The sequence below is a fragment of the Sciurus vulgaris genome (assembly GCF_902686455.1).
Source record: "Sciurus vulgaris genome assembly, chromosome: 10".
Classification (NCBI taxonomy): domain Eukaryota; kingdom Metazoa; phylum Chordata; class Mammalia; order Rodentia; family Sciuridae; genus Sciurus; species Sciurus vulgaris.
In genome coordinates, this window is record NC_136470.1 from 75,309,988 (window position 1) to 75,563,626 (window position 253,639).

Consider the following 253,639-nt stretch of genomic DNA (forward strand, 5'->3'; position numbering starts at 1 on the left):
TGGAGAAGGGACTCAGACCCCAGACCCTTGTGCATTCCCTCAGCTCTAGAGGTCATATGATACAGAGACTGTCTCCAAAGGTGGCCGCCAAGGATTCCTTCCCTCCCGTGATAGGCATGCCACTCAGCTGTGGAGATGTGGAGTTGACTACTCCACCCTCCTGAATCTGAGCTAGCCTGTGGCTCCCTAACTAATTGCATGTGGTGAAAGTGACTGTGTGCCAGTTCTAGACTTTCAAAGGTTGGCAGCTTCACCTCTCTCCGTATTGGAACTCAGCCTCCATGCTGTGAGGAAGCCCCAGTGGCCACACCAGAAGAATCAAGCGCCTCATCCATCAGTCCCAGTTGACCTTCCAGTCAAAATGTGAGTGAGCCATTTTGGAGCTGACACCATTTGGAACAGATACAAACTGTCCCCATGGAGCCTGGCCTAAATTGCAAAAATGTGTGAGCAAATAAATGATTATTGTTGTTTGAAGGCACTAATTTCTAGTGGTTTGTTTTGCCACAATAGGTAACTGAAAAACTTGGCAGGTTCTCTAGGTAGCCCCACAGAAGCCTTTCCCACTAGGTTTCAGGTGCATTCGATAGCAGATCCCTCTTGATTCCCACTTGGGGTGGACTAGGATGCAGCATGGCCTCAGATCTTGCCAAGGAACTCTCTTTGCAATTCATCCTCTGTGCCCACATTCTAACCCCTTTTTCTATCCTTGATCTGCCTGGGGAGTCCAAGATTTGTGGAACACCCTCCTGAAAAACTTTCTTTGGGCTGGGGATGTAGTCCAGTGTCAGGGCACTTGTTTAGCATGTGTGAGGCCCTGGGTTCAATCTCCCATACTGGAAAAAAATTCCTTTTAAAATTCAAGATGTGAAGGAATTCTGTCTCATGATCACTTACTTGGATGTCAAATGCCCTTCATATTAATTGCTCAGTTAAAACTGGGGCCCAAAGAACCTCATGTTCAGATCTTGTGACACTGAGTCTAGGATTGGCTCGACTTCAGGCAGATGATGAATTGAGCAGAGCAGTGATTTTTCCAATTATTTTTTTAAATACAGGGAAGCCCAGAATTTTATTTGAAGGCCTAAACTAGTTAAAGATTATGATCCAGCTGAAGAGGGGGCAGGAGGTGAAAGCAAGACCTAGAAACTCCTGAAGTGACAGGCAGGCCCTGGTTCCACCAAACACAATTTGAAGGCCACAAGTGTGAGGCCCTGGAGCAGGTGAACCTTGTCTTCTTCGTTTGTAAAATGTGGAAGATGATAGTAATCATTCCTGTCTCACAGTACCTAGCTACTATTTCATGCATGCCTGTTCTCTTCTTTTGACTTACATTTGAGTCCACAGCAGCACTGAGTTTCCTCCCTGGGCACTGGGAAGAGCTGGCTGCTGCACCCCCAGGCCTCTGAAGAATGTCACTGGGGGGACAAGTTCTTTTTCTAGAGAATGTCCAGACCATCCCACAGACTTCCAGTACCACCTGGATCTGCAGTCGGACTCCCCGAGAGAAGTGGAACAAAGGTCCCCTTGCCCACAGGTGAAAGGCAGCAGATCACAAAAATGTGGAGATGACCCAGCCCTTTCGGTACCCCCATATCACAACCCAGGGAACTGCTCCATCTCAACCACTGTGCAGGGACACTAAGTGCTGCACCTGTCTTATCTTATTTAATCCCCCAACAACCCCCATGGAATAGATGCTATTATTCTTTCATATATGTTAGAAAACTGAGGTTTAGAGAGGTGAACTCAGAAATCCCCAAGCTTGGGCAGACCATCAAAACAACTGGAAGCTCTTTTATTTACTTATATGTATACATTGGTGCTGGAGATTGAACCCAGGGCCAGGGGAGTTCTAACATTGAACTGCACCCTAATTCCTTTTATTTTATTTTTTTAAATTTTGAGACAATCTTGCTAAGTTGCCTAGCCTGGCCTCAAACTTGTGATCCTCCTGCCTCAGCCTCCCAAGCTGCTGGGATTACAGGTGTGTGCCACTGAGTCTGGCTTGAGGGACTCTTACATTCCTAGGTCCCGTCACTGTTCAGTACTCATCTGCCTGCTTGGGCCTGAACCTGTGGGCCTCCTTCCCATCTGTGTCCTAGGTGTCCTCTGGGTTCACCCTAGACCTGCAGTGGCAAAGCCAGGGTGGGATGCAGGTCTGACTGTGGAAAGTCCACACTCTTAGACACAAAACTTCTATAGCCCCTGTGTGCCTGAGCTCGGGGCTCCTCACACTGGAGCCTGTGACAGCATCGCCTGAGGCACTTGGTAAAACACAGTGCCTGGCCCACCCAGAGGTCCTGGTTCTGCAGGTCAGGGTTAGGGGGATTCACCTGTCTAAAAAGACCCTGTGCTGACTCTGCTGGTCCAGGTACCACACTTTGAGATTCACCACCTTAGGCTGTGTGTTAGTCAACTTTTCATCATTGTGACAAATACCTAAGATAAATAACTTATAAGGAAGAGAGATTTGCTATGGCTCACAGTTCCAGAGGTTTGAGTCCAAAGCCACTTGGCTCCATTGCTTTGGACCTGTGAATGGCACGTCATGGTGGGCACTAGGTGAAAAGGTCCATTCACCTCAAGGCAGCTGAAGGCAAAGAGAGGAAGGAGCCAGGGTCCCACTAACCTTTTCAAGATACTTTCAAGGTCCCAGTGACTTACTGGACCCCACCTCTTCAAGATTTACCACCTCTCAATACTGTCACAGGCTGGTGACCACGCCTTCAGCCTATGGGCCTTTATGGGACACTGAAGATTCAAATTACAGCAAAGTGGAAAGAGAGCCCCACCGAGCACCACAGTGGCTTCCCTAGACTCTCTCTGCGGGTGCCAAGGGCTCCCAGGGCTGGGCTGCCCTCCCTGCCATCCCGAGACACTCTAAGATGGAGTTCATTTCCCCATCACTCACCTGCACCCAGCGCCTCCATGCCAGGAGTTCTCAGCTGCTCCTGGATTCAATGAGGAAAGAGCATCCTTGGGAAGGGGCCTAAGGTTTTCCAGCAGGGAGAGGCCAGGCCAAGGGCAGGACAAATAGGGTCTTTGGTTTCTGACCACTCGGTGTGGACCCCTCTGCGGGGGTTTTGGGGTGGTGCTATGGTGTTCATGTCTGTCTGTGCTTTATGCAGTTACGTGCTCATGCAGCTGAATCTGATCTCAAAGTTCCTGGGCTCTTCCTGCTCCCTCCTTGAGTAATTGTCCTGAGAGTAGATGCAGACATTTGCACTAATTAGTTAATTTAATTTTATGTACGCCTAATTAGGGACCCAAACGGGAATCTACAAATTAATGGCAACTCACATGCAAATGAGTGGGATTCATAGCCCTCAGACTTTATGGTTTGGGTTTTAGTTTTTAAACAGCCCTGCGGCCTCCAGGCCAGCACTGGGTATTTCCTTCAAATCCTCAAAAAAGTTTTTCTGATTCATTAAGCATCTAATTGCACAGCTTGTCAGGGAAGTTCCCATTAAAAATGAAAACCTGGCATCCTGCGGCCCCTCCCTCACCTCCACCTTCACTAGCTACAGACTCAACTCCCCACCCAGCTCTCCTGGCGCCCTGACTTCACTGACCTGTGCTGACATCTGCCCCTGCCTGCCCCTTCCTCCCAATCTCACCATTCTAAGCAGGGCCCACTGTATTTGAAGAAAAGCCCTAAATTGGGTGTCAGGACATGTGGCCTCACCCCGCAGCTGTGTGCACTTAGCAAATCACCTTTCCTCTCTGGGGCTTCAGTTTTCTCATCTGAATATAGGGACAACAGAGGGGTAGTTTCTCCCGAAGGAAATGGGAGGCCCTGAAGAGCAAGAGATCCAAGGCAGAAAATGGGCACCCTTGGAACTGGGGACAAAGAATGTTCTAGGTCTTCAGACTTGAAGGTGTTAGGAGGACAGGGAGCAGACCTGGCCGTGGGGGAGAATCTGTCTTGGCTAGGTGCAGGAGAGGCTCACTGTGCTCCTGGATGACGTTTGACTTCTGGTGGCAGCTGCAGTGAGGAGAAGGTTCCAGCTTCCAGCTGATGCCAGGAGCCTGGGAGCTTCCCTGGGCTGTCAGGAGGAGTAGCACCGGCTGGCCACTGCCTGGCTTGTGACTATTGTGTGTGCATAAGTTCCAGGAGCTCCGTCAGACCAGGCTGATCCTTACCTGCAGAGATAGGAGTCCTCGTCCCCATCCTAAACCCTGAGACACAACTGTGGCCTGGGAGGTGGGCCTCAGTGGCCTGGGAACTTCCTGAGTGGACACAGCCTCACATTGCTAGGCTACTTATTTGTCAGCCATAACCTGCGAGGAAAGGCCTTTTTGGCCTATTTCTTCTCAAGAAGGTGAAGTAACCATGCTTGGCTATGGAAGGAGTCCAGGGAGAACATTCTTAAGTAGTAGTATGTGGGGAACTTGGAGTCGCCTATTTGGACCTTAAAAAATAGTTCGTTATTTTCATTCAAGCTGGTAAAACAAAACATTTGGTTATTTGAGAATCTGGACTATGATCTCATGGGTCATCAGCAGTAATGTTCCATGATCCTGGATCCCTTACTTAGTTGAACAATAGCCAATATTAATTAGCACTCACACAGGGTGCCAGGCACACTGGAAAGGCATCAGGGGTTGCATCTAACAGACAGTGCTGCACAGCAGGTGCTGTGTTTATCCCCACTTTGCCCTGAGGAATCTGAGGCTCAGAGAAGCAAACTTACAAGTCACAAGACTTGAAAAAGGTGGAGCCAGAAGTCAAACCAGGCCTGAACTTGACTTTGGAATCTCCCGATTAGCTTAGAGGCCCACTTCAGATTGCTTCTCCTGGGCTTGCCCCACAAGGAGGTCCCTAATTCTAGTGCCAGCTCCCAGGTGCGGGGGAGCAGGAGACCCTCTCCTGAGCATGAAGACTGGACATTGGGAGGTGATCAGCTCATAGCCCAGGAAGGACACTGCTAGGAGTGGGTTGCAATGGAACACTGGACCATCCAGGTGGGACTGATGTGTGGTGGAATGTAGAGAAAGTCCTTTTTATGTTCTACTTTCTGTTGAAATATAATGTAGTAGTTCAATAAGTCAAATGTACGTGCAAATGGTTTGAAAAAGGTGCTGCTAACCAAGAGGGGAAAATCAGCAAGCAAAGCCTCATGCTAAAAGGAAAGGGGAGGTTTACACAAGAAAACTCTGACCCCCAGCCCTCAGTGCTGGCGATCAAACCCAGGGCTTCATCAGGCTGGGTAAGCACTGCCCCACCGAATTGCACCCACAGGCCCTATTAGCAGTACCTCAGGGGTGCTCTATTGTTGAGCTACATCCTTTTTATTTTTTTAAATTTTGACACAGGGTATCACCAAGCTGCCCAGGCTGGCCTCGAACTTGCCATCTTCCTGCCTCAGTCTCCCGAGGAGTTGGGATTGCCTTTTCACCTGGATGTCCCCTTCCTGCCTTAGTGCCACGGAGGTCCCACTGTCTACACCCCTTGCTCCAGATTCTGATACGCTGTCCCAGTGGAGGATACAGCCTCTTTCACTGCCAAGAGTGTACTACAGCAGGGGACAGAGGTGGCACAGAGTGGGCAGAAAATCAGGGGCATCATCCTAGTGTGGGTGTGTTCCAAAAAGAGTGATTTTCCTCTAAGGGAGTCTATTGATGAATTCTGGGTGGAAAGGTCCAAGTTCAAAGGTCTGTTTACTTTATTATCTTTTTACCCTGAGGAATGTGCCTATTTGGTTAATGTTTATTTTATTTTGAATAATCTAGTTTTAGTCAGGTCAATGAAAGTTAGTGCTGCTTTTATAAAGAAAAAAAAATGCAAATTTCAGATCTCAAATTGGAGGTTTTTCCTGGGCCCACTGGCTCGACTGCCACCTGGTGGCAGATTTCTGTAGAGCAGGATTGGCCGTGGGGGTACAGGCCAGAATCCCAGTCTGGGGTAGAAATCCTGGATCTGCTCACTTAGGAAAAGGTGACCAATTAGATAGAGTTCCTCTCTCTGAATTTCAATCCCTAGATCTTAAAATAGAGACTGTATTACCTAATTTTGAGGGTGGTCGTAATGATCAAATGAGTTAACATATATGTAGGGCCTGGCACATAGTAAATATTCAATAAACTGTAAATATCAGCCTTATTGGAAAAAAACCCTGCTCTCCCTGGGGTGGTTTCCAGTGGTTTCACATGGAGTGCTTGTCACGTCATTTCCATCACTGACTAGAGTGAGGGTATAGAAGAAGATATGGCCCCATGTCAGTGGCAGGCACTCTACCAAATTGAAAGCTGAGTGAGATTGACAGATTGGGAGGGTTGGGCTACATGGAGCAGGTGAAATTTAACAGGAATAATGCAAGCTTCACATTACAAATGCTTACTGAGGGATGCCCGGACAAACAAACAACAGCAAAAAAAAAAAAAAAACTGAATCAAAGACATTGAGGGATTTCCAGAATCTATAAAGAACTCAAAAAACTCTACACCAAGAATACAAATAACCCAATCAACAATTGGGCTAAGGAAATGAACAGACACTTCACAGAAGAAGATCTACAAGCAATCAACAGATATATGAAAAAATGTTCAACATCTCTAGTAATAAGAGAAATGCAAATCAAAACTACACTAAGATTCCATCTCACCCCAATTAGAATGGCGATTATCAAGAACACAAGCAACAATAGGTGTTGGTGAGGATGTGGGGAAAAAGGTACACTCATACATTGCTGGAGGGGCTGCAAATTAGTGCAGCCACTCTGGAAAGCAGTGTGGAGATTCCTCAGAAAGCTTGGAATGGAACCACCATTTGACCCAGCTATCTCACTCTTTGGCCTATACCCAAAGGACTTAAAATCAGCACACTACAGAGATACAGCCACATCAATGTTCATAGCTGCTCAATTCACAATAGCCAGATTGTGGAACCAACCTAGATGCCCTTCAATTGATGAATGGATAAAGAAACTGTGGTATATATACACAATGGAATATTACTCAGCCATAAAGAATGATAAAATTATGGCATTTGCAGGCAAATGGATGAAATTGGAGAATATCATGCTAAGTGAGATAAGCCAATCTTAAAAAACCAAAGGAGGAACGATCTCGCTGATAAGTGGATGATGACACGTAATGGGGGGTGGGAGGGGTTAGTGTTAGGGTTAGGCTTAGGGTTAGGGTTAGGGAGGGGGGCAAGAATGGAGGAAGGAAGGACTGTATAGAGGAAAAAGAAGGGTGGGAGGGGTGGGGGGAAGGGAAAAAATAACAGAATGAATCAAACAACATTACCCTATGTAAATTTATGATTACACAAATGGTATGCCTTTACGCCATGTACAAACAGAGAAACAACATGTATCCCATTTGTTTACAATAAAAAATAAACAAATAAATAAATAAATAAAGTTTGAGGCCAGTCTTGGCAACTTAAAAAAAAAAAAAAAAAAAAAAAAAGACACTGCGAGCTGGGCTTGGTGGCACATGCCTGTAATCCTAGGGACTCAGGGGGCTAATGCAGGAGGATCCCAGGTTTAAAGCCAGCCTCAGCAATTTAGTGAGGCCCCATCTCACAATAAAATCAAAACAGGGACTGAGGATGTAGCTCAGTGATAGAGCAACTTGGGTTCAATCTCTAGTAACACACACACACACACACAGTCACTGAGGAAGAAATGGCTCAACAGGGCCAAGTGGGTGACAGCCATTAAGAATTCTAATTTGATCAAATATATGAAGGAGAGACATGTTTGAAAAGTCTTAAAATGTTTGTTCACCTGACCTCATAATTCTCCTAGGAAAAATCTACCCAGAGGAAATGATCGGAAATAACTACACATAAAGATGCTCATTAGAGTGTAATTCATGAAACTAAAAAGCTAGAAACAATAAATGTCTAATAATAGAGGACATATTAATTATACTGTGGTTTATCCCTGAAGTTCTTAAAAATTTTCCAGGGAAGTGAATACAATATAAGTTGGGGGTGGTGATGGTGCTCTGGCTGTTATTAAAACGAAAGAACACAGAATAAAATAAGCAAAAAGATAAAAAAAAAAAAAAAAAAAAAAAGATATAAAAATTGAAAGCCTGCATGCACCAAGTCGGGTACAGTGGTGTGGCACGTGCCTGTAGTCCCAGCTACTCAGGTAACCGAGGCAGGATGAGCTCTTGGCCTAAGAGTTGGAGGCCAGCTTGCCAGCTTGGGCAACACAGTGAGACTTTGTCTCACACCTCACATACACACACACATACACACACACACACACACACACACAGAGATTGAGAGAGAGAGAGATCTTATACTTTGGGGCTGGGGGTGTAGTCCAGTGGTAGAATGCTTGCCTACCTAGGTTGAATACCCCAGCACTTAAAAAAAAATCCTATGTACTTATAAGATAGGTACAAAACGTATAATGTAAAATTTGACAAAACTCTAAAAACATGTACAAATCCAACATTGAAATAGGAGATTTTGATGCACCTCTTCCTGTAGCTGATAGATCAAGTAAGCAAAATAATAATAAGGGAAAAGCTTTGAACACTACTATTTAGAAGTTTAATATAATAGCCCTACCTAGTACCCTGAGTCTTACAACTGGAGAAGACACATTCTTTCTTTTTTTCCTGTACGGGGGAGTGAACTCAGGGTCTCCCCCAGGCTAGGCAAGTGCTCTACCACTGAGCTACATTCCCAGTTCTTTTTATTTTTATTTTGAAACAGGGTCTTGATAAATTGCCCAGGCCAGCCTCAAAGTTTCGGTCATCCTGCCTCAGCCTCTTGAGGAGTTGGGATTACAGGTGTGCACTACCCCATCTGGCAAAACATCTTACTTCTAAACACACATGGGGCATTTATGAAAATCAACTCCACATACACACAAACCACCTACTTTAGCACCTGGTGCTAAGTTCTTAGAGATCATGTAGGGAGTTTGTAGAGCAGAATCTCTTCAATTAAAAGTTCAGGGATGATCTCCAAGAGGAGGTAATTATTACTGTTGTTGTTGGGGGTGTTTTGAGAAAGTCACACTATCTATGTTTCCCAGTCTGACCTTGAACTTGTGATCCCCCTGCCTCAGCCAGAGATTATAGGTATAGGCCAACCAACTAGGTCAGAGCGGATTATGACCAAGATGTATGAGGAGTAGGGGGCTGGGGCTGAGCTACCTCAGGCAGGGGAAGGAGTAAGTCTGTGGGCCCCAAGGCAAAGAAGAGCCAATATTGTTGGGTGAGAGAGCACAGGCCTGTAATCCCAGATATTTGGGAGGCTGAGGCAGGAGAATCACAAGTTCAAGGCCAGCCTCAGCAACTTAGTGAGACCCTGTCTCAAAAATAAAATAAAAGGGCTGGGGATGAGGCTCAGTGGTAAAGCAGTTGCGTAGCATGCAGGCTACAGATTGGATCCCCAGTACAGGGGGAGCAAAAAGTGAATAATGTGTTTTAATGTGTGTCTCAAAGTTCTTGTCTTGGAAACTTAATTTCCAATGCAACAGTGTTAATTGGGGAAAAACTTGAGAAATGATTAGGCCATGAATGGGTTAGTGCCAATTATGAAAAGGGTTCAAGGCTGAGTGCAGTGTCCTACTGTCCTACGTGTGTACGCCTCTCTCTCTCTCTCTCTCTCTCCCTATCTGTCTCTCTCTCTGTGCCTCCCCCCTCTACCCCAATATCCCTCTTCCTTCTGCTGTGGCATCTGTCACCAACAAGGCCCTCACCAGATTCCAGCCCCTCAGTCTTGGACTTCCCAGTCGAGCATTCTGTTACAGCAGCATGAACCAAACTAAGACAGTGAGTTCAGAGATCTGCAATTGCTTCCCAGAAACTGTGTCCTTTGTTCTTTGAGTGGACCTGCTTCCAGGCAGTGACCCTGTCATGAATATCCAGGGGCCCCACCAAGACCTATGGTTCAATTTCCATCTCTAACAGAAGATGGGGGTCTTTAGTTACCACCAAGCCAGGGCATATCCCTCAGGGAGAACTCGAGCTGGGTCTGAAAAGGAGCTGCCCAGAGCTCAGGTGTCAGGTAGGCTTGCTGAGCTCTCTGCAGGTGGGAAGGACACAGGGCTCCTGAGGCTCTGCCAGCTCCTGAAGAAACCCCTCCCCACTGTCCTCAGGCACCTCTGAAAAGCCCTCTCCTGCAGGATGGGCCAAGCAAAGTGAACTCCCAGGCCTGGTCCACCCATGCTGTGTGACCCAGCTCACACAGAGCTCTCTGGGGCTCAGGCCACCTGTTAACACATCTATCACCAACTCCCTGCTCACCATGGCAAAGTGTCACGTACACCAGCTCATGTTTAGGAGGGAACTCTAGAGGAGTTTGCAACTGTAACTGTCCCAAGTCCCAGGATAATTGAAATGCAGTGTTTATCTCCAGCCAATCACCATCTTAGGCCCTCCCCAAGAACCACCCTCAATCTATCCTCTGGCTCTGTGTGAGGCCTGATTTTATCCTCCTTTAAGTCCCCTTCCTGGTTACTGAGCAAGCAGTGGGATACAATAGCCACAGAGGCTCGGGCAAGTCACATAGGCCCATTAGCTCAGGAGACAACACATAGAAAATACACCAAGGACAGAGCCTGCCCAAAAGTCAGAAATCTGCACTAACTGGCTGTGTGACCATCGGCAATGAGCAAGTCATCTTTCTCTGGTCCTCTGTTTCCTCCCGTCACCCCTAATACTGGGGATCAAACCAAAGGCCTCATGTATACCACTGACTGTATCCCCAGCCCTTTTTGAATTTTATTTTGAGACAGGATTTTGCTAAATCATCCAGGCTAGCCTCAAACTTGTGATCCTCCCGACTCAGCTCCCAAGGAGATGGGACTGGAGAGTGTGCCACTGCACCCAACTATTTCCTCACTTTTGAAATGAGATGAAATCTTCTCTAAGCTTGTTTCTAACTGAAGATCCTGGGATCGTATCATGGAAAGAACTGGGTCTATCAAGTTCTCAATTGGAGGCTACGTCCCTTTGATCTTTGAAGCTGCTGTGAGGTGGAAGGCAGTTGAAGTAGGCACAATTGCTGAGCCATGACTAGGCTCAGTCCTCAGGAAGAGCTGCCACCAGGACCTGGGGCCATGAGGCCAGTGTTCTTCGGTCACCCCTACCCGAGCAACACAGAAACACAAGGGTAACACCAGGGTTTCCATCCGGCTTGACTGGTTTTCTTTTTCTTTTTTGATATGCTAATAAATCCTAGTGAGAAGCATGTGTGCACATGTAGCAATATCTGTAGCTCTATCCACCATCAACACACACACACACACACACACACACACACACACACACACAAATTGTGAGTCAAGGATGAAGACTGTTAAAAGTGGTTCTTGGGCATATTTAGGGGTGCAGGGGAAACACTGAAGCTCCCTGGTTCACAAAGTGGTGATGTTCAGCTTGCTCACAGGAACCCAGTGGTGCCTCAAGGCTCAGAGTTTAAGCACCATCAGTATGCAGTCTTCTTGAGCCCTGGCTGTGTGGCTGAAGTGAGAGGGCCAGACCTAATTCTGGGTGCTAAGTTTTGAGAAAGATCATTCAAACCAGATGCTTCCAGCTAATATCAGCTCAGGTGGGGAAGTGTCTGGAAGGCATGTGATGGCTGAAGGGACCGGGTGTTCAGAGCTTGGACAAGAGCAGATAAAAGGTCATAATGGCACACAGAAGGACAAGGGATATGTGGCTTACAATAGAAATTCAGAGCTGAATTTTTACCAGAATGTAGAACAAGGAAGGTTAGATAACTCTGGCCACATCCATGTTTGCACGTGTAGCTTCAACCTTCGTTCTCTCTCTCTCTCTCTCTCTTTTTTTTGTACTGGAATTGAACCTAGGGGTGCTTTACCACTGAGCCCTATTCCCACACTTTTTTTTTTCTTTTTTTGCCATGCTGGGGATTGAACCTGGGGCCTTGTGCTTGCAACTCTACCAACTGAGCTATCTCCCCAGCCCCTATCCCCAGCACTCTTTACGTTTTATTTTGAGACAGGGTCTCACTAAGGTGCTGAGGGTCTCACTGAATTGCTGAGGCTGGTTTTAAAGCTTGAGATCCTCCTGCCTCAGCCTCCCAAGTTGCTGGGATTACAGGTGTGTGCCACCGCGCCCAGCCCTGTCCCTTTTTAGTCAGTCTGTTCCCTTCGGAAGTTCGCTCACTTGCAGGATTCACTTTCCATCTGCCAGCTAATGTCTCCCAGAACTCATCTGCAGCCAAGACTCCTCTCCAGAGCTTCTGATCTGTACACCAACTTCCTTCTGAACATCTCCACATACATGGTTTCATGCACACTGAGCACATGTCTTGAAGTGAACTCGTAGCCAGATCCATAACCTGGGACTGTACTGGGAATGGTTTCAACTTTTTTTTGTTTTAAAATATTTTTTAGTTGTCAGTGAATCTTTTATTTAATTAATTTATTCATATGTGGTGCTGAGGATCGAATCCATGTCCTCACACATGTCAGGCAAGTGCTTTACCACTGAGCTACAAACCCAGCCCAACATTTTCTTCCTTTTTAAGGCTTAATGATACTCCACTGTATGCAGATTCACATCTTGTTTATCCATTCACCCATCAGTAGATGCTTGGGATTTCCCATGTTTTAGCTATTTTGAATAAAGCTGCTATGAACACGGGTGTACAAATATCTTTTTTTTTTTTTCTTTTGTACCAGGGATTAAATTCAAGGGTGCTTAACCACTGAGCCACATCCCCAGCCCTTAAAAATTTTTTTTTTTTTTTTAGTTGTTGATGAGCCTTTATTTTATTTATTTATATGTGGTACTGAGGATCCAACCCAGTGCCCTACACAGGCTCGGCAGGCGCTCTACCACTGAGCTGCAACCCAGTCCCTCCCCAGCTCTTTTTTACATTTCATTTAGAAACAGGGTCTCACTAAATTGTTTAGGGCCTCCCTAAGTTGCTGAGGCTGGCTTCAAATTTGCAATCCTCCTGCCTTCAGCTTCTTGAGCCACTGGGATTATAGGCAGCGCCACCATGCCCACCCAGCACAAATATCTTTTTGAGATCCTGCTTTCTATTCTTTTGGGTGTATCCTTAGAGTGGAATTGCTGCAGCATATGGTAATTCTTTTTAATATTTTGGGCAGCTGCTATACTGTTTTCCACAGCAGCTATAGGTTTTATCTTCCCACTAAGATTTTTCTATATCTTCAAAAACACTTGTTTTTTGTTTGTTTTGAGGTCATACTAATGAGTGTGAGATGGTATCTTGCCGGAAGCCAGCCCCAGCAACTCACAGTTCCCAGAAGGACGGGTGGAGTCGGCGCAGAGGAAAGACAGGAACCCCTGGAGCAACTCGAAGCAAGTGCTGCTCAGATTTTTTAGCTCTTCTTTTATAGTATTGTGTAAAGCAGGATTAAACAAGATATGAGTTATAGAGAAATTACCACGAGATCTGTCATTAACCACACCTTCCAGCTGGTGTCTAACACAGAGTGGGTACATTAAGTCAACTTTCTATATTTACTTTAAGCTACTCACATAAGCATATTACAGTGAAAGATATTTTCCTCTTTTCATCCTACTGGCTTTTGTTTACCCTTTGGTGTCAGACCTATTGTCAGCATAACGACTCTATTTTGTTTCAAGCTAATTTTACTGAACTGTTAAGCAAAACATGCACTTAATCTTTAACTCATAGTATTATGTTTTTGATTTAATCTTAAAGGTCTACTCTATTACCTAAACAAGCTCAGTTAAGACTAAGTTAGGTTATTTACTGCCAAACAGTCAGTGTGAGTGCTTAATTTTTATCCTAATGTTCTTTGTGTTATTGATTTATCCTCTATCTATTGTAATACATACGTGAGACCTAAGCCAGCACAAACTACTCATAGCTGGTTAACATGCAATGAGGGCATTTGATCTTAAGATAATATTTTTCTAGTTGTTTGCGTATTCTCTTTCTTTGTTCTTTAGTCCTACATTTCCAGAGTAGCCCTTGATGTCCAAGGCTTCGAAGGAAGGACAATTATTGGACATTTGTCCATTTACCATTAATATTAATTATTTATTCACCATTTTCATTGTACACTCCTGTATAGGAAAGAGGTGGATCTGTGGGATGGGGGTCCTTAAAATTATTTGCTTGTTTCCCTCTAGGTGGATACCACAAGTGTCCCCCAATCTTGTAAGCTTAGTAGGGCGGTCCTAGTACTGTGGGGACAGTAAGTCTCCTGTTCTGTTTGTTAGGCTATTTACTGGTAAAGCATTAACTGGGGCAGGTGTGGTCAGCATAGGAGCAAGCAATTCCTGTAACTGAGTTTTCTGAAGAACTCCTCAAACTCTGTACTTTCAGACTTATGTGTGATATAGTACATTTTTTAAAGCATTCCTCATCCTCCCCCAAGCTCCGCACTCAATGAGGTTAAATTTTTATCACAACAATCAGGGAATATGATTTGCAGTTGCATAGTTATAAGCATGATAATTAAACGAAAACACCCAATTCCCAGGAGAGATGACAGCGGCAGTTTCCTGGGATGGTGGCCTTCCCAAGCCCTTCCCCATGCTCGGACCTTGTCAAGCAGCACGGCAGAAATGGTCCCTGCCAGTATCTCACTCTATTTTTTAAATTTGCATTTGCCTAATGATAATGATGCTTTTTCATGTGCTTATTAGACATTCGTATATCTTCTTTGGAAAAATGTCTATTAAAGTTATTATTTTTTTCTTTTTTTGTCCTTTTGAAACCACTGAGCCACAACCCAAGCCCTTCTTTTATATTTTATTTAGAGACAGGGTCTTGCTGCTTGGGGCCTTGCTAAATTGCTGAGACTGTCTTTGAACTTGCCATCCTCCTAACTCAGCCTCCCAAGCCACTGGGATTACAGGCGTATGTCACTCTGCTCAGCTTCTTTGCCCATTTTTTAATCGGAAATTTGTTGTTGTTTTTAGGATTTATTTCTTTTTGTATTTCTGGATATTAATCCCTTATCAGAGATATGATTTGGGAATATTTTCTTCCATTCTATGGATTGCTTTTTTACTATGTTACTGTTATATTTTGATGTATGAATTTTTAAGATTTTCATAAAATTATCTATTTTTTCTTTTGTTGCCTATTCCTTTTGTGTCTTATCCAATCTGAAAAAAATCATTGCCAAATCCAAGTCTGTAAGACTGCCTAACATTTCCTTCTAAGAGTTTTACAGTTTTAGTCTTACATGTAGATCTTTGACGCATTTTTTCGATCTTTGATCAATTTTGAGTTATTTTTTGCATATGGTGTTAGATAAACATATTTCTTTCTTTCTTTTTTTTTGCGATACTGGGGATGGAACCCAGGGCCTTGTGCCCGCAAGGCAAGCACTCTACCGACTGAGCTATCTCCCCAGCCCCGAGCATATTTCTTTAAAGAAACTATATATTATAGATATGTAGAGGAAATTTGTTATGTGAATTGGCTCATGTGATTATGAAGGCCAAGAAGTCCCATGATCCACCATCTGTAAGCTGTAAAACCCAGAAAGCCAGTGGTGTAATTTAGTCCAAATCTGAAGACCCAAGAAGCAGGTGCTAATCTGTTCTGGAAACACCGTCACAGACACACCCAGAAGTAATGTTTTAGCAGTGATCTGGGCATCACTTAGCCAAGTCAAGCTGACACATAAAATTAACCATCACAGTAGAGATCCAACTTATTCCTTTGCATGTGGGTATCCAGTTTTCCCAGCACTATTTTTTGAAGACTGTCCATGGGTTGCCCTTAATGCTGGGCACATGGTCACACATTACAGGCAGCAGCACATGCCTGTGATTCCAGCTACTTGGGAGGCTGAAGCAGGAAGATTGCAAATTGGAAGCCAGCCTCAGAAACTTAGTAAGACCCTACCTCAACATGAGTGAGAAAACAGCTATCCTCTCCTCACTGAATGGTCTTTCCGCCCTTGTCAAGGATAATTTGGTCCATGGATATGAGGGTTTATTTCTGGGCTCATGTCTATTCCATTGTCTTAAAAGATTGCTTTTCTGCCAGTATCACACTGTTTTCATTAGTGTAGCATGTGGCTTTGTAGTAAGATTTGTTTGTACTGGAGATTGAACCCAGGGCCTCACATCATGGTAGGCAAGTGCTCTAACACTGAGCTACATCCACAGCTCTTTTTATTTTATTTTGGAGACAGGGTCTCACTGCTGCGACCTGCATGGCTGAACCCTAGAAACTGTTGAGGGGTGATGGGGAATCAAGAAGGACACACAAACACTTACATAAAGAAAGCTGGGGCCAGGTGAGACACAGACCTCTGATGGAAGAACAGTGACCCAGAGCAAGCTCAGCGTGTTTATTATACAGGGTCTCACAATCAGGAAGTTAAAACTATAGGGGCATTGTTCTTTGTGCACTAAAAAGTTACAGAACTAGAAACATTTTGTAGCTATTTTAGTGTTGCGGTGCTAGGAACATCCTGTTATTATCCTGCTGCACCCAGGAAGCCCATTGTCCAGGGTTTCTGCAAAGTAAGCAGGCTTGAAGGTTCAGAACTTGCAAGATATGGTGGTTATCTTGTTATGCTCAGAATTCTCTATCCCTAGCAGCTGGTGTCTGAGTTCAAGGTCAAGACTGTTATTGTTCTGAACCTTTGCACAGAACTTCCTCAGGCAGGGCTTTACCATAGCTCCTGGGCAATCTTGTCCTGCACCTATTGCACAGAAAGTTACCAGAGCAAAGCACAGCCACAGCTCTAAGGCAAAGACCATGATCCAAGTCATCACTCTCCACGTTGAAGTCCTAGGGACTGAACTCAGGGTCTCACACCATGCTAGGCAAGAACTCTTACCACTGAGCTACACCCCAGCCTTTTTTTTTTTTTTTTTTTTTTTTTTTTTAAGACAGGGTCCCACTAAATTGCCCAGGCTGCCCTCAAATTTGCAATACTTCTGCCTCAGTCTCTGGAGTAGCTGGGCTCATAGGCATGTGTCACTACCTGAGGCTTTGTAGTGTTTCGAAATCAGTAAGTCTGAGTCCTGCAAGTTTTGTTCTCCTTTTCCAAGATTGTTTTGGCTATTCAAGGTTCCTTGAGATCCTATATGATTCAGGGTTCCTATATCCTATATGATCCTATATGAGGTTCTTCTATTTCTGCAAAGAATGTCATTGGATTTTGATAGGGATTATATTGAATCTGTAGACTGCATTAGGTAGTGTTGATATCTTAACAACATTAGGATTCCACTGATTCTAATACCTTCAAAATTTGAATTCTGTTAATGTTATTGATGAAAATCAACCCCCAACAGCTAATTAGGCTAACTAAATAACCATAAATTTATTATGCTCAGTAGCAAATATTAGTAGTTGATTTTAAGGGAATGGATATTTTGGTCCTTGTTATCACTCGTTTTTTTTTTTTTTTTTTTTTTTCTTTTTCTTTTTCTTGTGATGCTGGGAATTGAACCCAGGGCCTTGTGCTTCTGAAACAAGCACTCTGCCAACTGAGCTATATCCCTACCCCCTTGTTATCATTCTTAACAAGAAAACACAACTATTTGCTCATTCCTTTCCTTGTTCTCTTTTAACTTTTAGCTCTTCTGGAACACATTATTTTATTGCTGACTCTTATGGTTTAGAAGTTAGGTGTCTCCCAAAAGCTCATGTTTGAGACAATGCAAGAAATCTTAGATATGAAATGTTTCATTTATAAGGGGTTTAACCTAATCAGTGCATTAATCTTTTAATAGGGATTAATCAAGTGAAAACTGTGGGCAGGCAGGGTATGGCTGGAGGAAGTGGGTCATTGGAAGGTGTGTCTTTGGCGTATGTATTTTGTTCTTGGTGAATGAAGCTCTCTCTGCTTTCTGGTGGCTGTGTCCCTGAGGTGCTTTCCTTGCCAGGTGCTTTCTGCCAAGAGGTTCTGCATCAGGTCTCAAAGAATGGAGTCAGTCATCTATGGACTGAGACCTCTGAACCTTGAGTGCCAAATAAACTTTTCCTCTTCTAAAATTGTTCTTGTCAGCTCTTTTGGTCATAGCAGTGAAAAAGCTCACTAAAACAGTGACTCCTGATGGAAACTTCATTTTACTTCTCTGGACATCACAAACTGGATTGCACCATATTAAAGTATTCTTACAATTCTGTCCTTTTAGAGAAAACCTCAATCAATTTCTTTCTGACCTGAAAGCTCAGAAGCAGAGAATGAACCAGGCTTGGTTCACACCAACCTCAGTGGGCTCAGATCTTGCCTCTTAGCTTGTGTGGGGCTCTGAATTTCATGCCTAACACTTGGTTCCTCTGACAAAATACTGTCATTTTGGAGGCTGAATGTTTTGTGGTATATTTGATAGCATTACTGTTTGAAAAAACAAAAATATATTAATTTAATATATATAAATTAATATATTATATTATATATTATTATTATATAATAATATATTTATATATATATATACACACACATATATATAGTCATGTACATGTCGGGAGTGGGTGGGTAAGATGTAGGCAATTCTAAATGGTAAGTCATGACAAATTTATTTATTTATTTATTATTTTATTTATTTATTTATTGTCCGGGTATTGAACCCAGAGGTGCTTAGCCACTGAGCCACATCCCCAGTCCTTTTTAAAAATGTATTTTATTTTGAGACAACTTGCTAAGTTGCTTAGGGCCTTGCTAAGATGCCGATGCTGACTTTGAACTTGTGATCCTTCTGCCTCAGTCTCCTGAGCCACTGGGATTACAGGCGTGTGCCACCATGCCTGGCCCAAATTTCTTTAAAATTTACATAAGAATGTAATTAGACAAACATGATAGAATGTACCCATTCCCTCTGGCCTCATCTGTCCCTGTGGCTATTTACTCTGTGGCCCACTCTTATTTCCATCTTGACTGATGCTGTGGCAAGAAGTCCTACCATCTCCACATGGAAATCTTCAGGGTGATAACCCTCTCATAACCAAGAGCTGACTTTGTCTTAGGAAATACATGCTCAAAATGGAACTAGAACATCAAGTTCTCTCATTAGAAGAAACTATATACCATTTCATGTCAGATACAAAACCTTCTTTGAAACATTGTCATAAAACTATTATACAAAAGTACTGTCATTTAGGCAAAGATAATCATCTCACCCCATCATTTTCTTTTTTTTTTTTTTTTTGGTGGTACTGCAGATTGAATCCAGAGGTACTCTACCACTGAGCTACCTCCCAGTTCCTTTGAATTTTTCATTTGCCAATGCTGGCCTTGAACCTGCAATCCTCCTGCCTCAGCCTCCCAAATAGGTGGGGTTAAAGGCATGCACAAACACTCGCAGCATTGTGTCACCCTTCATAAAAGTGGCAAAACTGGAAACCACTGTTATTTCCATCAATAGGAGGCTAATTAAATAAATTATTGTCTATTTATACAGTGGATATCACATAGCCAAAAAGAGGTGGAGATATAACCTTCAAGATATGTTAAATGTGTATTGTATATCTATGACCAAATCATCCCACATCCCACTCCGATGGCCTCCAAGTGAAACATTCCACATTTGTCAAATCTATGCAGAAGCCTATAATCCCAGTTTGCTCCTAAGCATCTTCCTCTGGCTTCCACTTCTGGCTGTACTCTGGACAGTGTCTTCCTGAGACTCCTCTTCACCATATCTGGGCATACCTTTCACATCCTGTGTTGAACTTCCTATTCAACCAGCTCTTTCTGAGTTTTGGTTTACTTTCCTATTTTGGTGAAACACATCCTCTAATAGCTTCTTGAGAAAGAGTGCATAGGAAGAGAATTTTTTGAAACGGCTTATCTAAAAAAAAATCTTTGTTCTGCCTCACACCTAACTGACAGTTTGGCAGTCAGACTATTCTTTTTTGGAATCTAAGACATTATGGTGTCAGAAACCCTGATGTAGGTTGGGGATGTCAATCAGAGGTACAGCACTTAACCTGGGATATGCAAAGACCTGGTTCAATCCCCAGCACTGGGGTGCGGGTCAGGGCTGATGCTATTCTGAAGGCAATTTTTTTTAATGTTAACAATTTTTCCTGGAAACTTTTACTACTGTGGAAGCTCACACTAATGTGCACATGATGAAAGAGTGGGGACCTGGGCCATCTAATCACAGACTTTCAACCAACCTCACACTTTGACCCCTACACTTATTCCTTCTTGCCAGTGCACATACTTCCTCCAATTCCTGAGTCTTTTTGGAATTTTCTTGGGCAAACCAGCTTCTCATTAGTATCCTCAACTTCAAGCACTTAAATTTCAGCTGCTACAATTTTGCTGTCAATTAGCAACCATCCATATTTTTATTTTCCAAATTTTTGTGAACAATCCTTGTACAGTTTTCTCCTGTTCTCTTTGTCTGTACTGGTTGGTATCTGCTATGGTTTCAGTGTTGTGTCCCACCGAAATTCATGATGAAACTTAATTCCCAATGCAGTAATACTAAGAGGTGGGGCCTTTAGGAAGAACTTAGGTCACCTCCCTATAAGAGAATAGTGCCCATAAAAAGGGCTTAAGGGAGTTTGGCCCTCTGTCTCTTCTGCCATGTGAGGACATAATGTTTGTCGATTCTTCACAGAAAGTACCATTTATGAGTAGGCCTCTCATCAGATGCTGATTCTACTGGTACCTTGATCCTGGATTTCCCAGTCTCCCTTCCTATGCAGGGAATAAATTTCTATTATTTACAAATTACCCAATCTAAGGTATTTTGTTATAACAGCAATGGACTGAGCACTGAGCAATGGAATGGACTAATATATAGCACCTTTTACTTTAATTCCTTCCTCTCATTTTAGAGGAATTCTGAGAAGCACCAAAAAACAAAAACAAACAAAAACCCCCATGTTTAAATCACTGTATTTAACTGGAAATCTTTTATAATATTTAATGAAAGTTTCAATATTATTGTTCATTACTATATTAAGAGTATTAATTTTTACATAATTGTTATCCATCTACTCATCAATGAAGGCTTCAGTTTTAAAATTTGCTTTTGATATAATGTATAAACTTTGAGTTGTACTAAGAAATCGTTATTAAAAAATTTCTTACGTCTTTTCTTTTTTAACAGTGAAATTTTAGGGGCTGGGGAGATAGCTCAGTTGGTAAAGTGCTTGCCTTGCATGCACAAGGCCCTGGGTTCAATCCCCAGCACCGCAAAAAAACAAAACAAAACAAAAAAAAAAACAGTGAAATTTTAATATAATTGTTGAAAATGTGTGTCTAAATGTGACTCAGCTTGGTCAGGCTACTGACTTAATAGCTGGTAATTATCATGTAATTGACATCATTTGGGAACTTGTTAGAAATGCAGACTCTCAGGCCACACTCCAAATAACTGACCAGAAGTTGCATTATAACTATATACCATTAAAGTTGGAGAATTAATCTACTGCTTCTCCACAGCCTACCTTAGTCTCGTTTCCTCTTCCTGCTTTCATTTCTAGTAGTACACAAGGCATTTTCCTGGTAAATATTTTGCAATTTGAGCATCATGCAAGTTACCTCTTTCTATCTCTCCCAACTCTCATGGGCTTGCAGCAGGGCCTTTCCTCCAGGTCTCTGACTACGTCCCCTGCTCCTTCAAAAGGTAAAAGCCTCAGAAAAGTACAGGCTCTGGGGCCTCATTCCTTAGTTTCAAATTCTGGTTCTGTTTAGTAGCTGAGGGACGCTGGGCAAGCCACATTTCTGTGCTGTGCTCTGTTTCGGTCTTAGTAGTAAGCATTCAGTGCATGTTAGCTGTATCCTCTGGAATCAAGGGCTGACCAACTGAGTATTCAGTTATTTTATCTTCTGTTGAATGGTGCTTCTATTGCATTAAGTATCTGAAAAGGGGTATTTTATCCATTTAGACGTTTGCTACTGAGTAAATAGCTCCATGTGCATCTAGAGATAGAATATTTTTTAGTTATCTGCTAAATCTATGGATTCTCCAAACCTTGGGAGTGTCCACCTAGTGGACATACCCCATTACAGTCTCAAGTATGGGTCGTCTGTGTCAGGGTTCAACAGAAATTTGAAAAACGCTCACCAATGAGCCCAAGGAACAATGGTAGCCTTGGGGCGGGGATAGTTGTGGGGTTGTTGAGTTGAAAGCTGGAAGAACCTTGGCACTGGTAGCATAAGAGAGGGAAAAGGGGCCACATACTGTCTGGTGGTTATTATTGCCTTTTTTTCATCTCAGAGGGGAAGCTTAACTTCCCAGGTATAATGCCAGCTGTAGGTCTTTGGTAGATGCCCTTTATCAGATTGAAGTGGTTTGCTTCTATTCCTAGTTTGCTGAGTTTTAAATCACAAATCCATGTTAAATTTTGTCAAATGAGTTTTATGCGTGAGGTCTACCCTCTTTATTCTGTTTATATGGTAGTTTATAATGGTAGATTATAACAATTTGACAGATGAGTGGGAAATGATTTTAATCAAAGAATCGTATGTTTTCTTCCCACATATCCTGCTTTGTATGAGGAAATAACATTGTGATCCATTTCACTACAAGTAAAATATTACAAAATATTTACAGGAAAATATTTAAAATAACTCAAACACAAAAGGACAAGATGAAATAAACTGGGTTTTCAGAAATCTCTACTCCAGTGTCCACAGCACACAAGAAGAGAGTCAAAACAAATAAGTAACTAAGACTCCCCTGATCACAAATTTCCAAAGAACTGGAGGAGGGGAGGAAACCGGATGAAGATGGTAGTGTGAAAGGAAACGGATGTTAGCAGCACGGCTGCAAAGGGCCATCTATTCTGAACAAAATACCCTCTCATGTGCAGTAAGGATACTCCTTGAACTGCAATGAGAAAATACCCTGACAGTGGAAGCAGCTCTTTCACCTAAGTTTAATCAGAGCCTCTTGCTCCATGAACCTCTGTTGTGGACAGAAGCCTGTTCTGGCATCAAAAGCTGTCATAGCAGCCCTTCCATCTCTTTCATGAAAGCTTCATAAACATCATCCTTAGTTTGTACTGAGACAGGAACAGAATGACCTGATTTGGGGGCTGCTTTGGCTGGAGGCACAGCAGAATCATCCTCTGGCTTTCCCTGGGGAGTAGCAGTAGCCCCTTTATTCTCCCGACACACCCTCAGTGCAGTGGGCACAAATTGAGCAATCTCTGCCTTGAGATTAGTGATCTGTGTCTTTCTTCTCAATGGTGGCTGCACTCTGTCATCCATCTGTCTTAGGTTGCTGAATCAAGTTGGGTGGGGCACTTAACATCCCTGGGGTTTGGCAAGGGAGCCGGTAGAAAAAGCCCAGGGAGGGCAAGTCCAAGTGGAGCACCAAAGGTGGGCACATCATGTCAGGGTGAGGTGGAGGGATGTCTGGAGGTGCAGGGGGTCGGCCTGGTGGTGGTCCTGGAGGTAAAAGTCATGGTAAAGGCCGTCCGAGTCTGGCCATTCTAGGTCTCAAAAATGGAGGAGCCCCCTGGAGGTGGTCCAGGAGGAAGGCCCATGGGTGACCCAGGAGGTTGTAAAGGTAGAGCGGGTGCTGGGTGGTCCAAGAGGAGGTGGTCCTGGCATGGGAGATGCTGGTATCTGAGAAGAAGGAACAGACTAGGGGAGCCTGCTGCTGTGAAGAAGCAGTAGATGTGCCATCAGAATGAGGGTCCTCTTTATGCCATTTTTGTTTTTCTGTTTCAGAATCATCAACATCATCTTCATTATCGTCCTCGGAAAATTCCTCTACTTCCCATCCTGACCCGCCATATGAAGCATCGTGGCTTGAAGAGGAGTTGGCTCCTTCATGTTCTTCTTTTTCTTCCTTGATTTTGCAGGCATATCTGCAAATCATACAGTCAACCCTGACTTCTTTTCTTCATTATTGTCTCTCTCACTGTCATCATGATGCCCAAATTCATCCCCCTCACTTTTTCCATCTGATCTGTGTCACTGTCATCAGTACTGTCATTGTGCTTATCCTGATCCACGTCCTCAGGATAGCCATCTTCACTGGTACTGGAAACATCATCATGACCCAGTTGAGCAAGTTCTGGACTATACAACATGTCTTCATCTCGCCTCAAGGGGAAGATCTAGAGTAAAGCCCACTTTATGGCCATATATCTGCATGACTTTTTGGGGATGTGCCCCAGGTGGAGGGCCAGGTTTTCTGCCATAGGCAAAGGTGGAACACCATGTCCTAGAAAAGGAAGGACAAAACTGCATGAGTTGGGGGTCCACAGGCTGAGGTCTTCTTAAGGATGGAAGGTGGCTGGGTACCAGGAAGTGGAATGTCCTGGATCAAGATGTTGGAAGGAGCATATGGCATATCTGGCAAAGGAACACTCTCTACTTCCACATACTGAGCATTCTTGACAGCATCAAAATATTGGCTAAGTTAAGCCCTCTTCTGTTCATATTCTACTTCCAGCTTTCTCAATTCTTTGTAAATATCTGGATTCTCTTTATCATGAAGTCACAAACTATGTTCAAAAGTTTCACACAGCTCTTTATGTTTGTCTTTCAGTACTTTCTCATTTAACTGTGGTTGTTGCACTGGATTAAACTCCATTCCATCCAGTTTCTCTATGTCCTGGATAATCTGTTTGGGATCATTCATCTTCAAAACTGCGGCTCATACCATCATGCACTGTTTTTAATTCTTTCTTCTGGGCTTCCTTTCAGGCTTGGTCTGTAGGGTTTATAAATTTTCCACTCTTGGTGGATGATGTTGATCACCATCCCATGTTGACAATATGTATGGTTCACTTATTCATCTAAAAATAATAAAAGATAAATAGTACTGCTGGGCTCCAAGGACTGTGAGAAGCGGGGAGGGGACGATTCCTGGCCCCTTTCACTTCTTAGGGTCCTTGACTTCTGCCCCTCAGTCAACCTCCTAGCCTCCGCCATCTTGAAACCTTGCTAGTAATTGACTTTTAGTGTTAAAACAGTCTTGCATTCTGAGATAAACTCTACTTGGTCACAATGTATTATGCTCTTTGCATATGGCTAGATTCAATGAGCTAATAGCTCATTGATTTTTGTATGTATATTGATGATGTACATTGGTACATTTCTTTTCTTGAAATGTCTTTGTCCAGTTTCCATACTGTGCTAATATTGTTCCCCCCGAAAACAAAGGTGGGAAAAGAAGTATTCCCTTTTCGCTACCTTCTGAAAAACCAGGTAGAATCAGAATTTTCCTTCTTTAAATGCTTGACAGAACTCACCAATGAAGCCATCTGGACCTGGAATTTTCTTTGTAAAAAGATTATTAATAATAAACTTCCTTGATATAGGACTATTGAGATTTTCTATTTCATCCTATATAAGTTATGCATAATTGTCATAGATTTTATGCCAAAATTTTTTGGCAAAAATGTGGGGTGCAACCATTATGTGGTTAACCATTTATTTCTCAACTGTCTTTAGTGCAAGATTAAGATGCATGGTATACATTAAGACTGGTTAGTCCAAATCAACTCTTATTATTTCTTCATGACAGTTTAGCAAACATTTTTCTGGTCTAGAAAAACAAACTAAAAAATTAGTTGTTATTAATTTGTACATTACAATCAAAGTAGTGTACTTGAGAAAATTTACTACATGTTGTGAAGTAGGGACTTACAAAATGTAATCTGTGTCTAAAGATTCTGTGCCACTATCATTGGTTTTGTTATCTGATGTACTGTCCTCAGTGCCACTCATAAAGTGTGTTTACCCCTAGTATTGCAGCACTCTAAACAAACCACACAAGTCAGCATTTGGATATATACTGACGTGGTGTGTACTGTGTATTCTAGGCTTGTGGTTCATAGTGCATAAGACCAACGTGCCACTACTGTGAATACATTGCTGCTTTGTTTACCTGTTAAGCAGTGTGAAGAACAGAATTATACTATGAAATAATTACAGGATGAAAGATTATGAACAAATTTTTGGACTGAAAAACAGGGTATGACAATTATGTGGCGACAATTATGTGGTGAAATAAGGCATACTAAGCTCTATTTTTTAAGGAACTTGCTGATTTCATCTAAATTTATTGGCTTAAAGTTGTTGATAATATTTCTTCATTATACTTTCAATGTCCGTAAGAACTATAATACCACCTTCTATTTCATTCCTAATACAGGTAATTTGTACTTTATAATTTTTTTCTTAGTTTTGGTAGGGGCTTAACTTTAGTAACCTCGAAGAACCAAATTTTGGCTTTGAAACACTTGTTAATCAGTTTTCAATATAATTGATTTTTGCATTTACTTTGAATATTTCCTTTCTTCTTACTTAGATTTAATTTAGATTTAAAATTTTTCCTCTAGCTTATTTCTTTCAAATACATACATATTTTAAGCTACATAATTTTAGGAAGCAAGTACAATTACTGATTTACCCTTTTACTTGCTTATTTCTCTGGTTTACTCAACCTTGAAAGAAATTTCTAATTCTTTTCTTAGGGAAAACTTTCTGGTGTTTCAGTAAATATACCCACAGACAAAGTATGCATAAGAATCTAAAGATTATCATAAGGATCTCTAAAACGTAATACTACTGTTATATAACTTTTGATTTTTTTCACTCCATCTCAAACTAGGTATCATGTGTTTATTCTAAAGATGCTTGGATGTTAAGAACCCTTGGTTCCTGTTTTTTCAATGCTATGTTATAAATTACCACTGACTCATCATCTGTACTCAAGTTTTGGGATGTAAATAAAGGTTAAATATGACTTTGGTTAATTTTAAAGTTTTAACTATAACACACTAACTACAACACTAGTACACTGTCTAGATGAAATCCTCCTTTGTTCCTAAGCACTTACATTAATTTAATGAGTCATTTTTCTTTAGTTATTGCTTATATTTTTATATTTATCTTTGGAGACTAACTCCCTCACTTTTTTAATAACTCATTTTGATTCCTGATTTTTAACTATAAAATGTTATTGAAATACAGATTACTTTCTTTATACTTATCTCGGATAGTACAAAAAAATGATTTCTATCACAAAATTCCTTCAAGAGTTCTTCTTTTTTTATTTTATTTAAAAAAAAAATGTTTTGGTACCAGGGATTGAACTCAGGGGTACTCAATCCCTAAGCCACATCCCCAGCCCTATTTTGTATTTTATTTAGAGACAGGGTTTCACTGAGTTGCTCAGCACTTCACTTTTGCTGAGGCTGGCTTTGAACTCATGATCCTCCTGCCTCAACCTTCTGAGCTGTAGGGATTACAGGCATGCACCACTGCACCTGGCTCAAGAGTTCTTTTTAAAGGAACAATATGCTATAAAATTAAACCATGTTCAAAACCAACCAAGTATATTCCCAGTTAAATAAAGATATAATCAAGTGTGTGTGTGTATGTATTTTAGAGAAGATAACAGAACACTTTTCCTACTTTATACTTTTATTTTTAAGATAGGGCCTTGCTATGTTGCTTAGGCTGTTCTCAAACTCCTGGGCTCAAGTAATCCGCCTGCCTTAGCCTCTGGAGTAGCCAAGACTACAGGTGTATGCCATTGTACCCAGCTCTAATTCATCTTTGAAAAACATAGGTAACAAGGACTTTCTCAAATCAGGTCTGCTAACAGAAAAAAATCTAATACACTTTACATTTAGTCTAATGTTAATTAGGGGAGAAAGCTTATTGCAAGGTTAGGTATTGAACCCAGGACCTTGTGTATGCTAGAAGAATAATGTTTAGGCCCAGGCTTTTGATTTTATTTTTAAAAAATCAAATCTCATTTCAGGATCTTTTTTTTTTTTTTTTCCTTTAAACAGCATTTGGCATAAGACACATTTATACAATTAAACACTTTAAAAAATATAATATGGCATATATTATTTCCACAGATCATCACATATTAATATGTATGGATCATCTTTTTAAAATAACAAAAAAACCTCTGAAAATCAGCACAATACTTCATTTATTTATCATATAAGTTTGGCAAACAGCACAAAAATCCAGCGACATTTTAAACATGTAAAAAAGTCAAATGTTAAACAGTACTGGGGATTTTTTTAAACATCATTAGAAATAATGAGTACACATTTAAGATTCTGCAAAGCTAGGAAAATGAGGGTGCTTGGCTTCTGAACATATACCACAAAACACACATAAAAAAACAATATAATTTATTTTTACAAAAATTATAGCCAAGCAATAGAAATGAAGGCTGTTAATGATAAAGGTATGAGCTCATGTGTTCACCACATTTATCTTATACACGGAAATGCTACATTTTGTACCCTGAAATGCCATGTGCAGAGAGCCAAGCAAAGTAAATTAGGCTCATCACTGAGGTTAAGAATTGTTGAGAATAATACTACTCAATTAAAACTTTCTATATAGCAATTCCGAAAAGAATGTATTCCACTCTATATCTGAGAAGTTGAGACTTATTTGTTGGCAGTATAAAATTTCTGACCAGTATCAAAATTCTGGTAAAACACAAGCTGAAGGCATTTTCTAGTGTATGAGATGTTACAAGGGACATCAATGAATGTGGAATAAATTCTTAGATTTCACAATAAATTTCTGCTGAGCTTTGTCAAACCAAACAGCTCAACTATAAGGCAAGAGAATATACCCCCTTATGACAGATTAGTGGGTCTCACCAAGTAAATATAGGAATTCAATCTTAGGAAAAGAACTAAATGCATGAACAGATCTGAAACAGCTGGCATTGAAAGGAGCATCTAGAAATTAACATCTTGACATTGTCATTGGTTCAGAAGCCCGATGAACAATCAGTTGGTATATATTATTAAATTAACTTTTTTGGAATCAGCACCAGTCCCCAAAACCTCAAATTATAATATTTAATCTTGATTAAGATACATCCTTTTTGTGCTATAGGAACACAACTATAATCAGGTTAAATAAAACTAAACTGATTCAACTTATTATATATTTTTAAGTATACAGAGTAGCAACTTAAAATTTATTTACTTGTGCTTCTGTTTTGGGGCATTTGATTGAAGAAAAAGTCATTTCATAGGACTACATCTTGCTAAAGCATTCCTTAGCATTGGTCCAAACTTGAATTCCCTAAAAAAAAGGAAAAAAGAAAAAAGTACCTTTTAAAATGTGATTCTGGAAGGATTCTAAAAACCCAACCATTTAGTTTAATGGTATGCTAAGTTTTGCTTTTTGGAGTAACTAAAAAGTCCAGTAAATGGTGAACATAAGGAAATGTCAATGCTTCTGAAAATGTAAGAGAATCTCTTAAATGAGAGAATCTTCAAAATAGAAAAAGAACTTCTGGAACTTGTAAACTGAGCTTTCAAGGTTCAACCATAAACTCTTTTAACTAATGTCATACTAATTGTTTCTATGAGTAAACCAAACAAGTTTTCTGGCAGTTTTTTCCAAAGTAATATTTGAAACAAAATTTTGATTACTGACAAAATTAATTTTTTAATAATTAAATAATTTAATTTGATGATTAAGTTAATTATTGATTAAAAAACTGATTATGTTCTAAATTATGAAACCCCTCTCTTGGTTCTGGTAGCCCCCTTAACATTAAACTATGGATAATCCAAATACGCTTGAACCAAAAAAAAAAAGCATGTTTTTAAAGATGTAATAGTAAAAACTAAGTGGTAAAAACAGAAGTATTTTTTCAATAAATAAGATATCTTGGGTTCAATCCCCAGCACCGCAAAAAAAAAAAAAAAAAAAAAAAAGATATCCTCCAATAATTTATGAGAAATTAATGTTTTCTTCAATACTTAAGCATTAAAGTATATCAATATTTACTAAGGCTTCAAATAATAGAAAAAAGTTTCAGTTGCATTCCTCCCTGAGGGGATACAAAAGGCAGAAAAATGAAAACAAACAAACAAAATCTTTACAATGTCTCAGATTGGCTGGATAAGCAATCAGTCTAACAGTGAATACTATTATATCTAAGACAGATCTCATGTAGGTCATAGTAAGATGTCCATGAGACAGCACATGAAAGAGAAAAACTACACACTAATGCATATAATACAATCCTGTTTTTGTGGGGAGGAGAAAAGTGTACATTTTCTTTTTTTTTGTGGTACTGGGGATCAAACTCAGGGCCTGGTGCTTGCAAGGCAAGCACTCTACCAGCTGAGCTATCTCCCCAGCCCAAAAAGTGTACATCTTCTAAATAACAGTATATATATCCAAAAATATCTGGAAGGACACATATAAAGGGACTTGGGGGAGGTAGGGGAGAATTTTTACTTAACATGCTTCTGAATCGTTTGATACTTTTGCAATGGGTATGTGTTGTTTTTATAATAGTTAATTTTTAAATCTACAAAGATAAACTTAAAAATCATTTTTAAAGGCTTCGGCTTACTTCAGTCAATAAACTGGACAGATCGCTAATGAAAAGGTAGAAAAAACACTTAGAAGTTCTATTTACTTTTTTTTTTTTTTAGTTGTTGGTGGGCACAATACCTTCATTTTATTTTTATGTGGTGCTGAGAATCAAACCCAGGGCCTCACATATGCTAGGTGAGCGTTCTACCACTGAGCCACAACTCCAGCCCCTGTATTTACTTTTAAAATGCTTTGTTATTCATAAGTTTTTATTTCAGTTTATTATTATTATTATTATTATTTTATTTATTTGTTTTTTGCAGTGCTGGGGATTGAACCCAGGGCCTTACTGCTTGCAAGGCAAGCACTCTACCCACTGAGCTATATCCCCAGCCCTCAGTTTATTATTATTACAACTTAGTTGTCTGATTATATTCAAGTAACACTTGGATTATATTCAATTAACACTTTGAATAGCTGAAATTATAATGATTCTGGATATACTTGTTAATATACAAGTAAAATATAGAAAAGGACATTATCCATTTTCATATGTAAAAGTCTATTATTCCACTTAGGCAAGAAAATAAAACATGATGAAATTTTATAGCATCATTCTTGGGAAACAAGGTGACCATACATTTAAATAAACTCGTGCTTGCTATGGTTATCTTGGGATCTGTGAGCATAATATGATATTCAACAGTATGTTCAAATACACCTATAGTAATACATTTTTTATTCAGACATTAAACTTTTATACCTCGACCACTCCATCCCTGAAAAAAGAGAGGGGAAGAGACCTTTGTGTCATTATACAAAGGTGCAAATGACAGGCTTCTTAATGAGCTTTTTAAGTATGACGAACAGAACCAAAAAACAACTCTAAAAACCTTTGTTATCTGATCTTTCAGACTTCTTGGGGTTAAAAAGGCAACTTAGAGAAAGGACCCGAGATGTTGAGCACCTGGCAGCAGGCACAGAGTAGGAATTGACAGGGTGACGTCCACTAAAGTACTAAAGTACAAGATTCTTGACCTTTAGCACCTGCAGATTTACCAGTCATGATCTTAACATCCTTTAAATAACTTGAAGATACACAGGGTGGGCTGGGATTGTGGCTCAGTGGTAAAACACTTGCCTAGCATATGTGAGGCACTGGGTTCAATTCTCAGCACTGCATATAAATAAATAAAAGATGAAGGTCTATTGACAACTAAAAAAAATTTTTTTTTAAAAAAGATACATAGTATGAAGTAATTTACAATTCACTCAAGCATAAATATGAATTTAGATACCCAAGTTAACAGGTAAGCGGGTGTTTTTTGTTTTTGTTTTGAGTAAGGGTCTTGCTAGGTTGCCCAGGCAGGCCTTGAGCTCCCGGACTCATGCGATACTCTTGCCTCAGCATCCCAAGTAGCTGGGACTATAGGTGCATGCTACCATGCCCAGCTTCTCGAAATATCTTAGCTGCTACTGCTTCTGGGGATATGAGTGAAAAAGTAAAGGAAAGCCATCAATGGTTCTTAGCCAAAAAAAATAAAAACTTTTGTTGAATAAACTAATGCTTTTAGGAATTAGTGTTTATGTGTGTGATATTTTTTCTTTTATAAAGGTCTTCAGAAATATAGAAATTCTTCCTATGTGACTTCCTGAGATAATGCAAGTTTAAAATCACTTGAGAATGCAAGTTTAAATCACATGAGAAAACAAGTGGGTGCCGTGGTACATTCCTATAATTCCAGCTACTCTGAAGTGTGAAGCAGAAAAATCCCTAGTTCTGAGGCCAGCCTGGGCAACTCAGTAAGACTCTGTCTCAAAATGAAACATATAAAATGAAAAAAGGGGTAGGGATGTAGCTCAGTGGTGAAGCACTTGTCTAGCATGCATGAAGCCCTGGTTTTTTTTTTGTTTTTTTTTTGTTTTTTTTTTGGTGGTGGTGCTAGGGATCGAACCCAGGGCCTTGTGCTTGCAAGGCAAGCACTTTACCAACTGAGCTATATCCCCAGCCCCCTGAAGCCCTCGGTTTCATCCCCTGCACTGCATCCCCCGCCCAAAACAAAGCACTGGTGCTGGCATTCACGTCAGCAGATCTTAGGTTATACAAAAAGTTAAGGGCTGGGGTTGTAGCTCAGTGGTAGAGCGCTTGCCCAGCATGTGTGGGGCACTGGGTTTGATTCTCAGCACCACATATAAATAAATAAAATAAAGGTCCATGGACAACTAAAAAAATAAATAAATAAATTAAGCTGGGTGCAGTGGCACATGCCTGTAATCCCAGCAGCTTGGGAGACTGAGGTAGGAGGATCATGAGTTCAATTTAACAAGGCCCTAAGCAACTCAGAAAGATCTTGTCTCTAAATAAAATACAAAATAGGGCTGGGATGTGGCTCAGTGGTTGAGTGCCCCTGAGTTCAATCCCTGGTACCAAAAATTTAAAAAAAAAAAAAAAGAATAAAACAGAAAACATCCCTTAATTTCCTTTTTTTTTTTTTTTTTTTTTCGTACCAGGGATTGAATTTGGGGGCATGTAACCACTGAGCCACATCCCTAATCCTGTTTTGTATTTTATTTATAGACAAGGTCTCACTGAGTTGCTTATTAGTGCCTTGCTTTTGCTGAAGCTGACTTTTAATTCATGATCCTCCTGCCTCAGCCTCCCGAGCACTGGGATTACAGGCATGTGCCACTGTGCCCAGCTCTGTTGTATTCTTAAAACATCACTTTAGAAAGGTTTCCATCATTGTTAAAATGCTTATTTTAACTATAATAAGCTCCAGTGTTCAAACTGTTCATCATGGGTATCATCAGCTACATGAAAGATTTATAATGATTTATTTTGATACCACCAAACCACATCATAACCACATTTTCCCAAAATAATGCTTAAGCTATTTTCCAAACAAAGTATTCATCACTATTATGAATGGTATTTACTGCACTGTTAAGAACATCTTAACATCCAAGTTATATTGTTAGTACATATTTTCAAATACAAGTTATAAATGGGGCATATAGATTTGGGACTTTAGGTAAGTGGAAACACAATAACTGACATTTTTTATTACAATCCTTCAAAATTAAGTAGAGAAAATAGGAAATATTCTAGAAAGGAAGAATGAAAAAAATACTTTCTAGTTCAAATAAGAGAATTTATAGAAATTGGAAACACTTGTGAAAATAGTCATCTTTGCAGGAACTCAAACCTACCTTTTTGCACATGCTGATCTGCATGACAGCATAACTTATAAGGGCCTCCTTTAGGTCACGGTTCTTTTGTTCTTTGAATCGTTCAATATCAGTCCATGCATTTTTCACAAATTCTCTGAAATAAAAGATAAAGTTATTAGCATTCTTATTTAAACTAAATACACATGGGTGAGATGTAGCTTGGTGATAGAGCACTTGCCTAGTATGCACAAAGTTCTGGGTTCCATCACCAGCACCTCAAAAAAATTAAAATAGATTGTACATTATAATTTCAAATAACCATTCTCTTCTGAGTTGGTTTTTAATTGGCTATATTGAAGAAAAAGCTACTGCTTGCATAAGACAGTTCTATTTTTCATTTTCCTATAATTTACACTGAGGGAAAAATCAGAGATAATCATCTTTTATTTGTCTACATTCTAATAACCTACATTTTGGTCACAAATTATTCCTTTAAAACAGAAGTAGACTGGCTCCCTGAATCAGCTCACAAGTCTTAGAGATGCCACAATGAAGTGCCTTCCTGGGTTCACTGGAAAACACACACCTATTTTTTTCTTCCACTGGGCACTAAACCCAGGGCATCATCATGCATGCTAGCCGAGAGCTTTACCACTGAGCTACATCTGTCCCCCAGGTTGTCCTACCACACATACTTTATTTCTGAGGCAGGGTCTCAATAAGTTGCCCAGGCTGGCCTTGAATTTGAAATCCTTCTGGCTCAGCCTCCTAAGTAGCTGATATTACAGGTGTGTGCCTTTGTGCTTGGCTTTAAATATATGCTCTTGACAAGATGGATTATGAAGCACATTTAGCATGAACATGGTTTAAATACATCTAGGGTGTTAAAAATTCTAACTGCATAGCAAGGTACGGGGTTGCACACCTATAATCCCAGTGGCTCAGGAGGCGAAGGCAGGAGGATTCCAAGTTCAAAGGCAGCCTTAGCAACTTAGCTAAGCTCAGGCAACTTAGTGAGACCCTGTCTCAAAATAAAAAAATAAAAAGAGCTGAGGATGTGGCTCAATGGTTGAGTACCCCTGGGTTCAATCCCCAGTACCAAAAAAAAAAATCTAACTGCTGGGTGCAGTGGTACACAGCTACCATTCAAGCTATTTGGGAGGCTGAAGTAGGTGAGTTGCTTGGCCCAGGAGTTTAAGATCAGTTGGGCAACATAGTGAGACCCTGTCTGAAAAAAAATTTTTAAATTCTCATAGGCATTTTCCTTTTCAGTTCAATTCACGAAAGTTCACTTTGACTTATTTGGTATAAGCAATTCTAAAAATTACCAAACCACCTCAAAACCAGTAATATACTCTTGGTCTGCGCTGGTATATTTGACTCACTGACCGTCAGATGAAAACAGCAATAAAGAAAATGAACCAAACAGAAATAGCAGATCTCTGAGAACTGAATTTCTAGAAATATTTATGAAACAATTACATGTCAAGCCCTATGCAAAATAGTAGAAAGACAAAAAAATGTCAGACACAATCATTAACTCTGAAGGAGTTGTCATTTAGCCACAGACAGTCACACAGAACAACCACCTACCTAACACAGAACTGCCGTGCTACAGTGGCATGAATCAAGTGCTAAGATCACCTGAGAAGATAAGGCTTCACAGTGAAATAACACTTAAGCTGGGTACTGAGGATGATCAGGCTTTTGCTTAATGGGGGATGAGGGCAGAGAGAATGTGCAAAGAATAGAAATCAGGAAAAGTCTAAGAAAGTAATATTGTGAACTTGAAACCCCATATTTTCTTCCTCTTCCACACACACTAATAAAACTGTTTCTATAATATAATTTTTTGATCACTTAAATTTCCCAGAAATGTAATGATTACATTTTAGAGGAACAGGTTTGTATCCAGATGGGTCAATGAAGCTGGGAACTATTATTTTTTATTTATTTATTTATTTTTTTTTGCGGTACTGGGGATCGAACTCAGGGCCCTGTGCTTGTGAGGCAAGCACTCTACCAGCTGAGCTATCTCCCCAGCCCGGGAACTATTATTAAAAAAAAAAAATAAGCCATCATGTAGCCCAGAAATCTATGTTAAACATCTCAGCACTTTTACCTTCCTTCCAAATTTTTAGACTTTAGCTGTTGTTCTCCTTCATTTATTTGTTCTTCTAACACCTTGATTCTGGCTTCCCTTTGCTCTGGAGTTTCTTGACCAAAGAGCTTGGTAGTCATTCCCTTCAAAGAGAATGTCCTTACGGTCTAAAAGGAAATAGAAACAGATGAATAAATATAGTGTGATATATATACCCCCCCACACACACTGTGGAATATTATTCAGCCTTAAAAAGGAAGGAAATTCTGACATGTGCTACAATACAAAAGAGCCTAAAAAATTATGTGAAGTGAAATATTCGAGTCAAAGACAAATACTATATAATTCCACTTAAACTGATGTGTCTAGAGTAGTCAAAATTATAGAGAAAGAATGCAGAATGTGATTTCCAGGAGTTACAGTGAGGCAGAAAAGTAGTTGTTTAATGGGAACAGAGTTTTGCAAAACGAGAAGAGCTCTAGAGATCAGTTTACACAATAATGCGAAAATACTTAATACTACTAACTATTATACACTTTAAAAATAGTTAAGAATGGTAAATTTTATGTTATATATATTTTATAGCTCTCCACTCTCAGAAATATAAAACACTGGCCATTTCCTTCTACCTTTGACAGAAGCACCATAAGCTTTACAACCAGAGGACTCCTAATATGATTTCTAATACTGGAGTAATAAAGTCAAAAAGTGGGAAATCAGTGGCACAGGTCTGTAATCCCAACTACTCAGGAAGCTGAGGCAAGAGAATCACGAGTTCAAGGTAAGCCTGTGTAACTTGGCAAGACACTCTCTCAAAGACACTCTATTTTTTTTTAAAGGGCTGTGGATATATCTCAGTGGTAAAGTGTCTAGCATGCACAGACCCTGGGTTCAATCTCCAGTACCAGAGAAAATAAAATAAAAAGTGTTACTCTATGACAAAAACAAACCAAACAATAACAAAAAAACCAGATCAAATTCAACAGGAAGCTATAGAAATAAACCAAACTAAAGAAGCATATTTAAAATCTGCATATCTCACCCTGAAACTTAGGTATCTATTAATAGAACAGGATGCCTAAACCCAAGCAATGCAAGGTATCTTCAAGCTTTGCTGCCTTACTCTCTGGAGTTTGTTGATGAAAGTACTACTCTTCACATGAAGGAATAGAGAACCAAGCTTCCTGAAAATGCCTTGGGAACTTCCTGTGAGTTCAGGAATAAATCCAAGACCTGATCTAATGGCTCATGGTAAGAGATCTTTTCCTACATATATGAATGACTTTTCATAGATGGAGCAAGTGGGTAATCTATGTGAAAACCACTTTTAAAACTAAAGTAGGGGCTGGGGAGATAGCTCAGTTGGTAGAGTGCTTGCTTTGCAAACACAAGGACCTGGGTTCAATCCCCAGCACTGAAAAAATAAAAATAAAAAAAAAAAACTAAAGTAGTAGTTAACTATGAAGTAACTGATAAAACAGTGGCAATATCCTTGCTTCACAAATACTTTCAAAATATGTCTCTCATCATAGCAGCAAATGTATTTCAGTGAAGTAGCTCAACAGTACAGAGTTGATTACTAAAATGACTAAGTCTATGATATTTAATATAGGGCCAGGTGTGGTGGCACACGTCTGTAATGCCAGCAATCAGGAAATGGAGGCAGGAGGATTGAAAGTTCAAGGTCAGCTTCAACAACTTAATGAGACCCTATCTCAAAATAAAATAAAAAGGGCTGAGGATATAGTTTAGTGGAAGAGTACCCTGAATTGAATTCCAAGTACCCCACCACACACACACAGAAAAAAAGATATGAAATTTTCTTCACAAGTACTCATTTGTAAAGCATTAAAGAATAAAAGCACACAAAATGCTCCTTGTTAGGAGAGATTGATGATTCTAATTGGGTAAAACTGTTCAAAGTAAACTAAAATTTCTATAAAATACCTTTCCAAATTAAATTAAACCTGACAATTTTTTTTTTTGTACCAGGGATTGAACCCAGGGGCACTTTACCACTGAGTCACATGCCCAGTCTTCTATATTTTATTTAGAGACTTAGGGCCTCACTAAGTTGCTGAGGCTAGCTTTGAACTTGTGATCCTCCTGCCTCAGTCTCCCAAGCTGTTGGGATTATAGGCATGTGCCACCATGCCCAGCCTGACAAATTCTTTTTTTTTTTTTTTTACTGCCAAGGAATCCACTTTACTTCTTTTTAGACTGGTTTTTACACATGGTAAGGATTTGCTTCAGTACTTTCTGGACATCTTCATCCATCTGGCCCTGCACAGCGTACAGAAGATGCATTCTATAAACTGATATGACCTCCTGGTGTTGCTTCTTGCAATCGCCAAAACAGGCAGTGGAAAAAGCCTACTCACGGCCAGTTGGTTCTGGAGCTGTTTGACTTGCTGCTGCAGTGCTTCCAGCTGCTGGCTCTGTCTTTTGGAGGAGCTTGTTGAGTAGGAGAGCTGGGAGAGGCTGTTCAGGGCCTCCTTCAATTTGGTAACTTCCTTCGACATCTCATTTATCTTTTTATCTTTATCCGCCTCCAGTCTTGAAGAACTCTCAGAATACCTTTTCATTTCAGCAAGTTCCTCCTGAGCTTGCTGGAATTTTTGCAGAAGTTCATTTACTTCTTGCTCTTTGGATTTCAAAAGGGTCTGAATGTTTTCCTTTTCCCTTTTCACTTGTGAGACCTCACTTCGAACCTGGGCAACCTCTGAATGGACCTTCTCTTTCTCCTTTACTGAATCCTTTAATTTTGATGCCAACACACTCACTTCACTCTCCAAGGATGACTAGAGCTTTTCATAGGAAGACCTGGGTACCACTGCATCAGTCATAGCAGCTTTCTCTTCTAGGAGCTGCTTCTCCAGCTTTGTCACTTCCACTTCCTTGCTTGCTAGGTGTTCTTTAAGACTGCTTATTTTCTCCTCCATCTCTTTTGCAGTTGTTCGTAGTGTGGTTATCACTTGCAAATGTTCTGTGATGGACACAGAATTCTCTTTCTGTGCATCCACCAGTTGCTTGAGCTGGGTCAATTCATTTATCACTTTTGAATACTGGGACTTCATTTCCGACAGTGCCTCTTCTGCTTTGGCCTTGGACACATTTGTCACTTGCATCAGTTTCTCATGCTCTGCTTTGGGGATGTATTCAGCTGCTACATCTTCTAGAGACTTCCTCTTCCTATAATCCTCCAGCTCAGCCTGGGCTTCTTTGTACAGCTGTGATAGTTCACTCACCTGTTTATTGAGTTCATCTATCATCCTGTTCATGGCCTCTTTCATGTCCCCAGCTTCATCACTGGCTTCCTGTGTCATCTGACTTTTTAGTGTGTCTTTTAATTTCATGATTTCTTCTTGGGCCTCCTGGTATTTTTCAAACAAAAATGCTTTTTCCTTGTTCATATTCTCAATAACAGAGCAGTATGAACTTTTCATTTCCTCATACTCTTCCGCAGGTGCCTTAATCACTACACTCTTCTCCCTTTCCACAAGTTTTTCCTCTAACTCTCTCACTTTCTCTTTATTTCTTTCACTTTCTTCTAACGCATTCTGCAGATCCTGCTTTAGCATATCTATTTCCCTATCGGTGACCTTCAGCTCATGGAGTTGTGAATAGCTATCCACACTCTCGTGAGACAGGAGACCTAGTTTCATCTGCTTCTGCACACTGAGGACTTCTTTCATCGCCTCCTCATACTTGCTCTGAGTTTCTTTAAGTTTCTGACTGAGGTCTGAGCCATTCTCTGAAATCTCTGTGTTGTTCAAGCACACGGGTTCTGTCCTTCGGGACTGGAGTTCAGCCTGTAGCTGCCTCCTCTCTGCTTCAGACCTCTCCAATCTCTTCTGCAAGTCTTGTGAAATCTCTTGGAGTTGCTGAATTCTGACATCACTGTCAATAGTGGGTTTCCCCAAAGAATGAGTTGAGACAGATGGGGATGATTTGGAGTCTGGGGGAGAGGCTTCACTAGGTTTGCCCAGGGATGGGGCCACATCAGTCTGGGTGGAATGGAAAGAGTCAAAGCTTAGGTCTGCTTCTGCCTCCTTTGGTGATTTGGCCTGTAATTTATCTTGTAACTCCTTATTGTGTAAGGTAAGGGAGGCAACTTTTGCTTGCAATAGCACAAGAAGATCTTGTTGGTCAGCTTCAGAACTTATATCCAGTAAGCTATCAGCACCTGTGGTACTGTCACTTAGTCTGTGTTTGTTTTCTCGTACAGAACTAATCTCAGCCTTGAAGGGTGCTTCTGTAAAAAATACTGATTCCTTTCCTGAAAGTGGTGTTGAAGTTATTGATCTTGGGGAAGACACATCACTCAACTGCTTTGGTTTTGTTGGAGTCTTTAAGTCAGCATCCTGAGAGATTTTCGATAATAGAAGGCTTTGAATTCCTGCATTTTCTGAGAGTTTGGAATAATGTAAGGCATTGTGTCCAAGAGAATCTACAAGGTTTAGGTCTGCACCCTTTTTAATTAAGGCTTCCACGATGGTAGAGCTGCCAATTTCACAAGCCAGCATGAGAGCAGTTCTTCCATTTTTGTCCCTGGAATTAACATCTGCTCCATGATCCAGGAGAAAGCGACAGACCTCACTGTGACCATTTTGTACTGCAAGAAGCAGTGGTATATTCCCATCCAAATCCTTGAGGCTTACAGGACTCTTGTGTTCACTGAGGACCTGCACAGCTGGTAGGCAGCCTTGTGCCACTGCATAATGTAAAGCTGTTTTCCCAGAGCTGTCAATACCTTCGGCTGGACATTTAGACAGTGGTGTCTTGGGCAGTCACATCCACACCGTGGGCAACCATGACCCTGAGGCATTCCACATGTCCCTTTGCAGCTGCAAGATGAAAAGCGGTCTTGCCCTCGCTGTCATGCTTGGTGGTGCTGGCCCCCTTCTTGCCCAGCAGAGAGGCCACCTTTTCCGAGTCACCATTCTCCACAGCCTGCAGCAGGTGGTCGTCATTCTTGTTCCACTCGTTGGTCTTGTCAGTCTGAAAGCTGCTCTCCCCTGACAAATTCTTATAATACCATACAGAACATGTTTTTGAGTCTGATATCTTCTTATATCATGAAAACCAAATAAGTACTACAGTTGCTTACAAATTATTCTGTAAAAGGTACAAGCATATTGTGTATTATAAATGTAGCTGATTCCACATAAGCCTCACTACATCAATATCAGAGACCTAAAGACTCACCCCAGTTGCAAGTTCTTCACACTGCTGCTTCTTGGATGCTAGGTCCTGAGCAGCCATCTCCAAGTCATACTGCATAAGTTCATGTTTCCTGCACACAGCCCTGGGGATGAAAATAGTGCTCCCATTTAACTTTTTTTGGCTTCTCTTTTAACATGTTAAGAAATTTTTTTCAGGGGTACAGGGCAAGCATTCACAATACCTTACTAGTTCTGACATTTACTAATGTTGAGAGCTTGCAAGTTTAAATTGTAGTCGCTCACATTAAAAATTAAATCTAGCAGACCTTAAGCATAAATAAAACCTTTACATATTTTTAAAACAAACAAAAAGACTGGCAGACATATACAAAACATATACCATGGTCATATACATAAATATTTAAAACATATACAGCATAAGTACAAATGCTGTAATCTCAGGAAGGAACTATGTATTCCTTGAAAGGATAATATCTCAAAGTTGTCTTTTGTTAAAAAAAAAAAAGTCTATTAGTTTTTATTATCATAAGATTAATCCATGCTTTCTGGAGAGAGAGAGAGAGAGAGAGAGAGAGAGAGAGAGAGAGAGAGAGAGAGACTGATTCATTCTAATACTGAAATGAACAACATCAAAATGCCAAGAACCCTCTTTCCCCCAATCCCACTATCCAAACACAACCAATGTACAGCCTACCAGATTTTTTTTTTTTTTTTTTCGGTACTGTGGATTGAACCCAGGGGGACGTAAACCACTGAGTCACATCCCTAGCCCTTTTTTGTATTTTATTTAGAGACAGGGTCTTTACTGAGTTACTTAGGGCCTCACTAAATTGCTGAGGCTGGCTTTGATCCTTCTGCCTCAGCCTCCTAAGCCTCTGGGATTATAGGTGTCCACCACCGTACCCAGCTTCCTTCTAGAATTTAGCTAGGCATTTATAAAGTCCACACATCCCAAATGGTTCTACAACTTTTCTCATTTAGTTATATATGCCATGTCAATATACATTAAACATTATTTTTAGGAACTGCACAGAATTCCATTATATTCATCAATTTTCTTTTGCTTGGTAACTTGAAGATACTTTGGTGAAATTTACTGCTACCAAAATCCACTAAAGGAAAAAAGCTAATAATGTGCAAGTGTTTTCACACCAATTAATTGATTTATATTGTACTTCTGTTTTCCTAAGAGAATTCTTTTATTGCTTCTGCACAACACAAAAACAAAAGTTACCTCTTCCAGAAAAATGATTATTTTCCTAAACTGAATAGAAAAAACTAAATTAAAAAAAAAAAATCAAACAGAATTATCTAGCTGAGAATTCTGTTTGGCTCCATAGGAAATACCATAAAAACAGAAGCAAAGTCCTTGATATTAAGAAGTTTAAAACCTACTAAGCAAGTATGGGGAAAAAAATGCAGAATAAAAATGGCAATATACAACCTAGTGACAGTGTTACACAACACTCCATCTGTGTTTTGCTCCCAATCTTCAAATTGGAGAAAGTAGAAAAAACAATATACTATGATGTTTCAAGGACAGGCCTTATGTCTTATAATTTTATGCCTAGCACTCTGCTACACAGAGGAAGACAATGAGAACTCATTTATTACCTAGCACCTTACTATTTGTATTTTACACAAACAGAAGGAGACTGTGAGGATCAACCACGAGGCTGCATCTGGAACTTTCATTAATTACTCACCGTAGTGCTTCCGCATAAAAAAGATACTCCTTTAACTGATCTGCATAATGTTCTTCATCTTCCAAAATATCATCAATAGAAGATGCATACCTGTTTTTTAAAAACACTGCATAAACAGAGTAACTTTCACTGCGACACAAAGCATTAACATTGTGAAGAAGTGTTATTCAAAGTATGGTCCACAGGCCACTGGCTACCTGTCAGTGACAAAGTATGGAAAGTGAAAATTATCATTTAGAAACATTGATGGCAATTTGTAAGTGCCATGATAATTTTACTGAATTTTACCAAAATACAAAGACTTAGAAATAAAAAACAAAACAAAACAAAACAAACAAAAACTAGTCCTTCTTACAAATAGTTTAAGAAACCCTGATCGACTGGACTCTTTCATTCAAAGAGATTATAAAAGGGTTATAAATCGAGAGAAAGTATGAGTTTGGTATAATTGGTACACATATGTTCTTGGTTGCAATTATTCATAGTAATACCAAAAAGCTGCACAGGGAAAGAGTAAATAAATATAACAAATTTTTTGAAATCTTGCTTTGTACTAATTCTCAGCAGCAACCTCTGCTTTGATTAGGGCTACCTCCTCACTCATGCCATTCCCGTTCCTGGGCCTGAGCCTTTCCGTGGTAGAAATGTGCTGCCTTTCCACACTGCTTCTCCAAATCCTTCTAGCATCTATCTCAACCCCTACATGAAATCCTCTTAAACTACTTGAGTCTTTATTCATCACCCTATTTCTGATCTCTTATTAACAGTTTATAACTCAAATTTCAAAGTAATGTCTCACCTCTTGGTTTTATTTCTGATTATACTGTAAATTCTAAGGATAAGAGCTTTATGCACATAGCACTTCTGTGTCATTATAAAAGGCATCTTTCAAATTAATTCTAATCCCTTAGTGTGAAAACAAAAAGTACATATAATTTATGTCTCCAGCCTATTTCATCTACACAAATAAAACAAGTTTACCAAAGTTGTAAAATGAAATAAAACTATGTTAAGGTTTATTTGAAAAGCAATGTGTTTTGGGGACTTATAAAAGCAGGTTTAAGTATATATTATGTAATTACAAACTTATATCTATTAGAGTGAGGAATTTCATCTACGTAACTGACAATAAGTCTCAACAATTACTGTTAAGAGCAGGAGAATCTTAGGGGATAGCTCAGTGGTAGAGCTCTTGTCACAAGCCCCGGGTTTGATCCCCAGCAGAAGAAAAAAAGAAGAGGACTTGAAGAATAAAAAAATTAAAACAAAAAAAAAAAAAAAGGAAAATCTGGCTTTAGTTCATAAATCCATGCTTTTAGAAAAATTAATGTTAAGAAATGAACCAAAAAAGGGGGACCCACAGGGTTGGGGGCTTAAAGATAAAAATTACTATGTAGGGATAAACTGGCATTAAATGGTAAAGACTTTAAGACATCTATACTGAGAACAATTTTATTTAATACTTCAATAAATGATTTGCAAGAATCTTGAATTCTTGCAAAAACTAAAATGCTAAATTAACAGAATGCAGGAAAGTTTATGAAAAAAATAGCCAGTAAGCTTGAATATGGCCCAGAGAAAAGTCCTATTTAGATAAAATATTTTTTCAGCCCCACCATAGCTTTAAGGTATAAATGACAAAAACTGTATAAAACTGTCATGTACAATGTGATGTTTTAATATAAGTACACACTGTGCCAAGATTAATTCAAGCTAATTAACATATCAATCACCTGACACACTTTTTTGTATGAGAAAATTTAAGATATACTTTTTGTCTTCTTTTACTTAGTTGTACGAGTTCTTTCATATATTATGGTTAGAAATGCTTGCTCTCCCTGTCTGTGGTTTGCCTTTTCGTTATCTTTTTTTCTCCCGACTACAGTACTGGGAAATTAAACCCAGGGGAGCTCTACTACTGAGCTTTTTTTTTTTTTAAATAAAACATATTTTTTTTTTGTAGTTGGAAATGGACAGCATACCTTTATTTGCTTATTTTTGTGTGACGCTAGAGATCAAACCCAGTGTCTCACAAGCACTCTGCCACTGGGCTACAGCTCCAGCCACCCCCCAGCTCTTTTACATTTTATTTTGAGACAGGGTCTGGCTAAGTTGCCCAGGCTGGGCTTGTACTGATCCTCCTGCCTTAATGTCCTGAGTCCTTGGGATTAATGGCAAGGACTATCACATCCAGCCCTTTGTAACAAATTGTAAGTTTAGAGTTCAGTGGCATTAAATCCTTTTATATTGTTGTGCAGTCATCACCATCACGTATTCTGAACTTTTCATCTCTCCAACTGAAATTCTGTACTCCGTTTAACATTAACTCCCCGTTCTTTTTTCCTTCCAATCATGTGTCTCTCTCTTTTTCTTTTCTTTTTGCTGTATTGGGGACTGAAGCCAGGGCCTTGCTAGCTGTGCTACATCCCCAGGCCTTTTTATTTTAATTCCAGATAGGGCCTCACTAAGATGCTGAGGCTGGCCTTAAACTTGTGATCCTCCTGCCTCAGTATCCTGAATAGCAGGGATCACAGCATGTACAACTGGGCCCAGTTTTGGTATCTCTTTTTTTAATTAATTAATTAATTAGTTTATTTATTCATTTTTATTTTTAGCTGTCAATGGACCTTTATTTTTTATTTATTTATATGCAGTCCTTGAGAACTGAACCCAGTGCAGCACACATGATAGGCAAGCACTCTATCAACCCCAGCCCTGGTATCTCTTTTGATAAGCAGTAAGTTCAAACTTTCATAAAGACCAATTTAGCATTAAATTTTTCTTTTAATGTCTCTTTAAGAAATCTTTGTTTATCCCAATGTAGTAACAACATTCTCCAATATTCAACTAAAACCTACAATTTTGGTTTTCATATTTATGTATATGATCCAAATTGAATTAATTTTTGTATAAAATGTGCCATATGGTTCAAGGTTCATTTTTTTCCCCATGTAGATATCCACTTTTTCTGGAACCATATGTTGAAATGGACTATAGAAGTGTAGGTATAGGCTATATAGGCTATATAGTTCAATGGTAGCATGTATGAAACCCTGAGTTTCATCACCAGCACCAAAAAAAAAAATCTATTTCTGGACTCAATTCTGTTCCATTGATCTGTTTATGCCAATACCTTACTATCTTTATAACTACAATATAGCTTTATAGTAAATCTTAAAAACAGGTAAATATATTCTAGCTTTTATTCTTTGTCATAATTGTTTTTGACTATTATAGGTCCTTTGACCTAAAATTTTAGAATCAAATTATTGATTTCCATAGAAAAGTAAATGGAACTTTGACTAAGACCACAATTTGGGGAAAATGGACGTGTTAATCCACAAACATGGTTATTTAGGTCTTCTTTAAGTTCTTCAAAGCAATATTTCATATGGTTCAGTGTAGAGGATTTCCAACATTAAATCAATGAATAAGCATTATGTTTTGAGGCTATTATAAACAGTAATATTTTAAAATTTTTATTTTCCAATTGTGGTACTGGGGATTAAACCCAGGGGTACTCTACAATGGAGCTATACACCCAGCACCCACTTTAAAAAAATTTTTTCTTTTGAGACAGGGTATCACTAAATTGCTTTAAACTTGAAATCCTCCTGCCTCAGCCTCTGCAACTGTTCGGATTACAGGTATGCACCATAGCACCTGGCAAAACTATTGATTTTGATATATTAATCTGGTATACGGGTCAGTACCTATTAAATTCAGTTTTTAGTTCTGTAGATTTCTGATTGATTCAATATGATTTCCTAAGTAAACAATCTTCTTGTGAGCAAAGACAATTTTACTTTTTTCTAATATTTATGCTTCTTATTTACTTTTCTTGCCTCAGTTCACTGATTAGAACCTACAGTAAAATGTTTACTAGAAGTGGTGAGAACAGAAAACCATATCTTGTTCTTGACCTTAGAAGAAAGTATCAATATTTCACTATTATTAATTTAAATTTACTTAATTTGAGATGGGGTTTATGTTGCACACACTGTTTTCAAACCCCTAGACTCAAGTGATCCTTCCATCTCAGCCTTCCAAGTAGCTAGGACTATATCTAAGCACCACTGTGTACAGCTAAGTATAACACTAGACATGAATTTCAGACAGAACAAATTCCCTTTTATTCCTAGTTTGATAAGAATTTTTACTATGAACAAGTATTAAAATTTGCCAAATAATTATTTCCACATGTCTAAATGAGTACACAGGTTTTTATCTTTATTCTCTTAATATATGAATGAGACTAATTTTTTTGCAGGTGGGTGATGTACCAGGGATTGAACTCAGGGATACTCAACCACTGAACCACATCTCCAGGCCTTTTTTGTATTTTTTTTAAAGACAGGGTCTCACTGAATTGCTTAGCGCCTTGCTGTTGCTGAGGCAGGCTTTGAACTCTTGATCTTCCTGCCTCAGTCTCCCCAGCTGCTGGGATTATAGGTGTGTACCACTACACCCAGTCAGATTAATTTTTTTAAATATTAAACTAACTGTGTATTTTGAGATTAAGTCAGATCTATACATACAAAGCATAATATAAATGCCAGTAAACTTGATAAAAACAGAAGCCTGGAAGTCACTAACACTTCCCCACTGAAATTCACTTCAGGTTTACGTTATGTTCTCTAGGTACTCACACGTCCATATGATGACCAGCACTCTGCAGCCCATCACCCATTTCTTTTTCTATGGCACTCCATTCACTGAAAGATAAAACCAGAAGCATTATGAACTAGAGACATGGAATATTAATAAATGAAATTTTCTACAAGATCCTTTTCTAGCTACCTTTTAAATACTTTATAGTATCCATATTTGGATTTATGATTCAAATATGTTGTTTTCCCCTTTAAGTTTAATAACTAAGTCTAAGTGAAGACTTCATAGTCGGTATCTGCTGCTTTAAGCAAGGTAAGTATCATACAAAACAGCTTATGGTTATAGGTAACATTCTTAGGATGCACATTTATATCAGTTGAGGAGCTTTTCTAAAAAATGGGGTGCTACTCTTGAGTTACTTAATCATAATCTCTGGGACATGTGTATTATTAAATGCTCACTGGATGATTTTGATGAACATGACATTGTTTTATAGGTATCAGAAAGATCAAAATAAAGACTTCTCCCCTCAAGGTTTGCTACTCAAACTGGTTTAGCAATAGCATCACTGAAAGTTTGTTTAGAAACACAAAACTGCAGGACTCATTCCAGATCTACTGAATCAGAATGGGCATTTTACATTCTTGCCTCTCTAGTACAAGTTCATTTATTAATTATAATAAATTGTGCTACCTTTGAGATTCTTATTTATGCTAATTTTTAAGAGATCTTAATTGGCTACTTTTTTTCTTTTTCTAATACTAAGTATTGAACCGAAAGGCACTCAATCAATGAACTACATCCCAAGCCCTTTATTTTTGTTTTGAGAAAGGTCTTGCTAAATTGCCGAGAGTAGCCTTGAATTTGTGATCCTTGTGTTTCAACCTCCCAAGTAACTTGGGATTACAGGTGTGCAACACTATGCCCAACCATCTGTTAGTTTTTAAATAACCACTATTCCCAGGCTTAAATGGAATTCTGATTTGGAAATATAATAAAATCAGAAATGACTCATGTACCTAAATCTAAAGGCAATTGAGAAGGCTGAGTCAGTCAGGAGGATCAGCCTCAGCAACTTAGTGAGGCCCTAAGCAACTTAGTGAGATCCTGTCTCAAAATAAAAAGGGGCCAGAAATGTGGCTCAGTGGTTAAGCACCCTTGGGTTCAATTTCCCAGTACTAAAACAAACCAAAAACAGTTTACATTTTTACTATACCAATAAGCCTTTCTTCATTAAAATATGTCACAATGCTATGCATGGGGGTGGATCTTTGTGATTCCAGCAGTTTGGGAGGCTGAAGCAGAAGGAACTCAAATTCAAGGTCAGCCACAGCAAATTAGTGAGACCCTATATCCATCTCAAAAACAAAAACAAAAAAACAAACCAGGCGTGGTAATACACACATGTAATCCTAGCAACTCAGGAGACTGAGGAAGGAAGATCACAAATTCAAGGCCAGACTCATAAGCTTAGTAAGGCCCCAAGCAACTTAGCAAGTACCTGTTTCAAAATAAAATATTTTAAAAAGGGCTAGGAATATTGTTCATTGTTGAAGCAAAAAAGGTCTATTCTCCAGACTCATAAGATTTTCATACATTTCACATAAATTTTGTTTTTAGAAAAGGAATTATAATTGTTTATTTTAAATTTTTATATACTACTTACCTGAAAACTCGCCCATAATTCCCATGTACTTTATATACACCATAGAGTCGATCTGCTACTCTCTGAAACCAATAATTAACAGAGATTGGTATGAAGTCAAAGTTATACACAGATTATTTAAAAACAAATTCATCCTCAAAAAACTTGAAAGTTCACAAAACAATACAAAAACATACCATGCTCTGTATAATAAACTTGAAAAATAGAGAAAAGAAGAAAAATATAATATCCAAAAACCAATCACAAAAAGCTCTAAAATAGAACTAATGCTGCCCTACAATAATCTTATGCCTCAGTAATTCTTTGTATGTGTAGTTTTTAATTGCTATCTTTAAATCTTCTATAGCAAGAGTGGTAATACTTTTATCTAGCAGGTTAACATCACCTTGAACAAATACCACTTGAAAGTGCAAAAATTCCACTGAGTAGTATACATAAACTTACTTTCTTTCTTGGATAACCTCGTTGGATATTTAGTTACCTGTTTTTTTTTTTTCTCCCCCCCAGTATAATGTTGTAATAAGCATCTCTGAAAATAAATCTTTTTTTCTTTAGATTGTTTCCTTATGATAAAGTCTTAGTAGAATTTACCAGGGAAAGGATATACACATTTTCAATTCTACTGATCTACAGTTTTATACATCAATGCTGAACACTTACAATATACTTCTATGCAACTTTCTCAAAAGATAACTGTCAACTAACAGATAGATAATTTAATAGCAACAGAATTATAATTTAGATCACCAAGATAAAAGGTACACTGCCTAGACATTCACATAAATTTTACAAAAGATAAAACAAAACACCATATAGGGTATATATTTCAGTTTATTATCTCCAAAGTGCTACAGAAATAAACTGGAAGACTAAATGTCAATCACACATAAAACCCTAAAAAATGTTTTGCAATATAGTTAGAGGATAAATTACTTACCTGATTCCTTAGTCAAACATGAGTAGTTGCAGGAATTAGATATTAACTATACAGCAGATCTTAACCATTTCAAGACTTCAGCTTAAAGTGAAAGAACTACCATTGTAAAATACTAGGTGTAGGTGTTAAGATGATCATGAAAGGTTTTGCTTCTGTCCTTGGCCTGCTTTGAAGGACACACACCCACAGGGGACATGCTACATGTCTGCTGCTCATTTTTGTAAATCAAGTGTTACGGCAACAGTCATGCTCACTCATGTTAGCACTGTCTATGGCTGCATTCACAGCAGAGCTGAAGAGATGTGACAAAGCCAAATAGCCAAGACAGCCATAAATATTTACCACCCAGTCTGCAAATGAAGTTTGCTGATCCCTACACTAGACTCAGCTTTCAAGACAAAACTCATAGCCCTTATTCTACCTGAAACACTTCCATGTTGTCCTCAGATCACAAAACTGATATCTCTAAGATATCACATCCCAATTATTTTGGGGGCACTCTATATTGTTAAATCAGACTCCCCCTCCCTTCTTGAAGTGATTCTGTCATAAAATAAGTTTGAGAAAAACTAAGGTAAAAAGGTTTAACAGGTTCTTTTCCTGTAGGACTTTTTAAGATTTTTTTTATTTGAAGATAATTTTTTTTTTTTTTTTTTTTTTTTTTTTTTTGGTACCAGAATTGAACCCAGGGGCACTTAACCACTGAGTCACATCTCTAGCCCTTTTTTATATTTTAGTACAGACAAGGTCTTGCTGAGTTGCTTAGGGCCTCACTAAGTTGCTGAGGCTGGTTTTGAACTCCTGTTCCTCCTGCCTCAGCCTCCTGAGTTGCTGGGATTACAGGTGTGAGCCACTGTGCCCAGCTTTTAAGATGTATTTAAAAATTTTTAAATATTTTAAAATTTTATTTATTTATTATTTTTATTTGTAGATGGACACAACACCTTTATTTATTTTTATTTATGTGGTGCTGAATATCAGGTCCAGTACCTCAGGCATGCTAGGAAGTGCTCTATCACTGAGCTACAACTCCTGCCCAGCATTTTAGATCTTTAACACCACATACAAATAATGACTGTACAAGAGAGATGATTTGCTGTAGGGAACATCTTATAGGACTAACACTCCAAACAATATATGATGGATAGTGTCATTTCACTAACTTTTCTATATCCTTGCACTTTTAGATATTGAACTATCTTCTTAAAAGTTGACAGTTTGTCATTTTAAGATATTAAGCATGGAAGAGAAAGAACTTATTGAATAGTCACTTTTAAGCAAGGTAAGTGCACAGTGCAGAACCAAAATGAATGTCCAAAGAAAAATTTTGTGAATCCCATATGAAACATTGTTTCTTTTTAAAGTAAATCTCTCCCAGAATTGATGCAAAAGAAGCTTCTATCAAAGGAGCTAGATGCTAGATGTATGTAGGTCCGCAGGGTGTGACCCAAAGAGGAAAGTCTGTCTATCTCAAAGACCTGAGTGACCACCTATGTGGAGCTACTCTACACATGAACAAGGTGAGAAAGACACTCAGCTGTTGTTACTAGACCAACAATGTTTCTGGTATGAATTCTTCAAAGATGGAAATAAATTGTTCTAGCCAATTAAAGCATAAAGATACTCTATCTAGATGATCAGGCAATAAGAAAGAAGATGAAACTGAGAAAAACTACCAACTACAGACCAAAAATTATCAAGTTTAGAGAAAAGGCAAAAATGGCCAAGAAGTAAAACATGAATGATTAAAACCTGAAACCAGATTGATTCAAAGGTTATTGATAATCAAAAAAACTGGTGTCAGGAGAAATGATTCAGACCAGACTGCTATTCATTTTCATTTCTTTTTTTTTTTTTTTTTGGGGGGGGTTTTAAAATTTTTATTTCAAAAGCTTGGATAGCTTCAATATCCAGGTCGTGGCAAAAATCAGGACACGTGTAAAATACCTTACAATACATTAGATTCCCAAAAGGTACCAAAAAGTACAGTAAAATTAACACTTCCATTACAGGAAATGTATGACACAAATAATATAAAATTAAAAGGTGGGAAAAAAGGTGACACTGGTTTCCTAAGATACATTTTACTCTTTACAACCAGGGTCCACAGGTCCAGGCTGCAGAGCGGCAGCAGGAAGCAGACCCTCTAACCTGGTTCTAGGTAACCTGGTAATAAAATCAACCCCTAATGCCGCTCTGGCCTGAGACACCACACGCTGCCTAAACAACTAGAGCTCTGGAAATAGTAAAACAGGAGAGTGATTTCCAGGGGGGAAATTTTAAATAAGATGCACATGGGACAGGCCATAGAAAGTTTGCCAAGTTAAATTTGGTACATAATTGTGTTCACTCCGTATCCAAACAAAGCGTGTGCGGTCAGTCAGTCAGCTGCTCCTGCTGCCGCCTCAGTATGGCTTGTAGTTATTCTGATGACCACCGCGTCGCTGGCTCTTCCCGTAATTTGTACTACCCTGACCTCCACCTCCACCACCACCACTGCCTCGGTTCCCTCGGTTGCGGTTTCCACGGCCCCCAGAGCCATACTGCTGCTGCTGATAGACTTCTTTGGGCTGGGCCACCTTGATTTCACATTTGCTTCCACTGATAGTATGGAATTTTTTTTCCAGAACTTTCTTCACAGGGTCTTCTTCTTTAAAAGTAATAAAAACAAAACCCCGTCTTTTATTCAACTTGGGATCCATTGGAAGCTCAATGGCCTCAATCTCCCCAAACTCTCTAAAGTACTCCCTGATCTTTTCCTCTGTAGCTTCAGGATTCAGACCCCCTACAAAGATTTTCTTGACGGGGTCCTTCTTCATAGCCATGGCTTTTTTAGGGTCAATGACCCTGCCATCCAGCCTGTGTTCCTTCTGGTCTAGGACCTTCTCCACACTGGCAGCATCTTTGAAGAGGATAAACCCAAACCCTCTTGACCGTCCAGTGTTGGGATCCATTTTTATTGTACAATCCACGACCTCTCCAAATTTAGTAAAATAGTCCTTTAAATCTTTTTTGCTGGTATCCCAGCTCAGACCACCAACGAACATTTTTCCCGCGTCTTCCTCGTTCTTGCTGGCGTTGATCTGGTCGCCCTCGGCGCCGTTCTGATTCCCGCTCGGGGGCGCCGTGGTCCCGCCTCCAGACCCCGACGCTGCTCCTGTGCCAGCCCCGGCCGGCGACTCGCTTTCGGGGGCGGCCACGTGTCCGTTCTCGGTAGCGCCCGTGGTCTCCATGGGCTGCTCCTCACCCGCTTCCGACATGGTAGGCCAGGCCGCGGCGGCTCCTCGCCGCCGATGACGCCGCGGGGCCCACTTGTCCCCACCCGCTGGGAAAGGCGCCGCGGGCTCGGCCGCGCTCAAGGTCGCGCTGCCGGGGTCTCGCCTCCGTCCACTGACGGAGCCGCTCCGATCGAGTTCCCTCCTCCTTGGCCGCCGCCGCCACACAGAACCCACGGACCACAGCCCAGGTACGACTCGCGCGGTGCCGCCCTCATTTTCATTTCTGTTGAGGTCTTTCTTTTCAAAAACTAATCATCAGAGAATTGTCAGGAGAAAACTGACATGGAGCAAGTCCTATGACCAGAAGAAATCTAATCTGATTATCCTTCCTCAATTAGGAACACCATCTTTGTCCTTAACTAAAGTAGCAGGTGATTTAATACTCAAAAAGACTAAGCTCTATGACATGTTAGTAGATGATTTTACTTTAAAAATCTGAACACATAGTGCTTTTCCCCCTTAATTCTCCTAAGAAATTTAAGATTATGAAATTTAAAGACTCCTGACACTTTCTGCCAAAATGGTTTCCAAAAGAGCTGTAACACTTTATATTGCCATCATCACTAAGCATTTCACAAACATCAGATATTACCATCTTTATAAATGGGTACAAATTAATGTTAAATAGAATCTCAATAATTACATCTTAAATTATGAGAATATTAGCTAAGTTAAACATCTCCCTCCCTTTTAAATCTGATTTCCCCTAGAGAGAGAGCACAGTGTAGCAAGAAGTAAGGAATCTGGAGTCAGCCACATGTGAGTTCAAATTCTTACTTTAGGGTTCAACTTTGGAGAATTTATTAGACCACTCCAAGCCTCTGTATTTTATCTTCCTTTATGAGATGTAGAAATGACCTTCATTATTTTTATGAGGATTAAATAATGTTTGTAAGGTTCCTGGCAACAAGCAGGATGGCTCAATGGGTCTTAGTTCTCTTCTCTTAGTCTGTTTCACTTCATATCCTTTGTCAACATACTGTATGTCTAAATTCTGGCTCCACATGTATATTTGTTGTGAGATATTAGGCAAATTATTTAATTTCATTTGCCTCTTTCCTAATCTGTAAAATGGGGATAATAAAAGTATTACCTTCCAAGGCCTACTGTGGTATAAAGTAAGGATAGTATTATATGCTTGAGTACCAGGGCTTGTATACACAGTGATAAATGTTAGATATTGGTATTATTGTCCTTTCGCTTTAGTTTGTAAAGCACAGTTATGACTTTGTCTCCTAATTCTGTAAGGCATGTATTCATGCAGCAAAAATTTATCCAGTAGTTGCTATGGGCCAGGCAGGTTTTATTCTCATTTTACAGCAATGAAAACAAACTCTGAAAGGATAGTGGATTTGCCTAAGGATATAGTAAATGGCATAGACCAGTTTTAAATTCAGTCCTTCTTAGTTCAAGACCACTTGAACTAAGTTAACCTGACCTTTCTGGTTGTTTTGTTGTGACTTCTTAAATATTTAACTCTAAACCATCTGTAATATATTTTTACCAAAGTTTCAAAAGACTTCTTGACAAAAAAGGTAGTCAATAATGCTACTTTCTCTTCATCTGTCAACAATTTATCTTCTGTTTCAAACACCATCTACACCTTCTTCTACACTTGACACTATGGCTCTTATGAAAAGGTCCTCGTGGTCCTTTCTGCATGGTTTGCAAGCTTCTGTCAGTGGAGAGCATTAACCTTCTGTTTTTACTTCATGTCATTTCTCTTACTGTCCATGTCCAAGAATCCTTTCTCCTAATTTTGGAACACTATGCTAAAACCTAAGCTATTCAGAAGGCATCATGTATTTTTCACTGGTATTTCTCACTTACTCAAAGAATCAAGTGCTGTCTTTCCTTTCAAGACCTCAAACTGTCTTTCTTGTTAATAGTTTCTAAGGCGGGTTTTCTAAAAGTACAGGATAAATATCTACACCCAGAATTCTTCCTTCGGTGTATTCTTCTATACTATTATGGAAACCTTTAAACATACAAAAGTATAGAGGACAAAAGGATATACCTCCATTCCTCATAGAAAGTAGAAGAATTTACCTCCATTTTCTAATACTTGGCTTTAATAATAACTATATGGTCAATATAGTTTCATCTAAAACTATCCCAACTCTCCATTCATCATCAAAGAACTCTAGTCAATTCCAGACAATATAGTTCATTTGAAGGGGAGTTTAATCAGCACAGGATGACATCCTACCACTCAGTCTCTTTCAGAGCCTTTGGTACAGTGCAGTTCTAAGATCCCATCTAGGTTACCCCAAGGATGAGAATGGATGATACAACATTTTCCAGACATTTTAATTTATTGAAAAGCATTCTTCTCTATGTCTACTACAGCCAAACTACATGGCTAAATACAATGATTACTCCTCAATTCTAGTTTCTTTTGTCATGGTAGACTATTGTTCCAAATAAGTTTATTTAGTAAAACTTAAGAGCCCAGACAAAGGACGGTCTGACATCTACAAACTATTCCACAGACCTTTAAGTGGGGTGGAGGGAAACACTGGAAGCATAGTATATTATCATATATAGATCTAAAATTCTATACTTAATTATATTTCAACACTCACTGAAATGGCAGGCCTTTTGACAAGATGTCAAAACAACTAGACTATTAAAAACCATGGAGAAAACAATCCTTTGAAGACTAAATTCTTCAAGTTTTTCTTTTTTTAAATATCTTCTAGTTGTAGATGAACACAATACCTTTATTTCATTAATTTTTTTAAATGGTGCTGAGGATGGAACCCAGGTGCCTCACAGGTACTAGGCAAGCGTTCTACCACTAAGCCACAACCCCAGCTCATATTCTTCAAGTTTTTTATGCCAGAAAACATTTTACATTTCTTTAAGAAATGCAGTTTGCATAATATACTATATAGGAATGTAAAAATCAGTTATTCATCTTAAATACCACCTATTACTTAAAAGTGATGATTAAATAACAAGGACCTTCCCTACAAATGCAAAAAGCTCTGGGTCCACTTACAGCTCTGACTCGAAGAAGATGTGAGATGACAGACTGTAGTTCATCACTGTAGTGTTTCAGTTCAGTAAATCTCCTGAAGCAGGAAACAAATAAAACATAATTTTTCTCATGAAAATAAGTAGTCAAAAGCTGAAATACAAAACAGCAGTTCCTAAGAATAATGAAACTGGTTCTATCTAACCATATGCTGTCCCTGAACACTTACACAATAATAAAAATACAAAAATTCTACAGTTAGACAATATTTTCTTTTGATAGTTTGAAAGCCAAGAAAAGATGCCATACTTCAGAATTTACATCATGGGAGTGAGATAAAATTTTTCAGTAGGAAAAACTACTTTGGAAAAAAAAAAAAAAAAAACGAGTTGGACATTATTATCCTATATACGTGTATGATTATACTACCATTGTGACTCTGCACCATGTTCAGCCAGAGGAAGGAGAAGTTGTGCTCCATTTGTGTACAATGTGTCAAAATTTTTTCTACTGTCATGTATAACCAATTAGAACAAATTAAATAAACAAATTAATTTAAAAAAGAAAAAAATTATGATACTTAAAAAAAAAAAATCTTAAGATGTAACCATAAATTGTGGTCTCTAATATCAAGCTTAAAATGCTTCTCAGTAACCCCTGTTTCCTTATTCTATTATCAGACATTCTTCACAAAGATCTGGAACTTCTGAAATACCACTTGTCACTTTCCAAATAACCAAGCTCCACAGATGAACTAGACACCATCAGATGAGAACAGACCCCCACCTCATCTCCTGCCAACTCATGAAAACTTTCTCAAATCTACATCAATTCTTCCTTTCATCTAGGATCTCTTCGTATCCTGCACTCTAGATTCCATTTCAGCTAGAAAAAGGAAATGTTCCTATTTTAAAACTTCCTCTCTCTAGCATCTCTTTCTTCTCCTTAGCATGCCAATTAACTCCAGTCTCCCCTGGATTAAAATAAACACACACTCCCTTGATCACACACCCAATTATTAACAACCTCTCAACATATAGGGCCTTTGAGGAAAACTTTCAGCAAGCATTATCTCCCTGGCAATAACCACTGCTTCCCTTCTCATTCACTTCTTGGTCTGTTAGAAACTGGCTTTTCCCCTCAAAACTATAATATTCTTCAAAGTCATCAAGTATTGTCATGTTGTCCAAATCAATGATGCATTTTAGTCCCCTCTTACTTGATCCTCTTGATAATGTAACAACTGACATTACCTTCACCTTCTTAAAAATTTGTTCCCTTGATAGCCTTTCCATTTTCTCATGATTTTCCTTTTACTCCTGAAGTTTCTACTGTAGCACTCACTTTCTTTCACCCATCTCTAACATCTTCAACTTGAGCATGTGAAGAATTCCTAAAATATGTCTAAAAATATACTGAGGTCTTTCAGTTGGAGTAAGTATCACAATTGTACACTCAGACCTTGCTAGCACTCAGAGATCTGAGTTTCTAACAAGATCATCACAGGATTCAGGTGCTGGTGACCACTTACTCTGCAAAACACCCTTACAGTGTTGGCATTCTTCAGGGTCAATTGCTAAGTTCTTAGCCATCTTCCAATCAATCTTTCAATCTACATATTCTTTATGTGACTTGTCATTTACAATGTTGCAACACTATGATCAACAAGCTGCTAAGTTCCGATTTCTATCTCCAGCCCAAATCCGTCTTCTACACTCCAGATCTATAAAGCCAATTGATTAGCAGACTTGTTTGTACCTGCTTATGTGTCCAGAGCTCAACCTATTTTTTTCTACATCCTCAACTCTCTCTGTGCTACCTAGTACTCTTAAGAGTGAAACCTGAGTGCCATCTGTTTTTCTTTCCCTCTCCTTCAACTGGGTTTTCTACTAATCACCCAGTCTGTCAACTGTACCTCCAAAACAGTGTTCAAATCCACTCACATTGCTCTGGTTTCTCTGCCAATATCCTATATTCAAAATAGTACCATCACTTCTCATCTGGAATTCTCATACTATCCTCCTGACTAGAATCCTAGTCTACTCTTACACCACTCTGCTTGGATAATCTTCCTAGAGTTCAAACCTACATAACTCCTCTGCCTTTCAGTAGTTTCTTTCTGCTGCAAAGGACAGCCACTGGTCCTGAAACAAAGCCCAAATGTCTTAATTTGACTTAGAAAATTTTTCACTGACCTTCTGCACACAGTTAACTGTGGTTCATCTAAAAAAAGAGGCAGCCAGCAAAGTTAGAGAACACACTTAACTCCCACCACTCCTGCACCTTTCAAGGCAGTGTACTTCAGCTAAGAAAATAATCCAAGAATAAAAAGAGCTAGCAAGTTTGGGATTACAGGCTTGCACCATGGCACCCAGCTACAATCTCTCTGAAATAGCCAAGCAGCCAGAGATGGAGGTTAACAACGTGGCCAAGGGATCACATTGCAAGGAATTTAGAGCTAAAAGATTCTAAATACTGAAAGTATTGGTGACAGGGATAAGAGGTGCATCTTTGGAAAAATTTCTCACTGGGAAATCAGAAGACCTAAAGTGAACATTGAAAAATTCACCGAACTTTAGATAACACTGCATATTTAAGAAATAAAGAAATGGGCTGGGCACAGTTACTTGGGAAGTTCAGACAGGAGGATCCCAAAATCAAAGTCAGTCTTAGCAACTTAGATTCTGTCTCTTATGTAAAAGATAAGAAGGGCTGGAGATGTAGCTCAGTGGTAGGATGACACTGGCTCTGTCCCCAGTACTGCTAGAAAAAAAAAAGAAAAAGGAATAAATTTCCCAGAAATGAGTGTCTACGTTCTTTGCCAAAGTAAAAATCTAGCAGTGTCTGCACATTATTATGAAGACTCTCCTACCCTAAATGATTAGCTGTTCTTAGAGAGAAATTAAAGACTAAAAAGCATATATAATAATGTCAGAATGCTGTAATTTCCCTGGAAAGGAAGGAGTTAACAAAGAGTCCGGACTAGGGAGATGATGATATAAAACTTCCCTCCCCAAATACTAGATGTCTAGAATCCCTGTCTGTGAGGCATGTGAAAATTAATAAATAAATGCAGATTCTAATAAGACTGTAAGTCTGAGGTTGTCTATACCTAATATATCTCAAAGCCTGAACTAACCTCATTTTCTCTCCTCCTCAAAACAATTCCATCACAACTATAGGCTCTACATTTCTCTTTATTCTCCATGTTTTGCTTTTATTTGCTTGCAGTCATCTTTGCATCTAAGCCTGGACAGGAATCTCTCCTAATCAAATCTCATTCATTACTCAAGATTCATCTTAGAAAGAACCTCCATCAAGGCTTTCTTCTAAACACCACTCTTAAATTTCAAAGTTCAATGCCACAAACACAGTTTGGGGTCTAACTTGTCTATTTCATATTGCTTTCATATTTTCATATGGCTTTAATTTTCCCCACCCTACTATACTGAAAGTACATCAAACCACACAGATTCTTTTACACTTCTCTACAATGTATACAATCAACTACTACATAAAATAAAGCCCCCAAAGAAAAGGAACTCAATGAACTCTGGAAGTCTGAGTGACTATGAAAAACAATAAATATGTCAGTCTGCTCCTCACTCTTCTAGTTTCTGCACTTTCAGTTCCTGCCTCCCTGACTATCTGTGGGAGATCCTAATATGGTGCCTTGGACCTTTTGAGGAAAACTCACTATAATCTTAATTATGTGACTGCCTGGCCTGTTTTTGTATCTTTTCTTAGAGGTGCTGGAGATTGAACCCAAGGTCTTGTGTACGCTACTCAAGCATTCTACCACTGAGCTATATCCCCATCCCTTGGCTTTCTTCTAAAAGAAAAAAACTAATTTTATACATGATTTCACTGAGGTCATATGGATTTTCTTTTATTTCTTTTATTAATTTTTAGCCAAGAAAAACTGGCAACTAAAGCTATAGTCAATGAAACTTCTATGGGCAAGGCAGCACATGACAGGAGAGGTTATACTGCTTTATTTCTACAACAGACAGATTCTAAAAACTATGTAAGCTGGGAATGGTGGCACATGCCTGCAGTTCCAGTGACAAAGAAGCTGAGGCAGGAGGATCAAACGTTTGAGGTCTGTCTTAGCAATTTTGTGAGGTCCTAGGCAACTCAAATGAATAAATAAATAAATAAATGGGTTGGGGATGTAGCTTACTGGTTAAGCACCCGGGTTCAATCCTAGTACCTAAATAAATTAATTAGTTAAATAAAAAAACTGTGTCAATAACATGTTACTTATTTAATCTGGTTGGTATGCCATCTAGATTTTGTTTTAGTGGGCTTAGTTTATTTGCAATACAATATAAGGAACTCTGTAAGTGAACCTAAATAAAACTTGGACAGGAGTAGTGGCACATGCCTATAATCCTAGCAGCTTGGGAGGCTGAGGCAAGAGGATTATAAGTTCAAAGTCAGCCTCAGCAATGTAATGAGGCCCTGAGCAACTTAGCAAGACCCTATCTCAAAATGAAAAATAAAATAGGCTAGGGATTTCAATCGTCAGTACTAAAAACAAAAAAACAAATAACAAACAAAAAACTTGGATGAACTTCTTTTAAGAAAACTATGAAATTGATGTAATGCAAGACACTGAGTCCCTAAGGCCACATACAAGTAGAAGGCTCCAGGTCCTCCTCTTCACTGCTCTTAACAATCTAGTTTGAGGAAAGACAAACATGCAGGGAGCAAGTACTAGAAGAATCATTTTGGAAATCACTCTGAAACTACCATTCTGGTGTTCTAGATTTTATGAAAGGATAGAATAAAACTGTTTTGATGACAAATACTATTCTAATTAACAGTATAAATAACTATTGGGTCAACTAGATCTAGAAAAAAGATCTACATATTAAGAATGATTATAACAATAAGTAATGTAGACAATTCTCTTATCTAGGATACACTGATTTTATACTTAAACAACATAGGGGCAAAAACTGACTTGGTAATATTGGTCATATCACATTTAAAATTCTACATTTATACAGTAAAATTTAGCAATTCAGATAACCTCATAAAGTTAGAAAAGGGGAAAATTACACAATTGATAAAATATTTTTCATCAAACTGAAAAATATTAAAAATTTTAATCAAAAATATTAATATTAAACTAACAAACAAAAAATAATAACAGCTACATGATCCTCAAATGAATGTACTTCCACCAAATGCAGCTTAAGTTTTCCAAAACTTTTTTTGGGTGGGTGATTTATCATTTTAGTTCTTTATCAAGGGAACACCTCTTAATATACCTTGCAAGTATAAAAACTTCTGTGGAAAATTAAATGCATATTATTAAATCAAAGAAGTTAATTTGAAAGACTACTTACTATATGATATGACATGCTGAAAAATAAAAATTATGCAAACTGTAAAATGATCAATGAATGCTCATGCTGGAGAAAGGGAAGGATGAACAGGGGGCGCACTGAGAATTTTCAGGACAGTAAAACTATTTTGTATGATATTATAATAGTATCATCCCAAACCCCTAAAATGTACAACAGCAAATGTACAATAGCAAGTGTACAACAGCAAATGTGAACCTTCACGGAAATGATGGATTACCAGTAATAATGCTCTGTCAATATAGGTTCATTTATTGTAACGAATATAGCACTCTGATGAGGGGGAGATGTTGAGGATGTGCTTTCTGCTCAATTTTGCTGTGAACCTAAAATTGTTTTTAAAAAGTTTCATTTTTAAATGAAGCAAAATAAAACAAACAAAACCCTTCAGTGGTTACTGCCAACTTCCTAGTTACTAAAACTTTAAAAATATTCTTTAGGGCTCAGTGGTAGAATGCTTGTCTAGAATGTGTAAGGCCATGAGTTCAAAACACAGTACTGCAAAAAATAATAATAATGATGATAAAAATATTCATTTATATTTTGTATTCAAAATTTATATTAATAACCAGAGGCATTACTGTTAATGTCATGATTTACAAAGTCAGATATGATAGGTCATCAAAATATGCAAATAGACTTTTGCATATTTCTGATAAGAATTTGTACTATAGGGAAATTAATGCTGAAGGACTCACTAGAGAAATTCTAACAGACCTCATAAACTTGGTCCCTGTAAATGGAAAGGCTTCATATGTCCAACACAATTACAACTGAAAAGTTCCTATAACTGAACCAAACTGCCAGGTAAAGGTCCATATTATGAAGACCTTGAACTATCCACCAAATTTGGACAATAAGCCAAACCAAAACCAAATCTAGGTCTCATTCTAAGGAGTTATTTCTGAATACACTGATTTTCTTTAATGTGGAATACACAAAAACATCAAACTGATATTAACAGTTAAGTATTTATCATATGAATATATCTGCATAAAATTATTATGCTAGAATGTGTATATCTATTAAGTTTTCTTGGCATACAAAGTAGACATTTTATAATTAAATATACAACATAATTTTCTTAAGCTCTGCATATCTGACAGTCAGTCATACAAGGAAAAACTATGAAATTAAAATCACTTTCATCATTTTTTGATACCTTTAAAATTTAATAAATCTTAGAAAGAAAGCAGTGGTTTAATTTTATAAAACTTCAAGTTATTTATAACCTTAAATCCAATTAAGTTACCAAATTTCAAAATCAGTTTTAGATTTAAAAAGAATTTTCTGAAATACTACTAAAAATATTTGGCAAATAAAGTGCATACATTCAGAAATGAAAAATTAAATTGAGAGGCACCATTCAAAACAACATTGTAACTGTTATTAAAACAAAACCTTACTTGTCTGGGTTTTTCACTCTGAATGTTGCATTAAGCGCTTTTAACCTGGAGTCTGCCTGGAAAAAATAATTTGTTCACTTAATACAATTACATTTCAGGGTATAAAATTCAAACAGTTTTACTTTTCCTTTAGAATTAAGATGTTCAAGTACAGTTTTCTTCATATCAATTGTAAACACATTTAAACATACCTAAAAAAACAGCTTAGTAAATTTTTAGAGCACTTCAGAAACATGAATTTGACTGAATACATGGCATTCAGTGATTCCAAAGTAAAGCAACTAACTGTAAACAACAGTATACTAGTAGGCATATAGCTCCATATGACTGCAAATCAGAATAAGTCATGTAAGAAACATCATTCTAGCTTTTCACTAAGCCAAGAAAAGAAATGATCTGCATATGTAAAGCAAGTAAAACGATTGCTTTAAATTCCACACGTAACAAGGATAGTTCTCAGATGGAATACAGACAAAAGTACCTTGGGATTTTTCATTATCATCATCAGTATTTCAGAGGGGGGAAAAAAAAAGGAAAGGAAATACCTGTAATTAAAATAATACTGTATGACATAAAACAAGCTAGTGGAAAATATTATAACACAACACATCTAGCATGATGTGGTGGAACACACCTTTAATCCCAGTGATTTTAGAGGCTGAGACAGGGGACCGTAAGTTCAAGGTCAGCCTTGGTAATTTAGGGACACTCTATCTCAATATCTAAATATCTTTAAATTTTAGAAGGCCTGGGAATGTAGCTCAGTGTTAAAGCACACTTGGGTTCAATCCCCATACCAAACAACAGACAAACATCTTTTTCACATCTTTCCTTACTTCTAGATTAACTGCTCTCAAATGAAACAAAGGGATACACACTAAATAAGTTCACTGCATGAAGTGTATTCTTTACATCTCCAAATCCTAAATTGTCACTTTTAAAAAAGAAAAGTAAAGCCAAATAACTTTTCTGTCCAAGGTATAGAAACTACACCATTCATCATAAAAGACAGATCTATTAGGAATCACTGTCAAACTGTAATTTGCTTTTGAAAGTTCTCATCAGTTTTAAAATTTTATGTTATTTCAACTTCCAACTCACAACTACAAATACTCAATTAACAAGACAAATGAACGAAGCAATACAAAAGTATTATCGGGTCTATCCAGATTACTTGGCTAAGAAAATAAAAACAAATGCAACCAATATGTCACTCCAAAACTCAGCTGCCTAGAACTCCAGACTCCCCCCAGATACACAGGTATCTAAAGAATATAAAATATAATGCCAGGAATGGTAGCACACATCTGTAATCCCAGTGGCTCTGGAGGCTGAGGCAGGAGGATCGCAAATTCAAAGTCAGCCTCAGCAAAAGTGAGGCACTAAGCAGTTCAGTGAGACCCTGTCTCTAAATAAAATACAAAATATGACTGGGGATGTGGCTCAGTGGTTGAGTACCTCTGAGTTCAATCCCTGGTATTCCCTGCCCCCGCAAAGAAAAAAAAAAAAAAAAAGAAAGAAAGAATCTACATATTTGGTGTGATTCAGAATGATCTCATTTTCACAGAAATAGAGCTTTCTTTTACCAATCCCTTTGCATGTGTTAATTATATAATGAATAAGCAAAAAGAAAGGAAATAACATGTGACTGTAATTGAGAAGGACTTTGAGTCAAATAAGCCTAAACTTGGATTCAGGCTCCATCACTTGCAATCATGTGACACTGGGTAAGTCACTTTCTAGAGTTCCTCATCTAAATAATGGGAATCCTAAATAACCTCAAAGGTACTAAGGCAATACTCACCAAAATAAAACAATATCATTACAGTACAGTACCTAGCACATAGTAAGCATATATGCTGGTGATGATATTCAGGTAAGAAGCTTTGTTTTAGATTCTAAAAAGTTGTTTTGTTTTTTAACCATTTTGGATAGTCTTTCTAAAATTATCGGCTGAGGGTATCAAGCTTTGCATATGCAAGAACTCAGGTTTAATCCCTAGCACCAAAATATTTTAAAATTTACTTACAAAATAAAAGTATGTTCCTAAAAAGTCTTCTCAATCACCTTAGAGCAGGAGTTGCCAAGTTTTAGGCTTGAATCAGTATGTTTGGGATGAAACCAGGATTCAGTATTTTGGACAATCAATCCCAACAACTGAGATGCATATAGTGTACTGACTACATACTCAATTAACAGTATAAAGCAAGCATAATTTCACTTTTTCTTGAGGCCTCCACGTAATCCCTATAATAAACAACCAATACTGAACTCATTTTTCATGCCGTATGGCCCTGGAGGTTACAAAGGTATGTGAGGATTTGGCCTCATGCTTAATGTACCCACACTGTGCATCTGACACTCATACACTTGCTACCTCCTTCTCTGCTATCAGGCTCAGCTGTTATTGTGACTGTTGTTACAGTATGCTTGTCTTCAGTGTGACTCACTTTTAGATCTTTTTAATTTTCTGTCAAAATATGTTGCAGTCTAGAAAACAGCCCTATCTATCTGGAGTATAATAAAATAAATGAATACTGAGAGAATCAAAGTAGTTCTAAAAGTATAGTAGTAAGCCATGTTACATCCATTTGATTTTATGAAAAGTCAGTTTTGCTTAAATACCAGCTTTCAGTTGTGATTAGATTAGTTGTCATCACCAACACATGAACTCCAGGTAAGTAAAACATGACTTTACATCTATATATACACACACATTTATGTACATACATGGAGAACCTCATCTGTATGAATGTATGTACATATTTATGTATGTGAGGTTGCCCCTAAAGAGCCCATATCCTTGATGGAAGAAGGAAAGACATAAGAAATGCCTATAACAAAATAAGGAATAGAACAAGATATGCTGGTTTCTAAATTCTCTTCATAAAGGTTATTTCTGGTCTTTATTTCACTAAAAGTCTGATTTCATGAATTATTAATACTGTATATTAAGTATTACTTTTCACATACCTTATAAAAGTGAATCCAAGCTTTAAACTATAAGGTTACCCAAACAGAAAACATTATATCGAAATACTTAAATAGCAAGCACACGTAAGATTCAAGGCATTCTATGTAAACAGTACCATCTATAAAATGGAGAAATCGTGTTTTTTCAAGGTCTCCAAAGTTACAGCCAAACACTGGGTTCAAGGACAAATCATAGATAATTAAATAACTAATGATTAAATATTTAAATTTTGTATTATATAAAGGGAATTCACCAAAATAACTGTATTTTAGTGGGGTTTTCCCCCTTTTTATTAGCTTCTAACATATCTTGGACTATTTTTCAGAAGCCCCTATTAAAATAAAGAATAATTTTTTTTAAGTTTCAAGTTATTTCAAGTCCATCCGTAAAGTAAATTTCCACCACTCCCTCTAAGTATCATAAAGTAATGAGTTTCAATCAAGAAAATTGTCATTTTTTAATGTATATCTGCCAACAAAATATTTATAAATCAAAATCCATTCACGACAAAATTAAAAACTTGATTATATTGTCTGTGTAGGAAAATAATTTTCTCATTTAGTTTTGTGCTAAATTTCAAATACCTATATACCAATGAATAAAGGTCTGGGAGGTATTTTTTAAATGAATGAATACATTTTTTTCTTCTTACTGGATATATTGTAATAAACTATCATGTGAATCATTTATCAATTTGTATGCTATGAACAGGCTGAGTATATTGGTTTTTATGCAAGTAATAGATTTTATCTAAAAATTTATAACATGGAGATGGGTATGGTGGTGCATGCGTATGGTCCCAACAGCTCAGGTGGCTGAGGCAGGAGGATCACAATTTCAAAGCCAGTCTCAGCAACTTAGTAAGACCCTAAACAACTGAGCAAGACCCTGTCTCAATATATAAAAAGGGCTGGGGATGTGGCTCGTTAAGTGCCCCTGGGTTCAATCCCTGGTACAAAAAAATATATATATAACATGGAACACTGCTTCCATGACAATGTGAAGAAACCTACACAGAATTCATTATCAACATTCATATACTGTCACTTCAATTCTATAAAAAACATGGAATGCTTCATGAAGTTACGTCATGAAGTTACGTCATAAGCATATGATGCTAAAATGAGCATCAGGTTGAATATCTCTTATTTGAAATGCTTGGGACCAAAAGTCTATTAGATTTTAGAGTTTTTTGGGTGTCAGAATATTTTTCATTCACTATGGTTGAACATCCCTCATCTCAAAATCCAAACTATTCCTAAATCCAAAATGTATCAAGTGGCATTGCTCAACTGGAGTTTCAAGCATTTCAGATTTCAGAATACTTTGAATTTCAGATTTTACGGATGTTCAATCTTGATTATGTGAATTTATATTGTCTACCTACCTACTCAGTTTACATGAGACAGAAATTTTTTAAATGTTTCTAATAACCTATGATAGATTTGTTTGGGGAAAGAGTTAGAAAGCAGAGTGGATTAGGGTAGCCATCTCACGACCACCATTTTCAAATCCTCAATTTTCAGATAACAAACATTAATTCTAATGATTAAACTTGAAAAAACTGTATAAAAACTAAATAAGCATTTATCACCTAAAAGATGCTCTTTCAAAATGACTCCTATGTAAATTTCAAGCTGGCCACCATGTCCTAACTGATAGAAGCAACATGAGCCAGAACTCATCTTTGAGTTTACTAAAGTGAGAAAATCCAAGTTAGACTCTTCAGAAGTACCTTTCACTGCTACTAGTGATCAATTATAGGAGGCAGAGGTGCACATGAAAATGGTCAGGAAAAAGGAAAGAAAAAGATGTCAAAGTATGTTTATACTGTGGGGAAAAAAATCTATAGCCCATATTTAGATTACTGCTTCAAACTGCTCTTTTTTAGTAGAATTAAATTAATAAATATGACCATTATAGTCCAACTAGTAATGAACCTTACACAATCAAAAGTGAACTGCAGTGTTTCTTTAAAGACCGTACAAATGATATTAGATGCAAAGCTGATTTCTGACACATACTCATTAAACAAATGAATAAACCCAGTACCCATTAAGAGCATGGCATTGTACTATAAAGAAATGTGATAAATTATTTATAAAGACACACTTACCTTCAACTGAAACCCAGTTTCATTCACAGTTTCCTTCCAGTTACCTTCCTAAAAATTAATTTTAGAAATCATTAATGCAAAGTAAAACAATACATAAGGAATATTCCAAATTAAATAAAAAGTTTTATTTTGTTCTTATTTCAAGGGAAATGGTAGAGAAAGTTCATAAAAACTCTTTCATTACAAAATTAAACATACATGTTTATCAACATGTTGTTAATAAACATTAAACAAGGGGCTGGAGTTGTAGCTCAGTGGTAGAATGCTTGCCTAGCATGTGTGAGGCACTGGATTCAATCCTTGGCATCGCATATAAATAAATAAAATAAAGGTTTTGTGTCCATCTACAACTAAAAAAAATTAAACATACAAGTCAGATTTCAAAAGATAATCAGAACATGGGCCCAAGATTTTAGAGATTAAAGCTTTGAAAAACTGAAGACTAAGTTTGATATCATTTAAATGATACCAAAAATATGGTCTTTAGTATCTTCAATTACATATAAAAATGCTAGCCAAGGGCTGGGGTTGTAGCTCAGTGGTAAAGCTCTTGCCTAGCATGCGTGAGGTACTGAGTTTAATTCTCAGCACTGCATATAAATAAATAAAATAAAGGCCCACTGACAACTAAAATAAATAAATAGAAAATAAAAGTGCTAGCCAAAAGAATGATATAATTCAATAATAAAACAATACAATAATTCCAAACCAAACCCAATACATTGCATATAAAACGTTGCTCCAAAATCATCCTTAAAAATAAGCATTATAACCAGGTGTGGTGCCTCACGCCTTTTTTCACAGTGACTCTGGAGGCTGAGAGCGATGAACTATAAATTTCAATCTAGCCTCAGCAACTTAGGGAGACCCCAAGCAACATAGTAAGATCCTGTTTCAAAATAAAAAAATAAAAAGAGCTGGCACATGCCTGCAATCCTAGCAGGTTGGGTTGCAGAGGCAGGAGGATGGCAGGTTTGAAGCCAGTCTCAGCAACTTAGCAAGACCCTGCCTCAAAATAAAAAATAAAATAGGGCTGGGGATGTGGCTCAGTGGTTATACACCCTTGAGTTCAATCCCTGGTACCAAAAAAAAAAAAAAAGGCTGGAGTATGCCTCAGTGATGACACAGCCCTGGATTTGATCCCAGTAAAAATAAATAAATAAATGAAATAAAATAAATAAATAAGCATTCTAGCTGGCCCACATCAGTAATCTCAGCACCTTGAGAAGCTAAGGCAGGGAGTTTTTTCAAGATGGTGGAATAAGAGGAGGTTGCTTTCCCGGCTGCTCCATGTAGTGAAACCAAGAAAGCAGACAGGCAGCTTTCTCAGCGAGGTGGGTGGACCAAAGGGAGGGGCTCTACAAGAATTTAAAACTGGACATTCAAAGTGGATGGGGGACATAGGAGGTTGGAAATAATAAAATAAGTCAGAAATCCCCAGTGGCACAGCCACTGCCACAGCTGGGCCCGGAGTACCAGCCAGAGTGGTCCCTCTGTGAGCATAGTGGAGGGATAAGGGAATTGAAGCAACCCGCATTTTGGGGAGGCCTGAGGCGTGTCTGGGCATGCTGCATTTAGAGATCAAGGACGCTGCCTGGCAAACCTGAAAGATGTGCTGCACAATATTTGCGTGCAGGGGAAAGAAGCCACCACCTCTCCAGGCAGCATATGGAGGACAAAGGAAGAAAGCACTTTGTAGCCACTACTATGAAGGAGCTATCAGCTGAGGAGGCCAATTCCTGGCAAACCTGAGTTTGGCCCAAAATACAGACCCAGTAAACACATATTGCACAAAACAGAATGTGCTTAAGTGACCAGGAGAAAATCAAACATGGAGAGAGGTTTTCAAAGGGGACAACTGGTCGTGAAAACCCACCTGGCTCTATCCGCCCCTCAAATACGACTGTTTGCAGGACTGACTGGGAGAGATGCATCTGGCTGGCAACTTGGAAGAGAAGGGATGGGAGAGATTGTCTGGAGACTGAATCCAAGACCAGGAAATGTGGGGTCCACAGGTGGTGAAGGGGACTAAAACTTGGATCCTCCACCATACAAGTGAAACCCACAGAAAATCCCTGGGGTACAGTCTTCCAGTGTGGATCAGCAAGTGCTGGACACTGGAGGTGCGCTGATTTTTTTAAATCTCCAGAACGACTGGTATTCAGCAAAGAGCTTGGAGCCTAAACCCTGCCTCCAGGAATTCAGCCTATGGGATTACCTCTCTCACTCCAGCAATCCAGAGCATAGAGTTTCACGCTACAGACGACCCCACCTAAAACTGCTGAGAGGAGAAGATGAGAATCTTTTGAACTCCAATGGAAACAATTCTTTAACTTTTCATCAAGATCTTTTTATAAATTTTTTTTCTCTGTTTAATTGTGATCTTAATGGTACATTTATACATAGTCATGGTTTTTTCTCATTTCTAGCATTTTTGAAGCCAGTTAGTTTTTGTTGATTTATTTTTTGTGAACTAGCATATTTGATTAGTATATTTTAGTTTTGTTTCATATTCTTTTGTTTTCAATTTTAAAAAAAACTTCTACTTTATATATGTATTTTCTCCTACCTGTTTCCCTTGATTCTCTTTTCTTCTGCTAACAGCCACGCTCTATTATTCTCTCACTATTCCTTTAATATTTTACTACTTCTCTCCTCCTCCCTCATAATCATTCACCCTATATCACTTCTGTTCTCTTCCTGTCTACCATCTGAAATTATAAACCCTTTTGCAAACTTGCTGTTTTTATTGTAGGCAATAACTGATCATATCATTTATGTTTACTGTGATAATTAACATTGTAGACATCATAGTAGGAACTACTTGGTTTAATGCTATATGTTATTTGCATTGGCTGTTGTTATTGTCTCCCTCTAAACAGTAAGGATCTGGAAACCTTCAGGGATACCATAAATCCACAGGGTAGAAACTCTATTGCCTCACATCCACACTGTTAGATGGGTAGACACAGAAACAACATGAAAAAGCAAGGGAACAAATTGCCCCAAACAAGTCAAGATACTCCAATAACAGAATTCATCAACACCAGAATGGAAGAAAGGTCAGAAAAGGGGTTTAGAATGTGCATAGTTAAATTGATCTGTAAAGTAAAAGATGGTATAAAGAATGAAATCAGAGAAAAAATACAGGAAGGGAAAGATCACTTCAATAAAGAGGCAGAGATATTGAGAAAAAAAGCAGAAACCCTCAAAATGAAGGAAACAATAAACCACATTAAAAATTCAATAGAAAGCATCACCAAAAGAGTAGACCACTTGGCAGACAGAACCACAGGCAATGAAGACAAAATATATAATCTTGAAAATAAAGTTGACCATGGAGAGAGGATGTTAAGAAACCATGAACAGAACTTCGAAGAACTATGGGATAACATGAAGAGAACAATTTAAAATTTATCAGGATAGATTAAGGTGCAGAGATACAAACCAAAGGAATGCACAATCTTTTCAATGAAATAATAACAGAAAATTTCCCAAATCTAAAGAATGAAATGGAAAATCAACTACAAGAGGCTTAAAGGACCCCAAATGTGCAAAATTACAACAGACTCACACCAAGGCATGTTATAGTAAAAATACCTAACATATGAAATAAGGACAGAATTTTAAAGGCTGCAAGAGAAAAATATCAAATTACGTACAGGGTAAAACCAATTCAAATCTCAGCTGATTTCTCAACCCAGACCCTCAAAGCTAGGAGATCCTAGAATAACATATACCAAGCACTGAAAGAAAATGGATGCCAATCGAGAATCCTATATCCAGCAAAATTAAGCTTCAGATTTGAAGATAAAATAAAAACCTTCCATGTTAAATGAAAGTTAAAAGAATTTGCAACTAGAAAGCCTATACTACAGAACATTCTCAATAAAATATTCCATGAAGATGAAATAAAAAAAGAGTGAAAAGTGGCAAAGGGAGGAACTACACTAAAGGAATAGTCAATCAAAGGAGAAACTAATTCAAATTAAAAACTAGTAATAAACCAAATGACCAGGAATAAAAATCATATCTCAATAATAACCTTGAACATAATGGCCTAAACTTATCAATCAAAAGACACAGACTAGTAGATGGGATTAAAAAACAAGACCCAACAATATGCTATCTCCAAGAGACTCATCTCATAGGCAAAGACATCCACAGACTGAGGGTAAAAGGATGGGGAAAAACACATCACTCACATGGATTATGTAAACAAGCAGGGGTTTCCATCCTCATAGCAGAAAGTGGACTTTAAGCCAAAGTTAAACAGAAGGGACAAAGAAGGCCATTTCATACTGCTTAAGGGAATTATACACCAACAAGACATAACAATCGTAAACATTTATGCCCCAAATAATGGAGCATCTATGTACATCCAACAAAACCTTCTCAATTTCAAGAATCAAATAGAACACAACACAATAATACTGGGTAACTTTAACACTTTAACATGTCTGTCACCAGGGATAGATGCCCCAAACAAAAATTAAATAAAGAAGCTACAGAAGTAAAAAATACAATTGATAATTTAGACTTAATAGACATATACAGAATATTTCATCCACCAACAACTGAATACACCTTCTTCTCAACAGCACACGGATCCTTCTATAATATAGACCATGTTATGTAAGCTATCACATTATTGGCATACAACTGTAATATTACCTTAATATATTTTTAGCATCCATAGGGTATTTTAATAGCTCCCTTTCCATTAATATTAATTTTTGTTCTTGCTTTTTTCTTGTTTGATTTTCATCAAATTTTAGCTGCATTATTTCTTCTCTATTCCATTTATTTCTGCTCCTACTCTTATTTTTTCCTTCCTACTACATGATTTGAAAATGATGTTATTCTAGCTTCTTTCTGGTACAAGTACTTTATAAATGTTCATCTGAGTACTGTTTCATCCCAGAGATCCTAGTATTTTAAGCTTTTATTATCACTTAGTTCAAAGCACTTTTTACTAACTTTTCTTGTGCTTTCTTCCTGGACCTCTGAGTTTTTTATAAGTGCACCATTTAATTTTGAAATAGTTAACATGTGGGGGTGGGGTTCTATATATCTTGAGGTAACTGATTTCTAATGTAATAAATCATGCAGGAAACAGTCTGCATGATTTCAAATTAAAAACAAAAAAGTAATGGGAATGCTTTTTATATTGATGGTACCGGTTACATACATGTCAAAACTGATCAAACTGTAAACTTCAAATATGTGCATTTTATTGTACTTCAATTTTACCTCAATAAAGCTATGGGATTAAAAAAAAAAAAAATACAGAGAAAGAAAGAGAGAGAAAGAGGCTAAGGCAGAAGAATTACAAGTTTGAGGTCGGTCTCAGCAACTTAGCAAGGCCCTAAGCAACTTGGTGAGATCATGTCTCAAAATAAAAAATAAAAAAAGGGCTGGAGGTGTAGCTCAGTGGTGAAGTGTCCCTGGGCTCCTTCCCTGTACCAGAATAAAAGCATTCTACAATTTAGCTGGATGAGGTGGCACATGCCTGTAATCCCAGATATCTGGGTGGCTGGGGCAGGAGGATCACAAGTTCAAGGCCATCACCTGGAATTCAGTGAGACTCTGACTCAAGTACATTTTTATTAAAAAGGCCTGGGATGTAGCTCAGGGACAGTGCTCTCACCTACCATGTGCAAGGCCCTGGATTCAATCCCTATTACCACACACAAACACACACACACACACAAAGGGAATAAACATTCTACATTTAAAAAAATTGGTCCATTATATTTATACATATTAGTGGGACTCCTCATTTCTCATTTTACAGTTTAAAAGAAAAAAAGAAGTCAAATGAACATTTTAAAAAGATACCTGTGTTAAAAACAAATAGAAGATTTTGTCTCTACAAAGGATAGGATGTGAAGCAACTCTTAAGAGAAAGTTTTCTAAACCAATCCGTCGTCTTTCCACAAAATCCGGATCCATGTTGTCAGCAGAGAGTTTATGCCAAACAAATTCTGCCTAGGTGAATAAAACAATCATTAAGAATAGTCTCAATGTGGAGTACTTTAAACTACTGTCATTTTGCTTCTTACCCGTTTTTCTGGTAGAGGTGGTACAACAATATGTGGATAGTAAACTAAAAGATAGTTTCTCAACAACTCAAACTCACTATATCTCCTCCACAGTGAGTCTGTTAGGACACTCTGACCATCAGCATGTTCAACTGACCTGAAAGGAATCAAAGAACATTTTTTGTTACTTTATAAAAATACATACACATAAACAAAACATCCTCTAAAAATTATACCTCTATTGTTTACCTCTGTTTACTGAATGCTTATCAACCAGGCAGTCAATAAAGAACTTTCATGTATTTTTCAATAATCTATACAACCTGGTGAAACAGGGATTTATTATCCTCATTTACAGAAGAGGAAGCAGCTGCATGTATTTGCCCTGCCTATAGTCCCAAGGATCTATGGGTAAAGCCCTCAGATCCATGTGATACCAAGCCCTACTCCTAACCACTTTATGTCCTGTTATAGGAAAATGATTTGAACTCAATAATTGTATTAGGAATATTCTGAACACCTCAATCTATCATAATTGATTTTATAAGATGATAAAAGTCAGGCTCAGCTAGCTAGTCTTGTATTAAATAGAAAGTAATTTTAACTTCACTACTGCCACAATGAGATGACAACATTCAAAGCAAAGACCAAGACCCACAAAACCTCAATTCAGGTTAGAAATAAATTAAATGAATCTGAGTACCAAGAGATATGCACAAGAGTGAAATATCAGTTAGCTGCGAAAGTGTGAGGAAGAGAGGTCATAAAAATTCATCTGGGGGCTGGGGTTGTAAATCAGTAAGTAGGGCGCTTGCACAGCATGTATGAATCACTGGGTTCAATTCTCAGCACTACTTATAAATAAATGAATAAAATAAGGACCTATCAACATCTAAAAAAATATTTTAAAAATTCATCTGTATTCATCTTCAATTATAAAGGGCTCATATGTCTCATCTGTATACAAATTCAACTTATATTTGGGAGAAAGGGTAAAATCATATAAAGGATATTTTAAAGTATTTTGACTATTGAAGAGTCTTCCAGAAAAAGCATTGTTATAAACCATCAATCTTTTAAAACATTATAGGACCTTCTTATTTTCTAAGTATTTGACAATAATTTATTAATCCTCCAAGAAATGCACATATGCTACAATGTGCATAAAGGCCCAGAAGCTACATCAGTTTCAGAAATGTAAAACCTGAAAACATATTTATCTCATTCTATGCTCAGAACAATAGTTGCTCATTTTTTGGTTTTGTTCTGTCTTTCTGAGACAGGGTTATGCTATGTTGCCCAGGAGTGCCTCCAACTCCTAGATCCAAAAATTTCCTGTCTCAGGCTACTGAGTAGCTGGGACCACATGTATATACCACCACACCTGGCACAAGTTGTTTGCTTTTATTATTTATATATTAAGTTTACCATTAGATCTATTTATAATGTATTAATAAGAAGGAAACAAAATCTGAAATACAAAAATGTACAAGTGGCTCCTGTGGCAAAAACATGGAATTATTAAAGTAAAACTCATTTTGAAGAGTTGACCTAAACATTAGCTATAACTAACAACTATTCTAATTTAGGATGCCAGGCAAGGTGGCACAGGCCTGTAAGCCCAGAGAGTTTGGGAGAATCAGGCAGAAGGATCCCAAGTTCAAAGCCAGACTGGGCAACTTAGCGAGACCCGTCTCATAACGAAAAATTTAAAAGGGTTTGGGGTATAGCTCAGAGGTAGAGTGCTTGCATAACTTAAGGAAGGCCCTAGTTCAATCCCCAGCACCAAACAAACAAACAAACAAACAAACAAACAAACAAAAAAAAACCTCTAAACAACAAAAACCCACAAAACATAAGACAAAACAACAAAAAACTAATACAAATCAGTAGCTGAAGAAATAGCCAGGTTAATCTCAAGTTTCAAACTAGCTACCAACAAAACCTACATCTTATACTGGGCACAGTGGTGCATGTCTTTAAGACCAGCGATTCTGGAAGCTAAGGCCATCCTCAACAATATAGCAAGGCCCTAAGCAACTTAGTGAGACCCTGTCTCAAAAATAAAAAAATAAAAAGAGCTGGGGATATAACTCAATGGTAAAGCATCCCTGGATTCAATCCCTAGTACTCAAAACAACAAATGAACAAATTACATTTTGCTAATAAGTAAATAAATGAAGCCTATAACCAGTACACCTACAAGACAGGAAGAAAAATCTACTTAAAAAAAAAAAAGAGCCAAGTGTGGTGGTATATGCCTTTAATCCCAACGACTTGGGAGGTTAAGGCAGGAGGAGCAAAAGTTCAAGACCAGTCTCAGCAATTTAGTGAGGCCCTAATAAGCAACACAGGGAGACCCTGTCTCAAAAAATAAAAATTAAAAAGGAAAAAAAAAGGGTTGGGGTTAAGTGGTTAAGTGCTCCTGGATTCAATCCCTAGTACCACCCACAAAAAAGGTGACTTAAAGCAGGGTCTAGTCACTGCAAAATGGCAAAACACAGATTTCAGCGAAGCCAGAACTACCCCATTTATCAATCATTCAATGAATATTCAATAATACCTAACTGGTTTTACATGTAACAATCAATTTAACCTTTACATATAAGTAGATATTATCAACAGCACTTTTAAACAAATTACAAGAATTAAGGATTGATATACTACCTCCCAGGCATTCCTACCTAGTCTAAAAAAAGATACATATTCTGATACTCATTAAAAGAATTGATCTCCTATGAACAGGAATGCACATAAAAATCTCTCAGGGAATTAAGAATCAGTGACTTTGACCTTACTCAATCTCAGTCCACTAAACTATAGATAAGAGTTATCAGAAAAAGCTTTCTACTGTTTATAAACCTAAACCTAATTCTTATCACCAACCTTGTTTCAATGAGGTAAGCAGTATATGTTTCTTGCATGTTCATGGCATTTCTTCCAGTTCTCTTTTCGGCCTCTGACACACTGATTTCTATCTTCTTCAATCCAAAATTATTTTCTGTCATCTGGACAAAAATGGAACAACAACAACAACAACAAAAAAAAAAACTTTAAGATGCTACTGAAAAGTCTACAGCTAATTTAATAAAACCCATCATTGGTACATAATTCTAGATAGTTTCTTATATTTCTTAAGTTGTTAGGAATTGCTAAATGACAGCATCAAATGACAAGCACTCTTTATTAACATACTGTAGTACAGTAACTTTTTCAGAGGTATCTAAATAGGTACCATACATTTATTAAAATTCAGACATTCTGTGTAAGTGGTCAAGAATAAGTCTATGTAGAAATGGGTAAGAAAACATGTTAAAGATACTTTATACACAGATGATTCTAGGAGGATTGTAGAGTAGGAAGTGCCAGGAATCTGTCTCCCCATCTAGACAACAAATGCAGTGGCACACTCTGATATAAAATATTTGGGAACTCTGGAGTCTGAAGAAAGATTGCAACTTTCAGAGGAAGGCTTAGATGACAAAATATGGTTAATTAAGATCAGTTTCAGCCTGAGCACAGTGGCAGCTACCCATCCCACACCCCAGCCCTGTGGAAGGCAGCCGTGCAGTGTTATCTGGAGTAGCTTGCACAAGGCTTACAGGAGTCAAGGTGGGCAAAAAAGGACCTTGTCCACTACTGTTGGTTGCTGCTTCTAATCAGAGAGGAACGAAAAGGTAGTGGCCATTGTTGTTGAACATCCTCACATTGTTCCAAGCCTTCCCCTGGCATAAGTGACTTCTGGAGGGACTTAAAGGGCCAGGACCCTTCATTTGTCCCTCCATTTTTCTCCTTCTTAAAAGCTAGATGTTAAAAAACCTAGAAATTCAAAAACAATTGGATATGTGGGGGAAATTAGAAAGTGACCACAAACATCCAGGGAAAGGCTCAGGCTCAGAAAAGACCTATCAAGACTTTTAAGTTTACACTTCAGACTGATCTTTGGCACAGAGCCTGCAACAACCAAAACTCTTAAAATAACAACAAATAATAGCAAATTCTGTAGGAGGAGAATCTGATTTCCAAACATACTACATTTTTAGATTCAAAGATACTGTTTTCAACACTTAGAAGAAAAAAATCACAAAGCATACAAAGAACAGGAAAGTAAAGCTGGTAGAATGCTTGCCTAGCATAAACAAGGTACAGGGTTTAATTCCCAATACCATCATACAAACAGAAAAAAAAAAGTACAAAGAACAAGAAACTACAGCCCATTCTAAATAAATAAATAAATAAATAAATGCACAGAAGCTACTTCTGAAAAAGACCTGATTACATATCTACTAGATAAAGACTTTAAAACAACTATCTTAAAGATGCTCAAAGAAGAAGGAAATATGTGAAGAAAGCCAAGAAAATGATATGTGAACACAATGTAAGTATCAACAGAGAGAGGAAACCAAACAACCAAGAAATGCTAGGGCTGAAAAGTACACTAACTGACATAAAAACTCCCTAGAGATATTCAAAGGCAGAACTGAGTAAGTACATTTAAAAAATCAGCAATCTGGAAGACAGGAAAATAAAAATTATCAAGTCTAAGGCAAAGAAAGAAAGACAGATTGAAGGAAAATGAAAAGTGTTCAAAGGGACACTGGCAATCCCAGGAGAGACAGGAGAAAGGGGAATAGAGAATATCAGAAGAAACGAGTGAAAACTTCACAAATTTGGTAAAAGACACAAACCATAAAAAAGAAGCTCAACAAACTCCATGTAAGATGAGTTCACTGGGACACATTTTAATCAAACTTTTCCAAGTCAAGACACAATCCTGAAAGCAGCAAGAAATAAACAATTCATCACATACAAGGGATTCTCTGTAGGATTACAACAGGCTAAACATTGGAAACTCCAGAGGTTCCCTTCATATGGTCCTTCTACACTATAGTTTTTAATCACTTTTGTTTTTTTTAGTTGTAGATGGACACAATACCTTTATTCTATTTCTTTACTTCTATGTGGTGCTGAGGATCAAACCCAGTGCGTCACATGTGCTAGGTGAGTGCTCTACCATGGAGCTACAACCCCAGCCCCAAATAGTGAAAGTGTTGCCTCATATTGTACATTTTGGGGAAAGCCTTGAGTGTGAATCAACGCAAAAGTGCAGGAGAGATTTTTCTATCATGTAGACTAGGTATTTTTTTATAGACTGAAGTTGATTTAAAAGATAAGAAGAAAAAGACTGGAGTTGTAGCTCAGTGGTAAAGTGTTTGCCTAGGATGTATGAGGCACTGGGTCCAATTCTCAACACCACATATAAATAAATAAAAAATAAAGATCCATCAACAACTAAACAAATAAGTAAGTAAAAAATTTTTAAAAAGAAAAAGAAAAGAAACTCTGGCGGCTAGCCAGGCATGATGGCACAAGCCTGTAATCCCAGCTACACAGGAGGAAGGCAGAGGATCACAAGGCCATCCTGGGCAGCTTAGTAGACCCTGTCTTAAAGTGAAAAGAGGAGTTGATGATATAGCTCAGTGGTGGAGTCCTTGCCTCATGTGTGCAAAGTCACACATTTAATAATCAGTACTTGCAAAGAAAAAAAATCTTTGAAGGCTAAAAGGCAGTGAGTATTCAAAGTGTTAAACAAACCTGTCAACCAATAATCCTATACCTGGCAAAATTAGCCTTTAAAAATGTAGAAAAAAAGACATTCTCAAACAAAAACTGAGGGAGCCAGGCATGGTGGTGCACAACTCTATTCCCAGCAATTCAGGCGGCTGAGACAGGAGGCTTGCAAATTCAAGGTCAACCTCAGAAACTTAGCCAGGCCAGAAGCAACTTAGTGAGATCCTGTCTCAAAGTTAAAATTAAAAAGGTCTAGGGATATAGCTCAGTAATAAAGCATTCCTGTCTTCAATTCTGAGTTTAAAAAAAAACAAAAACCAAAAAACTAGGGAGTTTTTATATTTGCCCCTTAAGAAATGCCCAAAGGAGACAAGCAAGGTAAAATGAAAAAATATTTGACAGTAATTCAAAAATGTATGAAGGAAAAAAGATCTCACTAAAAGTATATACATAGATAATCACGAAACTAGTATTATTGTAAAAGCAGTTTGTAAACTCCACTTTTTGTTTGCTACAGGACTTTTTTTTTTTTTTTTTTTTTTTATAGGGGATTGAGGCACTGTAACCCTGAGTTCCATCCCCAGCCCTTTCATTGTTTTGAGACAGCATCTCACTAAGTTGTGTAGGGTCTTGCTAAGTGGATGAGAACTGGCCTCAAACTTGTGATCCTTCTATTTCAGGCTCCCAAGTTGCTGGGATAACAAGTGTGTGCCACTATGACCAGCTTCTACATGATTTAAAAGATAATAAATTAAGAAAAAATAATGGTCTAAAAACTAGTAGCAAAAAATAAATAAATAGAAACAAATAAAAGCTAACAGTACTCTAACTTTCATCTGTAACTCCATCTTCTGTTCTCTAAATGATTTAAGAGATTAATATATTTAAAAGTATTTACTTGTTTGTGTTTGGAAGCACACAAAGTAAAAAGACAGAATTCCATTACATCAAATTAGAGTGTCACAACCAGGTGTGATGGTGTACACCTGTAAGCCCAGGAGCTTGGGAGGCTGAGGCAGAAGGATCTCGAGTTCAAAGTCAGCCTCAGCAACCTAGCAAGGCCCTAAGAACTAATCCTGTCTCTAAATATAATATTAAAAAGGGATGGGGATGTGGCTTAGTGGTTAAGTACCCCTGGGTGCAAGCCCCAGGAGCCATCCCCCCAAAATAGAGTGTTATAACTTTAGGAGGTTAAGTTTAATCCCGTGGTAAACACAAACTCATTAATGAATACACACCATGGAAATGAGAAAAGATTCAGGCATTTCACTACAAAAAAATTATCAAACACAAATGAATATAATAATGCAAGAAAATAAGGACAAAAAAGCTATCAGGCATATACAAAACAAATAGCAAGAAGAAAGTGTTTTCTTATCAGTAGTTACTTTAAATAGCAATGAACTAAACTATCCAATCAAAAGGCAGAGATGGACAAAAAGCAAGTGGACAAAAACACAGGACCCACTATATGCTAGCTACAAGAGGCATCTCTACAAAGATAACAATAGACGTGAAGGATGGGAAAAGATATTCCATGCAGGCCTAGAGGTACAGCTCAGTGGCAGAGCACTTGCCTAGCATGTATGAGGTCCTGTGTTTGACCCCCAGGATTACCAAAAAAGAAAAAAAAAAAAAAATCCCAGGTATTACATGCGTTGAGTAACAAAAAAGGACAGGACTACCTGTATTTATATTAGTCAAAATAGGCTATGGGTTTTTTGTTTGTTTGTTTGATTGGTTGATTGATTGATTGGGGTGCCAGGGATCAAACCCAGGGATGCTTTACTACTGAAGTACATCTCCAGTTCTTTCTTTTTTTTATTTTGAGAAAGGGTCTAACTAAGTTCCTGAGAGTCTCACTAAGTTGCTGAGGATGGCCTCGAACTTGCTATCCTGCCTTGGTTGCCCAAGCCACTGAATTGTAGACATGCACCACCTTTGCCACTTCTGTTCAATATGATATTAAAAGATCTAGGCAGAACAAATAGGCAAGAAAAAGAAGTAAAAGTCATCCAAATTAGAAAGGAAGAAATAAAATGATTTCACAGATGATATGTTGCATTCCACATAACAATGAACAATCTCCAAAGGAAACTAAAACAATTCCATTTACAATAGTATCAAAAAAGAAAAAAGTTAGGAATTAATTTAAGGTGGTGAAAGATTTGTATAATGAAAACTACAAAACATTGCTGAACAAAATTAAAGACATGAATAAATGAAAACACACCCTATATTCATGGGTGAGAAGCCTTAAAATTGTTAAGATATTAATACTACACAAAGCAATGTACAGATTCAATATGGTTCCTATCGAAATCTCTGATATTCTTTGCAGAAACTGAAAAACCTATCCTAAAAGTTACATGAATGCAAGGACCCCAAAGACCCGAAGCAATCTTAAAAAAGAAAAAAGCAAGAGGACTTCCACTTTATGACTCCAAAACTTATTACAAAACTACGTAATCAAAATAGTGTGGTACTGCCATAAAGACAGACATACAGATATATCAAAGGAATAAAATTCAGACCCCAGAAATAAGCCCTCACATGTAAGGTTGAATTTTTTTTTTTTTTTGGTTCCTAGGAATTGAACTTAGGGTCACTTTACCACTAAGCCACAACCCTGGCCCTTCTTTTTATTTTGAGATGGGGTCTCACTAAGTTGCTTAGAGACTCAATAAATTGCTGAGGCTGGCTTTGAACTTGTGATCATCCTGCCTCAGCCCCCCAAACCATTGGGATTACAGGTATGCAGAACCCTTCCTGGCTCAAGATTTTTTTGACAAGAAATGTAGATTCCTTTTTCTTTCCTACCACATTACTGTGTGGTACCAAAGGACCAAGAAAAACAATAAACACAACACTGCTGGTTCAAAAGCTGTTATTTGTGGGAAGAATATGCTTACAAAAAGTCTTAAAATTAATCCAAATTAGTCCAAAATTAATTCATGGTGAAATAAGGACAAGGAAGCGAGGCCTTGCAATAACTGCTATGATCGGCTTTTTTCTCCCTTGCTCACTATCAAAATTCAAAAATGTTTTAATTTAAAACACAATAAAATATATTACAATATTACAATATATATTGTGATATATATATATATATTATGTAATCCAGGGCAGTTTTTACTACAGCAAAACACATAGGAGGGGGCCAGGCCCAACAAGGTGGAGGAGGCTTCCGCAGCTGGATACCTTCCCAACATCCCCACGTCCCGCAGGGAAGTGAGACAGCATGAGAGAGGAAGGTGGAAACAAGAGGAAGACTGTGGCAGAGAAGTAATGTGTGCACAGAATTTTGATGTCATATGATTACCAATTTACAGAACAGCTTGCAAATTACGCTTTGTACAAAAACAATGCAACCTTCATCTGGTTGATATCTGGAACATGATTGAAACCTTTTGAGACAATGGCCTTAATACACTGGACCATAGCACTGAAATCAGTGTATCCCACCTCAAAACCATCATCTCATCCATCTACTATCAGTTGAATAAGTGCCTTCCTTCTACTCACCAAATCAGGGTGGCACAGTCCACCAGCCTCCTCCTCAACTTTATGATTACTGCTTATGACAGTGAGGGCTGAGGCTAGTTGACCCTGGTTTCAGTTAAAGCTATGTTAGCAACCATTATGTGGTAGGAAAATGTTGGACAAATAGATGTCAGATTCCAGTGACTTAATGAGATTTGGCAAGTTTGACCAGTTTCTGAAGGAAGTTCTGAAGCTCCCAATAGCTGTCTTTGAAGGGCAATCTTCTGGTTACACAGAACACTCAGTCCACTCCTGTTTTCCACAGTAGTGATTTTACAGGTGGAGAAACCTATCAGACATCACTTTAACCTAGTGAGCAGAATTCTTATCACTAGGGATGAGAGAAACTGGAATCTGGATCACTGCGAAGTTCATCTCAAAACAGAATCTAATCTCAAGGATACATCAGACCAACCCAAACAAGGGAATTTCTAAAACATAACTGATCAATATGCTTCAAAAATGTCAACATCATAAAAGACAAAAGAAGACTGAGGAAATGTTCTAGATTAAAGGAGTCAAAAGAAATGAACGCAGTTCATGATCTGGGTTTTCTTTTATTTATTGTAAAGGGCTCAACTAAGACAACTGGAGAAATCTGAACAAAGTTTATAGCTAGATAATAGTATTCTGACTTGATATTTGTATTTACTTATGTCAAAGAGTGCTTCGGTTTTTAAGAAATTCAACCTGAAGTACTCAAGGAACATCCTTCTCCTGCGTGAATATCAGAGGAATATGCATTACAGGACAATGTTATTTTGGGGGTGCTTATTTATGATCTTACTGTAAGTCTGAAATAATGTAAAAATAAAAATTAAGATATGTAAAGAAGAAGAAAAAAAAAAAAAAACACAGTTATACACCAAAAATTAAGCCTATGCACTATGAGTCCAGAAAGAACCATGTGACAGTACAAAAAATAGAAACAATTCCTTTTAGGAATATTCAAGATCTAAACTACAGCATCAGATAATAATAATAAAAGGAACATTAAGAAACTATTAACTGAGTAATATTTAGTATCTATAATGACAGTCATTAGGAATAGAAAGATAATGGAGATAATTTGACTGAGCTCAAGTAGTTCATGGTAATTCTCAACCCTGGCAGTGTACTACTGTCTATCTGTGGTGGTCTTTAAGATTAAAACCCAAAATGAAGACTGGTCTAGAGTCAGGTTGAGTATCCCTTATCTAAAATGCATGGAACCAAAAATGTTTTGTTTTTTTCACATTCTGAAATATTTGCATATACATGAGCTATTTCAGGGATGGGACCCAAGTCTGCACATGAAATTCACTTGTGATTGATATGCACTTTATAAACACAAACTAAACGTAGTTTTGAACAATATTTTTAGTGCACCTGAGTTTTAACTGTGATCAGTTACAGGAGATCAGGTGTGAAATTTCCCACTTGTGTAGTTATGTTGGCATTCAAAGGGTTTCAAATTTTGCAATATTTCAGATTTCTGGCTTTCAGACAGGGATACAAACCTATACATCAACTGTTAGGATTTTGGGTCTGGGATGTAGTGCAGAGGTAGAGTCCCCTGAGTTCAAGTCCCAGTTCTGCAAACAACAATAAAACTTTGGATTGTAGATGGACAGAATGTGTATTTATAATACTTAATTTATTTAATTAATCATATTTAAAACACTGAGGAAAACATTGATAAAATATCATTCACCATTATATTGAATATTAAAGAAAAAATATAAAAATAAAACAGGTTCCTAGACATACTGAGATGTATGGAAATAACTCAGGATAGAAAGAATGCAAAGAATTGAAAAATAAAGTAGCAAAACTACAAAAAAATTCTGGGCAGAAAAACTGATACTACAACAATTCAACTCAGTAGACCGGGCAGGGCACTATGGTGCATGCTTGTAATCCCAGCAACTTGGGAAGCTAAGCCAGGAGGATCACATTTGAGACCAGCCTCAACAACTTAGCAAGGCCCTCAGCAACTTAGGGAGACCCTGTTTCAAAACAAAAAAAATAAAGAGGGCTGGGCAGGTAAATCAATGGTAACGTGTCCCTGGGTTCCATTCCTAGTACAAAAAGAAAGAAAAGAAAAAAAGACAGTTGGGAAAATGAAACTGTCCTAAAATGCTAAGGCAAAAAAAGTGAAAATGATGGACAATAATTTAAAACAGGTAAACCTGACCAGGTCTGGTGGCACATGCCTATAATCCCAGCTACTGGGAAGACTAAGGTAGGAAGATCTAAAGTTTAAGGCCAGCCTGGGCTACTAAGTGAAACTCTACCATACCACAAAATAAAAACTAAAAAGGGTTGGGGATGTAGTTAGTGGCTAAGTGTTCCTGGCTTTGACCTCCAGTACAGCAAAAGAAATAGGAAAACCAACACCATTTAAGTAATGAAAGTTCCTGAAGAAGAAAGCATAAGACACAGAGCAGAAACAATCATCATCAGTAAAATTAAAAGGAAAACCAAAAGCAAGACACAGTATTGTACACCTGTAATCCTAGCAACTCCAGACACTAAGGCTAGAGGATCACAAATTCAAGGCCAGCCCAGGCAACTTAAAGAAACTGTCTGAAAATATAAAATATGAATCAATAAAAAATTGATACAAAAGATATATATGTAAAATAAAAAGGACAGGATGTGTAGTCCAGCGGTAGAGAGAGCACCCCTGGGTTCAATTCCCAGTAAACCTCCTCTAAGGCATCAAACTGAGAGGCATGTGGTCCACCCACGATGAATTAGGAAATTTAAACATTTTCAAAATAAGAAAAAATCTTAACAAGACTCAGGCAGAAAAGAAGAATAAAGACCAGATTTGCATTAGCTTTCACAGTAATAAATTCCAAATGACAAAGGAACATTATGCATAGGACATTATTGAAATATTATAAAACATACTAACATACTCATCCTTCTAAACTCCTTAATACTGGTAGAATACCTTATAGAAATTGATAAGCTATTCCTAAAATGTATATGGAAATACAAAGAACCTAGAATATTCAAAACAATTTTGAAAAAGAACAAGTTAGAAGACCTATTTTACCTTATTTGTAAAGTTATTAAAAAACTAAAGTAACCAAGACAGTGTGGTACTGGCATAAGGACAGACAGATATCAATAGAATAGAAGTAAGAATCTAGAAGTAAGTCTTTCCTTTTTTTGAGGGGGATGGGTAGTGTGGATTGAACCCAAGACTTACACTTAATTTAAGGTCAGTTGATATTTAACAAATGTACCAAGGAAGGTCAGAACAGAAAAAAATACCCAACTGCAAAAACAAAAAAAAAAAAAAAGAAAGAAATCAGACCCCTCCTTAAATCATACACAAAAAAAATAACTCAGATGGTTCAGACAGAGCTGAAACTGAAGTTTCAAGAAAATCATTGTGACCTTGGAATAGGCAGAGACATCTTAGATACAAAACCTAAAGCAGGGCTGGGACTGTGGCTCAGTGGTAGAGTGCTTGTTTCACATGTGTGAGGCACTGGGTTTGATTCCAGCAACCATATACAAATAAATGAATAAAATAAAAGGTCCACCAACAACTAAAAAAAATATTTAAAAAAAAGGAAATCTACAAAAGAGGGAAAAAGAAAAGAAAGAAAGAAACACTTCATCAAGTTAAAAACTTCTCTTCAAAAGACACTAGTAAGAAAAAGAGAAAATCTGTTAGGCCTGGGAAAAATAATAACTGAAAATCACATATCCTGTAAAATATTTCTATTCAAAATATAAAAACTTATGACTTAATAACAAGACAAACCAACCAATTAAAAACACTGAAAAAAGATTTGAATAGACACTCTACCAAAGAAGATATACAAAGAAAAGACCCTCCCCTCCAGGATTATTTATTACAAATGCACATTAAAACCACTTCACAAACAACAGGACAGCAACCATCACAAAACAGAAAACAAGAAGTGCTGATAAGAATGAAGAGAACTGGCAACTCATACAATTGCTAGTAAGAATGTTGTGTTTGTTTTTCTTTGGGTACTAGGGACTGAATGCAGGGGTACTATACCACTGACTGTGTGCCTAGCCCTTTTTATTATTTTATTTTATTTTTATTTTTTGGTCCTGGCGATTGAACTCAGGGGCACTTAACCACTGTGTGAATCTTAAATCCTTAAATTCTTTATGTTATTGATTTATCCTCTACCTATTGTAATACATACGTGAGACCTAAGCCAGCACAAACTACTCATAACTGGTTAACATGCAATGAGGGCATTTGATCTTAAGATAACATTTTTCTAGTTGTTTGTATATGCCGTTTCTTTGTTCTTTAGTCCTATATTTCCAGGGTGGCCGTTGATGTCCAAGCCTTTGAAGGAAGGACAAATATTGGACATTTGTCCATTTACCATTAATATTAAGTATTTGTTCACCATTTTCATTGTACACTTAATTCTGAGAATTAAGTAAAAAGTAGAGCCCCACTCTACAGAACCCTCATAAATGAAAAATCTAACTTCCCTTTCTGCTCAGCCCATGGTAACAAAGCTATCGCAATTATGCTCAACTATAGATGTACTGAATGGAACAGAGGCTCAAATAAGAGGAAAGAGTTTAGATAACCCTCAAAGGAAGGTTTCCAGTTTTTGGAGGGGAACTGAATAAATGTATGTTTAACCAGATAATGTGAAACTTCTGTCCAAATGTCTTGTGTGTGTGTGTGTTTTTTTCCCCCTCCTCCACTTCCGTACTAGGAATTGAACACAGGGGCACTCTCCACTGAGCTACATCCCCAGTCCTTTTTAATTTTTGAGACAGAATCTTGCTAAGTTGCCCCGGCTAGCCTCAAATTTGTGATCCTCCCCCGTCAGCCTCTGCAGTGGCTTAATGATATGCACCACTATGCTCATCTGGCTTGTCCTTCTTTATGAATCACTAAATTAAGGAGGTATTTTAAGAAGGCCCATAAGATGAACTCTTGTTACATATATTTTCAAACATTTTCCAAAAATGTCAGGAAATAATACATAAGTCCAACTTCTATTATAGAATAGCATTTCTGAGTTTTCAAGTATCTTAAACAAAATAAACAGGCTTTTTTAATTAATAAGAAATACTTTAAAGTTATTTACTTTTCAGTGTGTGAATTTTTAATTACACATAATATTTGTACATATTTATGAGGTACAATGCAGTGTTCTGATTCAGATATACATTGGGTTATATCACTTTGGTTTTTGGGGAGGTTTTTTGTTTTTGTTTTGTGTTATGCAGGACTGAACCCAAGGTTACTTTACCACTGAGCTAAATCCCCAGTCCTTTGTATTTTTTGAGACAGGGTCTCACTTAGTTACCCAGGCTGGTCCTAGATTTTCCCATCTCAGCTTCTCAAGTAGTTGGAATTTCAGGCTGTGTGCTAACACACCTGTTTTCTGTGTGTGTGTTGCTGTGGACTAAACCCAGGGCCTATGTGTGCAAAGCTCATTCTCTACCACTGAGCTACATCCCCAGCCCTATGATTGAGGATGGACAGAAGAAGTAAGAACAGGTAGAAAGAAAACTAACAGGGAAAGGAAAAGAAACTAACTTTAAATCTACAAAGTTCCATGGACATCCTCAACTTTCCTCCTAAGCCTGTTTTCCACCAGGCCTAAATTCTTAAAAAGCCCTTGAATTTTAGAGTTTTGTGAGTATACATGATTAATGCCTACATACATTGCTAGCTAACACAACATATTTTCTTTACACTAAATAAAGTCATGGAAAAATACTGTTAGAGACTTGTGATCTGAGTATTTCCAAACATTAATTAATAGTTGACTGGATGACAATAATCTGGAGATCCTGAAAGAACCAGACCAACATGGCCCACCTGTGCTCCATGATTAAGAGAACTGAGCTCAAAAGGATGATATGATGGGGTTGGGATTGCAGCTCAGTGATAGAGCACTGACCTAGCAAGCATGAGGCCCTGGGTTCGAACCTCAGCAGCACATAAAAATAAAAGACACTGTGTTCACCAACAACTAAAAAATATATATATATATTTAGGAAAAAAAAAAAAAAAAAAAGGAGGATGTGTCTCTCTCTCTCTCTCTCTCTCTCTCTCTCTCTCTCTCACACACACACACACACACACAGCCCCTTGCACCTCCCATGTTCACTATTTAGGGAGAGCCCAGGACTGCAAAGTGCATCTCACTCTATATTACCTGTACTCTTTCTCCCTTTGCTTGTTTTTCTGAGTAAATTTCTTTGCTTTCTTAAATAAACCTTTTTTTTTTTTCCTTAAAAAGTTTGGTCTTTTTTGACGCACCCTGAAAAAAAGGGCTGGGAACGTGGCTCAATAGTTAAGCGCCCCTGAGTTCAATCCCCAGTACAAAAACATCATCATCATCATCACCATCATCATCATCATCTGACAGCCCTGAGCTGGAGTTGCTTTCTCCCTTCTCGGGGACCTCCTTAGGCTCCTTTTCTGTTGACATAATCATTTATAAATTAACAGCCTTTATGTTCTATACTGTGATTTTATGCTAAATATCTAAATCTGATCACAAACAATTAACAAAAACTTATCACAATCAAAATTTAGGTCTGCATAATAAAGTAAGAGGTATAGGGGCTGCATGAGGAGGTTTGATCCCCAGAACCATTAAAAATACTGAGACAGAAAAAGAGAGAGAACCACAAGACTGAAAAATATTTTAAAATCTCAAAATATTAAGCATTGGTAAAGATACATATCAGGCACTGCTAATGGGAATATCAACTGTACAACCACATTGGAAAACAATCTGACACAAACTGCTAGGGTTGAACATCTTACCTTACAATCAATCGTGTAACTCCACTCCTAAATTTATGCTAGACTCTTGGACATTTTACAATAAAAGATATATAGGAGGAAGTTCATGGTAGTAGTAACTTTTTAAAATAGCAAAAATTTCATTAATCCAATGTCTACAAGAAAGGATAACCTATAAAATGGCAACTACAGAGCTATAAACATGAACTAAGCAAGCCACATTTTAGGGGAATCCTTAAAGAAAGGATGTCATTGAAAAAATATTCCATTTATATAAAATTTTAAATCTGGTAAAACCAAACAATGCATTGTTTAGAGATGCATATGGTAACATATAAGGAAAGCAAGAGAATTATTAATACAAAATTCAGAATACCGGTTACCTCTGTGGTAGAGTAAAGGCACAGTAATCCAGGAGAACATATGGGGGACTTCAAAAGAATTAATTATTTTGTGAAAGCCTGTTTGCATTACTGATATACTTCACAATAAAAATGATAACAAGAAATAGAAAAATTAAGTCACAGACAAGAACCTGCACAAAATCATTTAAGAGTCACATTTATGCATTACAGAATACACACACTTTTCTCATTTTTAAATGAGATCATGACTACTCCACAAATAATTCTAAAATTATTATTTTATATTAGGAGAAGATAAAAAGTAAACTTAAAACTCAACAATAAAAAGGGCTGGGGATATAGCTAAGTAGTACTGAGCCTGAGTAGCATGCTCAAGGCCCTGGGTTCAATCTCCAGTAACACATACAAAAACACTGAAAACCAAAACCAACAAAAAACAATTCAACCATAATAAAACAAACAACCCAGTTAAAAAGATGGACATGGTTCATTCTGGGTTTCAGCACCAAAAACTAAAAGGACAAACAACCTTAATAGACATCTCACCATATAAGTCACACAGATGGCAAATGAACATATGAAAAGATGCTACACATCATCTGGCATCAGAGAACTGCAAATTAAAACAAAAAGGTACCACTATATACATTAAAATGTTCTAAATCTAGAAACAGGCAATATCAAATGTTGACAAGGATGTGTACCGACAAGGATGTGTACCAACAAGAACTCTCATCAACTGCTGGTGGGAGAACAAAATGATAGCAACACTTTGGACGACAGTTTGTAATTTTCTTATAAAATAAAATTCTTTCCTTTTTTGGGGGGGTCGCTGTGCTGGGGATATATGTATAATTTTTTTTAAACTCGTTCATGGATCCTTATTTTATTTATTTATATGATGTGCTGAGAATGGAACCCAGTGTTTCACACATGCTAGGCAAATTCTCTCTACCACTGAATTACAATCCCAACCCTTATGTTTTATGTTGAGACAGGGTCTCACTAAGTTGCTGAGGCAGTCTCAAACTTAGGATCCTCCTGCCTCAGCCTCCCAAGTAGCTGGGATAATAGGCATGAGCACCAGGCTACATTCTTACCTTATGATCCAGCAATGGTACACCTAGGTATTTACCAAACAGAGTTGAAAACTCCACACTAAAACCTGCACATGCATGTATTTATAGTAGCTTTCTTCATAAATGCCCAAACTTGGAAGGTTCCGAGATGTCCTTCAATAAGCAGATGGATAAACTGTGGTATATCTGAACAACAATATTGTTCAGAGCTAAAAAGAAATGAACTATCAAACAATAAAAATACATGAAAGAACCTTAAAAGCATGCTACTATGTGAAAGAAGCCAGTCTCAAAAGACTACATACTGTATGATTTCAATGATATGACATTGAGAAAAGGCAAAATTATATAAACAGTAAAAATAAATAAATGGGGGGCTGGGGAGATAGCTCAGTCAGTAGAGTGCTTGCCTTGTAAGCACAAGGCCCTAGGTTCGATCCCCAGCACCCCCCCCAAAAAATAAAATAAAATAAATAAATAAATAAATGGTTGTCAGCAAACAGGAGTGAGCTGGAGAGGAAGGAAAGAACAGGCCGGACAGAAAAAATTTCCAGGACAGTGAAAAGAGTTTGTATGATACTATCATGGTGGATACATGTCATCACACCTTTTTCAAAACCCACAGAATGCTCAGCATGAAGTGAACCCTGTTGTAAACATGGGCTTTGGGTGATGATGATCAATGTTAACATGTACCCTCTGATGGAAGATGTTGACAATGGAGGAGGCTGTGTATGTGAGGACCAGGAGTACACAGGAAATCTCTGCATCTCCCCCTCAATTCTGTTGTGAACCTAAAACTGTTCTTTAAAAATTAATTTTTTAACTTAAAGGTACACTGAAAAAAGTCTTTATGCTACTATGTCTTGCTATTTTCTGAAGCAGGCAAAACCTTCAACTCCTGTATTTAAGTCCCTACTTAAATAATAAATAAATAAAACTGAACTCTAAACTTGAAGTTGAATCTTAAATTAAGCAAACAACTTTAACTTTTCTTTATCCACTAAAGAATAGGCAGTTTAATATTAGCACTAACACCTGCTTCATGGGGTGAAAGACACAAAATGACTGGATGAACCATGCATAATGAAGGAGACTGGCAGGGAGATCTAACATGAAGCACTATACTGAACTTCTGAAGTCCTTCCATTTAACGTGGTCTACAAATCTTGCATTAAGAATGAATATACTAAAAAAAAAAAAAAAAGAATGAATATACTTTGGAATTAAAGCACTTACAAATATAGAATAATACATCTTCCTTACACAAGTAAAATCACTGATTATGGAAAGGGACATAGTGGACACATGTAAGTCTCCAATAGGAAACAGAGCACCTACCCCAAATAAAGAAATTAGCAGTCGAACAAGTAGTAATAAATGTTTCATTTGTACCTTCTCTATAACCTTGTACTTTCTTCAATTTCCCGACAGGTGCACCGAGCCACCCCTCTTTATTGCCCCAGACTTGCTGCTCAACCCTAGTTTGGCATTCCCTTCCATCTCAAACGCCGCTGCTCACCCGTCACAGTGCCCCCATTAAATAGCCATCTTCCCAGCAAAATCCCTTGTCAGACTCCACGAAATATCAGCGTTGCACTTTCTGGACCAGACACCCTGGTGAAGCGACCGCTGAAAGCCGCCGCGCCTCCAGCCTCTCGGGTCGGACTGGTCCCCGCCCGCGCCTCCCATACCCGCCCCCCGGTTCCCCAGCGCTTGACGTTCGCTCCTCACCCACAACCCCTGCTTTCCACCGAGAGCCTCCCTCTCACACACCCGGTGCACCTGCGGCCTCTGCCTGCCCGGTCGCTCCCGGCGACCCACCCAGCCCGAGCCCACCCGCAGAGCCCAGCCTAGCCCACTAGGCCCGGACACAGGCCTCGAGGCCTCTGCCGCCCCTTCTTCTCACCGTGTCGGTTCCGGAGCCCTCTTCCCGGGACCCCTCGGCTTCCTCACCGACCCCAGCCTCCAGCCCAGCGTCGGAACGACCCAGAGGCTCCAAGGCCGCAGGTTTCAGCGGCCTTTCGGGGTCGGGAAGTGCCTGTTCCATAGCTGCTGCTCCGCGCGGCGAGCTCAGTGCGCCTGCGCCGCTGCCGCTGCCGCGCCCGCCGCCGCCCCGCCCCTCCCCTCCCCGCCGCTCGGCTTCTGCGGCGGAGACCGCGAAGACTGGGCGGGGCCGCGGCCGTGCTGTCGCTGTCGCCGTCGCTGCAGCTGGAATCCAGGCTGGGGCGTGGGGAAAGGCGGGCCTAGCGAGGAGCTGGTCAGCTACTAAGCCGGGTCCCGAAATCTGGGGAAACTGACCGAGTGAGAGGAGGGAAAGGCAAGGGAAAGGCGAGCACAAGAAGTATGGGAACCAGTTAGGTTGGTGAGCATCTGAAGACAGTGTGACACTCAGAAGAAACTGGAGGCCGTAGCCCGACCACGGCCTCTAAGGCCTCTGCTTTGCCTACTATTATTGGTTCCCTTTTCTCTCGCCAAGATCTGGGGGGCATAAATTATTAGCTCTCAGCAGGTTGAGTAATAGGTTCAGCCAAAGGCAACACTTGAAATGTTGTGAGGAAAGTGAGGCGTTGGGCTGAAGCGGGATTTCAGTTTCCTTGTGTTTACGCCTTAATCACATCAGTGTTGGAGACCTCTGATAATTTTCTACAAATGTCTCTTGTTTAATTCTCTGAACTTGCTTCCTGGACAAACATTATTACTCTGGTAATTTGTAGGAAATGCTCACTAGCTGTAGCGGACTGTGGTACTTTGAGGTGCTTTCTGTACAAAGTCTGGTCTCCATTTTTCAAGGACAGAAACTGATCTTTCTGCCTCAACTGTGAGTTCAAGAAGTGAGACGTAATATTTTTCTTCTGGAATGCTCCCTGTCTCTGTACTGGTGACAAATTTCTATTCATCCCTTAAAACCTCATCTCAGTTATCACCTCCAAGTGCTGATATCACTTTGTTCATAAACCTAAATCTTTCTCATGTTATTTTACATTTTTTTATTTATATGTCATTTTCCCCAACTAGACTTTGGACTCTTTTAAGGAAAGGACCCTCTCCTCTCTGTCTCTGTCTCTCTCCCAAAAGTAGGACATTTACTAAGATGGTTAAAGGAATTTTATCCACTTATTAGGCATTAGTCATGCCAGGTAAATGTTCAGAAAATTGTGTGTGTTTGTGTGTGTGTGTGTGTGTGTGTGTGTGTGTGTGTGTTACTGGGGATTAAACCCCAGTGGTGCTCTACTACCCAACTACATCCCCAGCCCTTTTTATTTTTCATTTTGAGTCAGGGTCTTCCTAAGTGCCTCTAACTCGTGATCCTCCTGCCTCATCCTCCCAAATTGCTGGCCTGTGCCACCACACCTGGCCAAGAAAACATTTTTAAATCAGAAGACTATTATATTAGTTTGTCACAGAATGATATCTTTCCGGTGACATATTTGTATTCATTATGCTGTGCCCTTTGCTCAATTTTGAGATAACCAGGAAACTATCCTAAAGCCATCAGGATAATTTCTGTGAACTGGTGACTTAGGTATCTAACTCTTCAGTGGCAGAGAAAAAAGGAAGGGGCTCCAAGCTTTGCAAAGAAGTCACTGAGGGTAGACAACAGTATTACCTGCTTTTTTTTTTTTTTTTTTAACAAGTTTATATAAACAATAAGATGCTTGATTTGAAGGGAAAACTATCAGGAATCTTTTGTTTTTAAGAGTAATTTAGCCCTACTTAAAGACAGATTGTACATGTAACACCTATGTACAAAAAAGTTATAAAATTGTCCTTGGTTTTACAATGATAAATGAAAATCATAAAATTCTCCAATTGAACAAGGTATGCAAGGATTTTTATGTTGTTCAGGTTTTTTGTTGATTTTTTTTTTTTTTTGGTTGGTTTTTGTTAAAACAGTGAGAGCAAAATAACTTACTGGAATATAAAGATAAGAGCTGAATGAGCATGCCACTAATGGAGAAAGGGGATAATTTCACAGAACCAGTATTTTTCCCCATCCAATCTCCATTTGATGTCAATCAAAACATATCATTGGCCATTTAGTTTTTAAAAAATGCAATATGCTTGTGCACATACACCAGTTACTTTATGTACAATAAAAGAATGGGGAAGGGGAAAATGAAAGAATAGAGAAAACTATACTGTAGTAGTCAGGATATAGTGGAACCAAATTGCAGTTTTCTAATTAAGAATGTATTCTTGGTCTGTAGGAACAGAGTTCTGAAGTAAAGTAGCAGGATCCCTTTTTAGTGGACACTTTCTATCTGCTGCTGGAACACATCAATTGTATCTTCATCCTCCATTTCCAACTGTACATGTGTCTGTTTCATTAATTGGCTGCCCATCAAATCGGACCACGGTATTACCTGCTCTAAAAAAAAAAAAAAAGAAAGAAAGAAAAGAAAAAACTAAAACCAATCAGGTACATTGTTTTCTCTTTCATTCTTCCCTTTTTTGGTATGTGTATGAAAAAAATTTTCAAGACTGCCTTTGATATATATTCTAAATTGTTTTGCTGGACTTCTTAAGAGATATCCTTGAAAAAAAATTTTTTGAAAAATCAAGTGTCAGACAATCATGGCAGTGCATATCTCTATCCTCCCTACTACTCAAGAGACTGAGGTAGGAAGATAGCAAATTTGATGCCAACTTGGGCAACTTAGGGAGACCCTATCTAAAAAAGGAGGAGTGGCCTGGGAATGTAGCTCAGTGGTAGAGCACTGCCTAATATGTAAAATCCCCTGTTTCAGTCCCCTGTACCAAAAAATGGGGACCCTTGAAGAGCCTACTGCTGAGGCAAAAAGGATCCAATGATTATTTCCCCCCACTTTATATACATACAATACATGTTCATTATGGGAAAATTAGAAAATAAAATTATGCATTAAGAAAAAATAAGAGCTAGATATTCTCCTACAACTCAAAAATAAGCACTGATAATATTTATTATATATTCTCCTTAAGTATCATACATATAGGGACTGTGGTTGTAGCTCAGTGGTAGAGCACGTGCCTGGCTTATGTAAGACATTGGGTTTGATCCTCAGCACCACATAAAAAATAAATAAATGTGTACATCTTCAACTAAAAAAATTTTTTACAGATTAAATTACATTAAAAAAATCATATAAACAATAAAAATGGGATCACAGCTGGGCATGGTAATGTGAGTCTGCAATCCCAGCAACTCAGGAGGCTGAGGCAGGAGGATCCCAAGTTCCAGGCCAGGTTCAGGAACTTACTGAGACCTTGTCTCCAAATAAAAAGTGTTGGGGATGTAGCTCAATGATAGAGCACTCCTGGTTTCAACCCCCAGTACTGCAAGGAAAAATAATTACATATAATGCTATTTTATTATTTACTTATATAGAACACCTTTCTATATAACTAAATATAAATATATATATATATGTATATGTGTATATATGGCTTTTTGCAGTGCTAGAGATCAAAACCAGGGCCTTGCACATGCTAGGTAAACACTCTACTCCTGAGCTATATCCCCAGCCTTTGTATGTATGGGTATGTGGTACTGGGAACCTCATGTATCCTAGGCAAGAGACACATCACTGAGCTACATTCTAGACTCTTTTTTATTTTATTTTATTTTTTATTAAGACAGGGTCTGGCTAAGTTGCTGAGGCTGACCTTCAACTTGTGGTCCTCCTATCTCAGCCTCCTGAGTAGTTGGGATTACAGGCATGCACCACTGCACCTGGCTAAGAACTTTTTAAAATAAAATCAATTCTACAGCATTTATTGTCTTCTGATAATAACAAAAGGTAATCAAAACAATATGAAAAAATGTTTCCCACAAACTATATTGTCATCTCAACAATATATCACTTCATTTATCATTTCTAGTTGGAGATACTTTGTGACAGAGTAATATCATCTTCTTTTAGCACGATCCAGTTGTTTTCTTGACTGTTTTAAAATAAATCTCTTCTGCATCATCCAATACAAAGCTCATGTATTCATCAAAACCAATGAGTCAGCCCTTATCAGTATATTCAGTTTCTCATAGAGCCACCCCTAAATTTGGCATCTATTTTGCAAACATCCGAAAAAGAAGTTGATGGACTGCACCATTGTCTTCTGTGCTTCTGGCCCTGACCAAACCCATGACGGAATCTCTGACAGACCACACTGATACATGTTACCTCAGAAAGCCACTTGCGAATAAACATATTTCTACAGGATCTCATAATGGCTACATAAAAATCCGTAACAAAAGTTATGATAATTTACTTAATCCTATAATTCTCTGTAATGATTTCAAGCTTTATACTTTACTTTTACACTGTAGTGACCTTCCTTCTACCTAACAAACATCTTTGTGTACCCAATCACTTGTTTCTTTAAAGCTGACTAGAATTTGGAAGATCCCCATGCTGCTGATCAAACCCAGAGCCTCACACAAACTATGCAATAACTCTACCATTGAATGACACCCCTGGCCCAGAATGGGAAGGTTTTAAAGGGAAAATTTATTTAAGCTCTGATAGCATCTAGTGAAATTTTGCTATATGACAAAATAATGGATTTCTTAAAAATGATTATTTGTATCCACCAACTGCACTTATGATGCCAGGCATCAGATATAGTAACAGACTTACTCGTGGGACTGTTGATAAGCTAATACATTTCTTTTTTTTTTTAACCAAGTAAAAATTGGAATTTATTTATTTTTATTGGTATATTATAATTATATATAATAGTGGGATTCATTATACCATATTTGTGCATGCACATAATTTGATCAGTCTCATTCCCCAAGTTTTCTTCCCTTTTTGGTACTGGGTATTGAACCCAGGGGCACAGAACTACTTAACCACATCACCATCCTATTTTTGTATTTTATTTAGAGATAGGTTCTCACTGAGTTGCTTAGGACCTCACTAAGTTGCTGAGGCTGGCTTTGAACTTTCAATTCTCTTGCCTCAGCCTCCCAAGTCACTGGGATTACAGGCATGCACCACTGTACCCGGCTAACATATTCTTTCTGAAGAAGAGTGCTTATGTAAAAGCCTGGTGTGAGGGAAGGTGGTATCTTAATTTTTTTTCTTCCAGTACTGGGATTTGAACCCAGGGCTTCATGCAAGCCAGTGCTTTATTACTGAGCTACAGCCACAGCCCTCGAGTATTATTTTTAATGTGTCTATCTTTTGGACACTATCTGATGGCTGGTATCATGAGAACTACAGTTTTTATGTGTCTAGAACTTTGCGTATATTTTCACCCAAAATTCCTATAGAACAGGTGTTATTTCCCCATTTCCCAAATGAACTGTTAACTGGCTCTGGTAATATTCAACAAGGTGAGACAACCAGCAAATCTGGGAAAGACCTGAGATTGAAATCAGATTTATAGGACACCCAGATCCAAGTTCTCAGTCATGTGGCTTCTCTGCATGAGAAAGAAGAAAGATTCTTATAGGAAAAGAGAAATAATTTCCAGGAAATAAGGGCTGATTCTTTTTTCAAAATTTGTCCTAATTTGCTATACATGACAGTAGAATGCATTTTGACACATCATAAATGAATGGAGTGTAACTTCTTACTTGTCTGGTTAAGGGTTGATTCTTTATCTGAAAACCCAGAAAGGGAAGCATGTCTCCTAGGAGCATAAAAGCAAAGTCACTCAGATATAGCTAAAGTTTGGGAAAGCCCAAGGCCTACTCAAATGGAGACCCCATGCTTCTGACACAGGAAGGCAAAGGATCACCCAGCACAGCCAGCTGAGTGCCTGGGCTTACCCACTTGAGGGGAAGTCTCAACTGGCTCTAAGGATGAGTCACTGTAGGGACACATTCCCCAATGAACCAACAGAAGGAGCCTCTGTCCCTTGTATCTAAATAGCATGTTTTATGTTCCCATTTTGTTGTTAATGTAATGAACAAATACTTGTCCAGCTCCTATGTTGGCCTGGGAACACCATGAAATACCTATTCTCTACTCCTCATTGTCTAGGTTCTTCTTATAGCTGTCTGGCCAGCTACACAGGGACTGTGATGGTCACCTTCTCCTTCCTTTGGAACTATACCCTTCTCTTTCTTCCTTTACATAATCGCCCCCACCCTGATCCATCTTTCTTTTAGTATCAGTGTGAATGACATTTGTCCTTCTTCACAGTGCAAGATCTAATTCCCCCCTTCTGTTACCAACATATGCTTTTTGGAAATTTTTCTTATTATGTGAAGGCTTGATTGGAACAATTCTTAGTATGTGTCTTCTATTGTAGCTTCCCATCATAGGAGTTGAAACCCTTTTACCTCCTTGGGGCAAATTATTTCAACCAGGTAATTTAGACCATTAAACTCCCAGAAATTTGAATCTTGGATCAGAAGAGCTGCTGGAGGTTGGACCAATGGCAGTTCCAGGGCCAGATTGTTCCTGAGCTTGTGGGTTTGTGCCAGCTCTCTGGAATTACCTTGATTCTGCAATTTACCACACCCAGATCACTGCCTTAATTCTATGAACGCCTCATGTCCTTCTAGGAATTTCTTTATTTGCTTTGTATAACTAGGGTTGGTCCCAGTTCTGTGCAAATCAAAGCTGTAACTAATGAGTAAAGCTTCTATTCATTCAACTGAATATGCAATATATATTTATTGAACACCTATCCTGCCCCAGGTACACTCAGTGCCTGCCAAAGTGATTATCCAGACTGATTTGTGGCTGTATGTTCATGGAAAAGCCTGAAATATACACTCAGTTTGTTGGTCAGCCTTTTATCACTGTGACAAAATATCTGAGATAAACAACTTAAGAGGAGAAAAGATTTATGTTTGGCTCACAATTTCAGAGGTTTCATTCCATAGTTAGCTGACTCTGTTGGTTTTAGACATGTAGTGAGGTGGAACATCATGGCGGGAGCATGTGGTAGAGCAAAGCTGTGACCTCACGGTACCCAGGAAGCAAAGAGAGGTCTTGCTTTCATAACAAAGCCTGTCACTCAAAACCCAGTAAGCTCTGAATCATCAATGGAGGAATCCATTGATAGGGTCAGAGCACTCGTGATTTAATCAGTTCTCAAAGGCCCCGTCTCTGAACACTGCTGCACTGAGGACAAAGTCTTCAATACATGAGCTTTGGGGGTCACCTAAGTTCCAAACTGTAACACCCAGAATCAGCAGAGTTACACCCTAAACTGCTATTTCTTGAGAAATATTCCCAAAGTCCTATATCAAGCCAGTTACTAGAATCATCAGCAGTTGAAAATCATCAAAGGGAGACATTTCACTCCTGCCAGAACCTTAAAATACACTCTGATAGAGACTACAACTAGGCAATTTATACCAGATAGGTTTGGAGGAAACCCAGGTCATTGACCAAGGTATTTCAGGTCAAGTAAGTCTTATGGCATCTCTCAACCAGCATCATACATGAGTAATGACAGATTTCATGTAAGGGTACTTCAGAAACTCAGAGGAGCCTGTCAATTGACATTCTAGAAATGGGGAGTTTTCTTTGGTATTCAGAAGTTGTCAGATGACCTGATTTTTGTTTGAAACATACTATGGATTCATTAAATTTGACAGTATTCCTAATTCCTCAAACTTCCCCAGCAACCACCTCCAAATCCCACCGAGTTTCTTAAAAATTCCTGCCATGGTCTGAATATTTGTGTTCCCACCCCCAGCCCCAAAATTCATGTTGAATTTCTAAACCTCCAAGATGATGGCATTAGGAAGTGGGACCTTTGGGAGATAATAAAATCATGAGACAGAGCCCCAGGCACCTGTATATAGTACATATACATATTGCCAGAGATTACTATAATGGGATAGTGCTCTTCTAAATTAGCCCAAGGGGGCTTATCTGCCACTTTCAGCAAGTGAGGACAGAGCAGGAAGCTGCCATTTATAAATCAGGAAAGTTGGCACCCTGATCTTGGACGTTCTAGTTCCCAGAACTGTGAGGAATAAATTTGTTTATAATCTACCCAGTTTATGTTACTTTTTTTTAGCAGCCCAGGCATACTAAGATAGTTCATAAACAAATAAATAGACTCTGCTCCGAGAAGGATAAAACAGAACTCTTGTGGGGTATATAGCATATAGTCTTGCTGGGGGAACGAAATCTCATCTAGTTGTGTTTGTTTATACTAAACAAAATAGTAGGGGAGATGTAGGTACATTCACTGTTTTAAGGGTAAGCAGGTTTGTTTGTTTGTTTGTTTGTTTTTTGGGTAGCAGTGATTGAACCCAGGGTACTTAACCATTGAACCACATCCCCAGCCCCTTTTAATTTTTTTTTTTTAATTTTTTTATTTTGAGACTGGGTCTTGCTAAATGCTGAGGTAGCTTTGAACTTGTGATCTTCCTGCCTCAGCCTGCTGAGCTACTGGGATTACTAGCATGCACCATCACACCCAGCCCCAGGATTTGTTTGAAACAAGTGTGTTAAGTCACATACACAAAGAAAGCACTAACCTAAAGGAAGAAGTGACTTATACTCACTGATCCCTACAAACAGCAGGCACTGCAGGCTGTGAATAGGGAGCACACAGGGAAATACCAGATTAGTCAGAAACACAGAGCCTTTATTGTTCCCTTGGGAAGGAATGGGTGAGGCAGAGTAAATTTTGAATTGGCTTGTTTGGCTAATGCCAACAGCCTCTGTGGTATGGGGACTGTCCCTTGCAATCTGGTACCTGGCCCTGGGGAGATTAGGTAAGGGGAACAGGGGCAGACTCTTAAGAACCTGATAAAGGAGATAGTTGGGAGTGTAGGCCCTGGAATGGTTGATTTGCATATGAAAAGTGTGCCTTAGGCAGTCTTTTACTCTCTTTACTAATTGGCTAGTCCTGAAAGAAGCAGTCCCTCATTTAAAGACTATAATAACAACAACAACAAAAACCAGAATAAATAGGTATAATTAATTCATTCACAGGTAGATAGTCCTGCTTTGTTCACTTTCTAGTCCAGTGAACATAAGCACAGGGTCATATTTTATTCTTGTCCCTGGTAGGTGTTCAGCGCATGCCTACTAAGTTAATGAAGCAGTGTATGTGTTTGGGGAATGTTGGGGGTTAGGTACAAACAAAAGAAAAAAAGCAATCAAATAATAACAAATCTCTGTTTTATTTATTAAAGACAGCTAGGCAAGAGAGTCAACTTTCTGGCCTGCTGCCCACTTAGCTCTTCAGGTACCACTGGGCCAAAAGGAAGCTTTTCCCCTCCCTCCTTTTGCAGCCTTGTCCCCGTACCTGGAGTTTCTCCAAAATTACAAGAAAGGAAGTAGCTAGAAATGAATAGGGAGATAGGCAGAGCTATTATAATATAATATAAAGCTGCTCCCCAACCCTTTACTCTGCAGTCATTTCCCCGCCTCCCAACTTACAAACTACCTTGTCAGTCTGTGAACATCCTAGCTAGCTATTGGTTCATCAGTCAGCTTGCAAGTATCCTTCTCTGTTATTGGTCCTTTTAGCCTGCGGAATTCCACTGCTCAAGAATGACTCCCCCACCATTTTCACTCTCTGTTTCTCACTTTCATGCTGTCTCCTCCATTTCACTCTCTTGCTTGCACGCTCTCTCTTTTTCCTCTCCTGTTCTCTCTTACCCTGCAGGGAGGCGCTCTGCCTATTTGCTTAATAAACTCTTTTGCGTGAGTTCCCACGCCCAGAGTGGTTTCAGGGTTCTTACAGCTATCTCCTCAGCATTCCCTCCCCAACCCCCAAACCTGCCCTCCTTTCTCAGCCCTTTCCCCATGGACTTGGTCCTATGAGGATTTCAGCTTGGTCTCTGTGCATTTTCTTTAAGCAAAAGAGACAGGCAAGCAGTGGGAGATACTGTGTTATAAATCTTGAGTGACAGGCTCTTGGTCCTTACTACATGTTAGAATGACCCCCAAATAGGCCAGACTTCAGGTCATTTAAAATTGTGTTCAAAAGATTTATTTTTATTGTAAAGATTATATCTAAACAAGGAATATAATGTATAACTTAGCCAAGGTTCAAGATTATATACAAACCAAATATGTTTTTATTTCTGTTAATTTCATTTTTTCATTTTCCCTGTAAACTATATAATTGTTGCCTGTTAATGTTTTGTAGAGGTACTACTTCTAAAAACAAACAAGCTGGGTTAATTTGAGATAATAAGCCATCACCTATAGGACAGATAGGATATAATGCTAACCTCCAGTATTAATATAGACCACAATTAAATAAAAGGGGTAAAATGACTGTAAGGTTACAAACATTAAAGTTAAAACCCCTTTAATACTGGATGTTTAAGACCAAAGCTTAATGATTAAGGCAAAGAATAAAAGGGTCAAGAAAAACAGTGTTTGGCTCTTGGCCTCTGAATCAGCTTGAAGTCAGGGAACACAGGAACTTCTCTAAGGGCTTTGCAACTCTGGGCCACGTGAGCTACCAATCAGGGAGATTAATAAGACTACTGGAGAATGGAAGCCAATTAGTGCACACACGCTGCAAAGAGGAGGGTCATTGGAGGAGGGAGACATCCCTGATGCTTCCAAGGGAAGCCACATGGTCAGTGAGATATTGACCTATCCTGGCAAATGACACTAACAGAGCTAAGAGGTTGCTCTCAAGTATCCCAAGAGTGCTACCCCTGTGGGAACTCAACTGACTCTTAACAATAGATAGGAACGAGGTCAATCTGAACAGTTTGATCTTAAACATCTAGCAAAAACAGTTATAACTAAAACACAGCCATTCCTGGGCATTCAAAATAAAAACAATAGTTCTTCTAATAGAACTTAAGATGTACACTTATGTCAGTCTCACAGCCCTGATACCCCCCCCTCCAAGTTTTGAGGCATTTTTTCTCTTTGCAAGGCTCGTGTTTACCTTGGCCTGCCAAAAATTGAACTGGCCTCTGTACCTTGGTTTTACTTATTCCTCAAGTTAACATTTTTACCTAACAACCAAAGTCTACCCATTCCAATAACTGTACACACAAGATGTAGGAGAGCCCTCCAAATTATTCCCATACTCATAGAGCTAAAAACATCAGCTGGGATTGGCACAGGAGCATCAGGATTAACCTCAATCGATTACTATAAAAAGTTATCAGAACAAGTTATTAAAAACATCCAGGAATTGCCCCTCCCCCCGCTGGAGCAGTGAACTCGGAGCGTCGTAGAGGAGGCCGCTCAGCACAGCGCTGGGACTCGGAGCAACCACTGGGGCTCCAGAGGCTGCCCAGGGGAGGAGCGGCGAGGAGAGCTGTGTGACTCAGAACACCGGGGCCTGCCCTGAGGACGAGGAGGAGGAGCATGGCCGCTTGGATTCGAGTGGCTATACCAGAGCTACAGGGGGTTGCCAGAGGAGGGGCTGCGTGGCGAGCTGTTTGGACTCAGACCACTTCTGAACACTGGGGCCTGCCCTGAGGAGTAGGAGGAGGAGGAGGAGCGCGTGGGTTGTTTGGACTCGCAGTGACTGCATTAGAGCTCCAGGCGGCTGCTTAGAGGAGAAGGTGAGTGGTGAGTTGTTTGGACTTAAAGCGACCGCTCCTGTACACAGGGGGGCTGCCTGGAGGAGAAGCGCGGTGGGTCGCTTGGTCTCAAGTGGCCGCACCAGAGCTCCGGGCAGTTGCCCAGAGGACGCGTGCAGCGGGTCACGAGGATTCAGAGCCACTCAGAGTGACTGCTCCTGAACACCCAGGGGGTTACCTGGAGGAGGAGGATGAACAGGGAGGGTCATTTCGACTCGGAGTGATTGATTGCCCAGGGCTATGGGTGGTGAGTGGGAGGAGGAGGCACGCAGTGAGTTGCTTGGACTCCTTGACCGCACCGGAATACTGGGCGGCTGTCTGGAGGAAGAGGAGTGTGGCACATCTCTGGGACTCAGAGCGATTGTACGGGGCCCCAGGTGGCTGCTCAGAGGAGAGGCTGCATAGCCAGGCGATTAGGTGCAGAGCAGGGTCCCAGGATCTAGGAGGCTTCTTGGTGGAAGAGCCCCTCAGAGACATGCTTAGGGGCGGAGCGAAGGTTCCAGGACTGCAAGCAGATTCTCTGAGGAGGGGCAGCCTAAGGAGATTCATCTGCGAAGGGTGAGGCTCCCAGGCCCAGGAGGTAGGGCCGGGCCCCTGGGACCTTTGCAGAGGAAGGCAGCCCAGCCCAGGCGGTAGCTGTAAATTGAGGGGAACCTCTAGGAGGGAACTGACCAGTGAGACCTCCCCACCGGGTGAGTCTTCCCTGCTGGGTGAGGTTTCCCCACAAGAATGGTAAAACCAGAGACACAGGCCTAAACAGTCCTTGCCTCAGCCCGCAGCCTAGTTCCCCTTTGGATGACCATTGGTCAACAAGTGGAGGCACCTCTGCCCACTAGCAGGGAATATACCCCACCTGAAGGCCACCACACCTAGAGAGGCAGCTTCCTTGTGGACCACCGCGCTATCAACTTCCTCCAGGAATTCAGCCTACTGAAGGCTAAGAGGGGTTATATATAGAAATCTTCAGGGTCATTGTAAGTCAATAGAGGAAATCTGCAATATCTCAGCGGTCCACTGAAACCTGAACAATATGAGAAAACAAGGAAAGAAAATGCTGCAAACAAATCTAGATGTTACATCAATAACACCCAATGGCAGCATGGCAGAAGAAATGACAGAAAAGGAGTTCAGAATGTACATAATTAAAATGATCAGGGAAGCAAACGATGAGATGAAAGAGCAAATGCAGGCATTGAATGATCGCACCAATCGACAGTTAAAAGAGCAAATACAGGAAGCAAAAGATCATTTCAATAAAGAGTTAGAGATATTGAAAAAAAAAAAAAACAGAAATCCTTGACATGAAGGAAACAATAAACCAAATTAAGAACTCCATAGAAAGCATATCCAGTAGGATAGAACACCTGGAAGACAGAACCTCAGACATTGAAGACAAAATATTTAACCTTGAAAACAAAGTTGAACAAACAGAGAAGATAGTAAGAAATCATGAACAGAATCTACAAGAATTATGGGATATAATGAAAAGGCCAAATTTAAGAATTATTGGGATTGAGGAAGGCTTAGAGAAACAAACCAAAGGAATGAACAATCTATTCAATGAAATAATATCAGAAAATTTCCCAAATCTGAAGAATGAAATGGAAAATCAAGTTCAAGAGGCTTATAGGACTCCAAATACACAAAATTACAACAGACCCACACCAAGGCACATTATAATGAAAATGCCTAACATACAAAATAAAGACAGGATTTTAAAGGCTGTGAGAGAAAAGAACCAAATTACATTCAGGGGGAAACCAATACGGATATCAGCAGATTTTTCAATCCAGACCCTAAAAGCCAGAAGGGCCTGGAACAACATTTTTCAAGCCCTGAAAGAAAATGGATGCCAACCAAGAATCTTATACCCAGCAAAACTTACCTTCAAATTTGACGATGAAATAAAATCCTTCCATGATAAACAAAAGCTAAAAGAATTTACAAAAAGAAAGCCAGCATTACAGAACATTCTCAGCAAAATATTCCATGAGGAAGAGGTGAAAAACAAAGGAGCAAATCAGCAAAGGGAGGAATTATCCTAAAGGAATTGTCAAATAAAGGAGGAACCAAGTTGTGTCAAACAAATAAATAAATGAAATTTAAAAAATGAACCAAATGACCGGGAAACCAAATCATATCTCTATAATAACCCTGAATGTTAATGGCCTGAATTCATCAATCAAAAGACATAGACTGGCAGATTGGATTAAAAAGAAAGATCCAACAATATGTTGCCTGCAAGAGACTCACCTCATAGAAAAAGATACCCATAGACTAAAGGTGAAAGGATGGGGAAAAACATACCATGCACATGGACTCAGCAAAAAAGCTGGAGTACCCATTCTCATTTCAGATAATATGGACTTCAAGCCAAAGTTAGTCAGAAGGGATAAAGAAGGTCATTTCATACTGCTTAAGGGAAGCATAAATCAGCAAGATATAACAATCATAAACATCTATGCCCCAAACAGTGGCTCATCCATGTATGTCAAACAAATCCTTCTCAATTTCAGAAACCAAATAGACCATAACACAATAATACTAGGTGATTTTAACATGCCTCTCTCACCACTGGACAGATCTTCCAGACAAAAATTGAACAAAGAAACCATAGATCTCAATAACACAATCAATAATTTAGACTTAACGGACATTTATAGAATATACCATCCAACCAAGAGCGAATACACTTTCTTCTCAGCAGCACATGGATCCTTCTCTAAAATAGACCATATATTATGCCACAAAGCTAATGTTAGCAAATACAAGAAGATAGAGACACTACCATGTATTCTATCAGATCATAATGGATTGAAGTTAGAAATAAATGAAAGAGTAAAACACAGAAACTATTCCAACATCTGGAGATTAAACAATATGCTATTATATGATGAATGGATAACAGAAGATATTAGGAAGGAAATTAAAAAATTCTTAGAGGTAAATGAGAACAAAGAAATATCATATCAAAATCTCTGGGACACTATGAAAGCAGTACTTAGAGGAAGATTTATTTCATGGAGCGCATTTAATAAAAGAAGTAAAACTCAACAAATAAACGACCTAACACTACAGCTCAAAGCCCTAGAAAAAGAAGAACAGACCAGCACCAAAAGTAGTAGAAGACAGGAAATAGTTAAACTCAGAGCTGAAATCAATGAAATTGAAACAAAAGAAACAATACAAAAAATTGACAAAATAAATAGTTGGTTCTTTGAAAAAATAAACAAAATTGATAAACCTTTAGCCACACTAACAAAGAGAAGACGAGAGAAAACCCAAATCACTAAAATTCGGAATGAACAAGGAAATATCACAACAGACAGGATGGAAATACAAAACATAATTAGAAGCTATTTTGAAAATCTATACTCCAACAAAATAGAAAATTTCAAAGACATCAACAGGTTTCTAGAGACACATGAATTGCCTAAACAGAACGAGGACGACATACACAATTTAAATAGACCAATTTCAAGTACTGAAATAGAAGAAGTCATCAAAAGCCTACCAACAAAGAAAAGTCCGGGACCAGATGGGTTCTCAGCCGAGTTCTACAAAACCTTTAAAGAAGAGCTCATTCCAATACTTCTCAAAGTATTCCATAAAATAGAAGAGGAGGGAACCCTCCCAAACTCATTCTACGAAGCCAATATCACACTGATACCTAAACCAGACAGAGACTCATCAAGGAAAGAAAATTTCAGACCAATATCCTTAATGAACATCGACGCAAAAATTCTCAACAAAATTTTAGCAAATTGCATACAAAAACATATTAAAAAGATAGTGCACCATGATCAAGTGGGTTTCATCCCAGGGATGCAAGGTTGGTTCAACATTAGGAAATGGATAAACGTAATTCACCATATCAATAGACTTAAAGTCAAGAATCACATGATTATTTCAATAGATGCAGAAAAAGCATTTGATAAAATACAGCACCCCTTCATGCTCAAAACACTAGAAAAAATCGGGATAGTGAGAACATTCCTTAACATTGTAAAGGCCATTTATGCTAAGCCCATGGCTAATATCATTCTAAATGGTGAAAAACTGAAAGCATTCCCCCTAAAAACTGGAACAAGGCAGGGATGACCTCTTTCACCACTTCTATTCAACATCGTTCTTGAGACTCTAGCCAGGGCAATTAGACAAACAAAAGAAATTAAAGGGATACGAATTGGAAAAGAAGAACTCAAACTATCCCTGTTCGCTGATGACATGATTATATATTTAGAGGAACTAGGAAATTCCACCAGAAAACTCTTAGAACTCATAAGTGAATTCAGTAAAGTAGCAGGTTACAAGATCAATGCTCATAAATCCAATGCATTTTTATACATAAATGATGAATCTTCAGAAAGAGAAATTTGGAAAACTACCCCATTCACAATAGCCTCGAAAAAAATAAAATACTTGGGAATCAATCTCACAAAAGAGGTGAAAGACCTCTACAATGAGAACTACAGAACACTAAAGAAAGAAATTAAAGAACACCTTAGAAGATGGAAAGATCTTCCATGTTCTTGGATAGGAAGAATTAATATTGTCAAAATGGCCATACTACCTAAAGTGCTATACAGATTAAATGCAATTCCAATTAAAATCCCAATGACGTACCTTACAGAAATAGAGCAAGCAATCATGAAATTCATCTGGAAGGATAAGAAACCCAGAATAGCTAAAGCAATCCTTAGCAGGAAGAGTGAAACAGGGAGTATTGCAATACCAGATCTTCAACTCTACTACAAAACAATAGTAACAAAAACGGCATGGTATTGGTACCAAAATAGAAAGGTAGATCAGTGGTACAGAATAGAGGACATGGACACAAACCCAAATAAATACAATTTTCTCATACTAGACAAAGGTGCCAAAAATATGCAATGGAGAAAAGATAGCCTCTTCAACAAATGGTGCTGGGAGAATTGGAAATCCATATGCAACAGAATGAAACTAAACCCATATCTCTCACCATGCACGAAACTAAACTCAAAATGGATTAAGGACCTCGGAATCAGACCAGAGACTCTGCATCTTATAGAAGAAAAAGTAGGTCCAGATCTTCAACATGTCGGCTTAGGACCCGACTTCCTTAACAGGACTCCCATAGCACAAGAAATAAAAGCAAGAATCAATAACTGGGATAGATTCAAACTAAAAAGCTTTCTCTCAGCAAAGGAAACTATCAGCAATGTGAAGAAAGAGCCTACAGAGTGGGAGAATATCTTTGCCAATCATACTTCAGATAGAGCACTAATCTCCAGAATCTATAAAGAACTCAAAAAACTCTACTCCAAGAATTCAAATAATCCAGTTGACAAATGGGCTAAGGAAATGAAAAGACACTTCACAGAAGAAGATCTACAAGCAATCAACAAACATATGGAAAAATGTTCAACATCTCTAGAAATAAGAGAAATGCAAATCAAAAACCACCCTAAGATTCCATCTCACCCCAATTAGAATGGCGATTATCAAGAATACGAGCAACAACAGGTGTTGGCGAGGATGTGGGGAGAAAGGTACACTCATACATTGCTGGTGGGGCTGCAAATTAGTGCAGCCACTCTGGAAAGCAGTGTGGAGATTCCTTAGAAAACTTGGAATGGACCTACCATTTGACCCAGCTATCCCACTCCTTGGCCTATTCCCAAAGGACTTAAAATCAACATACTACAGAGATACAGCCACATCAATGTTCATAGCTGCTCAGTTCACAATAGCCAGACTGTGGAACCAATCTAGATGCCCTTCAATTGATGAGTGGATAAAGAAACTGTGGTATATATATACAATGGAATATTACTCAGCCATAAAGAATGATAAAATTATGGCATTTGCAGGCAAATGGATGAAATTGGAGAATATCATGCTAAGTGAGATAAGCCAATCTCAAAAAGCCAAAGGACGAATGATATCGCTATTAAGTGGATGATGACACATAATGGGGGGAGGGAAGGGTTAGTGTTAGGGTTAGATTTAGGGTTAGGGAGGGGGGCTAGAATGGAGGAAGGAAGGACTGTATAGAGGGAAAAGAGGGGTGGGAGGGGTGGGGGGGAAGGGAAAAAATAACAGAATGAATCAAACAACATTACCCTATGTAAATTTATGATTACACAAATGGTATGCCTTTACGCCATGTACACACAGAGAAACAACATGTATCCCATTTGTTTACAATAAAATAAAAAAAAGAACAATAAAAAAAAAACTTCAATTTAAAAATTGGAAAAAAAAAAAAAAACATCCAACAGGTTGCCAACTCAATTGGACTTCCTGACATCTGTTGTCATGCAAAACTGGATGGGGAAGAATGCTATCTCTATGTAAACCAATCAGGAGTAGTAAAAGACAGGATTAAATGGCTTGAGGACCACCTGGAATACGGAGGGTGAGTCTGATTAAGGAGCCATTTTGGATCTGGAAGAGTGATTATCTTTATAATAAGTTTTAAAATGTTACCTCTATAAATACTTCCTTTCATAAGAAATTCTGTCTCACAGCATGTGTATTAAGTCCCTATGTTTTATTGTCTGGACCAATTCAAGTATGATACAATGGGATTGTCGCTCAGTGTGAGACACTGGGTTCCATCCTCAGCACCACAAAAAAATAAATAAGGAAAGTTCTTGTGTCCATCTATGACTAAAAAATTTTTAATTATTATGTTAAGTGTAAAAACTGTATGCTACAACAATGTGTAAATCAAACTATATGTCAAAGTCCAGGACAAACTGTTATGATTCTCAAAATGCCAGTAGCCACCTGGTTCCTTGTAAAATCAAAACAGCCATGGCAGGAGACCCCTTCAGTAGCATCGTGCAGGAGCTGCTGCAACACCTGAAACACCGTGCTAAATGCTTTATCTGGAGGCTGATAGTGAGCATTGTTGTCTTGGCTGGGATCATCACCTCTGCATCCACTGCAGCAGTGACTTTACATCAGCAGGTACTAAACTACTCATTACCTTCAACAATTCCAAAAGAATTTTACTGAGACCTGGCAAACTCAAGTACACAATAAAAAGGAAATTTTGAGCAAAATTCAACAATGATATGGCTAAGAGGACAAGTACAAGATTTATGATGGACTCAGAGGCTTCAGGGTCATTATAACACTACCCAATTTTGTGTTTCTGAAGTTCTGTATAATGATACTGAAATTCAACGGCAAAATGTAGGTAATAACCTAATAGGGCTTGCTCATTTTCACAATACTCCTTTGGATGTATTAAAATTACAATCTTAGGTTCTGGCCATGGCTAATGCAAAAACATCTACATAATGAAGAAATTTGGGGCAGTTTAGCTGAAGGGATTTCTTCCCTTGACCCTTTTAAACTTTTCTACACATATAACTGGGTTACAAATGATAACTATACTGTTAATTTTATTTCTGTTTTTGTATTGCATAGTTTGTCAAGCAGGATGGAGATGATTAAACCATCAGGAAAATATGGTTCCAAAGTTAATTATGCCTGCTATGCTCCAGAGGACCAGAACTCCTGAGATCATGGAGAATGTACCCTGCATTTGAGTGGTACATGACCTTGATTAAAGAAAATTAGGGTCCCAACTATATCGCCTGCTATGTACTGCTACATACTTTAGGTGTATGATTACTGGCATTTTAGAAGACATATCCTTTTTAAAAAATTTTTTTAATTAAAATTTTTAATTTGTTCTAATTGTTTATACATGACAGTAGAATGCATTTTGACACATTGTATACAAACAGAGCATAACTTCTCACTCCTCTGGCTGTACATGGTGCTGAGTCACACCAGTAATGTAATCATACATGTATATAGTGTAATAATGTCTGTCTCATTCTACCATCCTTCCCATCCCCACCACCCCACGACTCCCGTCACTCCCCTCTGCACAATCCAAGGTTCCTGCATTCTTCCCTACCCACCCCACTATGGATCAGCATCTGCTTATCAGAGAAAAGCTTTAGCCTTTAGTTTGGGGGACTGACTTATTTCACTTAACATGATATTCTCCAACTCCATCCATTTACCTGCAAATACCATAATTTCATTCTTTTTTAAGACTAACATTCCACATATTTATGTGTACCACATTTTCTTTATTCATTCATTTGTTGAAGGGCATCTAAGTTGGTTCCATAGTTTAGCTATTGTGAACTTAGCTGCTGTAAACATTGATGTGGCTGCATCACTGTAGTATGCTGATTTTAAGTCCTTTGGGTATAAACCGAGGAGCGGGATAGCTGGGTCAAATTCTGATTCCATTCCAAATTTTCTGAGGAATCTCCTTGCTGGTTTCCAAAGTGGTTACACCAATTTGCAGTCCCACCAACAATATATGAGTATACTGTTTTCCCCACATCTTTGCCAACACTTTATTGCTTGTATTTTTGGTAACTGCCATTCTGCTGGAGTTAGATGAAATCTTACAGTAGTTTTGATTTGCATTTCTCTAATTACTAGAGAGGTGAACATTTTTTCATATGTTGTTGATTGATTATATTTCTTCTTCGGTGAAGTGTCTGTTCAGCCCACTTATTGATTGGGTTATTTGGGTTTTTTTGGTGTTAAGTTTTTTGAGTTCATTGTATATCCTGGAGATTATTGCTCTATCTGAGGTGTGTGCTAAAGATTTTTCTCCCACTCTGTATGTTCTTTCTTCACATTCCTGATTGTTTCCTTTGCTGAGAAAAAGCTTTTTATTTTGAATCTATCCCATTTATTGATTCTTGATTTACTTCTTGCTCTTTAGGAATCTTGTTAAGGAAGTCAGGTCCTAAACCAACATGATGAAGATTTGGGCCTACTTTTTCTTCTATTAGGTGCAGAGTCTGTTCTAGCCTAAGTCTTTGATCCACTTCGAGTTGACTTTTGTGCAGGGTGAGAGATAGAGTTTGAATTCATTTTTTTACATATGGATTCCCAGTTTTCCCAGCACCATTTGTTGAACAGGCTATCTTTTCTCCAATGTGTATTTTTTGGGAACTTTGTCTAGTATGAGATAACCATATTTATGTGGATTTGTCTCTGTGTCTTCTATTTTGTACCATTGGTCTACTTGTCTATTTTGGTGCCAATACCATGCCATTTTTGTTACTATAGCTCTGCTGTATAGTTTAAGTTCTGGTAGTGTGATGCGTCCTGCATCACTGTTCTTGCTAAGGATTGCTCTGGCTATTCTGGTTATCTTATTTTTCCAAATGAATTTCATGTTTGCTTTTTCTATTTCTATGAAGAATGTCCTTGGGATTTTAATAGGAATTGCATTGACTCTGTATAACACTTTTGGTAGTATGGCCATTTTGACAATATTAATTCTGTGTATCCAAGAGCAGGGGAGATCTTTCCATCTTCTAAGGTCTTCTTCAATTTCTTTCTTTAGTATTCTGTAGTTTTCATTGTAGAGGTCTTTCACCTCTTTTGTTAGATTGATTCCTAGTATTTTTTTTTTTTTTGAGACTATTGTGAATGGGGTACTTTTTCTAATTTCTCTTGCAGTGGATTCATTGCTATGTATAGAAATGCTTTCATTTATGGGTTTTGATTTTATATCCTGCTACTTTGCTGAATGCAATTTATGAGTTTTAGAAGTTTTAGTGATAGTTTGAGTTCTTTTCCTATTTGTATGCCTTTAATTTCTTTCATTTGTCTGATTTTTCTGGCTAGAGTTTCAAGGACAATGTTGGATAAAAGTAGTAAAATAGGGTATTCCCTGTCTTGTTCCAGAGTTTAGAGGGAATGGTTTCAATTTTTCTCCATTTAGGATGATGTTGGCCATGGACTTAGCCTAGATAGTTTTTACAATGTTAAGGTATGTTCCTTAGTTTTTCTAGTGTTTTGAACATAAAGAGATGCTGTATTGGGGTGGGGAGATAGCTCAGTTGGTAGAGTGCTTGCCTGGCATGCACAAGGCCCTGGGGTTCAATCCCCAGCACCACAAAAAAAAAAAAAAAAAAAAAAAAAGAGATGCTGTATTATGTGAAATTTTTTTTCTGAATCTATTGAGCTGATCATATGATTCTTGTCTTTAAGTCTATTGATGTGATGTATTTATTGGTTTCTGTATGTTGAACCAACCTTGCATTCCAGGGATGAACCCCACTTTATCATGGTGCACTATCATTTTAATATGTTCGTATATGTAATATGCCAGAATTTTATTGAGAATTTTCGTGTCTGTGTTCATGAGGGATATTGGTCTGAAGTTTTCTTTTCTTGATGTGTCTTTGTCTGGTTTTCGTATAAGAGTGATACTAGCCTCATAGAATGAATTTGGAAGGGTTTCCTCCTTTTCTATTTCATGGAATAATTTGAGGAGTATTTGGTGTTAATTCTTCTTTGAAGGCTTTGTAGAACTTGGCTGAGAATCTGTTGGGTCCTGAACTTTTCTTGGTTGGTTGGCTTTTGATGTCATCTTCTTCTTTGCCCGAAAGTGATCTGTTTATATATATTTATATATTGTGTGTGTCCTCCTGCATCAGTTTAGGTAGATCATATTTCTCTAGAAATTTGTCAAAGTCTTCAATATTTTCTATTTTATTTGAGTATAAATTTTCAAAAGTTTCTATCTTCTCTATTTCAGTAGTATCTGTTGTGATATTTCCTTTTTTTATCACAAATTTTAGTAATTTGAGTTTTCTTTTTCTTTGATAGTATGACTAAGGGTTTATCAATTTTACTTATTTCTTCAAAGAACCAACTTTTTTTGTTAATTTTTTAAGTTGTTTCTTTTGTTTCAATTTCATTGATTTCAGCTCTGATTTTAATTATGTCCTGTCATTTGCTGCTTTTGGTGTTGATTTGTTCTTCTGTTTCTAGGACTTTGAGATGTAATGTTAGGTCATTTATTTGTTGACTTTTTATTCTTTTTATGTATGAGGTCAATGCAATGAACTTTCCTCTTAGCACTGCCTTCATAGTGTCCCAGAGATTTTGGTTTGTTGTATTGGTGTTCTCATTTACCTCTAAGTATTTTTTTAATTTACTCCTTGATTTCTTCTTTTATCCATTCATCATTCCATAGCATACTATTTAGTCTCCAGGTGTTGGAGTAGCTTCTATTTTTTATTTTATCGTTGGTTTCTAGTTTCATCCCGTTATGCTCTGATAGAATGCAGGGTAGGATTTCTGTTTTTTGTATTTGCTCAAGTTGCTTTGTGTCATAACATATGGTTCATTTTAGAGAAGGATCCATGTGCTGCTGAGTAGAAAGTGTATTTGCCTGATGATGGATGAAATATTCTATATATATCTGTTAAGTCTAAATCATTGATTGTATTATTTATTGTATAGTTTCTTTGTTTGGAATATCTATCTAGTGGTGTGAGAGGTATATTAAAGTCACCTAGTATTATTGTGTTGTGGTCTATTTGATTCTTGAAATTGAGAGAGTTTGTTTGATATATGTAGATCCTCCATTGTTTGGGGTATATATATTTACAATTGTTATGTCTTGTTGGTATGATTCCCTTAAGCCATATGAAATGTCCTTCCTTATCCCTTCTGACCAACTTTGGTTTGACATCCCCTTTGTCTGACATCAGAATGGAAATCCCTGCTTTTTTACTGGATCCATGTATGTGTTTTCCAAACCTTTCACCTTTAGTTTGTGGATATCTTTTCTTAGGAAGTGAATCTCTTGAAGACAGCATATTGTTGGGTCTTTTTTTTTTTTTTTTTTAAATCTAATCTGCCAGTCTGTGTCTTTTGATTGATGAGTTTAGGCCATTAACATTCAGGATTATTATTGAGATATGATTTGTATTCCTGCTCATTTTGGTATATTTTTGGTTTTTAACTTGACTTGGTTTCTCCTTTGATTGACATTTCCTTTAATGTAGTTCCTCCCTTTGCTGGTTTTCATTGTTTTTTTCATTTCCTTCTCATGGAATATTTTGCTGAGAATGTTCTCTACTGCAGGCTTTCTAGTTGTGAATTCTTTTAAATTTTGTTTATCATGGAAGGTTTTTATTTCATCTTAAAATCTGAAGCTTAATTTTGATGGATATAAAATTCCCAGTTGGCATCCATTTTCTTTCAGGAAAATATATGTTATTCCAGGACTTCCTGGCATTGAAGTTCTGGGCTGAGGAATCAGCTGAGATCTGAATTGGTTTTCCCCTATAGGTATTTTGATTTTTTTTCTTGCAGCCTTTAAAATTGAATGATTAATTAAAAAAAATAAAATTAAAATGCTCCAAAAAGTTAAAAAATAAAATTGAATGATTGCTTCCATTGGTTTTCAAAAATTTTCTCAGCTTCCCTTCTCTGCCAATATGTGGGGTTGTCTGAAGTTTGATGTTAGCTCCAGTCCAATAGGTGCTGGAACCATTGGGTGGGTAAGCCAATAGCAAGATGCCCTCACATCTTCTTCCAGTCTTCCCACCCATTGTCACTTGCCCCTTCCATCGCTGCACACTTTAGGACTCACAAAGCTGGAGAGAGCCCAGTTTTCTCCAGTTTCTCCAACCTGTTCTCCCCACTGGGGAACTGCACCTAGTCTCTTGGCTTTCCACAGGCTTGCCAAATGCAGACTGGTCCACACAAACCCAGCTGCAATTTGATGGACCTGGGCTTCATCTTCCCCTGGCTCTACCCTGCTGCAGTCCCAAGATTTCAATGATCTTTCAACTTGTAGAGAGACCACCAGGGATGCTCTCACACCAAGGAGTGACCCTGCAAAGAGACAGCCAGATGGCAGCCACTAGCACACCCAATGGAAAGACCTTAGGTGCAACCAGACCGGCAGGTACCTCAAAATATCTCCAGTCCCTGGCCAGTATCCCTAGACTGAGGCAGTCACGCCCTAAGGCAGTGATCTCAGTAGAAAACCTGTAGGCCCTGGCTGGTGTCCCAAGATGGTGGTAGCTGGGTGTAGCCTGCAGGTACTGTGATAATGGATCTCCAGGCAGCAGCAGGCAGCAGTCAGTGGGAGATCCATTGGTGGTATGTGGATGGGTGGATGTGAGGCAGTGGGCTGGGTAGGTGAAAGGCAAGTGATGGGCAGGCAAGAGACCGGCAAATGTGCAAATGGTGGAAGATAGGTGACTGTCAGCAAGCCATCTGTGCTCAAAAGGCAGGCAGTGTGGGCTGGTGTGGAAAGCCCTCCTTGTTTAGCAGAATTAGGCTCAGCTGAGCCATGGGGTACAGAGGTCTGACTCCCAGGAACTGGCAGCCATGAGAGACTGTTTCAGATAGCCTGGGGTGGGTGATTCTGTACAGAGTTGGCCCACTTTCTGAGGAAATGCTAATTCTCTAAGTAAATGGCTTCCCTAACTCCATCCCATCCTGCTCCTTACAGAAGTCTTTCCTGGTCTAGGCCTCTTTACCTGTGGGAATAGAAATAAAGATGAAGGTGGGTTACTCCATGTTGTTGGAGGCCAGATCTGGCATGGCCCAGTTCACCACACCTCCTTCCATTTGAAAAGATTATTGTATCTTCTGTTTATTTGATTAGATAAGTTTCTTGGTGATTAATCTATAGCCAGCACCATCCTCCAAAAGACTCTTTACCTCATCTACGAGGGATGTGGCAGGAGAATCCCCCTTTTTTCCCACAAACTGGGGATATTGCTCAGTTGGTAGAGTGCTTGCCTAGCATGCACAAGGCCCTGCGTTCAATCGCCAGCACCCCACACACAGAAAGGACAGCAATATGCTGGCAGACAGCAGGTGATTGCAGTGAACAAATGTGGGGGATCCATGGGCAGTGATGGCTGCCTCGCAAACAAAGAGTCTTTCCTCTGCTTGAATCCCCAGGCACAGAGCAACAAGGAATGCAGACTCCTAGTTCACCATCTTGGATCTCCCCACATATCCTGTTTTGACAGTGGAAAAAATGTTTTTCTAGCACTAGCAAATCAGTTAATTTTTTAAAAATTTAATTTCTTTTCATATTTTTTAGCTGTTGATTTTATTCATTTATTTATATGTGGTGCTGAGAATTGAACCCAGTGCCTCATCTTCCCCTGGTTTCACATGTTAGGCAAGCACTCTACCACTGAGCCACAACCCCAGCCCCAAATCAGTTAATCATTATCTTCCTTATAATAATCTTTCTTCTCCATATTCTTAATTTTGTACAGAAACCACTTCTTAGTAAGGTGACCTGCTCAGCTCAAGTTGCCTCCTGGGGGCACATCAAAGTCATTTTCCTCCTGTGCTCACTACCTGACTTTATGAAACCACAAAAAGAGGATGACCTCAAGGCTCTTCCCACATATACCCCTCTTCACCCTCAACCCTCAGGGTCTCCATGTCCTCTTCCAAAACTTTGAAAGGAAAGGATCCCCGTGTTCTCCCCTCCTCAGCAGGAAGCAGTCAGATTTGATATTGATGCCAAGATTCATTAGCCCCTTTCAGAGACTGGAATAAAGGATATGGAAAATAACATCCCCCAAGAAAAGAGAAATAATAGTCCCCAGGGAGGAAAGGAGGGCAGTGTGGCCAGGGAGGAGAGAGGGGGGAAGAAGGCAAACATTCATCCCTTCCCAGGGACACTGGGTCCTGAAGAGAGGAGGTGAATACTGAGCACTGGGCCCTGAGCTTTCACCCTTCCCCAGTGCTCATGAGTCCTGGAAGTAGAAAAGCAAAAAGTGAAGCTCTGGTAACAATGGGTCCCGGAGGAAGAAGATAAGCACCAAGTGCCACGCTCTGGACTTTAGCCTTTCCCAGTAACACAGAGACCTGATGGGAAAGGCAAAAAAATGAACCCGGGGCTATAAATGTTATCCCAGAAACAATAAGTTTCAAGCTTTTACAACTGCTTCCCTGAGTTAGAATAAATTTGGAGCTTTTACACCTGTTTACTGAGTTAGAATTTTTACCTGCACAACTAGTTTTCTGACTGCCCAATTCTGTAATGTTTAAGTCACACCAAATATTCTGCTAGGATTAACTCTCATGAAGAGCTATAAAAAACAGATCCGTCTTGTAACCAGTGCCCATTTTCTCCCCTGATTACGTACCGCGTGCCATTCCTCCGCTGCTTAATAAAAATGGCTTGCTGATTCGTGTTCTGCTCCCCTGCTGGTTATTTGTGCTTCGTTATGGTGCGGAAACTGTGTTGGTTATTTTTGTTAGAGAAAGATCGTCACTGAGACCGTCACTCAGGTTAGCTCCTTCACATGCAGCCCACATCTTTCTGAGGAGCGTCTTCCTGTCTCTTTCTTTCTAAGGAACAATAATGGGCACCTGTTGGCTAATTAAATGCAGTTAGTGCAAGCCACCATTCTGTAAGACTCGTGTGGGAGGTTTCACAGCCTAAGCAGTTCCAAATCACCTGTCCTACGGGTCAGGCCTTTTGGGTTCTGCTGAAGCTGTTTCCCACTATCCTATCCAGGCTTGGTGTGTATTTGGCCCGAATACCTGGTGTCTCTAATCCTGGTCTGCCTTTGGACGCGTGGAGACCGACAAAGAGTTGGAACAACTATGAGGTTCTGCAGGGGCCACTCCTCAATGTACCTTAGATGTTTCTCCTCCTAATCCCCCAGGACACCCAGTGGGGTATCCTGTGGTGATGGGTTGATTAAGCAGCATTGAATGAAAGGGCCAAAGATGCATGCCTCTGGATGCCTTGCTGCACTCTCCCTTGCTGGCTCCACCCGCTCCCCTCACAGACCAGACTCTCGCTGTTCAGACTCTAGGGTTGAGAGAGGGTCATGGAGTGGTTCCTAAGGAAATGCCTGGCTTCCTTTGTGTACATAGTAAGGCTTACAAGCCTGTAGAGATTCTCCCCATTGTTGTTCCTGTACAAAGGCATGCTCCACAAGTTTCTTTGGCTGCAAAAAGAGGCATTTGCAATTTGCCCCTTTCAGAAACTCCTCTGGGAAGAGAGCATTAAGCATCTAATGACCAATGGATGTCCTCCTTACTCTCCAGAGATTCCTTTAGCCCAGAGAAATGTGCCCCATTATAGTTTTTTTTTTTTTTTTGAGAAGACACTGATTTTCCCTTTTATTTATTGTTTAATAAGTTTAAGAACAGTTCCATCTCATCTCTTCCCCCCAGAGCAACGAAAGCCAACTAAAGGAAGTATGGCCCCGGGGGGGTGGGGGGGCGGGCAGAGGGTGATAGGAGTCATAGCCCTCTTCATCCTCTGCATCAGGTGCTGATGGGTCCAGGGCTTGGGGACAAAGGTAGAGTAGAGGGAAAGGGCATGAAGGGGGTCAGAGGGCTCTGAAAGTGTGCAGCATGGTGGCTGGCCTGGGTGGGGGATGTGGTGTCTCTCCCCATCAGTTTCTGTGTCCTCAGATTCATCCTCCTGCTCCGAATCTGTTCTGGACAGTTTTTTTGTCCTCACCTTTGTTTCCTAACCCACCATGTCCTCCCACCACGTCCTTCCAGACACCTTTTAAGATCCTCCTGGTGCTGCTCAACTGCTCCAAAGGCAGTGTCACCACCTGCTCCCACTCCACTTTCCCACCTCTTATTTTTTCCTAAACATGTGCCTTCACTGAATTTCACTATCTGGGAGGCAGTGACAGCGGGGATGCCCTGTCAGATTTCCCTAGTGAAAAATCACGTGGCCCAGGAAAATCTGGGCTGAAGGTCTTCAGTACACAAAGCAGTAAAGGTCAATCTCAAAGGTCAAGTCCCCCCTGGACACTGACTGGCTTCTTCTCTCCCTTATGCCACTTTCCCCTTCCCCGACTCCATCCATCAATTTTGGCCCCTCCTCCTTCCAGACCAGGTTGAGACTCATCCCAACTTTAAGAGTTTTACCTAGCAAATATTCTTTCACAATGGGAAGTAGCCCAGCAGGACCTCTGTCCATCCCCAACTCTCCCAAGGCCCATGCATGGAGATTTTAATCTTTAGTACTTTTCTCCACTAGGAGAAACTAGGATTCCACATAGGACAAAAAGCAACAGGAGTCATTATGCTGTATGAGGTTCTGCCTCCTTTAAGGTGTTCACTTAAGAAACCAGTAACCTGCCAGGCGCATTGGCGCAGGCCTGTAATCCCAGTGACTGGGAGGCTGAGGCAGGAAGATCATACCTTAAAGGCAGACCTCAGCAACTTAGTAAGATCCTATCTCAAAACAAAATACAACAAGGATTGCGGATATAGCTTCAGTGGTAAAGCAGACCTGGGTTCAAGCCCTCGTACCAGAAAAAAATAATTAATTAATGGCAGACTTTAAAAAATTGCAGGGGCAGGGATTGTGCTTCACTGGCAGAGTGATTGCCTAGCATGTGTGAGGCACTGGGTTCTATTCTCAGCACCACATACAAATAAAGGCTCATCAACAACTAATAAAAATATTTTTAAAAAAGTTACGCAACTTATAAATTTAGAGAAATTTTAAATTAAAAGCGGATAAAGTATAGAAAATGTTGATCGTAAATAAGGTATATAAAAAGGCTTAAAGGAATGATAATTAGTAAATTTTTAAGAACTGAGCAGAAAATATGAATATCTTCCTCTCCCCACATGGAACCCTATCAGATATGAATAGAATCCAACAGCTCTGAAGCACCAACAGCTCTGGTCTGTAGACCAGCCTCTCTCACTGGCTCCACTCGGGGACTCCTACTCCAATTCTGTGTTTCAAACGCCCCTCACACTCCACAGGACCAACATCAAGTGGCATGTTCTTCTTGCCCCATCTTCTGCCCACCTTGCTGCTGCCTCTCCTTCCCCTTATCCTGGGGGGATCAGAGCATCAGGCTTGTCTCTGTTCCTTTCTCTTTTTTCTTCTATCCCCAAAGGTTGATTCTTTGTTTGTTGGTTCACTCATTTATTCAGATTGCTTTTCTTCATGTGTCGGGGATTGAAGAACCAGGGCCTTGCACATGCTAAGCACAGGTTCTACCACTTAGATATACCCCCAGCCAGGCAGGGCATCAAAAATGCCTCAGTCAAGCCAGGCACGGTGGCACACGCCTGTAATCCCAGTGACTGTAAGCCCAGAGACTGAGGCAGGAGGACTGCCAATTCGAGATCGGCCTCAGCAACTTAGTGAGACCCTGTTTCAAAATAAAGAATAGAAGGGACTGGGGATGTAGCTCAGTGGTAAAGTTCAATACCCAGTAGCGAAACAATTAAGTCCAGTCCCTGCACTGGGGGCTGATAGCACAGTGCTAACAGCACGGACAGCCTACTTTCAGGATGATGAGGGCAGCTGCCACAGGAGGCCCTGAGCACCGTAGAGAGTGGCCAGGGGAGCGCAGAGAGAGGGTATCATGGGAAAGAGCAGGCAACCCAGCCCACAGCACCAGGTACATGCAGAGGAGAAGCCCAGAGCGTTGAGTGCTAAGACATGCAAGAGGGCTGTTCCAGCTGCTTCCTGCTTCAGAGTCTGGTCCAGTCCAGAAAGAGTGGTCTGAGGAAGGCCTGCTGGTTTTGGCCATTGAGGAGAGCATCACTGTGACAGCAAGGACAGGGGCTGGGCTGCTGTGGGCCAGGAAGTGAAGGGTGGGCCTAGTGAGCAAGTTCAACTCTTTGAGGGAATAAGGCACAGAGGGTACAACAGGTGGAGGGGAGGCCTGGGATGTTAAGGGCAAGGGTTGCTTGACTTTTAAGATGAGCCACAAACACTAAATGACCACAGGGAGGAATGGTAGTAATGATAACAGCAGCACATGGGGCCCTTTCTGGTACCTGCCCCTGTTCTGTGTGTCTTAGGCAAATTTACCCACACGTCCCTGTTTTACAGAGAGGGAAACTGAGAGACCAGATGGCTAAGCAGCATACCCAAGATCTCCCTGCTGTTACGGTGCTGTGATTTAGACCTACATGGTCTAGCTCCAGAGTCCTTGCTACCACCCTGCATTGACTCCAGGAGGAGCTGCAATCAGAACAGAGTAGGGAGGGAATGAAAGTCGGAGCTGGAATCAGTGCCTGACATGGGCGCTGCAAGCAATGGAAAGGAGCCCTGCCTGGTGAGTCCCAGAGTGCAGACCACATGTAGGTCCCTTGAGACTGGGGAAGCTGGACATGGAGGGCCTCATTCTGAGCAGAGGAGGAAGGGCAATGGCCTGTGACCTGGGGCTGGAAGAAGCACAGGATGGAGGGAGGGAAAATGCTGCCAGGCAAACTAAGTGATGGCTGAAGCTGGAGAGAGAAGACAGCACAGGGCTGATGAGTAAGGGCTAAGCAGAGGAGCCACAGATGGGAGGGGAGTCAAATATGGCAGTGGAGGAGAGAGAGGTGACTGAAAGGAGGAGGTGATGAGCAGACAGGCTCCTCTGTCTTTCCAGCTGTCTGAGTCTGCAGCTTCCCCCTCCCCCATTCATGCTGCCCACCAGTCTTCCTGAAAGAGCCTTTAGTCAAGTCATTGTCATACTAAAGGAATCCCATGGCAAAGATGCCCACTCTTAGCATTCCTATTCAACATGAAAAAGAAAAAGAAATAAAGACACAGGTTGGAAAGAAAGTAATGAAACTGACTTCACACATGACATGATTTTCCATGTAGAATGAACAACAAAAAATGCTGGGGGAGAAACTCAGTGGTTGAGCACCCCTGCTCTTGGGACGGTGGTATGAAGAAAATGAAATGACCAGCCACAGATGGAAAAAAAAATTTACAAAACATAGATTTGAATCTAGTATAGAGAAATAAAGAAAACGACCCATTTTTTTAAAAATGGGCAAAAGATTGGAGTGAACACTTTACCAAAGACCTACTGATGACCAAGAAGACATGAAAATTTGCCCAACAACATTACTGTTTAGGAAAATACAAAGCAGAGCCTTCATGAGATACCATTTCTCATTTATTAGGCTACAATTAAAAGATAAAACAAAATAACAACAAATGAGAGTGTCAAATGTTGTTGAGGATGTGGAGCAACTGGAATTCTCAGACATTGCTGGTAGAATTTAGAAATGTTCCAGTTGTTCTGGAAGACAAATTTGGCAATTTCCTACAAAGTTTCACACACGGTTACCTTATGACTCAGCAATGCCACCCCTAAGAATTTATCCAACAGAAATGAAAACTTGTGTTCACATGCCTGTACACAAATGTTTGTAGCAGCTTTATTTATACCTGCCCCAAATTAGTTGGATACAGTGGCCCCCACCTGTAATTCCAGCAGTTTGGGAGGCTGAGGCAGGAGAATTGCAAGTTCAAAACCAGCCTCAGCAACTTAGGGAGGACCTAAGCAATTTAGTGAGACCCTGTCTCAAAATTTAAAAAAAAAAAAATTTTTTTTTTTTTTTTTTTCAAAAAGAAAACATAAAAAAGGGAGTGCTGGGAATGCAGCTCAGTGGTTAAGTGCCCCTGGGTTCAAGCACAGGCACAAAAAACAAAACAAAACAAACAAGAAATACTGCCAAAAACTACATACTATGGAAAAGTCCCTCAAGTGCTGAATGTATATATAATCTGTAGGGCATCCATATAATACTACACAGCAATAAAAGGAAATAAATTACTAACATGAACAACAACATGGATGACTCTCCATGCATTGTGCTAAATGAATGAAGCCAGAGGAAAAAGGCAATGATTCCACTACATGTGATCCTAGAAAAAGAAAAACCAAAAGGACCTAGGGAGAGAAACTGACAGCAAAAGATGAATGAAGGATTTCCTGGGGTAATGAAATTGGTCTAACCTTGATCATGCTGGAGAATGCAGAACGGTATTCATTTGTCAAAATCCCTTACTATAGATTAAAAGGGTGAATTTTACTGTTTGTAAATATTCCTCAATGTATGAGTTTTTGAAAAAACCTACCATGGCTCCCAGGTTTCTACTTCATCAAAACTGAATTCCTTGCTTGACTTTCTGGGCTTTTTAAATCTTGACCCCTACGGCTCACCTTGTGCTTGAAGTAGAGCTGTTTCCTCATCATTCTGTTAACAACCTACTTTCGGGTTTCCATGCCTTTTTGAAAAGATGTGCCTCTCACAGGCAATGTCCTCCTGTCCTCTGCCTCTCCAAAATCACACCTACCTCCTCTACAATGCCAGCCTTGCCAAACTTTTGTTTCTTCATTATGCTACCCTGCTCAGGACCCACTCCTTTTTAAGAGTGTGCCTGGCTGACGGCCGGTGTTATTCTGATTGCAGGTTGCTTATCAACACAAATGCAGGATGTACTCACCCCTATCCATCCCTCAAATAACACGCAGCCTAGCACACAGTAGGCTGTCCATGCAATGCACCCAGGAGGGAGAATGACCACTGAGCTCCAGAGGGAGGACAGATCCGAGTGTGAGGCACTATCAGGGTCAAGGGCAGTGAAGAAAGCGCAGAAAGTGCAGGAGTCCCAGAGGTGCCAGATGCTCTACACAGCCAGGTACTGCGCACACATACTCGGCCCTGCTTACCTTACTCACCGACAAGTCCTGGATCAGCAGGAGCCGAATGAGTAGAAGCAGGAGGCCCGGGGTAGGTAGAGCTACTGTGAAGCTGTGTGTCTGCTAAGAAACCAAGTAACCAAACTGTTCGTTTTTGGTCCTACCCCTCAACTTGACCACGCCCTCACTAGGCCTGGTCCCAGCTAGCCCCGCCCACCCACTTTTCCTCTCTGGACAGGACAGGTAGCCCAGTCCACCCGAGTGAAACCAACTCCACCGCGCTGTTGTCCCCACTGTCCCTTTTCAACCATTACCCTGCTCCGTGGCCCTGCTCGATTCTTAACTCCACAGTCCATCCTACCCCGCCATCTCCTGACCCCACTCGCCCTCAACATGTCCTGCACATGTCCTCGCAAGTGGTTTCCCCTCTAGCCCCGCCCACATCAGCCCTGCCCTTGGTTACCCCGCCCCTTGGCCGTCTGCCCCTCCGTCCGCACAATCTGTGCTCTTCCCAAGTTGGGCCCTTGGGACCGTGCGGATACGCCATGGCTTTGTCCGGGGAGAAGGGCATGTGTCTTGTGCACAGGAGGAAAATCACGGAGGTAGCCAACAGGGCACCCAGGCAGAGGCACAGGGAACCAGCAGCAGCAGGAAGACTAGGAAGTTTCTATGCCTATACAGTTGTTCTCCCACTTACAGGGGAGTCAAAGTCCTAGGGGACAGGAGGCAGGCCTCCAGGTTTTATCTGGTTTAGTCCATTACCAAAATCTTGTGGCCTCTCCCGACTCTGCCCTTTACACCGCCTGCTCTTGACCCTATACACAGGGGCTCCCATCTCTAGGGAGAAACGGGCAATTCCATTGTTAGAGCACAGATAGGATGCCATGGCTCATCAGGTCCCTCAGACAAGACCTGCCTGGTGTCACTTCGAGCAGGATAAAGAAAAACTCAGAGGCTGTATTTTCTCAGACACTGGGTAAGGAGGAAAAGAACCCCATTGCCTAGCCAGCCTTCTGCACTTGTAAACCCGTGCAGGGTGTGCACGAGAGAACTCTCAGAACTCAGGAAACCCTCCAAGTTGGACACCCAGAGGCGACAAGCAAAGAGCCCCACAACAGGGCAGCAGCCAGCCTAAGGTCTGGGTATCTCGTATCACCAAGCCAGGGGACGGGACAGGGGCTGCCTTTCCTCCCCCTGACTCCACCAGGCTCAGCACAGATGTGAAGCCCTTTGCATGTCAGCATCTGTGCAAGCAAGGCCAGCCTTGCAAGCAAGGCCAGCCTCTCAGGACAGGTGCAGACACAGAGGTGATGACATATGTAAGTGACCCAGAGTGGTTGAGAGCCACTTTTAGCCATCTGGGAAGATGTTTTCATACCACCCATGGCCCACTGATGATGTCAGGTTCCTGGTCCTGCTCAGGTGCCCAGGATGGACTGGTGAGTGGACAGGGAGGAGGAGTACTCACCTCCACACAGATGTTGCACCAGGGACAGTAGAAGGTCTGGGCTGGCTGTGGAAGCAGCACTTTGGGCACCATGGCATTTGAAAGGCCCTGAGGTACATCCATACCACATATGGCATCTCGGGTTCTGTTTCAAGGAGCCTGCCATGGAAAGATGCGGGGGCAGTGGCAGGAGGTCCTTCCCTCACTCTGGTTCTCAGGCATCCCCATAGCATCACTGGGTAACAAGCAGCATGGGGAGAGAGAGGGCAAGGGAAGCCCAGTCCCTACTGAGCAAGCTGACCACTCAGGTGGGCTGGTAGCCAAAGAGAAGGCGTTTCCAGCCAGAAGAGCTCTACATGTGGCTCCAGCCTTTGGAACAGTCGTGTGTGAAATGGGAAGGAGGAAGAGTGAAGTGCGTGGTTTAGAAGAGCCTGCTGGCCTCTCTTGCCAGCCTGCCCAGTCCCCCTTCTAAAGCAAATGGAAAACCTCCAGGATTCTGTTTTCACACCTCCGTGGCTTGGGAAAGGAAGTGCCAGGTCCTAAGTATGTCGGTGGGGTTAGCACATTAGAAATCACCCCTGTAGGCATCAGCCCTTGGGGTGCCACCTCCTCCTCCCAGGGGTCTGCGTCAATGCAAGATGCCAGGTTCTGACAAATTTAGAGAAACCAGGCAGCAGAAGGTGATGAGAAACAGGAGGCCTGAAACCACAGCAAAGGCCCACTCCCCGTTCTGAGCCAGCCACCGTAACTGAAACCAGAGCCAGACTCAGTTCTGGTCTGGGGAAAACCAGAGCTCCCCATGAGGCCTGGCTCCCCTGAGGTAGGACTCACACACCCTAAGGACAAATGCAAATTCCCAGGCTAGAGACAGACCACAGAGGCTCCACCAAACGTCACCAGCTTCACCAGCCACCTGAGTTCCCTGAATGCATTAGGCACTCTAGACCTCTGTGCTTGCACATCAGGTTCCCTCTAACTACATATCCTTCTTTCCCCTCATGACCCTCTCTCTCCTCTTCCCTGTCTCTGAACTATCACTATTTTCCCTTCCATCTCTTTGTAAAACCCCTGAGAGTTTGCATGGGAGACTCACAGGAAGGCAAAGAAGAGGTCACTAAAAGTGACCAGAAGCAGTGCATTAAAAGCTGCACAGGGGCTTGGCTGGAATCATGAATATCTGACCTGATGTTGGGGTGGGGGCATAACATCATGTGAGAAAGGCATGGTTAGGCCTCCTGTTGCCAGAGAAATGAGAGCCACTAGTTTCCTCTTCTGGGTTGGCACCCAGACTGCCATGACTATAGCAGGGAAGGGAAGAAGTATCAAGTTTGACTTCACAGACATTCCAGAATGGGGGCTCTGGCTGCTTCCAGTGACTTCTGAGAGCAACGTCCCCTGCCCCCACAAACATACGTGTGGCAGGGACATCCTGCTCTTATGATGATGGCTTTGTTGGAGCTTGTGATGATATGGATGTGTTTTGTCCCCCAGCGGTTCATAAGCTGGAGGCTTGGTCCTCAGTGTGGCAGTGTTGACGTGGTATAACCTGTAAGAGGTGGGGCCTAGTGTGAGGTAATTCAGTCACTGGGGGAGATGCCCTCGGAAGGGAGTCATGTACTTCTCATGGGCAACCAATTCTTTCCGTAAGAGTGGGTTGTTATAAAAAGATCAAGACTGGTCCCTCCATAGGTTTCTAGCCATGCAACCTCTACCCCTTGCATATTCTTCCACCATGATGCCATTCACCATGTTGTGATCAACCTCACCAAAGGTCAGCCCCAGGGGCTGCCAAATCTTGGGCTAAATTAAATAAACCTCACCTCTTTATAAAACACCCATTCTCAGGTACTTTGTTAGAGCAACAGAAAAAAGGTTAATACAGAGACCATATAATATGGTCTCTGGGGAGATGCCATGGGGAGAAGTTTGGTGATTCTCATCAACTTTTCAGGCCCAGTACTCGGTGCTTAGCCTATCTCCACTTCTTCCTTTTTGTTATGACAGAGTTCCAGTCTGGCGAAGGAGGTAGCAATCTACCCAACTAAAAAACTTCCTACTTTCCCTCATTTCCAGGGTGGGCTTTATGACACAATTCTGGTTAAAGAGTCATGTGCAAATGTCTATGGAGGATTTCTGGGAAAGCTTTTGTCTTTTCAATCAAAGGGAGGACGATGCAGTTGGCAGAGCTCTGCCCCCCTTCTTTCTGTCTTGAAGCTAGACCTGCTGCTGGGGTGCCACCTGGGACCGTTTAGGCAACAAGTCATGCTACCGAGACACAACTTGTGACATTGTTGAGTCCATGTCCTATTCCTCACCTGCCTCCCCCTGAACTGCATATTATGAGAAAATGACTGGGTTTCTATTACACTGACTTGTGTCATTGTATTGGCCACTGAGCACCTGAAACCCTTTGTGTTTGGCAGACTCTTCCTACCATAAGTCTTGGTGAGGGGCAGGATCCATTTTCCCATCCCAATTGGAGCTGAAAATGGCCAATTACATGTGGCTTCTCTGGCAGTGATGACAGAGGCCTGTGATCCAGGTGACATCGGTTTCACTCTAGAACTGCTACCAGCAGCTGAGATGTCTGTGCTGAGATGCAGCAATATCACAGATGTCCAATGCCCATATGTAGTGTCCCCCCCCCCCCCTTCCACTGTGCCTAGCCAAGGAAATTAAATTCATTAAAAATAGATCAGGGCTGGAGGCATGAGACTGGGTCAAAAGGACAGTTAGTGTAGATAATGATTTGGGTCAGGGAGATGCGGGCTGATTCAAAAGGAAATAAAATGCTAATACCTACAGGGCACTTCCCCCTCATACAACCTTTGGCAAGGTTACCTACCTCCAGGGAATTGTTCCTCCCAGTAGGGAGTTGTAGGGGGGGTTATGAATGCTCCTATCCCAGATGGCTTCTTTCTGCCCTTGGATCACTCCACCGTTTGGGTCAAGAGGCAGGATCAGGAAGCAAAGGCATGAGAAAAAAGGAATTCTAAAATGTATAAAAGAGGCAGGACACCCCTACTTCTTGGGACTCCCAGCTCTGGTGCCCTTTTCCCCTCAGAAGTCTGTCTCTGTTCTATTCCTTTAAATAAAACTTGCTTTCTACACTTGCGTTGGTGTTTCTCAGGTGTTCAATCTTCACATGGAAAACGGGGACTGGGCCCTGATTTTCATCACTGGTATCACTGTCTTAGCGTGACCTGACGGTGGAGTTTAGGGCCTTCTGATGTCCAAGAAGTCACCCCTTGGATAGGATACATGCCCCAGCCCAAGTGAAGGATCAGTGGTTTCACCTGGTTTGAGTCAGACAAGTTGCCTGTTTCCTGGAAAAACAGCGCAGGCAACCATTAACATTGACACCCATACTTCAGAGGTGTCACCTCTGAACAGCTAGTGGGAGTCTAATAATATGTTGCTTGGTTATGTGACCTCTAAAATTGGGGATTCTTTAAGTTTACTAAAAGCAAGTAAGTAAAAAGAAGTGAAGCTAGAGGATATGTTGAGCTTCTCCTCAGTTTCATCATCTACCAGGGAGCAGCTACGAGCAACCTTACCCTTCTCCCCTGATCAGAGAAGAAAGCGCAACCAGCAGAAGTGAGTGTCAGCTACATAATTTAGAAACCAGCACCTTCAGACTTGGGGAGGGATGGGAGTGGAGGGTGACTTTGTCTCTTATAAATAACCCAAAATAGGGTATTCATTTGGAGACCCTTGAGGTCATCCCCCTTATTTCTAATGTGATAAGAGAAGCCCAGAGAGGCAGTTAACAGCTCGCTGGTAGCAGACCATGGTTAGAACAGAACTCTAAGTTGACACACAGTGTGGTCTCAGTAGACTGCTCAAGAGATGAGACTGCATTACAGAAGGAACAGCTAAATAAACTCAAAAGATGAACATTGGGAGAAATGGTGCTCAAAACCTGAAGCACTGTTTGTATGCAGCTTGGGCCATCCATCCCATCCTGTATGAACAGTCAGAACCAAGACCAATGACAACATAGTGAGACAGATTTTGGTTCAAAGAACTTTCTTGCCAGTGATGTTCAGATAAAACAGCTGCTGAAGAAGCTGATGGGAGGTTGTCTAGGGATTGAAGGGTAGATGCCTCTCTTTGTCTCTTTTCTCTGTTGGATCCTATTCTGGTATCTTCCCAATTTCTGCTTCTTCCCACTCTCCTAACATTTTGTTGGAGTATGTATTTTAATAGCTTCCAGAAAAACTGGAATAAAACAGTTTAAAATTTTGCATGTAAGAGTCATTGTTTGGATAAAATTCTAGGTAAATGGGAGATAGTGCTCTTTTGCTTTTAGCTTTCAGTAAAGTTATCAAGAAGTGTGGTCACTGATTCTAGAATTTCATCTTTATCCTTAATATTATGACATTTCACGATGATGTGCTTTTGCTTGGGCTATTATTTTTCCTTTCACGTGTAGGGTATGCATGGCATTTTCAACTGGGTTCATGCCATTTGGTTCTGGGAAATTAAAAAAAGAAAAGCAAACAAAAAACCCCTAAACTTGCATTCCCTTGTTTTTCTTCCTGCAATCCCCTCAGTTCTTTCCTATTTTCTCTTTTGTCCTTTTGTTCTACTTGCAGAGATAGATCTTTTTCTTAATTATTGGTCGGTCCCCAGGGGGACTGCCACTAAAGTTTGAACAGCCTTCACTGATTTTCCAATTTCACATGTTGGGAACATCGAATAAAAACCTTTGAAAATATTTGTAATAGATAAGGACTTCTTTTGCAGTCCAATTTTGGACCAAGTTAGGATTTTATAATGCTAGAATTTATATTTTATTAGGATTTTCATTTTCATATGTATGAGGTTTGTCAGACTCTTACTGAGTGCTGTGTCACATCCCCAGCCCTTTTTATTTTTCACTTTGAGACAGGGTCTTGCTAAGTTGCTTAGGACCTCACTAAATTGCTGAGGTTGGCCTCAAACTTGTTATACTCCTGCCTCAGCCTTCCCAGTCGCTGGGATTACAGGTTGAGTGTCCTGGCCATCTTTTTTATCCCCAATCTGGTAATCTTCGCCCCCCCCCCCCTTCTTTTTCCTACTATCCCTGATAAATCCCAACTGAATGTTCCATTCAGTAGCTGTAAAAGTCCTTCACAACAGCTCCTGAAATAATCACACCAATATTCTTTTCTCTGGGGGAACATATTGAACAGAAGTTAGCTCTCATCTGAAGGCAATATATTTAGCAAAATTTTAGGCTTAATTAATAATTTCTCTTAAGAATTAATCTGTATCAGTTGGTTTACCAAGTCCCAGTTGTTTATAGTAGAAGGAAAGTTTAAGTGCTAGAATTAAGGGGCAAGAGATTCAATGCTTTTTTCCTTTCCAATTTTGGTGACAACCAGTTATATGAGGTAATGGGGGAATGGTGGTCATAACTTGCAGAGTTCAGTGAATCAATATGTGTACGCCATGCCTCACTGAGTACACAATGTAAAATTACCATCAGGAGCTTAAAACTATCTATTTAAAATCCAATTAATTGGAACATGACCGTGGGACTTAAATACAAATATTTCACAGAAGGTACAGCGTGATAAGTATTATAAAAGTGGTAAAAACAAAAACAAGTAAATGGCTGAAACAATCACTTTTGGTTACACTCAGGCTTGGACTTTTTTTGTGTGTGTGGTACTACGGATTGAACCCAGGGGTATTCTACCCCAAAGCTACATCCCCACCTCACCCCTTTTTTGATATTGAGACACAGTCTTACTAAGTTAACCAGGCTGGTCTCAAACTTGTGCTCTTCCTACCTTAGCCTGTAGATTTGCTGGGATTATAGGCATGTGCCACCATACCTGGCTCAGTCTACTCTCGGACTGCTTTACGCAACTTCTAATAGACAGAGGGAAGTGTACATTTAAAATTTTGGCCCAAAAGAAAAAAAATGTGTAACACTGCTAAAAAGATCTATTTTGCTGGCTAAACAATGACAAGTTGCAGATAAATAACCCAAACCCAAACTTCTAGGTCTTTTGAGGTGGATAAACTGCAGTTTCTGGAAACATATTGCTTCTTCTTCACCCTGGAACCTCCCTGGCTCTAGGAAAGCAATAGGAGGTCAACATAGGGATAAGGTAAACAATTGTCACAATGTAGGATTCATTCATTGCTTTTAAAGAATCTGGCCCAAGGCTGGGGTTGTGGCTCAGTGGTAGAGCACTTGCCTTAGCATGTGTGAGGCACTGGGTTTGATTCTCAACACCACATATAAATAAATAAAGATCCATCAACATCTTAAAAAAAAAAAAAAAAAAGAATTTGGCCCAATAACATGGAGAGACTACAATTCTCCTAAGTATATTATTTTCTGCAAGAGTTTAAAAGCTTCTATTTCAATAATTCTTCAAATGGTTCAACAATCTAAAGAAATAAATGGGCACTCAAAAGTTTCAAACAACAAAACAAAAATCTCTGGCTTCACACATTTTATCCTTGATCCAGTACTTTTGAACGTCCAACATTTTTATTCATTCATTCATTTATATATGGTACTGAGAACTGAACCCAAGGGTGATTTAACCGCTGAGCCACATCCCCAGTCCTTTTAATATTTTCTTTAGGTCTTGCTGAGTTGCTTAGGGCCTTGCTAAGTTGCTGAAGCTGGCTTTGAACTCACAATCCTCCTGCCACAGCCTTCCAAGACTGTATTACAGTCATGTGCTATTTTGCCTGGCAAACATTTTATTTAAGAAAGGTCTTGCTAATAAGTTGCTGAGTGAGGCTGACCTCAAACTTGTGATCCTTCTGCCTCAGCCTCCTGAGCTGCTAGGATTACAGACATGAGCAAATCGGCTACACATTTTAATTTTTAAAAACTCATTGAATTATTCCCTAAGCTGGAGATTCCTACAGGGAAGTATTTGAAAAGAAAAATCAATGGTTCCCCAGATGAAGCGGGCAATAATTCTAATAAATATAAACTTTCCTTTTCTTTCTATTCATAAAACAGACAAATGCATCATTGCTCTCTAGTTTTATTATTTTTCAATTTTCCCAACACATGAACTATAGCTCATTGAGATTTTTTTCAGTGCATTTCACAGCAAAAATGAAAAGGGAATCATTAAAATGGTTGTACATAAACCAATTCTTTTTCTTATAATTTACAATTTGTTGAAAAAATGGTTTTGTTATTTTCATCCTACTAATTCCCGCAACAGAACACAATTTATCAGAGCACAAAGCTTAAACTTCTTATGATGATGCAACAGACACAGCCATCTACCACGGCTGATGAATAACTGGTACGTGTTAGCACACTGATTGGAAGACCACATCAGAAGATACAGAGTAAGGCACCACTCTTGGAAAATTAAGGTAGCTTGCAGTAACAAGTGCTGAGCACCATAAGCAGGTACTCAATAAATACTTGAATGAATGATGAAAACCATAATTAGACCTATTCTTTTAATTGCCAGCAACTCTTCAACCTCAATAAAATACTGATTTAAAAAAAGATTTGTACCTGAATACAGCTTCCTGATATCTTTTTTCCTGATATCTTTTTATTACTTTTCTTAGCATTTAAGTTTCCTTGAAAAGAAAACCATACCTTACATGTGCTCAGTCACATATATATGTATAACTGAATTACTGACAAATATGAATAGTCATTTGTTTTAATTTTTGAATGAACAGAGGTAAGATAAGCAAACTTATCCAGAGGGATAGTACATAATACTGAATATTAACCTATAATTGAAAAAAGATAAAGAAAAAAGTAACAGTTTTATTTTTCAATATTTGCTATTTTCTTTAATGCCTTAGTTCTTTAAAGGCCAAAATCTCATCATATTGACATGAACACATTTTAAAAATTGTCTCTCAAGTGTAATATTTAATAAAACTAGGTATTGAAAAATGTTCCGAAATTTTTCAAGTCAATGTTGTTTTCAAGTATATTAAAATGCTCAGAAGAAAAAACTCTCCATGGTTATAATTCTAATCAATTTATAAATATACTTTTTAAAAGAGTTCCGACAGAGGTGGATAATGGATAAGTTCCTCAGATACAGGCACACAGTCTTTTTGAAGAAAAAGAATGCCTTGTTACTACAACCTGGTGATTTTTTAACACTGATTTCAGGCACAATGGCTGAATCCACTTCTGGGTCATGTTCTTCCTCCTCTTGGTTGGTTTAAAAGAGTAGTGAATACTTCAGTTATGGATAGAAAGCAAAACACAAACTCTGAAAGAGACTTCACTTTTCACTACAAAGAAATCAAAGTCACTGAGTTCTCACTGTCGTGTGTATCCACTGCCCCTGTGCAAAAACAGGTATTCAAACAGCTTTAAGGACCAGGAACTGGATAAAAGATTAATCATCTAATAATTCAGGTAAAAGGTTTTAAGATGGTATTGCTCACATCACATGAACAGGTTGGTGAGAGGTCCATCGTGTTTCTTTAACACTTTGGTCTTGCTGCAGTATTATAGTGCTCGAGTAGGTACATTCGTGTTTAGTTTCCACCGGCAATCAGGAAGCAGGTCACTCAGTGCAATGAATCCAGTCCAGGAGGGTTTGGGGTAAACAGAGAAGAACCTCATTTGGTCAAGTCTTAAGAGAGCATGTGTCACTCTGCTGCTTGCGCTGCTGGAATTACTTTCCAAAGGGGTTTGTGATAAACCCAGCCATCTCCCTGAAACAAGGAGAAAGGTAAAGAACAATTCAGTTAATATTTTCAAAATCAGAAACCAAAACTAGTACACCACCTTCACTGAAATGGAATTCTATTTTCACATTTAACAAGAAGACTTTTTGCAAAGATATAAAACCTCTGTGCTTAAGATGTCAAAAAATGCCTGCAGTTTGGCTAGGATTAGGTGAGATCTAGCACGGGAGCACCTAGCTGGTGACCCATGAACATTTTATTTTGCAGAAGTCATGGCAGCAATTCTGCCAGTTTTGCCAAGATGCTACAGATTGAGCTTCTCTCAGTTATGGGCCACAGGTGGATCACAAAGAGATGGTCATGAAGGAATTAGCTGTTTTCCCATCTGGCATCTATACCATCCAAATGCTGTTTGGGGGTTCTTTCCTGACTTCTTTGGGTCCTGTGAATAGGATACTGCAAGGAGACAAAGAGCCAAAGAGTGAACTAGAAATGGGAGAAGAGAAAATTGAAGAAAGAAGAGTTACAGTGAATGTCTGCTGCAGGAACTTGGCACAGTCAAGATCAGGTAATGAAGATTGTAGTTCACTATTTATAGGACTAGGGAAAGTCAGATGTGAACTATGTCCTTACCCCCATGTCTCCTTCAATTTACTTGTATTTTCAGAAATATTTTTAATGTATTTACTCTTATTTACCTTCTTTCAAAAAATGATAAAAGGATGGCAATTATTTGGCTCACAGTGACAAGGATTCCCTCCTTAACTAAACTAGTCAGGTTCCTTTGAGTTGTCTTTTTGAGTAAGCGTCAATCCTTGACCTACTGAGCTCAGATTTAGCCAAGAATCCTGAGGACCAGTTTACTGAGAATACGCCACCCAATTCTTCGCTCATCCTCAATATATAACAAGTACCTCTTAGTGATTTTCCATCCATCCCTTCACCCTACCTGTTGGCTCTAACTCCCCACTTGTTACTACCATATTCAGAATTCATTGCAATCTATCTTCTACTGCAATAATCTTGAATAAAGTCTTCCCTCCTGTGCAAGCAATTTCTCCTTAACAATAGCAACCACGAGGTTGTTAATTACGTTAAATCACCTGGTGGATAAATCTTTTTTTTTTTTTTTGGTGCTGGGGATCGAACCCAGGGCCTTGTGCTTACAAGGCAAGCACTCTACCGACTGAGCCATCTCCCCAGCCCCGATAAATCTTAATACTTACACTGTTGTTCGAAAAAGATGTCAACTAATTGCATTATAGAATTTTAGATTTAGAAGTAAAAACATGCTTTCTGATCATTTCATTTTACAGATGAAGAAATGGAGGCTCTGAGAAGCTAAATGAATCACCCAACTTCACCTAGGAAGGGGCAGAGCTCTTTTCAGTGCGTCCTCAAAGGCCTTCCCCTCGAATTCTTGCCCTCATACATACTTTCTTCTTTCATCTTTACAATGTGCTTATTTATTCAAATTATTTTTATAGCTGAAGAAACTTAGGTTAGAAGTGGCAAATAAACTATCCAAGGTACATTCCTGGGCTCAAACTTAGCAAATATGACTCCAGGATGGTCTACTATACTACAAAGCCTTCCTATTTGTGTTTACATACAACAAGAAATTTGAAACATACGCTTATGAGGATATAACCAATAGATTCTAATGGGAAGGGTATAATAGCAAAAGGGGGAAAAATGGAAGATCTATTTATCTACAGAGAGCTCTCATATATATACATCAGAGGGAGACCACAGGGATGTTGAACTTCAATTTTTAAAAGTAAAATGTTTAAGTGATCTTAAACAAAGTCTAGTAAGCCAAAGTTCTAAGTAGATATGTGAGTGTCAGCCTGAATTCACATAGAACGTACCTCTTTAATAAAATATTTGGTTTTCCAGGTTGTGCCTGTTTCGGTACGGTGCCTTTCTTCTGTCCTCTGCCTTTCTTCCAGTGTTCGTTTATGCTCTGTGGCCTTATCAATTTCAGACTCCCTCAGAGAGTCTGTCACATTTTTCCACAGTCGCCTAAAATCCAAAAACTGCATATTTTACATTCTTTTTTAAAAAGATAATTAAATAGAGGTGATACTTTCAAAATGACAGTAATTTCTAAAAATTACATTTCCTAAATCAGATCTGCAATTTCATGCTTATGAGTTATCAGAATACTAACATCAAGGCCCTAAGGTTGATTTCAGGTTGCTGCTTCTTTTTAAATTAAAAATAATTTTCTTCCTCTCCTTTTTTCTTTTCTTTTCTTTTCTTTCTTTTTGGTACTATGGATTGAACCCAGGGGTTTTTTACCAGTGAGCCACATCCCAGCCCTTTCTACGTTTTATTTTGAGACAGGAACTCACTGAGTTGCTTAGGGCCTAAGTTGCAGAGGCTGGCTTTCAACTCACAATTCTCCTGTCTCAGCCTCCCGAGCTGCTGGGATTATAGGTGTGCAGCAGTGTGCAAAATTTTTGAACATGATGGATTAACAGTGACCAGATTTATTCTCCTGCCTTCATCAACTAGGAAACTAGACAAAACAAAATGAAACAATGGTTTTCAGATATTGAACAAAAGTCAGGGTTGCATAGTGGTGTTTAGGAAAAGGAAACTAATGAGGATAATCCTATGAGTGCTTCAACTTATTGCCCAGAGAATTTACAGGCCACAGGGAAGGAGAAGTTGAAAACTTAAGCAAACTGAAAACATCAGAACAATTATTTTAGGGAAGAGTAATCTGCTCAACAAATGGTGCTGGGACAACTGGACAAACAAATGAACTTATCACACCATGGATAGAAATTAACTCAAAAGGGATTATATTCCTAAATGTAAGGGTTCCAACATTAAAACATTGAGGAGAAGGTACAGAGAGAATCTTTGAGATTTTGAGAGATTTCTTGGATACAATACCAAAGCCACAATTCATAAAAACCACTGGTAATACTATTTCATCAAAAGTAAGCACTTATACTAAAAAAAAAACTCAATAAAAAAAAAAAAAGAAAAGAAAGCTGGATGCAGTGGTGCACTCTTGTAATCCTAGCAGCTCGGGAGGCTGAGGCAGGAGGATTAAAACTTTGATGCTAGCTTCAGCAACTTGGTGAGGCCCTAAGCAACTAAGCAAAAAAAGCTGGAGATATGGATCATCAAGCACCCCTGCTTTCAATCCCCACCACCACTCACACACAAAAAAGAACAGTAGTAGAACAGGAAAAAACCGTAGAATATATATACAATAAAGAATTTTTATCTAGAATTTACAGAGATCTACAACCCAAAAGGCAGAAAATTCAACAGAAAAAAAATGGGTAAAACATATAAAAACATATTTCACTAATGAAGAAGGATGGCTAAGAAGCATTTGAAAATATGGTCAATATCACTAGTCATTAGGGAACTATAAATTAAAACCATTACTATTTCATACCACTAGAATGGGTATAAGAAATAATACTGACACTATTAGCAAGGATGTGGGAGAAATTGGAACCTTAATACATCTCTGGTAGGAATGTAAAATGGTATAGTTATTTTGGAAAATCTGGCAGTTTTTCCAAAGTTTAAACATAAAACTACCATACATCCCAGCAACTGTAAATGTAGGTATTTGTCCAAGAAAAATGAAAGTGTATCCTCACAAAGATTTGTACAATATTTTCAAAGAAATATTATCCATCATAGCCTAAAACTGGAAATGTCTATCAACTACCGAATAGATGCGCAAAATGTGTGATTCTGCAATAAAAAGGAATGAACTGATACATATGCTACATCATGGATAACCCTCAAAAATATGCTACAGAAAGAAGGCAGAGCATAAGAGATGGTATACTGATATATATAATTCTATTTGTAGAATCTAGAAAAGACGAATTTACAGAGATAGTAAGTAGATTAGTGGTTACATGGGGCTGGGAATGAGAATGGAGTTAACTGTAATTGAATGAGAAGGATCTTTAAGGTAAGATGAAAAGAGTCTAAAACTGATTTATGGTAATAATTTCACCACCCAGGAAAGTTATTAAAAATAGTTGAATTATATACTGAAACAGGTTAGTAGTTTTATAATTTATAAAACAACTTTATAAAATTGTGGTTTTTTTTAATGTGGAAATTTTAATGTCAAAGTATAATTCAAAGCAAGGACTACTACTAACAGATAAACAAGAACATTTTATAACGATCAAGGATCAATATATCAAGAAGACGAACCAATTCTCAATGTGTATGCCCCTAAATAACAGGGTTTCCAATAAAATGAAGAAACTTGCAGAACTCCAAGGAGAAATATTTAATAATAATTGGTAATTTTAATAACTGATCTCAGTTCATAGAATAAATACATGGAAAACCAGTAAGATTATAGAGAACATGAAAATTACTGTCAATTCTCTTGACCTAAGTGACATTTATAGGACACTCACCCAATATCAACAGAAAGCACATTTGTGTCAAGTACACATGTAACATTTATCAAGATAGAAAATATTCAGGGTCATAAAACAAATCTAAAGGATTAAAACAAATATAAAGTATTAAAGCATACACAGTACATTTGTTATGGTTTGGATGTGAGGTGTCCCCCAAAAGCTCACGTATGAGACAATGCAAGAAGGTTCAGAGGAAAAATGATTGTGTTGTGTGAGTCTTAACCCAATCAATGATTAATCCCCCTGATAGGGACTGAGTGGTAACTGAAGCGGTAGGGTGTGGCTGGAGGAGGTGAGAATTGGGAGTATGGCTTTGGGGTATATATTTGTATCTGCCAAGGGGAGACCTCTCTCTGCTTCCTGATCATCATGTGAGCTGCTTCCCTCTGCCACATTCTTCTGCCATGATGTTGAGCCTCACCTTGAGTCCTGAGGAATGGAGCTGGTCTTCTATGGACTAAGACCTTTGAAACTGTGAGCCCTCAAACTTTTCCTCCTCTATAATTGTGCTGGTTGGGTCTTGTAGTCACAGCAGTGAAATAGCTGACTAAAACAACACTCTTTGACCAAAATGAAATTAAGTTAGAAATTAATAATGAAAAAATCTGGAAAACCTCCAAGTATTTGGAAATTATTAATAACATTTTGAAATAACTTCGTAAGTCAAAAACAAATAAAAAAACAGGGCTGGGGATTAGCTCAGTGTAGAGGACTTGCATAGAGTGCGTGAGGCCCTTATCCCCAGCACTGAAAAAAATCACTCTATCCACCATGACGGAAACCAGAAAATATTTTGAAATGAAAACATATTAAAAGTCGCAGAATATAAATAAAACAGCCCTTAGAGGAAAATATATGGCATTAAATGTTTAAGAAAGAAAAGAAAGAAAGAAAGAAAGAAAGAAAGAAAACCCAACCCAAGGGTTAAACTCTGGCCCACTAACAATTTTTGAACGTAAATTTTTATCATAACTTAACAAGGTCCAACTGTTCACTTATTGTCTATCTGTGTCTGCTGTTTTCATGCTATGATGGCAGCGTTGAGTAGCTGTGGTAGAGATCATCTGGCCCTTAAAAATTTATGCTCTATTATTTTACAGAAAAAGCTTTCTCTCTCCACTGGTTAAGCTGCCAGTTTAAGTAACTTAAAAAAAAAAAAAAAAAAAAAAAAAAAAAAAAAAAAAACAACCTAGCAAATGAAGAACAAAGTAGGAAAAAATGAAGTAAAAAAAGAGGGAGCAGAAACCAATTAAAAAGAACACATAAAAATCAGTGAAACTGTCAGGTGCAATGGCATACACCTGTAATCCCAGTGGGTTGAGAGGCTGAGGCAGGAAGATCACAAGTTCAGACAGCCTCAGCAATGCCAAGGCCCAAGGCAACTCAGTGAGACCCTATCTCTAAATAAAATACAAAATAAGGCTGGGGATGTGGCTTGGTGGCCAAGTGCCCCTGAGTTCAATCCTTGGTACCCCACCCCCCCCACCAAAATAAAAAAAAAATCAATGAAACTAAAAGCTGGTTCTTTCATTAAAATTAATAAACTTTTAATCATACTGACCAGGAGAAAATATTTTCAATATAAGGAATGAGTACTTACATATCCTATACATATCAAAAAAGTAAAGTAAATTTATGAACTAAATGCCAACAAAATACAAATTAGGTTTTAAAAAAAGCAAATTAGGTAAAAGGAAAATATTCTTTAAAAGACAAACTACCAAAGCTTACATAAGAAATGGATAAATGGATAACTGTACTACTCCTATGTAATAAAGATACTGAATTTGTGGTTAAACACTTTCTCCCGAAGAAAACTACAAACCCATATACCCCATAAATACACACCCACAATAAATCTGTAACAAAATTTTACACCAGCATCTCTCTCTCTCTTTTTTAAGTTGTTGACAGACCTTTACTTATTTATTTATATATGGTGCTGAGAATCAAACCCAGTGCCTCATACATGTTGGGCAAATATTGTACACTGAGCTACAACTCCAGCTCCTCCAGCATCTCTTTAATGTCTTAATAATGGATGCTTGTATCTGCTTCTACATTAAATGTGTTGTGATATATTGTTTTAGTTAAAGCACAGCAAGAAAATCTCACTTCACAGATATAGTTGAAATAGGGAAGACTATTTTAACAGATTTTTCAAGGAACTCAACTCTTGGATACTGTGTCAAAAATCAGCAACTGGTAGTTTTTCAAAGGTAAGCTACAATGCAGGAAACTAAAAAATGTCAACTGCTTTTTCATACTGCTACAAGAAACCCACTGGTTAAACTTACACCCTGAATGATCATTTACCCATATATAACTTAATATCATGATTGGTTATTTGAAAAATACTAAGCTGTCAAGTTCTACAGATTGTTCAGATGTTGACATAACTTCATCATATAATTTGGGGGAGGTAACTGGGTTTTAAAACCAGGGGTGCTTAACCATTGAGCCTCGACCCAGCACGTTTTTTTTTTTAATTTGTAATTTGAGACAGGGTCTCACCAAGTTACTTAGGGCTTCACTAAGTTGCTGAAGCTGTCCTCGAATTTGCAATACCCCTGCCTCAGTCTCCTGAGTCACTGTGATTACAGACGTGTGCCATCATGCCTGGCTCATTATATAAAATTTTTAAAAATCCACCAATTTCATTAGAAAACTCTCCTTGGGAAGCTTCCAAATTTACAGTGGCAGATACAAGTTTTTCAAAATTCTCATTTTGCCCTGGAACTCAAATTTTATTATTAATAACAAATATTATCAATTGTTTTTCTTGAAATGATTCATTTACATCCTTCATTTGTAAGAAAAGTGGCCACCTAATACTGAAATTAGAATATCCATATCTTGTTAATCATTCTTTTAAGTAAAAATGGTATTTCATAGAAAGATTAGTTTTTACTTGTGACTCAAACAACTGCATAAGAGCTTTTCCTCCAGATAATCTTTATACATCTTCAGGATCCAGCACAAGTGCTTTATGTATATGCCAAATTTGTTTCACAGAACACTAAATAACCATGTACTCAGAGGTCCAGATTTAATAAAAGTAATCATTTGTACTGACTTTTTGAGGACATTTTGTTATGTTTTTGGTACTGGGATTGAACCCAGGAGCATTTTACTGAGCTACATTCCCAGTCCTTTTTATTTTACTTTTGTTTTAAGATAGGGTCTTGCTAAGTTGCCCAGGCTGGACTTGAACTTGTAATCCTCCTACCTTAGGCTCCAGAGGTGTGTATCATTGTACCTAGTAAAACTAGTATTTTTTTAAAAACTGTCACTACATTGCAATGAAAAATATGACTTTTTGTTATATTGATTAATTTTATATTTCTTTGAATTCTAATTACATTGAACGATTCCCTGCCCCCACAGTGGGCAGTTCTTTATTTATGAACTTTCTTTCAGTGTTCTTTGTCTGTTTTCCTATTGGGATGTCCTCCTGTTTTGCTAATGATTTGTAAGAGTTTTTAAGATAATGACAGCAATCCTTGATTCTTTAATGTTAATAATTTTGGCTCAGTTTACAAATGTTTGATACAATATGTTAGCTGGTAAGGTGTTAAAATTTATCAGATCACTTCAATCTTTCTAATTTAGAGGAAGAGGAAGCTGAATCAAACTGGTGAACTGACTTGCCTGAGGTCACAAATTAGATTAGTTAAAAGACCTAGATTAAGATCCAGAGTTTCTGATTTTCCTGGATGGATGCAAAGATGACATACCTGGATTCAAATGGATCCTGCTTCTCCAGTGGTCTTACTCTTTTCTTTGTCACGGCCAATTTAGTCAGGTCCACATACTTTGTCTCTCCATTGCTATAAGTGAACTCGAGAACACTATTCCATTCCCCTTGTACTCTGCATACCACAGTGTTGGAAATGTTGTGCTTTACTTCAGCTGTAACCCTAGAAGCCAGTAGAAAATAAAGATATATTCGATTAAGTGATACTGAATTTATTTCTTAGGATTCTGAAGCCTAAGAACACACCCTGTATATTCAATTTAAATGAGTTAAAGAGCTCACTTCAATTTGTCAGTGTCAAACAAACTCTGTAAATTCCATAACAGCTTCCTAGATAATTTTTTCCAAGATCAATTTTAGTCTTTAGAAAGAATATTAGGCATCAAGGCCAGGCACTGTGACACATGCGTGTAATCCTTGTGGCTCTGGAGGCTAAGATAGGAAGATTACAAGTTCAAGGTCAGTCTCAGCAACTTAGAGAGCAACTTAGTAAGACCCTGTCTCAAAAAAAAAAAAGTGCTAGCCATATGGTTAAATCCCCAGTATACTGCTGCCCCCGAAAAAGAATAATAGGCATCAACCCAGAGACTTTATTACCATAAATAAAGTATAATCTTAAACATTTTTTTCTTTTATTAAAAAAATTATACGTAGATAGACACAATACCTTTATTTAATTTATTTATTTGTTTTTATGTGGTGCTGAGGTTTGAACTCAGTGCCGCTCTTGTGCTAGACAAGCGCTATACCACTGAGCTACACCTCCAGCCCAACGTCTCCTTCTTTATTAAAGTCTAAAATACTACGACACTACAATCTATTCAACTTATTTTTACAAGTCCTATCTAAAAATATGGAGTTCTGAATATATCAAGTTTTATATTTAACTATATGTTATGGTTTAGGTGTCAGGTATCCCCAAAAAGATCATGTGTAAAACAATGTAAGAAAGTTTAGAGGTGAGAGGTGAAATGATTGCGTTATGAGAGTCTTAACCTAATGAGTAAATTAATAGAAAGGCAGAGATTAACTGGGTGGTAACCATAGGCAGGCAGGGCGTGGCTGGAGGAGCTAGGTCTTTTGGGGTTTATATTTTGTCTGTGTAGAGGAAAGGTCTCTTTCTCTCTCTCTCTCTCTGCTTCCTGATCATCATGTCCTAAGCTGCTTTCCTCACCACATACTTTTGCCATGATGTTCTGCCTCATCTCAGGCACCTGAGGAATGGAATTGACCATTTATGGACTGAGACCTCTGAAACCCAGAATCTCCAAACTTTTCCTCATCAGGTCTTTTGGTTATATTAGTGAAAAAGCTGAATAAAATACCACATAAACATAATTTTAAATTAAACATAGAAAGTAGACAAATCAATAAGAAGTAGAAAATGTAAAATAATACATTAATATTTTTAAAATTATATGGCTAAAACAAAAATTAAAAGAGCACTGTTGTATAAAAAAAATTCACTATCACTAATAAAACTTGGAGAGACCTCAAACTCTACTGTTCAATTTTAATGAAGAATTATCTTGCTGTTTACCAAAAAGCAGCTATACTGATGCAGCTCAAATGAGGGTTAGGAATAGGAATAGGCTTAATTTTTTTTTTTTTATTATGGCATTATAGTTACACATAAAATTGTGGAGGACACAGGGGCACACTACCACTGAGATACATTACCAGTTGCAGTCTTTCTTTTTTAAAGACAGGTCTTGCTAAATTTCTGAGCCTAGATCTATAATTTTTTTTTTTAGTGTCTCAAATCAGTAAAACTTTATTCACTTCCATTCTTTCACCATTAACAGAAAACTGGAGAAAGCAAAAATGTTTTGTTTTTTCAAAGATAAATGGCCTCTTTACCCAGAAATCAAACACAACGGGGATGATAAAAGCACCCTCCCCCACATCCCGTGAATTGACCCTTGTCAACTGACAAAGCCTCCAGGGATACTGAATATGGCCAATTCAAGATAAGGGCCAAAGGGGCTGGGGAGATAGCTCAGTTGGTAGAGTGCTTGCCTTGCAAGCACAAGGCCTTGGGTTTAATCCCCAGCACCACAAAAAAAAAAAAAAAAAAAAAAAAAAAAAAAAGATAAGGACCAAGAAATCAGACAGATCCATTCCCGTGATATAAATCTGAACAGAAGCTACACCAAGGGTCAAGTGCTTATATTCTATAGGACACAGGAACCAGGTGGCTACTTATAAAAAAAACAAGATTCATTTCAGGCACTTTTTTTTTTTCCCCCTCATTTTGTTTTTAAATCAGTAAAAGAAACTGGGTCTGAGAAACAGCAGCAAGTTTGTGCATTCATCCTTTTTTTGTTTGTTTTTGTTTATATGTTTAAATTATCACACTGCTGGCACACTTCATTTGCATGAAATTCTGCACATATATATACCAATTGTAGTAAAGTTATTTGCCCCCCATGGGGGGGGGAACCTACTCTGAAAGATAATTTTCACTGAAATCTAACCAAACTTTGTTAAGTGGATTGTGACAAGATCATAAATGATATGAAAAATAACATTTTAACATTTGGCCATCAACTTAAGAAAACGGTTTGCCTATTAACAAATTTTTTTTTTTTTTTTTTTTTTGCGGTGCTGGGATACACGAATTTTTGTAATTTTTAAAAGGTAATATAGCATACCCTCATATGGTCCTCAGAATTAAAGCATAATGAACAGGAAAGAAAAAGAATGCAACTGAGTGCTAAGGCAGAACATCTTGCCAGAAGTAATGAAGGTAGAATATATACCAAAGATCAAGTGCAGAATTGCATACGGCCAACAAGATAAAAGTATGTATTTTTCACTTACACAGGTGAAGTGGATTTTGCAATTACCAGTTGCGTTAAATGCACCAAATAAAGCTCTTAAAATTGATACTATAAGGCGCCACCTTAAGTTTTCCAGGCTGCAACTGCATAATCTTAAAATGGTTCCTTAAATTTATTTACTTTTAAACGTAACACAAGGAAGGTGTTAAAACTGGTGTACTAGCTCAATAGAATGAGTATTCCAGATCTTGGGAGGAATTAAAAGGGAGATATTCAGAACCCTTCACCAGAATCCCCCCAACTTGATCATAGTGGGTTAATGATGTGCTTTATGGATGTGGTTAGTCAATGACACCAGCTTGACGAATCTTTCTTTCTGCACCAAATCTCACTGAGTTTTCTGGTCCCCTTGGCTGTAGGTCTACAATTTTTAATTAAATATTTTAAGTAGAACACAGGTCAGATTAGATAGGGTCACATTAGACAGAAGGTCAAAACTCAGGGAACAATGGCAAAGGTTAAGATCTAATGAGTGTTCCAGAGATTATGGTTTAACTGATTTCAAAAGAGAACTCAATGGACCAAAGGCAACAGTACAGAAATCCTAAGAAGCATTTATTAGGTATAAACAAAAAGAACTTGAAAGACAAAGTGGAATTTAGGGATCCCACAGTTTTTAGTCAGTTTGTCTACAAACTCAGAGCTCAAAGCAGAGGTATGAAGAGATCAATAAACAAATGATCCAAGAGACAAATCTTAGAGATCAAGGTACGCAAGGGCTTAGAATACAAGAGCAAATCAAATGTTCAAAATCAAAAGGAGTACTGTACTTCACTGGACACAACATCATAACTACCATCTGCTTACCATAAGGTGGAAATTCTGGGTTGTGCTGAGGCATATGAACTTAAATAACTGCATTGCTAAGGATTTGTTGACAGACTGAATGTTTCTCATAATGTTCTTCCATATTCTTCTGATACCATTAGCCAATATCTTCCACTTCCTTGAAAACTTATCTCTAACCAAATAGCACATGAGATGACACTGCACACATCCCTTCTCCATCCAACCCCGAATTATATTTTCAGAACTGAGGAATAATAATCCAATTCTTACTTGATCTTCATCATTTTTTTCCCCTTGAGACAGGACCTTGCTAATGTTGCTCAGGCAGGCATCAAACCACTCCTGCTTCAGCCTCCCAAGAAGCTGGGTCTACAGGTAAGCACCCCTACAACTGGCATACTTGATCTTTCTTTTATTGCCACACTAGTTTATGATGTTATCCTTACCTCCCACAAGCCATTCCACTCAACATAAATAATCGGCCTAAGTCCTTGTTCATGAACATTGGGTTATGCAGTGCTTAGAGCACAGTAAAAGCAGCACAAAGAGAACTGGGGCAGAGGACAGGAACCACACATACCAGAGGCAGGTTATGAGGAACTTGCAAAGGAACACAAAGAGGAAGAAGGGTTTCACCTCGATTTGCTAAAAATATTTAATTTTTCACAACCATTTAATATGGTGTTGACAAACTTCTATAAGGGAGCAGAAGAAAATTCTTTGGATTTCCAGGTCAGCTATCTCTTCACAGCTACTTACCTTTATCACTGTAGCATGGAAACATTCAGAAATGTCAAGTAAAATAGTGGGTGTGGTTGTGTTCCAATAAAAAATGTATTTACACAAACATATGTCAGACCAGATTTGGCTGAAAGGCTATAGACTGCCAACCTCCAGTCTAATTGAAATTGCACAAAGAACTTCCCCATGATTTTTATCTAATTCATTTTACATACCAATATATTGATCCCTCTACTTGATAAGCCCTTCCTCTCTGGTTATACTCCTAGAATATCCTTCAAGACTCAATTCAAGTACCACCTTTCTTTGGAAGCCATATCTTATCTTCTAGCCTAAACCCATATTTCCATTACATTTATGCAGGTCACTGATCATACAGTACTGTTATTCTGATTTGTCATACACCTCAAAAGACCATACGTTCTCATCAAGCATGGAATGGGTCTCATCTCCATATGCACAATTATTACTTAGCAGAGTACCTAGTAAATAGAAGGTGCTTAATAAATGTCTCAATTGATGAATGAGAAAAGCTTCGAAGAGCTTAAGTGATATGTTCAAATTAATATCACCACCTAGAATGAAAAAGTGTGAGCAAAAACATACACAAGAGGCCAGTGTGTCTGGCATTTGCTGAACATTTACAATAGGCTAACATTTTACATAAATTAACTTATCAAGGCTTAGGACTATCCTATTTCTAGAGATGAGGCTCAAAAATTTAATTAATTGCCCCAAATCGCACAGCTAGGAAAGAGTAGGTCAGGATTTAAATATAGTTCCCAATGGACTCTAAAGTCCAAGTTCTTTCCAATACTTCTAGGTACAAGTTTCCTCAAATCAACCTGACCTCAGGTCTGACATTACCATCATTTTGTAGCAGTGATACTGGAGAACTATTTTGCAAGAAAAGAGAAATTAGGGAAATATCCAAAGAAATGAAGTTAAGTTCTGCTCAGTCAATTCTGTCATGCTGCTTCCATGCAGCAGTCTGGGCTTCCTGCCCAAAGACATAGTATAAAGTTTAGGGATTTAGGAAGGAAAATCTTTTGCCAGAGTCTGAAACCATCATACGAAAAATACATTAGAAAGATATGCCAATGATTAATATGAGGCAAAATATTAGTTTTGGTAAATGTTGGGGGAAAATCTGAAAAATTTCATAATTCTTTTTTTTTTGGGTGTTGGGGATCAAACCCAGGGCCTTGTGCTTACAAGGCAAGCACTCTACCGACTGAGCTATCTCCCCAGCCCCTCATAATTCTTTAAAAGCATCACAGTTCAAGCAAAAAGAACACGGTATATGAATCAGACTAACTCTGCTGAGGGCCTGAAAGAGCCTCAATTTCCTCAATGAGGCTCAGAGACTTTAGATAATGTTTATAAAAAACTTATTTACTTGTTTTAAGTAAATTTTCACATGTGGCCACTCAGAGGAGACAAAAAGTTAAAGCTGTGATCAAAAGTTGTGGTTTTTCTGGCATGTCAACTTGATATGTCTTCTTTTCATGCCAGGCTCTGTGACTCTGAGAGCAGCCATTTCCCTTATCTGACAATAAATGGGTTATTAATTTGTCTTTAGTTTTATACCTATCACGGTTTGAGATGAATATACTTCAAATAAATTATATTCTTCATTTAACTATTGCTTTTGATACGTATCCTTATGAAGCCAAGCATGGTTTTAAGAAGCAATTTGACCAAATGGCTAAGTATACGTTAAAAAACAGTTACATAAACTGCCAAAACCAAAGGCAGACATTCAAACAAAGATATTAAATGATTCTAACAGGTTGAGACATTGGCTACTCATGAAAACTATTTAGATTCTAACATCTTAACACACCCAGTATGAGGCAAGTTCTCAAAATTCAGGATCATTTATTGCAGTGGCAACTAACAGATCCTCCTTATTAAAAAGATTCGATAATATCTAAAGCCTGTACACCTTGTAACAATAAATGAGACAGAACACAGAATATACTGTCCTCAAGATACTTACCAAAAAGCTAAATTTTAAATCATTATCCTACTCATCTCTAAAGTGAAGATAATTGACAACTGATAAAATACGTGCTTTTTCACTTTCTAAAAACTTGACAACTAGAACTTGTCTGCTTCTAAAAACTCCATAACCTTTTAGATTTTTGAGACTCAATACTCATATGGAAGGGTAACTACACTTCATAAAAACTACTGAAGAAGACACTGTCTATTATGTTACTCAATGCCATTATGTAAGGATATCTGCAACAAATCCCTTTAGAATCAGTGCCAGGAAAATAGTTTTGTCTTTCTTGAAAAAGTGATATGCTTCCTTTATCAGAAAATGAGAAGTATGCTAAGCATCAGGTTTCTCTTTTTAACAGATGAGTCAGAACTAAACTTACTTTTAGGTATAACAATTATCTAATCCCAGCTTCACAGTATGGCTGTCTTTTGCTATCTTTATGGTTATTATTATGACAGACTTTATTTCTAACTATTACACATGAGTTTTCCCTAAAATCTTACAAATGCTTTCTATGAGAAGTATCCTGGGTTCTAAGAGGAGACTGAAATCTTCCTGATGGCAGAGATAGTATTTATTTCTCCATATCTCCAGTATGCAAAGATAAATCATCCTAAAATCTTGATGATACTATATCACATGGTATGCATTTTCAATTTCAGGTGATTATCATATACATAATCATCATCCTAAAGCAAACAAAGAAAATGGAACCAGAAAATGGGCAGGGAACCACAAATAGTTAAGTAGGCTCACTTGGTCACATCAGAGATAGCTGTGGAAAATGAGGAAGTAAGGGAAGACAGGGGGAATATAATATACCAAATGCAGACAGCAGATAAAGTGTCTGCTCCAATTGCAGATGGCAGTAAAAAACTAGGCTATCTCTAAGGAGGGAGGAATTACCATTAACTAAAGGCATAAAAGAAGTTACATATTTGGTAAAAATCAAGTAAGAAAAGGTGTTAAGAATAGGAAACTCAATTTCTAACATTAATCTTCTAAATGAGAAATTAGGTAAAATCACTGGTTTTAAAGAGGAGCAGAATAGAAAAGATGAGGAAACTTTGAATCAGCCACAATTATCCCTTAAAGATTGTGTAGAGGGAAATGAGGGGGAGGAGGGGACAAGAGGAGGAAAGATAGTGGAATGAGAGAGACATCATTACCCTATGTACATGTATGATTACACAAATAGTGTGAATGTACATCGTGTACAACTATAGAAATGAAAAGTTGTACCCCATTTGTGTACAATGAATCAAAATGCAGCCTGTGAAAATAAAATTAAAAAAAAAAAAGAGTTAGGGAGACATTGTGTATATGAATGCAAAGAAGAGAATGCAACACACTATGTTGGAAGAAAATTTTACACCTCCAATATACAAGACCCAACAAGTGTGCCTTTAGGAGAATAGGAAGGGAAGGGAAAGAAGCCAATAAGGTGGTAATTAATAAATACATAAATAAGGTGTTAAATATAATATCTGCTCATTAACAAAAATGAGGATGTCCACCTGATTATTAATGGTCTTAAGCACATTGTTTTGCAGTCAACGGGACTGAACTCAGGGCCTCATACATGCCATGCAAGCGCTCTACCATGGAGCTATATCCCTAGTCTTTCTTCGTAGTCTTTAAAAAAAGAAAAGTAGATATCAAAAGCCAATAAGGGCCAGGTGTGGTGGTACACTCTTGGAATCCAAGCTATTCAGGAGGCTGAGGCAGGAGAATTACAAGTTCAAGGATGGTCCCAGCAATTTAGTGAGACCTTGTCTCAAAATAAAAGGGTTGGAGATGTAGCTCAGTGGTAGTTACATCTATCCCCAGTACAGTTCAATTCCCGCTACAGTCTTTTGGAATGCTTGCTTTGGGATGGTGCCTCTAGAAACCTAACTTTCAGTTGCAGGAATGAGAAAAGTCCAAATCCCATGGGAAAGTTCATGTAGCTCCTCTGAATGAGAGCCCCAGCTACCTTCAGTGGCCAAAAGCCAATCAGCTGCCTCTCATGTGAGTCAGCTACCCTAGATCTCTAGCCAGGTTGAGTTTTTAGAAGACTGAAGCCCCAGCTAACATCTAACTACAACCACATGAAATGCCAACTGAAACCACCCAGTAAAAGTCTAGTCAACCCTCAAGATTGTGAGGGATGATAACAAATTATTGTTTTAAGTGCCAAGTTCTTTTTTTTTTTTTTTCCCCCCTGTGGAGCTTGGGTTTGAACCCAGGGCACTGTGCATGCTAGGCAAGCACTCTACCAACTGAGCTATATCCCCAGTCCTAAGTGCCAAGTTTTAAAGAAGTTTATTAGTAGTTGTAGATAACCAGGACATAAATATAAGTTCCTGTGGACACCTTGTTTCCCCCACTACATCCTTTTAGTTACTACTTGAAGCCTCTCAATTCTGAATGCCCAACTACTCTCCCAATTTCTGATCTCAGCTCACTACGCACCCTTACTCCATTCTACACCTGCCACTGAAGAGAAACTTAAAAACTAAATGCAAATTTCTATGCAGGATAATTTTCGAGAAGGAGTCACCTATCATAGCAAAGATAAGATCTGAGGGGATGAATTCTGATTCTCCACATTAGGGAGTCCCAGAAATATATTAATTTCTTATAATTTATTATTTATCATAACTTAAGGTAATATAAAACAGTGACCCATGCAAAAGATTTGAATATTTTGAATTTAGAAAAAAAAGCTGAGCTCAAACTATACCTAAGTTCTTTTTATAGCAGCATATTACCCCAAGTTACTATTATTTGCTATTTTTTTATTCTATTCTACTCTATGAGGGATTGAAACCAGGAGTGCATAACCACTGAGACACATCCCCAGCCCTTTTTTGTATTTTATTTAGAGACAGGGTCCTGTTGAGTTGTGTAGGGCCTTGTTAAGTTCCTAAGGCTGGCTTTGAACTAGCACTCCTCCTGCCTCAGCCTCCCAAGCCACTGGTAGTACAGGAGCACATCACCATACCCACTATATGTAAGTTCTCATAAAGAAATACTTGCATAAATGTAAATAATGTATCAAGTGTTTGAAAAATAACTAAGGTTTAAAAATTATCAGGATAGCTATGTAGTTAAACTGGTGCAAAAAAAGAAAATGAACATGCAGCAGAGATTAACGCTATGGGTAAAAAATGTGGAAAAAGGTTTAACTGAAGAATATCAAAGAATTCCTTTGTGAAAATATAAATGAGTATTTGTGGACAAGCTTTAACAGCTTATTTCCTTTTCAGTAGATTTAGTATGAGAAAAGAACCTTTTGAATTGTAACAAATGTCAAGTTTCCCACTCACACAGCTCAATATTAGTACAACATGTGATAACTCATGGGGATGGAATAAATCTGGGAAATCCTTAAAAAGGATTTTCTCTATTAACTGACCCAAGAGAGTTTAGAGGAGAAAAACCTTATAAGGAATTATAACGATTTTGAAGAATTTTACAGTCATTATTTACCCATGTAGACATGAGAGAACTCACACTGGAGAAAACCCCTTTGGAAAAGCTTTCATTAATCATTCATATTTTTGTTTTGGTTTGGTTTTTTTGTGGTGCTGGGGATCAGACACAGAGCCTCATTCATGCCAGGCAAGTGCTCTACCACTGAGCCACAACCCCAGCCCTCATTAAGCATATTGGGGCAAAACTAAACTAAGGCAAACACTACAAGGCAACATCATCATGCATTCCTTCAACAACATGAAAGAATTTATACTGAACAGAAACTTAGGAAATATGATAAATGTGAACTTTAGTCATTACCCACCTTAGGTAACATCAGATAATTCATACTAGGGAAAAATCCTAAAAATGTATTAAGTGTGGACAAACCTTCACCCAAGTTCTTACTTCTACAACACCAACACCAAAGAGCTCATTCTGGAGGGAAAACCTATCTTATCAATGTGGGAGAGTATTCAACCACAGATTTAGTTTAAAACAGATTTAGCAAAAACAGGAAAATTCATATATTCCAGAAATTCTAAACATATATGAAAGTGGTCAAGGCTTCATTCAGAGTTCTAGCTTCACTGATGTCAGAAAACTCAAGGAGGGAAACCCTATTTCTAAAATTACTGTGGAACAGCCTTCAGAGGAAGCTTTGGCCTTATCATACTCAACACAACTCATACTGGGGAGAAAGCCCTAAGGTATGAGGCAGAGAAGTCTTGACAGGAGAAAGTCTATTGATGAGCACCAGAAAATTTACACTATGGACACAGCTGAATGAAATCAATGTGGGAAATTCTTTATTAATAGGGCCATACTTGCAAAATGTAAGAATTCATGTAGCACTTTGAATATAATAAATGTAGGAAAGTCTTCAGTAACTATTTATTGAAGACCTCATAACATTAATGATCTCTTCCTAGAGAGATATCTATTCATAAAATCAACGTGAAAAAGCTTTTAAGTGGAATTCTCAGTTAATAAACATTAGATAACTCATATTAGAAAAAACTCTACAAAGACCTTTTATATTTATTTTTTATTTATTTAAAATTTCTTTGGGGTACTGGTGATTGAACCCAGGGATGCTTTAATCACTGAGCCACATCTGCGATCCTTTTTACTTTGAGACAGGATCTTGCTAAGTTGCTGAGGCTAACCTTGAACTTGTGATTCTCTTGTCTTGGCCTCCTTAGGTGCTGGGATTATAGGTGTGTATCATGCCTGGTTATAAAGACCTTTAGAATATAATTGAGCAAGTATTTCAGACTTCTACAGTAAGATTAATGACAAGACAAAGATTAGATCACTAAATATGTACTAAATATTAGTATGCACTAAATATTACTGAAGAAAAATCTAAATCGTTTTTGTCTTCCAGAAGCATACGCTAGGTGTTGGGGATTTAGCTCAACTTGACTAGGACATGCAAAGCCCCGATTTTGGTTCCAGACCATGAAAAAAAAAAAAGAGAGAGAGAGAGAACTGTAGATTATTTTACTGAGTAAAAAGATCATTATTTACTTAATATGTCCTCGCTGCCATCAGTAACTTTCAGTTTATTCTGTTTTTACAGGTTTATTGTGATAAAATTTACATGTAATAAAGCATAATCATTTTAAGTGTACAGCCTGATTAATGCTGATAAATATAAACAGTCATTAAATTACCACAACTATCTACACCTAGAATATTTCACCACCACTTGGGTGGTGCCAAGAAGAAAATGCTTTTGAATGCTAGCTGGCACAAAATAGTTTGTTGAATTCTCACATTGGGATTAAAAGAAATAATGGCAAGGGCTTAATAAGAATATGAACAAACATACTTAATTTGGAAGTTTAAAAAATGATGGTACATTTGTGTTGGATTTTTGCAGTCAGATACAATTAAATATTCCAAAACAAATTTGGTGTTTATAAGCTTCAGTATCTCCTTCTAGGCTGATCGCCACTGATATCAATGCTCTCCACTGATGCTGTCTACTGATCTGCTCTCATATGTGCCTCTTGGAATTTCATTTAAGTGAGTAGAATATGCTAATACCAAAATTATCCTCTTGGTTCTTCATGTTACCAGTGACTATCAAAAGAAATAAGATTAAACTCACAGAAGAGAGAAATGAAATGAGAGCTCATAATAGCTGTATTGAAACCTATGAAGGGTTATCTAGAGGAGAAAGGAGAAAATAATTGTGTGTAGCTCTAAAAATTCATATCCAATGATTCATATATAAGAAGTTCACTAGTAGTAAATGATTACCGTGAACAGCTACAGTTTGACAGTGTAGACAAGACTCTATCGCCCAGAAGAAAGAAACTCATACTAAATCCTATTTCCCCAGAAAAACATGTAAATATCTACATATCACTTATTGTAAAGGAGGTCCCAAACAGAACAGGTCTGTCAAAAAGCTCACAGCCATGTGCGGGAAATAAGATGAAACAATGAAAGAAACAAGTTTGTATATAAACAATGTGGTTTTCAAAAAAATCTTGTTATAGATAATATGAGCTGTGTAGGAATTCAAATACACAAACACACAAATACATGTACATACATATATAGACCCTCAGAATGAAGTTTCAGAACCTGGAAATACCTTGCAAAATGGAAAACTAAAATTGTTCTACATCTTCTTATCCAGAAAATATACTGAAGAGAATAAAAACTACACGCCACCAAAAATTCATCAGTATTATTGACAATAACAACAGCAGGATTTGGAAAAGTTATTATTGCAATATTTTTCCCTTAAGCATTCTACTGAAACAGAGACTCTGAAGTATAGTTTCACCAATACAATAATGTTACAGGGATACAGATTTCAGCTCTAACTTTACATAAATGAGGGGGATCTAAAAATGGAATGTAATGCCTTAAACATTGAATTCTGTACTAATAATAAATGTTCCAACACAGATTGAGCAAATCAATTATCAGAAATGTTACAAAAAGACAAGTACCTTGGGCTGGGGAGATAGCTCAGTTGGTAGAGTGCTTGCCTTGCAAGCACAAGGCCCTGGGTTCGATCCCCAGCACAGCAAAAAAAAAAAAAAAAAAAAAAAAAAAGACAAGTACCTAGTGAACTCTGCTTTAGTCACTTCTAAAGTCCCTTCTAGTTTTAAGACTTGAATCCTGTGATTACTATGATAAGAGGAGTAAGAAGAAGCATTCATAATGAAGTATGAACCACATCAATATCTTTTCTAAATGTAAATAACTATTCTGAAAATCTCTAGTGGTTCTGCTTATGTATTCTGTTAATATTTGCTGTTTCAGTGTTTGGAAATCTGTATTTTAAAGGCCTATTCAATACCTCAGAGCCTAGCTTTCTTTGTACTTCCTTCAAGGTTGTTGAGTACCAGTCTTCAAATGAAGAAGTAATAAAGTCATATGCAACTGCAAATTTCACACATGACTGGGGTGTGTTTTGGTACAACCACTTAAAATTGTCTGGCAGGATTTAATAAAATTCAACTTATTAACAATATGAGCCAGAAATTCCATTTCTAGGAATCTACACAACAGAGGTTCACACATACATTCACAAACAATGTTCTAGTGCCACTATTTGTAACAGCCCAAAGTTAGAAATTACAAATGCCTGTCAACATTAGAATGAATAGACAGATTGTGGCTTAGTCAATGAAATGTGGTCCTCTGTAAGGAGAATAAACTACAAGTGTACATGGATGAATCTCAAAAATATAACACTAAGCAAAATAAGTTAGATATGAAAGAACATAGTATATGATGCCACTTACATTAAATATAGAGTTCAAAAACAGGCAAAAAATAATCTATGGTATCAGAAATTAGTATAATGGTACATAAAGTAGGAGGGGTATAAGCGGTTAACAGGAGAGAGAAGGAGACAGAGGGAGAGAAACTGTAACAGGGCAGGAAGAAGGCTTTGGATACACTAGCAATGTACTGTGTCTACTTCAAAGTGCTTAAATTCTTATTTGTCTAAAATGCATCAATTTTGTATACTTTTGTGTATATGTCTTTTTTTCAATAAAAAGTTTATTGGAGGGGGAAATGCTGGGAAGTGATATTGGCTAAATTATATTATTAATATTATGTGCATGTACAAATATGTAACAACAAATCCTACTATTGTACCAAGAAAAAAATGTGAAAAGAGAAAAAAAAAAAGTTTATAGGAAAAATTGGGTGCAATGACACATGCGTACAATACCAGCAACTTGGAAGTTTGAAGCAGGAGAATTTCAAGTTCAAGGCCAACCTCAAGAACTTATCAAGACCCTGCCTCAAAATAAAAAAAGAGCTGAGTAGCTCAGTGGAAAAGCATCCTGGGTTCAATTCCCAGTACGCTCCAAAAATTAAAAAAAAAGTTTACAGGAAAAGAAAATTAGCTGGATAGTCAGAATAGACATCGAAACCTTATGTAAAGAGTCCGTATCCTCCTGAAGATCCTACTGGAAAACTTGTCTTCACATAGTTTGGGTAATCTGGACAAGTGCTGAAGAAACTAACAAAACAGGAAAAAAGTATTTTAACTGGCTAATTCCTAGATGACAGAAGCCAGCACTCAGTGTTGGTGCCTAAAGATGCTGACTTCGATCACTGTGTTTCTTGAATTATTTCTTATACTAGACACATTTTCATCCTAACTTGTGGCAACAGCAACCTCCACTGAGGTCCAAAATCTGTATTTCCTTCAAGGCTGAATTGGGCCAGAGACTTGTACGTTTATTTGTTAAAAATTGTGTTCTACGTGTCATTAGTTACTTCATCAGGAAAATATTCTAAGAATCAATGTTGATAATGTTAATATTTCAAAAGCTAGGTCATTATTTCCAGAATGTCTAGAAAGATAAATATTTTAAATAAAAAATAAACATAAAAATACAATACCATCTACATAAAACAAAGCAGAAAAAGAATAAGGAATTATAATACAAGATCAAAGGGAAGAATGAGAACCAGATACCATTAAAATGTTCTTACCGGTGCAGTTTACCACCATAGAATGGCTTAGTATGAAAGGTAATGCTGGCTGAATAGCCAGTTTTTGCACAGTTGACACTGACTTTGCCACCAAGTTCTACCCAAGGAACAGTCAAAATTGACCTGGCATATGCACAAGGGAGAGAAAAAGTATACTCTTCTCCATGCTCCAGTAGACTGAGGATACCTGTGTATGAAAACACAGTGGTGGTTAACATCTTTTTAAAGAAACACAGAGCTACCAAAAAAAAGTCACTACTTTTTTTCCTACTACATGATCTAGTACATGATTCCTATCTTCCCACATGATTATTCTCTTTAACCTTCATTTAACTTTGAATGATACTGATTTGACAACCTGGTATAGTGAATCGGATTTATTTCACTATAATTTTACCATCCCATTGGGGTTTATGGAGCCAATAAATGTTACAATGGAAACTGTTTGAATTTCTGCTAAGAATCAATATGTTAATAACGTTAATATTTTAAAAGCTAGGTCATTATTTCTAGAATGTCTAGAAAGATAAATATTTTCAATAAAATATTCATTAGGCCTTTTTTAAAAAAATCATTAGGCAGAACTCAAGGATATGTTATACTGTACCATGTTAAGATCTGGTCATTAGTTAGTACTAATAACCTTTTCATCAGTTTGGGAATAACTTAATAGTCAATGTTATAAAGGTATATATATATATAGCTGATAATATATATATATATAAGCTGATGATATATATATATACCTTTATAACATTGACTATTATGTTATTGACTATTAAGTTATGAGGGTGCATGCCTAGAATTCTAAGTACTAGAAAGCTGAGGCAGAAGGATCTCAAGTTTGAGCCCAATCTAGTTAACACTGTAAGACCCTCTCTAAAAATAAAACTAAAAAGGGCTGGGAATGTATCTCAGTGGAAGAGTGCCTGTCTAGCATGTACAAGCCCCTGTTCAATTCCCAGTACTGCAAAATAAAATAAGGCCTAGATATGCCTTAAACTCAGATAATATGTTGGGAAAGTGTTCTTCATTCTGGTCTATGTATATTAAGGAAGAAAAAATGTAATTCTGTCATAAAAGCCAATAATTTGTAAATATATATATATGTATATATAAATAAAATAAACTGTTTGCCAAATTCTGAAATATTTAGAGTGAAGCTACAAGAGATGTAAGTGATATTTTTGTTTGGTTTTGTTTTTTGGTACTAGGGATTAAACCCAGGGGGGCTCTACCACTGAGTTAGCTCCCTAGTCCTTTTTATTTTTTTGAGACAGTCTTGCTAAGTTGCCCAGGATGTCCTTGAGCTGTGATCTTCTTTTCTCAGTCTCACAAGTAGGTAGGATTTCAGGTAAGCATAACCTATAAGTGGTAGATTTTACACAAGTATTATTCTATTTAAAAAAGAATTTTTTTTAGTTGTAGATGGACACAATACTTTCATTCTATTATTTTTCTGTGATGCCGAGGATCGAACCCAGTGCCCCAAGGGCAGTAGGTGAGCATTCCACCACAGAGCTACAGTCCCAGCCCAACAAGTATTATTCTAATGGGATGTGTTCTATATTAAGTGATGCTATATTAAAGATGGTTTAAAAACAAAAGGGAATTGTTAATGAATAACCAATCTATATTAGATAATTAAGAGACACTAAGGATAGGTGAGCTACATTATTAACCTTCTTGAGTTTGTTACATGTGTCATCAACAGACCAAATACTTCACTGGATATGAATGTCTAGTCTAAACTCATGGCATTTCTCTCTTAATGAATGGCTCACTAAGCACACTGTACTTTTTTTTTTTAATATATTTTTGTCCAGTTGTCAATGGATCTTTTTATAAATTTTAATTATTTGTATGTGGTGCTGAGTATCAAACCCAAGGCTTCATGGATGCTGGGCAAGTGCTCTACCACTGAGCCACAACTCCAGTCCCAAGCACATTGTTCTTTTGTTTTACAATACTAGGAACTGAACCCAAGGCCACTCAATTACTGAGCTACATTACCAGCCCTTTTTTATTGTGAGACAGAATCTCGCTTAGTGGCCCAATCTGGCTTCAAACTTGGGATCCTTCCGCCTCAGCCTCCCAAATTGCTATGACTGCAGGCAAATCCCACTCTGCCCACTTTTCTTAATGTTCAAAAATAAGGACAAGAGTCACGATAAGTAATTTTATATGTTTTTTAGGATAACTAAAGACAAACTGAGAGTCCAAAGTAATCTACCCAAAGCAATTACTTTTTATTTATTTTTTATATTTTTATTTTTTGGAATTGCTTTTAACAGTCTTCGTAAAGGGCAACAATAAATAAAAAAGTACTGAGCTATTTCAGAAGAAAAATGGTTGTAATATATTTATAAAACAGAAACTGTCAGGAGATAAACAACATACTTGAGTATATTTTAAGGGTTAATAACTTAATGCTCTGTTGGGAAAGATATTTCATTTTTATTACTTTTGTAAAAATATGTGATCTTATAAATTGGGTTTATGAGCTTTTATTTTTAAGAATATATTTAGCAAAGCAGTGAACAATGTAGAATTTAAAATATGAAGAATACATGAGTTTTGAATAAATGTGATGATGGAAACATTATGATAATTCAGATTCACAGAATTCTAAAATCTCATTTATCAAATAATTAAATGAATGTTCCCTTCTTAAAAAAAAAAAAAAAAAAGCATAGCTATGAGGAACAAAATAAATTTTCATAAATCCCATTCCCTAATTTTATCTACTCCCTGCTGAGGGTAACCAATAGCAATTTAATTTCCAAAAGGCAATGAATGAATATATACTAGATAATAAAAATTGTATTATTATATACCTCTTTCAAGATTAAAGCATGGTGAATTTAGTAATGCTTTTCCTCATTTCTAGAAGCTCTCCTTTATTGGAATGGAAAATACTAGCATTACTAGATTTTTTCTATTACATGAACTGGTAAGAACAACAGTTCTTGGGGTAGAGGGTCAAAAAGTGAGGTTCTAAATGTGGCTATGCCTTAACCTTTATAATCTTGACATGTCCTATCACTCTAAACTTCATTTTTTTCCTCTATAAAATAAACTGATCTACAATGGGCCTAAGGCTAATGGTATAGAGAATATATCAGAAGTTGGCAATTTTTTTTTTTTTGGCAAATTTTTTAAACTAATAAAATATGAATACTTTCTTATATTATAAAGGTTGTAATTAACTTGAGATATCATTTGGAAATTGGTAAGACATATCACAATAGAACTTAAAAAACAGGGAAAATTGAAAAGGGGAATAAACTATATCCTTACCAGCTAAAATACAGTTTCAAAATGTTGAGTCACAGGCTAAATTATGCCATGCTTACAATTGCAAGTTCACATTCACAAATTATTCTTTGCAAATTCTTTTTTCTGTCATGTTTTCATTCAAGGATTTTTATGGAGGTTGTTGTTTTCATTTTGTATTCTTGCCCCAAAGACACTATTTCCTCAAATTATTTTTTTCACAATCTTTTAATGAAACAGAATTAAAATTTGGCAATGTATTTTTACCTAGAAGATATTTCTTGTGATTTTTATAATAACAAAAATAAGGGAACAACTTCAATGTCCAAATAGAAAAAAACAGTTTAATAAAAGATAGTAAATGTATTTCATGGAATATTATACAGTCATAAAATGTTTTATCAATGTCATGGGAAAATTAATATATTTTGTTAAAAAAACACCAGCAGAACACTATACACAGAATTAATCCTAACTAATAATATGAACATATACTAAATATGTGTATAAAATACTGGCTCAAATTATCTATCTCTGTTCTAAGGGATTACAGATACTTTTATTTCTTCCTTTATATTTTGTTTTCCAAATTTCCAACAATAAATAATTTTTTTTTTTTTTTTGGTACTGGGGATTGAACTCATGGGCACTCAACCACTGAGCCATATCCCCAGCCCTATTTTGTATTTTATTTAGAGAGACTCTCTGAGTTGCTTAGTGCCTCACTAAGTTGCTAAGGCTGGCTTTGAACTTGTGATCCTCCTCCTGAGCCAGTGGGATTACAGATGTGCACCATCACACCCAGTAATAAAAATATTTTATATTTAAGTCAGATGAGGTGTGGTATGCCTAACTCTTAGAGACTCTGAAGGCTGAGGCAGGAAGATCCTAAGTTCAAGGAAAGCCTGGACAATTTAGCAAGACCTTGTCTCAAAATAAAAAATAATAAGGGCTGGAAATGTAGTTCAGTAGTCAAATGCTCCTGCATTTAATCCCCAGTATACTTAAAATCAGAAATAAGTGATTTTAAAGGAAAATTCACATTAGTCCATAGATATACTTCTCTTGCCAGGCATAATGGCGCACATCTGTAATCCCAGCAGCTTGGGAGGCTGAGGCAGGAGGATTGCAAGTTCAAAGCCAGCCTCAGCAACTTAGCGAGGCCCTAAGCAATACAGCAAAATCTTATCTCTAAATAAAATATAAAAAAGGGCTGGCTAAATAAAATATAAAAAAGGGCTGGGGATGTGGTTCAGTGGTTAAGTGCCCCTGGTTCAATTCCCAGTACCAAAAAAAAAAAAAAAAAAAAAAAAAAAAAAAGACATACTTTTCTTGTTCTCTAACAAACATACTGGAACACAATAGGAATTAGACCCCCCCCCAAAACAACAACAACAACAACAAAAAAAAAACAGTATACAAAAAATTTCTAATCTGTAGTTAATATTTATACAGATCCCCAAAATGTAAAACTTAAGTTTGATAATAAAAATTGGACAATAATTTTTCTACTTACCTTCTCCAACCATTGTCACACCTATTGACATGCCTAAAAATTTGCTTTTAGTCCAGACATGTGCATTTACACACATCTTCTTCTCTGCACATTCTGCATAAAATCCTGAGACTGGAGGATGATGGGAAACCTGTTCAGCAACAAATCTGACTGTATAATAGTCTGATCCCACCTGGCTGGAGGACTCTTCTAATAGAGAAGCATGATTTGTGACTGCCTGGGTGGAAGAGCTGCCAACAACACTGGATGTAATCTCGCTTTTCGGCATCCTCCAGGAACAGTGAAATGTTTCTCCAATGATAGGATTGTACGGTTTCTTAGCAATGGCTCCCTTACGACCTTCATGAAATGAGGTAAGGTAGTACTCAACAAAGCGAATCATTCTGTCTTCAGCTGTGGTTCCATTAGTGATGGCTATAAAAAGGTCTGGATGAGACATAAAGTCTGCATACATTTCTAGCAAGGAACGCTTCTCGAGGATAAATGTAGGGAGCACCACCTAAAACAACAACAATAACAAAAATCAACCAAAGAGAGAAAATTTAATTCATGTGTACATCTATAGACAATTATTTGTATTGCTTTGAAAGCACTTAATTCTAAATAGCTATTAAAAACAAAGATACAAACAAAAAGTAGTTGGTCTTAATAAAAAATAAGCATGTTTAGAAGGAAATGAGAGCCTGCCCAAATGGTTAAGATTAAATCTAAATTTAGGACATTGAGAAAGTCAGATAGGAGGGGAAAAAAAAAAAAAAAAGGAATTCTCATCAGGAAAATGGTTTTTAAAACCCAAAGTAAATGTGAGCCATGTTTTTTCTCCTTTCTTACCTTGAAAATAAACTGTGGGTGACTGAACAAGATATGAGAAGAGGCAATAAAATAAATACCATTTCCTGGGACCAGACCAAAGAGTTCAAGAACCAAAGTAAAAACTGTAACTTACATTTAATTTTAAGTAAAAGAGAAGAAAAGAACTTCTGACACAGAAAGGCAGAAAAGGAAGATTAAATACTTCACTTAAAGCAGAACTGGAGAGACACTGCAAAATGATTCAACTCTTTTGAAAGGAAACTGGTGATATTTTTCAACAGCCCTAAAATGTTCCTACCCATTTAGCATAGTAATTATTCTTAGAGGAATCTAGCTTAAAGGAAAGAAAGAATATGAATGAAGGAAAAGCAATGTAAAAAGAATTAAAACAATTTACATTTTAGACATGGTTCTAGGTAATTTAAATAAAGAAGTTTCATTTAATGAACTATTATAGTCCTTTATAAAATTATGGTTTTGAAGATGATACACAAAAGACATCAGATGATAGAGGTTTGGATGGTGAACTGAACACACACATTTTAATTCTTTCTACTGAAATTCCATTTAAAGTACATTAAATAAATTCCATATAAAGACAAACCCAGTGATACTGGAAGGTACACAAAAAGTAACAAAATTCAGGGGGTTGTTAATCAGAAAAGTGAATCTTAAGCAGTGTACATTAAAGATTCCTGAAAAGGCTCAGGAACTTGACAGTCCCAGGTGCTTCTGGATCTGGGGGTTTTGAGGAGTGCTAAAATAAAGGTGACTGAGTGAAATACGTAAAGTCCAGAGGTTTAGTTTCTGGAGGGTGAAAGAAACAAGGTGGTTTATTCTCTAGATTGGGAAACAATATGGAACTTACAAGAATACAGACACTCAGCTGATAAAAAGGATTGTAAGTGACCCTTTATAAATTAAATGTTAGATGCTGAGACTCTCTCCCACCCAGCCCTCTTTTCCTGTTTAACACCTAGTTGTTTAACCCACCACACAGGAGATGAGAAAATTTTCTTCTAGGAAGTTACCAATCCTAGGAAGAAAAAAACAAAAACAATGATTCGGACACCAGTTTCCCCAACAAATGGCCCACCCAGATTACTGGACAATAAAAAACACAGGTCTTATCCACATGTTCAAAACTTAAAATCAGCTTTTTTGTTTCCCTAAACTTAACTGTAGACAGAAATCCAAGAAATAGCAGATCTCTAATTAGGAATATAAGGCCAAAATAAAGTAACAGATGTGGAGTAAACAGAGGGGGAAAAGTATTCAAAAATTTAAAAATCACATCTTCAGAGAACTGAGGAAAAAAATGAAACAAGGAGGCTTCTTTAAAGAGGAAAATTCAGAAAGTTTAAAAACATGATAACATCCTCCTCTTGAAGGTTTGAAGATAAAGGTGAGGACCAGGGAGTTCAACGGTCATTTAAGGGTTTCAGAGAGAACAGAAAAAAAAAAAAAAAAAGAAAAGAATGAAAATCATTAAGGAAGCAATTCAAGGAAATGTCAAAGAACTGAAAAATATGAGTTGTTACATTGAAAAAGACCAGCAAGTATCCAGAGACAACAGATAAAGAGAAACTTATATCAAGATTCAGAACATTGCTGGGTATGGTGGCGCATGCCTGTAATCCCAGTGAACTTGGGTGGTGTAGACAAGACGATCACAAGTTTGAGGCCAGACTGGGCAACCTAGGGAGACCCAGTATATGAAAAAAAGGGGGCCGGGCTGGAAAAGTAGTCTAGTGATAAAGTGCCTCTGGGTTCAATCCTCAGTGCCACAAAAAAAGATTCATAATAATTTCAAAGAGAAAAACAAACAAAACAAGTTACAAAAGATCAGCACTCAGATTGACTTCAGTCTTCTCACCAGAACCCTATAGTAAGGAAATAATATTCTGAAGGAAAGTTATTTACAAATTACAAATTCTAACCATACTAACAATCAATTATGAGGACAACATAAAGACATTTCAGACATACATTTTCACATTTGCTTTCTACAGATCTTTCTCAGACATAGAGGAGGAGAATGTGCTCCAACAAAATGAGAGGCGATAAAGAAAGAATGGGTGAGATCTAGAAAGGTGAAGAAATCCTGGTTCAGATTAGAGTGATGTGACTCTGATGAACATGTGCCAATGTATAAAACCCCTACAAATCCAGAATAGTTATCAAATATAGTGGCAACAACTATGGAGTTTCTACAAATTCATGCTACTCGAAGATCAAATGGCAAAGGTAAAGTACAATATGCTATAAAACTCATACTAACCCCATACTTGTCTTTATTTTCTGACTCAGGATGGAAGAAACTATGAACTTCTTTCTCGACAGGGTTTACATTCCTCCAGAGACAGACATGAAAGACCTGGCTGCTATTATATTGCCTTTTCAACCCAGAGAATAGAACATCCTAGAGAAAGTGGTCTCAACTGTTTCTGTATTTGGCTTCTGTTGACCATCTGTTGATAAAGTCAATACTCTCAACACTGTTGCTGGATTGGATGAAGACACTAATTTCCCCTCAGTTGTATTCTGGCTTCTGTCTGCTCTTGAGAGTTGGAGATAGGTCACAGTTTACTTAGAAGCAAAAAATACTGAGCAGCTTACTCCCTCTGCCCACATTCTTGCTGAAAATCTAGAAGCTGGCTCACACCAAATGTTCTGAGAGACATATTTCACAGGATTCACTCACTGATTTCTACAAAAAGGGCTCCTATAAACTCTCACAATATTTTATAAAAAGCTGAAACCAAAGACTCAAATGTTTAGCCTCCCTTCATTAAGGAGCTGTCTTCTATGAATGGCAAAAGAGTCTTTTTCTTAAGCTAAGCTTGTGTTGGCTATTCACCTCTTCCTAAACTAAGTAACATTGTTATGGGGTACAAATACAAGTGGTAAAACTATAGAGAAAATGAAGAGGATGATTAACACAAAAAACAAGTAAGTTGCTATATTTAGGAAAAAGTAGTTGACTTACAACTGGGAGGGGTGCTCAAAGAGCTTCCATATTCTGTCAATGTTCTATAACTCAATGTGAGAGAGGGGTGGGTAAATGGGTTTCATTTTACCATTGTTCTCTGAATGTTTATAAATATGCTTACTTAAGTCTTCTATGTGTAAAACATACTTCAACGAAGAAAAGTTAGTAACAGAAAAAAGAAAATGAAGCAAAATTGCCTATAAATAAAGATTGAAGAGAATCCTCAAAGTGAGAGCTGTATATGTTAGGATGGTGAAATGATGGGAAATTCTTTTTCTTTTTTTAAATTTCTATGACATGTTTAATTATAATAATTAAATAATATTATTTAAAAAGGACCAATTTGGAAAATATACATTACTCATTTACAACATGTGGAGAAAATATGTATTACTTAACTAGAACATGAAGGCTGGGCCCATGGCTATCTTCTTCCTTGCTGTCCCTATACTTAGCACAGTATCTGGAATATAATATGGGCTCAGTAGATTTTTGTTAATCAGTGTGATAGTTAAGATAGAAAGTAGGTATCACTGCAGTTTAGTCACAGATTCCTTAATATTGCTTGAAAAGTACCATTCCTTTAAATGTTACGAGACTGTTCCTAATTCGTCCTTGGCTAATATTAACACATAATTTTTTAATTAACATAGCACAAATGTGGAGAAGTATACTATACACAGTTATTCATGCCAAGAGAGAGCTTTACCATCTGAATTACCAGAACATTCTTTGCAAAAGTTCTTATACTTTATAAACCTCAACATTGTTTTTATGCCTTCTAAACCTAAATCTACCAAGGGATAGCAAACACCTACTAATATACCAAACGAACCCCTCAGATGACTACTCATTTTTACTAACTTCACAACTAATAAAGTCTTTGCTGGACCAATAACATGAATATATTTCTTGAACAAAATGATACTTAGTTGAAGTACTGAGGTTAAATGAAATGAGTTTTCTTATTAATTCCTAAAATATCTGCTCCTCAGTAGACTTTGAAAAGCAATCCATTCACTTTTAAAATCTTCTATGAATCACAGTAAACTAAGTAAAAAAAGAAAAGCTTTTGATGTTTACAAGCTTTAAAGTGAATGCTAGACTCAAAATGCTTTCTATTTAAGTTGCATTTTCAGGTGAACAAGTTATTGAAAATAATCCTTAAACTTTTATTACCTTTAATGGCAACAAAATCTCAATGTGAAACATCTAGATAAGTCAATTTTGAAATTTCATATTAATGCAAAATCATATCAGTAGTAATTCAAGGTAATAGTCCCACAGTAATTAATATTTGACATATATAGGTTTTAAATTTAATTTGTTTTTAGAATTAATGTTATGGATAAATTATTTAAACAAATTAAAGTATGCTATTTTAATTGTAAATAAAGAAGACTGGTTGAAAATTAAAAATCATAGATCAATGCTTCTCAAACTTTAATGCACATATAAATCAGTTGGATATCTAATTAAAATGCAGATTCTGGTCCATTAAGTCCAGGATTGGGGATTGAGATTCTGCATTTCTAATAAGTTCCCAGGGATGGTAGATGCTGCTGGCCTTCAGACCACACTTTTAAAGTACCAAGATCATAGAGGAGGGATCTATGAACCATAATCTTAGGGACAAATCTGACCTCTTTTTGTTTTGTTTTTTCCTAGGGTATTGGGGATTGACTCAAAAGGGTGCTTTACCACTGAGCTACATATTTGGCTTATTTTTTATTTTGAGGCAGGGTCTTATTAAGTTGCTCTGGCTGGTCTTGAACTTCTAAGTCTCATGCTTTAGCTTCCTAAGTCTTCTGGGAATGCACCACCATACCCAGTTCCATCCACTTTTTTAAGTGAAATTTTTACTGGAACATTTTCATGTCCAATTCAGCAAATTGTCTCTTATGGTTTTTGTAGAATTACATCCTTTTCCTTAGACTTTCCAGTATAGTACACCAATGGATCCCTTTTATTTTTTTATACAAACAGGATACTCCCTGCTACACACACACAAAAAAAATCAGACTTTTATAAAAATAAGAAAATGCTGATTAAGAGACAAATAAACTAATCATATAAAAGAAAAGCCCTGACACCATTAACACTTTCCAGTATGGTCCTGACTTAACAATATCCATAGGCAGTTTATACCATTACTTACTCTCGTTAAGTCCATGCCCAGCTTGAGCTGTGACAAGAGATGCAGGATAACACTGCGTTGCTCTTCTACAGCTCCCAGGTCATCTTCTTTGTTGTCACAGGTGTCCTCTACCTCATCATCTGCATTTACTTCTTCAGGTTCCTTGATGTGAAACAAAAGTCTAGAGTTACAAAATTACTAATATCCATTAAGAATAAAAGGTTTAACATCAGACTTTAAGACATTTCTACTGGATCTAAATCAATCAAAGGATGGGTAAAAATTATCTGAAAATATAAATTCCATCAATTTTGAATAAATTTCCTTCAAATAGCCCATTATTGCTGGAATTGAAAATATTGTGGTTTTATCATAGACATCATATATAAAACACATTTATTTGTAGAAACAGAATTTTTCAAAAAGAGTGAAGAATGTCTCATTGGAATCTCAGGCTTTGACCACCTGCCTGGGGATATCACTACTACATATAATTTAAGTTTTAAGAGTTGAGAATTAATATTTGCTTCTTTTTTAAGCTAAAACTATAAGAGTACTTTTTAGCCAAGCACAGTGGTGCACACCTGTGATCCCAGCAGACTCTGGAGGCTGAAGCAAGAGGATCACAAGTTCAAGGCTGGCCTCAGCAACTTAGCAATACCCTGCCTCAAAATAAAAAATAGAAAGGTCTGGGAATATACCTCAATGGTAAAGTGTCCCTGGGTTTAACACCCAGTATTTAAAAAAAAAAAAAAAAAAAAAGAAGAAGAAATAAAGAAAAGAAAAAAAAGAAGTTTACTGATGCATTATAATTATATAAAATATGGGGATTCAGTATGTGAAGAAGTGAATTTTAAAACTGACTATAAGCACTGGGCATGGTGGTGTGAGCCTGTAACTTCAGAGACTTGGGAGACTGAGACAGAAGGATCCCAAGTTCAAAGCCAGTCTTGGCAACTTAGTGAGGCCCTAAGCAACTCAGCAAGACCATGTCTCAAAATAAAAAATAAAAAGGGCTGGGGATGTAGCTCAGTGGTTAAGTGCCCCTGGGTTCAATCTCCAGTAAAAATAACAAAGTAAAATGACTGCAAGCATATGTCAAGTCTCTACTGGAAACTATATTTTGATATTCATTCACTCTTGAAGTTGTCAGGATGAAACCTTGGGGTTCAAGAGAATTCTAGGTACATGTGTAGAAACCCTATAGTTACTCATGCTGTCATAATGCAACAGAAAGTTCTCCATGCAGCTCTTCAATTAATAAATAAAACAACCCTTAGAAAAACTGAAAATGTTTCAGTTTTCAATTTGGAGCTCCTAATTCCAAATGACTGATTAAGAGAAACAATTTCTTATTTATTTTTATTTAAGTGACAGTTTCACATCCCAAAATTCTATAGAATCTTACCAGCTATAACATTATAAGTTTATGTGGGGTTGATGTCCCACCTTTCAATGGAAAGCTTCTTTAGTATCTCTGTGCAAGAGGGCTTTATATAAGGATGTTATCAGTTGATAATCTATTAGATTTTAAGTTATGAAAAATTTTTAAAGGAAATGATTTTGTTAATGTCTTTGTTTTTGATTTTTCCCTCCCATAATCAAATCCTACCTAACAAAAATCCAGTTGTTCTGTGTAGCTAGACAAAGAAAACCAATCCTACTCAGGTACAAAATCAAGAACTTAATATTCTCAAGATGTTAAAAACAAAATATAAAGCACAGTTACAGAGTTAAAAGATAATAAGCTTCTGACCATTCTTTGGTCTTTATCTTTCTTTATTTTCCACTTCCCTTCTATGAAGGAAATTTATTTCAACTAACATTGTGATAAATCAATTAGCAGTCTAGTTTATTTCTTTATGTCACGACCAGACAATTGTTTCTATATATCAGAATTACTTCTGTTTTTATGACCCTGACGAGAGATCCCAAAGACTTCCCAAGTCTTCTTTTCAATGGCTAGTGAGTTTATGAGGATTATTTCCTGTTAATATTGGCTAAGTCACTTGCATTATATAGTTTAAGTATATTTGAACCTTTACTCATTATAAAATGGGGAAAAGCTGATATGTCTTCCTCTCTACATATAGACACCAAATATAATCGCCATATAAGATTAAATAATTATGAGACCCCAGAAAAAACCCCACAAGATCTTGATTAAATAATGTTCTCCAACTCTCTGAAAAGGTACCTTTACACTTAAGGTTAGAACCTAGGTCACAGATTAATAATGCAAATACTGCTGTGGTGGGTAGGGTGTAGTACAGTTGGTAGAGTGTAAGTTCACCATGTGTGAAGGCCTAGGTTCAATCCTAGCTCCAAAAAAATAAGACAAACAAACAAACAAACAAAAAACCAAATAGCTTTAATACTACAGCTTAAGGTTTGAATTTCCCCCAATGAAAATAATATTAAATTACAGAAAATGTAATCTGGTAGAAAAACTCTTCAAAAGAATATCGTTTTCAAAAAAATTGTCAAAATCACTTATTAGAATAGAAAAACAAAGGGAAATTATATTAACAAATAAATATATATATATTTTTTTACTGTTGTGATACCTGGCACCATTTTTTTTTTTTTATTAGCTTCTCAATCATCATCTGAAAACATAACATTCTAGAGTAACATCATTAAAAACAGCTCTGATAAAGCACGGTCACTACTACGTATCATAAAGCAGGTACAAGAGGTTTTACATTCACAGAGTACGATACAGTACTGTCCTACATCTATAATACTAGAGGATACAATTAAAAAGGCAATTATTTGAGACTTGATTCTACTTTTCCAGCAGAGGGCCCAAAGGATGGCATGACACAGCTCTGTAAAGAAATGTACTTCCTTAGGATTTCCTTTCATTGGCGGCACAGTTCCAAGTACTCACTCTCTTCATGAATATCTTAACAAATAAATATTAATTACAAATCTTGGTGTGAATAAAAGAAATTAGAAGTTCACTCAAAGTTTTTATTGTTTTGTTTTTGGTGGTACCAGGGATTGAACCCCAGGAGCTTTCTAACTCTGAGCCACATCCTCAGACTCCCCACTTACTTTTTAAAATTTTGAGATAGGGTCTTGCTAAGCTGTCCATGCTGGCCTCGAACTTATGATCCTCTTGCCTTAGCCTTCCAAGTAGCTGGGATTATAGGTGTGTGCCTCACAAATCGATGGGATTACAGGCATGCACCACCAAGTCTGACTATCATGCCTTTCTTAAAGAAAAGCTTAAGGTAAACACCCATCACCAAAATTCAAATAAATGTGGTCAAAAGTATAACATTCCTACAGATCCAGAATGGTTAGCAAATGCGATAGTAAAAGTTATTGAATTTCTAGGAAGTCACACCATCGGAGATGGCATGGCAAAAGGAAACCATAATAGTCTACAAAACTCAAACTAACCTCATTTTTGTCCTGATTTCTGACATGGGCTTCATTCTAGTCTTACTAGGGTTTACCTCCTTCCTCACTTAGCCACAAAACATCTACTGCTATACCACAGATCTCCCATTTACATTACACTTATATTTCAAAGAAGGCATCTGTGAAACTTTTAGACAATAAAGATCTATTCTGGAGCAACTGAGTGGAATCTAATGTCCTTTGAGAAAAAAAAAAAAAATCTGTGCACTAACATGTTTTTCACCTAACATCATAATCTTTTTCTGTGGACAGTTTTCAAAGATTTGGAAATAGCAGCAATCTTTCTTCCCCCAGACCCTGTACCCCATCTGTAATATAAACCTCTACACTGACCACCAACATGCTCTGTGTTCTTGCTTAGAAGAATGAAGATGCTGCAGTATCTGAACTGAGTTTATTAACTTTCACTTAGAATTTTACCTTTAATCCTGATTTCTCTCCATAACTATGGTTCCATCATCTTAATTGCTTTTTTAAAAAAGTATTTTTAGTTGTAGATGGACATGATGCCTTTATTTTATTCACTTAATTTTATGTGGTGCTGAGGATCAAACCCAGTGCCTCACACATGCTAGGCAAGCACTCTGCCACTGAGCCACAACCCCAGACCTCTTTGCTTTTTACAAACATTTGCAATCACGTCTTCCTTTGTAAAATTCAATACGTTCACAACCATATTAAACATCATCTTTTAAAGAAGCTCTTTCTAATTTTCCTAGCTCTGTAAATAGTACACGATTCTATCTTGTCATTTATCTTGACACTTGAAACTGTCTTTGATCCAATCCAGTCAATCACAAGTCAAATTGAGTTTTCTTTTGAAACGTACATTGCATGTCCATTGGTCTTCATTTACACTTCCATAGCCTTTTAGCACACTTTAACTTCACATCATGTCATATAGCAGTCTCATATATCACATCCTTCCCCATGCTCATGACCCTACTATCTTTTCTGGCTCAATTCTTCTGCATGATTTTTATGTTCTCTGGGGGTACAATTTACACTGTATTCTACGGAGTAATGTTCCAGGGAGCATCACTCTATTGGAGTGCAACATGAATGTAAAATCCAGTAACACTGTGATCATTTCCCATAAGCTATATGCTCTGCTAAATTCATTTTATTCTCGTCACCCCCCCGCCCAGGTATCAGGGATTGAACCAGTACAGGGATGCTCTACCACTAAACTACATCCATGGCCCTTTTAATTTTCTATTTTGAGACAGGGTCTTACTAAGTTGCCTGGGCTGGCCCTGCCTGAGCCTCCCAAGGAGCTGGGATTACAGGTATGCACCACCAGGCCAAGCTTCCTTGTCACAATCTTATAAGGTATTATTATTATCATCCCTGCTTTACAGATGAGGAAACTGAAGCTAAAAGTGGTTAATTAATTGGACCACATGTATGTATAGAGCATATTCTGAGTTCAAAACCATCAGGCAATTTAAAAACATGTTGCAGTATCCCTGCCTGTGTTATTCCTCTGTTTTGGGATCCCCTTACTCCTCCTCATCTCAAATCCTGTCTCTTTTCAAAGACCAATTCCTTTCCCACTTGGTCTCCAAGGCATTTCTCATCCACTCTATGGAATATGTCTTTCTTTCTCTTAATGCCTATATCTCATCAGCCTTAATCCATCTCAATTAAGGAAAAAAATACTGCTTCATATTTTTGTCTCAGTGTATATATGTTAGGTAGGTCTCTAAGCAGATTATAAATCTCTTCAGTAAAAGAACTGTCTTCTATATTTTACTTCTCTTGCAGTTCTTAATGTTGAACTTGTCATATACCAGATAGCTTAATAAATACTTGTTAACTACTTGACTCTACAAATGATCTAGGCAAAAAGTTATATAGAAAAAAGCATTTCATGCATTACATTTTCTTTCCTGCTTCCCTGCCTACCCTGCCTCCACTGCCTGTCTCATCAAGTCAATGCCTTTACCAGCTCTGCAAGTCCCTGTGTCACATATTTCCTTTACAAAATAATTTACTAATATATAAATAACCATAAACCATGCATTACTCTTGACTCAGTAATTCTACTTGGGACACAGCCTAAGAAAGTAATCCAAAGAAAGGGAAAGGGGAAAAACAGTAAACAAGATAATAAAGTGCTATTTATAAGAAATAATAACAAGCTAGATATTTGCCAATAGAGACATTAACTCAATAGCCTATTTCATAACCTTTAAAACTTTAATTGTATGAGCCAGAACAAGAAGAAAAATGCTTAAGAAAGTTGAGTAAAAGTAGCTTAAAATAAATTATCTATTTAATTATAGTGGCCATAAAAGTAACAGGCAAAATATGACATAATAGTGGCAAATCTATGAATATAACAACATCCTTTGGCTTCTGAGAAATATGCAATGAATATTTTTTTTTAAATATTAAACCCTGATACCATGTACTATTTTAAGCAGAGTAATATTAAAACAACTGATTTGATAAAATGCTATCAAAAAGCTTATTACAATAGTGAACTTTTAAGTTTATAAATGTCAACATCTAGTAAATAATGTTAAGCTAAGAAAACAGGTAGAAGTATGAGATAAATGCTGTGCAAGTAATTATGTAACTTATTTTCTAGAAAAAGAAAAGCACACACATTTTGATTTTTAAAAATATATTTATATCAAGTAAAACTAAACCCAAACTAAAAAGGATATATGATTTAACCTGGAATATATAACATGCTCAAGTTTAATATGAGAACTTTTCCGAAGCAAATGCAGTTTAATGCAGTTTAAAGTAGAACAACAATGTTTAGAAGCTGCAAGTGTTATATTGACTCAAACGTTTTACAACAAAGAGAAAACTGATCCTTATCAGGGATTCCTAATTTTTTTTAACACATCAAAATCTTATTTTTATATTACCTTACCCTTGCTAATAGTCCAGATTCTGCAACAGACTGCTCTTCTGGGACTGCCACAGGCTTACTGTGCTCACTTGCAAATGGATGATCAGCTCCATTTTTATAGTGGTCTGACAAAGGTACCTTTGGTTCTAACCACTCGATTGTCGTTCCTGATGAAGTAAGAGAAAACTTTTGCTGAAACTTGCTCATAATCTGGAAAGTTCAGCAGATGTGGATTTCATTAAACAACTGTGTTTTGAGCCTACAAGACTAAAAGCAATTCAACCTGTTAAATGACTCTGAAAGATAGAGACTTGGATCTCATTAGCATAAGCACCATGATTGGGTATTTTACAACACAGCAACTGGTAACTTGAAATCAGATAGTATTTAAAAGAAATCAACTCTGAATAGGACTGCATTCGCTTCTTGGGAAATTCTATGAATCATGAAGTATATTCCCAATCAGCTGATATGCTCTCCTCTCTATAAGAATATTTGCCTCTAGTAATCAATAAGTAAGCAATTAGGCTTTAGGGGGTCAGGAAACTAGGACTGTGAAATAGTCAAATTTGTTTCCATTTGCGACTGCAATTTTATAATCAATCAAAATAACTCCATGAACCTAACTTAAGAATTGTATATACATGTCCTTATTTTTTCAATCATAAAAATGTACCTTATAACTTTTAAAATGAAAGACTCTTCTTTCTACTGAATAAATAATAGCTGACCTAGTAAAAGACAGTGGACACATTTGGAGACCTGTCATCTTCTCTGTTAATGACTCAAAGGTCTCTTGTTACCCTCAACTAGTTTAACAAAGTGGATTCTATGCCTAATCAATAATGGAAAATGTTCCATTTGATTTCAGAGGCTGATCTAGGTTTCACAGAAGCTAGGTTATTGACTGCTAATATAGGACACTAAGACTACTATGGCAAAAATTTATAGGAGCAAAGAATTTACTCAGTCTATAATAAAACCCATGTTTCAGCAGAGGAATTAATTACAAAGTACCCACCAGGCTACTAGAACATTTTGCTTTGTTCAGTCTTACTTGGCACTGAGGGGAATTCATGGGGGATAAGTTCATGGGGCCTGTTTTAAAATTCCAGAGAAATAAGTTGGGAAGGCAGCTCAGTGGTAGTGTCTATTTAGCATGAAATAAGGTTATAGTTTCATCCCCATACTGCTCAAAAAGTAAATTTAAAAGTAAATAAACACAAATAAAATTCCAAATAAATGCAAACACTTTGCTTCTACCTTAAAGTGTTTATTTTATTTTTATTTTGATATCGGGGATTAAACCCAGGAGCACTTAACCACTGAATCACATCCTAGCCCTATTTCGTATTTTATTTAGAGACAGAGTCTCACTGAGTTGTTTAGGGCCTTGCTAAGTTGCTGAGGCTGGCTTTGAACTCATGATCTTCCTGCCTCAGCCCCCAGAGCCTCTGGGATTACAGGAGTGCACCAATGCACATGGCAAAATGTTTATTTTTAGTATCAATATCCAGATGTGTTTACTTCTGAAAAATAAAACATACAAGAACTAATTAAAAGACTCATTTTAAGAGCTCACTTAACAGACTGAAAACCATAACAAAACTATTTATTAAAACAATTATTTGGTCTCAGGCCAATGATCTAAAATCAAGGATCACTACTGCGTCTCTGAAGAGCATATATTAAGGCCTAATAGCCCTCTATTTGCTTCTTGGTGATCATGCTTTACCACATTATTCCCCTCACCTCAACGTCCCCACCCCCAGGAATGGAGTCAGCTGTCTGTGAACTGAGACTTTTGAAACAGGAGAAATTTGGAGACAGACAAATGTAGAGAGAGTAACGTGGTGATAAAGGTGAAAATCAGAGTGAAAATTCTACATGCCAAAGAACACTAAAGTCTGCCAATCACCACCACCAGAAGAGTCATGGGAAAATTCTCTCTCTCACCTCTCAGGAGCCCACCCTACCAACAACTCAATCTTGGACTGCTGGCTGGCCCCCAGAACTGAGAAAACAAATTTGTTTTTAAGTAAACAAAAACAAACAAACAAAAACCTCACCAGAGTAAACATTAAACTTATGATTTTATTTTCTTGCCATCTCAAAATTTTTGTGGAGAGAATCACAGCCTCTGGGGCAGGAGTTTCCTATATTTCTCCTTTGCTAGCACAATAATAAAACTGCTGTATCGGAGGCTGGGGTTGTGGCTCAGTGGTAGAGAGCTCACCTGGCACGTGTGGGGCACTGGGTTCAATCCTCAGCACCACATAAAAAGAAATAAACAAAATAAAGTCATTGTGTCCATCTACAATTAAAAAAACAAATATTAAAAAAAGTTTAAAAAACTGATGGTCCTTTTTCTCAAAAACAAACAAACAAAAAAGAGTAGAAAGGTAATTAACTTTTCTTTCCAGTTATATTTTCATTCTCAAGTAACTTAAGAATAAATTCTTACAGGCCTAATTTGGGAAAAGATGGCAATTGCGAGACACCGATGCCAATTAATTAAATCCCGCCAAATATCCACAAACCTGTGTTCTAAAACATTGTGATGCATGAAAACAAGTTTCACTTTTAAACACTTCTGTGTTTAAAAAAACCTCAAATTTATATTAGGAATGCTTCCTTGATCATGAAGGAAACATTTAAAAATAAGAGTATATTAAATAAGGTTGTATATTAAACCCATTTAAATTCCAAATTTTCAATTCTGCAACAACAAAATTGACACTGGTGCATTAAAACAGATTGGAAACCATAATCTAGAGCTTATATACATTATCATATTAGTTAATATTATTACATTGCAGTGATATTGTTATTATATAATTATGTTACATAATTATATTAGATACTATATTTTTTATCTGTGTTTCACATCTGGGACACGGGGACAAAATGGGTTGATTTAGTCATACAAATAAAAGTTCTACAAATTTTTAAAATAATAAAGTATTTAATCAAGTACTTATTGAGCATCTAATCCAGTATTTAGCACTATGCTATTTGATATATGTTTTAAAATAAGTAGCATAGACTGGAAATACATTTTTTCATTTTCCTGGCCAAAGTATTACTAACTAGAATTAACCCAACTTTCATAGACTAAGATAAGTCTTCTAATGTTCAACATAGGGGAATAATTAATTAAAACAAAATACATCTGATCCCAAGGAATATAACATAGCCAATAAATTACTTATCAAAAGCAGGTAAAAACTTGGAAAATATTTTTGATATTAGGTGGAAAATAAAAGGCACAAACTTAGACCAAGAGTATAAAATAAACAATAGGAAATAAAAAGAAAAACGTGGAGAAAGAGGTTATTTTAATATAATAACTGGTAGTTTCTGGCTGGTAAGGAAAATAACATGTCTTTGTTTTTTTTTCTTTGAACTACACTGTAGTTTGTAAATTTTCTATAATGAGTGCATTGCTTTATAACAGGATAAAAATTTATACTTTTTACTGACAGTTCCTACAAGGCATCAATCCACATTCACAATTCAAATTTAGGTTCTTCTCTTTCTTCAGAATGTCTTCTCACCTACTTCTCACTCCTAAATTAACTGGTCTTTGTAGCTTCCCTATGGCTTTTCCAGACCTTTTTCTATCAGAAATATTTACCTATATATCTTTTTTCTCACAGTACTTTGTTTCTGTCAGCAACACTTTGTATACTATTAAAATGTTACTATCTGCATGTTTCTTTCCCAACTGAACTATGAGTTCTTAAGAAGAACATACAGAACTATTTGCCTCTCCAACAGTGCCCTCACCTATACTTACAATTGCTATTAAAAATATATACTGGGTTGGGGATATAGCTCAGTTGGTAGAATGCTTGCCTTGCAAACACAAGGCCCTAGGTTTAATCTCCAGCACCGCAAAAAAAAAAAGTTTATTGGCCTGGCATGGTGGCACATGCCTATAATCCCAGTGGCTCAGGAGGCTGAGACAAGAGTTCAAAGACAGCCTCAGCAAGAGCGAGGTGCTAAGCAACTCAGTGAGACCCTGTCTCTAAATAAAATACAAAATAGGGTTGGGGATGTGGTTCAGTGATCAAGTCCCTGAGTTCAATCCCTGGTACCAAAAAAAAAAAAAAAAAAAAAAATTTATTGGCTACAAATGCTGAATTTAGGTACACAAGAAGATGGAATCCACACTATACGCATTTGACTAAAGTAAACATTTTCCTGAGCAGAGACTTGCTACCTTTCTAAAATACCTTTGATAAGTAAGGGGAGTTAGTTGGAATAATGAGTTGTTATGAAATACTAAGTTCCATTATTAATATGGTGGGATAGTATGATTCAACTCATTTATAGAACTCTATTTTAATACTCTATGCAATAACATTCTTTTTCTCAGTACAATGAATTTCAACAAACAGATGCTCTAAAACACTAGATGTATATTAATTTTAAAACTAAAAGGTGACTGATTTATATACATATGTATATATACATATAAATGTATATACATATACAGGTGTATAAAAAATAAACTGATAATTATTCTAAACCAAAACTCGAGAAATAAACCCAATGTTTCTATTTGGTCAACTGAATCAACAGATGGATAGTGGCACAAGCAATTTTAACAGAAATACAGGAGTTGACAGTTTTGAGTTTAGTTTTTAACACGTGGAACTTGAGGTCACTAAAGAAATATTCAAGGATATTAGGTATTATACCTAAAATCATTTCAGTTTCAGTCATGGGCATGACTTTGAATTGGATGAATTTGTATGTTAGTGTAATAACTAAACACCAAGAGCTTCACTGGTTTTCTTTTCTTTTTAAAGATTTTCTGGAGTTAGAATAATAACAGATGCAGTCCTCTCCAGGTTTTGGCCCTCAATTTTAGGTTTACCTTTAACCTACAACTTACCTGAAGGCAATGAACCCTTCTGATGTGATGCATGCTGCAACTGGAGAATATGAAAGCAATCATTTAAGCAATTCATGGTTGCCATAGACGTAGCTTTGAGCATTAAGAGATCCTGGTCCAAGGAACTAAGCAGACCAGAAGTAGGAAGGCATTCAATTCGTCTAATTAAGTCCCTCTGTTGTCCTTCAGCATGAGACATCATCTAGGGAGAACAATAGTCATAATTTCTGTGTAACATGTATACATTCATTTTAATTACCATATTTAGCTTCTGAGTAATTTTTGTCTGTTTGTTTTTGTGATGCTGGGGATTGAACCCAGGGCCTTGTGCATACAAGGTACACATTCTACCAACTACGCTATATCCCCGGCCCCTTCTGAGTCATTTTTAGGACAGATTAGGTCTATAAATCTATTTTATAAGTTTGCTAGGCTATTTCCAGTTAATGAGCATTTAACAGTTATTTATCAAATGAAAAAAAGACTGTGACTTTTGGTGGCTGTACATTTTCTTTAGAAGCAACAAAACCCAAAGATCTTGCCACTTTTTATTAACAGTATAAATTTGTATAAATCATCAGAAAGAATATTTAATAGCAGAATTGAATACTTCATTCAAAGTAAAATCAGGGATGGGGTGTTTAGTGGTAGAGCACCTGCCTAGCACATGTAAGGTCCTAAATTTGAACCCTAGCACTGCAAAAAACAAACTAACTAAAATCAAAGTAAAATTAATTTCCAATAGGGTTGCTCAAACATTTCCACTATACCTTTGGTCAGGTTTAATTTGAAACTGCAATGAGAACATGACTGTTTACCTGTTTCCTCTTACCTAACCCAATTTTCAGGTCCTGTTAGGTAGATTTTGGCAAAAGTACTGGATATAAGCTTTTCTGGTCAATGGAATTTAATACACTCTGCTTTCATTAGGAATCTTGTCTATTTTTTCTAACAGTCAATGGAACAACAATGACTGACTTGAAACCCAAGTTTTTAGATGAAAACCAAATTTATAATGCTTAAATACTTCTGAGTTGTAAGCAGAAGGTTCCCAGAGTGCCCATCCTTTGGCCACTAGTTCAATTCACACAGAAACTCTACAGTAAGTAGAGAAACTCTTCAATCTCAGTGTCTCCATTCCAGATAATTTTTAATACAGTTTACCAGAGGGCTAGAAAAACAGAAGCAAACTGATCCTACCAAGCAAATCAAGTATGTCATGCATGGAAGAGGACTTAAAAAACATGTGCCATAGTTCAGATTCAAGCATTTGCCATTCACAGTGGAAAAAAAAAAAAGTTTTTTTAAAAAGAGAAGTAAGAGTTTAAAGATATCCATATCTTTAGATAATACACTTATATGTGGACACACACACATACTTTGTGGGTGAATGTTTTTGTAAATAAATTTTGGACTAATAGGGCTGAGAAGATAGCTCAGTGGTAGAGACTTGCCTAGCACATTAGCTCTGGGTTCAATTTCCAACATCAGTCACAAAAAAATTGGACTATTCACAATTCAAACTTATGAACAGGTATAATCATTTTTCAATATAGTTTGGCAACATATAGTATAGCTAAATAAATATAATTCATAATCCAACAACTATATTCAAGTATGTAACCAACAGATATGCATATATATGTTCATGAACTCAAATGTTCATTAACACTAGAATGGAAAAAAATTATAGCATATTCATGTAGTAAACATTGTCAAGCAATGAAAAGAAAGGAAAAGTTACATTTGACATCATAAGTAAATCTCAAATATATAATGTAAACCGAATAGAAGCTGTGCCCAAAGTAAAACATACTGTATGAGTCTAGTTTTAGAAATTTCAAAAGCATGCAATATGGTGTTAGGAGTCAAAAGAGTGAGAAAGTAGACAATGATGGAAGCAGGAATGGTTCTTCGAGGGTACTAGTAATATTTAATTTCTTGATCCAGGAGGTGGTTACATGGAAATGACATCAAAAGGTACACTTTGGGGACTGGGGTTGTGGCTCAGTGGTAGAGCAATTGCCTAGCATGTGTGAGGCACTGGGTTTGATTTTCAGTACCTCATGTTAAGTAAATAAAGGTCCATCAACAACTAAAATAAAAAATCTATTTTAAAAAAAGATACACTTTACACTTATGCTCTATGTACTTTTCTATGGTATAAGCCAATAAAGGAAAAAATCATAACTAAGATATTCATGACAAATAATCAGAAATCACAATATAACAACACTTGAAAGAAGAAAACGAATGTTTGTGTAAATGGCTCAAAAAAGTCACCTGCTAGTACTGATGTTAGAAGTGATGTAAGAAAAGTACAATGTTAAAATTTGGTAATGGCTTTCTACAAAACAAAAAAAGCAAAATGATCATATATTCACAAAGAAGTGGAAAAGTAATCTGTGAAACTGGATTAGTGATTGCTCCTGACACTACAAAAACCAGGTCCTTAAAAGAGAGAGAATTTCAGGAATGCTGAAAACTTGGTCAACCTGAATTTTGTTGTACATGTGGCAAATATGGAGAGTGTTACATCATCAGATAGCATCTAGTTTGTCTGAAAACCAGATTAGGTCCATAATTTTAATCACTGCGTGTTAACCATCTCACTTATTAAAATTGTCATTTTAGCTACTGTAGTCTAGGATAACCCCACATGAAACATGCAATGAATAACAAAAGTGAAACAATAAGTAGTACTAATAGTAAACAGTAGATAACAAAAAGATCATTTTAATTAGGTAAATATTTTGTAATATCCAGTATCAAGCACAATTTAACTTTTTCTCCACGAGTCAATTGTTTTTGCCTACTGTTACTTAATCTAACGCTGGACTTATTATTCAAGGACTTGGGTTAAAATATTCTGTTCAGACTTATTCTGAATCATGCTGAATTTCTGCATTACAATCTCCTGGAGCTGGATATTTCTAAAACGGTAATTTTCAAAGTGTGTTCTGCCGATCTTGTGAGACTTTTCCCACAGGGTAGATGAAGTCAAAACTATTTTCATAATTTGAATAAGTTATTTATCTTGTAAACTATAGTGACATTTGTACTGATGGTGCAAAAGCAATGGGGTTAAAAAACAGTGGTGTATTAGTGAGAATCAAGGTAGGGCATCAGCCTCACAAGGGATTACTGTATCCTCCTTCACTACTATGCCCACACAGAAAGCAAGCCAGCTTTTCGAGACACAATGGCACATGCCTAGAATCCCAGTTACTTGTGAGAATGAGGCAGAAGGATGGTAAGTTTGAAGGCAGACTTGGAAACTGGGTGACACCTTATCTTAAAATAAAAAATAAAAAATGGGCTGGGAGTGGTTTGTGGTAGAGAGTCCCTGAATTCAATCCCCCAAAACAAAAAAAGGACTTGAAAAAGCCGTAAAAATCATCAGGTTTATTACATCTTGACTCGAGTACACATTTTTAAAGTAAACACTGTGAAAAATGGCAAGTATTCATAAAGCACTTCTGTTGCATACCAAAGCAGAAAGGTTGCCTAGAGAAAAAGCACTTCTGTGACTGAGTTGCAAACTGAACAAGTTTCTTTGCATTTATTTTTTCCCTCCACAGATTACCATTTTGATGTGAAAAAATGATTAACAGAAAATATGGTTCTTTGAACTTGGGGGTAAAGAATAGATTTTTTTTCAAAACTGAACAAAAATGAGCTTATCATTTCAAAAGAAGAAGATAATTGTCAGATTTGCTCTAATTATAAGATTTGAGCTTTAAAATAAAAATCAGAATTTTGAAAATCCTGTGTCTGCCACTGTAGGTATGATAGCTTCCCAATATGAATGTCTTTTCTGATGAGACTAATGAGGATGTTAATGTGAATTTTAGACAGTGTATAATGATGAAATAGATCAACATTTGCTAGACCTGACTGTAAACTAGTATCTCCCAAATGACTAATAAATGCTATTATAAAATCATGAATAGGTTAAAGATCCATCCACAAACCAGTGGACTTTCATGTAACAGAACAGAAAAAAGTTCTTTTATATAAATTAGATTCCACACTGAATCTAACATTTAAGAAATTATCAGTTGTCAAGTTTCGGTTCAATTTCAATAAACAGCCAAAATTATTTGAAAAGATTACAAAAACATCCTTTTTTTCCTCCAACACATGTGTGAGTGATGCCAAATTTTCATCATATATTTCAACCAAAAACACAAATTGCAATATGAGTGCACAAGCAGATGTGAGAATTCTACTGTATGGTATTAAATAATACATTGAAGCGACTGAAAAAGTATAAAAACAATCCACTCTTTTCAGTAATAATTTTGTTGGTTTTAGAAAAAGATCATTATTTGACATGAAACATTATTTATATTAACATGGGCTTCTTTTATTTCAAAATAATAAAACTTTTTAAATTTCTCAGTTCTGATTTCTAATAAGGTAAATAGCAATAAACTTAGCTCATATATAATAAATACTCTTTGAAATCCTCAATAATTTTTAAGAATAAAAGGGGCCCCAAGACCAAAAAGTTTGAGAACTATTACCTAAACCATAAGTCAGTTGATATAAAGTTTCCTCAACTTCTTAGAAGAGAAACAAAATTTGCATGGAATCAAAAAATCTCCCTAAGATATTAACTACAAAGAGAAAGATGGTGACTGTTAGAGAAACTGAATAGAAGTCACCCTAAACAAGTGATTGAGGCCAGCATAACCAATAACCATAACCATAGTGACATCATGACTCTTGATATGATGTACTGAGGACACATATCTTTTCTGCGGAATTCTTTTCCAAAATGTATCATCTCATTCAAATCACAAGAAAGCATAAGACAACTCCAAATTCAAGAATATTAAAAAAATAAATAAATGATCAGCTGGGCACAGTGGTGTTTGCCTGTGATTCCAGCTACTACAGAGGCTCAAACGGGCGGATCACAACTCCAAGGCCAGTTGTAGCTATTTGGTAAAACCCTGTCTCAAAATAAAATATAAAAAAGACTGGGGGTGGGTAGCTCAGTGATAGAGCACCCTTGGTTCAATTCCCAGTTCCATCACTCACTCTCTCTCTCACACACACACACACAGTCTTCATAAGCATCAAGATCATGAAAGAACAGGAATGGTTAAGAAACAATTACATGCTGAAGGAGACTAAACAGAAATAAAAATTATGTGCGATGCAGGATCCTGGACAAGACCCAGAACCAGAAGAAATAAGCATCAGTAGAGAAACTGCTAAAATTTGGGTAAGGACAATAGTTAATAGTATTATGTCAATATAATTTCCAGGTTTTGACCATTATATTGTAGTTAGATAAGATAGTAACATCACAGAAAACTGGATAAAGAATATACAGAAATTCTATACTATTTTTCCAACTTTCCTGCAAATTTAAAAAATTGTCTCAGCTTATGAAAGTTGATCTACAGTTTTAGCTTAACACAAATCTTTCTAGTCTTAGATAAAAACTGTTTTGGATATGTTCAGAAACTCATACCTTCATAAAATACTTGTAGTTCCCACAATGAAATACATCTAAGCCACAAACTAAAAACAGATTTTTAAACAGATGGCATCATAAACAAGACTAGAAAATGATATGCCTCCAGAGACTAGGCTGCGATGTTTTCTAATAATCGGTAACAAACTACATTTTAAAGGGAAAAGTGATTCTGGAGGTACGTTTAACAATTGTACGAAGGACCCAAAAAATGTATAAACACTTCAAAAGGATTGTTTTTTTTTCAGAAACAGAATTATTCTGTTAGCATACAGAAATGTTCCCAGTACACTCATAATCTTAAAGTTTCACCTGTTGTGTTCTTAAATGCAAAAGTACCACTCTGGTGGAGACACAGGCATTCAGCTAAGACTTTTTCTTATGTATGTGTGGAAGTGAGGGGTGGCAGTGTCACAGAGATTGCTAAACAATGGTCACCACCCAAATAATAGAACAATAGCTGGAGTCACACTTCAAGGAAAGGCTACCATTAAACTAGTCAACTCTTTAAGGACACCAACTTAGCTGTCCTTCCCAAAGAGGTAATTGTGAAACTTTGGGAATATACTCTCTACAAACAAATTCCAGAGTGACATGTTAAATATTAACACGTTGATATGAAAAGTATATTTAAAGACACAGGACACTGTAGTGTGGATATTATAAGAAATTACCACTACCCCAGTGAAAATAACAATCATTACAGCACAAAAGAAAAGATCAGGTTAATTAAAGCCTTCATAGAAGAGAAGCTATAAGCAATAGGACAGCAGTCTCGATACATCAGGACACAAAGACCCAACCACACACAGGCAGGCATATTAATTTTCTATGAAGTTTACTTTTAGATCAGGAGCAGTGGCGCACACTTTGTAATCCAGGGGTTTGACAGGCTAAAGCCGGAGGATTGCAAGTTTGAGGCCAGCCTCAGCAGAAAATTAGCAAGGCCCTAATCAACTTAGCAAAACTATCTTAAAATTAAAAAATAAAAAGGGCTGGGGTAGTGGCCAATTGTTTAGAAACTCTGGATTCAAAACGAGTATACTTTTATTTGAGAACTGAAAGACATTTAAAAAATGCACATAACTGATAGACATAAGAAAATTTGGGATACTGCATATAAACAGGATTTTAGTCACTTAATTATCCAGGCATTCTAGATGGGAAACAATAAGGGCCACAGAAGACAAAAAAAGAGTATATAAAAATATTCTGTGACAAAAATCAAGCAGACAGGATACCATTTTGAATTTTAAGCTTGATTTAAATTCATACTTACTTCTCTGACTTCCACAAGATGGTCTGGAGGTAAGTGAGCTCTTTTGCTCACTGATTGCAGTTTGGAATGTCCAACATTAAAAAAAGAAATGGCATTTTGACTTGGTCTCCTTTGGGATATAGGAGAACTACCACTAGATGCAAGTGAGAAGCTCCGTGACTTCAGAGGAGGATTATTCTGTTAGACAAAGAAAATAATTCTTTTTTTTCCCCCAATTTAGGCTTTTTAACCATCAAACTACCGTATACTTGAGGTTTACACATGAACAATTTAAAAAATCAAATTAAATTCAGAATTGACAAAAGAGCATTTCTGAAGATGACAAAATTTAAGCATTTCACATATCCCACAGTAAATTGGTAATTTACTTGGAAAATTTACAGCTTTACATTTTCAAATAATTTTTTCACATTTTACAAATATATTAGAATAACAAAGTTTTTAAAATTTCTGATTTTTAAGCACCCATGATTAATACAAAAACTGTACTCAATAATATACAATACAATACATCTCCTGATGAAACATGCAAGTTTCTCTAGAACAAACTAGGGCTTTCTGATCATCACTAAAGAGTAGAATTTTGTAGTATATAAGAAAGTTATTATGTCAGATTTCCTGGAGACTAGGTTAAATTATAAACAATTATAAAAATTAGTAAGGCAAAACACAAGGAAGGGGGCTGGGGAGATAGCTCAGTCGGTAGAGTGCTTGCCTTGCAAGCCCAAGGCCCTGGGTTCGATCCCCAGCACCACAAAAAAAAAAAAACACACACACACACAAGGAAGAATGAAAAAAAAAAAAAAAAGAAAAAACTATCACCTAAGTATGGAATTCTTTATACACGCTGTACATATATTACTTTTCAGACATCTCTAATTTTAGATGTCAAGTACTAAAACTTCTTTTCCCCTTACAAAAATTTTAAAAACACTCCAAAGAAGACAGATAAATGAGTGACCAATAAACACATGAAAAGATGCTCAACATGATTAGTCACTAGGGAAATGAAATCAATACCAATAAGAGGCTACTTTATTTATACCCACTAAGGTGACTATCATTTTTTATTCTTAAAGAACAATAACAAGTATTAGCAAAAAAAAAAAAAAAAAAAAAGTATTAGCAAGAATGTAGATAAATTTGAAACCTCATACATTCTTGGCAATGTAAAATGGTATGCTATGTTTTAAAAAGTTTGGCAATTCCTCAAAAAGTTAGAGAACTATCATGTGATCCAGCAATTCCACTGTTATATATATTCTCTTGATAAATGAAATCATATATTCACCCAAAACCCTGAACACAAATGTTAGTAGTAGAGTATTCACAGTATCTATCAAATGGAAACAAACCAAAATGTCCATTGGCTAGTTTATGGATAAGCAAAATGTGTTATGCCCATAAAATGGAGTATTATTCACTTTTTAAGAAGAATAAAGTAAATGCAACACTGTAGATGAACCTTGAAAACATTATGGCAAGTGAAAAAAGCCAGACAACAATAAACCATATTTTGTATGATTCCATTTATATAGAATCCATGGAAACAGGAAACAGTATTTGCCAAGGGTTTGGGAAAGGCAGAATAAGGACTGCTAATGAGTTTTTGTAGGGGGTAATGGAATGCTGTGGAATTAAATGATTGCAAGGGTTGTACAACCTTGTCAATATTCTAAAACCATGAAATTCTACTTTTTAAAAGGGTAAATTTTATGATATGTGAATAATATCTCAGTTTAAAGATATAAACAGAACATTCTTTTCCCATTTGTGCATTTATACTGTTTATAAATCCACATACCTTTCCAATGGCTTCAGTGTGGTGTTGTGTACATATCTGAAGTCTGCTAACCCAATGTTGTCGCTCTTTAGCATCTGTGGCTGATTTTTAAAAAAGTCTAAGTTATTTACTTTTATCTTTATCTCAGAATACAATTGTCCACAACTAAAGAACAGATGATTAAAAAGCAGTGATTGGTTCCAGTCTCCCTACAGCAAATGTCCCTGACTAGAGAGAGACAGGAAAGAGCTCAAAGCATCAACCTTTTTAGGGAAAACAGTAGTTAGGTAGGTGCAGAAATTTCATACAGAAGATAAAGTACATGTGTACATGCAGCTAGGTGGAGCTATGAGACTGACTTAGATTTCTTATAATAAAATATTCTTATCTAAAGAAATGGGTTTTATTAAGGATTTGAGGTATCATCAATACTTTCAGATCTTAGCACTACCATTATACATTGTGTATTTATTAAATGAAAAAACAAACTTTGACACAAATTAAATTTATCTAAATGGAAACTATGCTTTATTTTAATGAAAGCAGATATTTTAATAAATCTCAACCATGTACATTAGTCACTGAAAACTACAAAGAGGGCATACAAATGAAATCAAGTAAAGAGGCAAAAGCATCTCTGAGGCAGACATTAAAATATTATTTAGACTCTATTTTGAGATTTCTCAGTACTCATTGTTTTGTCTACACAAGAGTTTTTTAGAGGATACAATACTAAAGACTTGTTCATTGGCCCATTTTGAAAGCAGTTATATACTGAAAGATTCATAAATTATCAAGAGCAGTTCCAAGACCTAGAACACTGTGTCTGCATTATCAATGATAGTAATTTCTACTTGTAAAACCCAAATGAAAGCAGGTAAATACATCAACTTCTCAAGGAAAGAAGAAAACCACAGTATTAATTCTCATATCACAGTCGTACCTCTCAGTTTATACTGCTCCCCAGTGGCAGCATTAACGGTGAAAGTGTGAGAGTCTTCATCGCTGGGTGATATTACAGCGCCTGCAAGCTGCAAAGTACCTCTGGGTTTTTGATTTCTAGACTGTTCATTCACAAAGTATTCCAAAAGCCCAGCTTCATTGTTTAAAACAAAAAACCTGTAATGATTTTAAGAAAGTCATCATTTTTAAACACTTCCCCTAGTCAAACCAAACCAATGCAAATTTCAGGCACTTAAAAACCATGGGGTTAGCCAGGTGCAGTGGCGCACTCTTATAATCCCAGGGTGAGACAGGAGGACTGCCAAGGTGGAGCCCAGTCACAGCAATTCAGCAAGATCCTGTGTAAAAAAGGGGAGAGGCTAGAGATGTAGCTCAGTGATAGAGTACTTCCTTAGCATGCATGAGACCCTGGGTTCAATTCCCAGAATAAAACAAAAGCAAAATGATGGGGTTATATTATTTAAAAATAAAATTCAAAAGCATTTCCAGAAGTAGCACTTGGAAACACTACGATGGATTTCCTAGCAAATTTTGGCAAAATTTAGTGAGTTTTGTGGCTGAGGTTGTAGCTCAATGGTAGAGCGCACATCTAGCACGTACAAGGCACTGAGTTTGATTCTCGCCACTGCGTGTAAATAAACAAATAAATAAATAAAGGCCCACTGACAACTAAAAAGAAAATTTTTAAAAATTTAATGAGTTTAATAAAAATATAAAACTTAGAGCCGAGGGACAGGCATTTATTTAACTCTGCCCATTTTCAATGATGTTGTTCACTTTTTCAAAGATTTGAAAGGATTATTTGAATTAACATAAAATAGCTATTGACATCATCTTAAATTTCTAAGACATATGACCTTCCTTCAGTAAAATGTCCAAATGAATCTAGAAACATTAATCTTAAAACCCTGGAAAATTCTGTTAGCAAGAAAACGATCTCTTGCTGGGTATGGTGACGCATGCTCCCAGCAGCTCGGGAGGCTAAGGCAGGAGGATCACAAATTCAAAGCTAGCCTCAGCAAAAACTGAAGCACTAAGCAACTCAGTGAGACTGTCTCTAAATAAAATACAAAATAGGGCTGGTTCAGTGGTCGAGTGCCCCTGAGTTCAATCCCCAGTACTCCCGCAAAATAATTTAAAAGAGAAAATTATGGGCGGGGATATAGCACAATTGGTAGAGTGCTTGCCTTGTGAGCCCAAGGCCCTGGGTTCAATCCCCAGCACCGCAAAAAAAAAAAAAAAAAAGAAGAAGAAAAATATTAAAAACCAATGAGTTGGGCTGTAGCTGTGGCTCATTGGTAGCGCACTGCCTAGCATGTATCTGGAGGCACTAGGTTCAATCCTCAGCACCACATAAAAATAAATAAAATAAAGGTATGTATCCATCTACAACTAAAAAAATTTTTTTAAATTGGAAAAAAACAATGAATTGTAAAGCTTACATGGATTAACTATATAGTAAATAAATTAGATCTTAATAAAGCTGTTAGCAGAAAGAATGCAGAAATGAAAGAAAAAATTCTCCCTATTCCAAATAATAAGCAAAATTTATTTTGAAGAGGAAAGGAAAATGACTAGTCTAGTCCCTTCTCCTAAAAGAAGTCAATACAAAAACAATTTAGACTGAAGTCTCAAGTTTGCTATAAACATGTATTTCTTTTAGTTTTTTATTTTTTAGTTGTAGGTGGACACAATACCTTTATTTTTAGGTGGAACTGAGGATTGAACTGAGGGCCTCACGTGTGCTGGCAAGCACTCTACCACTGAGCCACAATCCCAGTCTATAAACATGTATTTCTTATTCCAAAGAACATTACCACAAATTTGCAACATGAAGAGCACTCACCTAGATATACAGAAAGTAATGCTGAGAAGAGATTGGCAAAATGATGGAATAAGTCAATAAATGACTATCTTTCTAACACCAAGATGATGCTACGGATCCACTGGAAATAATAGAGTACTTTGTGCTTTCACTATACATGGATCAATCCAAATGTTCCCCAATCCCTTCTACAGATAGTTTACAAGACATGTAGAATACGGACAGAAACACAGTCTACAGTGAGGAAAACAATCAAGTTATTGTGCCTGAAGGATAACAGACTTTGATTTAAGCACTTTTAGCGAGTTGGTCTAACCCATAAACTAGAAAAATGTAGAAAAATGGCTAAAGATGTCAGGGATATTTACAAACTGAAAATTAACTTAATTTGTTAAAAGAAAATGCTGATAAGATTGGCATATTGGGCTGGGTGAGGTGGCACACACCTGTAATCCCAGTGGCTCCAGAGGCTGAGGCAGGAGGATCGTGAGTTCAAAGCCAGCCTTAACAACTCAGCCCTAAGCAACTCAGCGAGACCCTATCTCTAAAAATATAAAAAAGGGCTGGGGATGTGGCTCAGTGGTAAAACACCCTTGGGTTCAATCCCTAGTACAAAAACAAACAACACCCCCCAAAAGAAACCTAACATATATGTATATATATTGGCATATTGTTGATTTTCTTGCAATTTCAAAAATAACGAAGACTGTCAGTTTGGAGAAATAACTTAGTTTTGGAACAGTCCACAACTTAAGGATCATCAAATGCTACTTAATTCTAAAAAATATTCTAACTTGGAAGTATATCTTAAAATGACAAAAATAAACTTTAGTGACAGTTTTGTATGGAAAAGCCACTATGTGCTTTATTCTGACCTCCAGGGGCTTTAATGCTCAGCACACACAGAATTCCTAAGCCACAGAGGATTCGCTTTTACCTTCAGGAGATAGAAGTAGAGGGTTCAAATTCTAATTTCATCACTTACAAAAAGTCTGAAACCCACAATAAGATACCACTCCACACCAAGGGAATACATATCATTTTAAAACAAAAGAAAACAAAACAAACAAAAAGCAAAAAATTACAAATGTTGGCGAAGTTGTGGAGAAATTGGACTCCTTATTGGTGAGGATGCAAGACAGTAGAGCAGCTGTGGAAAACAGTTTGGAGTTCCCCACTCCCAAATTAAATACAGTGAGCCAGTCATAGGAGCATGTGCCTTTAGTCCCAGCTACTTGGGATAGTGAAGTAGGATGGATGACTGCTTGAACCCAGGAATTAGAGGTCAGTCTGGGCAACATAGCAAGAAATCATCTCCTTAAAAAAATAAAAATGAAAAAAATAAAATGAAGAAACAGAATTACTATGTGATCCATCAACTCTACTTCTGCGTATAGGCAAAAAGGCAGAGACTTGAACAGATATTGATTCACCAACATTCACAGCAGTATTATTCACCATAACCAAAAGGTAAAAGCAATCCAAATGTCTACCAATAGATGAATGGATAAACAAAATGTATTACATACATATAATGGAATATTATTCAGCCTTAAAAAAGAAAGAAGTTCTGACACATGGCAACAACGAATTGAATCTTGAAGACACTGTGCTAAGTGAAATAAGCAAGTCACAAAAACACAAATATTGTGTGATTCCACTTATAAGAGGTACCAGGATTAGTCAAACTTGAAGACAGAAGCAGAAAAGCAGTTGCCGGGTGGGGAGGTAGAAGGGGAGTTATTACATATAGATATAGAGTTTCAGTTTGAGAAGATGAAAAAAGTTCTGGTGGTGATAATTGCACAAACATGTAAATGTGTTTAATGTCACCTACAATGGTTAAAATGGTCTATCTTTTGTATTTTGTTACAATAAAAAAATAAAAAAGTTTGTTATCTCTGCCCTGCAACTATATTCCACAAAGTATTTGACATAGCTGGCTTTCCTAACTTTAGAAAACCCAAGGAAATTCTTTTCTAAAAGGTTTCCCAGACATGTTTTTACTGAGGTAATATCTGAATGTAAAACTACCAGCCCCATTTTTCTGGTTTCTTAGGAGAGACTGATGTCATATAAACAATCACACTTACCTGTATTGCCACCCAGTGACAAGGTTGGTGTACTTCATTAAATAGCCATATACATTTTCCATGTGATCACTGTTTCAAAAAAATCAGAAAGTGAGTGAAAATTAGAAGTCTCAGGAAGGTAACTGTAAACTTTTGAAAACAGCTATAGATACACATATTTTCCATAAATGCCTCAAACTTTATTTAGAAATAAAATGTACAAGTTTAACAGAGGCATTTAATCTCCCAAATTTCATACCTATATGACTTTATTAGATTTCTTCAAAACAAATGTAATATACCATACATTATTTTGTATTATAAATATTAAACAAAATCATTTTACAAGTATAGAATTTCATAAATATAAAACAAATATACTATAGGTATGAATGTTATTTATAAATTAAAATGTTATATATAACTTCTTCAACAGTGAAACAAGAAAATCCAGTTTTATGGTTCAAAATAAACTAAAAAAGGTATCGAGGTCAAATATTGCCTCTTTAGTCTGGTGTAACATACAAGGGGCCAAGCTCTTTCTGACATTGATTCTTGGTTTCTAAAATAAAGATCCCAGAGGAAGTTGATTCTTGGTTTCTAAAATAAAGATCCCGGAGGAAGTTTTGTTGTTGTTGTTGTTTTCTGGTAAGGAGGATCAAACCCAGGGTCTTGCACATGCTAGACAAGCACTCTACCATTAAGCTATACTCCCAGCCCTTTTTATTTTGAGCCAGGATCTTGCTAAGTTGCCCAGGACAGCCTTGAATTTGTGATCCTCCTGCCTCAGGCTCCTGTGTACCTGGAATCAAGACTGAGTACATGTTCCTCCTTGCCCTGCATTTTTCTTCCATTCCATGGTTAGCAAGCAACACTGTTTATTAAATGAAACTCCTCAAGTCCTTTTGGTTTCAGGTCATTAATCTCAGGAAGTCAAAGATTGCCAGTTTCTAAAATGTCAGTCCAAAGTTCTGATAATTAAACACTACTCTGCTGTGTTATTAAAACTGATAGCACCAGCTGAATTCTCATTTTGATATTTTCTAAATCCTGCAACTAAGAGAAAGTCCCCTCCTCTCCCTCCTCCTTTCCTTCCTCCTCTTTTTTTTTTTTTTTGCTGCTGGGGATTGAACATAGGGGTGCTTACCAGCCCTAGCCCTTTTCATCTTTTATTCTGAGACAGGGTCTTGTTAAGTTGCTGAGGCTGGCCTTTAATTTACAATACTCCTGCCTCAGCCTCCCAAGTCCCAAGGATTACAGGAGTATGCCATGGCACCCAGCAAGAAAGGATTCTTCCCTAGAAATAAAATATATATAGGTATGAATGAAATAAATAAACCCTTTGGGGTTTTGGCTAGAGTTTCTATACTTCCAGCCCCAGGTCATATCCAAGCTATTTCTTTCTGTTCCTTTTGTACTTTGAGAAGCAAAGAAATACTTTTCTTGTCTGGCTCCCACATCTTTCTCAAGCTGTAGGCTTAACCAGCTCTTCTGAGAACCAAAGGAATCCCAATATCCACAGACTCAGTCTCAAATTAATATCCCATAGAGTTCCTTCCCTGTTTTAGGTATTTAACACACTGTTAGTCTTCTCTGATCGTACCTATAAAACTTACTAGGTCCATTTTGTCCTGGAGCTCTATAACCTAAGTATTTATTTACACTCTCCATCAATCCACAAAAAGGCTGGGGTAGTACACAACCTAAATTAGATATTTCCTCACATGACAAGATATTTCATAATTCACTATTTGGGGAATTCCTCCTTAATCCAGATTCTCTATGCCAAGTCTTTGTTTCTAAACAAGTGTGTGTCAGTTCGTAGCTATTAGCATGTAGTGGAAGCACTGCAACTAGGACTGATTCTAGAACTGCATATATTCTTTAAATATATGCAAACTGTAGGGAGAACATTTCTGAAAACCTTACTTATACGTATACTATATATATGTATGAAGAAAAAAATTTCACTTCAAAGCAATTGAAGAAAATGCATAATTTTTTTTTACTTTTTCTGTCACTACTCTCATTTTACTAACAGTTCTCCTTTCCAGTTATTTCTGTCAGTCATTTAATAGCTAACAATGATTTTTTGAAAGCATATAGTTTCAATATCAACCACTAAAACAATCCAAAGCATACCCTTATATATCACAATAATGCTTTGTGTACAGATTTCTATTGTTATATTTTATTAATGCATATATCTAAAAAGAGTTAACTTTCTCACAAAAATTACAGGAAGGATACTGTCATGGCTTATTTGATAACAGCATAAAGCCAGTCTCAAAAGAACCAAATTCAAACAAGGAAGTATAAACTTCTGGCCTATTTTTACTAAATAAAACATCTGTCCCCAGGTCTCAAAGTGTCAAAAGTAAAAACACTCTAGCCAGACATGGTGGCACATGCCTGTAATCCCAGTGGCCCAGGAGGCTGAGGCAGAAGGATTGAGAGTTCAAAGCCAGCCTCAGCAATTTAGGGAGGACATCAGCAATTTGGCGAGATCCTGTCTCTAAATAAACTATTTCAGAAAGGGGCTGGGGGGCGGGGCTCAGTGGTTAAGTGCCCTTGGGTTCAATCCCTGGTACCAAAAAAAAAAAAAAAAAAAAAAAAAAAAAAAAAAAAAAAAATCTATTCTTTCAAGGTAAGTCTGTGGCCAAGAAACATCTGGTTGCACTGTCCCTCATCCTTCCTCTTTTTCATGTATCCCAAGCCACGGCTATTTAATGCATGACTGTGCCATCTGGTGGCCAGCATAAAGAGCTGCGTGACTGAACATGTTTGGTTCACTCTACAGCTTCTTGGATACAAGTTAAGCATCCAAGGATTTCAGATTTTCAGATAAGAACTGCTCACCAGTAAAGTCTATGCAAGTATTCCAAAATCCGAAAAACTCTGAAACCTAGAACATTTCTGGTCCCAAGTGTTTTTTTTTTTTTTTTCCCTTTTTCTATTTATAGTTGTAGATGGACAGCATTCCTTTATTTGTTCATTTTAATATGGTGCTTCACACATGCTATGCAAGCACTCTGCCACTGAGCTAGAGTCCCAGCCCCCCAAGTGTTTCTGATAAAGGATACTCAACCTATGATTGAGGTGGCATATAGCATCTCCAACCTTCATGATTTACTCTCATTTAAAACAGGTGAATTTTCAAAGGTATATGACAATAAATCCCACTATTGTGTATAATTATAATGTTCCAACAAAAAAATAAGAACTAAAATTGGAGCCTTTCTTGAAAAAATAAAATGTGTCAATTTTTATAGATTTTAATGTACCTGTTAATTTTAATAAAATCTAATTGTTAAGGTAGGAACGCACTACATTTTTTTTTATGTCATGCTACTTTGTGTTCTATGAAGTAGAAGCAACAGTCTAAAAAAACTTAAGACCCGGCTAGGAAGACTAAGGCAGGAGGATTCCAAGTTCAAAGCCATCCTCAGCAACTTAATGAGGCCCTAAGCAACTCAGTGAGACCCTGTCTCTGAATAAAATACGAAAAAGGATTAGGGACATAGCTCAGTGGTTGAGTGCCCCTGAGTTCAAACCACAGTACCCCTCTGCCCAAAACAAAATAAAACAACAACAAAAAAAAAACTTTAAGACGTTGAAAAATAAGCTATAGGCCAGATGCAGGTGCATGCCTATAATCCCAGAGACATGTGGGGCCTGAGGCAGGAGTACCCCAAGTTTAAAGTCAGACTCAGCAACTTAAAATGTCAGGAGCAGTGGTACAAGCCTATCGCTGAGACAAGAGGATAGCGAGAGAAGTCAGCCTGGGCAACTTAGCGAGAACCTGTCTCAAAATAAAAAGGGCAAGGGTAAGTGAGTAATCCTTTATAGAAATAGAGGTCACAGAGAAAGTTTTGCAATTAATCCAATTTAACGTGTTGGATTTAAGGGAACTACAGGACATATACAGGGAGATATTCTGTAAGGCAGCATTATTTGGGCCTGAGAGATTGATTTGGAAGTCTTCAACATATACACATAAAACATATTTGAAAACATGATGGCAAACACGATTACCTGGGAAGTATTATATATTATGAGGGATAAAACAGGGTCTAAGGGAGAAGTATGAAGAAAAGTTAAGGGCAAGAGAAGCAAGAGATCAGGAGTTGAGAAGTAGAAGATAGAAAACTATGAGAAGAGTCTTTCAAGATAAGTCTGTGGCCAAGAATGTTCAGTACTACTGAGAGAGAGATAAGACTAAGATTGAGAATTTTCTATTAGATTTAACAACCAAAAGATAACAGTTTAGAGGAACACTAAGGACAGAGCCTGCTGGCATTAAACGAAGAAGACTAGAAGAAACAGGGGTGGCTAAGGGGATGGGATGTGGGCTTAAAGGAGGACAGTTCTAAGTACCTAATGGGAAGAAGGGAGTAAAATGAGAGAGACTCAAGATTCAGCAGAAAGATGGAAATGGGGAATAGGTGGGCTTCAGAGCCCAGGCAGAAGAATTAGATACTGTGAAGGTTAATTTAATGTGTCAACTTGATTGGACCACAGGATTCCCACATTAAACACTATTTCTGGGTGTCTGTGAAGGTGTTTTTTAACAGTATACAAAAAAAAAAAAAAAAAAACATGGAAGGAGGGAAGATTCATTTCCTTCCTGTATGCCTATCTGAACTAGAACACTGCTTTGGTTCTTTCCTGGCGTTGCACTGGGATTTAAATCATTGGCTTTCCTGGGTCTCAGGCCCTCAGACGAAAGCTGAAATTACACCACCAGTTTTCTTCAGTCTGCATCTTGCTGATAGCAGAGCTTTGAATTTTCAGTTTGCATAATAACCTGAGCCAATTCCCCAGAATCTCAACCTCAGTCAATCCCCCCCCCCCATACAAACACACACACACAAACCTTTATATCTGTTGGCATAGATATGTAGAGACAAGTACCTATTGGCTATATTCCTGAGGAGAACCCTGACTAACAGATAACCTTCCAGCATTCGAATTTATGCAAACTGTTGTTAGTAAAAAGAAGGCATCAGTCAAGACACAGGTTAAAATCCCTATTTCTATTAGGCAAAAAGTAGCCTTTGGGAAGGTTTGGTTCATTTCCTAGATTATAAATAGCATGATGGCTGGGCATGGATGGTGGTGCACGCCTATAATCCCAGGGGCTATGGAGACTGAGGCAGGAGGATCCCAAGTTCAAAACCAGCCTTGGCAACTTAGTGAGGTCCTAAGCAACTTAGCAAGACCCTGTCTCTAAATAAAATACAAAAAAGGGCTGGGAATGTGGCTCAGTGGTTAAGTGCCCCTGGGTTCAACCCCTGGTATGTATATATACATACATACATACATTCATACATACATACAAATATAAATAACACGATGAAGGGAGGGAGTAGTTTACTTAGCTGAGGAAAAAGCAACTGACATCAAGGAATAGTAGAGGTTACAGCATGGGTACCTCCTTCCACTGCACAAACAAAACAAAAACTCCATAGGTGTGCTCTCTTTCCCTTGCCATGTGATGTCCTGTGCCACCTTAGGGACTGTCAGCAAGAAGGCCATCGCAGATGTGGCTCCTTGATTATGGACCAAAACTGGAGCAGGTCTACTGGAATTCTGGGGGAGATATTCCAGAATATATGCAGAGTAGATCCAGACAGCTCAAGGAATTAATTGCCATGAACATTACAAGCAGCCACCAAGATTCCATTCAATGAACAACTTGCTGCCCTAAAGCCTCTAAGGTGGGAAGCCATCCATGACTCGTTACGAGAACTAGGTGAAGTCTGAGCCATTAACCAGGAATATCTGGCCTTAGGAATTACAGTCGGATACTGAATCTTCGAGAATGCCTGAGTCACGTGGTATCCTGCATTAGGTCACCAGTCAGGTTCAAGTAGTACAGGCACACATAGGTGGGAGTGACCTGCTAGAGCCAAATGTCATGCTTACCTCCACCCCAAGTCCTGTTTTTCTCCAAGAAGCTCCTACAGGTCCCCTTGGACCTGTACCACTATAAATAAAGCAAGCATGGGCGCCTTCCTTTGTTTGAGCCTTCTGGACAGCTCAATTGAACATGCCCCTGCTCTTAAGATAATTCTGCCTTGTCTTTACTTCTGATAAATAAATTTCATAGCTTTTATTTCACAGTCAGCCCATCCATCCCATAGGACATGTGTAAGACTACTAACTATGGAACCCAACCAGTAACTATCAGTATACATACAAATTCTGAATACCTGTAATTAGGTATGTAGCATGGAAGAACTTTTTATTTAGTTAGTTATTTATTTTTGTGGTATTTGGATTTGAACCCAGGGGTGCTCTACCATAGAACTACACCACCATCCTCTTTTTATTTTTTCTTTTGAGACAGGGTCTCACTCATGAGGTTGCTAAGGATGGCCCCCAACTTGCATCTTTCTGTCTCAGCCTCCCAAATCACTGAAATTACAGGTATGTGCCCAGTCTGCAATTTATTTAACTTTTTAATTTCCCCCATAGAATGACTACTTCTTACTCATCTAGAGTATGGCCTAAGATATATATAACAGGTGCTCAATAAATGTTGAATAAACAATGGAACAAAATTTTTCTGTCCTCTTCCCTGCTAAAATTCTTGAAAAAAAAGGTTAATGCTCTTTGGCCTAAATTTCACTTCTAGATATTCAGTCTAAAACAATGATTAGAAATGTAGAACAAAACCAAACCAAAACCAAAACCAAAACAACAACAAAAAGAAATGCAGATGAAGTTAATATACAACTATGTCCACTACAGTACTACTTATAATGGTTAAAAAAAAAATGTGTGTGTGGCAGGGAGGTAAATGGGAAAAAAAGAAACAAGAAAAAACAAACTAAATGAAGTAGTATTCCCCAATTAAAATGTTTATGAATTTCTAATAATATAGGGTACTACAAGTCATAAAATGTTATGCAGTATATAAAATATATGCACAGACTAAAAGTACACAAAATAGCAATTGTGGTTTATCACTGGATGGAAGAATTATCAGTGGTATTTTCCTTGCTCCCTTTACTGTTTCAAATTTTCCAACTTTCATCCTACATTATTTTTACAATCAATTAAAACATTTTTAAAATGTTCAACTGCTGAGCATGGTGGGGCACACCTGTAACCCCAGCAACTCAAGAGGCCAAGGCAAGAGGATTGCAAGTTTGAGGCCAGTCTCAGCAACTCAGTGAGGCCCTAAGCAACTCTGCAAGACCCTGTGTGAAAACAAAAAAATAAAAAGGTCGGGAGATGCAGCTCAGTGGTTAAGTGCCTCTAGGTTCAAAATCCAGCACCAAAATAAAAAGTTCCAATTATCTGAAATAAGTGGAATAGCCTAGGCAAAGAGCAATTTGCACCTATTAACATTATGAAATGAGCTGGATGCAGTGGTGTACACATATAGTCCCAGCTACTTGGGAGGCTGAGGCAGTCAGACTGTTTGAGCCCAGAGGTTCAACACCAGCCTGGGTAATATATAAAAATTTTCTAAAAAGGGAGGGAGGGTAGTTCAGTAGCAGATCACTTGTCTAGCATTCTCCAGGCCCCTGAGTCTTATTCCTAGCTCTCCTGAACATATACACACACACTGGCATAAATTAAAAGTTTTAGAACTTTCCAGTGTGACTGTATGAACAATACCCTTTGGGGATATAGAACCAAGTTTCCCATAAGTCCTTACTTCCTAAAATAGGTTACACATACCCAAAACTGGGCTGAGTACCTAGGGGAACAGGTAAAAACTACAGTTTCTTTTTAGCACAAATTTACCTGACTGTAAGAAATTAAAGCATTTTTATATCAAAACTTACATAAATGTTAAAAAGAAATTTGCTCCCTCTTCACACATGTCCACGTGGAGAACTTTCCCAGAGAGCCCTTATCCTCTCTCAACACTCCTAACCCTGACTGCTCCCCCTTATTTCTCCATAGCTGGTATGGAAAGGCTCAGTTCCTTCTGGGCTCTTCTAGGATCTACCTGCCTACCCAGAGAAGGCATTCTTACTTGGGTCTCTGGCAGAGACAAGGTCTCAGTTACCTGTGAGTAGGTGTGCCTAATTGCAGAGTAAAATATTAGCAAACCTACTTTACCCAGGATAAAGTCATTTTCTCCAGTAAGCTTTTCCAAATTGATCATTTCCTCACACTAGAATGGCTAGTGCCAAAAGAAGAGAAAATAACAAGTGTGGTGAAGATGGGAAGAAATTGGAACCCTTTATGCACTGATGGTAAGAATGTGAAATGGTGCCACTGCTATAGAAAACATTATGGCAGTTCCTCAGAAAAAAATTAAGACATGGAATTACCACACGGTCCAGCAATTTCACTTCTGTATATGTACAAAAGTACCTTATGGTAGGGACTCAAACACATACTGTACACCAATTTCACAGAAGCATTGTTCACAACAGCCAAAGGTGCAAACAATGCAAATATACACACACAATGGAATATTATACAGCTTCCAAAAGGAAGGAAAATCTGGCACGTTCTACAAAATGGTTGGATGCTGAATGTCCCCCAAAGGTCCATGAGTTCAAGACTTGATCCCCAGGGGGTGCTATTAGGAAGTACTGTTGACCTCACTAGGTGGGGCCTTACTTTAGGTCCTTAGGTTACTGGGAATATGTCCTTGGAGGGAACCCTAGTCTCCTCTATGCTCTCTCCTTTTGCTTCCTAGCTTGTGATGTAAGAGGTTTTTACTCTGCTACTTACTCCTGCCATGATGTGTTGCCTCATCAGAGGCCCATACTCTCTGATCTTGGACTGGAATCTCTATAATTATAGGCCAAAATAAATCATTTCAGGTACATATGGACAGATACCTGAGAGAACTCATAAAGAGAAGTGATTTATTTTGGCCCACAATCATAGAGATTTTCCTTAAAGGAAAAGGGGAGGGAAAGATAAAATTACATAAAGAACCAATCAAATACAAATTAACAGATGAGCAAAAAGATGTCTTGTAAAATAGAGGAAGGAGAAGAGGAGCAGGGGAGGACAGGAGGGAAAAGGCAGGATTGTGAACTAAAATTGATTTCCATGCATGTATAAGTTTGTCAGGATGAACCCAACTAGTATGTATAACCATTAAACTCTAATAAAAAAAAAAAAAAAAAAAAAGATAATACAGTCGTTAACAAAATGGTTAGCCTTAAAAGTATTAGGTTAAATAAAACAAGGCAAACACAAATATGGTACAATTCTGCTTATATAAAGTACCTGGAATAGTAAATTCATAAAGACAAGAGGTAGATTACTATTGTCAGGGGTTAGAGAGAGGGGGAATGGGAAGTTTTTTGCTTAATGGTAAACCGTTTTCATTTAAGATGAGTAAAAAAAAGTATGGAAATGAACAGAGGTCATGATTGTGTAACGATGTGAACATAATGCTACTGAACTGTATGCTTAAAATGATTGAAGTGGTAAATTTCATATTACATATATTTTACCACACTAAGAAAAAGTACAACTTGATTGTAACCTGTGGGATCATGATTATCTGTCTCAGTTTGTCCTGAATGCAGGATATTATTTATTGACTTTTCAAAAACAGAGAAACAGATATAGATAAACAAATATATAGATATAGATATTACAAAAGTAGACTACAAAATTCTTTTGAATATTGAAGATAACAAGAAAATTCCAAGAAGGTATAACCAATCATGAGAGCTACCTTAAACCACAAACTAGGTGCCCTGAGAGTACCAACTGTCTTTGTTAGAGATATTTCCCAAAATTTGAGAAGCAGGGCTGTCAAGTGCTCACCCACCTAGACCAAAGGAAAAAAATCAAAAAGAAAAAAATACTGTGCATAATCTGGTTCTCATAATTAGACACTTAATCACAGAGCTTGGGAAAAAAATGGCACAACTACTCCTACATGGGGCTGAGGTTGTGGCTCAATGGTAGAGCACTTGCTTGGCAAGTGTGACACCCTGGATTCAATCCTCAGAACCACACCTAAATAAATAAATTAAATAAGGGTCCATCAACAACTCAAAACAAAACAAAACAAAAAACCCCTCCTACATGGCAAGGTAAAAAGTCACCTCTAACACCTCCACCAAGTTAGGAAGCTGTTTATGATGATGAAAAGAGCATGCCATTACCACCAGACAAATTTAGATTTGAATTCCAATTTGACCTTGGGAAAATAACACATCTATACCTAAGTTTCCTCATCTGTAAACAGGGATAAGGAACATCTATCTTGCAGCAATGAAGCAAAAATAAAATATTATATATTTCAACCTCTATATGTTTGAAGAATATTTCAACATGATAAGTGCTTCACAAATATTGATTCTCTCCACTCCAGGAAGTCAGTGCCTCTGCTAGCAAAGGGCTCATTTTCTAGATCAGGTTTCTAAGTCTCTTATCTTTGCAAGCCTGACACTTTCAAATGAGAATATTGGGACCTAGGCCCTGAGACTTCTACTTCTTTCATTTAAAAAAAAAAAAAAAAAATTACTAGCTGGGGTATAGCTCAGTGGTAGAGTGCATGCTTAGCAAGCTCAAAGCCCTGGGTTCAATATTCAGCACCAGTAGGTATCTTGTCAGGAACCATATGAGATTTACCCTACTTACAAGCTAGCAAATTAGCTGCCACAATTTCATGGATGTTGGCAGAAAACATGAGACTCCTGAGTCAAAGACAAGAGACTTTAGTACTCACAGCAATAAATTTTTAGCCCAAACACACAGGAAAACACGAGGAGCAGGTGATGCCTATGTATGTGATGGGTTGTGTTAAAGGAGGGGAACCTCAAGCATAAGGAACCTAAGTTTTTTAATGAGCAGTAAGCCTGCCTGACTCTGCCAAAGGAAGACATTATCATATTGGACAGCAAATACACCTAATATTGGCCCAGGTGCAGTGGCACTCTCCTATAATCTCAGCAACTCCAGAGGATCAGGGAGGAGGATCACAAGTTTGAAGCCATCATACGCAACTTAGTGAGACTATGTCTCAAAACAAAAATAAAAAGGGCTGGGGATGTAGGTCAATGATAGAGCACCCCTGGGTTCAATCCCCAGTACTGGGGGGGAAAAAAAACAAAAAAAGTCAAAATGACATTAGTTCAAGAGGGAGACACTATCTTCCAAGGCTGTCTGCTATACAAAACATTCTTGAAAAATAGTATGGAACAGGGTTAGGGATATACCGCAGTTGGTAGAGTGATTGCCTCGCTAGCAATCCCCAGCACCACAAAAAACAAACAAAAAAAACAATAGTGTGGAACAAACAGCAGTCAATACTTCTGTCACAAGACATGCAGGAATAAGAGACAGCAAGAATTGTCTTCAAACAAGTATTACAGTCAGGCATAGTGGTGCATGCCTGCAATCCCAGCAACTCAGGAGGCTGAGGCAGGAGGATAGTGAGTTCAAAGCCAGCCTCAGCAAAAGTGAGGCACTAAGCAACTCAGCGAGACCCTGTCTCTAAATAAAATACAAAACAGGGCTGGGGATGTGGCTCAGTGGTCAAGCGCCCCTGAGTTCAATTCCAAGTACCAAAAAAAAGTATTACATGTAAATTACATGACAAGTCTCTTATCCAACCCTGTCCTCCAGCCACCAGTTCACCTTTTCAGAGGTAAGAACTATAAAACTCTCAGCATGTAACAACTCCATCCAAACACCTAGGAGACCTGACTAAAACTCTAGCAGGGCTTCTAGCAGCGTAAGTGTCCCCTGGACAATCCCAGTCCTCACTACAATGCCCTCCTGGGAAAGCCCAAAGCTTCCAGGATTTATTTTTTGTTCTAGCCAAATACTTGATCATAGGCCCCCAACCTCCCCTTTCTTACAGCATTTATTAAAAAGGCTTTACAACTATGAATATGTACCTTACAATTCAGAAGTCTTAAGCCATTCTTCTGGAATATAATAAATCATTAGAAAGGACTGGGTCTCTATTTCTCAGATTCGCATATACGATAAAAATCCTAAATTCCATAATTGCCAGCTAGAAAACACAGCTTGTTTAAGCACATTTACACTAACCAACTTGTCAATTCTCTACTTCTATTGAAACCCACCCTCTTGTTCTCCCTTCAAAATGCCTAATCATCTGCACAAATTGGGATGGAGTTTAGCTCTCTTACTGTCAATAGTTTCTGAATAAAATCTGTTTTTGCTACTTCAATGTCTGGCTGGGTTTATTTTAGTCAGAGGGAAGGACTTCATTCAATTTCTTCAAAGATATTCTATGCACCTACAAGCATATAAAACACACATACATGACACAGTGTTTCTAAAACAAATGGCGGCAATCATATGCACTGTTCCATACCGTGCTTTTTTCATGGAACAGTTTTCTTAGAAATGTTTTGTTTCAATAGGTATGGTTCCAATTCAAATTTAACATTTGCATAGCAACCTACTGTACAGCAGTTATATATTTAACCAGTCCTCCTACTGATAAGCACTTGTTTCCAGACCTTGGTTATTGTAAACAATGTTGCCACGAACCAAGTTGTACATGTCTTTGCGTACATTTGGTAAAAGAGAAATTCCTACATGAAAGACTCTTGCATTTTTAGCTTTTATAGACACTGTTAACCTGTTCTTCAAAGAGACTGCACCAATTTAACTCTTACTGTTCAACTTAAAAATGTGTTTCCTCACACTGGCCTCAAGGCAGCAACTGTTTACCAACAAACACAGGATATCACTTATCCCCATCAACAAGATGTTTAGACATGACTAGCAGGCTTTTCAATATCCCTGATGTTTAAAATTAAGTTTGTAAAACTTAAGTATGAGGTATCTGTTACGTTGTAGAATGAGCACCAAAGGATAGAGGATCTAGTTTTAACTATTTCACTGATTAGCGCCATGAGTGGCCCGAGTCAAATCAATTTAAATCTTTGAATGTTAGTGTTCTTCTATTAGATGTCCTTTTTAGCCTAAAATGCATATACAATACTCTGAAAAACATTTTTTAAATGTCTTTATTTAATTTATTTATTATTTTTATGTGCTGCTGAGGCTGGAACCCAGTGCCTCACACACGCTAGGCAAGTACTCTACCACTGAGCTACAACCCAACCCCAAAAAACTCTTAAATATTTTTTCTTTCTTTTTTTTTTTTTTCTAATAGAATTTTTTTTTTAGTTTGTCAATGGACCCTTATTTTATTTATATGTGGTGCTGAGAATCAAACCTAGTGCATCATGCATGCTAGGCAAACGCTCTACCACTGAGCTACAATCCCAGCCCCAATATTTTTTCTTTTTACTTTTTATTCTTTTGAGATACTGAGGATTGAATACAGGGGTGGTTTATCACCAAGCTGCACTCCCCGTCCTTCTTATTTTTTATTTTGAGATAGAATGTCACTTAGTGATCTTCCTGCTTCAGTCTCCCCAGTTGCTGGGATTATAGGCATGCACAATCATGCCCAGTTTCTAAACATGATTTTCAGCATAAAATCGTTATTTCAAAAATTAATTCTAAGAGCAACATTAAATTTCACATTAAAAATGTTCAGAGAGGGCTGGGGATATAGCTCAGTTAGAGTGCCTGCCTTGCAAGCACAAGGCCCTGGGTTCAATCCCCAGCACCGTAAAAAAATAAAAGTTCAGAGAAAAATATTTTTTCTAGTACAATATTTCACTGATCTAATATTTTTTTATGCCCCATATGTCTAAACCCTCTTCCCAGTGGTCATTTCAATGAAGCATCTCACATCAAGAGAACAGTAGGTCCCTAAAAATCCTACTGTCATCTTCCCCATTTGAATGTCTATCTTTGTACATACATCTATCTGGCTTTAAGCTGTACTTAGTTCTAAAACAGATTTACAATAGCATTTAATTGTTATCCAAGATTGCATAAACCAAGAACTAAGAACAAAGAATGCCTCCTTAGATGGGTGTCACAAGCCTGTAAATCAAAGTTACTTGGGCGCTGGGGTCCAGCCATAGCAGCAGTCGGGGGTCCGAGGTGGATGGGAGGCGTTGGTGCGGTGGAGAAACAGCACACAGAGACACCAAGTGTTCTGAGGCTGAGTCTGAATCTTTATTGTTCACAGTCTTTTTGTATGTTTTTTCTTTGGTATTGATTATATCATTTCATTGTTAATACAAGGAAATGTTAAGTAAAAAAATCTTCAAGATTATAATTAATGATCTTATTTAATAAACATGTTTTTACTGTATGACAGATTAAATAAAAAGAAAAACAGTTACCAGCAAGGTAGAGGGCACCATGCTCCGTTTAGTTTTAATTTCCCTGAAAGAATACGTCATTAAGTTTCTGTAAAAATTACCCCTTCCAAGAACTCTAATGTTAGTTATTAACAGTGGAATGTTTTTTGTTATTACTAACAGAGAATAGAGGAATCAGCTTATAGTTAATATTTCTTCTATTTCATGTACTCAAAGACGGACTAAAACTCTAACATAGGAAGAATGTCTACATAGGAAGAATACAAATTGTACCTATGATTAATCTATTTATTTATTAAGTGGGAAAAATATCCTTAAACTTAATCATAAACACTAAGAAAGCAATGAAGACCAAACACCACATCAAAGCTCAAAGGAATACTCTCATATATAACTTTTAGAGAATTTTGTATATTAAAGGAAATCACAGGTTCCTTACAAATTTGAGCAAATCATAATTGCTTATTTATGATTTCATCTAAATATTAATATTAAACTTTATTGCATGTTATTTTGTGTCCCAGCACCATGAAATCTCCCCAGTATTCTCTATGATCTGAATCTAAGGATATATTAATTATTTCTTAAAAGCAACTGCACAAGGAGACATGCCACGCCTATCGCCCCCAAGAGGGAGGATGATCTCTCAACAGAACCATGTCAAGTGTTGAATCCTCTTCTCCAACAGAACTGTGTCAAGTGTCAGAGTGGTAGGAAATAGATGCAGCACGTGGGAGGCTGAGGCAGCAGGATTACAAGTTCAAGGCCGGTCTTGGGAACTTGAAAAGAGGTCATGCTAATCATGACCAGATTAGCAGAGACATAGGGGAATTCTCTTGATTACTCACTCTTACTCAACAAAGTGAAACAGTCAAGTTTTTATTATTCTTAAAATATCTGTTACTGAATAAGTCTGTTCACAAATCACTTCATTAAGCAAAATAAGTACAGAAGACTATGCTTAGCTAGGGAAGAATATAAAAATGTTCCCTTTCCTCTAGGTAGTATAATTTACATCAAGAATATTCTCCTCTGGGTTGGGGGTGTAGCTCAGTGGTAGAGAACTTGCCTAGCACACATTAGGCCTTGAGATCAATCTTTAGCACCGCAAAAATAAATAAATAAAAATGAAAACAAACACCAAAAATACAGCATATCAAACAACAAAAAAAGATACAGTAAATCCACAAACCGTTTTCAGAAACAACTTTCAATGAACTGCAATCTATCTAAGAATAACACTACCAACTTTTTTTGGGGGGTGGGGAGGTATCAGGGATTGAACTCAGGGGGACTCAACTAATAAGCTACATCCCCAGCCCTAGTTTGTATTTTATATAGAGACAGGGTCTCACTGAGTTGTTTAGCACCTCGCTTTTGCTGATGTTGGCTTTGAACTTGCTATTCCCCTGCCTCATACAGGCCTGCGCCACTGTGCCTAGCAATACTACCAACTTTTAAAAACATATTTACACAGAGATCCCATCTTCACAAAGCTTACAATTTAATCTTCATAAACATCTTTCAGACAATTCCTTAGCCTAAATAAAAAATAACATCCAAACAAAAAGTACAATCAAAAGTTTACCACTACTATAATGCAAAATAGTATAAAGCCTAAAAGTTCAAAATACCACAGTATACCATGCCCAGTCATGATTAGGCTTACGATTTTTTAAATTTTTTAATTTTAATTTTTATTTTTTAGGCTTATGATTTTTTAAAGAATATATTTGGGATTATGGAAGTCCCAAATATAATTAATTAGGTCTTCTTTATTGAATCAGGAGACATTTGTTCAACTGCAATTTAGATGAGAAAATCTGAGGGCTGAGGATACAGCCTATAGGTAGAGCACTTGCCTTATAAGGCCCTGAGTTGGATCTTCAGCACCACCAAAAAAAAAAAAAAAAAAAATCTGTACTCAAGCATAAATGACTTTACCATTCCACCCCCCTCCCCCACCCCCGTGGTGGTAGGTATGGAACTCAAGGCCTTGTGCACGCCAGGCAAGCACTCCGGCACTGTGTTACATCCCCAATCTTTCGGTCTTTACCATTCTGAGTAATAAAGCTTCCCAAACTATATTTTAATAATTTCAAAAGAAATATATTGAAAAATTTATCACATTTGAGCTCTTAATTATAATATATAATTTGCTCATAAAACCAATGGGGCCAAAACATCTTTATAATCTTCCTACTTTCATGCTATCCTGTAAATAATTTTGTACAATGGAAAGCTTTACCCAGATGGAGGTAGCTGGTAATTCCTCTTGACTTCATGGTGAAGAGCTAACAATTTATTCAGTTGAAAGGCAAAAACATAATCTTTAATTAACATAACATTAATGAACATATATGTAGAGCAAAAATGTAAGGAAATTAAGAAATCGGTGCACACCAAAATAAACTAAATCTTGCTCCTCAAGACTGGCATTCTCATTAGATTTTGGTACAATATTTTGTACTTTTAGTTACTTGCCTATAAATTGTCTTTCCCTTGTTCTTAGCAGCATCTATACCAGATTTAGATAGAGAAAACAAAAATTGGGGTACAAGAACACACATACATTCAACTTTCCTTTTAACTCCTGCAGAAGAAAAAAAAAAGCAAAACATATTTGACTTTTTCTTTAAATCAGTCTCAACAGAAGAGGTAAAACCTCCAAGATAGTAAACACTGGGTTATATATAGATTAATCTCCTTGCTCCATTTGCTAACAGGTATCCTTGTAAAAGTGTATTTACAGTGGAAAAAGCTCAAAAATTATTATTTATACTAACACATTTGAAGACTTCTACCCATTTACTGAAAAGCTAAGCTACTTGCTAATGAGGAAAAGAGATGTGCCTGTTTGTTAATAATGATTAACCAGGCCAGGTCTGACAGCACAATTCTGTAATTCCAGGTACTCAGGAGACTGAGGCAGGAGAATGGCAAACTCAAGGTTAACCTAGGCAACTTGGTGAGACCCTGACTCAAAATAAAACAAAGGGTGGGGTAAAAGGGTTGGGGATTCAGCTCTTGCCTACCATGTTTGAGGCCCTGAGTTCACTCTCCAATAAGGAAAAAAGGAAGCAAGGGAGAGAGGGAGGGAAGCAGCAAGCCAATGTAGAGTCCAAAATATAAAATAGCAGGTCTATCACATATCCTAGTTTGCCTTGTAGTTCTTCCTGTGGATAGTTCTCTTCTGCCCATTTTAACAAATAGGTAGTAAACTTGTAGATCTGTAAATTTCCCTGAAAGCTGACGTGAAGAATAAAAACATGAGCAAAGTTTGTTTTATACACTTTGAATATTCACTATGAAAAAGGAAAAATCCAGAATGAAGAAATCTGCCCATAAATGGTAAGTAATGCCACACATCATATGAATATAAATTACTCTGAAAAGAAGTAAATTTAAGGTTAATTTAATAAATTCAATTGTCAATTTTAGTTTTAAAGAAAGATCATGAGATATTTTGCAATGCAGTGAAGGCTCTTCCTTTTCCTGATGATCCTCCAAAAATAAGCCTTGGAGTTCCTACTTTCATTCTTCTGGGTATGAACATTAATTTATAAATAACACAGGGCACAGCCCCACACGCCTGTAATTCCAGTGGCTCCAGAGGCTGAGGCAGGAGGTTCATGAGTTCAAAGCCAGCCCCAGCAGTTTAGCAAGGCCCTAAGCAACTTAGTGAGAGAGACCCTGTCTTAAAATAAAATTTAAAAAAAGGGCCGTGGATGTGGCTCAGTGGTCAAGTAACCCTGGGTTCAATCCCTGGTACCTTAAAAAAAAAAAAAAAAAAAGGAAATAATAAACAGGAATGCTCCATACATAGCAGAGGCTCAAAAATACTTGCTATGTGAGTTAGACCACTCAATGAAACAAACCATGTACTAAACTAGTTATTATCAATAATTATTCATTCCTTTAGAGAGTTTCTCTACTTTTAATACCTCTATGCAAATCACTCCCTAGGAATAAAAGTTCTTTCACTCACTAGGTATGTGACCATGGTCAACTCACTTCAATATTCATTTTCTTTTCTTTTGGTGCAGAGGATTGAATCCAGTGGTGCTTAACCACTGAGCTACATCCCAAGCTCTTTTCATTTATAATTCTGAGTCAGGGTCTTGCAGAATTGTTTAGGGCCTTGTGAAATTGCTGAAACTGGCTTTGAACTTGCAGTCCTCCTGCCCTCCTGCCCACTCCTCCAGAGTTGCTGGAAATATAAGCTTGTACCATATACCTGGCCAACATTCACTTTCTTCAACTATAAAATAGAGATAACAATGCCCTTCCTGGAGTAAGGAGGAATAAACGTAGTAACAGAAAACACTCTGAAGACAACTACCTACATTTCCAATGTGCCATATCTCTGCGGGCTGGCTAGATACGACATGTAAATGTTCTCTCTGCTTAAGCTCCATACAACTAAAGTCAAACATATAATTTGACTCTCGAAATCTGTTCTCTAAATTTCAAACCTAGATGACTGGGGTCAATTTTTACTTCCTTCCCTCACTACCACCATCCACTCGCTAGTATCTAATCATGTGCTAAGTCTGTCAAACTTTCTTTTAATGGTTTCATTCTTTTTACCCCAGTTACCTTGTGTCTAGGTTGATTACAATGATCTCCTAGTAGCTTGGTGTCTCTTATTTCCTAAGAATCAAATCAAATCTATTTGATCAAGTTTCAACCTCTCAGCTTAAGAAACAAATTTCTCAAGAGTTGATGACAATCTAGCCGGGCATGGTTGTACACACCTATAATCCCAGCAGCTTGGGTGGCTGAAGCAGGAGGATTCCAAGTTCAAGGCCAGCCTCAGTAATTTAGTGAGGCCCTAAGCAACTCAGCAAGACCCTGTCTCTAAATAAAATCTAAAAAAGAGTGGGGGATGTGGCTCAGTGGTTAAGGGCTCCCTGGATTCAATCCCCAGTACTGGAAAAAAGGAAAAAAAAAAAAAAAAAAAAAAGGAGTTGCTGACAATCTGGAGCCCAAGTGACAGACACTTTCTGGCATGAATCCTGATAATCCCATCTGCTGGTATTCTCACCCTGTGCAGAAATGGCTTCTAATAAACGAAAAAGTGATGTGCCTTCTCAACCATGCTTAGGTTAAGAAGACTATGACTTCACCTCCCTCTAACTAGTACTCTCTTGCCTTCTGAATACCTGCCTCTAATGCTCTGTGGAGAGGACCCTATGACCAGGAACCAAATAAAGCTTCCAATAGTCAGTAAATGAAGTCTTTATACAATAGACAAAAAGAAACTGAAATGTGCCAAGAAGCTCTTGTGAGGGAGCTATGAAGTAGACCCTTTCCATGACCATGAGCTCGTGAAAGACCCACAGCCAGAGGACCCAGAACAAAAGAAAAAATGCTATTAATCATAAAGGAAAAAAACTCAAAATGGGTCAGATATCTAAATTTAAGTACTAAAATATAAATGCTGAGACAAAAACATAGGTGCCTTCTGGGAAAGACTTAAATGAATAAACACATTTGCGTTGTTAAAAAAAAAAAAAAAATAGGTGCAAATTCGTTGTCCTGGACTTGGCAGTCATTTCTTAGATGTGACATAAAAGTATAAGCAACAGAAGAAAAAAACTGAACTTCACAAAAACAAAACAGTTTTACTGCAAACAATCCTATCAAGTGAAAAAACAATACACAGTAAGGGAGAAAATATATGCAAATCATATATAAGGGAACTGTATCCAGAATATATAAAGAACTCTTATAATTCAATAATGAAAAGATAATTTAAAAATGGAAAAGGATATGAATAGATATTTCTTCAAAGAGATGATGTACATAACAACCAGTAAATGCATGAAAAGATGCTCAACACAGAGAAACGCAAGTCAAAACCATTCTGAGATACCATCTCATAACAGTAGGATGGCTAAAATAAAAAAGGCAAACAATAACAAGAGTTTGTGAGGACATGAAGAAATTGCAAACCTTTACCTTTGCTAGTGAGATTGTAAAATGCTGCAATCATTTTGGAAAATAGTCTGGCGGTTCCTCAAAAAGTTAAAGTTACCATGTGACCCAGATATATACTTCTAGATATATATTTAAGAGAAATGAAAACACATGTCCATACAAAAGCTTAAACAGAAATATTAATAATAGCATTAGTTATAACCACCAAAAAAGGAAACAACCCCAATGTCCATCAATTGATAAAATGAATAAACAAAATGTGGTAGATTCAAAGACTGGCATGGTGGCACACACCTGTAATCTCCCAAACTCAAGAGGCTGAACCAGGGAACAACTTACTGAAATTCTGTCTCCAAAACCAAAAAAAGGCTGGGGATATAGCTCAGTTAAAGCACCCCTGGGTTCAATCTCCAGTACATATTCATATGGCATATTCAGTGGCATATTCATATGAGAGAATATCATTTGTCTATAAAAGAAGTAATGCTATGTGATGCAGTATAAATGAACCTTGAAAACATTGTGCCAATTAAAATACTAAATCTGGAAAGCCAAAACCCAGGTTCTGAACCACAGGGTCTTCATTAAATTTCAAACACTTCAACCACTTCAAAGACATAACCTAAAATCTCCATTTTAGAACTAGAGAGAGCCAGGCACGGTGGCAAATGCCTATAATCCCAGCAACTTGGGAGGCTGAACAGTAGGATTCCAAGTTCAAGGCCAGACTCTACACACAACTCAGCAAGACCCTGGTTTTTTGGGTTTTTTTTTTTTTTTTTTTTTTTTTTGGATACCAAGGATTGAACTCAGGGACACTTAATCACTGGGCCACATTCCCAGCCGTACTTTGTATTTTATTTAGAGATAGGATCTCACTGAGTTGCTTAGCACCTCACTGTTGCTGGGGCTGGCTTTGAACTCTCGATCCTCCTGCCTCAGCCTCCTGAGATTACTGGCGTGCACCACCTTGCGCAGACCATTTTTTAATTTCATTTTGGGACTGGATCTAAATTGCCCAGGTGATCTTGAACTTGCCATCATCCTATCTCAGCCTCCTGAGTCACTGGGATTATAGGCATGCCTCCCAGCTCAGTGCCTCTTTGCCTTCTTAAACAGAGTGGACTCCCCTTGGAAACTTTAAGTCATTGTAATTATGATTACTGTACTACGACGTATGTGCATGTTAAATTTTATTGTCAATTGCTGTTTCCTATGTTATATTTCTCCTATAACCTTTTTTTGTATGTGTTTCCAATAGATTGTAGTTTGAAAATTACACAACCATTAAATAATACCCTAAATAAATGTAACAGGACTCTTTATTAAAAGGAAAGAAGTAAAGTAGATGGCTTTATGACAACTCTCCCAGTGCTAAGAATCTGTTTATTTTCCACTTCAATTGAAAGTGAGTTTCAAAGTTAAGGATACCAGAAGACTGAACTCTGGACTGGAGTTGTAGCTCAGTGGTAGAGCACTTGCCTAGCATGTGTGAAGCACTGGGTTTGATCTTCAGTATGACATAAAAAATAAATTAACGGTATAAAGAAAAGAGGAAACTGACCTAACTACCTGAAATTTTACTTTATCTTGCTTCTTCAATTATATAAGAATATCCCTCAAAGCAATCCATAGTTTTATACAGTTAGTGTTAAACCACACCCACACACACACACACACACACACACAAAATCATGCTAATTCCAAAAGTGAACCTAGATATCTCACAATAACTAAATATACTTATGTCCTACAGTTATTTACCAATAAAAGTTATCATGACTCCTTTTGATATGTTAATACAGTTACACATATTTCACATATATGGATTATATTCATAAGTATATATCCAAGACAAAATCTTGGCTTTCTCACCTTCCAAGTATCATACTTTTCACAAATACAAATTTGCACAAGGCTAAAAAGGACTACAATTAAGCACGCAGGCAATTAACCAACACTTAAGAATTCATCCCTTTAGTTCTAATACTATAGGATGTCCTGATTTCATTCATTCTTAAAATTACGGATATTCATTTCGCCCTTTACTTTAAGTATAAAGCATCAAAAACCAAAACTAAAATACAACTTCTGTAGCTTTTCCAAGACTCTCTCCCTGTTCCAAAAAGTTTTTCATTCATATGAGAATTCAAATTATTTATGTATATTCCCTCTTCTAAATCACAAACTTCCAGAGGGCAAGAATTTATGACAAATGTTTTGAGCACCCAGTATTTGCTAGCCTCTGGAAAGAGCTGAGTTAAACAGTTCTGCCCTCACAGTCTGTCAGAGAAGGCAGGCTTGTAAACAAATTACAACACTGGCAAAAACAGAAGTGAGTACAGAATTAAATCAAAGGAAGACATAACTCTGGGTTTTAGAGGAAGTTCAGGGATACATTTCTGCATTCCTCAAAAGCCCCTAAATAAAGACCTGTTGAATGAACAGAATCTTGCTAATGAGAGGTGAGGTCCCAAGTCCAATGAGATCTATCAGTTGCTTCTTGAAGCCAAAGGATAAACTTTCCCCTTCAACTGCAATATACAGACTCCAGTATACTCACCTCCACCTCCACCTCCACCCCAGAAAACTACCTCGGAGAAGGACCATACCTGTACTGCCAGCCTTTCGCACTGCCACCGCGGCTGCTGCTGCTGCTGCTGCTACTGATTCCACCCGCACAGCTGCTGTTGCTGCTGTTCTTGTTCGGGGTCACGGCGGTCGCCAGGCCCTCCAGCTTTCCTTCACTCTCGGAGACTTTCATTGTTGACACTGGTTCACCCCCCTGCATCTTAACTCCAAAGTCCATTTGCCCTTCTCGGGCGGGAGAGAACAACTCCGTAAAGGAGTTTTGTAAGTGCTTTAAAAAAAAAAAAAAAAAAAAAAAAAAAAAGCTACATATAATCCCGGTTGCTAAATCAGATGGCGTCTAGAATGGGAACCATCAACGATCCAGGAAAGCAAGATGCGCATTCCACTGAAGTTAAAACTTTTAAGAGGGCAGCGGAGCTCTGAAAGCAGATATTCTTCAGAAATATATTTCCCTCCTGACAAAAGCAAGGAAGAAAAATCACCCAGCTAGAAAGCTTGGTGACATACTCAAAGGAGAAGCCGAAGGTGCATGGAGCAGGTCGCAGATTTGGGGGCCAAAAGGGCTGGGCGAAGGACAGAGGACCACAGAAAAGGGTCCGCTGGCCTGACCTCTGGGCTGCGCGGGGCTGACCCACCGCGCTCCCTCCTCTTCTCCTCCGGTCGACCCTCAGGGGGAGGATCCCATCCAGCCCGTTCGGCGGTTCCCGCCGCAGACAGAACAGGGGCTGGCGCGAGCAGCACCAAAGGAGGGTCGGGAAGGAGGCCGCCGGGGGCGGGACGCCGGCTCCCAGGGCCACCTCTCCTCGGTCCAAAGGCGAGCAGTTCGGAGGCGACTACGTCTAACGCCACTGGCCCTAATCCTCGACTGGGTCTCTTGGGGCAGGGGAATCCCTCACCCTCTCTCCAGCCCAAACGTGAACACTAGGGCCGCAGCCACCGCCCCACCCACAGCCCCACAGCGGGTCACCCACCCGCCTGCTCTCTTCCCGCCTTCCCTTCCGGAGTAGTGTGAGCTCACTTCCCCTGGAGCCGAAGCGCCAGGCGCCATCTTGGATTTGGGCACTTGAGCCCTGAACAGGGCGGAGCCTAAGGCAGCTGTGCCCGGGAGGCTGATGGGAAAGCAAGCAGGAGGAAGCGGCAACTAGAAGAGAGACAGCGAAGGGGGAGAAACAAAGGAGTGTCTTCTTGGGACTAGTGCCCTAGTGATTGACTTCTGATCTGCTTACCAGGTCCTCGCCTTCTAGTTGAAGCACCTATCTAGGCTTTCGAAGACGAAAGCTTAAAAAAATCCTTTGCAAAAGAAAAATTAAAAACATCTCTTTGTTAAAGTTGTTTTGTAGAAGGAAAGAAAAACATGACGTTGGTGAGGCAAATCAGACTTACAAATGGAAAAAAAATTTGTTTTGCTATCTTGGAAGTTAGATCTATTAAGAATCAAGGCTAGGCTAGGTACTTTTCCTGACCCCAGACAAGTCTTACACCCTCTTTAGACCTTGCTTTTGCAACTGTAAAATAGTAATTGTTTAAGAGATTTTTTTTTGTTGTTGTTGTTCAATTTTTCATTGAGATTTTATTTAAGAGATTTCTAAAGCCGCTTCTAAGTGTAATTCTGAAGCGGTCCACTTCACGGTTTGCATATAGCTCTAAGGCTTATTTTTTAAAAGGACATGTTTTCCTTTTCCTCTTCTCCCTCGCCTCATCCCTAACCTGGGAGTGGGGAAGAAGATTACCTTGCATTATCTGTGCTCCACAGGAAGGAGATATCTGCCAGAGGATCTATGAAGTGAATATCTCCAAAATAACAAGTGAATGTTACTACACCATCAGGACATCCTGGGAACCCCTGTCAGGGCACATCTGGAATGCAGCCTTTGAAGTGCTCCTTTAAAAGCCCATGTTCCTCCTGAGGGACAGAATCACAGCCTTTGGGACACAGTCCCCTGTGTTTCTCCTTTGCTAGCAAAGCAATAAAACTTTTTCCTTTTTCTCAAAATCTTGTCCTCGTTGAATTGGCATTGGGGACAAGGGCTGAGCTTTGGGTTACACTTTCTACCATCATGACTTGTGAATTGAATATAAACTGTATGTAAGATGTTAGGGAAGATGCAAAGAAGTAATACTCGAAATGAAAAAGCAGTAAAGTAAATCAGATATAATTAAGGTTATGGAGAAAATTAAAGGAGAATGAGAACCAGGCATGATGGTGTGCACAGGTAGTTCCAGCTAACTCGAAGACAGGCTAGAGGATAATTTGAGTCCAGGAGTTACAGCCTGGGCTGTAGCAAGACAGGTTTCAAAAAAGAAAAGAAAAAGCTTGAAGGGGAAGGGAATTGTAACAGTGGTTCACTTCACCTTTCCAATATAGCCCTGAGGCTTATTTTTAAAAAGAGATGTTTTCCTTTTCCTCTTCTCCCTCTCCCCTTCCTTATCCTGGGGGCAGGGAACAAGATTGCCTTGAGTTATCTGTGCTCCACAGGAAGGAGATGTCTGCCAGAGGATCTATGAAGTGGTAACTTCCAAGTTAACAAGTGAATCCTAACACACCTTCAAGGTGCCCTGGGACCCCCCAACCACAGCACACCTGAAATGTGGCCTTTGTATAACTTCTTTAAAAGCCCTCTGTTTTCCCTGATGGATAGAATCACATCCTTAGGGACAAGAGTCCCAGTGTTTCTCCTTTGCTAGTAAAGCAATAAAACAACTTTTTCCTTTTTCTCAAGACCCTGTTCTCATTATTAAATTGGCATTGATTGGCATTGGGGACAAAGACTGAGCTTTCAGTTACAGAATTATATAGAAAATTAATGAGATGGGATGGAAAACTAAAAGAACAATCAAGAAAAGTCATTTATAAGGGGAGGACATTTAAAGTGAAAGATAAAGAAAAATGAAGATGTTAAAAGAAAAACAATCTACCTGTTCTGCAAAATGAAAGACCTGGAGCCTGAAGCATAACAGAGAGAGCAGTAAAGCCAGAATTGGGGACAGGCAGTGAGTGTAGAAATAGGGGATCAGGACAAAACAAGGAAATGGAGGCCATGAAAGCCATCTGCCTCTGTAAGTTGGAGACTGCCCCTGGGACAATGGAATGTCAAGGATCTCCGGAGCCCATAGATTACCAAATTTACCTGTCCTCATGAAGGAGGACAGGCAGGGAGCTGCTAATTATTGCCCCCTGTGTCCTTACCTGCCTGAATCACTTTGGTCCACCCCCTGCCATCTGCTGCCCACCTTTTTGCTATGCCACAGGCAACTCCTAGGCAGGAAAAAGAGATAAGAGGGGAGGGAACAGAACAAAAGAGACCCTAACCTATAAAAGATGTAGGGCTTGCTCACTTCTGGGGATTCTAGAACATCAGCCATGGGTCCTTTCTCCCTCCCAGGAGAAGTCTGTATTATTACCTTTAAATAAGACCTGCTTAATATGCTTGCCTTGGCGTGCTTCTCTAACGTTCAAACTCCAACATTTGAGGAAGCAGAACCTGTCACCAGTAAACTGCGGTATCAGCAGTGTGAAATGAAAGTGAAGAGAGGCAGGGGAAATGGAAAGTCAAGAAAGATTTAATGAGAGGATGTTTTGTGAACTGATTTACATTTTTAGAAGATCTAGTCTTTTCAACACATGATGCTGGAATAGTTGAATGACAACATGCAAAAAGAATAAAGTTGGACCTCTAGCTCACACCATGCACAGATAAACTCAAAATAGACCAAGAGCATAAATGTAAAAGCTAAAACTATGAAATTCTTACATGAAGAAAAATTAAAAAACTGAAAAATCTTACAAGAAAATCAGGAATTAATGTCCATAACCTGACATTAGGTAAAGCTTTCTTAGAAACAACATCAAAGAAAAAGTAGCAAGCCAGGTACAGCGGCTCTTATCTCCCCAGACAACGAGTTTCAACCTTTTTACAACTAACTTCCTAAATTAAAGTTTTAACCTGTACAACTAGCCTCTGACGGTCAGAAATGCACATACACTATTACATCATCTTCACTGTACCCTATAAAACCAAAATCCCCTCTGAAACTGATGACAATTTTTGCATCTGGAAAATGTTCCCCAAAGGTGCCTGAGTCTGTGAATGAATAAAGGCTTCTCTGAATCTGTTGAGGTTTGCATCCCATCATTTTGCACTTACATTTTGGATCCCTGACTGGGAAAAGGGTGTAAGGTAAAATTGACCCTTCCCTGTTACCCTTCCTTTCCCCTGCAGTTAATGTAAACAATCACTGGGACCTGGGAAGTGACTGTTGAGGTGTCTGGCATCCCCAAGGATCTCTGCATTGGGGAGCGGGGAGCCCCCATCTGTAATGTATAAAGCTGCTCCCCCACCCATCAGGTGCAGTAATTTTCCCCGCCTCCCAACCACTTGTCAATCTGTGAACATCCTGGCTAGCTATTGGTTCATCAGTCAGCTTGCAAGTATCTTTCTCCGATATTGGTCCCCTGTCAGCCCTGCGGAATTCAACTGTTTACTATAGCTTCCCCACCATCTTTTCCCATTCTTCTTCTGTCTGTCCTACACACTTTCCTCTATCCTCCTGGCTTTCCACTCTCTCTAGCATGTGCCCTTTCTTTTCCTTTCTCTTTTCCTCTCATTTTCTCTCTTCCCTGCAGGGAGACACTGTTTGCTTAATAAATTCCCTTATGTGATTTCCCGTGTCTGGCATGGTTTCGTGGAAATTCCCTTACAACATCCACGGTTCATGCAGTTACAGCTGAATCCCCAGACTGACTGCTCCCCACCCTACAGAAAGAGACCCTCCACACTCTCCAAGTCTACTTTGGCTGAACAGCTGCTGGTATGCGACCCGTAACCGACCCCAAACCTGGGCTAAGTTTTCGTGGTCTATGTTACATGGACTCTGCAAGGATTTGTATGGAGTCCTTTATTGGTGCTGGAGGCATCCTCTTTCTGACCCACTCCCCTAACCATTGGTACCTTCTCCCCACTCCCTCCTTCCCAATACCCTGCAGATTTCCAGATCAGAGACCCCTTTGCCATTTTGTTTCTGCATCCAACACCAGTCTTTAAATTCTCCAGGAAGGTAAAACTCCATCCATCCTTCTGTCCATCTGTCCGTTTGGTCTCTAGCAGATAGGTATTCTGCCCTGAGACCCTGCCTTTTGGCCTACAGGACCCTGGGGGTCCCTCCACCATTGAAATTGGGGTGATGACATTCCCCCATTTCTGGTGGCACTGTCCAGTTTGGTGTCAGAAAGAATCCAGGGGATGCTTTGGCTTCAATCTGACACCCTGATTACCCCCCACAACATGGTAATCAATCAGTCAATTCTCGGGACTCCCCTTTGGGTTGTCTCATTAGTAACTTTAAGACCCTTATTCCCAAATTGACTTCAAAATCAAACACCTCATTAAGTTCAGCACTCGAATTTGGCCAAAATATAAATTAGATAATCTGTATCAATGACCTAAATATGGAACCTTTGATCAAGAAATTCTCCAAAAATTAAAAAATCATTTATTTCAAAATGGCAAATGGAGCGAGGTCCCATACCTTGAAGTCTTTCTTGTCCTTAACTCAAACCCCTCATTATGCAAACCTTGTCCCACTTTGCAATTAATTCTTACAGACTCAAAACTCTTCCTCATTTATAGTCCCTACCCTAACTTACCTATGAAGCAAAAATTTAACCCGCTTGTCCCTGAGAGAGAGAAAAAAATAACCCTAACTAGCCAAACAGTCAATGGCTTGTCTCATTAAGGAGCTTAGTGTAGTAACTTCATTCTCAAAAGTAATGGAAAATAAGGTCTCATAATTTTCTTCAATATCCTAACCTGACCTGATTATCAGCTGAGGGAAAAAAGCTTAAAAAGCCCTATGTAGCAATTTTCCTGGCTGAACCTTGCTGAAGCCTGCATTGGAATGTAAACAGCAAAAGCTGGCAGGCCCAATGAGTGACCAACCTAAGACTGAAGGGAAAAAAAAGTGTCCAATTTAAACTTCTCCCGAGCCGGAATACAGAAAAATGGTTTTAAGACTCTCTCTCTCTCTCTCTCTCTCATACTGCTTTACAAAAAGTAACTATCAAAATTGGCATATAGATAATAAGCGCTCATGAATTAAAGTTTTAAAAAATGGATCCAAGCACCTTTAATTCACATGGTTAAAAAGGTTCAGTTTACATTCGGTACACAGTTGGCAATGTAAAGGTATAAATCCATTATTTCTAGGATTTTTCAACAGCAAGAGGTAAATGCTTTCCAATACCATTGTCTGATACCTTGATTCTTATAGTTAATAAGTAAATTAGATTTGATATATGTGGGATTAATCTTCATAAATGTGTTTGTTAAAAACATCTGATTAATTTTCATAGTTAAAATGCTAACAAATATAACAAACTACTCTTAACTTCTTGAATTCCATGGGGTGATAAACTTCAACATTGTTTGTATTTTCATAAATTGGTGAATGAACAGCTAGGACTCCTTAAGAAAGGAAATATTAAGATGGGTAACATTTTAAACTTTTTTTTTTAATTTATTTTTATTGTAAACAAATGGGATACATGTTGTTTCAGTTTGTACATGGAGTAACAGCATACCATTTGCATATTCATATATTTACATAGAGTAATGATGTTGGATTCATTCCGTTATTTTTTTCCTCCCCCCCCACCCCTCCCACCTCTCTTTTCTCTCTATAGAGTCCCTCCTTCCTCCATTCTTGTCCCCCTCCCAACTCCCCATTAAATGTCATCATCCGCTTATCAGTGAGATCATTCCTCTTTTGGATTTTTGAGATTGGCTTATCTCACTTAACATGTTATTCTCCAATTTCATCCATTTATCTGCAAATGCCATGATTTTATTATTCTTTATAGCTGAGTAATATTCCATTGTATATATATATACCACAGTTTCTTTATCCAGTCATCAATTGAAGGGCATCTAGGTTGGTTCCATAGTCTGGCTATTGTGAATTGAGCCGCTATGAACATTGATGTGGCTGTATCTCTGTAGTGTGCTGATTTTAAGTCCTTTGGGTATAGGCCGAGGAGTGGGATAGCTGGGTCAAATGGAGGGTCCATTCCAAGTTTTCTAAGGAATCTCCACACTGCTTTCCAGAGTGGCTGCACTAATTTGCAGCCCCACCAGCAATGTATGAGTGTACCTTTTTCCCCACATCCTCTCCAACGCCTATTGTTGCTTGTGTTCTTGATAAACGCCATTCTAATTGGGGTGAGATGGAATCTTAGGGTAGTTTTGATTTGCATTTCTCTTATTACTAAAGATGTTGAACATTTTTTCATATATCTGTTGATTGCTTGTAGATCTTCTTCAGTGAAGTATCTGTTCATTTCCTTAGCCCATTTGTTGATTGGGTTATTTGTATTCTTGGTGTAGAGTTTTTTTAGTTCTTTATAGATTCTGGAAATTAGTGCTCTATCTGAAGGATGAGTGGCAAAGATATTCTCCCACTCTGTAGGCTCTCTCTTCACATTGCTGATAGTTTCCTTTGCTGAGACAAAGCTATTTAGTTTGAATCTATCCCAGTTATTGATTCTTGCTTTTATTTCTTGTGCTATGGGAGTTCTGTTAAGGAAGTCTGATCCTAAGCCAACAAGTTGAAGATTTGGACCTACTTTTTCTTCTATAAGATGCAGAGTCTCTGGTCTGATTTCAAGGTCCTTGATCCATTGTGAGTTGAGTTTTGTGCAGAGGGAGAGATAGGGGTTTAGTTTCATTCTGTTACATATGGATTTCCAGTTTTCCCAGCACCGTTTGTTGAAGAGGCTATCTTTTCTCCATTGCATATTTTTGGCACCTTTGTCTAGTATTAGAAAATTGTATTTATTTGGGTTTGTGTCCATGTCCTCTATTCTGTACCATTGATCTACCTGTCTATTTTGGTGCCAATACCATGCTGTTTTTGTTACTATTGCTTTGTAGTATAATTGAAGTTCTGGTATTGCGATACCCCCTGTTTCATTCTTCCTGCTAAGGATTGCTTTAGCTATTCTGGGTTTCTTATTCTTCCAGATGAATTTCATGATTGCTTGCTCTATTTCTGTGAGGTACGTCATTGGGATTTTAATTGGAATTGCATTGAATCTGTATAGCACTTTTGGTAGTATGGCCATTTTGACAATATTAATTCTTCCTATCCAAGAACATGGGAGATCTTTCCATCTTCTAAGGTCTTCCTTAATTTCTTTCTTCAGTGTTTTGTAGTTTTCATTGTAGAGATCTTTTACCTCTTTGGTTAGATTGATACCCAAGTATTTTATTTTTTTTTTTGAGGCTATTGCAAATGGAGTTGTTTTTCTCATTTCCCTTTCAGCTGTTTCATCGCTTGCGTATAAAAATGCTGTAGATTTATGCGTGTTGATTTTATACCTGCTATTTTGCTGAATTCATTGATGAGGTCTAGAAGTTTTCTGGAGGAGGTTTTTGGATCCTCTAAATATAGAATCATGTCTTCTGCAAATAGTGACAGCTTAAGTTCCTCTTTTTCTATTCGTATTCCTTTAATTTCTTTAGTCTCCCTAATTGCTCTGGCTAGAGTTTTGAGGACAATGTTGAAAAGAAGTGGTGAAAGAGGACATCCCTGTCTTGTTCCTGTTTTTAAAGGGAATGGTCTCAGTTTTTCTACATTAAGAATGATGTTGGCCATGGGCTTAGCATAAATAGCCTTTACAAGGTTCAGGTATGTTCCTACTGTCCCTATTTTTTCTAGTGTTTTCAGCATGAAGGGGTGTTGTATATTGTCAAATGCTTTTTCTGCATCAATTGAAATAATCATATGATTCTTATCCTTAAGTCTACTGATATGATGGATTACGTTTATTGATTTACGAATGTTGAACCATCCTTGCATTCCAGGAATGAACCCCACTTGATCGTGGTGCACAATTTTCTTAATATGTTTTTGGATACGGTTTGCCAATATTTTGTTAAGGATCTTTACATCTATATTCATCAAGTATATTGGTCTAAAATTTTCTTTCCTTGATGTGTCTTTTCCTGGTTTGGCTATGAGGGTGATATTAGCTTCATAGAATGAGTTCGGCAGGATACCCTTCTTTTCTATTTCCTGGAATACTTTGAGAAGTATTGGAATGAGTTCTTCTTTGAAGGTCTTGTAGAACTCGACTGAGAATCCGTCTGGTCCTGGGCTTTTCTTGGATGGTAGATTTTTAATGGCTTCTTCTATTTCATTGCTTGATATTGAACTGTTTAAATCGTGTATGTCCTCCTGGTTCAGTTTGGGAGGAGCATTTGTCTCTAGAAATTTGTCAATGTCTTCAGTACTTTCTATTTTGTTGGAATACAGATTTTCAAAGTAGCTTCTCATTATGTTCTGTATCTCAGTGGTGTCGTGATATTTCCTTTTGCATCATGTATTTTAGTAATTTGAGTCTTCTCTCTCCTCTTTGTTAGTGTGGCTAAGGGTTTATCTATTTTGTTTACTTTCTCAAAGAATGAACTTTTTGTTATGTCAATTTTTTGAATAGCTTTTTTTGTTTCAATTTCATTGATTTCAGCTCTGATTTTAATTATTTCCTGTCTTCTACTACTTTTTCTGTTATTCTGTTCTTCTTTTTCTAGGGCTTTCAGCTGTAATGTTAGATCATTTAATTGTTGACTTTTCATTCTTTTCTGGAATGCGCTCCATGCAATGAATTTTCCTCTTAGTACCGCTTTCATAGTGTCCCAGAGATTTTGATATGTTTTATCATCATTCTCATTGACCTCTAAGAATTTTTTAATCTCCTCCCTGATGTTTTTTTTGTTATCCATGTTTCATTCAATAGCATATTATTTAGTCTCCAAGTGTTGGAGTAATTTCCTTTTTTTACTTTGTCATTGATTTCTACTCTCAGTCCATTATGATCTGATAGAACACAAGGCAGTATCTCTATTTTTTTGCATTTCCTAAGGGCTGCTTTGTGGCATAACATATGGTCTATTTTCGAGAAGGTTCCATGTGCTGCTGAAAAGAAAGTGTATCCGCTCGTTGATGGATGGAATATTCTATATATGTCTATTAAGTCTAGGTTATTGATTGTGTTATTGAGTTCTATGGTTTCTTTGGTTGGATTTTGTTTGGAAGATCTATCTAGTGGTGACAGCGATGCATTAAAGTTGCCCAGAATTATTGTGTTGTGGTCTATGTGATTCTTGAAATTGAGAAGGATTTGTTTGATGTACAGGGATGCACCATTGTTTGGGGCATAAATATTTACTATCATTATGTCTTCCTGATTCAAGCTTCCCTTAAGCAGTATGAAATGTCCTTCTTTATCCCTTCTGACTAACTTTGGCTTCAAGTCCACTTTATCTGATATAAGGATGGAAACCCCTGCTTTTTTACTGTGTCCATGTGCGTGGTAGGTTTTTTCCCATCCTTTCACCTTTAGTCTGTGGATGTCTTTTTCTATGAGATGAGTCTCTTGCAGGCAGCATATTGTTGGGTCTTTCTTTTTAATCCATTTAGTCTATGTCTTTTGATTGATGAGTTTAGGCCATTAACGTTCAGGGTTATTATTGAGAAATGATTTGTATTCCCAGTCATTTGGCTTATTTTTGGTTTTTAAGTTGGCTTGGTTTCTCATTTGAGTGGTTTTTCTCTAAGGTAGTTCCTCCCTTTGCTGACCTCCATTGTTGTTTTTCATTTCCTCCTCATGGAATATTTTGTTGAGAACATTCTGTAGTGCAGGCTTTCTATTTGTAAATTCTTTTAACTTCTGTTTATCATGGAAGGATTTTGTTTCATCTTCAAATCTGAAGGTTAGTTTTGCTGGGTATAGGAGTCTTGGTTGGGAACTATGTTCTTTCAGAGTTTGAAATATGTTGGTCCAGGCCCTTCTAGCTTTTAGAGTCTGAGTTGAGAAGTCTGCTGCTAACCGTATTGGTCTCACCCTTTATGTAATCTGATGCTTTTCTCTTGCGGCCTTCAAAATCCTCTTTATTTTGAATGTTAGGCATTTTCATTATAATACGCCTTGGTGTGGATCTGTTGTGATTCTGTGCATTTGGTGTTCTGTAAGCCTCTTGTATTTCATTTTCCATTTCATTCTTCAGGTTTGGGAAATTTTCTGATATTATTTCATTGAATAGGTTGTTCATTCCTTTGGTTTGTATCTCTGTGCCTTCCTCAATCTTGATAATTCTTAAATTTGGTTTTTCATGATGTCCCATAGTTCTTGGAGATTCTGTTCATGATTTCTTACCATCTTCTCTGTTTGGGTGACTTTATTTTCAAGATTAAATATTTTGTCTTCATTGTCTGAGGTTCTGTCTTCCAAGTGGTCTAGTCTGTTGGTGATGTTTTCCATTGAGTTTTTTATTTGGTTTATTGTCTCCTTCATTTGAAGGATTTCCGTTTGGTTTTTGAGAATCTCTATCTCTTTGTTAAAATGATCTTTTGCTTCCTGCAGGTGCTCTTTCAGCTTATTGGTATTATCATTAATTGCCTGCATTTGCTCTCTTATCTCATCCTTTGCTTCGCAAATCATCTTAATCATGTATACTCTGAAGTCCTTTTCTGACATTTCTTCTAACATACTGTCATTGGATTCTATTACTAAAGAATCTAGATTTGTTTGGATCATTTTCTTCCCTTGTTTTTTCATGTTGTTCTGTATCTTCCCCTCTAGCAGTGCAGATCTAGGGTATTGCAGATTTATATTGCTTATAGTGGCCCTATAGGTTTCCAAAACCCTTTCTTTAAGGGGAGATCAATATTATCAGTGCCCAAATCAGACACTATGCAATCCGAGACCAAATAGCCCCTATGGGGACAATAATAAAACTGTCATAATAAATAAAATATGTTCAAATGTTATCTTCGGTAAAACAAATAGGTTTACAATAATGTCTGCAGTTTCTAATGGAGGACAAAGAGGATGCAGAGGGATGAAGAATATGGCTGTTAATGGGATAATAAAAGAATATACAGAAGTTCTAGAAAATAGAAAGGGTGAGAGTGTAATCAAAAGAAATCGGATGTTAGCACGTAAATAAGGGAGAAAGCGACTCTGAGGGAACAGGTGAAACAGAATGAAAAGAAAGGAAGAAACGTAAAGAAATAAAAACAAATTTTTTTTAAAAGGAGAAAAAAGAAAATCTACTGTATAACAGTCATATACTAATGAAACCTCCCAGTGTTCAGTAGCCTGATATATGAGAGGTACCTGACAATGAGCTTCAGGCCTCCAGCAGCGTCTCAGGATGGGATTTGCCCCACCCGAAGATCGGAGCTACGGCTTCCACGATTATCCAAGATGGCCACTCTGGCTTCCAAATGTGTTGGCAAATGGGGAGCTGCAGCTCAGGGGTGGACGTGATCAGCTGGAGGTCCTGGAGACAGGATGCAGTTGGTCCGGCAGGGGTCCTGGAGGTCGGGTGTATTTGGTGTGGTTGTGGGATCCAGGAGGCCGGGTGCAATCAGTTGGTCTGGGTTCCCGGTGATAGAGCACAGTCAGTTGGTCAGGGGGTCCTGGTGGCAGGGAGGGGTCACTTGATGTGAGGGCCCCAGAGACAGGGAGTGATCGGTCAGGCTGAGGGATCCTGGAGATGGGACTCAGTCAGTCCGGCCAGGGGTCCTACAGGGCCTGGCTGTAGTCTCAAAATGGCGGCAGCCACATGTAATCAAACCTGCAGGTACTGTAACAGTGAACTTCCAGGCAGCAGCAGGCAGCTGGTGCTCCACTGGTGGTCTGTGGTCAGTCTGCTGGCAGCTGTCGGATGATCGGGAGGTGAACCTCGAGCGTTGGGTAGGGGTAAGGCAGGTGGTGGACATGCAAGAGGCAGGCAAATGGCGGATGATAGACGCCTGACAGTGAGCAATCTGCTCTCAAAAAAGGCATCGATAGGCTGGCAGGTTGCAGGTGATCACAGCAGACAAATGGGGTAAAGAGCAGAGGATCAATAAGCAGCAAAAACTGCCTCACTGAGAAACAGATATCCTCTGCTTGAATCCGGCATTGCGGAGCAACAAGGAACGCAGACTCCCTCTAGACCGCCATCTTGGATCTCCTCCATTTTAAACTTAATATATTGAAAATTACTGAGATTTGAAAAGGCTCCTGAGTCATACTTTCCATATTCCAGGTGGTCCTAGAGCTCTTTAACCTTTAACCTTGTCTCTCATCACTCCTGGTTGGTTTACATGGAAACAGCATTTCCCCCTGATTGGTTGTAGGACGACAGATGTCAGGGAGTCCAGTTGAATTTGTAAAGTCAGTACAATTCAGTGACCTGTTGGATATCTGCAATGCAATAACCTGTGCTATTTTTATAGTGAATAGAGGTTTTTAACCCTGCTGCACCTGTGTTAATCCTGTACCCCTTTGGACCCCTTATACATAGAATCACCCCCCACCACTTCACTCCTTCTCAGCTCAAAGCAGCCAGACCTGACCCAACACCCCAATTCTTTCTGCCCTTTCAGAGTCTGGAATAGAGGATTATGGAAAATAATATTCTTGCAGCATAGCCCCCGAAGAAAAATGGAGAGAGGTGTGGCTCAGGAGGAGGGAAGGGAAACTAGCCAAGGAACAATGGGCCCTGGGGGAAAGGGGCAAATACCGAGTGCTGGACCCTAGACCTTGACCTTCCCCTTGGTAAATTAGTCCTAAATGGAGGCACAGCAAATACCAATGAGTAAGATTTGAGTACTCATCCCTAGAGGTCTGGACTCTTATCTCCCCAGACAACGAGTTTCAACTTTTATACAACTACACTCCTATATTAAACTTTTAACCTGTACAGCTAGCCCCTGATGGTCAAAACTGCACCTACATGGCTTCCAATGATTACATCATTGTACCCTATAAAACCAAAATCCCCTCTGTATCTGAAGGCCATTTTTCACATCTGGAAAACGTGCCTGAAGATGCCTGAGTCTGCAAATGAATAAAAGCTTCTCTGAATCCGTTGATGTCTGCATTCTGTCCTTTTGTGCTTATAGTGGCAAATGCTGGTAGTTCAGAGGTGAAGGCAGGAGGATCACAAATCCAAGGCTAGCCTTGGAAATTTAGAGACCCTGTCTCAAAATAGAAAATAGAGTTGGAGAGTTAGCTCAATGGTAAAGCACCCCTGGGTTCAGTCCCCTTTATGAGGGTTGTAGGGGTGGTATTAGGAAACCCATGCAAAAACAAAAATAGACTGGCCTTGCCAGGCAGAGTAGTGCACACTTGTAATCCCAGCAGCTCATGAGGCTGAGTCAGGAGGATCTTGAGTTCAAAGCCAGCCTCAGCAATTGTAAGGTGCTAAGCAACTTAGTGAGACCCTGACTCTAAATAAAAATACAAAATAGGGCTGGGAATGTGGCTCAGTGGTTATGTACCGCTGAGTTCAATTCCTGGTACTCCCCACCCCCCCAAAAAAACTAGACTGGTCTTCATGAAAATTAAAAACTTATGTTTTGTTTTCTGCTTTTTTTTTTTTGGTGGGGGTAGGTGGGTGGGTAGGTGGGGAGTAACCAGGGAGTGAACGCAGTGGTATCTAACCAGTATCTAACTAGTGAGTCACATCCCCAGCCCTTTTTTATATTTTATTTTGAGACAGTCTCGTTGAGTTGCTTTAGGACCTTTCTAAGTTGCTGTGGTTGGCTGTAAACTCATGATCCTCCTGCCTCAGCCTCCCAAGCTGCTGTGATTGCAGACATGTACCACCAGAACCTGCAACTTTTGTTCTTTAATCAATATCATGAATAAAGTGAAATGACAAGCCATATAATGGAAGAAAATATTTGAAAATCATATATTTGATAAAGGACTTATGTCTAGAATATGTAGCACTCCTATAACTCAATAATAAAAAGATAAACAACCCACTTTAAAATTGCATAAAGGGTGCTGGGCACAAAGCACACCTATAATCCCAGTGACTCAGAAGGCGGAGGCAGGAGGATCGCAAATTCAAAGCCAGCCTCAGCAACTTGGCGAGGCCCTAAGCAACTCAGTGATACCCTGTCTCTAAATAAAATACAAAATAAGGGCTGGGGATGTGGCTCAGTGATTGAGTGCACTGGTATCCCCCTCCTCTGGCCAAAAAAAGAGGCATAAAATTTCTCCAAAGAGTTATACAAAAGCCCATAATTACACTAAGATTCTCCATATAATTAGTCATCAAGGAAACACAAATAAAAACCACAGCAAGATACTACTTCAACCTTATTTGGGTGGTTAAACTAAAAAAGATAATAACTAGTGTTGGTAAAGATGTGAAAACATTGGACCCCTCATACACTAACAAATATGTAAAGTGTCCCATACAATGAAATATTTGACCATAAGAAGAATGAAGGGTTGGTACATGCTACAACATAGGTGGATCTTGAAAGCATTATTCTTTTTTTTTTTTTTTTTTTTTTTTGGTACTGGGGATTTAAGTCTCAGGGGCACTCAACCACTGACCCATATCCCCAACCCTATTTTGTATTTTATTTAGAGATAGGGTCTCACTGAGTTGCTTAGTGCCTCACTTTTGCTGAGGCAGGCTCTGAACTCAAAATCCTCCTGCCTCAGCCTCTAGAGCCACTGGGATTACAAGCATGCACCACCGTGCCTGGCAGCACTATTCTAAATGAAAGGAATAAGAAGACACACCAAAAGTAATGTATTGTGTGTTTCCGTTTATATGAGATGTCCAGAACAGATAAACCCAAAAAGACAGAATATAGATCACTGGTTATTGGAACTAGGAGAAAGAAGGAATGGGAAGTGACTATTAATGGGTATGGGTTTTATTGGTGAAGGTAATGAAACTGTTCTAAAATTAGATGGTGATAGTTGCAATCTTGTGAATATACTAAAACCTACTTAATTTTGCACTTCAAATGGGTGAATTTATGGTAGGCAAATTATATTCCATAAAGTTATTGTTAAAATTACCTAGCTGCCACATAAAGAATTGACTTGGGACTGGGGTTGTGGCTTAGTGGTAGAGCTCTTGCCTGGCATGTGTGAGGCAATGTTGAGGGGTTCAATTCTCAGCGTCACAGATAAATAAATTAATAAAATAAAGGTCTATCAACATCTAAAAAATATTAAGGAAAAAAAGAATTGGCTTTAGTAGGAGAAAAAGATGAAGTGGGGAGACTAGTTAGGAAGCTATTATAGGAAATGAGATCAGAAATGACAATGGCTTGGATTACAGTGATGGCCATGGGGACAGAGAGAAGTAAATGGACCCAAATCGTATCTGGGTTGGAACTAGAATACTGCAAATGGATTGGATAGGCAATAGTACAATAATGTTCTTATAGGCCTCTCCACTTTCAGACTTTCTGTGCATGTGACAGATCACAATTCTGATTGTACCCCTTTAAAATTCAGAACTAGCTAGGTAGAGTAGAGAGCACATGTAATCTCAGCCACTTGGGAGGTGGAAGCATGAGGACTGTAAGTTCAAGGCTAGCTTCAGCAACTTAGCAAGGCCCTAAGAAACTTATCAAGACCCTGTCTCAAAATGTAGCCGATTTTCAAACCCCTGGTACCAAATAAATAAATTTCAGAATCATCCAACAACCTTTCGTTATCTATGGAATAAATTCAAACTCCTCTGTCCAGGAAAAATGGTATGGGAGCTGTTGTAATAGCTGACTATGATATGTAAAGGCCATGTATCTGCTTATTGTTTCAATGCTGAGTGAAATGAAGATCTATATATAATCAGTGAGGTCAGCCAGTCACAGAAGTAACCCACACTAATACATGATCATTCAGACTATAATAAAGGAAAAGAAGCCAATGAGTGCATAACTTCACTGGAGGGATGGCAAGTGCGATGGAGGGACATACCAATGCAAGGTCAAAGGGACAATATGGACTTTTCAGCTTTAGAGATCCTTAAACTGTTTTGTCATTGCTCCCAGCGATGGAGAGTTGGAGACTGGCTCATGCTAACCAAACTCATAACAGACTGATACAGCTACTAGAAAGACAGGTAACAATTAATAATGAAAAATATAGACCAGAATACTCAAATTTGAATGTCAGCACATCATCCTGTGTAAGAAACTCAATAGGATAAATTGTTACCAGAGTACATGATGCTCATGAAATCAGAGCCAGGGGAGTTGGTTGGATAGATGATTTGTATTGTTTTGTTCTTCAATGAAAACCTTTAGTGTATAATAGTTTCTGAATCTGACTTTCATTTAGTGCCTAAGGAGAAAGGAGGATATGATTTGTAAAAAGAAGATGAAGAAATAAACTTTTCTGAAAACTTTCAAAAAAGGGTACATGCATCTCTGCCAAGTTTAAAGTGCCTTCCCTAGCAATCCTCCCAGATAAATATCAAAGCATCCTTTCTCAAGGAGAAAAGTGACATTGCACAGTGATAGTGGTCCACTCACTGGGCTCTGGTGTCAGAATGACATGTGGATTCCACACATGTGACCTTGGAAAGGCAATCTAACTAATCTCTTTGTGTCTGTTTTTTCTCACCTAAAACATGGGAGTAATAATAACCTCTAGCATGGGTAGAATGCCCTCTTGCCATGTGATTGTATTTGGAGATGGGGCCTTTAGGAGATAACGAGGGTTAAATGAGGTCCTCATGATGGCAATTAGTTCACAAGAAGACATACCAGAGAGCTGGTGCTCCCTGCCCCCCACACATACATTCTCTCCTATGACAACACATCAAGAAGGTAAATATTGCCAAGGAGAAGTGGCACATGCCTATAATCCCAAAAGCTCAGGAGGCTGAGCCAAGAAGATCTCAATGTCAAGACCAGCCTTAGCACTTAAGGAGGCCCTAAGAAATTCTGTAAAAATTCAAAATTTAAAAACTAATAAAAATAAATTAAAAGGGATGGGAATGGGGCTCAGTGGTAAAATGCCCCTGCGTTAAATACCCAGTACCCCCTTCCCACCAAAAAAAAAAAAAAAAAAAAAAAAAGGATACCTGTAATCTCAGGGTCTCAGGAAGCTGTGGCAATTTTGAGGCCAGCCTCAGCAGTTTAGTGAGATCCTTTCTTAAAATAAAAAATAAAAAGGCCTGGCATGGTGGCACATGCTTATGATCCCAGTTGCTTAGGAGGCTGAGGCAGGAAGATTGCAGATTCAAAGCCAGCCTTAACAACTTAGCAAGGCCCTAAGCAACCTAGTGAGACCCTGTTTCAAAATAAAAATAAAAAAGACTGGAAATGTGGCTCAGTGGTTAAGCCCCCTTGAGTTCAATCCCTGGTACCAAATAAATAAATAAAAAGACTAGGGGGTGAATAAAAAGGGATGGGGGTATAGCTCTGTGGCGGAGTACCCCTGGGTTCAATCCCCAAGACAAAAAACAAATAAACAAACAAAGCAACTATCTGCAAGTTAGGAAGAAGGCCCTCGCCAGAAACCACCTATGTTGGCACCTTGATCTTTGAGTTCTAGCCTCCAGATCTGTGAGAACATATATTGCTGCTATTTAAATCACCCAGTCTATGGTATTTTGTTTTGGCAGTCAAAACTAAGACAATCTCCTTCTTTGAGTGATTTTTAGCACTAAATGAAATGACACATTTAAAGCACATTCATGTTTGATACCTGACATGGTAAGTGCTCAACAACTGTTAGTCATTGTTATTCGAGGGGCAGGGTTTACCTGACAAATAAAACGGTTGTGTTTGGTAGGACAGCTTTCTGCTAGAAAGCTCTGCAGATGCACCCACCAACATATTTCTGAAGACATCAACATATTTCTGTGGGAAAATGTCGGCTTTGTCTCCCAAGCGAACTGGAGTATTGTAACTATAGCTGGATCAAAAGAGACCTGTCCAGCTATCTATGTAAATGCAGAGTCCTAAGAACAGTACTTAGAATCACCAGCTTGTGGGTGTCGGTGAACATGCAGGTGTGCAGGGCCATTCCAGTTTCAGGTCATCTCAGATGCCTCCCCTGGTCACTCTACAGAGAGCAGCAGTTCCTTCCCCATTATTCTCCAACCCTTCATCCTGCTTTCACTTTTTTCAGACCATCTTGTGATGAGCTGACAGATCTGACTCCATGAGAATGTTATAGGCCAGACTCTAAGGAAAATGACTACACAAACTCCATTTAGCTCTGAGACTCCATGTTATGTAGGAAATAAGTTTCTCCCATGGGAACACCCTGCCTCTGTCCCCATCATCAGTAACTTGGTGTGATATGTTTAACAATATAAAATGACAATTCCTATGTAATAAAAAATTGCTCTCTTTTGATCTCTATTGCTCCTAACCAATGTACCATGTAAACATAATTGTAAGGATGTTAGTAACCATTCTTTAGTTTGTATCTAGGTAAGGGTCATTTTAACCTACTTCCCCCTCTGTTGATGATCTCATGATGTTAATGTGTAATTTTGAATCATAGCAACAGACACTTATGATTGATGTGATTTTTGGCATAAGAACCCCTACACCCCTATGGTCAGGGCTGTTCTCCCAATAGCCATTTTTTGGGGCATTGTGTGAGACAGTCAGTTGGCCGACTTAATAAAGACTCTCGAATTTGGACTTCTCAGTGGTGATTGGTCTGTTCTTAAGTTGCGCTCCATAACAATCTAACATGCTTTTTTGTGTGCATTGCCTATTTCCTCATTAAATGCAAACTCCATGAGGAATTAGTTAATTCTTTTCTTTTCCTGATTTCCCAGTACTTGAACATTGCTTGACACATATTGAATGAATAAATGAATTTACTAACGTTGTTAAGAACATTCATTCTAGTGTGTGCCTGTGATCCTAGCAGCTTGAGAGGCTGAGGCAGGAGGATTGCAAGTTCAAAGCCAGCCTTAGTAACTCAGTGAGGCTCTAAGCAATTTAGCAAGACCCTATCTCAAAATTAAAAAAGAAAAAAAGGGCTAGGGATGTTGCTCAGTGGTTAAGTGCCCCTGGGTTCAATTTCTGATACTAAAGCAAAACAAAACAAAAGAACAGTTATTTTAGTATCTGTTTTGGTCACCTTTTTGTCATTGTATCTAATATACCCTATAGGAACAATTTAGAGGGGCTGGGATTGTGGCTCAGTGTGAAAGAACTTGCTTGGTATGTGTGATGCCCTGAGTTTGATCCTCAGCACCACATATAAGTAAAAATTAATTAATTAAATAAAGGTCCACCAACAACTAAAAATATTTTAAAAAGCAATACATCACAGCAGAAGGGAGTGGTAGAGGAGAAAAGCTCAGGTCATAGCAACCAGGAAGCAGAGAGAGTTCTGCTTAAGTCTTGCCACCAGTGACCTACTTCCTCCAGCCACACCCCACCCGCCCAGAGTGACCACCCACTAAATCTATTCAACTGGGTTAATCCACCAGTCAGTTTATAGCTCTCATAATCTAATCATTTCACCTCTGAACATTCTTACATTGGCTCATGTAGGAGCTTTCTACACAATAACATTATCAGACTTCAAATCTTGGCACTACCATTAGTGTGTGATCTGGGAATGCTTCTCTGGTAAGCCTCAGTTTTCTCATCTGTAAAATAAAAATAGGATGAAGTAAGCAAACATGTACACGTGCTTAGAACAGTGCCTGGCATCTAGTTAGTGCTGAACAAACACTGCCTATTATGTTTTCTTCCTAACCATGATGTGCAGACAAGGGAAGGGTGATTTCTTTCCCTGAAACACAAGAGAGAACCTGCTCTCTTTGTGAGAAACAGAGACCCAGGGCAGAGGAGCAGGTGGGCAGGGAACTGCCCCGTGGGGAGCAGTATTAATCTCATGACAGGAAGACAAAAAAAGTGGGGGAAGGAAGGCGGGGAGGAAAGGAAAGGAGAAAGATCAGGAGAGAGGGAGGATGGAAAAAGGAAAGGAAAGGAAATGTTCACATTCTCAATAGATGTTACTTCTTTAGAGAAACAGAGTTGCAATTAACCAGGGTCTCCCACCCTCCCTAACTCTCCCTCTCCAGTGCAGGCAGAAATCTTCTAGCAATTTCCCAGTCCAGTTGGCTGATTCAGATCCAGGACTCCAAGTAAGTGGCATTTCACTGAAGCACTCCCTGCCAAGCTCAAAGCTTGTTGTGGGAGTAAAAGAACTAGAGGTATTTGTGCTTGGGTTGAGAGGAGGAAGGAGGGGGCAGGGAGTAGGAGTACCTGCTAAGCTCAGATTTTGAAAAAATAAATGTTTTTTTTCTCCCATTGTTTGCTTCTCCCAGCACCTTTCCCTTGAATCCTCCCCGCAATTGAATTTCAAAGTATGTTGTTTAAATACTCAGTAGACAGTAAAATTAGCTCTTAAAACTGTATTATACAATGAGAACACAAGTTCCTTAATGTGATGCGTCCGTCTTGTCCATTTTTAGACTCATTTGGCAGGTAGTGTTTTGCTCATAGAAGCCCATCAAAATGTGCGCAGATTCTGAAGTGCTGAAAAGGAGTTACCATGGAAAAGGAGAGAAAGAAAAGGCAACTAATGCTTATTAGCATGGAATCACAGGGGTATGCATCCTAAGAAGCATTCATGTGGATCAGCTTCCAAAACGGCTTGCAAATTTATTGTTCTCATGAAATGAATTAGTTGACAGGAAAGCAGTGATTTATTTGAGAAGATGTATGCTGGTTTCTCTTTTGAAAAAGCTGTGTCCCTCACCCCCAAAATAAAATATGCCTGGGACAGCCATTTTCAATATATGCTGCACACAATGTTGCAGGAAATTAATAGGTGTGGTTTGATTTTTAAATATTTATTGCTGTGTTTAGATACATTTGGAAAACTCTGGTTGTTTGTTTGTTTGGTTTTTGCATTTCAAAAACTTTATTTTTCACATTTTAAAAAAAATATTTATTTTTAAAATTTTTACAGACTGCATTTTGATTCATTGTACACAAATGGGGTACATCATTTTCTGTGATTGTACATGATGTAGATTCATACCATTCGTGTACTCATACGTGTACATAGGGTAATGATGTCTTTCTCATTCCACCATCTTTCATACCCACTCCCTCTCATTTCCTTCTATATAATCTAAAGTTCCTCCTTTCTTCTCTCACTCCCCACACCCTCACCCCAATTATATATCATCATTCGCCGCTTATCAGGGAAAACATTTGGCCTTTGATTTTTTGGTTGTTTGGTTTTTTTGATAAGACTAGCTTCTTTATTGTGTAACTCCTTGGAGGATATTTAGGCAAATGTGCATCATGAATCAAGATAATGGAGATAGAAGATATGCCCATAAAGCCCCTAGCAGGGAAAGAGGGACACTTAGGAGGCCCAAACTAGTGAAAAGATGTTGATGTTTCTCATATGTAATAACAAATAAAAAGAATGTCCACCTGTAAAAAATGAAAGGGAACCAAATAAAGTTTTGAAATGTCACATCTCAAACTTAAGGTATTTTTTTTTGTTTGTTTAATTTTTCAAACTTTATTCCTTGTATCAATAGGTTAAGAAAGTAAAATTTTCCCAGGTACTGATTTATAGGTACAGTTTATAAGTGGAATCAAAAAGTTCAGTTTCACAAACAGTAACATTCAGTGATCTCTTTAAATGCAATTTTAATCATTATTTTAAGCTAAGGTAAATAATTTAATGCAATAAGCTAACTACACACAAAACCTGTATATTCTGAACTACAACAGTGTTTTCTGTAGTTACATATGGTTTTAGTCAACTACACATTTCCATGAGTACTTACAAATATGTTAATAAAACGCTACCCCAAAAGGTTATTCTGCCATTAACTCATTAAATATTGTCATTCCTGCTACTGAAAATAGATGATTGGGAAAAATGAGTTTTAAAACTTAAAAAGTAATATAAGTCACAAAAGGTTTTAAATCAAAAAGGCCTTTCAACATGGAAGCATCAACGTGAAACTTTAAGTTTCTAAAAAATAAAAAATAAAAAATCACTCTTTAGAAAAGAATATTAAAACAAATTATCTTTTAAGACACATAAACATTCTTAGAAAAACTTGTAGTTTCAAATATTATCTCCTTAAAAGAAACACAAACCAGTTCACTATCTTTACTAGCCTCTCACACCACGGTTGTCTAAAAAATTCAGAACATGTAAGGCTTATGTCTCAGCTGGCACTGTCAAAATGACATTTAGATTTCACATATTAAATAGCTATAGTATAGCTTATACTGGCACAAATATACCTAATACATAAATACTACTTCATCCTTTAGATAGTCAAAAGTCAGAAGGAATTGCATAATTTTCAAGATACTTTAACGTACGTGTAGTCATTAAAACCCAGTAAGTAATTCAAGTATGGTTGTGTAAAGGCAGGCAATTGAAGGCTTAAGTATCGATCTAAAATCAAAGGCATGAAAATAAAGGCTGAAAACTTTGTTTCTCCATCTTTCATTTACATGCCTAGGTATTAGAACATTACTGTAGAAAATACACAATTATTTTATATGATTTCCACAGAAGATAACAAAATTTCATAAAGTACAAAAAGATCAAGATCCATAGTTTGCTTCATCAAATGCTTTTCTAGCTCATTTCAACTCTTCGTTCATAGTAAGCAAGTCTTTAACCCTAGCAAAATTCCTTGGGTCCTTTTGAATCAAGAAGACGTATCTTCAACTTGTACTCGACCTTGTCTTCCGATTGACGTTGCCTTGTGAGTCATTTCAGTGATAAACTCTATGACAAGGTCTTCAAGAATATCCACTGACTCAGTGTAAGGGTTCTGGTCATCCCCAAACCCATACATCATACATCGTAATTCTTTAGAAAAAAGTCTCTTTCTTTTACCCTGCCCACCTTCTGCACCTCCTCCAATTTCTTCATTTTCCTCCTCAAAGGTGGGGTCTTCTTTCTCATCCCACTAGCCCACCAGCCGACAGTGCCTCGCCGCCTATCTCCTAACTGGTTTTCAAACTTAAGGTTTTTGAGAGGGATGGTGCTTTATGGGTGGGCTCAAAATCCACCTAGAGAAAGACCTTCCTGCCTGGGAGAAGAGGAGTCCTGAGGATACCCCTGCTGCTGCTCTACCTGGCACGACTAGACTTAGCTCAATCTCTTCTCCATTTATGGGAAGAGATTCAGGATGGTGAAGCAGTGGGAAACTAGCAACAGGAAAGGAACTCATCATACTTGCTGCTAACAGGACCAAGGCAACAGAGAATTGAAAGTAGATTGGTTTTGTGGACGGTGGGATGTCTATTTAAATAATGTCTTTGCCTTGGGCCCTCTTTTTGGTCTTCTGTTTCTCCAAGATGCTGAATAATTTCTTTTATGGTCTGTGTTTCATGTGGGGCTTTGTTTGCATTTACATGAATCAATCTTTGATAACACAAAAACAAGAATGATCTCTTTCATATAAGAACTTCTCTCTCCCCCCTCCTCTCAGACTCTGAGCAGATTACTAGATCTGCTTGCAATGTTAGCACCAACACATAACCTGACTCAGAGTGGACCTGTGTTTGTGGAATGAAGGAACGATAGAGACCTTTCAGATGGTAAAATACACCTTTCCCCTCCCTGACCTGGTGTCTCCTAACAGCAGGCCAGCACTTCCCATTCACGGGCTCCCAGATGGATGCTATTTTCCAGGCTGGCTCTATGGGAGAGGTCGCTCAGCTCCAGAAGTCCCAGAGTCAATTATGATGGTGGCATTTATGATATGGTCACTTACACATGTCCAAAGATCAAATCTCAGATTCCTCCATGGAGTGTCCTTACCTCTATTTTCTAAGCATTAAATGTGTTAGTCAGTTTTCTGTCATTTTGACAAAATACCTGAGAAAATCAACATAAAAGAAGGAAAAGATTATTTTGGCTCATAGGTTTGAAGGATTCAGTCCATGGTCACTTGGCTCTTGTGCTGGTATGTCATGGCCACAGCTCATAGGGGTACAGGCTGCTCACCCCATGGCAGCAAGGAAGTAAAAGAGAAAGAGGAAGGGGCAAGGATCCCCATACCCCTTCAAGGGTGCACCTCCAATGAGCTAACTTCCTTCCACTACTCCCCAACACCTAAAGGTCTTACCACCTCTGCATGGGCCACAGGTTGGAGACCAAGCCTTAAGCACATTGGTTTTGGGGGACACTTAAAATCTGAACCATAGCTGGGTGCAGCGGTGCCCACATGTCATCACAGCTTCTCAGAAGGCTGAGGCAGAATTGGGAGTTCATGGCCAGCCTGGGCAAATCATGGAGACCATGTCTCAAAACAAAAAATTTTAAAATGGCTGGGGATTTAGCTCAGTGATAAAGCACCCCTGGGTTTATCCCCAGGTTGAAGAAGATCAAGGAGAAGGGGAATGGGAAGAAGGAAATCAAGCCACTTGTAGTTCAGGTAGAAGCTGGAAGATGGGTGAGTCTGTCAGGACAGAGAACACAGAGGGAAAGTCAAATACTCATGTAGAGTAAATTACCACAATATGTTTATTGTTAAGGAGCTCGAGGTTTGGAAAATACATAGTCTTTAAGAAAGAGATAACATTACACAATGTAATGAGAATGGAATTAAGTTAAATTTATTTAAAGGTTACACAGATGGAGCCCAGAAATTATCAAGAGAGTGATTTCTGCTGTCCTAGAGAAATTCACTTTTGTTTTGTTTTGTTTTGTTTTGTTTTGTTTTGTTTTGCACCAGGTGTTAGATCCTTGGGCCAAAGTAACTCCATTTTGAAAATCAGCACCTGCGCACCCAGGCATGACCTTCCCGGTAGGCCCACCCTGAAAGAGTCCCTAACTACTGAAACCACAGCAAAGACATCAAGTAACGATCACAGAGCCAGACAGGTTATTTTTTAACTACTCCATTGTACATGCCTATATAATTAAGAAATTTTTTCCTACAGGCTGCAGCGCCTTGCAGAGGGGCAGCCTGGCAGACTCTGTCAATAGACCTTTGTTTGATGTGTCTTTTGTGGATATTTGCACCAGCTACCCTAATACCAGGGATTGAACCCAGGGGCATTCAACCACTGAGCTACATATCCAACCCCTTTTTATATATTATTTAGAGATGGGTCTTGCTGAGTTGCTTAGGGCCTTGCTAAGTTGCTGAGGCTGGCTTTGAACTACCAATCCTCCTGCCTTAGTCTCCTGAATCTCTGGGATTACAGGTGAGCCCCACTACACCTGGCCCCATTTTCTTGAATTGCCATGAGGTCTGCCTTGAGGAAAAAGATAGGGTGGTCTTAGATTCAAATTTGTGAAAGTTATCTCCTATTTCTTTGAAAAACTTTGTTCAGTCATTAAATGAACATATATTTATGGCACATGAATTACATGGTAGGTGCAAAGGATACAACCATAAATAACACATCGTCTCTGCCCTCAAAGTTTATGGATCGAGCCAAGAAAGCATTAAAAACAAGTGGTTCAATGCTGAGGATGTAGCTGGGTGGTAGAGCACCTGCTTAACATGTGTGAAATCCTGGGTTCAATCCCCAGCCAGCACTAAAAGGAAAATGCGTTGTGGGTGGTGGTCCATGCCTGTAATCCTAGCAGCTCAGGAGGCTGAAGAAGGAGGATCTCAACTTCAAACCCAGTCTCAGCAACTTAACGACGCCCTAATCAACTCAGTGAGATCCTGTCTCTAAATAAAATACAAAAAAAGGGCTGGGAATGTGACTGAGTGCCCCTGTGTTCAATCCCTGGTACCAATAAATAAATAAATAAATAAATAAAATAAGTGGGACAAGTGGCAAGATACACACAGGTATACATAGTATGGAATGTGTAGAGAAAGGAGCAGGTGGGTGGCAAGTTGTTATCCAGTGTATTGAACAGGGAACCCCCCATACACTGCCTCCACAAACCTTTATTTTTGCAGTGTGGGGGATCAAACCCAGTGCATCACACATGCTACACAAACACTCTAACACAGAAACCCTTCTTCTTGACAAAAGTGACGTTTAAGCTGATAACTGAAAGGATGAGTGAAAGCAGAGTAAGACAATTCTGTTCTGGGTAGAGAGAAAAATATACCCAAAGATGAGAGAGAAGGGGTATGAGGAGAACTTAAAGAAGGCCAGGGAGTTCAGAGCACAGAATTCAGAAGTCATGTAACAAGGGTTGGGGGTGGAGCTCAGTGGTGGACCATTTGCTAAGTGTATGTGGGTTCAATCACCAGTGCCACAAAAAGAGAGAGAGAGAGAGAGAGAAGAAAGAAAGAAAGAAAGAAAGAAAGAAAGAAAGAAAGAAAGAAAGAAAGAAAGAAAGAAAGAAAGAAAGAAAGAAAGAAAGAAAGAAAGAAAGAGAAAAGAAAGATAGAAAGAAAGAAAAAAGAAAGGAAGGAAGGAAGGAAGGAATAAAGTACAAACAAGATGACCCAGACAGGTAGCCAAGGGCCAGATGCCAGGCCAGGAAATTTGGACTTTTTCCTATGAGCAAGAGGTGACACTGAATGATTATAAGCAAATGGATTAATTACATGATGAGATCTGGGTTGCTTAAGATGGAAGGACAAAGCCAGGCATGGTAGCACACACCTGTAGTCCCAGCAATTTGGGAGACTGAGGCAGGAGGATCGCAAGTTCAAGGTCTATGTATATATATGTAGAATATAAATAAATATATTCTAAATATTTACAAAAAATTATATGTACATATAGTTTTTTGGATAAAAAAAATATATGTACATTATTTGCATATCCAGCTTCTACCTGGGCCGCTTTTCCTAAATCCGGTTCTTGGAAAGACTTATCTTCCTTTTCACATTACTGAATTTCAAGTATAAATATGACACCTGGCTCCACTGTCAGGTCTTATAAACTGTTTTAAGTTACAAACAGAAACTTCTGGCAAGAAAGTCTTCTTCTCCAGATCATTCTAAGAGAACAAGTGATCTGTATGGGGCCTTTGCCTTTTTCAATTTCCTGACTCCTCACCAGAAAGAGGCAAGTAGATTCTCTCCTAGTTGTTCCTTTCTTCTCTTCCTTACATGGCTACAGCCTTTAAAGTGGAATTAGACAGTCATTCAGCCTTGTGAAAAGTTGCTCAGTACAATGGTTGTGGCACAAAGGGACATCTACTCCTTCCTTCCATCCCAAGGCAATTTTGCCTTCATTGTAAACTTTTCTTTTTATGGCAATTATAGTTGCTCATATCTTGCATATTTTTGAATTTAAATTATCAGATCTTAAACCAAGTTTCATATATTCCAGGAAGGAAAATAGATGAAGGCATTTCATGGAGGCTTCAGTACAAGAGTATCCTTTCATCTCAGAGAACCATAGGAGAGAGAAAACATCCTTAGTCACGTACTATGTCTGAGTCTGTTTTCAATCCTGGAGATCTTGAGGCAACAATTTCCTTATTGCTGGCAGTTTGTTACCCTTTGCAAATGCAGTATTGTTAGCATACCAAGCAGCTAATTACTTGGAGCAACTTGTCAGGCTACCAGAGGCCAAGTTCAGCAAGTCCTCTGATTTCCATTCTAAGCCTGAGCTCCCCACACTCCAATGACTTTTCTCATGGTGTCACTCCAAGTTTCATGGTAAACTTTCAACCAAGATCCAAGGATCAAATGTGGTGTTGACTTTGCTAGTTGAACAAAATACAAAGGAAATATCACATTCATAATTGCTGTGTCTTTTGCAATTGAGAAGACATTCTGTGATGACCTTCTGAAGGTTTGTGCATAACATGTTTTGGACTTCTTAGTTGACGTGACATGAATACAAATACTGAACACAGTCACATAAAGGAATGCAGAAAGCCAGATTGCAGGTAAGTGGAGAGTGTATGCCCCAGTCAAAGAAAGGACCAGCATTTCGCTCCAAAGCCTGTTGTCAGAAAGACTTCATGAAGCCAAATCTTACATTTTCCAAGAAAATGAAGAAATTCGAGTTGGGTTTTTTTGTTTTTTTTTTGTTTTTTTTTTTTTAGTTGTAGATGGACATAATACCTTCAACCTTCATTTTATTCATTTATTTCCATGTGGTGTGAGAATCAAAGCCAGTGCCTCACACGTGATAGGCAAGCACTCTACCACTGAACTACAACCACAGCCCCCTCTATTTTGTTTTTGAGAAAGAGTCTCACTAAGTTGCTTAGGGCCTCACCAAATTGCTGAGGTTGAACTTGCCATCTTCCTGCTATAGCCTCTAAAGTTGCTGGGATTACAGGTGTGCCGCCACCATGCCTTTTTAAAAATTAGAGCTGGGGATGTGACTCAGTGGTAGAGTACTTGCCTAGCATATGCAAGTTCCCATGTTCAATCCCCAGCAGCAGCACCAAAATAAATAAATAAATAAATAAATAAATAAATAAATAAATAAATTAATTAAATTGAATATTGTGGATACCAAAACAAAGCATGTTTATGACCAGATTCAATCCACAGTTCAGACCCTCTGATCTAGAGTCTGTTCTTACTGTAAAATCTGCAACCAGAGGGGAAGTATACTTCTGAGAGAGTTTCATGAAATTTAAGTGTAAATCTTAGTAATGTTCTTATATAGCTGGGCACTTCTGGAAGAGGGTTTTATAAACAAAAACTTCCCTGCTTCTTCTCCCAGTCCAATGTTGGAGCAAAGGAGAGGTTAAAAATAGAATATTGTGCTGGGCACAGTGTTACCTGCCTGTTTTCCCAGTGGTTCAGAAGGCTGAGGCAGAAGGATTGTGAATTCAAAGATAGCCTCAGCAATGGGGAAGTGCTAAGCAACTCAGTGAGACCCTATCTCTAAATAAAATACAAAATAGGGCTGGGGATGTGGCTCAGCGGTCAAGTACCCCTGGGTTCAATCTCCAGTACCAAAAAAAAAAAAAAAGAAAAAAAAAAGAGTATTGTTATAACAAAGTATCAGCTGGGTGGCTTAAGCAACAAAAATTTATTTTCTCTCCATTCTGGAGTGGAGGCTGAAAGTCTGAGATCAACGTATCATCAATTTTTTTTTTTTTAGTTTCTGTCCTTGGCTTGTAGATGTTTTTCTTTTCCTTGGGTTCTCACATGGTCCACTATACCTGTGTTCTAATTTCCTCTTATAAGAGTAGCAGTCATATTGGATTAGGAACCACCCTAATCACCTATGTTAATTAATTTATTTAAAGGTCCTCTATGCAAATAGTATTACTTTCTGAGATATTGGGATGAGGATTTCAACATTAATTTTGATCCGGGTGCAGTGGCATGCACCTGTAATTCCAGCTACTTGGAAGGCCAAGGTGGGAGGAACCCAGGCATCAGAGACCAATCTGAGCCCCCTAACAAGACCTCATCTCAAAAACCAAAAGAACAAAGCAAAAAACATGAATTTCGTGGGAACACAATTCAGCCTGTAACAGCAGTTTATCCATCCTCATCCAGCTGTTCCTAGAGCATTTACTGGAACTAGGCAACCTGGCAACAAATATTTATTAACGCTCAAATGTACCCAACCCCATGGAAGAATCCAAAGGAAAAGAGATACAGAAACAGACTATTAGAGAAAAAAAAAAAATCAGAGTTCCACTTAGAGATCATTTTAAAATAAGAAAATTAGGGCAGAGACAGTCCCCATGACACACCAGAGGGATAAGGTCATTATGTTAGTCAACTTTTCATTGCTGTGACCAAAATACCTGAAAAGACCAACTTAGAGTAGGAAAAGTTTATTTTGGGCACACAATTTCAGGTTCAGTTCATGGTCCACTGAGTCCATTGCTATGATCCCAAGGTGGGATTGAGCATCGTGGTGGAAGGGTGTAGTGGAGGAGTGATACTCACCTCATGGTGGGCAGGAAGCAGTGAGAGCAAGAGGAAGAGGCTGAGGGAAGATGAACCCTTTCAGGGCAGCCCCAGTGACCCACCTCCTCCAGCCATGCCCCACCTACCTACAGTTAACACCCAGTCAGTCCATTGAACCTAGGATGGACTGATTAGATTATAGCTCTTACGATCTAATCATTTTTAACTGAATATTCTTGCATTAACACAGGGGTTTTGGGGGGACACCTCATATCCAAACCATAGCAGTCACAGCCTCTGAACTGGAAGAGACCTTGTTCATATATTCTACGTTGAGGCCATAATTGTCCCTGTCCAATTTTATTCTGTGTCTGCATGTCAGATCTGCAAGTATTTTAAGACAAAAATAATGTCCCTATCAACATTTTCTTCCTGATAAAAAATCTTTGGACTGGGGACGTAGCTCAGTGATAGAGCCCTTGCCTAGCATACACAAGGCTCTGGGATCAATACCCAACACCACAAAAAAAAAAAAAAAAAAAAAAAAAGAAAGAAAGAAAAAGAATCCTACCTTCTAGGTAAAGTCTTCAATTCCTTCCTTCAATCATTCCTTTTAAGACATGATTTCATGTCCCTTCACTGTCCTGTATACACCTTTATGTTTCAAGAGAATGAGGGACAAGAGAAAGGAGAGCTTCAGATGGATTCAGAGTTACAGATGGATTAAAACCTGGATCTGCTTTGAGCATGCCAGGCCCTTCTGTGATATTTCTCTTCTGCAACTATGAGAAGGCGTATTTTTTTAAAGTATCAGCTGTTGATCATTTGAACTAGTTTTCCTCAGTGGAATCTCCTTCTCTGAGAGGTGTTTATAGTTGGTTTTAAGGCAGATCTGGCAGGAGATTGGGACAGATGGCTATTATAGTCCCCACTGCCACATTCCCTCAGCTGTGAGGGCCAAGAAGGAAGGCATGTGTCCATGAAGAGAAAGAGATTTCCCACATAAGTGCTTCTTTGTCTCACATAAAGGAGGTTCTGGTTGCCTGTTCTTACAACATGATGTTATGTTACTTGTGTATAACCTAAGCAGTGAGGAACAGAGAAGTAAAAAATGGATCGATCACTAAGGTTTTAAGATACTTCCTAGGAATCTTCTAATCTCTCCAGTAAGAGAATGTTTTTCTATTGTTTGTTCTATTTAATTATACATGACAGCAGAATGCATTTTGATTCATTGTACACAAATGGAGTACAACATTTCATTTCTCTGGTTGTACACAATGTAGAGTCACACCATACATGTACTCATACATGTACATAGGGTAATGATGTTTGTCTCATTCTACCATCTTTCCTTCCCCCCACTCTCTCCCTTCCCCTCATTTCCCTCTACACAATCCAATGTTCCCCATTCTTCCCTTATCCCCTGCTCCCATTATGTATCATCATCCACTTATCAGAGAAAACATTTGGCCTTTGTTTTTTGGGATTGGCTTATTTCACTTAGCATAATATTCTCCAACTCCATCCATTTACCTGTAAATGCCATAATTTTATTCTTCTTTTTTAACAATATTTTTTAGATTTTTTTTTTTTTTTTTTTTTTTTTTTTGCAGTGCTGGGGATTGAACCCAGGGCCTTGTGCATGCGAGGCAAGTACTCTACCAACTGAGCTATATCCCCAGCCCTGTTTTTTAGATCTTGATAGACCTTTATTTTATTCATTTATTTATATGCATTTCTGAGAATCAAACCCAGTGCCTCACACATGCTAGTCAAGTGCTCTACCACTGAGCCACAACCCCAGCCCTGGATCTCTTCTTTTTAAAAAAAAAAAAAATTTTTTTTAGTAGATGGACACAATACCTTTATTTTATTTATTTATTTTTATGTGGTGCTAGGCGAGCACTCTACCACTGAACTATAGCCCCAGCCCTATTAATTGAATCTTAAGTAATGCATTATCTTACCTACTTATACTTAACTCCCGAAAAAGTGTTTTTAGCTAAGCCAAAAATCTGGCCATCTAGTTTTTTAAAAATTATATATTAATATATAATAATAATTATAGTGTATTAATATAATTATATATAATAAATTATATATATATATTCTGTATTATTTAAATTTTTAACAAAGCCTGGGGATATAGTGTTGTGCCCAGCAGCTCAAGAACCCACAAAGACCACCAGAGATCACGATCAATGCAAGCAATAAAGAGTCATTTATTAGCAAGCTTGAGCCTGGTCCTCTGCGCACTCGGTAACCGGTGATGCTAAGAGGCCCTGAGCCCTTGTTTAGCAGGGTTTTTATAATGAAAGGCAAGCAGTTTTACAGTGCTCTTTTTGATTGGCTAACATATAAAATTGTATACAAATCATGTCATTTTAAGTTCTGGGTCACCCTGACCTCCGAGAGGAGGGTCGTCATTATCTTTAAGTTTGCTTTTGTGCCAGCAAAGTTTGCTTTTGGGTCAGCCACCTGTCCTTTACAGATAAGATAAAAGATGAAAATTCTTTGCAGCTTTTATGAGGGATTGAGGGCAGTTTGGGAAGAGCCTCGTATTTGTATTTACACAGGTGCGGGCTCTTTCTATCTTTACAATAGTGCAGTGGTAGAGTACTTGCCCAGCATGCATGAGGCCCTGTGTTCCATCCCCAGCACTTAAATTTATTCATAAATAAGTGAAAATGTGTTCAATAATGAAAATATGTTCATAATTACTTCTGTCGAGTTATCCCCCTACCTTTCTAAGGAGTCCCCAGTCTTTATTTCTCCCCTTTATAATTGTTCTGTTTTCTCAGTGAGCTATGAAAATAAAGTTATCATTGTGGTATTTCTAGGTCTAAAGTTTTTATTTTTATTTTTGGTGCTGCCCAGGGTCTCATAACAGGCTAAGGATATGCTTTATCCTTAAGCTACTCCTCCAGCCCTGAAACTTTCTTATGGTTTGTTTCTCAGTGTTTATCCATCGCATCCCAAGCTCCTTGGTGCAGGGAGCAGCCCTTCATGTCCTGTCCCTGCTCACAATTGCAGCTTGTCTCCCATGCCCATACTCTACTTTCCAACCACACTTTGCTTTTCTTGATCCTCTGAACCTACGGCTTTGCACTGAATCCACTCTCTGCTTTCAGTTCCTTCTACTCCTCCAAAATCAAACAGAAGCACCACTGTCTCTCCACCCCCAGCAATGTTCAGCCCACACTAAAATGTTCCAACAGACCCTCTGGTCTCTCTCACACTGTACATAGTTTCTTTTCTGAAGTGTATGCCGTGATTCCTCCTTATCCATGTCATCTTCCCCACTGAAACGTATGTTCTTGGGGACTGAGAGGTGTGTTCCTGTCAGTAGCCCCACTGAAGCACAGATGTCTTTGGACGTTAAATGTGAAAGTAATGAATGAATACATGTACAATTCTTCTAATGCTTTTCCCACTAGTCTCAGCTGTTTGCTTTGAACTATACTCAGTCATTTAGAGCATATTTTACACGTTTAAAAATGTCTGGATTGGAAAGGAGGTCCCATGTAAAATGTTCAGGTTCAGCAGGGGCTACAGATGGCCCCTTCCTGCTCACCGCACTAAAACTCTGTTGTTTCTCAGCTGCACAAGATCCGTCTTCAGCAGTTACAGTCTATGTCTTTGAGGAATGAGAACTATCTCAGATTTGACCCTATATTCAGTCCACCTCGCTCTTCTCGTTTGGCTTTGTCCCAGGTTAGCACAGTATGGGATCTTTATGGTATAAACCCGTTATCAACACAATTTTGCAATCTGAAAATATTCCTGACATGGAAAATGAATTCCAGTAGTGCACACCTGTAATCCCAGCACCTCGGGAGGCTGAAGCAGGTAGATTACTAGTTCAAAGCCAGCCTCAGCAACTTAGGGAAACCCTGTCTCAGAATAAAAAATTAAAAAGGCTGAGGATGTGGCTCAGTGGTTAAGTGCCCCGGGTTCAATCCCTGGCATTAAATAATTAATTAATAGAAAGTGAATTCCTTTAGGATGCTTTGTCTGCATATGAATGTGAATTTGCCTCAAGACTAATTATTACAGCTGACCAAAGTACCAACACTTCTGTGCCCTCCAATACTTCTCATACAGTACCTATGGGGCATTCACAATGAGTTCTCTGCAACCCACTAGAGAGTAAACCCCCTAGGGCAGTTTGGCTTGTTTTGTTTTGTTTTCTATGATAATTGACATTTAGAAAAGAATAAATATAAAATATATGTAAGTCGTGAAATAGAGTACTATTTCTCATTTTTCTATCCCTACCATCTAGAAAAATGCATTGTATGATAAATACATGTTGAATCAATGAATGAATCCTTTAAGAATAAATGAATTAGAAAGACCAGCATCTCACCCAATAAAATATCCATCAGTTGTCAGACAACTAAAAGCATCATTCCAAGGTGAACTGAACTTCCCTGCCAAATATATGGGGATTGAACCTAGAGGTGCTCTACCACTGAGTTACATCTCCAACGCTTTTTACTTTTTCTTGTGAAACAGGGTCTCACTAAGTTGCCCAGCTGGCTTTGAAATTGCCTCAGCATACCAAGTTGCCGGGATTACAGGCATGCATCACTATACCCAATTGTTATTCTACTTTCTAGGCTGATTCCTTCTTTTCCTGTCTACATTTTGGAAGTAGTATGGCTCTTTCATAAGATTAAGTAATGGAGATACCTGATCTGGTTGAAAGACCATGGAATAGAGTGAGATGACTCTGAGTTTGAATCCTGGCTTCCTTGTTTTATTATTGCACGATCTTAGGCAAACTATATATCCTTAAGACCCATTTTTTTAATGGAGTAAATGGGAATAGTAATATGATCATTACACACTGTATACATGCTTTGAAATGTCACACTGTACCCCACAAATATGTACAATTATTATATGCCAATAAAAAATAAAAATATAGGGTGGAAGGGTGTATAGCACAGTAGGTTGGAGGGGTAGCTCCATGGACAAGTCCTTGCATGCTCCAAGTCCTGGGTTCAATCCCCAGCCCCACCCCCAGACAGTTTTTCTAAGGCCAGTTGGGGACAGGGATGCAAAAAGAGACTCACTGCCACCTTAGTGTGGGTGTCATCACATGGTCTCTCTGTACACCTATTTGTCTATATTTTATTTATTCAATGAGCATTCACAGAGGGCTCACTAGGTGTCAGGCAGTGGTCTAGGGGTGTTGTTAATGTTAGCCCACCCAGTGTGGTTCATTCAAAAATTACAGTCTGAATTCACTTCTTTTTTTGGTACTGGGGGCTGAGCCCAGGAGTGCTTTACCACTGAGCCACATCACTAGCTCTTTTTATATTTCAATTTTTTTCTTTTTATTTGTTTATTTATATTTTAATTTTGAAACAGGGTCTCACTAAGTTGCTTAGGGCCTTGCTAAGTTGCTGAGGCTGGCCTCAAACTTGAGATTCTCCTGCTTCAGCCTCCTGAGCCCCTGGGATTACAGGTGTGCACCACAGTGCCCAGTTGAATTCTCTTCCTTTTTTTTCTTCTTTATAAACCTGTGCCTCAGTCTATGGGGAATCAATATGGAAATGCATGGTGACCTTTATAATATTCCCTACAGTACCTTGTTCAGCTAGAGGACTGTGTTATAGTCAAGTGATCTCTCATTCTTATATTCCCAGTATCAGATGAGTCAGATTCTTTGCTCAAAAGTTTAAATATGACATTAGCAATTTCAGCAGGTCTTTTCACAAAAACATTTCTTATTTTAAGACAAAAATATACAATCTTTAGTCAGAGCTGGTGTTACCCGATGGATTCTGTCTTTTAATGAGACTCTCTATTCTGAGCCCAGCAGTTTTGGACTTGTTAGTGCCTGAAGAGCATTTGATCAGCCTCAGAGGCAGAGTAGCCTAGAAGTTACCAGGATGGGCTCTGCAACAGACCTCTGGCTTTGGAGTCTAGTTTCCCTCTTTTAATTTTGTGATCTCGGGTGAGTTACTTACCTTGTGTGTACATTGGTTTTCTCATCTGTAAAATTAGGATACCAATAGAGTAGGCACCATATCTTGATTTTGTTTTGTTTTGTTTTATTTTGGGGATTGAACCCAGGAATGCTTTACCACTGAGCCACATCCCCAGTCAATTTTTATTTTTCATTT

General features: G+C 38.2%; 4 protein-coding genes, 1 long non-coding RNA gene and 2 pseudogenes across 10 annotated transcripts; 1 reads left to right on the top strand and 6 right to left on the bottom strand.

Moving 5' to 3' along the window:
- Positions 1-21,111: 21,111 nt before the first annotated feature.
- Positions 21,112-24,882, bottom strand: LOC306637586 (WW domain-binding protein 11-like; annotated as a pseudogene). Its single transcript has one exon. The product of its transcript is annotated as a WW domain-binding protein 11-like (transcript).
- Positions 24,883-26,922: 2,040 nt separating this feature from the next.
- SNX4 (sorting nexin 4) lies at positions 26,923-93,156 on the bottom strand. 2 transcript variants are annotated; one of them, XM_079156239.1, is made up of 14 exons: positions 92,970-93,156; positions 76,617-76,738; positions 73,829-73,887; positions 73,528-73,673; positions 67,687-67,734; positions 62,597-62,652; positions 55,840-55,912; positions 48,621-48,682; positions 46,993-47,058; positions 42,344-42,433; positions 40,660-40,759; positions 35,473-35,618; positions 33,390-33,504; positions 26,923-28,928 (listed from the first exon to the last, which is right to left on the bottom strand). In XM_079156239.1, exons 1-14 carry the CDS (start codon positions 93,108-93,110, stop codon positions 28,881-28,883), a joined length of 1,272 nt encoding a protein of 423 aa, XP_079012365.1. In that variant the 5' UTR covers positions 93,111-93,156; the 3' UTR covers positions 26,923-28,880. The 2 variants fall into 2 exon arrangements, with proteins under 2 accessions (XP_079012365.1, XP_079012364.1); XM_079156238.1 differs by having other exon boundaries at positions 73,528-73,677; positions 73,752-73,887; positions 92,970-93,155.
- Positions 37,644-40,588, bottom strand: LOC306670401 (ankycorbin-like; the record flags this gene model as incomplete). Its single annotated transcript, XM_079155077.1, is given in 5 exon segments — positions 37,644-37,800; positions 37,803-38,252; positions 38,256-40,224; positions 40,226-40,479; positions 40,583-40,588. Coding segments are annotated over 5 exon segments (2,823 nt in total). The 3' UTR covers positions 37,644-37,656.
- On the bottom strand, positions 51,408-53,039 carry LOC306671070 (heterogeneous nuclear ribonucleoprotein A/B). The gene has a single exon (XM_079156282.1). It carries the CDS (start codon positions 52,815-52,817, stop codon positions 51,963-51,965), a length of 855 nt encoding a protein of 284 aa, XP_079012408.1. The 5' UTR covers positions 52,818-53,039; the 3' UTR covers positions 51,408-51,962.
- Positions 93,157-93,278: 122 nt separating the features above from the next.
- Positions 93,279-167,847, top strand: LOC306671082. The gene is made up of 3 exons (XR_013766578.1): positions 93,279-93,404; positions 147,995-148,066; positions 166,506-167,847. It is a non-coding gene; the product is annotated as an uncharacterized lncRNA (long non-coding RNA).
- Positions 134,221-218,036, bottom strand: OSBPL11 (oxysterol binding protein like 11). Of its 3 annotated transcripts, none has more exons than XR_013766565.1 (14): positions 216,966-217,910; positions 194,261-194,329; positions 190,323-190,498; positions 189,401-189,480; positions 187,597-187,773; positions 180,827-181,028; positions 175,945-176,090; positions 169,644-169,784; positions 163,681-164,179; positions 158,889-159,075; positions 144,040-144,222; positions 137,747-137,900; positions 135,630-135,902; positions 134,221-135,526 (listed from the first exon to the last, which is right to left on the bottom strand). XR_013766565.1 is itself a non-coding variant. In XM_079156203.1 (14 exons), the coding sequence occupies exons 2-14, from the start codon at positions 217,160-217,162 to the stop codon at positions 135,837-135,839; spliced, it is 2,277 nt and encodes a 758-aa protein (XP_079012329.1). In that variant the 5' UTR covers positions 217,163-217,213; positions 217,917-218,036; the 3' UTR covers positions 134,221-135,836. The 3 variants fall into 3 exon arrangements, 2 of the variants coding, with proteins under 2 accessions (XP_079012329.1, XP_079012330.1); XM_079156203.1 differs by adding an exon at positions 217,917-218,036 and having other exon boundaries at positions 134,221-135,902; positions 216,966-217,213; XM_079156204.1 differs by having other exon boundaries at positions 134,221-135,902; positions 216,966-217,213; positions 217,842-217,904.
- Positions 218,037-240,330: 22,294 nt separating this feature from the next.
- On the bottom strand, positions 240,331-241,910 carry LOC306670402 (transcription initiation factor TFIID subunit 13-like; annotated as a pseudogene). Its single transcript has 2 exons — positions 241,866-241,910; positions 240,331-240,701 (listed from the first exon to the last, which is right to left on the bottom strand). The product of its transcript is annotated as a transcription initiation factor TFIID subunit 13-like (transcript).
- Positions 241,911-253,639: the final 11,729 nt, after the last annotated feature.

Bases quoted from the DNA above. Each gene is read 5' to 3' on its own strand.
- LOC306671070 (XM_079156282.1), bottom strand. From the start codon at position 52,817: ATGTCGGAAGCGGGTGAGGAGCAGCCCATGGAGACCACGGGCGCTACC.
- SNX4 (XM_079156238.1), bottom strand. From the start codon at position 93,110: ATGGAACAGGCACTTCCCGACCCCGAAAGGCCGCTGAAACCTGCGGCC. The intron at 67,735-73,527 runs GTATCTTTTTAA...ATTAATTTTTAG, and splicing joins TCTATTTGTTTTTAACACAG to GAAGGTAACTGGAAGGAAAC. The intron at 40,760-42,343 runs GTGAGTAATTAA...TTTCATCCCCAG, and splicing joins TTTTATGCGGAAGCACTACG to GGCTGTGTGCAGGAAACATG.
- OSBPL11 (XM_079156203.1), bottom strand. From the start codon at position 217,162: ATGGACTTTGGAGTTAAGATGCAGGGGGGTGAACCAGTGTCAACAATG. The intron at 164,180-169,643 runs GTAAGTAATGGT...TTGTTGTTTTAG, and splicing joins TGGGCATGGACTTAACGAGA to GTGGTGCTCCCTACATTTAT. The intron at 135,903-137,746 runs GTACGTTCTATG...TCCTTGTTTCAG, and splicing joins CCAAATATTTTATTAAAGAG to GGAGATGGCTGGGTTTATCA.